Here is a 218,362-nt window from a genome sequence, read left to right as displayed (position 1 = left end):
CTCCGTCCCAGTCTCAAATCTCTGGAAAACTGAAATGGGTTTCCTAAAGAATTTCCCTCTATTTAGCGCAATGCATCATTCCTTCAATTCTGACCAGTTTCCCAGTCCCCAAAGCATAATGCTGCCACCACCATGCTTCACTGTGGGGATGGTATTCTTTGGGTGATGAGAGGTTTTGGATTTGCGCCATACACAGCATTTGCCTTGATGGCCAAAAAGCTCAATTTTAGTCTCATCTGACCAGAGTACCTTCTTTCATATGATTGGGGAGTCTCCCACATGCCTTTTGGCAAAAACCAAACATGATTGCTTATTTTTTTCTGACCAGTCTTCCGTAAAGCCCAGCTCCCTGGAGTGTACGGCTTAAAGTGGTCCTATGGACAGATACTCCAATCTCCGCTGTGGAGATTTGCAGCTCCTTCAGGGCTATCTTTGGTCTCTTTGTTGCCTCTCTGATTAATGTCCTCTTTGCCTGGTCTATGAGATTTGGTGGGTGGCACTCTCTTGGCAGGTTTGTTGAGGTGCCATATTCTTTCATTTTTTTTACAATGGATTTAATGGTGCTCCATGGGATGTCTTTATAACCCAACCCTGATCTGTACTTCTCCACAATGTTGTCCCTGACCTGTTTGGAGAGCTCCTTGGTCTTCATAGTGCCCCTTGCTTTGTGATGTTGCACACTCTGGGGCCTTTCAGAACTGGTGTACATATACTGAGATCATGTGACAGATCATGTGACACTTAGATTGCACACAAGAGGATTTTATTTGACCAATTATGTCACTTCTGAAGGTAATTGGTTGCACCAGATCTTATTTAGGGGCTCCATAGCAAAGGGGGTGAATACATGTGCATGCACCACTTTTCTGTTTCTTTTTTGTATAGGTTTTTGAATCAAGTCATTTAAATTTCACTTCACCAATTTGGACTATTTTACTATGTTAATTATATGTCAAACATGAATCCGATTTAAATTACAGGTTGTAATGCAACAAAATAGGAAAAACGCCAAGGGAGGTGAATACTTTTGCAAGGCACGGTATACTTCTTCTGTCATTCTTAATCGACTCTCCTCATCCCAAGCTCTTGGTAATTGTTAGGCTACAGCAGCTTCAAGCTTGCATAGAACTGACTGAATGACCTTCTACATCAGTAATTAGACTGACTAGCTGCAGTTGCATCTGTGTGACTGAGCGGGACGCCAAGAGAGAAAGAATGTCCTAATGGATACAATAAAGTTGTCATCAAAACTCAGGAGGGTTCATGAGTTTGTAAACAAGCGACTCAAACAGGTAGTTAAGAGCTTTGGGCCAGTTACCGAAAGGATGCTGGTTTGAATACCTGAGCCGACAACATGAAAATCTTAACCCTAATTATGGCTGACCCTGTAAAACAACACAATTAACTGCATCTGTCTGGTGTATGTGACAACAAAACTTTTATTTTAATTTAGTATTACTTACTGTTATTATGATGTCACCAAGCAACAGACTTCTCGAATAAGTCCATCAAAGCCTAACCATCAGTGGAGATCCATGGTTGAATATCCGCAGGTACATCTTGAGAATATCCAACATGCAAACAATTTACATTAAGTTGCTGTTTTCTTATACCTGTGCAGTAATGCTGTAATTACACTAATAACATTGTAATATCTCTTTGTTACTTTTGTAACTGCACTTAAAAATTACTATATGTAAAGTGTTAGCAAAAATACTTGATCCCCCAGAATTGTACATTTAAAATGCATAACTTTTTAATTGTTTTAATTGTAGCGCCAACACATTTCAAGAATTTGAGTGTTGATAACTGATGCAGTAATGTTTTCTTTAATAACTGTAACAGCAAAGTAAAAGAACAAGCACTGACAGACGTTTTCAAAAGTGCTTTCTGGTGCAAGAGAACACTGACATATATCATCAGAAAGTAAATCCCTGGCAATACAGACCGATATGTAAAATGCACCTGTTAAAAGGTTTAATGAGACAATACAACTAAATCAGTTAAAATGTCAGGTCAAAACAGAACTAATTACACTAAAAATAAAATGAGTAAAAATAACAGAGGAAATTTTCAAATGGTCAAAGTAAGGACAAGCTGAGAGTTAGTTACATGAGTGGTAATACAAGACCAACTACATTTCCGTGTCTTGTGAGTTGATGGTGAGCAAGTCATTACGTCTGACAGACAAATAACAGCGTTGATCTAAGTGGTGTATATTCAATAAAGCAGATTCTACAACATAAGATGTATATGAAAACTCTGCCACAGAGTATACCATTGGACATACTATTTACATCCTTCGTTGCCTTTAAAAGCAAGGGGTCTCAAAAATACTCCTTCCCATATCAGTTCTTAGAAAAATAGTGTTTTCTTTATCAGATTTGAATATTACCTTTTGAATATTCTAAAACCAAATTCATATGCAAATACATATAAACCTCAAGGACTAGAAGAACATTGACATCTTGACTGTAGACCCAATTCTGGCACTTTAATACAAATGAGTTTACAGTATGTAACACAAACATGTCTTCTTTGCATCAGCAGCGACCGCCTAGTGGCTCAAGAGAAAAGACAGTGGCCTCTAGAGTTAGTCCCATTTTGAACCCCTCCTGTAAAACAAGGGGGAGAACGGCTGTTAGAAAAATACATGAATCCCATCTGAAACTGCTCTATAGGAAGAAAGACGTCAAAGGGAGGTGGTCGGTATAATCAATGCTACAGTTCCTCTATGTCCACAACCTTTGAGAGACATTGCTGAGTTTTGAGCTGTGTCTAGACTTGACAGTTCCAAACACGTAATGAGTCTACTACAGCTAAAATGTGTCCACGGTGTCCACATTGTGTCCGGATTCCCTCTTCCCACTGTATATTCAAATGCCAGTATGCATTCTGCAAACGGTAGAACAGGCTACATCTGATAATAGCACAACAACAACTTGATGGCAGTAGCCAACTACTGTAGCTAACCTCTGTAACTAGTCAGCAAGCTAGCTAGCAAAGCCAAAGAGATTGCAAACAGGTTAACATGACTATTTTTCAAAATATGCTAATATAGGATTTATGAAGCCAGCAAACACATTCCTAGGAACGTATTTCCTCCCATGTTTAATGACAAATGGTGCCTTTCGGTCCCAAAACACACGTTTTCTGGATACTTGGTGAACTGCACTGTTGGTTAAGGTCTACAATGTTGTATTCGGCGCATGTGATTTGAAGTAACTTGTGGGCAGAGTGCTGATGATCTCGCCCACTGTATGCTCTTTCCATAGCCTGATTGCGTCAGGACTGAGGAGAAATCAGCACACAATGCATCCAGTCTTTTCAATGCGATCTTTGTATTCTGATAGCAGAAATCGTATGTAAGTGCTAAGTGTAGACACAGCCTTGGTGAGCTGTAACCAAAACACCGTAAAATATATTCATACTGGCCCCAAGTTCTTATTATTGCTTGGTCCAAAATAGCAAGTCCACAAAGTAATGGTTAGGGGATATGAAATCTAGATTGCCTAAGCACTTCTCAGAGAAATAACAAGATCTGAGGAAGCTTTGACCCAAATCCCTTCAAAGAAGTGTAAACCCTCATATACAGTCTACACCATAAACCACATCAGCATCTGTGTCGGACCTATGGATGTAACAAATAATAACTACAGGACTTTTAATACATCTGACACCATGTGACAATAGACTGTTCCAGAAACAACAAGTAATACAAATATGATGAAGTGGCTTTACGAGCAATAACACATGTTCAGTAACAAAACAAAGATAATACTGTTGACAGCCAGGTACACACAACATTAGATCAGATGTGTTATTCATAGGGCTATCAGAGGAAATCAGTCAACTAACGTAAATTTTGGGTAATAACCCTATTTATTTAGTCTGAAAGCGTTCAAAATTCCCTGAAAACATTCAAAATACATCTATACAGCTAAAAACAACAATGTGATGTCAAAACTAGTTGACATTGACAAAGAAAGTGTGCTTAATCAATTTACCAGATTTTTTTTAGACAAAATTAAGACGTCAATATTCTTGTAATGGGTTTTGTATAAAAAATCTACAGCTCAGTTTAAGAAAATTCTGAATTTGCAATTAATCACAACAAATCCTGCGATTACATTTTTCTATCCTTTGACAGCCTTAGTTATTTATTCAATTAATTTTCCATTATTGTTGCAGTGAATGATCAAATCAAAGAGACTGACTGAGAAAAGTAAAGCTTCCATAACCAACAAGGTAAATAATTATATTTTTTTCTAAATCACATTGTTTACTAGAAAATGTAACTTCAACTCAATGACATTTCAAAATGCTTGGTTTTACTGATGGACTGTATGCAGACTAGTTACAACAGAGTCAAACTGAATACATGCAAATCCATTCACGAGGACATAGTCATGACAACTACAAGAAGGGTCAATGTAGTGTAACGGTACAAACCATCTCTGACGCTGCAGCAAAAGGGGGAAAAGAGAGATGGAAACAGATAGTTAAGACAGAATTAAAGGCAGGAAGGAAAGGAAAGAAAATACATTGCACTGAGTGGTATCTTAATGCCTCCCACAGGAACTACTTCAGCATGCAGGTAGCCTTGTGGTTAGAGCGTTGGGCCAGTAACCAGCAGGTAGCCTTGTGGTTAGAGCGTTGGGCCATTAACCAGCAGGTAGCCTTGTGGTTAGAGCGTTGGGCCAGTAACCAGCAGGTAGCCTTGTGGTTAGAGTGTTGGGCCAGTAACCAGCAGGTAGCCTTGTGGTTAGAGTGTTGGGCCAGTAACCAGCAGGTAGCCTTGTGGTTAGAGTGTTGGGCCAGTAACCAGCAGGTAGCCTTGTGGTTAGAGTGTTGGGCCAGTAACCAGCAGGTAGCCTAGTGGTTAGAGTGTTGGGCCAGTAACCAGCAGGTAGCCTTGTGGTTAGAGCGTTGGGCCAGTAACCAGCAGGTAGCCTTGTGGTTGGTTAACCAGAGCTAGTGGTTAGAGTGGGCCAGTAACCAGCAGGTAGCCTTGTGGTTAGAGCGTTGGGCCAGTAACCAGCAGGTAGCCTTGTGGTTAGAGCGTTGGGCCAGTAACCAGCAGGTAGCCTTGTGGTTAGAGCGTTGGGCCAGTAACCAGCAGGTAGCCTAGTGGTTAGAGCGTTGGGCCAGTAACCAGCAGGTAGCCTAGTGGTTAGAGCGTTGGGCCAGTAACCAGCAGGTAACCTAGTGGTTAGAGCGTTGGGCCAGTAACCGAAAGGTTACTAGATCGAATCCCCGAGCTGACAGGCAGTTCCTAGGCTGTCATTGTAAATACAATTTGTTCTTAACTGACTTTCCTAGTTAAATAAAGATTAAACTTATTTATTTTTTAATTGTTAGGGCTTCATTCAATCAGAAGCGCAGAAGATCAGCATTATAGTGTGATTGATATTTAAAAGGCAAGGCTTCCACGTTCACGGAGACTGTATTCATGGTAAACACTGATTATGTTGGTTCTATAGGAGTTACCTTTACATTTTTAACCGCACTACAAAGCAGTTCTTCCGCACTGCACATTGAATCGAGCCCTTTATCATGTACGGATAGAGAGAGAGGGATTATGTAAACGTTTGTAGATAGACATTTGCAGCTGGATGCCACAGCAAATTTGCATGTGTTAACTCTCTTTTTACCTTAACACTGAGATTTTATGTCCAAGTGTTGATTCTAGTGGGGTTAACACCAGTGGGATTGGTGAATAAATGTGTTGTCGTTACTTGACTGTGTGGATTTAATTTCCATGAACTCTCTCAGAGTGAAAAAGACAGGGTGGGCCCTTTTTAGAATGGTTTGTTTTAATAACAATGTTTCTGCGTGCACATTGATTAATTGATCTTATACTATACAAAGATAAATAACTTACAACTAATTCAATTTGTAGGGGGTTGGACTTATTGCATTCGTTACAATGATGGTTGTTCCAGTTAGATGGTTATGGTAGTCTTGTTTATCTTTCACCATAGCAGTCATTCTGAATGCAGGTTGTAGTTGATAAAATATAAACAAATATTGGATATCCTCCCTCTGGCTGTATTATTAACCACTTCACCACCTACCATTTTGTGATTTGCAGGTATGATGTGCCTCATGAGACAATATTGTCACAACACAATATTGAGGATAACTAGGCCATAACTAAAGGCCTTATGAAATGTATTGTATACAGTGCCTTCAGAAAGTATTCAAACCCCTTGACTTTTTCCAAATGTTGTTGCGTTACAGCCTGAATTTAAAATCTATTAAATAGAGATGTTTTGTCGATGGCCCACAGACAATACGCCATAATGTCAAAACGGAATTATATATATATATATATATATATATATATATATATATATATATATATATAAAACATATTTTTTTTTACAAATGAATTACAAATGAAAAACTGAAATGTCTTGAGTCAGTAAGTATTCAACCCCATTGTTATAGCAAGCCTAAATAAGTTCAGGAGTACAAATGTGCTTAACAAGTCACACAAGTTGTATGGACTCACTCTGTGTGCAATAATAGTGTTTAACCAGATTTTTTTATGACTACCTCATCTCTGCACTCCAATACATACAATTATCTGTCAGGTCCCTCAGTCAAGCAGTGAATTTAAACGCAGATTCAACCACAAAGACCAGGGAGGTTTTTCAATGCCTCGCAAAGAAGGCCACCTATTAGTAGAAGGGTAAAGAAAACGAAAAACCAATGAATATCCCTTCGAGCATAATGAAGTTGTTGTGACTCGTTTCAGGAAACTAGGCGTATATCGCACGTTAATACATCACTGGAGAGCCATTAAAAAAACTTTTTTTGGGGGGGAGGGAAGAAATGCTTTTGGAACATGTGAACTTTCATGTGCCTTAAAACCTTTTGTGACTAGGGGGCAGTATTTTCGTTTTTGGATACTGGTTCCCGTAGAAAACGGGATATTTGGTCAGGACAAGATGCTAGAATATGCATATAATTGACAGTTTAGGATAGAAAACACTCTAAAGTTTCCAAAACTGCGAAAATATTGTCTGTGAGTATAACAAAACTGATGTAGCAGGCAAAAGCCTGAGAAAAATCCAATCCGGAAGTGCCTCATGCTTTGAAAGCGCTGCGTTCCAATGCGTCCCTATTGAGCAGTGAATGGGCTATCAACCAGATGACCTTTTCTCCGTATTCCCCAAGGTGTCTACAGCATTGTGACGTAGTTTTACGCATTTATGTTGAAGAATACCCGTAAGCGGCTACATTGCGCAAGTGGTCACCTGATGCTCCCAGAGTGATTGTCGCGTAAAATACAGAGGTAGCCATTATTCCAATCAGTCCTACTGAAAAACGAATTGTCCCAGTGGATATATTATCGAATAGATATTTGAAAAACACCTTGAGGATTGATTATAAACAACGTTTGCCATGTTTCTGTCGATATTATGGAGCTAATTTGGAATATTTTCCTATTAACTATCTAACTACCCAACGTTTGTTGTCTTGATTATTCACATAATTCTTAGCTAAGTGGTATAGTCATTGTGCGTTTCAATTGACATTGTACATTCTGGCTATCTACTCCGATTTCAGATCCCACTCACGCAGAATAACTGATGAATTTACGAACGCTCAACACCTGTTGAATATGGCCGGTGTCAGTAAACGTCGCAAAATTTTTTAAATTAAATTCTTGCCAGCGGCAGTTACAGTCACCTACGCTCTGGATAACCAGCTCTGCTAGGGTGAGTAAAATTGTCAGAGTGCAGCGTTCCCTCATTTGTGTCTGGAAGTAGCTAGCCAACATTAGCCAGTTAGCTTGGGTGCTTGACTGCCGTTGAATGCCCGGATCAACCCTACTCCTCGGCTAGATCGTCCAGTGTGCGCTCTGGCACTCCAGATTGAATTTACGAACACACCCGAAATTGTAAAATGTTTGGCTAGTCATTTGTCATGCTAACAAGCTAGCAAGAGGTTGCATAGAACTTCCGGTAGACAGGCAACGCTCTAGTTCGCTCAACTGAAATGATACCGTTCATTTACAGTATGCTAAAATTAACTAATAGTATGTAGTATATACTCCTGACGCCATAGCCAGTATACACTTCCTCAAAAAGATTACTCAGAAATCTGTCATTTTTTATGACACAATTCTACATCAAAGTAAGATTTTTGGTGCAGTATTTTTCGATTAAAAAATGTGCATGAAAACGAGTCATCTCTCCTTGAATGACAACAAAGACTTTACAGAAGAATCCCTACTGTTGACCAATCACCGACGAAGTGGTATAGACTTCGGCCCTGAACATCGGCTTGCCTCCAGTCCAAAACGAACGTCACAAAACGTTGTCATAATATATGCATGAACTCTACTGAACTGTTTTGGCCGGGAACCATGAGGACGCCTTAAAAGCATCAACTTTAATAAAGTGTTAATTTAAGTCTGAATTTGCAACATCCATGGTGTTAGGAACCCAACACTCTAGGGTGTTAGTTTAACACTATTTTGGTGGGCCACATATAATTTCTAAGAAAGTGTTTACAATTCTGATGTCAAATTTGCTGTGCATGTTCCCAAAGTTTAATTCCATTTAAAATAAAGATTTTGAAATATAAAAACAACCCCATGCTTCAGTTTTACAGTTAAATTCCTCTGACAACTCTGCCATCATAGGCACTTTTGTAAAAGACGTGAGCTATGCAGTTCAAACTGTCATTGTATTTGTAATTTCAGACAAGCTGTGTTCCAACTTTAAATACAATTAAATCAAATATAATAATAACAGTTATAATCTAAGTATCTATTCATGCGCAGAGCAAGAAGCCTAACCTGCCTCTTTAAAAGAAGCAGTATAATATTCATTGTTATAAGCATCTATAAAACCACAACTAACAGTTGTTGTTTGGTGTCCATGATGTGACAAATTATTGTTTTGGATCTGCAATCAGTGACAACTGATCATTTACATTAAGTTTGTTTCCATAAAACAATAGCTTTGAAATAGATAAAATATAGAATATAATATTCCATTCAAGCCCTAAAATCCAATGGCTGATGTTACAAAATAGCTATATCTCATAAAGATAAGAGTGAATGTGGATTACAAGATGACTAAAGTGCATTTTGAACAGTGCTATTCTATGACAATGTTTTCAGCTGACTAACTGCAGTAATATGGATCGACGATTCAACATCTTGCTAAATATATTTTGCCTTAATGTTCACAATGTCAGACAAAGAAAATGAGGCCCATGGCCAATATTGAGCAGGGTAGCCTAGTGGTTAGAGCGTTGGACTAGTAACCGAAAGGTTGCAAGTTCAAATCCCTGAGCTGACAAGGTACAAATCTGTCGTTCTGCCCCTGAACAGGCAGTTAACCCACTGTTCCTAGACCGTCATTGAAAATAAGAATTTGTTCTTAACTGACTTGCCTAGTAAAATAAAGGTAAAATAAAAAAATAAAAATAGTCAGGAAACAAACAAAACAAAACCTTTATGAGCCAAAATGCAACTATTATGAACAACTGATGTTGGAAACATTTCTGGTATTTTTGATATGTTAATATTATAGAAAACAAAAATGAGAGGGTAGGGGCCCACTCCCCTTACTAGGGTGGAGGTCTACTCGACAACACTTTATCATGTGGTGGTTCAACCGCTACTCTCTTACGAGTCCATTAAACAGGGCTTAAGATCATTCACAGACCTGCATCTCGTCCAGCCTGGACTGGATATCTGGTGGGAAGTCGGCTTGTCCACAGGTGAACGGATCAAAAGGTTCCGCTCCAAAAAGGTCTTTACCTGTGAGAGAGAGACAATATGTGAGATGCCACAACGTAGTAGGAGTTTAAATCAACTTACATTGGTAACATTTATTTATTAAGTATATATAAACATTATTCATGACAGTTATTATAAAGTGTAACCTAAAATAAATTCTCGCTAATCACCAACGACCCCATGGTTTATGCCTTACTCTGTGTGTGGTTCAATTCTAACTCTCACTGTCATCCTGGAACTGTAAGGTAACCAGAGCAGTTCTCACTCGTGTCTGGAGGAGATGTTGTAGTGGGCGGAGGGGGTGTGCCGTTGCTTGCGGGAATTGGCACCAGGGGTGTGACAGCAGAGAAGGGAACCATGTCAAAAACGTCTGTGGACATCGGGGGTTTCAAGGAGATGCTGCCAGCCTGTGAGTGTAGAGGGTATTGGTTCATTCCAATGAGCAGTAGTACTCTGACCTACATTCTGAAGTCAGAGTCATGACTATGCATTTCAAGTCCGACTGTAGTCCTAATATAAAGAGAGATGAAATCAACTAATTGAGACGCAAGTCTTATTAAGCATACTTTATATGTATCTGCATTGCCTACTGTAGAAAAATATCAGCCAAAATGAACTATTGTTAATTAGAAGAAAGTGAACTAGAACTCAAGAAAGAAAGGCTGAAAGATAAAGCTAGTTGTACAGTACGCGAGGCCGCGGGATGCTGCACCCGTCGGCAGGCTTTGGGAGGAGAGCAGACTTAGCCGGAGGAGGGGTTAGTAGGCCTGCCGAGAGGTTGGACTCGGGCGAGCTCATAGGGGTGAGTGTGACCGAGGAGATCTCGAGACACGAGAAGGACGTCAGATTGTGACACCAGAAGAGCGAGGAGGGTCTTGAGAGCATGTAGGCCTCGTTAGTAGAGTTTATGTGCAGCTGCTGTGAAAAGATCACATGCAGACGATTTAGTGGAAGACTGAAAGTGGCTTGTTAGTTCACACACAGCATGACAGACATCTTACTCTGGGTAATATGGGTTACTTAGGGAAGTCTAGAGACTGGAAGGGCTGTCCATGCAGTTCTTACTGGTGGTACAGGAGCAATCATCAATTGTTCTTCCAGTTCCCAAAGCTGCTTCTTAAGCCCAGAATTTTCCGTTTCCAGTTCTTGAATCTGTGAAAAATAAGCATGCTCGTTTTAGAATTGTTTTAGAACTATCTACACCTGATATGGGAATTGCCTGTTAATATCAATATCATTAGTATGGAGGTGTACGATATCTTCAATCCCTATCCCATATAAAGGATCAGTCACTTGTCCAACAGTTGAATCTTACTCTTTTCTGTAAGGTTCCTATCTGTTTCCGTGTCTCCACATCTTTCCCACCAGACTCGAGGAACTTCTTGTAGGCCAAGTCAAACGCCTGGCCAATAGTGAGTGTTACCTCCTCTGCCTAGAAGACAACAGCATCCTCCTTGACTTTTTTACAAAACTCTTTATAAAAATTGTCATGAGTCAAGGTCAGTTTCTTTATTATTTACTAGGGGTTGGTGACACGTATAGCTGGATCAACAACTGATGGTGTGGAACATGAACTCAAAACGTAAACTCTCAGTGTGTATTTTTTTTTACTCTCAAAGTGTGTATTTCTTACACATTTTTCACTGTCAAACACGTAGCAGAGGTGTTTGTTTGACTCGGAGTCTTTACAGATGAAGGTGAATATCCTTTTATCCGTCTTGTCATCTGCACAGAAGGATATCCTATGCAACTGGCAGTTGTACTGGACATCCTGAAAAGAAAAAGAAACACTTCAGTTGGAGACAACACCTTCCTGATAACACTTCAGTTGGAGACTACACCTTCCTGATAACACTTCAGTTGGAGACTACACCTTCCTGATAACACTTCAGTTGGAGACAACACCTTCCTGATAACACTTCAGTTGGAGACTACACCTTCCTGATAACACTTCAGTTGGAGACTACACCTTCCTGATAACACTTCAGTTGGAGACTACACCTTCCTGATAACACTTCAGTTGGAGACAACACCTTCCTGATAACACTTCAGTTGGAGACAACACCTTCCTGATAACACTTCAGTTGGAGACAACACCTTCCTGATAACACTTCAGTTGGAGACTACACCTTCCTGATAACACTTCAGTTGGAGACTACACCTTCTTGATAACACATCATGTGAATGCTTCCATTAATACGCATGCAAAAAAAGAACGTTGGAGCATTTATTTAAAATCCATGCCATGTTTAGTTGACTTACTTTTGTCTTGGGATCTAAGATCTTTACTCCGTAAATGGAGATTTGCAATTCCACTTTTTGTGTCTTCTGTCCCTCTGACTTCTTGATATGCCTTTGAAACTACAAAGAGTAGAAACATTACATTAACAGAATAATGGTAATGTATGTATGAACAGAATAATGGTAATGTATGTATGAACAGTATAATGGTAATGTATGTATGAACAGTATAGTGGTAATGTATGTATGAACAGAATAATGGTAATGTATGTATGAACAGTATAATGGTAATGTATGTATGAACAGTATAATGGTAATGTATGTATGAACAGTATAATGGTAATGTATGTATGAACAGTATAATGGTAATGCATGTATGAACAGTATAATGGTAATGCATGTATGAACAGTATAATGGTAATGCATGTATGAACAGTATAATGGTAATGCATGTATGAACAGTATAATGGCAATGTATGTATGAACAGTATAATGGTAATGTATGTATGAACAGTATAATGGTAATGTATGTATGAACAGTATAATGGTAATGTATGTATGAACAGTATAATGGTCATGTATGTATGAACAGTATAATGGTCATGTATGTATGAACAGTATAATGGTCATGTATGTATGAACAGTATAATGGTCATGTATGTATGAACAGTATAATGGTCATGTATGTATGAACAGTATAATGGTCATGTATGTATGAACAGTATAATGGTAATGTATGTATGAACAGTATAGTGGTAATGTATGTATGAACAGTATAATGGTAATGTATGTATGAACAGAATAATGGTAATGTATGTATGAACAGCATAATGGTAATGTATGTATGAACAGCATAATGGTAATGTATGTATGTATGAACAGTATAATGGTAATGTATGTATGAACAGTATAATGGTAATGTATGTATGAACAGTATAATGGTAATGTATGTATGAACAGCATAATGGTAATGTATGAACAGTATAATGGTAATGTATGTATGAACAGTATAATGGTAATGTATGTATGAACAGTATAATGGTAATGTATGTATTAACAGTATAATGGTAATGTATGTATTAACAGTATAATGGTAATCCGACTTGCCCTGGCTCATTCGGAAATGTACAGTCTATTATTAAAAGTCATATTACGCAATAATGATAACCCGTTAAGGACCCTATTTACCGAAAAAGGCTATCCAAAGTAGTTTAGAAAATGGCATTCTTCCAACACAGTGTAAATCTTTTTTGAATAAGGTTGAGTATCAATTATGCGATCTGAGCTTTTTTTTTACAGACTATGAACTAATTTTCTGAGTGCATTAATATTATTTTAGCTTATCCCCAAAACCCATTAACAAATTTAGGGTTACACATACTGCATATAAAGAAACCAGAGCCCTTTCAGGGACATATGGCGAGACAAGAAAGAGAAAAGAAAGACTATAATCAGTGTCTGTCAAGTGTGGAGTTGGAAAATTTCAAGAAGACGCCGAGTCCCCAAAGTAAGACTGTATTCAATGCTCTTACCTTGGTCTGACCTGAACTCCACACTTAAGATCCATTGAATCTTGTGTCAAGATTTTGATTATATGATTTAATTTTCCCTTTTTTATTTTATTTTTAAAAGGTTCAGAAAATAAAGGAGAAAAAAAAGAATATAACAAGATCAAAGGAGAGATGTGGCACATGACCGGGAGAGCTGTACTGATAGGCTCTGGCGTTGCCCAATGATGACTCAGATATTTTGACCCATTCACTGAACAGCCTTACAGCAAAGTTAAGATAGGAGTGGATTGGTATGAAAACAGGTTTCCTCTTGAATGGCCTCACAATGGAAATGTTGGTAGAAGAAAACAGCAGAGAAGGTAACATGCAAAGAGCAGAGTGAGGCAGAGCAAAGGAGACCAGTGTCAGCACAGCTGGCTGAACTCTCGCTTTAGGAAAATCCATATTTCTAAACATACCAAAATGAGGTTAGCTACAAGCAGATATATTTTTAGTTGACTAGTAAATAATTATGATATCCATGCAATAGTAAATTTTTGGGTACAAATTGGGTAAATTCCTGGGTATGCCGCATGCTTTTTCACACAACCTCAGATCTCAAAAACAGGGTAGAACTTGGAAGCTAATCGCTAATACTTTACCTGGAATTCTGTCTAGAATGTAAACAGTATGGTTCGATATGTCTGAATTACAGTAAACCATCAAATCTTCATTTTTAGGGGATTAACATCTGGAAATAAAAACCAACCTAAATGTCTAAGCCGTTGCTGGTGGCCGTAGAGATGCCCAACCTGGAGTTCACATTTATGTCCAATCAGGTCCAATTTCGGAGACCCTCTTTATACTCGTCCTTAGGTGAAAAAGTTCTGAAATGCAGCTTTAATTGAGGTTGCCAAGGAAACAAAGTCTATAGCTAACTTACCTTTAACTTTCTAACTGCTTCCTTAACAATCTCTGTGCCTTTCGGTTGGTCAACTTCTGTGTTTCCAAGAAACTAGAATAAAAATGGAAAATTAAAGTGCCAGTTTACTTTAGGCATAAAACTATACAGATTTATGATGCAATTATAACACACTATAAAACTGTTAAAGTTTCTATGAATCCCTCACAATGTAGTGTGTCAAAGAAACAAAAATAGTTATGTGGGAGGGTTTGCAGGACATTTTTTTCTCCAACAGATGGAGCCAAGGACCTTCAGACCAAAGCTTCATCTATCCATGGAAACAGTTGCTCTGCCAATATGGCTCATTTACATTTGTCATTTAGCAGACGCTGTTATCCAGAGCGATTTACACTAATGAGTGCATACATTTTCATACTTTTGTTTTCGGCTCGCCTGGTTAAGTTATGAGTCTCGACATTCCTCTGCTAGGGCCTCCCATGTAAAGGCAACATGCCGTTTCAACATGATATGGAGTAACATCAAGGGTCTTCTATAAACATATGGCATGTTTGCTAAGATACATAATTCATCAACATAACATGATGTAACTGTTGTTTCAACATTCAAGTCATGGATATCAGTAGTTCTGCCCACACTGTACACTGGTCAATGAGTGTGCCCACTTCCTTCCTTCCTCATTTCATTCCATTCCAATACAGAACACACAGTGGGTGAACAATGGACAAACGATGCCAGAAATCTGCGCAAACGATGCCAGAAATCTGCGCAAACGATGCCAGAAATCTGCGCAAACGATGCCAGAAATCTGCGCAAGCGATGCCAGAAATCTGTGCAAACGATGCCAGAAATCTGTGAAAACAATGCCAAAAATCTGGACAAACAATGTACAAAAAAAGCCCCTTCACTCTCCCATCAATAGAACGCAAAGACGGATGGGCCCCAGCTTCAAATGGTGTAAGCGTTTCACACTGCTGTAACAAATGCTGTCTGCACTCAAGGACACATATGAGCTCAGTCGGGTTATGCTAGTGGGATGCAGCGAATGACAGATGCATTACATGGGACTGAGTGACTCAATCTTGACCCGATGCCTTCTGAGATCCATCACCTTGGGGAGTTCATTGGTACAGGTACAGTTCCCTGCTGCACCTCACTCTCACCCACTGTCTTATGTAATGTTCACTCTCCTGTAATGCTCCAGTCTACAGCGGCAGCAGATGTGGCAGTACTTTAGCCTTTTGCTTCACTTCAATGAGACATCTCTGGAGGCGCTGGATGCTCACTGACGGGCTCACTGCCTCAAATAAGAGGGTAGTCTTTGGTTGAAGCACAGCAGAAAACAGCCCCGAGACAGGATACTTTGTTCCCAAGAGTTGGCTTTTAAGGTGTGTGCCGCATAAGAAAAGACAAAGAAGACTAAACAAATCCGTTGTTTAGTAACGGTCTGTTTCCAGTCCAAATCTACTGCTATGTTTGCAGTCAGTAAGGGAATGTTTCTAGGCTGCCTGTGTTTGTTTGTGCTCTTTGACTGTACTGCAGTCTGAAGCAGACACCTTGTTCAGAGATATGGAAAACTCAATACGTTCATATTGAGTGTTTTTATTTTTATTTTGGACAAAGCCATAGTCAAAACCAGTGTGTAACAGAAAACAATCAGAGAATTTTTCCCAAGTAAACTTAACTTTTTCAAGGCCTACCCACAGTGCAAAAACTGGTTGAATAAACTTTGTTTCCTCATAATTTCAACAAAAACAATTAAATGTGATGATATTGAATCAAGTTAAGAATCAATGTGAAAAACTGATTGGATTTCCAAAAAGTAATCAAAAAAAAGGGAATTGTGTATTTTTTTCACCCAACTTTTAAAGTAAATCCAATGACATGGTGAATGTTTCTGTTGATTTCATGTTGAATTCACGTTAGTTGACAATTCAACCAAATGTAAATCAAAAATAGACACTGAAATGATGTATATGCCCACTGAATAGGTTCTATATGCATGGTGGCATATTCAACATCAATCTGCATCATTGTAAGGTGGAACATGCTGAACATCAATCTGCATCAGTGTAAGGTGAAACATGCTGAACATCAATCTGCATCAGTGTAAGGTGAAACATGCTGAACATCAATCTGCATCAGTGTAAGGTGGAACATGCTGAACATCAATCTGCATCAGTGTAAGGTGGAACATGCTGAACATCAATCTGCATCAGTGTAAGGTGGAACATGCTGAACATCAATCTGCATCAGTGTAAGGTGGAACATGCTGAACATCAATCTGCATCAGTGTAAGGTGAAACATGCTGAACATCAATCTGCATCAGTGTAAGGTGGAACATGCTGAACATCAATCTGCATCAGTGTAAGGTGAAACATGCTGAACATCAATCTGCATCAGTGTAAGGTGAAACATGCTGAACATCAATCTGCATCAGTGTAAGGTGAAACCTATTTTATATCTAACTTCCAGTCCTTTGTGAGGGAACATTATCTTAATTGCTGGAAAAGGGTTATTACCTTGGCATTGTAGGGTATGTAATGCTTTGCCAGCGCATCTGGAGTGTGCATCCAGGATTTATCTGAAAAGAGATATCACAGTGGGCTCTCATTGAAAATAGATGTGGTTAACATCCATAAATCACTATTTTCCTATTTTAAATAACAACAATATTAACAATAACAACAACAACAACAGGGCTTTTCAAGGACCTAAAGTCCCTTTACAATTGTAAAACATTTTTTTAAAGACAACCAACCAGGAGTCAAAACAAAACTTCAGACTAAACAAAAACATCAAAAGGTTCTTTATTTTCTTACCATAAAAAAAAAGAATGAATCAAGGGAATTTAAGAAACATTCAAACAAAAAGTAACTTTAAACATCTTAAGGCTCGCCCACATCACACCGAATGTGGATCTAGTGTTCGTCGGCAGATCGTTCAGTACTCGGTTCGCAAATTATCTTCAGAGGTGTGTCTGAACCCTTAGGAAACGGCTAACTTAACATTATTGGAATTATATTGTAAAGGCAGTCGAAGAATACAAATATTTAAGACGATGATTCATTACTGGGGCTCAGTCTCCGAGCTCATACATCTAAGATTTTCTCTTTAATTCCTAAAGCCTGGCGCATTGCAGTGACGTAAGTAACTGTTTGCCTCGTGACTCCTAACACTATTATTGCTTAGACATTGAGTACAAGACTAAACATTAAAGAAGTAATGAAATCCAAAGCGAGAATGGAATATCTTATGCACTCTTTTCCTTCAATCAGGGACTGATAGTCTTGTATGGTGTAATAATGTCACCCCCATTTCTCCACTGCTTCTTCTCAATGAAGCTCAAAACAAATACACCTGACAACCTTGAAACACACCTGTAGAGCCTGGTCAATATAGAACCTTTCTCAACAAGCCTGGGATGTGAATTACAGTAACAATACCCTAGCCATACCGGTAACTATACCAGGAACTATCCCATAGCCATACCGGTAACTATACCAGGAACTATCCCATAGCCATACCGGTAACTATACCAGGAACTATCCCATAGCCATACCGGTAACTATACCAGGAACTATCCCATAGCCATACCGGTAACTATACCAGGAACTATCCCATAGCCATACCGGTAACTATACCAGGAACTATCCCATAGCCATACCGGTAACTATACCAGGAACTATCCCATAGCCATACCGGTAACTATACCAGGAACTATCCCATAGCCATACCGGTAACTATACCAGGAACTATCCCATAGCCATACCGGTAACTATACCAGTAACTATCCCATAGCCGTACCGGTAACTATACCAGTAACTATCCCATAGCCATACCGGTAACTATCCCATAGCCATACCGGTAACTATACCAGTAACTATCCCATAGCCATACCGGTAACTATCCCATAGCCATACCGGTAACTATACCAGTAACTATCCCATAGCCATACCGGTAACTATACCAGGAACTATCCCATAGTATTACCAGTAACTATACAAGTAACTATCCCATAGCCATACCAGTAACTATACCGGTAACTATCCCATAGCCATACCAGTAACTATACCGGTAACTATCCCATAGCCATACCGGTAACTATACCAGTAACTATCCCATAGCCATACCAGTAACTATACCAGTAACTATCCCATAGCCATACCGGTAACTATCCCAGGAACTATCCCATAGCCATACCGGTAACTATACCGGTAACTATCCCATAGCCATACCGGTAACTATCCCATAGCCATACCGGTAACTATACCAGGAACTATCCCATAGCCATACCGGTAACTATACCAGGAACTATCCCATAGCCATACCGGTAACTATACCAGTAACTATCCCATAGCCATACCGGTAACTATACCAGGAACTATCCCATAGCCATACCGGTAACTATACCAGGAACTATCCCATAGCCATACCAGGAACTATCCCATAGCCATACCAGGAACTATCCCATAGCCATACCTGTAACTATACCGGTAACTATCCCATAGCCATACCGGTAACTATCCCATAGCCATACCGGTAACTATACCAGTAACTATACCATAGCCATACCGGTAACTATACCAGGAACTATCCCATAGCCATACCGGTAACTATCCCAGGAACTATCCCATAGCCATACCTGTAACTATACCAGTAACTATACCATAGCCATACCGGTAACTATACCAGGAACTATCCCATAGCCATACCGGTAACTATCCCATAGCCATACCGGTAACTATCCCATAGCCATACCAGTAACTATCCCATAGCCATACCAGTAACTATCCCATAGCCATACCAGGAACTATCCCATAGCCATACCAGGAACTATCCCATAGCCATACCAGGAACTCTCCCATAGCCATACCGGTAACTATACCAGGAACTATCCCATAGCCATACCGGTAACTATCCCAGGAACTATCCCATAGCCATACCGGTAACTATCCCATAGCCATACCAGGAACTATCCCATAGCCATACCGGTAACTATACCAGGAACTATCCCATAGCCATACCGGTAACTATCCCATAGCCATACCTGTAACTATACCAGTAACTATCCCATAGCCATACCTGTAACTATACCAGGAACTATCCCATAGCCATACCGGTAACTATCCCATAGCCATACCTGTAACTATACCAGGAACTATCCCATAGCCATACCGGTAACTATCCCATAGCCATACCAGTAACTATCCCATAGCCATACCAGTAACTATCCCATAGCCATACCAGTAACTATCCCATAGCCATACCAGTAACTATCCCATAGCCATACCGGTAACTATACCAGGAACTATCCCATAGCCATACCGGTAACTATCCCATAGCCATACCAGGAACTATCCCATAGCCATACCTGTAACTATACCAGTAACTATACCATAGCCATACCGGTAACTATACCACGAACTATCCCATAGCCATACCGGTAACTATACCAGTAACTATCCCATAGCCATACCGGTAACTATACCAGTAACTATCCCATAGCCATACCGGTAACTATACCGGTAACTATCCCATAGCCATACCGGTAACTATACCAGTAACTATCCCATAGTATTACCGGTAACTATACCAGTAACTATCCCATAGCCATACCGGTAACTATCCCATAGCCATACCTGTAACTATACCAGTAACTATCCCATAGCCATACCAGTAACTATCCCATAGCCATACCGGTAACTATACCTGTAACTATACCAGGAACTATCCCATAGCCATACCGGTAACTATCCCATAGCCATACCTGTAACTATACCAGTAACTATACTATAGCCATACCGGTAACTATACCAGGAACTATCCCATAGCCATACCGGTAACTATACCAGGAACTATCCCATAGCCATACCGGTAACTATCCCATAGCCATACCGGTAACTATCCCATAGCCATACCAGTAACTATCCCATAGCCATACCAGGAACTATCCCATAGCCATACCAGGAACTATCCCATAGCCATACCAGGAACTATCCCATAGCCATACCGGTAACTATACCAGGAACTATCCCATAGCCATACCGGTAACTATCCCAGGAACTATCCCATAGCCATACCGGTAACTATCCCATAGCCATACCGGTAACTATACCAGGAACTATCCCATAGCCATACCGGTAACTATCCCATAGCCATACCTGTAACTATACCAGTAACTATCCCATAGCCATACCTGTAACTATACCAGGAACTATCCCATAGCCATACCGGTAACTATCCCATAGCCATACCTGTAACTATACCAGGAACTATCCCATAGCCATACCGGTAACTATCCCATAGCCATACCAGTAACTATCCCATAGCCATACCAGTAACTATCCCATAGCCATACCAGTAACTATCCCATAGCCATACCAGTAACTATCCCATAGCCATACCAGTAACTATCCCATAGCCATACCGGTAACTATACCAGGAACTATCCCATAGCCATACCGGTAACTATCCCATAGCCATACCTGTAACTATACCAGTAACTATCCCATAGCCATACCGGTAACTATACCAGGAACTATCCCATAGCCATACCGGTAACTATACCAGTAACTATCCCATAGCCATACCGGTAACTATACCAGTAACTATCCCATAGCCATACCGGTAACTATACCGGTAACTATCCCATAGCCATACCGGTAACTATACCAGTAACTATCCCATAGTATTACCGGTAACTATACCAGTAACTATCCCATAGCCATACCGGTAACTATCCCATAGCCATACCTGTAACTATACCAGTAACTATCCCATAGCCATACCAGTAACTATCCCATAGCCATACCAGTAACTATACCTGTAACTATACCAGTAACTATCCCATAGCCATACCAGTAACTATCCCATAGCCATACCGGTAACTATACCTGTAACTATACCAGGAACTATCCCATAGCCATACCGGTAACTATCCCATAGCCATACCTGTAACTATACCAGTAACTATACAATAGCCATACCGGTAACTATACCAGGAACTATCCCATAGCCATACCGGTAACTATACCAGTAACTATCCCATAGCCATACCAGGAACTATCCCATAGCCATACCAGGAACTATACCTGTAACTATACCAGGAACTATCCCATAGCCATACCGGTAACTATCCCATAGCCATACCTGTAACTATACCAGTAACTATACTATAGCCATACCGGTAACTATACCAGGAACTATCCCATAGCCATACCGGTAACTATACCAGTAACTATCCCATAGCCATACCGGTAACTATACCAGTAACTATCCCATAGCCATACCGGTAACTATACCAGGAACTATCCCATAGCCATACCGGTAACTATACCAGGAACTATCCCATAGCCATACCGGTAACTATACCAGTAACTATCCCATAGCCATACCGGTAACTATACCGGTAACTATCCCATAGCCATACCGGTAACTATACCAGTAACTATCCCATAGTATTACCGGTAACTATACCAGTAACTATTCCAAAGCCATACCAGTAACTATACCTGTAACTATACCAGTAACTATACCAGTAACTATCCCATAGCCATACCTGTAACTATACCAGTAACTATCCCATAGCCATACCTGTAACTATACCAGTAACTATACCGGTAACTATCCCATAGCCATACCTGTAACTATACCAGTAACTATCCCATAGCCATACCGGTAACTATACCAGTAACTATACCAGTAACTATCCCATAGCCATACCGGTAACTATACCGGTAACTATCCCATAGCCATACCTGTAACTATACCAGTAACTATACCAGTAACTATCCCATAGCCATACCAGTAACTATCCCATAGCCATACCGGTAACTATACCAGTAACTATCCCATAGCCATACCGGTAACTATACCAGTAACTATACCAGTAACTATACCAGTAACTATCCCATAGCCATACCGGTAACTATACCAGTAACTATCCCATAGCCATACCGGTAACTATACCGGTAACTATCCCATAGCCATACCAGTAACTATACCAGTAACTATCCCATAGCCATACCTGTAACTATACCGGTAACTATACCGGTAACTATCCCATAGCCATACCTGTAACTATACCAGTAACTATCCCATAGCCATACCGGTAACTATACCGGTAACTATCCCATAGCCATACCGGTAACTATACCAGTAACTATCCCATAGCCATACCGGTAACTATACCGGTAACTATCCCATAGCCATACCAGTAACTATACCAGTAACTATCCCATAGCCATACCGGTAACTATACCGGTAACTATACCAGGAACTATCCCATAGCCATACCGGTAACTATACCAGTAACTATCCCATAGCCATACCTGTAACTATACCAGTAACTATACCAGTAACTATCCCATAGCCATACCTGTAACTATACCAGTAACTATACCAGTAACTATCCCATAGCCATACCGGTAACTATCCCATAGCCATACCAGTAACTATCCCATAGCCATACCAGGAACTATCCCATAGCCATACCGGTAACTATCCCATAGCCATACCGGTAACTATCCCATAGCCATACCAGGAACTATCCCATAGCCATACCGGTAACTATACCAGGAACTATCCCATAGCCATACCGGTAACTATCCCATAGCCATACCTGTAACTATACCAGTAACTATCCCATAGCCATACCTGTAACTATACCAGGAACTATCCCATAGCCATACCGGTAACTATCCCATAGCCATACCTGTAACTATCCCATAGCCATACCGGTAACTATCCCATAGCCATACCGGTAACTATCCCATAGCCATACCGGTAACTATCCCATAGCCATACCAGTAACTATCCCATAGCCATACCAGTAACTATACCAGGAACTATCCCATAGCCATACCGGTAACTATCCCATAGCCATACCAGGAACTATCCCATAGCCATACCTGTAACTATACCAGTAACTATACCATAGCCATACCGGTAACTATACCAGGAACTATCCCATAGCCATACCGGTAACTATACCAGTAACTATCCCATAGCCATACCGGTAACTATACCAGTAACTATCCCATAGCCATACCGGTAACTATACCGGTAACTATCCCATAGCCATACCGGTAACTATACCAGTAACTATCCCATAGTATTACCGGTAACTATACCAGTAACTATCCCATAGCCATACCAGTAACTATCCCATAGCCATACCAGTAACTATCCCATAGCCATACCAGTAACTATACCAGTAACTATCCCATAGCCATACCAGTAACTATCCCATAGCCATACCGGTAACTATACCAGGAACTATCCCATAGCCATACCGGTAACTATCCCATAGCCATACCAGGAACTATCCCATAGCCATACCAGGAACTATACCTGTAACTATACCAGGAACTATCCCATAGCCATACCGGTAACTATACCAGTAACTATACCATAGCCATACCAGTAACTATCCCATAGCCATACCAGTAACTATCCCATAGCCATACCAGTAACTATCCCATAGCCATACCGGTAACTATACCAGGAACTATCCCATAGCCATACCGGTAACTATCCCATAGCCATACCAGGAACTATCCCATAGCCATACCAGGAACTATACCTGTAACTATACCAGGAACTATCCCATAGCCATACCGGTAACTATCCCATAGCCATACCGGTAACTATACCAGTAACTATACCATAGCCATACCGGTAACTATACCAGGAACTATCCCATAGCCATACCGGTAACTATACCAGGAACTATCCCATAGCCATACCGGTAACTATACCAGTAACTATCCCATAGTATTACCGGTAACTATACCAGTAACTATCCCATAGCCATACCAGTAACTATCCCATAGCCATACCTGTAACTATACCAGTAACTATACCGGTAACTATACCAGTAACTATACCGGTAACTATCCCATAGCCATACCTGTAACTATACCGGTAACTATCCCATAGCCATACCAGTAACTATCCCATAGCCATACCTGTAACTATACCAGTAACTATACCGGTAACTATCCCATAGCCATACCTGTAACTATACCAGTAACTATACCAGTAACTATCCCATAGCCATACCGGTAACTATACCAGTAACTATCCCATAGCCATACCAGTAACTATCCCATAGCCATACCGGTAACTATACCAGTAACTATCCCATAGCCATACCGGTAACTATACCAGTAACTATACCAGTAACTATACCAGTAACTATACCAGTAACTATCCCATAGCCATACCGGTAACTATACCAGTAACTATCCCATAGCCATACCGGTAACTATCCCATAGCCATACCAGTAACTATACCAGTAACTATACCAGTAAGTATCCCATAGCCATACCTGTAACTATACCGGTAACTATACCTGTAACTATACCAGTAACTATCCCATAGCCATACCGGTAACTATACCAGTAACTATCCCATAGCCATACCGGTAACTATACCAGTAACTATCCCATAGCCATACCGGTAACTATACCGGTAACTATCCCATAGCCATACCAGTAACTATACCAGTAACTATACCAGTAACTATCCCATAGCCATACCGGTAACTATACCAGGAACTATCCCATAGCCATACCGGTAACTATACCAGTAACTATCCCATAGCCATACCTGTAACTATACCAGTAACTATCCCATAGCCATACCTGTAACTATACCAGTAACTATCCCATAGCCATACCTGTAACTATACCGGTAACTATACCGGTAACTATCCCATAGCCATACCTGTAACTATACCAGTAACTATACCAGTAACTATCCCATAGCCATACCGGTAACTATACCAGGAACTATCCCATAGCCATACCGGTAACTATTCCAGTAACTATCCCATAGCCATACCTGTAACTATACCGGTAACTATACCGGTAACTATCCCATAGCCATACCTGTAACTATACCAGTAACTATACCAGTAACTATACCATAGCCATACCTGTAACTATACCAGTAACTATACCATAGCCATACCGGTAACTAAGTAAATATACTCTGTTTTATTATATCTGATTAACAATATGAGTTCATCAGAAGGGATTGTGTGACACGGACAAGGAGTAATTTAAGTTAATGAACACCATTCCAACTAGGAAGAAAGAAATGGGTTGTGGATTAAGTAAACAGATAAGGTAGTTAACCTATGGTTGAACCGACGAAACTGAGCTCTAGGGTGTTTTAGATAAGACAGTGAGTGCATTCCTAGGTTCTGTTAATTAGAACTGTCAGCTAAGTGGTGATCGATAATGTTGAGGGGTCAAAAGTTAATTCAGTTGTGTGGCCTGTGTATGTGCTAGGGGGGTCAGAATGAACTTTTAAAGTTCCCTTTGTCCCGGTCTAGAGGAGGGGATTCTGTTAAGCAATGAAATGACGTCATGTTATTGTATATAAACTGTTGCTCGTGGTAACGTGGCAGCGCTCTCCGAGAATACATTCTGTTACCTATTATTGAAAAGACTGGTCTCAGTCTATTTTATCTAAACAAGAATCTTACAAATTCTCATAAAATAGATTAAGGGAATTCAATTAATGAATACATATTGGTATAATTAAATTACAGTAACACTATACCAGTACCTATACCATAGCCATACCAGTACCTATACCATAGCCATGCCAGAGCCATACCAGTACCTATACCATACCGGTAACTATACCAGTACCTATACCGGTAACTATACCAGTAACCATACCAGTACCTATACCATAGCCATACCGGTAACTATACCAGTAACCATAGCCGTACCTATACCATACCAGCCACTATACCATAGCCATACCAGTACCTATACCATAGCCATACCAGTATCTATACCATACCAGTAACCATGACATAGTCATACCAGTAACTATACCCTAGCCATACAAGTAACTATACCGGTAACTATACCCTAGCCATACAAGAAACTATACCGGTAGCCATACCATGCCAGTAACTATACCATAGCCATAACTGTACCAGTAACTATACCATAGCCATACCGGTAACTATACCATAGCCATACCGGTACCTATACCATAGCTGTAACTATACCAGTAACTATACCATAGCCATACCAGTAACTATACCGGTACCTATACCATAGCCATACCGGTAACTATACCATAGCCATAACTATACCAGTAACTATACCGGTAACCATACCAGTAACCATACCAGTACCTATATCGGTAACTATACCAGTACCTATACCAGTACCTATACCATAGCCATACCGGTAACTATACCGGTAGCCATACCATGCCAGTAACTATACCATAGCCATAACTGTACCAGCCACTATACCATAGCCATACCAGTATCTATACCATACTAGTAACCATGACATAGCCATACCAGTAACTATACCATAGTCATACCAGTACCTATACCATAGTCATACCAGTAACTATACCGGTAACTATACAATAGCCATACAAGTAACTATACCGGTAACTATACCCTAGCCATACAAGAAACTATACCGGTAGCCATACCAGTACCTATACCATAGCCATACCAGTATCTATACCATAGCCATACCAGTATCTATACCATACCAGTAACCATGACATAGCCATACCAGTAACTATACCATAGCCATACCAGTAACTATACCAGTACCTATACTGGTAACTATACCATAGCCATGCCATAGCCATACCAGTAACTATACCATAGCCATACCAGTAACTATACCAGTACCTATATCGGTAACTATACCAGTAACCATACCAGTACCTATACCATAGCCATACCAGTAAACATACCGGTAACCATACCGGTAACCATACCCGTACCATACCAGCCACTATACCATAGCCATACCAGTATCTATACCATACTAGTAACCATGACATAGCCATACCAGTAACTATACCATAGTCATACCAGTACCTATACCATAGTCATACCAGTAACTATACCGGTAACTATACCCTAGCCATACAAGAAACTATACCGGTAGCCATACCATGCCAGTAACTATACCATAGCCATACCGGTAACTATACCGGTACCTATACCATAGCTGTAACTATACCAGTAACTATAACATAGCCATACCAGTAACTATACCATAGCCATACCGGTAACCATACCAGTAACCATACCTGTACCTATACCATACCAGCCACTATACCATAGCCATACCAGTACCTATACCATAGCCATACCAGTATCTATACCATACCAGTAACCATGACATAGCCATACCAGTAACTATACCATAGCCATACCAGTAACTATACCAGTACCTATACCAGTAACCATACCAGTACCATAGCCATACCAGTAACCATACCGGTAACCATACCCGTACCATACCAGCCACTATACCATAGCCATACCAGTATCTATACCATACCAGTAACCATTACATAGCCATACCAGTATCTATACCATACTAGTAACCATGACATAGCCATACCAGTAACTATACCATAGTCATACCAGTACCTATACCATAGTCATACCGGTAACTATACAATAGCCATACCGGTAACCATGCCATAGCCATACCAGTAACTATACCATAGCCATAGCAGTAACTATACCATAGCCATAGCAGTAACTATACCAGTAATCATGCCATATCCATACCATACCAGTAACTATACCATAGCCATACCAGTAACTATACCATTCCAGACACTATACCATTGCCATACTAGCCACAACAGCCCTGACCAACACAGCTGTCCCGTCTGCTAAGCACTAGCTCCCATCCCCACCATACTACTTAACACCAAAGAGTAAATGAGTGAGATAAAGCTCTTGGTGGTTCTCTCTTGATGGGAGATTTTGTACCCAGCCCCCCCTGCTAAGGAACTGTACATTCTAACTATGATGAATGGTGGTAGGTCCTGGACTCACTGCGGTGAAGGCAGGTAGCCCAGACAGTTTTTCTGTGTGTCAGCACCCAATCTTGATTAATAGAGGCGGCCCCACCTCTCCGTGCCCACCTTATATAAACGTTAAAAGGTGGACTGTAAAGTCACTAAAATAATGGACTGGCACCGGGGCATAAAATATTAGACGGCGTAAATAAAGTGGCATGGGCGTGAGAGGATGCATCTGAGAGACTGAAGGTCAGCTTGTGTGGCGCGTTTCCTCAGCAGTCTAACTCAGTGACAGCTTTAGGGTCACCTGTCATGTTGAAAGAGGTGCCTGATGGAGACGATGCATCTCAGTGCTTCACTACTACTAAAGACAGACTGGTTCTGAACATATACACTACATAGCTTACATTTAATTAAGGGCTGTTCTTAGGCACAACACGGAGTGCCTGGATACAGCCCTTAGCCATGGTATATTGCCCATATACCACAAACCCCCCAAGTTACCTTATTGCTATTATAAACTGCTGACCAATGTAATTAGAGCAGTTAAAATAAATGGTTTGTCATACCAGTGGTATATCGTCTGACATACCACGTTTCTCAGCCAATCAGTATTCAGGGCTCGAACACCCCGTTTATAAAGCAGAACACAAAGACATGATGCAAATAATACACATCTGTTTTCTTTCAAAACCATTTTTGTTGTGCTTTATTGAGTTTGCCTCCCACAGTGACACCAATGTAATAGTCCCAACAGTACAAACCAAACCAATTTCACACTCCAGACACACTCAAACATATTAGTATATATTAGTATTTGAAAGTTATCAAACAATACTAGAACATCAAAGCTAGTGCTTTGTGTGAACTTAGAACCACAGTTAGTAGTAAAGCCATCAGAAGTTCCAGACAGACCAAGTCCAAGTCTGAGCTCATTATCTCACCCATTCACTGTAATGAATTACACAGCTAATGTTCCCATGGGCCAGGCTGGACAGTAGCCATCACCGGAACTGGGCCCTTACAGGAAAACAATGGCCAATTAATCTCACATTTGTCTAATTCAGAGTTTTGTTGGATCAATCAATAGGCCCCGGAGGACTGAAGTCTAAAATACCTCCAGCAGTATTTAGATGTCCGTACTCCAGATATCCGTTTTTTAATTAGATGAAGTGGACGGACACAAATGGTTTATCATTAAGGGTAAAAGAAAATACAATGGATCTTCTCCAACAATCTCTTCCGACACAATGCAATACAACGAGGGGAGTTTTCTTCGTTAATGCCAGTGAATAGGACTCCAGTGAATAGAGTGGGGAGTGGGGACTGTTCTTGTGTTCCATAGCACTTAATATTTCCAACAGTCATCACCTTTAGGGTAATGAGGAAACTGATGACCGTAAAGAATTTTGCCTGAACAGTCGATGATGGGTTTCCCATTTTATGTTGCACCCATCTCAAGGCCGTTTTTAAATCCTATTTTCAAGAAATGTTCAACCTTTATTGATGCTACAAGAGTGATGCCTTACAACTATCCCAAAAGGTTACTCCACCTACTTCCAGAGGACAACTCAAAGGTCAAACTGACAAGAGCACCACTGCTAATTGCTCAATCAAATAAAATGGTGATTGGTCATGTACACAAAATGCTAACAACACCCAAATCCCCACAAATAAAATAAAGGAATTAAGAAATATAGAATTATTAGAACTAGCAAGGTTCAGAATAAAAGTATAAGTATAAACTCAGCTGAAAAATAAACGTTCTCTCACTGTCAACTACATTTATTTTCAGCAAACTTAACATGTGTAAATATTTGTATGAACATAACAAGATTCAACAACTGAGACAAACTCAAATCAAATTTTATTTCTCACATACACATGGTTAGCAGATGTTAATGCGAGTGTAGCGAAATGCTTGTGCTTCTAGTTCCGACAATGCAGTAATAACCAACAAGTAATCTAACTAACAATTCCAAAACTACTGTCTTATACACACAAGTGTAAGGGGATAAAGAATATGTACATAAAGATATATGAATGAGTGATGGTACAGAGCGGCATAGGCAAGATGCAGTAGATGGTATCGAGTACAGTATATACATATGAGATGAGTATGTAAACAAAGTGGCATAGTTAAAGTGGCTAGTGATACATGTATTACATAAAGATGCAGTAGATGATATAGAGTACAGTATATACGTATGCATATGAGATGACTAATGTAGGGTATGTAAACATTATATTAGGTAGCATTGTTTAAAGTGGCTAGTGATATATTTACATAATTTCCCATCAAACTGAACAAGTTCCACAGACATGTGACAAACAGAAATGGAACAATGTGTCCCTAAACAAAGGGGGAGTCAAAATAAAGTCACAGAACAGCGCAACCTGGCTCAAACCAGATTAGAAAAGAATGGGAGGCCCTGGTGCATAACTGAGCAAGAGGACAAGTACATTAGAGTGTCTAGTTTGATAAACAGACGCCTCACAAGTCCTCAACTGGCAGCTTCATTAGATAGTACCCGCAAAACACCAGTCTCAACGTCAACAGTGAAGAGGAGACTCCAGGTTGCTGGCCTTTTAGGCAGAGTTGCAAAGAAAAAGCCACATCTCAGACTGGCCAATAAAAATAAAAAATTAAAATGGGCAAAAGAACACCAACACTGGACAGAGGAACTTGCCTAGAAGGCAAGCATCCCGAAGTCGCCTCTTTACTGTTGACGTTGAGACTGGTGTTTTGCGGGTACTATATAATGAAGCTGCCAGTTGAGGACTTGTGAGGCGTCTGTTTATCAAACTAACCCTAATGTACTTGTCCTCTTGCTCAGTTGTGCACCGGGGCCTCCCGATCCTCTTTCTATTCTGGTTAGAGCCCGTTTGCCCTGTTCTGTGAAGGGAGGAGTACACTGCGTTGTACAAGATCTTCCGTTTCTTGGCAATTTCTCACATGGAATAGCCTTAATTTCTCAGAACAAGAATAGAATGACGAGTTTCAGAAGAAAGTCTTTGTTTCTGGTCATTTTGAGCCTGTAATCGAACCCACAAATGCTGATGCTCCAGATACTCAACTAGTCTAAAGATGGCCAGTTTTATTGCTTCTTTAATCATAACATCAGTTTTCAGCTGTGCTGACATAATTGCAAAAGGGTCAATTAGCACCTTTAACACAGGAGTGATGATTGCTGATAATGGGCCTCTGTACGCCTATGTAGATATTCCATAAAGAATCTGCAGTTTCCAGCTACAATAGTAATTTACAACATTGACAATGTCTACACTATTTCTGATCAAGTTGATGTTATTTTAAATGAGCAAAAAAAAAATGCTTTTCTTTCAAATACAAGGACATTTCTAAGTGACCCCAAACTTTTGACCGTGGTAAAATATACATACATTACATTACATTACATACATACATACATACATACATACATACACACAGTATGGAGGGAGTATATAATTAGAAAAGGTGTGTACGTCAGTAGTTAAATAGGATGAGCCTTGACTAGAATGCAGTACATAAACATATGAAGTGGATAAAACAGTATGTAGACATTTTTTTAAATGACCAGTGTTCATGGACTATGTATTGTACATAGGACAGCAACAGTCTCTAATGCCTTGTAAGCTTAAACCTAGATGAGAGTACACTGTAGGTACGGTGATTGCAGAACAAATGCTTCGATAAGGTTGTTCAATGCAGTAAATTACCTCAAGTCAAAGCCGACAATGAGATTGCTTGGTATGCAAACTCTTCGTCACGTCAATGCGTCTGTTTGCTGGGCAAAGCAGCCATGCAAGCAGTGGTTCACATCTACAGCTAGGGGAAATGTCATAGGCTAGGTAACATTCACAAGTGTTAAAATGACATTAAGGCAGTGCCCTTTGCAGGAACCATTAGCAGAGAAATACTCATAAATCATTTCCCTGTCAAAGAGAATGCAGCTTTTCGGAAGACAGTAGCTATATAAATGATGACCCCAAATATTTCACAGGGAACAGCTCTGTTTTTCTTTTGTATATAACCTCTGTATACGTGTAGATGAATGTCATTAATATACACTATGTTCCATATATGGAACTTACAGTAACAGGCCCTAAAGACATTTAGTACAATCTTCCATCCCCATAAAATTGCTAGGTGTCTATCATTGTTACAAGGCACATGTCCCTGTACTATTTGTCCAGCTGCCTCATTTGCCTGCTGGTCAGAGGAGTTAAGCTAAGTTCAGTTTAACACCTCTGATACGTTGTTTTACAGTTTGTCTGGAGATGAGCTGCCAACATGGTCCAGATAAATTAAAAAGCCTTTTGTTACCTCTGAATCAAATTTTCCACATGAGTGAGTTCATCTGTTGATCTCCAAATTACAAAGAGAGGGCATTAAAAATGGATTTACAGTATCACCCTGGATTATCGCTAGTGTACATTTTTACATTTCAGCAGAAGCTCTTGTCCAGAGTGACTTACAGGAGCAATTGGGGTTAAGAGCCTTGTTCAAGGGCACATCGACAGACTTTTTAACCTAACACTCACATTGTATTCATTGTTACTCATTGAACAAACTGAGATCAATTCCAGGATAGCATTTGGAATCAGGATCAAAATTGCTCCATTCACAGTATCTACGATAAACATTTAAAAGTGTGTTTTCTGACATGTTAGTTTTTTACGAGTTACACTTTGTACATTATGTACCCTTTCTATGGAAACATTCGTCTGTCTGTGCGCACGAGTGCGTATGCACTACATCCAAATACATGTTGTTGTTCACTGTTACAAGGATGTACAGTACTGTCTCTGTCATTACTGCCCTGTAAGCCTGTACAGTATAGTGTCTGTCATTACTGCCCTGTAAGAATGTACAGTAGAGTGTCTGTCATTACTGCCCTGTAAGAATGTACAGTAGAGTGTCTGTCATTACTGCCCTGTAAGACTGTACAGTATAGCGTCTGTCATTACTGTCCTGTAAGAATGTACAGTAGAGTGTCTGTCATTACTGCCCTGTAAGACTGTACAGTATATTGTCTGTCATTACTGCCCTGTAAGAATGTACAGTATAGTGTCTGTCATTACTGCCCTGTAAGACTGTACAGTATAGTGTCTGTCATTACTGCCCTGTAAGAATGTACAGTAGAGTGTCTGTCATTACTGCCCTGTAAGACTGTACAGTATAGCGTCTGTCATTACTGCCCTGTAAGAATGTACAGTAGAGTGTCTGTCATTACTGCCCTGTAAGACTGTACAGTATAGTGTCTGTCATTACTGCCCTGTAAGAATGTACAGTATAGTGTCTGTCATTACTGCCCTGTAAGACTGTACAGTATAGTGTCTGTCATTACTACCCTGTCAGACTATACAGCACTTTGTCTTTCACTTAACATTCCCACATCATCATAACATCATACCGCCCAAAGACGGCGCCGAAGAGGATGGCTGACGTTTTACATGCCCATAACCAATTGTGCTATTTTGTTTTGTTTTGTTTGCGTTGTTTGTAACTTATTTTTGAACTTATTTTGTACATAATGTTGCTGCTACGCTGCTATGACTGAAAATAATTTCTGGACATCAGAACTGGGATTACTTACCACGAACTGGAAGAAGATTTTCCTTTAACGGGTCCGGCGAGAAAGATATACTGTTCTCCTGGGAACAGGCCCAGATCTCCCTTCATTTGCGAGAAGAAAAGACAGAGGAAAAGAGGACGCAGATCGGGCTGCCTTTTGAGAATCCGTAGGCGAGCGTGTATACTCCCACTGCCATCAATTCTACTTGCTAACATGCAATCATTGGAAGTTAAAATGTATGACCTATGATTACAATTATCCTACCAAAGGGACATTAAGAACTGTAATATCTTATGTTTCACCGAGTCGTGGCTGAACTATGACAAGGATAATATAGAGCTGGAGGGATTTTCAATGCACCGGCAGAACAGAGATCCTACGTCTGGTAAGACGAGCGGTGGGGGTGTGTGTCTTATTGTCAATTGCAGCTGGTGTACGATGTCCAATATTAAAGAAGTCGAGAGGTATTGCTCGCCTGAGGTAGAGAACCATATAATAAGCTGTAGACCACACTACCTACCAATAGAGTTCTCATCTATATTATTCGTAGCTGTCTATTTACTACCACAGACCGATTCTGGCATTAAGACCGCACTCAACCAACTCTATACGGCCATGAGCCAACAAGAAAATGCTCACCCAGAAGCGGCGCTCCTAGTGGCCGGGGACTTTAATGGAGGTAAACTTAAAATCTTAAAAAGCTTTACAACATTTTTACCAGCATGTCACATGTGCAAACAGAGGGAAAAACAATCTAGACCACCTTTAAATGCCTTTTATGCTCGCTTCTAAGCAAGCAACACTGAAGCATGCACGAGAGCACCAGCTGTTATGGATGACTGTGTGATAACACTCTTGGTGGCCGATGTGAGAAAGACCTTTAAAACAGGTCAATATTCACAAAGACACAAAGGCCTGATGGACTACAAGGACGTGTACTCAAAACAGGCAGGGACCATCTGGCAAGTGTCTAAACTGACATTTTTCAACCTTTAACTGACTGAGTTTGTAATAACAACATGTTTGTTTTAAGCAGACCACCATAGTCCCAGTGCCTAAGGAAGCGAAGGTAAACTGCCTAAATGATTACCGCCCTGTAGCACTCGCGTCGGTAGCCATAAGTGTTTTGAAAGCCTGGCCATGGCTTACACAGGACGCAAACCGCCTCAACAGATGATGCAATCACAAATCACACTCCACACTGCCCTTTCAGCCCTGGACAAAAGGAACACTTATGTGAGAATGCTGTTAATTGACTACAGCTCAGTGTTCAACACGATAGCTTAGTGATGAGCTTCATGGGCACTAAGGACACAGGGACTAAACTCCTCCCTCTGCAACTGGATCCTGGACTTCCTGACGGGCTGCCCCCAGGTGGTAAACCTTTTATGCCTGCCATGCTGATCCTCAACACTGGGACCACTCATGGGTGTGTACTTAGTCCCTCCTGTACTCCCTGTCCACCCATGACTTCGTGGCCAAACACGACTCCAACACAATCATTTCGTTTGCTGATGACACAACAGTGGTAGGCATAATCACCGACAACTATGAGACAGCTAACAGGCAGGTGGTCAGATAACTGTCAGTGTGGTGCCAGGAGAACAACCTCTCCCTCAATGGGAGCGAGACAAAGGAGCTAATTGTGGACTACAGGAAAAGGAAGGGCTGAACAGGCACCCATTAACATCAATGGCGCTGTAGTGGAGCGGGTCGAGAGCTTCAAGTTCCTTGGTGTCCACATCACCAACGATCAATCATGGTCCAAACACACCAAGACAGTCATGACATTTTTTCCCCTCAGGAGACTAAAAAGATTTGACATGGATCCCCAGCTCCTCAAAATGTTCTACAGCTGCACCATTGAAAGCATCCTGACCAGTTGCATCACCGGCTGGTATGGCAACTGCTCAGCATCTGACCGTAAAGCGCTACAGAGGGTAGTGCGAATGGCCCAATACATCACTGGGGCCAAGTTTCCTGCAATCCAGAGAGCGGAGATGGGAGTATTTGTCCATAGGACCACTTTAAGCCGTACACTCCATGGAGCCGGGCTTTACGGAAGAGATACAAGAAAAAAGCCATTGCGTAAAGAAAAAAAATAAGCAAACACATTTGGGGTTCCACCGAAAGGTATTTGGGAGACTCCCCAAACATATGGAATGAGGTACTCTGGTCAGATGAGACTAAAATTTAGCTTTTTGGCCATCAAGGAGAACGCTATGTCTGGCGCAAACCCAACACCTCTCATCACCCCGAGAATACCATCCCCACAGTGAAGCATGGTGGTGGCAGCATCCTGCTGAGGGGATGTTTTTCATCGACAGGGACTGGGACACGGGACAGAATTGAAGAAATTATGGATGGCGTTAAATACAGGGAAATTCTTGAGGGAAACCTGTTTCAGTCTTCCAGAGATTTGAGACAAACGGAGGTTCACCTTCCATCAGGACCATGACCCTAAGCATACTGGTAAAGCAACACTCAACATAAAACATATTTTGTATCTTCAAAGTGGTAGGCATGTTGTGTAAGTCAAATGATACAAACCCCCAGGTTAAGGCAACATAATAGGAAAAATTCCAAGGGATGAACACTTACGCAAGCCACTGTGTAGCAGACTGAAGAATTTCAGAGATAATTGCATTCAAATTTAGTGTGAAATTAAAAACAGATTTTGGCAGATAAATTACATTCAATGGATGATGGGACAGAAAACCAGATTATTTCTACCAGAGGGATAGGATTATGTTCTTATTTTACTAACAGAGGTGACATTAAGATTTTTATTTAATTCCTCAAGGAAATACGAAAAGAAGACATCAGCAATTGAATGGGTATCCATCAACGCCTTATCGGAAAGCAAGATACTTTTTGTAGTGTAGGTGGACACCTGCTTGTCGAACATCTCATTCAAAACTCATGAGCATTAATACGGAGTTGGTCCCCCCCTTTGCTGCTACAACATTCTGCACTATTCTAGGAAGGCTTTCCACTAGATGTTGGAACATTTCTGTGGGGATTTGCTTCATTCAGCCATTAGTGAGGTCAGGCACTGATGTTGGGCGATTAGGCCTGGCTCGCAGTTGGCGTTCCAATTCATCCCAAAGGTGTTTGATGGGGTTTAGGTCAGGGCACTGTGCAGGCCATTCAATTTCTTCCACACCAATCTCGATAAACAGTTTCTGTATGGACCTCACGTTGTGCATGGGGGCATTGTCATGCTGAAACCGGAAAGGGCCTTAGCCAAACTGTTGCCACAAAGTTGGAAGCACAGTATCGTCTAGAATGTATGCTATAATGTTAAGATGTCACGTCACTGGAACTAAAAAGGGCCTAACACAAACCATGAAAAACAGCCACAGACCATTATTCCTTCTCCAAACTTTACAGTTGGCACTATACATTCGGGCAGGTAGCGTTCTCCTGGCATCCGCCAAACCCAGATTCATCTGTCGGATTGCCAGATGTTGAAACGTGATTCATCACTACAAAGAACGCATTTCTACTGCTCCAGAGTCCAATGGTGGCGAGCTTTACACCACTCCAGCCGATGCTTGGCATTGAGCACGGTGATCTTAGGCTTGTGTGCAGCTGCTCAGCCATTCATGAAGCTCACAACAAACAGTTATTTTTTATTTTACTAGGCAAGTCAGTTAAGAACAAATTCTTATTTTCAATGATGGCCTAGGACAGTGCGTTAACTGCCTTGTTCAGGGGAAGAACGACAGATTTGTACCTTGTCAGCTCGGGTATTCGAACTTGCAACATTTCGGTTACTAGCCCAAAGCTCTAACCACTAGGCTACCCAGCCGCCAAAGGGTAGCCTAGCTTATTGTGCTGACATTACTTCCAGCAGTAGTTTGGAACTTGGTAGTGAGTGTTGCAACTTTGCACACACGATATTTACGTGCTACGCACTTCAGCACTTGGTGGTCTCGTTCTGTGAGCTTGTGTGGCCTACCACTTCACGGCTGAGTCGTTGTTGCTCCTAGACGTTTCCACTTCACAATAACAGCACATACAGTTGACCGAGGCAGCTCTAACAGGGCAGACATTTTACAAAGTGACTTATTGGAATAGTTGCATTCTATGACAGTGCCATGTTGAAAGTCACAGAGCTCCTCAGTAAGGCTATTCTACCTCCAATGTTTGTCTATGGAGTTTGCATGGCATTGACTCGATTGTCTACAGTTGTCAGCAATGGGTGTGGCTGAAATAGCCGAATCCACTCATTTGAAGGGGTGTCCACATATACTTTTGTATATATAGTGTATCAGACAAATGTTTTTGCTCAGCTTGTAGTCAGACCGACCAGACAAATAACTGGTGATTTGTTCTTCCCCTTGCAGAATGAGGAACAGTATTTTGTTTGTCCTCCTGATTTTTCAATCACATTTTGGCATCAGTCCAAATTAATAAATACAAGTTGGAGGAATGTGTAAGAAGTTAGAATAGTTTTTTCTCAAAAATGCAACAACTTTGCTCAAATGCCACTAGAAATGGTAACGCTAATTCATCAATCTCAAAAGGAAGAAAAGTACCAGGGAAGAATCTGTGCTAAACCATTAAATCTCAACAGGCGGCTTTTAATAACCACACCAAATGTATAAATTTGCACAGTCGTGCTTCCCCTAAAGTACATTGAATTGAACTTGGCAAAACTACATAATTACTCATGTCTACACAAAGATAAATATAATCCTTAAAAAATAAACTTACACAAGAGAGCATGATTTAGCCACTTAGGACCATTACAGTCTTTCAAAGAAATAGCTGTCATTTTTTTAAACGACAAGGCCTGGGTATAAACTACAGTCGGGAAGCGCGCAATTTGGGCAGAGTGTGTTATCAAATAGATGACTGTTGCTTTGCAGCGGTCAGTGAAAATCCTCTAAAATAAGCCTACAGTGCGGCAAAAAGGCATTTAGTCAGCCACTAATTGTGCAAGTTCTCCCACTTAAAAAGACGAGAGAGGCCTGTAATTTTCATCATAGCTACACTATGACAGACAAAATGAGAAAAAAAATCCAGAAAATCACATTGTAGGATTTTTAATGAATTTATTTGCAAATTATGGTGGAAAATAAGTATTTGGTCAATAACAAAAGTTTATCTCAATACTTTGTTATATACCCTTTGTTGGCAATGTCAGAGGTCAAACGTTTTCTGTAAGTCTTCACAAGGTTCACACACCGTTGCTGGTATTTTGGCCCATTCCTCCATGCAGATCTCCTCTAGAGCAGTGATGGTTTGGGGCTGTTGCTGGGCAACACGGACTTTCAACTCCCTCCAAAGATTTTGTATGGGGTTGAGATCTAGAGACTGGCTAGGCCACTCCAGGACCTTGAAATGCTTCTTAGGAAGCCACTACTTCGTTGCCCGGGCGGTGTGTTTGGGATCATTGTCATGCTGAAAGACCCAGCCACGATTTAATCTTCAATGCCCTTGCTGATGGAGGGAGGTTTTCACTCAAAATCTCACGATACATGGCCCCATTCATTCTTTCCTTTACACGGATCAGTCGTCCTGGTCCCTTTGCAGAAAAACAGCCCCAAAGCATGATGTTTCCACCCCCATGCTTCACAGTAGGTATGGTGTTCTTTGGATGCAACTCAGCATTCTTTGTCCTCCAAACACGACGAGTTGAGTTTTTACCAAAAAGTTATATTTTGGTTTCATCTGACCATATGACATTCTCCCAATCTTCTTCTGGATCATCCAAATGCTCTTTAGCAAACTTCAGACGGGCCTGGCTTAAGCAGGGGGACACATCTGGCACTGCAGGGTTGTGGCTCTGGTATTTTTGCTCACCGTTCTTGTGATCATTTTGACCCCACGGGGTGAGATCTTGCGTGGAGCCCCAGATTGAGGGAGATTATCAGTGGTCTTGTAGGTCTTCTATTTCCTAATAATTGCTCCCACAGTTGATTTCTTCAAACCAAGCTGCTTACCTATTGCAGATTCAGTCTTCCCAGCCTAGTGCAGGTCTACAATTTTGTTTCTGGTGTACTTTGACAGCTCTTTGGTCTTGGCCATAGTGGAGTTTGGAGTGTGACTGATTGAGGTTGTGGACAGGTGTCTTTTATACTGATAACAAGTTCAAACAGGTGCCATTAATACAGGTAACGAGTGGAGGACAGAGGAGCCTCTTAAAGAAGAAGTTACAGGTCTGTGAGAGCCAGAAATCTTGCTTGTTTTTAGGTGACCAAATACTTATTTTTCACAATAATTTGAAAATAAGTTCATTAAAAATCCTACAATGCGATTTTCTGGATTTTTTTTCTCATTTTGTCTGTCATAGTTGAAGTGTACCTATGATGAAAAGTACAGGCCTCTCATCTTTTTAATTGGGAGAACTTGCACAATTGGTGGCTGACTACATACTTTTTTGCCCCACTGTATATATATTTTTGCTTCCCCTAACTTCAAACTCACCGGTGATGCTCTCCCTATCCCATTAAAATAATTTTGACTGCAGCCAACCAGAGAGCACTAAAATAACACAGGTACCGAGAGGTAGGACAGAACAACAAACCAGTACTCTGCCCCTATTATTTCTAGCTTTGTGACTGACAGGCGCCTGTTCTATCAACAGATCACTAGAACATGCATATCATTCGTTCTAGCGGGAGAAGGCTACACTCACTTTCATGACTAACGAATTGAAACTTCAAAATTAAAAGAAGCCTAGTTAATTAATGAAGTGGAACAGTAGCGTGTTATTGGCTATTAAGCCGACGGCCAGCGCTTATGGAAAACACTGATACCCTTTTCTATTTTCTTTCCAAGCCCTTTATCAGTTATGAGCAATGCTCTGGTAATGAATGGTTGTCTCCAAAAGCCCAGTGTTCTGTGTTGCTATGGGGTAAAATGTCTGTTTTGTTCGGGGAGGGTTCGGAGGAACCTTTGTCCTCTGCTGAAAGACTTTAATGCCCTCTTTATTATGCCAGATGGCTCTGTAGTTCTCTACAATCACACAGAACTGGACAGGGTGCAAGTATGTTTGGAGGCATTTGTGGGCCCATCACTAAGAGGCAGGGAATGGTAAACAGCCACTGTGCCTGGGGAACACTTCACTGACTACTTTCTGCATCAGCTGAGAAGCCATAACTTCTTTGTTATGCCAAACCTCTCAATAGACTCCTTAAACGCACCCTACTGAGTCTGAGTTGATGATATTGACAAAGTATCAACTTATATTCCTGAGAAAGTAAAACCCAATAAGAATTACAGTAGGGGCAGTATTGGAGTACCTTCAAGCCAAGCTGCATTTAAATATTGTCCATGAAAAGGTAATGTAATCGGAAGCAGGAGAAGTGGTCTGTCTAGCTTGATTACTGTCTTTATTTACTCATTGTGTGTCTGACAGGGCTGGGGGAAATTACAAAGCTCAAATATCACTAGAAAACCCTGGGCCGCCTGGGCACCAAAATTGTCCAGCATGGTCTTTGGACTTATCATGAAAACTGTCTTTTTGGTTAATTTAAGGTAAGGGTAAGGCATAAGGTTAGCCGCGTGGTTAAGGCTGTGGTTAAGGTTAAATGTAAAATACGTTTTTAAGAAGAGAAATTGTAGAAATAGGTGGGGTTTATGACTTTGTGTCTGTGTTAACTAGTGACAACCGGGAGTTGGAGTGGTGGGACAGATGGAGGTAAATACAACAAGATGTTGTTGCCAAACCGCAACGGTCAAGTCAGACATGTTCAGTACCACGGTGCTCATGTAGATTACGCCTGTTAGCTCCAGGTATAATAACAAGTAGCTCATTGAACAAAGGCTACTTGAAATCTCTGAGCCATAATATGAGACGTAATATGATCTCGTATTAACATCTACTAACCATGTGTATGTGACAAATACAATTTGATTTGATCTGAGGTAGATCTGGGCTTAATGTTAATCTGCTTAACAGATGGGGAAGAGAAACTAAATGAGTGCTCACCTTTTTTCCTGTTAAAAGCCCGGTTCATACTGGAAAAACCTAGTGTCTTTGAGATCCCTCCTGTAGATTTGCCAATATTCCACCTGGAATATTCCACCTGGAAGGAAAAAACAAAACGTTTCAGAATCTTTTAAAATCTCAGACCCTCAACAAACTAAATCTGGAAAATGTTACTACCTGCGGCCTACCCCGGGTTTGGCCGGGGTAAGGCCGTCATTGTAAATAAGAATGAGTTCTTAATTGACTTGCCTATTAAAATAAAGGTTAAATAAAATAAATGAAAAAGAAGCATGATCTGAAGACAAAAATGTAGTAGCATACTGAGTTGTCCTTATGTTAGGTCCTGATGTGGCTACGCAAAATGGCTGTTGGCTACACTAGTTCATTTAGCAGACAATATTAGTTTATAATTCCGTGGAATTATTTAATAGTATGAAGAATACAATTAAACACTGAAAAATATAAATAATTTTCTCCAAACGATCTGAGGGAGATGGCACATGCGACTATTCTGTGTTGAGCAGTTAACAAAGAAACAGGTCCTCCTATCTGCTTAATATACAGTTATTTATGTAACTTTAGTTGTTCTACAAACGTTGGGCTATATGTTTTGATTTTTAATACATTGTAAGGCTGCATGATGAGACTAATGAGGATTTGAAAAAAGTCACTTGAAAAGGCATGAATTCTGCTTAGTTTTTTTCCACACAGGCTGTACACACTCCAATAGTCTCTCATTCACAATTTGACAAGCACTTCATATTGCCTCAAATTTCACAGCAGCATCCCCTTTGTGGCCGTAATGCACCCTAAAACATACATGCCTTTTGCAGCCAGTGTCAGTTGTGCTCTTCTCCCTAAGGACTGCGCAATCCGAAGTGTCTCTCACTCACACTGCTCTCCGTACAGGTTACAAGTTAAGACAGACACATCGGGGACACAACTTGTGTGTGTCCTTATCCAATTCTGAGGTGCATATTGAAGATATTGGATGAACTGTCCACATTTACTTTTCGTCAGCCAACAAGATGAGTAGGCCTAACGAACAGCAAAAGCACTAGCCCATGTCAATCTACTATCCCCCATAGTACCAAAGTCGACCTATTCTATTCTGTGCGAGAATTAAATATTCCAAAGAATCTGGGACAGTTGTGGGATACGATAGATCCCAAATTAATACAACCCTTAGCATATTGATTTTAATTTAATGTGGCGGTTGCAACATCTTAGAACATTTAGCTTAAAATGTTAATAAACGATTAGGCTATTTATTCACATTATAAGCACAGCAAAGCGCACATGGTAGTAGGCTATAACCTGGAATATTTGAAGAAAAAAACCCTGATGTTTGATGTCAGCCTGTGATTTAGGAAACCCACCCTCTGACAGAAAGCCAATGTTTAAGAAGTCAGAAAATCCACCGATGAAAACCTGGGCCCACCTGCAAAACACCTTGTGTTTACTTTTGGGTTAAAGCCGTTTACCGTCTGAGTAGGGGAGTTGACCATTTGGGTATTTTAGACGGCTAGACTTGTTGGTCACTGTCGATATATCACACTAAAACAGGTCAAAGGTCAAAATCAATCAACTACTGCTGGTCGACTTCGTAGTAACCATACATTATTATGTATTTATTTTTGCCACAATCTCTTGCATTACAGTATAACTGGGAGAAAGCTTGTCGGTGGCTGCACGAATAAATCCAACCAAAGTAGATTAGTTATTGCAGCAAAACTTAAGACTTCTTATATCAGCAAAGTCATGAAAAAGTTGTAGCTTTCACATAAAGCGAGGATCAATGCGGTCATATTAAACTCTGCTGGATATAGCGTACATGTATGAACATTGAATGAACGTACATGTATGAACAGTGAATAGGTAAAGGCATTATCGGGTTACAGTACATACATGTTCTCTTTGAACATGTGCTGATGATCCCAACCAAGTGAGAACTTTTAATACCAAAGGTAAATGGCGATAAGGAGGAGAAGCTCAACTTAAAAGTTCTGTTGCAACCTTGCAATCTCTCCACAACATTTTTTACTGAGTACGTATGAATGAAAATGAGGAATCAAGACATTATACAACAAAGCATTAAGAGCACATCAACTTTGCAAGGTTTAAAATGGTGTCCACATCACCAACAAACTAACATGGTCCAAGCACACCAAGACAGTCGTGAAGCGGGCACGACAAAACCTATTCCCCCTCAGGAGACTGAAAAGATTTGGCATGAGTCCTGAGATCCTCAAAAGGTTCTACAGCTGCACCATCGAGAGCATCCCGACGGATTGCATCACTGCCTGGTATGGCAACTGCTCGGCCTCCGACCGCAAGGCAATACAGAGGGTAGTGCGAATGGGGCCAAGCTTCCTGCCATCCAGGACCTCTATACCAGGGGGTGTCAGAGGAAGGCCCTAAAAATTGTCAAAGACTCCAGCCACCCTAGTCATAGACTGTTCTCTCTGCTACCGCACGGCAAGCATTACCAGAGCGCCACGTCTAGGTCCAAGAGGCTTCTAAACAGCTTCTACCCCCAAATCATAAGACTCCTGAATATCTAGTCAAATGGCTAAACAGGCTATTTGCATTGCCCACAGAGGGGTAGGGGGGGGAATGGTTGGTTATGAAATGTGTAAATTAGTATTGTATTCATGTACTGTTCTATTCAGCGCATGTGACGAATTGAAATTGAAATGCCAATTTCCAAAATCTATGTTCTTAACTCTCACAGATGGCTACTATACATACGTTCTGCCTCAGAATAGGTCGACTCAATTATTTTGACAGTTGCTGCTTCTTTCTTCATCTCCGTCCTTCCAGATATTGATGAAGTCCCTTAAATGGTGATAGAATCCAGTCTAAGCCAGTGATTTCGGGAAAAGGTAGAAACCCATTTCTGAGTCAACCTTATTACACCTCGATATGTTTCCGTTCAAAACATCCACTCCTGCAAAACTTAAATGGAATGAAGCACTGATATAACTGTTTTACTCATGGACGTACATTACACTTTAAAGCAAACACATTCTGTTAAATATTCTGCTAAGGAACCAAATACAATGTCTCAGATGAATCCCAAGGATACAAATGACTTTATTGTCCAGACATAAGAGCTGTTGTGAATCAAACAATAGAACAGAATTGAAACGTCTATATGATTGAAAAGTAATTAAAAAGGCTCCCGTCTTTGTAATGTATCCCTTTGATACAACTGAAGGGCGACAACTTCCTTTCTAGATGGATAATATAGCATCGGGCTACAGTCCTTCAATTCTGAATTGTATGCAATGAGGACGACATTGACCATTGTGTGTAATGTGTCATACTGAAGATCTCACAGCAGACATGCTATAGAAACCTTATTCAGATGCTCAACAGAGAATGCATACGACGAGTAGATGTACAGTACACAGATACTGAATATGATGATTTGTATTTGACACAGCATCACACAATTGACCATGACACTGCAGCAGGCCAAGAGCACAGTTAAACATGTGCCATGTCATCTTCTGTGACACTGACAGATACAGTGCCTTCAGAAAGTATTCACACGGAGTAAACCAAACATTAGGAACACCTTCCTGATATTGAGTTAAACCAGATCTGAGGGAGATGGCACATGCGGCTATTCTGTGTCGAGTGGTTAACAAAGAAACAGGTCCTCCTATATGCTTAATATACAGTTATTCATGTAACTTTAGTTGTTCTACAAATGATGGGCTATGTGTTTTGATTTTTAATATATTGTACAGTGCCTTGTAAAAGTATTCATCCCCCTTGGTGTCATGTCATGGACATACACAAAACAGCCCAAATTGGTGAAGTGAAGTGGGAAAAAAAGCAGTTAAAAAAATAATTTAAAAAAATGAAAAATGAAAAGTGGTACGTGCATATGTATTCATCCTCTTTGCTTTGAAGCCCCTAAACAAGATCTGGTCCAACCAATTACCTTCATAAGTCATATCAGTTAAATAAAGTGCTAAGTGTCACATGATCTGAGTATATATACACACCTGTTATGAAAGGCCCCAGAGTCTGCAACACCACTAAGCAAGGGGCACCACAGAGACCAAGGAGCGCTCCAAACAGGTCAGGGACAAAGTTGTGGAGAAGTACAGATCAGGGTTGGGTTATAAAAATATATCAGAAACTTTGAACATCCCACAGAGCAGCATTAAATCCATTATTTAAAAAAATGGAAAGAATACGGCACCACAATAAACCTGCCAAGAGAGGGCCGCCCACCAAGACTCAGACCAGGCAAGGAGGGCATTAATCAGAGAGGCAACAAAGAGACCAACGATAACCCCGAAGGAGCTGCAAAGGTCCACAGCGGAGATTGGAGTATCTGTCCATAGGACCACCTTAAGCCGTACACTCCACGGAGCTGGGCTTTACGGAAGCGTGGATAGAAAAAAGCCATTGCTTAAAGAACAAAAGTAAGCAAACACGTTTGATGTTCACCAAAAGGCATGTGGGAGACTCCCCAAACATATGGAAGAAGGTACTCTGGTCAGATTAGACTAAAATTTAGCATTTTTTGCCATCGAGGAAAACTCTGTCTGGCATAAACGCAAACTCTAACTACCCGCTATTCAAAGTGCTCTGAAAAAATTAAGGGAATTGTTCACAAACATTGGCACATTCTAAAATCCGATGATAATCTAGGTAATGTGGTCTCGGACCTTCCCTTGATCGTATTCTCACGGGGCAGAAATCACAGAGACCAATTGGTAAACTCTGATTTACCACCCCAAGATATTCCTGAACAACGTCTATTTACGCCCCTACTGGATGGAAACTACAAGTGTAATGGTTGTGCTCAATGCAATGGCACTTATAAATGTAAACACCCACAAAACACCCACAAACAGGGAAATCGAGCCCAATCAAAGGTGTCATCACGTGCTCCACTAAGGGTGTTATTCATCTTATATCTTGTCCTTGTGGTAAAAATGTTGTGGGTAAAACAAAGCGCAAATTAAAAGTACATATCTCAGAGCATCGTAGCACCATTCGGTGCGGCCCACTTTTTGCAAGCAAACCACTCGATTTAGTCTCTGCGTTATATTGGCATCGAACATGTCACCATCCCTAGGAGAGGGGGTGACCTTGATGATTTATTGTTAAAACGAGAGGCTGCCTGGATCATTAATTTAAAGACCCTTGCTCCCTTCGGTCTCAACATAGACTTTGATCTGAAGCCATTCTTGTGATTATTGTGACTTTTGCCATTGTAATTGTTTGTAAGCTTGTGTAGTCTAAAATGAATTTATGATTGATGCTATCCATTTGTTTTTTGTATGCTGTTCTTTGTATGACATTTTAATATTTGAGAATTCACCAATGATATTAGGCCACACTTGGCCATGATTACAGACACCTGTGTGTCACCCTGCAGTGTTTGTGATTATACCCTGATGAAGACAGCTTGCCTGTCGAAACGTTGGATATTACATTTTTGCATCTGAGCTCCTAGAGTGTGCGGCTCTCCTTTATTTTCAAGTTTTCTACTCCGCTAGCCAGCACCTCACCTAAATAGGTGTGCACTTATTTTTCTTCTAGATGGCGCAAACCCAACACCTCTCATCACCCAAGAACACTATGTTGTTCATCGGCAGGGACTGGAACACTGGTCAGAATTGAAGGAATGTTGGCTGGCGCTAAATACAATGATATTCTTGAGGGAAACCTGTTTCAGTCTTCCAGAGATTTGAGACTGGAACAGAGGTTCACCTTCCGGCAGGACAATGACTAAGCATACTGCTAAAGCAACAAGTGGTTTGAGGGGAAACATTTCAAATGTATTGGAATGGCCTAATCAAAGCCCAGACCTAAATCCAATTGATAATCTGCGCTATGACTTAAAGGTTGCTTTACACCCATCCAGATTGAAGGAGCTGGAGCAGTTTTGCCTTGAAGAATGGGCAGAAATAACAGTGTCTCGATGTGCCAAGCGTATAGAGACATACCCCCAAGAGACTTGCAGCTGTAATTGCTGCAAAAGATGGCTCTACAAAGTATTGACTTTGGGGGGGTGAATTGTTATGCACGCTCAAGTTCTGTTTTTTTTGTCTTATTTCTATTTGTTTCACAAGAAGAGAATATGTGCATCTTCAAAGTGGTAGGCATGTTGTGTAAATCAAATGATACAAACCCCCTAAAAATCTATTTTAATTTCAGGTTGTAAGGCAACAAAATAGGAAAAATGCCAAGTGGGGTGAATCCTTTCGCAAGCCACTGTAAGGCTGCATGATGAGACTAATGAGGATTTGAAAAAAGTCACTTGAAAGGCATGAGTTCTGCTTTGTTTTTTTCACACAGGCTGTACACACTCCAATAGTCTCTCATTCACAATTTGACAAGCACTTCATATTGCCTCAAATTTCACGGCAGCATCCCCTTTGTGGCCGTAATGCACCCTAAAACATACATGCCTTTTGCAGCCAGTGTCAGTTGTGCCCTTCTCCCTAAGTACTGCGCAATCCGAAGTGTCTCTCACTCACACTGCTCTCCGTACAGGTTACAAGTTAAGACAGACACATCAGGGACACAACTCTGTCATAACGTGGCCCTCTTTGGGTATAGCGAGATCGTTTTTCTCTTCTCCACCCCCCCTCCTCCTACACCCAGGATCTGTTATCTCAGGTCGTAAATTCCCGGAGGAGACTCTCTCCTCATGGCCAGGCAGTATAGAGAGAGAGTTTTACAGTAGAACAAAGGAAGTTCCTCTACATCACAGGACTTGAGAACTGAACAATATCCATATTTTGGAGAATGTGGAGTAGCCAGCTACGACCCGGTCCGTTTTGTTTCATGTTGTGACCTCATGAAAGACAATTTAGCCACATTACCATAACTCTGTTCATACAGGAGCCTCTGTTATGAGGTTGGTGTCTAATTATTGTATAAAATGAATGAGTAAATATGCAACTATTTGTGAAATTATTTAAGGTGATGTTGAACCGTTAATGTGAGAGAATTGTATTCCCTTCAAAGGTTAACTAAGTCATTGGCCCGCCCAAGTGAGCACAGACATTGATCCGGCTCATGGGACAGCCATTTTCTGCTGTTACAAATAATAAAAAAACACCTGAAGAAACCCCTTCAGACCATGCATACCTCGGTCAGCTGAGGGAGCAAAGGTTTGAGTAGAAACCACAAAAACCTCAGTATAAGCTAATGTTGTAAGGAGTTTTGAATTCCTAACCACACCAAATGATTAAACTCTGAGACTATCAATCCCGACAGAATAAGAGCAACAGTTCGAAACTAATTACTAGTCTGCAGCAATAAATAATGTACCATTGAATGCGAAGACCGACAACCGCCGAAACATCTATTCTATAACATTTCTGAATGGTACTCTGAGGTACCCATTCTAACCATGAAACCATGAAATACTTCATGGAAGCAGAGAGACGATCAGAAAGACGGACGATTCCAACAGAGATCATGACGACACACTGAGCGTAAATATATATGGTTGCAATTATTCCCGAATGAGTGAGCGTTCATGTGCAAAGGAATTAGCAATTCAATTAGTATAATTATCAACTGTGACTCTTGTAATTCCCGCCCTCCTCAGTCCACCCCCACTTCCCTTTGTCCACCAAGCAGTCATATCGGCTTAGCCCACTAGGGAACCTACCATTTTCTTGTAACCATATCTACTGTTTTATTGTTTATGTATTTCTGTGATTATTTAGTTAGTAAATAAATGTTTAGGACAATTGATGTACAGATGATTCATAGTCAAGGCTGGGTTCGTGCAGATAACCAACAATTTACGACGTTTGGAATGAAACTAACATGAGGTATAGAATAATTCATTAATTAGAAGACTAATTGATCAGATATTAAAATATCTGAAAAGTTATATATCTAACTTTGTAATCTGAAGATTTTCCTTGGTTTCCCGACTTCCTAGTCGATTACACTTACATGATTAGTTTAATCACGTAATAATTACAGAGAATTGATTTGAAAAAATAACAGTCTTCAATTTAATGATGCCAAAGACAGGAGGTGCATATTGAAGATATTGGATGAACTGTCCACATTTACTTTTCGTCAGCCAACAAGATGAGTAGGCCTAACGAACAGCAAAAGCACTAGCCCATGTCAATCTACTATCCCCCATGGTACAAAAGTCGACCTATTCTATTTTATGCGAGAAAAAAATATTCAAAAGAGTCTGGGACATTTGTGGGATGCGATAGATCCCAAATTAATACAACCCCTAGCATTAAAAAAAATGTTTTATGCAAAGGGCAGCTACTTTGAAGAATCTCAAATATAAAATACATTTTTATTTGTTTAAACATTTTTTGGTTACTACATGATTCCATATCTGGTATTTCATAGTTGATGTCTTCACTATTATTCTACAAAGTAGAACATAGTGAAAATAAATAAAAACCCTGGAATGGGTAGGTGTGTCCAAAGTTGACTGGTACTGTATGTAATCAAGATAAACACACATTTATTATGTTCGAATCTTCCACTTTGACAGAGTATTTTACGTAGATATGACAAAAAAATAATCCAAATTAAATATATTTTAATCCCAACTTGTAATGAAACAAAAAGTAGAAAAAGTCTAGGGGAGTGAATCATTTCTGAATATGTAGACTATACTGTATATATAATATGCAGCATTTCCTGTATATATAATATGTAGACAATACCATATACATAATGTGGAGTATATTATATACATAATATGTAGAGTATACTTTATTATATATAATATGTACAGTGTACTGTATAATATGTAGAGTTCCCTGTACATATACACACACACACACGGTAGAGTATAGTGTATATATACACAATGTAGAGTGTACTGCATATATACTATGTAGAGTGTACTGTATATATATATATATATATAATTGTAAAGTATACTGTATATATAATATGTAAAGTATACTGCACATGAATATTATACTGTATATATCATATGTAGAGTATACTTTATGTATATACAGTATACACTACATATATGTAAAGTATATATCTTATGAAGAGTATACTAGATAGAATATGTAAAGTCTACTGTACATAATATGTCGAGCATACTGTATATATAATATGTAGATTATACTGTATAAATCATATATAAATTATACTGTATATATCAAATGTAAAGTACACTGTATATAATATGAATATCTAATATGTAAAGCATACAGTGCCTTTGGAAAGTATTCAGACCCCTTCCCCTTTTCCAAATTTTGTTACTTTACAGCCTTCCTCTAAAATGTACTCTTGATTTTTTTACCTCATCAATCTACACACAATGCCTCATAATGACAAAGCAAAAACATTATTAGAAATGTTTGCAAATGTATTAAAAATAAAACAGAAATACCTTATTTAGATAAGTATTCAGACATTTTGCTATGAGACTAGAAATTGAGCTCAGGTGCATCCTGTTCCCATGAACCATCCTTCAGATGTTTCTACAACTTGATTAGAGTCCCCCTGTGGTAAATTTAATTGATTGGACATGATTTAGAAAGGCACACACCTGTCTATATAAGGTCCCACAATTGACAGTGCATATCAGAGAAAAAACCAAGCCATTAGGCTGAAGGAATTGTCTGTAGAGCTCCAAGACAGAAATGTGTCAAGGCACAGATCTGGGGAAGGGTACCAAAAAATGCCTGCATAATTGAAGGTCCCCAAGAACGTAGTGGCGTCCATCGTTCTTAAATTGAAGAAGTTTGGAACCACCAAGACTCTTCCTAAAGCTGCAGTATTCCACCAACCAGGGCTTTATGGTTGAGTGGCCAGACAGAAGCCACTTCTCAGTAAAAGGCATAACAGCCCGCTCAGACTTTGCCAAAAGGCACCTAAAGGACTCTCAGAGCATGATAAACAAGATTGAACTCTTTGGCCTGAATGCCAATCGTCACATCTGGAGGAAACCTGACACCATCCCTATGGTCAAGCATGGTTGTGGCAGCATCATGCTGTAGGGATGTTTTTCAGCATCAGGGACTGGGAAACTAGTCAGGATCGAGGGAAAGATGAACGGAGCAAAGTACAGAGAGATCCTTGATGAAAACGTGCTCCAGAGCGCTCAGGTTCTCAGACTGGGGCGAATGTTATCCTTCCAATAGGCCAACAAACCTAAGCAAACAGCCAAGACAATGAGTGACAAGTCTCTGAATGTCCTTGAGTGGCCCAGCCAGAGTCCAGACTTGAACATGTTCGAACATCTATGGAGACACCTGAAAATAGCTTGCAAAAATGTAAAAATACCTGTTTTTGCTCTGTCATTATGGGGTATTGTGTGTAGATTGATAAAAAAAATGTTTTAATCCATTTTAGAATAAGGCTGTAACATAACAAAATGTGGAAAAAGTAAAGGGGTCTGAATACTTTCCTAATGCACTGTATATAATATGTAGAATATACTGTAGATTTAAATGCTTACAGCTAAAGTCAGTAGTTCCAGAATTGTATCTTTTCATAAGTTGAGACAAACTCTAACTTCGGGAATTACATTTTTATCCACTGACATAATGGAGAGGAGCGTTGCAACATTCAGGAAATAATGACTCTCACACTTGGGGGACAAAGATCACACATCTAGCTCTGTGAAGAGGACTATGTTTCAGGACTACTTTTTAAAGAGGGGTGTGGTGCTAAATAGGAGTCTGACATTTGAGTCACTTAGCAGAAGCTAGGTTTAAGTGTCTTGCTGAAGGGCACATCAACAGATTTTTTACCTTGTTGGCCCAGAGATTAGAACCTGAGTCCTTTTGGTTACTGGCCCAACGCTCCTAAACGCTAGGCTACCTGCCGCCCCTAGCAGGTCCAAACATGCTAAGCTATTTGACAGCCAGACCTGAGAGACTGTGATCCGTTCTACAATAATACAATGTGCAAAAAGTGATTGAGGGCTCCATGTGAATGTTTCCATGCAAAGAACAGTAATGTTTCCTTACTCCTTAATCTCAAAGTTAATCGATGTGAACTGTGAGCTGGATAGTGTGTCAAAAGCTTTAGTATTAATAATTGATAAACAACATTATTTCATATACTTGGACATGACAGAAAAGCAATTGCAAGCATTCCCATGTCTTATTTGTCCAAGTTGAGAGATGTAATTCAGGAACAGAAATTAGCAATTTAGCATCAATTAGTCTATCTTTAATTAGTCATCAATTAGTCTAGCTTTAATATATATGCTAGCTGCAGTATAGTGTTATGATATTAACTGAGTCACTACATGGGAATGCCAGCTCTGACTGACTATTGTGTAAAACCTTCAGCATGCCACTGAGGACCATGATTTCTTCCCATTATGAAAGGAAATGGAAAAATTATCAAAACCCCATATTTTAGACAGAACTATAGCACCAAACTACTCTTTTCGTCCTACAATAAGTCGCTAAGAATACTAGGACAATGTTTAGACATGCAATTATTAAGAAAACATATACATTTTCTGCAGATATATAACTTAATTTAACAAAGGTCTAAAACCACATTGTGACTTTGGGAGAGGTTTTCTTTCCATCTATAAAATGTCCTTCAGGGTGAAAAGCTTAAGCGGAATGAGCTAGAGGGTGTGGATTGGGATATCCTGACTGCTGCCAAAACGGAATAGTTTTGCCACTTAAAATGACATCTTGTCTTTCTTATTTACGGCCAAGGAATTTGTCCACGGCTCAGAGCGATGCAGAGCCAGAAAACCTGGTCCACAATTCAGGGTAGGAGTCACTTTTCTGCACATCTAAAGATGCAGGACAAATAAGCAATAGGCACCAAGTCAGTTATTTTTGTCACCATGATGAAAATTGTATGAAAGCGGCTTTTTGCGCCGTGTTGTATGTTCTAAAGCATGTGAAGATTTAATAGGGTTCATTATTCTTAGCCTACTTTACGAGTGGCAGATTGAAAAACCCCCATTCAATATCTGGAGTTTGAAAAAAAAAAACATTAGCTTTACAAATTGCCTTAAAAAAATAATATTCTTCTGTGACGCGCACGTGACATTTGGAAAACCATGTATCCCTCATTGGAGCATACTGACTCGTTACTCTGTAGAACAATGCTCAAGGGGAAATGTCCCTTCAGTGCTACTATTGATGCTTCGCTCTCCTGATCTTAACCAACAGGACTTAAGGCCCTATCGACCACAGCTATAAGAACACCTTCCACCTCGACCTACTTCCATAGGAAGTACAAATTATTTCAGGGATCAACCTTAAAAAGCCTATATATATATATAACACAGGAAAATCACATTTTTTTACTGCACTGGGGCTTTTTAAGGTTGATCCCTGAAATAATTTGTACTTCCTTTGGAAGTAGGTCGAGGTGGAAGGTGTTCATATATATATATATATATATATATACATATACACACACACACACATACACAGTTGAAGCCAAATATATTTAAACTCAGTTTCACAATTCCTGACATTTAATCCTAGTAAAAATTCCCTGTCTTAGGTCAGTTAGGATCACCAATCTATTTTAAGAACGTGAAATGTCAGAAAAATAGTAGTGATTTATTTAATCTTTTATTTCTTTCATCACATTCCCAGTGGGTCAGATGTTTACATACACTCAATTAGTATTTGGTAACATTGCCTTTAAATTGTTTAACTTGGGTCAAACATTTTGAGGAGCCTTCCACAAGCTTCCCACAAAAAGTTGGGTGAATTTTGGCCCATTCCTCCTGACAAAGTTGATGTAACTGAGTCAGGTTTGTAGGCCTCCTTGCTCACACACGCTTTTTCAGTTCTGCCCCAAAAAATTATATAGGATTGACGGTCAGGGCTTTGTGATGGCCACTCCAATACCTTGACTTTGTTGTCTTTAAGCCATTTTGCCACAACTTTGGAAGTATGCTTTGGGTCAATGTCCATTTGGAGGACCCATTTGCGACCAAGCTTTGACTTCCTGACTGATGTCTTGAGATGTTTCTTCAATATATCCACATAATTTCCCTGCCTCGTGATGCCATCTATTTTGTGAAGCGCACAAGTCCCTCCTGCAGCAAAGCACCACCACAACATGATGCTGCCACCCCCATGCTTCATGGATGGGATGGTGTTCTTCGGCTTGCAAGAATCCCCCTTTTTCCTCCAAACATAACGATGGCCATTATGGCCAAACAGTTCTATTTTTGTTTCATCAGACCAGAGGACACGTCACCAAAAAGTACGATCTTTGTCCCCATGTGCAGTTGCAAACTGTAGTCTGGCTTTTTTATGTCGGTTTTGGAGCAGTGGCTTCTTGCTTGCTGTGCAGCCTTTCAGGTTATGTCAATATAGTACTCGTTTTACTGTGGATATAGATACTTTTGTACCCATAGTACGTTCATCTCTAGGAGAAGGAAAGCGTCTCCTTCCTGGGTGGTATGCCGGCTTCGTGGTCCCATGGTGTTTATACTTGCGTACTATTGTTTGGAAAGATGAACATTGTACCTTCAGGCGTTTGGAAATTGCTCCCAAGGATGAACCAGACATGTGAAGGTCTACCATTTTTTTTCTGAGGTCTTGGCTGAATTCTTTGGATTTTCCCATGATGTGAAGCAAAGTGGCACAGAGGTTTAAGGTAGACCTTGAAATACATCCACAGGTATCCCACCAATTAAATCAAATGATGTCAATTAGCCTATCAACCTAAGTGTATATAAACTTCTGACTTAAACTGTATTTCCACACTAAGAGGTTGGAATAATACTGTGAAATGGTGAAAATTATAATGCCCTTTGGTGTAAAACCTGTTTGAAAAGACTGCATAAAATGTCATCCTGTTTTGGTGGGATGGAGTTTGTCTTCCATGGTATCACCATCATAAAAGGTAAATTAGTTAACTGACAAATAAAAAGAGAGCGTTCCAAACCTCTGCCAATAACAGCTCATTTTCAGTTTCCCCCTCTCCACGCAGACCACTCCCAGAGAGTACTAGCAAAATTATTGCTTGAGAAAATGCTCTCTGCTAATAAGCTGTGTTTGTTTTTGACCATTTTAATTTAACAAAAAAAAAAAAAAAAATCACCGAAAGGTATTTAATTGTAAGGTACCCCATCGCTACTTTACAGTGCATTCAAACACACTCTTACAGCACTGTGGGATAAAAACGGTTTCCCTTTACCCCAAAACTCTACCAAGTAAGGTTATTATGTCATAAGTTAAAAGGTTATAACGGAGTCAAAAAGACAAGGCATCAACAGCTAGAGTGTGTGACTGCATCTGTCTATTCCAGTGCCAATATCCGTTTCCCACCTTGTCCTTGTGGGTTGTCTGTTTAAAACAAGATATCAGAAATGCTTGCTGCATTACTGCCTATAAATGCCTACTACTCTACCATTCCATTTTGTTTATGTGGCTTCACAGTTTACAGTCTGAACTTGGTTTGAACTCCCCTTCTCATCTATACCTTGTGTTGAAGATCAGGACTAAGATGCACAAGACCTACATTACATTCAAATCACTATTTCAGCAGAATCATATCAGACAACCAAACTCAAAGCAAGAACTTTCCCTCCCTAAGACTGACTGAAAAAAATACCATTCTAGCATCCAGAGGCAGAGAAAATATCAAGTGCTAGCCTACAGTGTATCTAAAGGCAACCACCAAGGGAATATAGGAGAGCAGGTTACAATACCCTCTCACTGTGGATGTTTTCTTACTCTATGGTTGGGCTGTGTATGCCTGGACTGACACTGTAATGTCCCTTATTATGATTGACAGAAGCTGTTTGCTATTTTTAATGGCTTCCTGGGCTGGTGAGTCAACCTCTCTTTGAAGAACCTTATCCCCAATCTTAACACAGTCGCAACCCTCCCCACTGCTATTAACCCTCTGCAGTGTGACTGTGCAAGCATCGGGGTCAGGTATGTTTGAGGTCACAGTTGCGGTGATATATAGCCGTCTGGAGAATCAGACCGGCTGAGCAATCCTTATTCTCACAGGCGTTGCTCAGGTTTAAAATTCCCCGGGAGCGTGTATGTAGCGTAACCTATAGCCGGGAGAGTTAGGGGAATGGATTGTTCCTGGGGACGACAAAAGACCACAATATTATGCAGTTTACTAGGGCAGGGAACAGCCAGGGACCTCACAATACGATATTATCACGATACTTAGATGCCAATAAGATATGTATTGAGAGACTCGATTCTATGTGTATTGCAATTCGATACTGTGATTTTACTGCATTTCGTTGTTCCTAACATATGCTATAGCTCACTATATATCTTCTGCAGAGGGACAAGAGAGAGCCACGAGAAAACGAGTTTTGATCAATCATGGAAATAAGTGCTGAAAAATTGCACTCTATTTGAAAAGAAGATGGAGAACAAGCTCTGAAGGACAAATAGTGGATTTACAGTGCAGGTACAGCCAACTACCGCAACAATAACATGATATGAGACAACATATTGTCAGTAATGATATCCCGATATGTAACTGTATTGATGTTTTTTCCCGGTTCACTACAGTTTACAGTGCGCTCAGTTGACCGAAAACATCGGAGGACAAGCTGATGCTCGGAGTAGTTTCAGTAGTGTATAAACACTATCAGGTCTGATCATAAAAGCAAATAGGACATAAAGAATGCAAATTGACAGCTGATGCCATGGCTAAACAGCTTCCAATCAGTGTACACCACACAAGTGATACTAATTGGGAGCAATGATGCGCAAACATATTAAGAACAATGTTTGAAAGACAAAAAAACAAAAACAGCAATCAATTTAATTATTTAACAATAACATTCCAGAATGTTTGTATTATGTTTTACTGATACACATTGAGGCGAACACTTTAATTAAATCAAGGCTGGGATAATTCGAATTGAAGACAGTCCGTTCAGGTAAACTTAAATTCCAATTCAATTATTTAAACGATTGCTTATATTTCCAATGAATTATCAATAAACTGAGTAGAAGCTATTTATATCAAAAGTTTTTCAATGCTATAATTTTATTTACTAAAATCACTTCCTGAATTAATTGTCCTTAAGCAAATGATTCACTAAATGTGGCAGAAATTGATTCATGAGGTTTATCATTCGTCATTTGCTCAGAAAAACTTGCCGCCAGTTGCGCAATTCTATTTCACTGACTCAAACAGTTGGAATTTGTTGGAAAACAGAAATGACCTACTTTGAACCCAGGGGAAAAATAAATTCTCGAACCCAAAAAGCAATCCGCAAATAAAAAAAATCCCAAAAATTGATGTCGCCTTTAAAATCCTCTCTAGCAGCCGCAAATCTGAGCCATACGCATACAAAAAAAAGCAAGCCAGTTTTTGACATGGGATGAAAAACATGCACTGCAGTCCCCTAACATAATGCCGCTCGGAAAACAGCGCTTCATTGTTTCTTCACTCGCTTTCACCCGCTCTGGAATTTTGCTTGCTAAGCGCGAAACACATTAGACATAGCAACAACTCTTTATTAATTTACCCCGACATTCCACAGTTGACCAAACACAGCGCTGCTCCCCGAGCTCTCTCTCTCTTTCATTCAATCAGACACAGGAAAATTCCAGCTCCCTTACCAACAGCAAAAGAGACAAACAAACAGACCAACCGATGATTTACCCCGTTGCCAAGAGAAACTAAAATAAGAGAATGGCTTTCGAGTGGTATTACGCAAAGATGACCAGGCAACAGCACCAAAATAAAAGCGACTTACTTGCTTTGAAACCGGGTGGAATAGTGAGAAGAAGGAAGTTCCAGCAGAGCCTAATAGTTTTCAGCTGTGGGCCAGATGGTGATACATTCAGGAACATTCAGGATTGTGGTAGAGGAGATGGCTTTGCAAAATTCCAACAAGGGCTTTTTTTTTTACAGAAACACGATACCTGGATTTCAGAGTCAAAATTCCTCCACCCACAATTCATGCAAAAGTTGTTTTTCTACAGATTTTTCTGGAAGGACATAAAAAAGAAAATTGCTTTCTACACAAAGAGGAAACATACAGAGATTACCTTCAAAAATCTACTTTCCAAAGGTTTCAGTCTAAACTGTCAATCTTATATCACTTTTGGAGAGACATGGCAATACATTGAGCTTTTAGATATTCAAATCACGATGTAACGTAATGTGCCTGAAAAGAAGCCCTGAATCGATAAAAGAGCATGAGAAAATGCTTTGCTTGAGAATTGGGGAACACAATATGCTGTGAAAAGGCATTTTAACTGCAGCTGCAGCTGAAATACATAAGCATAGGAAGAGTGGATCCTAGCTGCTTGGACTGTGTTATACCTTAGTGAAATTCGACACTTCCATGTCTTATTCAATGATCGGAGATTAACTGCTCAGGACAGCTTTTCAAGTGAGGGGCATCAGGCAGGAAAACACATGGATGACATTTTTTTGTAATTTATTCATGTTTATGACATGTCCAGTTTAATTTGACATTAGGGCCCTTTTTCAATCAAAGCTGGTCAGCAGGTTTCCTGGGATTCTTGTACTGCGAGTTCAAAACAAAACCAAGTTTACAGTGTGAAACTAAAATAAACTAAACTGCATGTTCATTCAAACAAAATTCATTCATTAACAAATGTCATTGTAGGGAACAAAATGTTGGATTTGACCCCCAAATTCTTTGTATAGGTTTTGATTGAATACAGGCCCGATGTGATGCCATGTTTGTTTTGGCTGGGAGTTCCCGGGCCTCTGCTTCTGAGTACCATTTAAAACAGGGAGGGCCCGGCTATCAGGACTGAGGTTCTGTTCAGACTTTGCTTTCCTAACGCTTTGCTCTAGTTTCCTCTCTATCATTTTATGTTTCAGTCTTCTATGGACAGCTGGGGTGAGGTAGGGTGTTAAGGTTTGTGCAGACATTTGCTAGCTCTCAAAGTGGAGGCCCTTCCACAAGTGGCCATGTGAAAGATCAAGTATGAAGAGAATTTTCATTACAAGTTCCGCTGTCACCAATGCAACTTCTCTGTTAAGTTAGAGGCACCTTTTATTGTCTTATTTTTTATTATAAACTGATTACTATTTGGCCAATATACCATGGCTACGGTCTGTATCCAGGCACTCCGCGTTCCATCGTGCATAATTACAGCCCTTAGCTGTGGTATATTGTCCACATAACACTCCCCCTCGGGCCTTAATTGTATCAGGGACAATTTTATTTAGCCTTTATTTTACTAGGCAAGTCAGTTAAGAACAAATTCTTATTTACAATGACAGTCTACCCTGGCCAAACCCTAACCACGCTGGGCCAATTGTGCGCCGCCCTATGGGACTCTCAATCACGGTCAGTTGTGATACAGCCTGTAATTGAACCACGGTCTGCAGTGACGCCTCTAGCACTGAGATGCAGTGTCTTAGACCACTGCGCCACTCAGGAGCCTCCAAAATATGTATCAATTAGGGCCGTGACGAAACCAGTAGCGCAACATGGTTTCCATGGCTAAATGAAGCACATCAAACTCTTTGATCCTATAAACACCTGCTGTATGTAAAGTAGTGTGTCCTATAGCTTGAAAAAATAAATACATGTGACTCTGGATGACATTTGTTTCCAACATTAGGGCTGTTTTCCTAAACAAGTTAATACTGCTAAAGGCTAAATCTAAATAAGTAGGACCACTACAGTATCTGATTGACACTTGTCACACCTCTACTCCAACTTCCACATTTAAAATATTACATCTACTGTGGCTAATTAATGCCATGGCTGCTCTTTTCTCAATGAGTGCAAAGGCACCTTGGGAAACATTAAATCTACTTCATTTCTATCAGATCAATATCAATCTCCAGGATTGATATTCCCAAGACATAAAATGTATCTTAAGAGGTAATATCAGTGTTCTTGGGAAATTAGCATTTTTTAAATTATTATTATGGAAATAGAGTAAATCAAGAATTACAACAACAACAACTAACTCAATCTTATTATTTTATTACGTATCTGATTTATTCATGATGAGTAAAAAGTGCTACAACCCACACAATAGTATTATGAATAGTCAGTTGCTAACAGACATTCCTCCAAGTTTGTTAACATTCCTTTCACAAAGACATATCAAACCAAAATCAATGTGACCAAATTGAACCACATAAACATCGCAATAGGTCACACGCACTGGCATTTCTTTCTGATTCTACAAGGAAATGATCAGAAACAATAATGGATTTCAGTGTTCAGTCAAATGATAAAACAGCGTGGCCTCTTGCATGATATGTTAATCAGAAATTGAAGGACTTACTGGTAACACACAGTCTTTCGTTCTAGATAGACTTTTCAAACTATGTTGAAGAGCGTGCCTTGCGTGAATGAAAAAAAAATCAACAATATTAACTTTTATAAAGACTGAAAATGTCAGCTAAATCTAATTCTAAAGTGCAAACAAAGTTTTGGTTATGAGAAGCCAGTTGTCAGGAACCCCGTTGGTACATCCATCAGTGATCATATGTTGCATGGCCATCCCACTGGGCACAAACGTCAGTTAAAAGTCTAGTTTTGATTTACATTTGGTTGAGTTGTCAACTAATTTAATTCAACTTAAAAAAAACAAGAAAAAACATGTAATTAGATTAAAGGTTAAAAGTTGGGTAAAAAATTGTAAAAAGACAACATGCCCTTACGTTGATGACTTATTGCAATTTCAAAAAGTTTTCCATTTTGATTCAACACCATCGTATAGATTTTTGGGGTTGAAATGGCATGGAAACAACATTGATTCAACCAATTTTTTTCCCAGCGGGATGAGATCAACTGCAGGTACTACAATAAAACACAGTCCCCATCTGGTTACACTTTGGTTTACCAAAGACATGGGAGCTATTTTGAGAATTGTACAAAACTCTACTATAATACTCTACTACACCAACAAAGCAAACAAACATGTTTTTTTCCCCCCACGTGAAGTGACCAGGAGCATTTGGGCTTTTGATTTTATTTTCCACCCACAGTCTAAGTCTTCCACTTAAGTCAACAAAGCCAGGAGGTTCCTGAAAACTGCAAGCACAACATTGGGGTAAGACATCTGCTGTTTGTACTGGAGGGCAGAAGCATGTGTTTTCAACCCTTGGAACACTGCAGGGCATGGAGCTTGGTGTTAGGTCTCCATGTCCCTGTCACAAACTACAGAACACTAAGCAAAAAAGGAAATCTCACTTATAGTCTTGCTGTCTTTGATTTCAGGCTATGGTTCTTACATGGCGCAAACACAATGAAAGTGAAATTATTTGGAGGGGGAAATGTTTGATAGCTGAACCAACTGGTGATTTGGTTAAATCATAAAAAATGAATTGAAATCAAACTTTATAGACAATGATATTGTGCATACAGACAAGCTGTGTCTCAATGATGTACAGTGGGGCAAAAAAGTATTAGTCAGCCACCAATTGTGCAAGTTCTCCCACTTAAAAAGGTGAGAGAGGCCTGTCATTTTCATCATAGGTACACTTCAACTATGACAGACAAAATTAGATATTTTTTTTCTCCAGAAAATCACATTGTAGGATTTTTAATGAATTTATTTGCAAATTATGGTGGAAAATAAGTATTTGGTCACTTACAAACAAGCAAGATTTCTGGCTCTCACAGACCTGTAACTTCTTCTTTAAGAGGCTCCTCTGTCCTCCACTCGTTACCTGTATTAATGGCACCTGTTTGAACTTGTTATCAGTATAAAAGACACCTGTCCACAACCTCAAACAGTCCAAACTCCACTATGGCCAAGACCAAAGAGCTGTCAAAGGACACCAGAAACAAAATTGTAGACTGGCACCAGGCTGGGAAGACTGAATCTGCAATAGGTAAGCAGCATGGTTTGAAGAAATCAACTGTGGGAGCAATTATTAGGAAATGGAAGACATACAAGACGACTGATAATCTCCCTCGATCTGGGACTCCACGCAAGATCTCACCCGTGGGGTCAAAATGATCACAAGAACGGTGAGCAAAAATCCCAGACCCACACGGGGGGACCTAGTGAATGACCTGCAGAGAGCTGGGACCAAAGTAACAAAGCCTACCATCAGCAAGGGCATTGAAGATGAAACGTGGCTGGGTCTTTCAGCATGACAATGATCCCAAACACGCCCAGGCAACGAAGGAGTGGTTTCTTAAGAAGCATTTCAAGGTCCTGGAGTGGCCTAGCCAGTCTCCAGATCTCAACCCCATAGAAAATCTTTGGAGAGTTGAAAGTCCGTGTTGCCCAGCAACAGCCCCAAAACATCACTGCTCTAGAGGAGATCTGCATGGAGGAATGGGCCAAAATACCAGCAACAGTGTGTGAAAAACATGTGAAGACTTACAGAAAACGTTTGACCTCTGTCATTGCCAAAAAAGGGTATATACCAAAGTATTGAGACACACTTTTGTTATTGACCAAATACTTATTTTCCACCATAATTTGCAAATAAATTCATTAAAAATCCTACAACGTGATTTTCTGTTTTTTTCCCCCTCATTTTGTCTGTCATAGTTGAAGTGTACCTATGATGAAAATGACAGGCCTCTCTCATCTTTTTAAGTGGGAGAACTTGCACAATTGGTGGCTGACTAAATACTTTTTTGCCCCACTGTATTTATTGGTGGTCCTGCAAAATCAAATATCTGCCTTCTTCGTAATGCAAACAAAGACATACAGTCCTCTGCACATGTCATATAGTTGCTGAAATCATGTTTGAGATGGAAACTAGAAAAACACTACTTTATCCAACGGTCAATACCCACTGGCAAGAGATGTCTAGTTTTTATTTACATTTGGTTGAGTTGTCAACTAACGTGAATTCAATATGAAATCAACCAAATATGCCACCATGTCATTGGATTTAGTTTACAAATTATGGTGACTTTTTTCAAATCTAATCAGTTTTCCACATTGATTCAATGTCATCACATATCATTTTTTGGTTGAAATGACATGGACACAATGTTGATTCAACCTGTTTGCCCTGTGGGTAGGGATTCGGCTGTCTCCCCTTCAACAATAAAACATGACATCCAATCAGAAGGAGTCATCCACTTCCCAGGGCCAATTTCTCAAGCTGTGCAAGGTTATGCATGCTGATCCAGCAGCATATCACCAAGCAGTCCTGAAGGCTCTCAACAACAACTGGTTCCCCTTGCATCCAAAACGTCATATGGTTAGAGCCACAACCACCATCTGCTGAGCCTGTCTTATCTTATCAATACACAGATGTTGTGTCCAAAGCTTTAGGCTAACCCACCACTTCCAGAAGAGTGAATGTAAGCCTACAAACAGTATGTTCCCTGAATAGTAGTGCCTGTCACATGAAGTTGAGGTAGCAGAGGGGTTAACTATTTCTTGATGGAATAATGTGTCTAGCTGGCTGCTCTGTCATGGAACGTAATGAGAGAGGAATGGGGCAATTAGCAGGAGTTTAGGAGGGAACCCTGGACTGGAGGTGAGCATTTACATCTCTCGCAGTGTTTATTATAATAATTTTGATCAACCCTTTGTCCCTAGTTGGGGACGGAACTTCTGTAGTCTAAAATATGTAGTTGTGTTAGTCTGTATGCATGGGGTATTACACATTTACAAAAACAAAAGGGTTATCCCATCAGAAATGATGTAAATCGGTTTCAACTGAAATCAGAGAGACACAGGGATGTCACTCTAACAGTAACTATTGCTCCCAAACTACTTAAAACAGGGTTAGATCTTTTCCAGAGAGAGAGCCATCGTGGCTGCAGGCTTTTGTTCCAACCAAAAAGTTACGCCCCTGATTGGCTAACAAAGAATAAGAATAAGTTGTTTAGTAGTGTCAAAAGTTTGCCCAACGGGATTCTTATAAAGTTATCAGATATTCCTTGAAGATGACTGATGTCTTCAGGGTGTTTCAAGGCTTTCAAAAGGTCATGGCAGTATATCCTCTTGGAATCGTACCTCATATTTCTTTCAGAGGTCGTATTTGCCACCACTCACAATAGAAGTTTGAAAAGTTTCTTAGATGAGTGCACAGGAATTGCAGAATAATGTAATTTTAATGGCAGATGGCAGATGACAGATGTTTAGCTGCTGATTGAGGTCATGTCACAATCTAGAAGTGAGTGGTGCACATTATACTGTAAATCATGTATAATTAATCTTGTATTTCTATGGCTATAAATCCCTTGCACTACACTGTTAGTATCAGCGTTAGTTAAAAGTGCTGTCATGTTTTGACTTTTCCAATACAAAAATAAATGTAATGTGGTGCGTGCTGGTGGCGGGGAAGTCAGGCGCAGGAGAACGAACTTGGTATAAACGGAGTATTTAATGAAAGCTCACAAACTCCAACGGCCTGAGGAGCCACCACCGGCCTGAGGAGAGACACATGGAACGAGGGATTAATATGGTAATCGGGGGGAAGTTGTAACCTATAGCAAACCTCTTTCACTCTCCTCAGGACTTTAAATGGCCCCACAAACCCCGGACCCATCTTCCAACAAGGCAGGCAGGCGGAGGTTTCGGGTCGAGAGCCGGACACGGTTCCCCGGTTCGAACACTGGGGTCTCACTGCGGTGACGGTCTGCGCCAACTTTCTGGAGCAGCACGGTGCGCTGAAGGTGGACATGTGCGGCGTCCCATGTTTCTTCGGCGTGACGGAACCAGTCATCCACCGCAGGAGCCTCGGTCTGACTCTGATGCCAAGGAGCCAGAACCGGCTGATACCCTAGTACACACTGGAAGGGAGAGAGGTTAGTGGAGGAGTGGCGGAGCGAGTTTTGGGCCATCTCTGCCCAGGGCACGAACGCTGCCCACTCCCCCGACCGGTCCTGGCAATAAGACCTCAGAAACCTACCCACATCCTGGTTAACTCTCCACCTGCCTATTACTCTCGGGGTGCAAACTTGAGGTAAGGCTGACTGAGATGCCCAGATGTTCCATGAATGCCCTCCAGACCCTCGACGTGAACTGGAGACCACGGTCAGACACTATATCCTCAGGCACCCCGTAGTGCGGGAAGACACAAGTAAACAGGGCCTTCACAGTTTGTAGGGCCGTAGGGAGACCGGGCAAAGGGAGAAGACGGCAGGACTTAAGAGAAACAATCCACAACGACCAGGATCGTGGTGTTACCCCGCCGCTCTACCCTCGGGCAGGTGGTTGAAGACTGCCCGGAAACGGTGGGTGAACTCCTCACACTGGTCCAACACCGCATCTCCCTCTCTCCACACGGCGTTGGCCCACTCCAGGGCTTTCCCGGTGAGGCATGAGACGAGGGCTGACACCGTCTCCCGATCCGATGAAGCCGGGTGAACGGTGGCCAGGTATAGCTCCAGTTGCAGGAGAAACCCTCGGCAGCCCGCAGCCTATCCGTTGTACTCCTGGGGCAGGGAGAGACGAATCCCACTGGAACCAGATGGAAACAGAGAGCTCGGGGGAGACCCCGGTTGTGCTGGTGGAGGAGCTGAAGAACTCCCTGTCTCTCCCAGAGGTCCATAGTCTGGACAAAGCGGTCCATGGCGATGCCAAGATGGTGGAGCATTGCTGCATGCTCCTGGACACGCTCCTCCACCTCTATGGCCGGGGTACCTTGTCCTGCTGACACCATATCGGGTCGGGGATTCTGTAATGTGGTGCATGCTGGTGGCAGGGAAGTCAGGCGCTAGGGGAACGAACTTGGTATAAACTGAGTATTTAATGAAAGCTCACAAACTCCAAAAACCAACATATACAAAATAAAGTGGGTAAATAAAACCTGTCACACACCATAACAGACATAGCACCTATACATACAATGAACAATCACTGACAAAGACAAGAGGTAAAACAGAGGGTTAAATACACAACATATAATGATGGGATTGAAACCAGGTGTGATGTGAGACAAGAAAAAAACAATGGAAAATTACAAATGGACCAGCGATGGCTAGAAGGTCGGTGACGTCACCGCCCGAACAAGTAGAGGGACCAACTTCGGCGGAAGTCGTGACAATAAATCACAGCTGAGTTTATCAACATATGACTCATACCTTAAAAGAAGTGGAAACGTGTGCAATGTGCTTCTCACATCCCAAGATTACTCTGACTTCTACCTATTGTAACTATACTACCATGTAATCTGAATAGCCTTCCTTCAATTAAATAAGTCAAATCTATCAAAAACATATTCAATGTGGGACAGAGAAATGTTAAAGTCACGAGTCTACAGTTGATACAAAGGACAAGACAAAAACCACACAAGCAGAGAGACTAATCATAAGTTATGAAGAGTTAATGCTAGCTATTCTTGTTGACTTCCAGTCATTGCACTATTGCTAGTTAGTATTGGCTAGCAAAACTAACTTCAACATCCTTTAAACTGCACGCACAGACAGAAAAATGATATCCATGAGTTCGTCTGACAGGGTAAGTAGAGAAAAAGGCCTGAATGTGCAAAATGCTGCAGTATGTCTTTAATATACCAAAAGTTATTAGGCCAATGATATCCAGGAAGAGCAGTTATCCCGTTACAATTTCAATAGGGGGAAGATTGTCACATGCAATTCAAAAATAGATTGAGAAAATGTTTGGAGTTGACACGCTCGTCGAAATCGTTGAAATGACCGGACCAAGGTGCAGCGTGGTGAGCGTACATTTGTCTTTATTATAAATATCGCCAACAAAACAAGAAACAACAAAAATGAACGTGAAGCTTACTAGGGCTATACAGGCCACTATAACAAAGACAACTACCCACAAAATACAAAAGGAAAAAGGCTGCCTAAGTATGATTCCCAATCAGAGACTAAGATAGACAGCTGTCCCTGATTGAGAACAATACCCTGCCAAAACATAGAAACACAGAACATAGAGTTTCCCACCCGAGTCACACCCTGACCAACCAAACATAGACAATAAAAATATCTCTATGGTCAGGGCGTGACAGGAGTCTCACTCTCCACGGGGTCTCTTGAATCTTGGCGAGTGGAAACAGCTGACAAAGCACACCATTTCTGGAAAGGCATGTCAAATTCTCAGAAATATTTAGACAAAATTATCAAATCTGTCAAGGGTCATCGTCTAGGAGCCCTGATATATGTAACGCTTCCCCTGTATCTTGACTCCGATCCATCACAGTAACCACAATGTCTATAGTGTCAACGACAAATAATTAAATAAAAATGTATCCTTCCACCTACACAGACAAGCATCTTGGCATGCATTCAAGAAGGTCAGATATTCTGCAGAGTAATTTAGCTAACAATTCATTGACATTGACACTTTTGCTGACATAGTGATACACTCCAAGCTCAATTCACATTCTATCAAGTTTCCAACATACACTGCCATATGATCACTGGGTTCAAACTGTGGGACAAATTGCATTTGCCACTACAGTAATTGCAAACCATTGAGGTTTCGCTAAGTGTCTAAAGTTTCTGCACAATTACCTTGACTTTGCATGACAGAGGAATTTAATTTACACTAATAATGATTCAAATGTTGTATCTCAAAATGCAAGTTGCCAAATATGACATCAGTGATGTGAAAATCACTTTTCGAATTACATGTCACTACCAATTTTTCCCCAATGCTTAAATAATGCATTATACATGAGATTATTATACATTTACATGTTGATATGTTCTACATTGTAGTTTTATAATGAATATGCATATAATGCAGCTATTTTGGATGCATTCAAGCATTTCAAGTTATTGTAAAGAAGTTGACCCACTTTCAATGTGTCAAGGTAGTATCTGAAGAAGAGGTCTAGGGTTCAGCTGGAACGGAGGGTAGAGGTAACAATGTTTTTTTACATTACTTGAATAAAGCTTTGTTTTATAGAGCATGATATCAACAGTGCCTTGCAAAAGTATTCATAGCCTTTGGCGTTTTTCCTATTTTGTTGCATTACAACCTGTAATATAAATAGATTTTTATTTGGATTTTATGTACTGGGGTGGCAGGTAGCCTAGTGGTTAGAGCATTGGACTAGTAACCGAAAGGTTGCATCATCGAATCCCCGAGCTGACAAGGTCGTTCTGCCCCTGAACGAGGCAGTTAACCCACTGTTCCTAGGCCGTCATTGAAAAGAGTATTTGTTCTTAACTGACTTGCATAGTTAAATAAAGATAAATACAAATGTACGTACACAAAATGAAGTGAAACTTTTAAAATGACTTGTTTCAAAATATTATACAAATAAAAAACAGAATAGTGGCACGTGAATTCACCCCTTTGCTCTGAAGCCCCTAAATAAAATCTGGTGCAACCAATTACCTTCAGAAGTCACACAATTAGTTAAATAAAGCCCACCTGTGTGCAATCTAAGTGTCACATGATCTCAATATATATTCACCTGTTCTGAAAGTGGCCTGAGTCTGCAACACCACCAAGCAAGGGGCACCACTAAGCAAGAGGCACCATGAAGACCAAGGAGGTCTCCAAAGAGGTCAGGGACAAAGTCGTGGAGAAGTACAGATCAGGGTTGGGTTATAAAAGAATATCAGAAACTTTGAACATCCCACAGAGCACCATTAAATCCATTATTAAAACATGGAAAGAATATGGCACCACAACAAACCTGCCAAGAGAGGGCCGCCCACCAAGACTCAGACCAGGCAAGGAGGGCATTAATCAGAGAGGCAGCAAAGAGACCAAGGATAACCCTGAAGGAGCAGCAAAGGCCCACAGCGGAGATTGGAGTATCTGTCCATAGGACCACTTTACGCCGTACACTCCACGGAGATGGGCTTTACCGGAAGAGTGGCCAGAAAAAAGCCATTGCTTATAGAGAAAAATAAGACAAGACGTTTGATGTTCGCCAAAAGGCATGTGGGAGACTCCCCAAAACATATGGAAGAATGTACTCTGGTTAGATTAGACTAAAATTGTGTTTTTTTTGCCATCAAGGAGAACACTATGTCTGGTGCAAACCCAACACCTCTCATCGCCCTGAGAACATGGTGGCAGCATCATGCTGTGGGGATGTTTTTCATCGGCAGGGACTGGGGAATTGATCAAAATTGAAGGAATGATGGATGGCGCTAATTACAGAGAAATTCTTGAGGGAAACCTGTTTCAGTCTTCCAGAGATTTGAGAATGGGACAGAGGTTCACCTTCCAGCAGGACAATGACCCTAAGCTTACTGCTAAAGCAACACTCGAGTGGTTTAATGGGAAACATTTAAATGTCTTGGAATGGCCTAGTCAAAGCTTAGACCACAATCCAATTGAGAATCTGGGTCATGACTTAAATATTGCTGTACACCAGCGGAACCCATCCAGGAGCTGGAGCAGTTTTGCCTTGAAGAATGGGCAAACATCCCAGTGGCTAGATGTGCCAAGCTTATGGAGACATACCCCAAGATACTTGCAGCTGTAATTGCTGCAAAAGGTGACTCTACAAATTGACTTTGACTTTGAGGAGGTCAATAGTTATGCACGCTCAAGTAAAAAAAAAAATTGTCTTCTTGTTTGTTCACAATAAAAAACATTTTGCATCTTCAAAGTGGTAGGCATGTTATGTAAATCAAATGATACAAACCCCCTAAAAATCCATTTTAATTCCAGGTTGTAAGGCAAAAAAATAGGAAAAATGCACAAGGGGATGAATACTTTCTCAAGCCATTGTAATTAGATGCTTTGTTAGATGATCAAACATTCCTTCATCATAAAACAACTTTCTTTGTATTCACATATGCAAAATGTGGAGCCCGACTTTGCTGCTGAAGCTGGACAGTATTCTTTAAATTAAAAATATTAATTCAATGACTATTTGAGGAGAAAAGGTTTTCATGATAGTCTGCATTTTTTTGCGATGAATAATGTTAGCTGAACGCCAAATTGTCTTCTTCATACATTGTTTTGTACCAACATCTGTGAAGGTTGGCACTAAACAGACATGCAAAACATAGAACATTTTGGTTTTCTCGTGTAGTGATATCATAGTGCTGATAGGGTTTGGGAAGTGGGGGGATTTCGCAAGAGCCATCACACACCCACAGACATAGCTCGAAAAACACTAATCTCAACTTGCTCCCTTGGTTTACTGTTCTTAGAAAATCCAGTACCCCCTCCTTGCACACACACACACACACACACACACACACACACACACACACACACACACACATCTGAAACCATTCATGTGCTCCACACAGTGCAACTTTTGATTTCAGTCCACTGCCCATCTTCACTTTAACCATTCTCCCCACAGAGAAACAAACATATTTGCATGAGGGGGTGCAGAAATTGCTAAGATATATTTGTGATGTTGGCCTGTAGCCTATTTCTTCTCCATGGGACATAGATGAGAGAGACAGTTCCATATAGGATGAAATACAAAACCAACTTAACCTATTTGAGAGCCTTTTATTAAGCACATTAGCATTGCAGATTTGCTGGTGTAGTCATTGTAAATCCGATTACCTTCTGCTGATGCATTACATGGATCTCTGAATCTGTGGGAGCACCGCAGGCAGGGAAGCAAGCAGAAGAGGTGTTGTTCAGCATATCCTAGTAGTAAAAGAATGGACATGAGGGCTACCCTGGGCCACCTCTGGGATCACTTAACTTCTTACGGTAGCGGAACCCCTCGACAACATTCTGTTGAAAAGGCAGTGCACGAAATTCAAAAATATATTTTTTAAATATGTAACTTGCACACTTAACAAGAGCAATACACCAAATTAAAGATAAACTTCTTGTTAATCTACCCATCGTGTCCGATTTCAAAAAGGCTTTACAGCGAAAGCACAACATATGATTATGTTAGGTCAGAGCCAAGTCACAAAAACACACAGCTATTTTTCCAGCCAAAGAGAGGAGTCACAAAAAGCAGAAATATAGATACAATTAATCACTAACCTTTGATGATCTTCATCAGATGACGCTCATAGGACATCATGTTACACAATACATGTATGTTTTGTTCGATAAAGTCCATATTTATATCCAAAACTCTCAGTTTACATCGGCGCGTTACATTCAGTAATGTTTTGCTTCCAAAACATCCGGTGATTTTGCAGAGAGCCATATGAATTTACAGAAATACTCATAATAAACATTGATAAAAGATACAAGTGTTATTCACAGAATTAAAGATAGACTTCTCCTTAATGCAACCGCAGTGTCAGATTTTAAAAACTTTACGGAAAAAGCACACCATGCAATAATCTGAGTACGGCGTTCAGAGACCAAACCAGCCAAAGAAATATCCGCCATGTTGTGGAGTCAACATTAGTCAGAAATAGCATTATAAATATTCGCTTACCATTGATGATCTTCATCAGAATGCACTCTCAGGAATCCCACTTCCACAATAAATGTTTTATTTGTTCAATAAAGTTAATAATTTATGTCCAAATTCCTCCTTGTTGTTAGCGCGTTCAGCCCAGTAATCCATCTTCATGAGGCGTGAGCACTAGGTCCAGACGAAAAGTCCAAAAGTTCCGTTACAATCCGTAGAAACACGTCAAACGATGAAAAGAATCCATCTTTAGGATGTTCTAAACATAAATCTTCAATAATGTTCCAACTGGAGAATTCCTTTGTCTGTAGAAAAGCAATGGAAAGCAAGCTAAGTCTCATGTGAAGGAGCGCCACGAGCTTGTGGCAGTCTGCCAGAACACTGACTCAAAGAGCCGTTATGAGCCCCTCCATTAGAGTAGAATTCTCAAACAAGTTTCTAAAGACTTTTGACATCTAGTGGAAGCCTTAGGAAGTGCAATTTGTCTCCATAGACACTACAAGACCATGGTGCTTGCCTACGGAGCTGTGAGGGGAACGGCACCTCAGTACCTCCAGGCTCTGATCAGGCCCTACACCCAAACAAGGGCACTGCGTTCATCCACCTCTGGCCTGCTCGCCTCCCTACCACTGAGGAAGTACAGTTCCCGCTCAGCCCAGTCAAAACTGTTCGCTGCTCTGGCCCCCCAATGGTGGAACAAACTCCCTCACGACGCCAGGACAGCGGAGTCAATCACCACCTTCCGGAGACACCTGAAACCCCACCTCTTTAAGGAATACCTAGGATAGGATAAAGTAATCCTTCTCACCCCCCTTAAAAGACCTAGATGCACTATTGTAAAGTGGCTGTTCCACTGGATGTCATAAGGTGAAAGCACCAATCTGTAAGTCGCTCTGGATAAGAGCGTCTGCTAAATGACTTAAATGTAATGTAAATGTAATGTAAATGTTAACGACAGGCCAAGCTTTGAAAAACTACAAACCTCAGATTTCCCACTTCCTGGTGGATTTTTCTCAGGTTTTAGCCTGCCACACGAGTTCTGTTATACTCACAGACATCATTCAAACAGTTTTAGAAACTTCCGAGTGTTTTCTATTCAAATCTAATAATAATATGCATATATTAGCAACTGGAACTGAGTAGAAGGCAGTATACTCTGGGCACGCCTTTCATCCAAACGTGAAAATGCTGCCCCCTATCCCAAACAGGTCCCAAACAGGTTAACATAAATTAGAGCATTGGGGGTAGAGATGCCTGGGGGCTGAGACACTTGGTTGGCTTGTGTCATTATTAAGGAGCCTTAGCTATGGCCAGAGACCTTGGCTGAATATCAGACCGAAAACGTTGAGCTCTCGATATATGCATCAAGTCAATCTCAAAAGCTAGTTGTCGAGTTATCGAGGCCTCCACTGCAACCTTCGGAAGCCTTTTTATCGAGCGGGCATCCAGTGCCAACTGTATCACCTTGTAACAGCAATAGTCACTACTACGTCCTTCTCAAAAACAAATTCAACTTTTTCCACATTTTGTTACGCAACAGACATATTCAAAAAAAATTATAAACACATTTCCTCAGCAATCTACACACAATACTCCTTAATGACAAAGCGAATACAAATTTAGACATTTTTGCAAATGTATAAAAAAATAAAATAACATAAATACCTTTCTCCCTTCCCTCTCTCTCTCACTCTACTGAAGGACTCTTGAATAGCCTTTGTTATACATAGAGAGTCTGGGAACATCAAACAAGTGGGGGGAAAGGAACCATATTTCGGTAATAGAACCAATTGAAAATATGCGTGGGTACTTAATGAATATGATGTCAGTTCGGTTGTCATCTGAGACATTATGACTGATGACAGGATGACATAAACTGTATCTGGGAAAGTCTACACATTCTAGTTATCAGATTCACATGGAATTGTTGTGCAATTTAAATGTTTGAATATGAAACTATTTGTGAAAACATTAAATGTAATTTTAGCTTCCAAATGAGAGAATTGGGTTTTCATAAGGTTAGAGCTCTGCTCAATCAGTGGCCCACCCCTGTGAAGAGATTTTGGTTATAGACTATGAAACACACCCTTCTCTCCCTCCACTATATAAGCCCTTGACGAAAATGTAACTTTCTGTTCTGCAGCCTCACGTTAAAAGGACTTATATAATAAGCTGTTCCAAGGACGATAGGATGACGGTCTATACGTTAAAAAGGACTAACATGTCAACTACAGAACTAAGCCAACCTCAGTGTGAGCTTTGGTTGTGAATGGTATGAAATTTGAACTCTTATTCACTAAAGAAGTTAGACATCCTAGCCGTTGAGTTAGCAGCGCCCGCTGTAAACGTGGGCTAGGAAAGGATGGACGACATATCCAGTCTAACACACAACATATCCAATTTACCACCAGAGACATTCTTCCGAGGACAGGAAGATCTCTGTTGGCCAACACGGCCAGCATCTACGACCAACCTACCGAAGCGCAGCTCAGAGTAAGTATTTATTGCATTTTTCTTTTCCAAATGGGCGGTAATTTAGAATGCACAAGATACTGTATTTACGATAGCATGGCTTCTCCCTTTGTTCCTCAGTCTTCCCGATCTTTCACTCAAACCCAACCCCCTTTCCTTTGTGTAACCAGAAATTATGTCGGCTCCGTCCACCAGGGATGTTTTCTGTATGACATAATTTGCATTCTGTGTATATGCAATTCTGTATGATTAGTTAGGTATTTAGTAAATAAATAATTAAACCCAATTTGTATTGCTGATTCAACTTGTTAGCCAGGGTTCCTGAAGATAACCAAGAATTTACAACTTTCAGATGAGACTGAAATAAGGTGACGATTAATATTGACTGCTATTGATGTAAAATATTACTAGGTCTTTCAGAGTTTATTCAGAAGATAACAGCTCTATAACCACTATTTCGTGGTGCCCCGACTTTCTAGTTAATTACATTTACATGATTAGCTCAATCAGGTAATATTAATTACAGAGAAAGGATTTTATAGAATAGCATGTCATTTCACTTAATCCGGCATAGCCAAAGATACGACACATCTCACTTACATAAGTATTCAGACCCTTTGCTATTTCACTCAAAATTGAGCTCAGGTGCATCCTGTTTCCATTGATCATCCTTGAGAAGTTTTTACAACTTGAATGGAATCCACCTGTGGTAAATTCAATTGATTGGACATGATTTGGAAAGACACACACAGGGCTATATAAGGTCCCACAGTTGACAGTGAATGCCAGAGAAAAAAAAAGCAATGAGGCAGAAGGAATTGTCTGTAGAGCTCTGAGACAGGAATGTGTCGAGGCACAGATCTGGGGAAGGGTACCAAAACATGTCTGCAGCATTGAAAGTCCCCAAGAACACAGTGTCCTCCATCATTCTTAAATGGAAGAAGTTTAGAACCGCCAAGACTCATCTTAGTGCTGTCCGCCCGGCTAAACTGAGCAATCGGGGGAGAAGGGCATTGGTCAGGGAGGTGGCCAAGAATCTGATGGTTACTTTGACAGAGCTCTAGAGTTCCTCTGTGGAGATGGGACAACATTCCAGAAGGACAACCATTTCTGCAGCACTCCACCAATCAGGCCTTTATGGTAAAGTGGCCAGACTGAAGCCCCTCCTCAGTAAAAAAGCACATGACAGCCAACTTGAAGTTTGCTAAAAGACACCTAAAGACTCTCAGACCATGAGAAACAAGATTCTCTGGTCTGATGAAACCAAGATTGAACTCTTTGGCCTGAATGCCAAGCGTCACGTGTGGAGGAAACCTGGCACCATGTCTACAGTGAGGCATGGTGGTGGCAGCATTATGCTGTGGGGATGTTTTTCAGAAGCAGGGACTGGGAGACTTGTCAGGGTTGAGGAAATGATGAACGGAGCAAAGTACAGAGAGATCTTTGATGAAAACCTGCTCCAGAGCGCTCAGGACCTCAGACTGCGGCGAAGGTTCACCTTCCAACAGGACAACGACCCTAAGCATACAGCCAAAACAACGCAGGAGTGGCTTCGGGACAAGTCTCTGAATGTCTTTGAGTGGCCCAGCCAGAGCCCGGGAATTGAACCTGATCAAATATCTCTGGAGAGATCTGAAAATAGCTGTGCAGCAACGCTCCCAATTCAACCTGACAGAGCTTGAGAGGATCTGCAGAGAAAAATGGGAGAAATTACCCAAATACAGGTGTGCCTAGCTTGTAGCGTCATACCCAACAAGACTCAATGCTGTAATCGCTGCAAAAGGTACTTCAACAAAGTAATGAGCAAAGAGTCTGAATACTTATGCAAATGTACTATTTTTATTTTTATATATTTGCAAACATTTCTAAAAACCTGTTTTAATCCATTTTAGAATAAGCCTGTAATGTAACAAAATGTGGAAAAAGTCAAGGGGTCTGAGTACTTTCGAAAGGCACTGTATAACAATGAACAAGTTTTAATGTAGCAGCAACTGCCCTCTTTGCCCCGAGTCAGTGGAGTAGTATGAGGTCATCTACACTGTGCATTAAGATGACCCAAAGTTACAACTTTGAACGTAGCGATTGGTGCTTTGGAAACACTGAGGTACAGACTGACTACTGGGAACAGGTCTACAACTTCATCTGTAAACTGTCAAATTATCGTAAATAGGTAACAAGCTAAATGTCCAGCAATTGTGACTGTCCTCAGCTAAACATCTTGCCTCGTGCATGACAATACATCTCCTCAGTGCACATGATACAGTGCCTTGCAAAAGTTTTCAACCCCTTGGTGTTTTTCCTATTTTGTTGCATTACAACCTGCATTTTAAATCGATTTTTATTCCATGTAATGGATATACACAAAACAGTCCAAATTGGTAAAGTGAAATGAAAAAAAAGACTTCTTTCAAAAGATTATACAAAATGAAAAACTGAAAAGTGGTGCGTGCATATTTATTCACCCCTTTGCTATGAAGCCCCTAAATAAGATATGGTGCAACCAATTACATACAGAAGTCACATAATTAGTTAAATTAAGTCCAGCTGTGTGCAATCTAAGTGTCACATGATCTGTCACATGATCTCAGTATATATACACCTGTTCTGAAAGGCCCCAAAGTCTGCATCACCACTAAGCAAGGGGCACCACCAAGCAAGCGGCACCATGAAGACCAAGGAGCTCTCCAAACAGGTCAGGGACAAAGTCGTGTGAGAAGTACAGATCAGGGTTGGCCCCCCAAAAATATCTGAAACTTTTTTTCCAACGGAGCACCATTAAATCCATTGTTAAAAAAATAGAAAGAATAATGCACCACAACAAATCTACGAAGAGAGGGCCGCCCACCAAAACTCATGGACCAGGCAAAGAGGGCATTAATCAGAGAGGCAACAAAGAGACCAACGATAACCCTGAAGGAGTTGCAAAGCTCTACAGCGGAGATTGGTGTATTTGTCCATAGGACCATTCTAAGCTGTACACTCCACAGAGCTGGGCTTCACGGAGGAGTGGCCAGAAAAACATAAGCAAACATGTTTGGTGTTCACCAAAAGGCATGTGGGAAACTCCCCAAACATATGGAAGAAGGCATTCTGGTCAGATGAGACTAAAATTGAGCTTTTTGGCCATCAAGGAAAATGCTATGTCTGGCGCAAACCCAATACCTCTCATCACCCCGAGAACACCATCCCCACGGTGAAGCATGGTGGTGGCAGCATTATGCTGTGGGGATGTTTTTCATCGTCAGGGACTGGGAAACTGATCAAAATTGAAGGAATGATGGATGGCGCTAAATACAGGGAAATTCTTGAGGGAAACCTGTTTCAGTCTTCCAGCGATTTGAGACTGGGACGGCGGTTCACCTTCCAGCAAAACAATGATCCTGAGCATACTGCTAAAGCAACACTGGAGTGGTTTACGTTGAAACATTTAAATGTCTTGGAATGGCCTAGTCAAAGCCTAGACCTCAATCCAATTGAGAATCTGCAGTATGACATAAATATTGCTGTACACCAATGGAACCCATCCAACTTGAAGGAGCTGGAGCAGTTTTGATTGAAGAAAGGGCAAAAATCCCAGTGGCTAGATGTGCCAAGCTTATGGAGACATACCCCAAGAGACTTGCAGCTATAATTGCTGCAAAAGGTGGCTCTACAAAGTATTGACTATGAGGGGGTGAATAACTAGCTTTGCATGCTCAAGTTTTCAGTTTGTCTTATTTCTTGTTTGTTTCACAATAAACAATATTTTGCATCTTACAGTGGTAGACATGTTTTGTAAATCAAATGATACAAACCCCTCAAAAATCCATTTTAATTCCAAGTTGTAAGGCCACAAAATAGGAAAAATGCCAAGGGGGAGGTGAGTACTTTCACAAACCACTGTAGCAGGCCTCTTCCTTTTACATTGAAATTGCCTGAGGATTAGAGATGTGCGTTTCACCAGCAGTGAGACTGCTGCTTTCACTGGTGGCACATGCTCATAAATCTCAGAGAAGGATTCCAACGACCCGTTTATGGCCAAAATCTACTTCAATAATTTAGCTCTAATCTTCGCCACTGTTTCTGCATGATAAGACATTTCTTTAGTTAGATGCAATAGCTGTCCAAGTCGTTTAGAATATCCCATATTTTACTGCCGGAGACTGTTTTAAATGTGTTGAATTCTCTTCGAAGCCAGAGGCTGGACTGTGAAACTGTATCCCAAGTTGGAACATAATTTACGAAAAAAATACGGACACAGGTCAAAGCATAGTGTGTAAGAGGCTTAATCAACTGTCATTAAAATGTCACTTATTTGTGGATATGGGCTACTGGGCTGAAAGGACATGACTGGGATACACAGTCACTGTCATATACTGAGATCACTTTATGGTATAAATGGCAGTCTTTGCCCCACAAAATAACTGTTGAAGAATGTAAATATGCTGTTGTTGTATCACAAACACTGAGCACATAACGATTGCTTTGGGAGCTCCTGGGGTGAGTTAGATTTGAAGACAGGCTGCAATCAATAGTGTCTAGGACAGCTCCAGAGTATGTAAGATAACAGATGAAATGACTTACCAATACTTTTGACTGTGAACGACCAGGATGCTCTGTTGGGCCTCACTCATCTAATGGCCTAAGAATTCTCATAAGTGCTGTCTTCTCATGAGCACTGTGTCCTCTGTAGGGGGGGAAGAAAAGTTTAGGCTTACAGCATTGAGGCTTTAGGTAAAACTGAGTTATTATTCAAAGAATTGATTCTGTACCATCAACCGCCATTGGTCGATACCAAACAAGACCAAGAGAATATAGCCTACACAAAATAAATAAGTGCAAACGACAGTTTGAGACATTTATCCATCGGAAACCTCCAGATTACGGTAATGTTTAAATAGCCCCCGTGTCAAATGAGTTCTGTCCTACTATCCAGGTCTGTACCCAAACAATTTGAACTTCTACTTTTAAAAATCCACCTCTCTAAAAACAAGTCTCTCACCGTTGCCGCCTGCTATAGACCACCCTCTGCCCCCAGCTGTGCTCTGGACACCATATGTGAACTGATTGCCCCCCATCTATCTTCAGAGCTCGTGCTGCTAGGCGACCTAAACTGGAACATGCTTAACACCCCAGCCATCCTACAATCTAAACTTGATGCCCTCAATCTCACACAAATTATCAATGAACCTACCAGGTACCCCCCCAAAGCCTTAAACACGGGCACCCTCATAGATATCATCCTAACCAACTTCCCCTCTAAATACACCTCTGCTGTCTTCAACCAAGATCTCAGCGATCACTGCCTCATTGCCTGCATCCGTAATGGGTCAGCGGTCAAACAACCTCCACTCATCACTGTAAAACGCTCCCTGAAACACTTCAGCGAGCAGGCCTTTCTAATCGACCTGGCCGGGGTGTCCTGGAAGGATATTGATCTCATCCCGTCAGTAGAGGATGCCTGGATATTTTTAAAAATGCCTTCCTAACAATCTTAAATAAACATGCCCCATTCAAGAAAATTAGAACCAGGAACAGATATAGCCCTTGGTTCTCCCCAGACCTGACTGCCCTTAACCAACACAAAAACATCCTATGGCGTTCTGCATTAGCATCGAACAGCCCCGTGATATGCAGCTGTTCAGGGAAGCTAGAAACCGTTATACACAGGCAGTTAGAAAAGCCAAGGCTAGCTTTTTCAAGCAGAAATTTGCTTCCTGCAACACTAACTCTAAAAAGTTCTGGGACACTGTAAAGTCCATGGAGAATAAGAACACCTCCTCCCAGCTGCCCACTGCACTGAAGATAGGAAACACTGTCACCACTGATAAATCCACCATAATTGAGAATTTCAATAAGCATTTTTCTACGGCTGGCCATGCTTTCCACCTGGCAACTCCTACCCCGGTCAACAGCACTGCACCCCAACAGCAACTCGCCCAAGCCTTCCCATTTCTCCTTCTCCCAAATCCATTCAGCTGAAGTTCTGAAAGAGCTGAAAAATCTGGACCCCTACAAATCAGCCGGGCTAGACAATCTGGACCCTTTCTTTCTAAAATTATCTGCCGAAATTGTTGCCACCCCTATTACTAGCCTGTTCAACCTCTCTTTCGTGTCATCTGAGATTCCCAAAGATTGGAAAGCAGCTGCGGTCATCCCCTCTTCAAAGGGGGACACTCTTGACCCAAACTGCTACAGACCTATATCTATCCTACCATGCCTTTCTAAGGTCTTCGAAAGCCAAGTCAACAAACAGATTACCGACCATTTCGAATCTCACCATACCTTCTCTGCTATGCAATCTGGTTTCAGAGCTGGTCATGGGTGCACCTCAGCCACGCTCAAGGTCCTAAACGATATCTTAACCGCCATCGATAAGAAACATTACTGTGCAGCCGTATTCATTGATCTGGCCAAGGCTTTCGACTCTGTCAACCACCACATCCTCATCGGCAGACTCGACAGCCTTGGTTTCTCAAATGATTGCCTCGCCTGGTTCACCAACTACTTCTCTGATAGAGTTCAGTGTGTCAAATCGGAGGGTCTGCTGTCCGGACCTCTGGCAGTCTCTATGGGGGTGCCACAGGGTTCAATTCTTGGACCGACTCTCTTCTCTGTATACATCAATGAGGTCGCTCTTGCTGCTGGTGAGTCTCTGATCCACCTCTACGCAGACGACACCATTCTGTATACTTCCGGCCCTTCTTTGGATACTGTGTTAACAACCCTCCAGGCAAGCTTCAATGCCATACAACTCTCCTTCCGTGGCCTCCAATTGCTCTTAAATACAAGTAAAACTAAATGCATGCTCTTCAACCGATCGCTACCTGCACCTACCCGTCTGTCCAACATCACTACTCTGGACGGCTCTGACTTAGAATACGTGGACAACTACAAATACTTAGGTGTCTGGTTAGACTGTAAACTCTCCTTCCAGACCCATATCAAACATCTCCAATCCAAAGTTAAATCTAGAATTGGCTTCCTATTTCGCAACAAAGCATCCTTCACTCATGCTGCCAAACATACCCTTGTAAAATTGACCATCCTACCAATCCTCGACTTTGGCGATGTCATTTACAAAATAGCCTCCAATACCCTACTCAACAAATTGGATGCAGTCTATCACAGTGCTATCCGTTTTGTCACCAAAGCCCCATATACTACCCACCATTGCGACCTGTACGCTCTCGTTGGCTGGCCCTCGCTTCATACTCGTCGCCAAACCCACTGGCTCCATGTCATCTACAAGACCCTGCTAGGTAAAGTCCCCCTTATCTCAGCTCGCTGGTCACCATAGCATCTCCCACCTGTAGCACACGCTCCAGCAGGTATATCTCTCTAGTCACCCCCAAAACCAATTCTTTCTTTGGCCGCTCTCCTTCCAGTTCTCTGCTGCCAATGACTGGAACGAACTACAAAAATCTCTTAAATTGGAAACACTTATCTCCCTCACTAGCTTTAAGCACCAACTGTCAGAGCATCTTACAGATTACTGCACCTGTACATAGCCCACCTATAATTTAGCCCAAACAACTACCTCTTTCCCAACTGTATTTAATTTATTTATTTATTTTGCTCCTTTGCACCCCATTATTTTTATTTCTACTTTGCACATTCTTCCATTGCAAAACTACCATTCCAGTGTTTTACTTGCTATATTGTATTTACTTTGCCACCATGGCCTTTTTTGCCTTTACCTCCCTTCTCACCTAATTTGCTCACATTGTATATAGACTTGTTTTTTTTTTTTTTTTTTTTTACTGTATTATTGACTGTATGTTTGTTTTACTCCATGTGTAACTCTGTGTCGTTGTATGTGTCGAACTGCTTTGCTTTATCTTGGCCAGGTCGCAATTGTAAATGAGAACTTGTTCTCAACTTGCTTACCTGGTTAAATAAAGGTGAAATAAATAAATAAATAAAATAAAAAATACCTCAGCAAAAACCAGACAGGCATAAGTACATACACTACCCCAAAATAGAAGAATAGCCAGTCAGAAAAAGTCAGTGAACTCTGGTATATATATATATATATTTATATTTATTTATTTTACAGACTGAGAGGAAATAGACCTTCCATTCCATAGTTGGATTAGACAAACTTAATGTAGCTATTTCAGCGTTTCTGCAGAGAAATATCCTGCCAAAGTAAAAACCTGTACTCCTTCTCGCACTGTCAATTCATCTCCAGATTCCCCACAAAAACAAAAGGATGTGTTATAATACAAACTCCTAATCTTTCTCTGGCTAGAGAAAATATATCACATGGACTTTCTGAGTGTCTCTGTTTTGATTACAAGGGTTATTCAAGTGAGACGCATCAGTACAGTAGATGATTCCTTGAATGTTCTTTGTTCTCAACTCATTTATCTTGCAATCCGAGGCAAGAAAACATTTGCATGAGAGTATGCATAAATCTATAAAACGTATATTATTATGATTACTGCAAAAAGCACAACTAATATTACTATCATTATGATTACTGCCAAAAGCATAACCATATTGACATCTAAATTCAATGAATTAAGTAAGGCAAATATTGTGTTTGTGACCAGTAAAGTGCTTAACGTGAATAGTGTCCACATTATAATTACAGTAGCTTTTTCAAGCCTTATATGGAGGGAGTCTTCTTTTTGATACTGTCACAAAGCTAACTAAAAAGCAGCATTCCCCAAGTGAGGATGGCTTTCATTTCAGCAGTAAATTCATGAACTTCTTTGATGAAAATATCATGATCATTAGAAAGCAAATTACGGACTCCTCTTTAAATCTGCGTATTCCTCCAAAGCTCAGTTGTCCTGAGTCTGCACAACTCTGCCAGGACCTAGGATAAAGAGAGACACTCAAGTGTTTTAGTACTATATCTCTTGACACAATGATGAAAATAATCATGGCCTCTAAACCTTCAAGCTGTATACTGGACCCTATTCCAACTAAACTACTGAAAGAGCTGCTTCCTGTGCTTGGCCCTCCTTTGTTGAACATAATAAACAGCTCTCTATCCACCGGATGTGTACCAAACTCACTAAAAGTGGCAGTAATAAAGCCTCTCTTGAAAAAGCCAAACCTTGCCCCAGAAAATATAAAAAATTATCAGCCTATATCGAATCTTCCATTCCTTTCAAAAAAAATTGAAAAAGCAACTTACTGCCTTCCTGAAGACAAACAATGTATACGAAATGCTTCAGTCTGGTTTTAGATCCCATCATAGCACCTGCACTTGTGAAGGTGGTAAATGACCTTTTAATGGTGTCAGACCGAGGCTCTGCATCTGTCCTCGTGCTCCTAGACCTTAGTGCTGCTTTTGATACCATCGATCACCACATTCTTTTGGAGCGATTGAAAACCCAAATTGGTCTACACAGACAAGTTCTGGCCTGGTTTAGATTTTATCTGTTGGAAAGACATCAGTTTGTCTCTGTGAATGGTTTGTCCTCTGACAAATCATCTGTAAATCTTGGTGTTCCACAAGGTTCCATTTTAGGACCACTATTGTTTTCACTATATATTTTACCTCTTGGGAATGTCATTCGAAAACATAATGTTAACTTTCACTGCTATGCGGACGACACATTTCAATGAAACATGGTGAAGCCCCAAAAATGTTGCGATGGCCGCACACTTTCTACTTTTAAACTCGGACAAAACAGAGATGCTTGTTTTAGGTCCCAAGAAACAAAGAGATCTTCTGTTGAATGTGACAATTAATATTGATGGTTGTACAGTCGTCTCAAATAAAACTGTGAAGGACCTCTGTGTTACTCTGGACCCTAATCTCTCTTTTGACGAACATATCAAGACTGTTTCAAGGACAGCTTTTTTCCATCTACGTAACATTGCAAAAATCAGAAACTTTCTATCCAAAAATACTTCTAGGTTAGACTACTGCAATGCTTTACTTTCCGGCTACCCGGATAAAGCACTAAATAAACTTCAGGTAGTGCTAAATACGGCTGCTAGAATCCTGACTAGAACCAAAAAATTGGATCATATTACTCTAGTGCTAGCCTTCCTACACTGGCTTCCTGTGAACACAAGGGCTGATTTCAACATTTACATTTTACATTTAAGTCATTTAGCAGACGCTCTTATCCAGAGCGACTTACAAATTGGTGCATTCACCTTATGACATCCAGTGGAACAGTAGTGCATCTAAATCTTTTAAGGGGGGTGAGAGGGATTACTTTATCCTATCCTAGGTATTCCTTAAAGAGGTGGGGTTTCAGGTGTCTCCGGAAGGTGGTGATTGACTCCGCTGTCCTGGCGTCGTGAGGGAGTTTGTTCCACCATTGGGGGGCCAGAGCAGCGAACAGTTTTGACTGGGCTGAGCGGGAACTGTACTTCCTCAGTGGTAGGGAGGCGAGCAGGCCAGAGGTGGATGAACGCAGTGCCCTTGTTTGGGTGTAGGGCCTGATCAGAGCCTGGAGGTACTGAGGTGCCGTTCCCCTCACAGCTCTGTAGGCAAGCACCATGGTCTTGTAGCGGCGGCGAGCTTCAACTGGAAGCCAGTGGAGAGAGCGGAGGAGCGGGTGACGTGAGAGAACTTGGGAAGGTTGAACACCAGACGGGCTGCAGCGTTCTGGATGAGTTGTAGGGGTTTAATGGCACAGGCAGGGAGCCCAGCCAACAGCGAGTTGCAGTAATCCAGACGGGAGATGACAAGTGCCTGGATTAGGACCTGCGCCGCTTCCTGTGTGAGGCAGGGTCGTACTCTGCGGATGTTGTAGAGCATGAACCTACAGGAACGGGCCACCGCCTTGATGTTAGTTGAGAACAACAGGGTGTTGTCCAGGATCACGCCAAGGTTCTTAGCGCTCTGGGAGGAGGACACAATGGAGTTGTCAACCGTGATGGCGAGATCATGGAACGGGCAGTCCTTCCCCGGGAGGAAGAGCAGCTCCGTCTTGCCGAGGTTCAGCTTGAGGTGGTGATCCGTCATCCACACTGATATGTCTGCCAGACATGCAAAGATGCGATTCGCCACCTGGTCATCAGAAGGGGGAAAGGAGAAGATTAATTGTGTGTCGTCTGCATAGCAATGATAGGAGAGACCATGTGAGGTTATGACAGAGCCAAGTGATTTGGTGTATAGCGAGAATAGGAGAGGGCCTAGAACAGAGCCCTGGGGGACACCAGTGGTGAGAGCACGTGGTGTGGAGACGGATTCTCGCCACGCCACCTGGTAGGAGCGACCTGTCAGGTAGGACGCAATCCAAGCGTGGGCCGCGCCGGAGATGCCCAACTCGGAGAGGGTGGAGAGGAGGATCTGATGGTTCACAGTATCGAAGGCAGCCGATAGGTCTAGAAGGATGAGAGCAGAGGAGAGAGAGTTAGCTTTAGCAGTGCGGGGCGCTCCGTGATACAGAGAAGAGCAGTCTCAGTTGAATGACTAGTCTTGAAACCTGACTGATATGGATCAAGAAGGTCATTCTGAGAGAGATAGCGGGAGAGCTGGCCAAGGACGGCACGTTCAAGAGTTTTGAGAGAAAAGAAAGAAGGGATACTGGTCTGTAGTTGTTGACATCGGAGGGATCGAGTGTAGGTTTTTTCAAAGGGGTGCAACTCTCGCTCTCTTGAAGACGGAAGGGACGTAGCCAGCGGTCAGGGATGAGTTGATGAGCGAGGTGAGGTAAGGGAGAAGGTCTCCGGAAATGGTCTGGAGAAGAGAGGAGGGGATAGGGTCAAGCGGGCAGGTTGTTGGGCGGCCGGTCGTCACAAGACGCGAGATTTCATCTGGAGAGAGAGGGGAGAAAGAGGTCAGAGCACAGGGTAGGGCAGTGTGAGCAGAACTAACGGTGTCGTTTGACTTAGCAAACGAGGATCGGATGTCGTCGACCTTCTTTTCAAAATGGTTGACGAAGTCATCTGCAGAGAGGGAGGAGGGGGAGGGGGAGGAGGATTCAGGAGGGAGGAGAAGGTGGCAAAGAGCTTCCTAGGGTTAGAGGCAGATGCTTGGAATTTAGAGTGGTAGAAAGTGGCTTTAGCAGCAGAGAGAGAAGAGGAAAATGTAGAGAGGAGGGAGTGAAAGGATGCCAGGTCCGCAGGGGAGGCGAGTTTTCCTCCATTTCCGCCGGCTGCCCGGAGCCCTGTTCTGTGAGCTCGCAATGAGTCGTCGAGCCACGGAGCGGGAGGGGAGGACCGAGCCGGCCTGGAGGATAGGGGACATAGAGAGTCAAAGGATGCAGAAAGGGAGGAGAGGAGGGTTGAGGAGGCAGAATCAGGAGATAGGTTGGAGAAGGTTTGAGCAGAGGGAAGAGATGATAGGATGGAAGAGGAGAGAGTAGCGAGGGAGAGAGAGCGAAGGTTGGGACAGCGCGATACCATCCGAGTAGGGGCAGTGTGGGAAGTGTTGGATGAGAGCGAGAGGGAAAAGGATACAAGGTAGTGGTCGGAGACTTGGAGGGGAGTTGCAATGAGGTTAGTGGAAGAACAGCATCTAGTAAAGATGAGGTTGAGCGTATTTCCTGCCTTGTGAGTAGGGGGGGAAGGTGAGAGGGTGAGGTCAAAAGAGGAGAGGAGTGGAAAGAAGGAGGCAGAGAGGAATGAGTCAAAGGTAGACGTGGGGAGGTTAAAGTCGCCCAGAACTGTGAGAGGTGAGCCGTCCTCAGGAAAAGAGCTTATCAAGGCATCAAGCTCATTGATGAACTCTCCGAGGTTTTACTACTAACCTACAAAGCATTACATGGGCTTGCTCCTACCTATCTTTCTGATTTGGTCCTGCCGTACATACCTACACATACGCTACGGTCACAAGATGCAGGCCTCCTAATTGTCCCTAGAATTTCTAAGCAAACAGCTGGAGGCAGGGCTTTCTCCAATAGAGCTCAATTTTTATGGAATGGTCTGCCTACTCATGTGAGAGACGCAGACTCGGTCTCAACCTTTAAGTCTTTACTGAAGACTCATCTCTTTAAGTGTGGTCTGGCCCAGGAGTGTGAAGGTGAACGGAAAGGCTCTGGAGCAACGAACCACCCTTGCTGTCTCTGCCTGGCCGGTTCCCCTCTCTCCACTGGGATTCTCTGCCTCTAACCCTATTATAGGGGCTGAGTTACTGGCTTACTGGTGCTCTTTCATGCCGTCCCTAGGAGGGGTGCGTCACTTGAGTGGGTTGAGTCTCTTACGTGATCTTCCTGTCTGGGTTGGCGCCCCCCCTTTGGTTGTGACGTGGCGGAGATCTTTTTGGGCTATACTCGGCCTTGTCTCAGGATGGTAAGTTGGTGGTTGAAGATATCCCTCTAGTGGTGTGAGGGCTGTGCTTTGGCAAAGTGGGTGGGGTTATATCCTTCCTGTTTGGCCCTGTCCGGGGGTATCTTCGGATGGGGCCACAGTCTCACGTGACCCCTCCTGTCTCAGCCTCCAGTATTTATGCTGCAGTAGCTTGTGTCGGGGGGCTAGGGTCAGTTTGTTATATCTGGAGTTCTTCTCCTGTCTTATCCAGTGTCCTGTGTGAATTTAAGTATGCTCTCTCTTATTCTCTCTTTCTTTCTCTCTTTCTCTCTCTCTCTGAGGACCTGAGCCCTAGGACCATGCCTCAGGACTACCTGGCATGATGAATGCTTGCTGTCCCCAGTCCACCTGGCCGTGCTGCTGTTCCAGTTTCAACTGTTCTGCCTGCGGCTATGGGACCCTGACCTGTTCACCGGACGTGCTACCTGTCCCAGACCTGCTGTTTTCAACTCTCTGGAGACAGCAGGAGCAGTAGAGATACTCCTAATGATCGGCTATGAAAAGCAAACTGACATTTACTCCTGAAGTGCTGACTTGCTGTACCCTAGACAACTACTGTGATTATTATTTATTTGAACATCTTGGCCATGTTCTGTTATAATCTCTACCTGGCACAGCCAGAAGAGGACTGGCCACCCCTCATAGCCTGGTTCCTCTCTAGGTTTCTTCCTAGGTTTTGGCCTTTCTAGGGAGTTTTTCCAAGCCGCCGTGCTTCTACACCTGCATTGCTTGCTGTTTGGGGTTTTAGGCTGGGTTTCTGTACAGCACTTTGAGATATCAGCTGATGTAAGAAGGGCTATATAAATACATTTGATTTGATTTGATTAGTGTCAAGCCTGCTCCCACTCTTCCTCCCCCTGGCGTTCTGGTCATTACCTTCCCTAGATCTGTCTCTTCCCAAGCTCTGTTCCCTTCTTCGTGTAACCCGTGTTCTGACGCTGTTCCTGTTTTGTTTCCTTGTCTGTTCCAGAATAAATATATAACTCCTCGTACTTGCTTCTCCTCTCCGGCGTCGGCCCTTACAGGATCCCAAAGCCATCACACGAAGCATCGGGGAGTCCTGGCGTTCCGGGTTGGTGGTGACGTCGGTCCTGGGTCGCCGCCGATGGAACCGGGGGTGCCTAGCCAACTCGTCGGGCTTCCACGCCTTAGTTGGCTCGAGAGGTTTCCTTGCCCCGTTTGGCTCGGAATGCGCCCATCCCACGTTGGGCCTCAGCCGGATCGTCAGGTCTTGTTTGCCCAGCCGGCTCGCCAGTCTGTTAAGTCTCGGCCGGATCATCGGGCTTCCACGCCGCAGCGGGATCGACAGGCGTTCACCCGCCCGACCGACCGAGCAGCATCACTGCTCTGGACGGTTCTGACTTAGAATATGTGGACAATGCCTCAGCCAGCTCGCCAGGCTCCCATGCCCCTTCCGGTTTTTGGGGAGTTCACCCCCAGCCAGCTTGCCCAGCGCCCATGTCTTGGCCGGCTCACCCAGGTGTCACCACCGATAAATTCACGATAAACGAGAATTTCAAACAGCATTTCTCTACGGCTGGCCATGCTTTCCTACTGGCTACCCTAACCCCAGCCAACAGCTCCATAACCCTCCCGCAGCTACTTGCCCAAGCGTCCCCAGCTTCTGCTTCACCCAAATTCAGACAGCAGATGTTCTGAAAGAGCTGCAGAAACTGAACTTGTACAAATCAGCTGGGCTAGACTCTCTCTTTCTAAAATTATCCGCTGACATTGTTGCAACCCCTATTACCAGTCTGTTCAAACTCTCTTTCGTATCGTCTGAGATCCATAAAGATTGGAAAGGTTCCGCGGTCATCCCACTCTTCAAAGGGGGGGACACTCTAGACCCAAACTGTTATAGACCATTATCCATCCTGCCCAGCCTTTCTAAAGTCTTCGAAAGCCAAGTTAACCTCTCTGGTACAAGCGTCCCACCTCGACAACAGCCAATGAGATTGCAGGGCGCCAAATTCAAAACAACAGAAATCCCCAAATTAAAATTCCTAAAACATACAAGTATTATACACAATTTTAAAGATAAACTTCTAGTAAATCCAACCACAGTGTCCGATTTCAAAAAGGCTTTACTGCGAAAGCACACCATGCGATTATGTTAGGTCAGCACCTATTGACAGAAAACCATACAGCCATTTTCCAGCCAAGGAGAGGGCTCACAAAAGTCAGAAATAGCGATTAAATTAACTTCTTTGGGGTAGGGGGCAGTATTTTCACGTCCTGATGAAAAGCGTGTCCAGGGTAAACTGCCTGATACTCAGGCCCAGATGCTAGGATATGCATATTAGTATATTTGGATAGAAAACACTGAAGTTTCTAAAACTGTTTGAATGATGTCTGTGAGTATAACAGAACTCATTTGGCAGGCAAGAACCTGAGAGAAAATCCAACCAGTAAGTGGGAAATCTGAGGTTGGTAGGTTTTCAAGTCTTAGCCTATACAATATACAGTGTCTGTGGGGTCATATTGCACTTCCTAAGGCTTCCACTAGATGTCAACAGTCTGTAGAACCTTGTTGCAGGCTACCACTGTGAAGTGGGAGAGAATGAGAGCTGATTGGATCTGCCAGAAGGCCATGTGCTCAGTCCGGCGAGCACCTGTGAGAGTTAGTTCCGCTCCCTTTCATTTCTAAAGACAAAGGAATTCTGCGGATGAAACATTATTGAATATTTATTATAAAAACATCCTAAAGATTGATTAAATACATCGTTTGACATGTTTCTACGAACTGTAATATAACTTTTTTGACTTTGTCTGAACCTAGTGCTTGCGCTTTTCGATAACTGTACTAAATGCGTGAACAAAAAGGAGGTATTTGGACATTAATGATTGACTTTATCGAACAAAACGAACATTTATTGTGGAACTGGGATTCCTGGGAGTGCATTCTGATGAAGATCATCAAAGGTAAGTGAATATTTATAATGCTATTTCTGACTTTTGTTGACTCCATAACATGTTGGGTATATGTATGGCTTGTTTTGGTCTCTGAGCACTGTACTCAGATTATTCCATGATGTGCTTTTTCCGTAAAGCTTTTTTGAAATCTGACACAGCGGTTGCATTAAGGAGGAGTCTATCTTTAATTCCATACGTAACAGTTGTATTTTCATCAACATTTATTATGAGTATTTCTGTAAATTCACTTGGCTCTCTGCACATTCACCGGATGTTTTGGAGGCAAAACATAACGCGCCAATGTAAACAGAGATTTTTGGATATAAATATGAACTTATCGAACAAAACAAACATGTGACATCCGGCGCCGACAGAGATGGCCACCTCGCTTCGCGTTCCTAGGAAACTATGCATTTTTTTGTTTTTTTACGTGTTATTTCTTACATTGGTACCCAGGGTCATCTTAGGTTTCATTACATACAGTCGAGAAGAACTACTGAACATAAGAGCAGCGTCAACTCACCATCAGTACGACCAAGAATATGACTTTCGCGAAGCGGATCCTGTGTTTTGCCTTTCACCCAGGACAACGGAAGGGATCCCAGCCGGCGACCCAAAAAACGACTTCATAAAAGGGGGAAACGGAGCGGTCTTCTGGTCAGACTCCGGAGACAGGCATATCGTGCACCACTCCCTAGCATTCTTCTCACCAAAGTCCAGTCTCTTGACAACAAGGTTGATGAAATCCGAGCAAGGGTAGCATTCCAGAGGGACATCAGAGACTGTAACGTTCTTTGCTTCACGGAAACATGGCTCACTGGAGAGACGCTATCGGAGTCGGTGCAGCCAGCTGGTTTCTCCACGCATCGCGCTGACAGAAACAAACATCTTTCTGGTAAGAAGAGGGGCGGGGGCGTATGCTTCATGGTTAACGTGAAGTGGTGTGGCCACAACAACATACAGGAACTCCTTCTGTTCACCTGATTTAGAATTCCTCACAATCAAATGACGACCGCATTATCTACCAAGGGAATTCTCTTCGATTATAATCACAGCCGTATATATTCCCCCCCAAGCAGACACATCGATGGCTCTGAATGAACTTTATTTGACTCTTTGCAAACTGGAATCCATATATCCGGAGGCTGCTGCATTCATTGTAGCTGGGGATTTTAACAAGGCTAATCTGAAAACAAGACTCCCTAAATTTTATCAGCATATCGATTGCACAACCAGGGCTGGAAAAACCTTGGATCATTGCTATTCTAACTTCCGCGACGCATATAAGGCCCTGCCCCGCTCTCCTTTCGGAAAAGCTGACCACAACTCCATTTTGTTGATCCCTGCCTACAGACAGAAACTAAAACAAGAAGCTCCCGCGCTGAGGTCTGTTCAACGCTGGTCCGACCAATCTGATTCCACACTCCAAGACTGCTTCCATCACGTGGACTGGGATATGTTTTGTATTGCGTCAGACAACAACATTGACGAATACGCTGATTCGGTGAGCGAGTTCATTAGAACGTGCGTTGAAGATGTCGTTCCCATAGCAACGATTAAAACATTCCCAAACCAGAAACCGTGGATTGATGGCAGCATTCGCGTGAAACTGAAAGCGCAGACCACTGCTTTTAATCAGGGCAAGGTGACCGGAAACATGACAGAATACAAACAGTGTAACTATTCCCTCCGCAAGGCAATCAAACAAGCTAAGCGTCAGTATAGAGACAAAGTAGAATCTCAATTCAAGGCTCAGACACAAGAGGTATGTGGCAGGGTCTACAGTCAATCACGGATTACAAAAAGAAAACCAGCCCCGTCACGGACCAGGATGTCTTGCTCCCAGGCAGACTAAATAACTTTTTTGCCCGCTTTGAGGACAACACAGTGCCACTGACACGGCCCGCAACTAAAACATGCGGACTCTCCTTCACTGCAGCCGACGTGAGGAAAACATTTAAACGTGTCAACCCTCGCAAGGCTGCAGGCCCAGACGGCATCCCCAGCCACGCCCTCAGAGCATGCGCAGACCAGCTGGCTGGTGTGTTTACGGACATATACAATCAATCCCTATCCCAGTCTGTTGTTCCCACATGCTTCAAGAGGGCCACCATTGTTCCTGTTCCCAAGAAAGCTAAGGTAACTGAGCTAAACGACTACCGCCCCGTAGCACTCACTTCCGTCATCATGAAGTGCTTTGAAAGACTAGTCAAGGACCATATCACCTCCACCCTACCTGACACCCTAGACCCACTCCAATTTGCTTACCGCCCAAATAGGTCCACAGACGATGCAATTTCAACCACACTGCACACTGCCCTAACCCATCTGGACAAGAGGAATACCTATGTGAGAATGCAATTCATCGACTACAGCTCGGCATTTAACACCATAGTGCCCTCCAAGCTCGTCATCAAGCTCGAGACCCTGGGTCTCGACCCCGCCCTGTGCAACTTGGTACTGGACTTCCTGACGGGCCGCCCCCAGGTGGTGAGGGTAGGCAACAACATCTCCACCCCGCTGATCCTCAACACTGGGGCCCCACAAGGGTGCGTTCTGAGCCCTCTCCTGTACTCCCTGTTCACCCACGACTGCGTGGCCACGCACGCCTCCAACTCAATCATCAAGTTTACGGACGACACAACAGTGGTAGGCTTGATTACCAACAACGACGAGATGGCCTACAGGGAGGAGGTGAGGGCCCTCGGAGTGTGGTGTCAGGAAAATAACCTCACACTCAACGTCAACAAAACTAAGGAGATGATTGTGGACTTCAGGAAACAGCAGAGGGAACACCCCCCTATCCACATCGATGGAACAGTAGTGGAGAGGATAGTACGTTTTAAGTTCCTCGGCGTACACATCACAGACAAACTGAATTGGTCCACCCACACAGACAGCATCGTGAAGAAGGCGCAGCAGCGCCTCTTCAACCTCAGGAGGCTGAAGAAATTCGGCTTGTCACCAAAAGCACTCACAAACTTCTACAGATGCACAATCGAGAGCATCCTGTCGGGCTGTTTCACTGCCTGGTACGGCAACTGCTCCGCCCACAACCATAAGGCTCTCCAGAGGGTAGTGAGGTCTGCACAACGCATCACCGGGGGCAAACTACCTGCCCTCCAGGACACCTACACCACCCGATGTCACAGGAAGCCCATAAAGATCATCAAGGACAACAACCAACCGAGCCACTGCCTGTTCACCCCGCTATCATCCAGAAGGCGAGGTCAGTACAGGTGAATCAAAGCTGGGACCGAGAGACTGAAAAACAGCTTCTATCTCAAGGCCATCAGACTGTTAAACAGCCACCACTAACATTGAGTGGCTGCTGCCAACACACTGACTCAACTCCAGCCACTTTAATAATGGGAATTGATGGGAAATTATGTAAAATATATCACTAGCCACTTTAAACAATGCTACCTAATATAATGTTTACATACCCTACATTATTCATCTCATATGTATTTACTATACTCTATATCATCTACTGCATCTTTATGTAATACATGTATCACTAGCCACTTTAACTATGCCACTTTGTTTACATACTCATCTCATATGTATATACTGCACTCAATACCATCTACTGTATCTTGCCCATGCCGCTCTGTACCATCACTCATTCATATATCTTTATGTACATATTCTTTATCCCCTTACACTTGTGTCTATAAGGTAGTAGTTTTGGAATTGTTAGCTAGATTACTTGTTGGTTATTACTGCATTGTCGGAACTAGAAGCACAAGCATTTCGCTACACTCGGATTAACATCTGCTAACCATGTGTATGTGACAAATAAAATTTGATTTGATTTGTATTGTGTAACATGAAGTCCTATGAGTGCCATCTGATAAAGATCATCAGTCCCCTCCTGTACTCCCTGTTCACTCATGACTGCATTGCTAGGCACGACTCCAACACCATCATCAAGTTTCCCGATGACACAATAGTGGTAGGCCTGATCACCAACAACAATGAGACAGCCGATAGGGAGGAAGTCAGAGACCTGGTTGTGTGGTGCCAGGACAACAACCTCTCTCTCAACGTGATCAAGACAAACGAGATGATTGTGTACTACATGAAAAGGAGGACTGAGCACGCCCCCATTGTCATCGACGGGGCTGTAGGGGAATAGGTTGATTGCTTCAAGTTCCTTGGTGTCCACATCACCAATAAACTATCATGGTCCAAACACACTAAGACAGTCATGAAGAGGGCATGTCAAAGCCTATTCCTCCTCAGGGGACTGAAAAGACTTGGCATGCGTCCTCAGATCCTCAAAAAGGTTCTACAGCTGTACCAACTGGTTGCATCACTGCCTGGTATGGCAACTGCTCGGGCTCCTACCGCAAGGCACTACAGAGAGTAGTGCGTACAGCCCAGTACATCACTGGGGCCAAGATTCCTGCCATCCAGGACCTCTATATCAGGCGGTGTCAGAGGAAGGCCCTAAAAATGGTCAAAGACTCCAGCCACCCTAGTCATAGACTGTTCTCTCTGCTACCGCACTGCAAGCGGTACAAGAGCGCCAAGTCGAGGTCCAAACGGCTTCTTAACAGCTTCTAAAGGGCTAATAAAAGGGCTACCCATACCCAGACCCCTATTTTATGCTGCTGCTACTCTCTGTTCATAATCTATGCATAGTCACTTTAACTCTACCTACATGTACATATTACCTCAACTAACCGGTGCCCCTGCACATTGACTCTGTACCGGTACCCCTGTATATAACCTCCACATTGACTCTGTAACGGTACCCCTGTATATAACCTCCACACTGACTCTGTACCGGTACCCCTGTATATAACCTCCACATTGACTCTGTACCGGTACCCCTGTATATAACCTCCACATTGACTCTGTACCGGAACCCCCTGTATATAGCCTCCACATTGACTCTGTACCGGTACCCCTGTATATAGCCTCCACATTGACTCTGTACCGGTACCCCTGTATATAACCTCCACATTGACTCTGTACCGGAACCCCCTGTATATAGCCTCCACATTGACTCTGTACCGGTACCCCTGTATATAGCCTCCACATTGACTCTGTACCGGTACCCCTGTATATAGCCTCCACATTGACTCTGTACCGGTACCCCCTGTATATAGCCTCCACATTGACTCTGTACCGGTACCCCTGTATATAGCCTCCACATTGACTCTGTACCGGTACCCCCTGTATATAGCCTCCACATTGACTCTGTACCGGTACCCCTGTATATAGCCTCCACATTGACTCTGTACCGGTACCCCCCTGTATATAGCCTCCACATTGACTCTGTACCGGTACCCCTGTATATAGCCTCCACATTGACTCTGTACCGGTACCCCTGTATATAGCCTCCACATTGACTCTGTACCGGTACCCCCTGTATATAGCCTCCACATTGACTCTGTACCGGTACCCCTGTATATAGCCTCCACATTGACTCTGTACCGGTACCCCTGTATATAGCCTCCACATTGACTCTGTACCGGCACCCCCCTGTATATAGCCTCCACATTGACTCTGTACCGGTACCCCCTGTATATAGCCTCCACATTGACTCTGTACCGGTACCCCTGTATATAGCCTCCACATTGACTCTGTACCGGAACCCCTGTATATAGCCTCCACATTGACTCTGTACCGGAACCCCTGTATATAGCCTCCACATTGACTCTGTACCGGTACCCCTGTATATAGCCTCCACATTGACTCTGTACCGGAACCCCCTGTATATAGCCTCCACATTGACTCTGTACCGGAACCCCCTGTATATAGCCTCCACATTGACTCTGTACCGGAACCCCTGTATATAGCCTCCACATTGACTCTGTACTGGTACCCCCTGTATATATCCTCCACATTGACTCTGTACCGGTACCCCCTGTATATAGCCTCCACATTGACTCTGTACCGGAACCCCTGTATATAACCTCCACATTGACTCTGTACTGGTACCCCTGTATATATCCTCCACATTGACTCTGTACCGGTACCCCTGTATATAGCCTCCACATTGACTCTGTACCGGAACCCCTGTATATAGCCTCCACATTGACTCTGTACCGGTACCCCTGTATATAGCCTCCACATTGACTCTGTACCGGTACCCCTGTATATAGCCTCCACATTGACTCTGTACCGGTACCCCTGTATATAGCCTCCACATTGACTCTGTACCGGTACCCCCTGTATATAGCCTCCACATTGACTCTGTACCGGTACCCCTGTATATAACCTCCACATTGACTCTGTACCGGTACCCCCTGTATATAGCCTCCACATTGACTCTGTACCGGTACCCCCTGTATATAGCCTCCACATTGACTCTGTACCGGCACCCCCCTGTATATATCCTCCACATTGACTCTGTACCGGTACCCCCTGTATATAGCCTCCACATTGACTCTGTACCGGTACCCCCTGTATATAACCTCCACATTGACTCTGTACCGGTACCCCCTGTATATAGCCTCCACATTGACTCTGTACCGCACCCCCTGTATATATCCTCCACATTGACTCTGTACCGGTACCCCTGTATATAGCCTCCACATTGACTCTGTACCGGTACCCTGTATATAGCCTCCACATTGACTCTGTACCGGTACCCCTGTATATAGCCTCCACATTGACTCTGTACCGGAACCCCTGTATATAGCCTCCACATTGACTCTGTACCGGAACCCCTGTATATAGCCTCCACATTGACTCTGTACCGGTACCCTGTATATAGCCTCCACATTGACTCTGTACCGGAACCCCTGTATATAGCCTCCACATTGACTCTGTACCGGAACCCCTGTATATAGCCTCCACATTGACTCTGTACCGGAACCCTGTATATAGCCTCCACATTGACTCTGTACTGGTACCCCCTGTATATATCCTCCACATTGACTCTGTACCGGTACTCCCTGTATATAGCCTCCACATTGACTCTGTACCGGAACCCCTGTATATAACCTCCACATTGACTCTGTACTGGTACCCCCTGTATATAACCTCCACATTGACTCTGTACAGGTACCCCTGTATATAGCCTCCACATTGACTCTGTACCGGAACCCCTGTATATAGCCTCCACATTGACTCTGTACCGAACCCCTGTATATAGCCTCCACATTGACTCTGTACCGGAACCCCTGTATATAGCCTCCACATTGACTCTGTACCGGTACCCCTGTATATAGCCTCCACATTGACTCTGTACCGGTACCCCTGTATATAGCCTCCACATTGACTCTGTACCGGTACCCTGTATATAGCCTCCACATTGACTCTGTACCGGTACCCCTGTATATAGCCTCCACATTGACTCTGTACCGGTACCCCTGTATATAACCTCCACATTGACTCTGTACCGGTACCCCCTGTATATAGCCTCCACATTGACTCTGTACCGGTACCCCCTGTATATAGCCTCCACATTGACTCTGTACCGGCACCCCCTATCCTCCACATTGACTCTGTACCGGTACCCCCTGTATATAGCCTCCACATTGACTCTGTACCGGTACCCCTGTATATAACCTCCACATTGACTCTGTACCGGTACCCCTGTATATAGCCTCCACATTGACTCTGTACCGGTACCCCTGTATATAGCCTCCACATTGACTCTGTACCGGTACCCCTGTATATAACCTCCACATTGACTCTGTACTGGTACCCCTGTATATAGCCTCCACATTGACTCTGTACCGTACCCCCTGTATATAGCCTCCACATTGACTCTGTACAGGTACCCCTGTATATAACCTCCACATTGACTCTGTACCGGTACCCCCTGTATATAGCCTCCACATTGACTCTGTACCGGAACTCCCTGTATATAGCCTCCACATTGACTCTGTACCGGTACCCCCTGTATATAGCCTCCACATTGACTCTGTACCGGAACTCCCTGTATATAGCCTCCACATTGACTCTGTACAGGTACCCCCTGTATATAACCTCCACATTGACTCTGTACCGGTACCCCCTGTATATAACCTCCACATTGACTCTGTACCGGTACCCCCTGTCTATAGCCTCCACATTGACTCTGTACAGGTACCCCTGTATATAACCTCCACATTGACTCTGTACCGGTACCCCCTGTATATAGCCTCCACATTGACTCTGTACCGGTACCCCCTGTATATAGCCTCCACATTGACTCTGTACAGGTACCCCCTGTATATAACCTCCACATTGACTCTGTACCGGTACCCCCTGTATATAGCCTCCACATTGACTCTGTACCGGTACCCCCTGTATATAGCCTCCACATTGACTCTGTACCGGTACCCCTGTATATAACCTCCACATTGACTCTGTACCGGTACCCCTGTATATAACCTCCACATTGACTCTGTACCGGTACCCCTGTATATAACCTCCACATTGACTCTGTACCAGTACCCCTGTATATAACCTCCACATTGACTCTGTACCGGTACCCCCTGTATATAGCCTCCACATTGACTCTGTACCGGTACCCCCTGTATATAGCCTCCACATTGACTCTGTACCGGTACCCCTGTATATAACCTCCACATTGACTCTGTACTGGTACCCCTGTATATAACCTCCACATTGACTCTGTACCGGTACCCCTGTATATAGCCTCCACATTGACTCTGTACCGGTACCCCCTGTATATAGCCTCCACATTGACTCTGTACCGGTACCCCTGTATATAACCTCCACATTGACTCTGTACTGGTACCCCCTGTATATAACCTCCACATTGACTCTGTACCGGTACCCCTGTATATAACCTCCACATTGACTCTGTACTGGTACCCCCTGTATATAACCTCCACATTGACTCTGTACCGGTACCCCTGTATATAGCCTCCACATTGACTCTGTACCGGTACCCCCTGTATATAGCCTCCACATTGACTCTGTACCAGTACCCCTGTATATAGCCTCCACATTGACTCTGTACCAGTACCCCTGTATATAGCCTCCACATTGACTCTGTACCAGTACCCCCTGTATATAGCCTCCACATTGACCCTGTACCAGTACCCCTGTATATAGCCTCCACATTGACTCTGTACCGGTACCCCCTGTATATAGCCTCCACATTGACTCTGTACCGGTACCCCCTGTATATAGCCTCCACATTGACTCTGTACCGGTACCCCCTGTATATAACCTCCACATTGACTCTGTACCGGTACCCCCTGTATATAGCCTCCACATTGACTCTGTACCAGGTACCCCCTGTATTTAGCCTCCACATTGACTCTGTACCAGTACCCCCTGTATATAGCCTCCACATTGACTCTGTACCGGTACCCCCTGTATATAGCCTCCACATTGACTCTGTACCGGTACCCCCTGCATATAGCCTCCACATTGACTCTGTACCGGTACCACCTGTATATAACCTCCACATTGACTCTGTACCGGTACCCCCTGTATATAGCCTCCACATTGACTCTGTACCGGTACCACCTGCATATAGCCTCCACATTGACTCTGTACCGGTACCCCTGTATATAGCCTCCACATTGACTCTGTACTGGTACCACCTGTATATAACCTCCACATTGACTCTGTACCGGTACCCCCTGTATATAGCCTCCACATTGACTCTGTACCAGGTACCCCCTGTATATAGCCTCCACATTGACTCTGTACCGGTACCCCCTGTATATAACCTCCACATTGACTCTGTACCGGTACCCCCTGTATATAGCCTCCACATTGACTCTGTACCGGTACCCTCTGTATATAGCCTCCACATTGACTCTGTACCGGTACCCCCTGTATATAACCTCCACATTGACTCTGTACCGGTACCCCCTGTATATATCCTCCACATTGACTCTGTACCGGTACCCCCTGTATATAGCCTCCACATTGACTCTGTACCGGTACCCCCTGTATATAGCCTCCACATTGACTCTGTACCGGTACCCCTGTATATAGCCTCCACATTGACTCTGTACCGGTACCCCTGTATATATCCTCCACATTGACTCTGTACCGGTACCCCTGTATATAGCCTCCACATTGACTCTGTACCGGTACCCCTGTATATAGCCTCCATATTGACTCTGTACCGGTACCCCTGTATATATCCTCCACATTGACTCTGTACCGGTACCCCTGTATATATCCTCCACATTGACTCTGTACCGGTACCCCTGTATATAGCCTCCACATTGACTCTGTACCGGTACCCCCTGTATATAGCCTCCATATTGACTCTGTACCGGAACCCCCTGTATATAGCCTCCACATTGACTCTGTACCGGTACCCCCTGTATATAGCCTCCACATTGACTCTGTACCGGTACCCCTGTATATAGCCTCCATATTGACTCTGTACCGGAACCCCTGAATATAGCCTCCATATTGACTCTGTACCGGAACCCCTGTATATAGCCTCCACATTGACTCTGTACCGGTACCCCTGTATATAGCCTCCACATTGACTCTGTACCGGTACCCCCTGTATATAGCCTCCATATTGACTCTGTACCAGTACCCCTGTATATAGCCTCCACATTGACTCTGTACCGGTACCCCTGTATATAACCTCCACATTGACTCTGTACCGGAACCCCTGTATATAGCCTCCACATTGACTCTGTACCAGTACCCCCTGTATATAGCCTCCACATTGACTCTGTACCGGTAACCCCTGTATATAGCCTCCACATTGACTCTGTACCGGTACCCCCTGTATATAGCCTCCACATTGACTCTGTACCGAACCCCTGTATATAGCCTCCACATTGACTCTGTACCGGTACCCCCTGTATATAGCCTCCACATTGACTCTGTACCGGTACCCCCTGTATATAGCCTCCACATTGACTCTGTACCGGTACCCCCCGGTATATAGCCTCCACATTGACTCTGTACTGGTACCCCTGAATATAGCCTCCACATTGACTCTGTACCGGTACCCCCTGTATATAGCCTCCACATTGACTCTGTACTGGTAGACCCTGTATATAGCCTCCACATTGACTCTGTACTGGTACCCCTGTATATAGCCTCCACATTGACTCTGTACCGGCACCCCTGTATATAGCCTCCACATTGACTCTGTACCGGTACCCCCTGTATATAGCCTCCACATTGACTCTGTACTGGTAGACCCTGTATATAGTCTCCACATTGACTCTGTACCGGTACCCCCCTGTATATAGCCTCCACATTGACTCTGTACTGGTACCCCCTGTATATAGCCTCCACATTGACTCTGTACCGGCACCCCCTGTATATAGCCTCCACATTGACTCTGTACCGGTACCCCCTGTATATAGCCTCCACATTGACTCTGTACTGGTAGACCCTGTATATAGTCTCCACATTGACTCTGTACCGGTACCCCCCTGTATATAGCCTCCACATTGACTCTGTACTGGTACCCCCTGTATATAGCCTCCATATTGACTCTGTACCAGGTACCCCCTGTATATAGTCTCCACATTGACTCTGTACTGGTACCCCCTGTATATAGTCTCCACATTGACTCTGTACCAGGTACCCCCTGTATATAGCCTCCATATTGACTCTGTACCAGGTACCCCCTGTATATAGTCTCCACATTGACTCTGTACTGGTACCCCCTGTATATAGTCTCCACATTGACTCTGTACCAGGTACCCCCTGTATATAGTCTCCACATTGACTCTGTACCGGTACCCCTGTATATAGCCTCCACATTGACTCTGTACCAGGTACCCCCTGTATATAACCTCCACATTGACTCTGTACCGGTACCCCTGTATATAGCCTCCACATTGACTCTGTACCAGGTACCCCCTGTATATAACCTCCACATTGACTCTGTACCGGTACCCCTGTATATAGCCTCCACATTGACTCTGTACTAGGTACCCCCTGTATATAGCCTCCACATTGACTCTGTACTGGTACCCCCTGTATATAGCCTCCACATTGACTCTGTACCAGGTACCCCCTGTATATAGCCTCCACATTGACTCTGTACCAGGTACCCCCTGTATATAACCTCCACATTGACTCTGTACCGGTACCCCCTGTATATAGCCTCACTTGTTATTTTACTGCTGCTGTTTAATTGTTACTTTTGTTTTCTATTTTGTATTTTTTACTTAACTTCTTAAAGCATTGTTGATTAAGCACTTGTAAGTAAGCATTTCACTGTAAGGTCTGTTGTATTCTGTAAGGTCTGTTGTATTCGGAGCATGTGACAAATAACATTTGATTTGATTCACCACACTGTCTGTGTGGGTGGACCATTTCAGTTTGGTATCAAGAGATCATCCCTTGCCATGCCTACTGCCTCTGACCTGGCGGACTCATTAAACACATGCTTTGTTTGTAAATTATGTCTTGTTGGAGTGTGCCCCTAGCTATCTATAAATACATTTAAAAACTTGAACATGCGGCTGTCTGCTTTGCTATTAAAAGGTTATCTTTATTTTTACTCAAGTATGACAATTGGCTACTTTTTCCACCACTGCTTAAAATCATCAAAGACTCCAGCCACCCAAGTCATAGGCTGTTATCTCTGCTACCGCACGGCAAGCGGTACCAAGGCACCAAGTCTGGAACCAACGGGACCCTGAACAGCTTCTACCCCAGTGGGGTCTGGTGGGAGAAGATATAGGAGGTTGGGCTCATTGTAATGGAATGGAATTTATGGAACATAAATTGGTGGTTTCCATATGATTGATGTATTTGATACCGTTCCATTAATTCCATTCCAGCCATTATAATGCGCCTGTCCTCCTATAGCTCCTCCCACCAGCCTCCTGTGTTCTAACCCAAAGCCACACTGCTAAATAGTTAGTTCAAAGGTTAACCGAATAGCTACCCGGACTTTCTGCATTGACCCTTTTAGCACTAAAGTTTTTGACTCATCACATATACTGCTGCTACTGTTTACTATAGGTAACTTTATTCTTGGTTATATGTACATACATATCTACCTCAATTACCTCATACCGAGTCTATGTGCAGGGGTATGGCCAAGTTATCGTTACTCATTATGTATCTATTAATACTACATGTTTTACTTTTCACTGTTAGTCCACACCTGCTGTTTGCGAAGTATTTGACAAATACAATTTGATTTGATTTCATAAACATATTCTAAGCTATAATAAACATAATCTAAGCTATGTGGTTCTTATCTGGTTTTGCCTCCGGACCCAAATTGAACCAGCATGTCGCAATCCAATATTTGCATGGCCAAAATGCAATCTGGAAAACTAGTTATAATTCTATATTGATAGTAAAATGTACCAACTATATGACATGGGAACAACAGTCCCATCTTTTTCATCGTCAATAACTGCATTTGGCCCATATTCTTGATGAAGAATGTTTGAGACCACAAAATCAACCAAACACGCTAAGTAGTGCTTCTAATAAATTATTAGGTATAATTATAAAAATATATAGGTTCATTATAATTTCCACACACTTTATAGTTGATGATAGTCATTTAAACTCAGATTGGACTATTTAGTATTTGTTTTATTTAGACACTCGTGAACCATTCAAAACCTTGGGTCTCGACCCTCCAATTGAGAATTGCTGCTCTAAGCTATAAAAAACATAGCCTGACCTAATAAAAGCAGTAGATGCTTGATCACATGCATTAAACAAAGGACTTCAAGGAGCAGAATTAACAGGAAATGCTGCTTCCAGGGCATGAGTACTCTGTCAAGGATCAGAATTAACAGGAAACGCTGCTTCCAAGGCATGAGTACTCTGTCAAGGAGCAGAATGAACAGGAAACGCTGCTTCCAGGGCATGAGTACTCTGTCAAGGAGCAGAATGAACAGGAAACGCTGCTTCCAGGGCATGAGTACTCTGTCAAGGAGCAGAATGAACAGGAAACGCTGCTTCCAGGGCATGAGTACTCTGTCAAGGAGCATTTAGAAACACAGCACATTCACACGGATTATCTGTTCCATTGTTTACAACATGTTCTTGGTCTAAAATATGTAAATGCTGTTTAATCTTCAGTCCAATTTCCTTTACAGCTGTATATTCTGAAATTAATAATTCAATATTCAGTTCAACAGCTACATGGTTTATACCCCTAGGTTGTAAAAAGTTACTGTTTTGCTTCAGTGCTGACATGAATGAAAAACAACTGCTATACTGTTATACCTTTCCCAACCAAGCCATATAGTTTGAAATTGTAGTTTTCTTTAGCAAGGGGGGTATTTGAGGGGTTCATTTGTTCAAATGAGACTTTAATATCTCAGTACTGCTTAGGGACTTATGGAGACTTCCAACGCATCTGCTATTCAGCAGCCGCTTGTGTGAACAGAAGGAGCCTGCAGCACAGACATACCAAAAACCTCTACAGGGAGACATTGTTAATGCATTGTCCTGGGGCCCTCTCCCTGGCTGCTTTATTGGTCTTGCTGCAGTCATCTCATCCACAGACCCTCAAGCTAGCGGGACAGCGCGACCTAAATGTGGATCTGGCAGACCCCGAAGACATTTTGACTCTCCAGTTTCCTGTCGGCAGGCAATAATAAGGCTTAATGTTGTGCAAGCACAAATCGTATGTCCCAAAATGCAATCCTGTTGAGCTGAGGCAGAGCACATTACAGTGTCTATTTTAATTCCATTATGAGATTATATCACCTGGGAGCAGAAGATGGTTCAGTGTCCTACCCTCTTAGGAAAAAATAAAGGTGCTTTCTTGAGCTGAAAAGGGTTCTTCGGCGGTCCCATAGAATAGAGCTGGGCGATATGGCCAAAATATCACAATATTTTATTTTATCTTACCACAGCAGTGTGAAAAAGATCTCAAATGAGTGCAGGGAAATTGTATTCATATTTTTTAAAGTTGAATTGAGCAGTATAAGAAATCTGAATGGAAAAAGACAAATTGAAATCACTTAGAATGTATGCGTTATTATTATTAAAAAAATATAAAATACCATCAAACACTGTCATGTACGATATGGGCAAACAATCAAGGCCTTGTTTTTAACCAAATGTTGCAATTATGATTTCACTTGTGATTTAGAGCAAAACACTGAAAATAGAATGATTATTCTAATTCAATAGTTAGAATATAATAGTGGGCACCTTGGAATACAGTGTTGTTTGACATGACAACGAATGAAAATGCCAGGGAGGAGTTATTGTGACAGGGTAGGATGTTGATAAGTGTTTCCTAGGGGACCATATAATCGTTAGTTATGTTTTTATTATGTTTTTTTAATTAAACAGTAACATGCAAAACATAAACAGAAAAGCCAAAGGAATTCCACAAAGAAATAAGAGAAGAAAACCAAAAAAAAACAAATGCACATTATTATCAATTCAAATACAGACATGTAGCGAATACATTTTTTAAACATTTTGTTTTGTATACGTTTTAATGACTCTAAATAGTTTTCTAAATCTGTTTAAAAAACTAAGAAATTGGGCTTTTTCTTCATAATTGTTGATTTGTGTATGGAAAACGCTCCTAATAAAATAAAGAGATTTATGATATACTCACGTTCAATTGTAGAATCATCTTAGTAAAATAATATGTCAAACTTAGAAATTGCAATGGTTGTATGCATTTTGTGGCCAAGACATAGGTTCAATAGATTCAGTTTCTAGTTCACAAAAATTGCATTCACTAGTAACATCAGGTATATATTTAGAAATCAAGCTATTACACAGATAGAATCTATGGATAATCTGAAAGGAGATCTCCTTTACTGTATTGGTCACCATAAATTTGTGTGACGTGAGCCAAACACGGTGCCAGTTTACATCAAATGATGAAGCCAAACAAAATATCGCAGAGTGAATAGACTTCCTGTAGAAAATATCCCTTAATAAACGATTGTTGAACTCCGCATCTAGTAGACCTATGCCATTCCCCTGGAAATCGCTTACAATAGGATATCTTCCAAAATATTCATTATTCTGAAGTAAAGTATTTATCCAACTAGGTATAGCTTTAATAACAGTATCAAATTCTCTCTGCGTAAATAGATTCCCACTAATACTATGTAATTAGCTGACAAGGACAATGTTTTTCGAGAACCAGTTATGGTAAATATATCTTGTTTCTATGTAATATCGACACATTGTTCCATTTATAACATTTATGAGGTGAAAAGTTGTCTTCATACAGCAAAGCCCAGCACATTAAAGCCTGCTTGTGAAAAGCCACCAATTTCACAGGAAGTTTACCCAAAATATTGGACATTGTAGTAAAAAATTAAGCCCTCCCGAGCTTCTGAACAACCAAATGAGGTATAATATTCCAGAAACTATGAGGACTTTTTATGTACCATTAAAACCAGTTGACTTTTGATATCTGACTGAAGAGAGTGAAGTCTAAGACATTTATACCGCCATCACAAACCCTGTTGGTGATAACATCTCTTTTTATCTTATGTAGCTTGTTTTTCCATATGAAGTTGCACAATAGCCTATCTAAGGTACAGCAAGTGGATTTGGGAATGTAAATAGATGAAAAAATCTAATCAAATTTTATTGATCACATACTCATGGTTAGCAGATGTTAATGCGAGTGTAGCGAAATACTTGTGCTTCTAGTTCCGACAATGCAGTAATAACCAACGAGTAATCTAACCTAACAATTCCAAAACTACTACCTTATACACACAAGTGTAAAGGGATAACGAATATGTACATAAAGATATATGAATGAGTGATGGTACAGAACGGCATATGCAAGATGCAGTAGATGGTATCGAGTACAGTATATACATATGAGATGAGTAATGTAGGGTATGTAAACAAAGTGGCATAGTTTAAAGTGGCTAGTGATACATGTATTACATAAAGATGCAGTAGATGATATAGAGTACAGTATATACATATACATATGAGATGAGTAGGTGTCCTGGAGGGCAGGTAGTTTGCCCCCTGAGATGCATTGTGCAGACCTCACTACCCTCTGGAGAGCCTTAAGGTTGTGGGCAGAGCAGTTGCCGTACCAGGCTGTGATACAGCCCGACAGGATGCTCTCGATTGTGCATCTGTAGAAGTCTGTGAGTGCTTTTGAAGACATGTCGAATTTCTTCAGCCTCCTGAGGCTGACGCTGTCTGTGTAGGTGGACCAATTCAGTTTGTCCGTGATGTGTACGCCGAGGAACTTACAACTTACTACTACTATTTTCCTAACACCACACTCCGAGGGCCCTCACCTCCTCCCTGTAGGCCGTCTCGTCGTTGTTGGTAATCAAGCCTACCACTGTACTGTAACTTGATGATTGAGTTGGATGCAGCCGTGGGTGAACACGTACAGGAGAGGGCTCAGAACGCACCCTTGTGGGGCCCCAGTGTTGAGGATCAGCGGGGTGGAGATATTGTTACCTACCCTCACCACCTGGGGGCGGCCCGTCAGGAAGTCCAGTACCCAGTTGCACAGGGCGGGGTCGAGACCCAGGGTCTCGAGCTTGTTGACGAGTTTGGAGGATACTATGGTGTTAAATGCTGAGCTGAAGTCGATGAACAGCATTCTCACATAGGTATTCCTCTTCTCTAGATGGGTTAGGGCAGTGTGCAGTATGGTTGCGATTAAGTCGTCTGTGGACCTATTTGGGCGGTAAGCAAATCGGAGTGGGTCTAGGGTGTCTGGTAGGGTGGAGGTGATATGGTCCTTGACTCGTCTCTCAAAGCACTTCATGATGACGGAAGTGAGTGCTTTCCACCATAATTTGCAAATAAATTCATTAAAAATCCTACAATGTGATTTTCTGGATTTGTGTTCATAGTTGAAGTGTGCCTATGATGAAAATTACAGGCCTCTCTCATATTTTTAAATGGGTGAACTTGCACAATTGGTGGCTGACTAAATACTTTTTTGCCCCACTGTATGTCTACACCATAATTGGTATTATCAGGCTGTATAGCTAATTATGTTTACTATGACTCAGTACATTATTACGAAAACATTGTAACGTGAAGAGTTTTCCTAGTATATGTTTGATGTTTATACATTGTACGTTGTGTGGAAAATGTCCAAATCAAAGGGAATGTTTTGGTAAAGATGAAATGTTAAGTTAGTTGTCTAAAATTGGATTTGAGTAAAATCAAGACCTTGCCTCATTAACTTGGTACGCCCACTTCTGACCCAAGGGCATAAAACCTGTGAGTATAGAATTTACAGACAAGACTATGTGACCCAAGCTGCAGCCAAGGTCTAAAAAGTCAATGAACCAAGAACGCAACACAAGTTTGAGAGACAAAGAAATCCTTTTCTACCCAAGCTACAGATGAGTAGCTGTGTCTAAGCGGGTGAATTCAAGCCGGACCCCCTTAGCATCCAATCCCAGCGAATCGTGGTATCTAAAAGGTTTCATTCCTATGCTGTGAGCTCTGAGCTACAGAGCTGTCTGTCCTCAGAAGACCCCTTCCATAGCAAGGGTGAGGGAACAGACTCCTAAGCCAAAAAGACACTGACATCGGGAGGACGATCAGAGAGGTGTGCCGGAGAGGTGCGTCATCGAGCATCCTCAATGTTCCCCTGAACGGTCCACGCAGAGAATCCTCGGAGATCATCTGCACGTAATTACATCATTATATTCTGACCCATAAGAGCGGCAGTTTGGGGCAAGGCTAGGGTTAGAATAAGCATAGCTGACAAATTCACACAAATGTATATTTCTCTCGTGAACTTTCTCTTTTTCTCTCTCTTTGAAATCCCCATTTTGGGTAACACGCGCCATAGTGTGTTGGCCCGTTATACTAAGTTCTAATCAATAGCCTATAATGTGTTTTGTCTATGTGTATCTTTTATCATCATTTTAGCTTTTTAGTAAATAAATATTCAACTAAGATTTGTGTGGTACGAACTCATTGGTGAGACCCGGGTCCATGCAGATTCACGGACAATACGAGATTGTAGAGGTAACTGGATAATTAGTGGCTGTTGTAAAATCGATATTCTGATATTGAGTTAATTTGGGAAATAGAAACGCAATAAAAACTAGTTTTCCTATGGTGCCCCAGGTTAATGAGTTAATAATCGCTTGATTCAGTTAATCATGTAATTAGAAACTTGTAATCATTCGATGAACAACAGTCGTCACATTAACTAATACAATGTCACGACAGCGGGAAGACTGAGTAACAAAGGAAGAAGCTGTGCTATCGTAAATACAGTATCTTATGCATTCTAAATTACCGCCCATTTGGAAAAGGAAAATGCAATAAATATTTACTCTGAGCTGCGCTTCAGTAGGTTGGTGGTAGATGGAAGGCCGTGTTGCAAAACCGAGTCCTTTGAAGAATGTCTCTGGTGGTCAATTGGATATGTTGTAGTAACGTTGTTTTGTGATAGACGGGATACTCTATCTGTTCCTTCCTAATCCTCATTTGCAGTTGCTGTTGCTAACTCAGCGGCTAGGAGGTATCAATTCTGTAGTGAATAAAGTTCAAAGTTCATACCATTCGCAACCAAGGCTCACGCTGATGTTGGCTTTGTTCTGTAGTTATTATCTGAACCATTCTGACATCGGACCGTCATCCTCACATCCTCGGAACAGGAGGTTATATTGTCGTCAAGGCTTTATATAGGAAGGGAGAGGAGGGCGTGTTTGAATTTTTTTGAAACCCATGTCCCTTCACAGGGGCGGGCCACTGATTGAGCAGAGCCCTAACCTTATGAAAACCCAAATCTCACATTTTAGAAGCTAAAATCACATTTCATCCCATCACGAATAATTTCATATTCAAACGTTTAAATTGAACAACAATTCCATGTGAATCCGATATTTCTGATGTGTAGACTTTCCACTGTAGAGTTTATGTCATGTTATGATTAATGAGAATGTCTCAGATGACAACCGAACTGATATCATATTCATTAAGTACCACTGCATGTGTTCAATTAGTCGGATTACCAGAATATAGTTCATTTCCCCCCACCTTCTGTAGTCCGCTCCATTATGCAAGTAACCATTTCAATAGAATGTAAATGATGTCACTATGACAACTGTCAATAGACGTAGCTGGTAAATTTGCTTTGCCTATCTACTCCGATTTCAGAGCAGTCTCATCTGATTGTACCAAAGCTCAGAATAACTGAGACATTTCTGAATGCTAAACACCTGTTGAATATGGCCGGTGTCAGTAAACGTTGTCAAAAATAGCATAATTAAATTGTTGCCAGCAGCGCAGTTGCAGTCACCAATGCTCTGGATCACATAAAAACAACCTAGCCAACTCTGCTAGGGCGAGTAAAATGGTCAAAGTGAGCTTTTTCTCTCATTTGTGTCTGGAAGTAGATAGCAAGCTAGCCAACGTTAGCCAGTTAGCTTGGGTGCTTGACTACCGTTGTTTGGTCAGAATGCTTGGATAAACACTACTCCTTGGCCAGAGCGCCCAGTGTGCGCTCTGAACGCTCTGAGAGCGATACGCTCTGAATTTAGAACGGACAATCTGACAAAGCTCTGAGTTTACAAACGCCCAGAGCGCACTCTGAGCACACTCTGGCACTCCAGATTAAATTTACGACACACCCGTAGTTTTAACCAGCCTTTAGTCTTGAAGTCTTTGCTTGTTTAGTAGATGGCCTCGCATGTGAATTCTAAAAAGAGATGGGTGGGGATAAGGTTTTAGAGGGTGTGAACGATGCTGAATAGGTGTAGACAAGGAAGAGCACTTTGGTAGGTACCAAAACATTCAAGGGCCATTTTCTCAAAAGTGAGGTTACAAGTTTATCAACTTTTAAAGCAGAATAACTTTCACATTGTTCCTCAACTGTAGTGTATGGTATTCAACTATCTAGCTATGAGTCTCGGCTTTTACCCAATGTAAAATTACACAATTTAAAATGTTGCTATATAAGACCGAATCGAGCCGGTCGGTCACATTGTTACATGTGCTGCATTGACCAGACTGAACGCAGACTGAACGTAAGTGTCTAGTGGTTACTACACCTGCATTGCTTCTACACCTGCATTGCTTGCTGTTTGGGTTTTTAGGCTGGGTTTCTGTACAGCACTTTGAGATATCAGCTGATGTACGAGGGGCTATCTACATAAATTTGATTTGGTTGAGTGACCGGGGGAGGGGGGGGGGGGCTAAGTCTGTGTGGAAATCGGCATGGAGAGAGAGACCGAAGACTCAAGTAGCAAAGTAAACAATAAAAGTGGATGTTACACACAGCTCATTACATTTAACAAACCAAACGTTCAAATACCGTTATAGTAGGTAAAGTAAAACACAATACTGGTCCATGCATTAATACAATTATATCGTAAAAATGGTATACCAGCCAGCCGTACCATAGAATAACTATTTTTGGTTCCAGGTAGAACCCTTTCCAAATAGGGATATACATGGAACCCAAAATAGTTCAACCTGGTACCAAAAAGTGGTTCTCCTATGGGGACAGTCAAAGAACTCTTTTGGAACCCAAGTGTACCAAAAACACGGATTAAAAGAACAAACAATGCCGTTACATACAGTTGAAGTGGAAAGTTTACATACGCCTTAGCGAAATACATTTAAACTCAGTTTTTCCTGACATTTAATCCCAGTACAAAATCCCTGTTTTAGGACAGTTACGATCACCAATCTATTGTAAGAATGTGAAATGTCAGAGTAATAGTAGAGAGAATGATTTATTTCAGCTCTCATTTTTTTCCTCACATTCCCAGTGGGTCAGAAGTTTACATACACTCAATAAGTATTTGGTAGCATTGCCTTTAACTTGTTTAACTTGGGTCAAATGTTTCGGGTAGCCTTCCACAATAAATTGGGCGAATTTTGGCCCATTCCTCCAGACAGAGCTGGTGTAACTGAGTCAGGTTTGTAGGCCTCCTTGCTCACACCCGCTTTTTAAGTTCTGCCAACAATTTTTTTATAGGATTGAGGTCAGTGCTTTGTGATGGCCACTCCAATTACTTGACTTTCTTGTCCTTAGCCATTTTGCCTCAACTTTGGAAGTATGCTTGGGGTCATTGTCCATTTGGAAGACCCATTTGTGACCAAGCTTTAACTTCCTGACTGATGTCTTGAGATGTTGCTTCAATATATCCTTATAATTTTCCTGCCTCATGATAACATCTATTTTGTGAAGAGTACCAGCCCCTTCGGCAGCAAAGCAACACCACAACATGATGCTGCCACCCCCATGCTTCACGGTTGGGATGGTGTGCTTCAGCTTGCATGCATCCCCCTTTTTCAGCCAAACACAACAATAGTCATTATGGCCAAACAGTTCTATTTTTGTTTCATCAGACCAGAGGACATTTCTCCAAAAATGACGATCTTTGTCCCCATGTGCAGTTGCAAACCGTAGTCTGGCTTTGTTATGGCACTTTTGGAGCAGTGGCTTCTTCCTTTCTGAGTGGCCTTTCAGGTTATGTCAATATAGGACTTGTTTTACTGTGGATATAGATACTTTTGTAACCGTTTCCTCCAGCATCTTTACAAGGTCCTTTGCTGTTGTTCTGGGATTGATTTGCACTTTTCGCACCAAAGTTCATTCATCTCTAGAAGACAGAACGCGTCTCCTTCCTGAGCGGTATGATAGCTGCGTGGTCCCATGGTGTTTATACTTGCGCACTATTGTTTGTGCAGATGAACGTGGTACCTTCAGGCATTTGGAAATTACTCCCAAGGATGAACCAGATCAATTTTTTTTCTGAGGTCTTGGCTGATTTCTTTTGATTTTCACATGATGTCAAGCAAAGAGGCACTGCGATTGAAGGTAGGCCTTTAAATACATCCACAGGTACACCTCCAATTGACTCAAATTATGTCAATTAGCCTATCAGAAGCTTCTAAAGCCATGACATAATTTTCTGGAATTTTCCAAGCTGTTTAAAGGCACAGTCATCTTAGTGTATGTAAACCTCTGACCAACTGGAATTGTAATGAATTATAAGTGAAATAATCTGAAATAATCTGTCTGTAAACAATTGTTGGAAAGATGTCCTAACCGACTTGCCAAAACTATAGTTTGTTAACAAGAAATTTGTGGAGTGGTTGAAGAATGCGTTATTATGACTCAAACCTAACTATATGTAAACTCCCGACTTCAATTGTAAGTCTCTTTAGAAAAAAATAGGCAGCATTTGCATGGAATACACTTAATGATGAAGGACAAAGCAGCATGATGAGAGTATTTCAACTTCAACTATCAAATGAAAACAGTAGAAATAGAATATGAAAACCAGATCCCCATAGTCCTAAAATGAGTTACTTGAACCTAGTCCTTGGCAACAAGACAATATTCCTACTGGGTGTCAGGTATCCATCTTTCTGTATTTGTGTTAGTGCAGTCAACAAACCCCACAGGGACTTACTTTTGATTGGCCAGCAGCACATTGCCTTTAAAACATTAACGTTGGCAAAAAAAGTAATTTCCCTTTCATGTCATTGTCCTACATTGTGAAAGTGTTTCTCCTGCCTTTTCTTTACATTCAAAAAGGTGTTGGATGTGATGTGGCAACAGCAGTCGTTTCCCAAGCATCCGGCCAGGGTTTGTGTGTTCGGGTTCCAGCAGCAGCTCCACTGCCAGTGAGCTGCTGTTGGGGGTAGATAAGAGGCTGAGGTAGAGTTAGGGTATAGCTAGAGTAGAGTTATGGTAGAACTAGAGTAGAGTAAGGGTATAGCTAGAGTAGAATTATGGTAGAACTAGAGTAGAGTTAGGGTAGAACTAGAGTAGAGTTAGGGTAGAACTAGGGTAGAGTTATGGTAGAACTAGAGTAGAGTTATGGTAGAACTAGAGTAGAGTTAGGGTAGAACTAGGGTAGAGTTAGGGTAGAACTAGGGTAGAGTTGGGGTAGAGCTAGGGTAGAGCTAGGTTCAAATCAAATCAAATGTATTTGTCACATACACATGGTTAGCAGATGTTAATGCGAGTGTAGCGAAATGCTTGTGCTTCTAGTTCCGACAATGCAGTAATAACCAACGAGTAATCTAGCTAACAATTCCAAAACTACTACCTTATAGACACAAGTGTAAGGGGATAAAGAATATGTACATAAAGATATATAAATGAGTGATGGTACAGAACGGCATAGGCAAGATGCAGTAGATGGTATCGAGTACAGTATATACATATGAGATGAGTAAACAAAGTGGCATAGTTAAAGTGGCTAGTGATACATGTATTACATAAAGATGCAGTAGATGATAGAGTACAGTATATACATATACATATGAGATGAATAATGTAGGGTATGTAAACATTATATTAAGTAGCATTGTTTAAAGTGGCTAGTGATATATTTGACATCAATTTACATCAATTCCCATTATTAAAGTGGCTGGAGTTGAGTCAGTATGTTGGCAGCAGCCACTCAATGTTAGTGGTGGCTGTTTAGCAGTCTGATGGCCTTGAGATAGAAGCTGTTTTTCAGTCTCTCGGTCCCAGCTTTGATGCACCTGTACTGACCTCGCCTTCTGGATGATAGCGGGGTGAACAGGCAGTGGCTCGGGTGGTTGTTGTCCTTGATGATCTTTATGGCCTTCCTGTGACATCGGGTGGTGTAGGTGTCCTGGAGGGCAGGTAGTTTGCCCCCGGTGATGCGTTGTGCAGACCACACTACCCTCTGGAGAGCCTTACGGTTGTGGGCTGAGCAGTTGCCGTACCAGGCGGTGATACAGCCCGACAGGATGCTCTCGATTGTGCATCTGAAGAGGTTTGTGGGTGTTTTTGGTGATAAGCCGAATTTCTTCAGCCTCCTAAGGTTGAAGAGGTGCAGCTGCACCTTCTTCACGATGCTGTCTCTGTGGGTGGACCAATTCAGTTTGTCTGTGATGTGTATGCCGAGGAACTTAAAACTTACTACCCTCTCCGCTACTGTCCCATCGATGTGGAAAAGGGGGTGCTCCCTCTGCTGTTTCCTGAAGTCCACAATCATCTCCTTAGTTTTGTTGACGTTGAGTGTGAGGTTATTTTCCTGACACCACACTCCGAGGGCCCTCACCACCTCCCTGTAGGCCGTCTCGTCGTTGTTTTTAATCAAGCCTACCACTGTAGTGTCGTCCGCAAACTTGATGATTGAGTTGGAGGCGTGCGTGGCCACGCAGTCGTGGGTGAACAGGGAGTACAGGAGATGGCTCAGAAGGCACCCTTGTGGGGCCCCAGTGTTGAGGATCAGCGGGGTGGAGATGTTGTTACCTACCCTCACCACCTGGGGATGGCCCGTCAGGAAGTCCAGTGCCCAGTTGCACAGGGCGGGGTCGAGACCCAGGGTCTCAAGCTTGATGACGAGTTTAGAGGGTACTATGGTGTTAAATGCTGAGCTGTAGTCGATGAACAGCATTCTCACATAGGTATTCCTCTTGTCCAGATGTGTTAGGGCAGTGTGCAGTGTGGTTGAGATTGCATCGTCTGTGGACCTATTTGGGCGGTAAGCAAATTGGAGTGGGTCTAGGGTGTCAGGTAGGGTGGAGGTGATATGGTCCTTGACTCGTCTCTCAAAGCACGTCATGATGACGGAAGTGAGTGCTACTGGCGGTAGTCGTTTAGCTCAGTTACCTTAGCTTTCTTGGGAACAGGAACAATGGTGGCCCTCTTGAAGCATGTGGGAACAGCAGACTGGGATAAGAATTGATTGAATATGTCCGTAAACACACCAGCCAGCTGGTCTGCGCATGTTCTGAGGGTGCGGCTGGGGATGCCGTCTGGGCCTGCAGCCTTGCGAGGGTTAACACGTTTAAATGTTTTACTCACGTCGGCTGCAGTGAAGGAGAGTCCGCATGTTTTGGTTGCGGGCAGTGTCAGTGGCACTGTATTGTTTTCAAAGCGGGCAAAAAAGTTATTTAGTCTGCCTGGGAGCAAGACATCCTGGTCCGTGATGGGGCTGGTTTTCTTTTTGTAATCCGTGATTGACTGTAGACCCTGCCACATACCTCTTGTGTCTGAGCCGTTGAATTGCAACTCTACTTTGTCTCTATACTGACGCTTAGCTTGTTTGATTGCCTTGCGGAGGGAATAGTTACACTGTTTGTATTCGGTCATGTTTCCGGTCACCTTGCCCTGATTAAAAGCAGTGGTTCGCGCTTTCAGTTTCACGCGAATGCTGCCATCAATCCACGGTTTCTGGTTTGGGAATGTTTTAATCGTTGCTATGGGAACGACATCTTCAATGCACGAACTCGCTCACCGAATCAGCGTATTCGTCAATGTTGTTGTTCGCAGCAATGCAGAACATATCCCAGTCCACGTGATGGAAGCAGTCTTGGAGCGTGGAATCAGATTGGTCGGACCAGCGTTGAACAGACCACAGCGCGGGAGCTTCTTGTTTTAGCTTCTGTCTGTAGGCAGGGAGCAACAAAATGGAGTTGTGGTCGGCTTTTCCGAAAGGAGGACGGGGGAGGGCCTTATATGCGTTGCGGAAGTTAGAATAGCAATGATCCAAGGTTTTACCAGCCCTGGTTGCGCAATCGATATGTTGATACAATTTTTTTCAGATTAGCCTTGTTAAAATCCCCAGCTACAATGAATGCAGCCTCAGGATATGTGGTTTCCAGTTTGCAAAGACTCAAATAAAGTTTGTTCAGAGCCATCGATGTGTCTGCTTGGGGGGGAATATATACGGCTGTGATTATAATCGGAGAGAATTCCCTTGGTAGATAATGCGGTCGACATTTGATTGTGAGGAATTCTAAATCAGGTGAACAGAAGGACTTGAGTTCCTATATGTTGTTGTGACCACACCATGTCTCGTTAACCATAAGGCATACGCCCCCGCCCCTCTTCTTACCAGAAAGATTTTTGTTTCTGTCGGCGCGATGCGTGGAGAAACCAGCTGGCTGCACCGACTCCGATAGCGTCTCTCGAGTGTGCCATGTTTCCGTGAAGCAAAGCACGTTACAGTCTCTCATGTCCCTCTGGAATGCTACCCTTGCTCGGATTTTATCAACCTTGTTGTCAAGAGACTGGACATTGGTGAGAAGTATGCTAGGGAGTGGTGCGCGATATACCCGTCTCCGGAGCCTGACCAGAAGACCGCTTCGTTTCCCTCTTTTACGACGTCTTTGTTTTGGGTCGCAGGCTGGAATCCATTCCGTTGTCCTGGGTGAAAGGCAGAACACAGGATCCGCTTCGGGAAAGTCATATTCCTGTTCGTACTGATGGTGAGCATAGTTTCCTAGGAACGCGAAGCTAGGCGGCCATCTCAGTCGGCACTGGAAGTTAGAACTAGAGTAGAGTTAGGGTGGAATTAGGGTAGAGCTTGGGGCTAGGGTAGAGATAGTGTAGCAATGGGTTAGTGCTAGGGTAGAGCTAGAGTAGAACTATGGAAAAGTTTGGGTAGAAGACGGTAGCACTAGGGTCAGAGTTAGGGTAGCGCTAGGGTAGAACTAGCATAGAGTTGGGGTAGAGTTAGGGGCTAGGGTAGAGTTATGGTAGAGCTAGAGTAGAGTTTGGGGTTAGGGTGGAGCTGGGGTAGAGCGAGGGGCTAGGGTAGAGTTAGGGTACAGCTAGGGTAGAGCTAGGATAGCATGAGGGTAGAGTTAGGGTAGCACTAGGGTAGCGCTAAGGTAGAGTTTGGGTAGAACTAGGGTAGAACTAGGGTAGAACTAGGGCAGAACTAGGGTAGACCTAGGGTAGAGTTTGGGTAGAACTAGGGCAGAACTAGGGTAGACCTAGGGTTGAGTTTGGGTAGAACTAGGGCAGAACTAGGGTAGACCTAGGGTAGAGTTTGGGTAGAACTAGGGCAGAACTAGGGTAGACCTAGGGTAGAACTAGGGCAGAACTAGGGTAGACCTAGGGTAGAGTTTGGGTAGAACTAGGGCAGAACTAGGGTAGACCTAGCATAGAGTTGGGGTAGAGTTAGGGGCTAGGGTAGAGTTTGGGTAGAACTAGGGCAGAACTAGGGTAGACCTAGGGTAGACCTAGGGTAGAGCTAGAGTAGAACTATGGAAAAGTTTGGGTAGAAGACGGTAGCACTAGGGTCAGAGTTAGGGTAGCGCTAGGGTAGAACTAGCATAGAGTTGGGGTAGAGTTAGGGGCTAGGGTAGAGTTATGGTAGGACTAGGGAAGAGTTAGGATAGAGCTAGAGTAGAGTTTGGGGTTAGGGTGGAGCTGGGGTAGAGCGAGGGGCTAGGGTAGAGTTAGGGTAGAGCTAGGGTAGAGCTAGGATAGCATGAGGGTAGAGTTAGGGTAGCACTAGGGTAGCGCTAAGGTAGAGTTTGGGTAGAACTAGGGTAGAACTAGGGTAGAACTAGGGCAGAACTAGGGTAGACCTAGGGTAGAGTTTGGGTAGAACTAGGGCAGAACTAGGGTAGACCTAGGGTTGAGTTTGGGTAGAACTAGGGCAGAACTAGGGTAGACCTAGGGTAGAGTTTGGGTAGAACTAGGGCAGAACTAGGGTAGACCTAGGGTAGAACTAGGGCAGAACTAGGGCAGAACTAGGGTAGAGTTTGGGTAGAACTAGGGCAGAACTAGGGTAGACCTAGGGTAGAGTTTGGGTAGAACTAGGGCAGAACTAGGGTAGACCTAGGGTAGAGTTTGGGTAGAACTAGGGCAGAACTAGGGTAGACCTAGGGTAGAACTAGGGCAGAACTAGGGTAGACCTAGGGTAGAACTAGGGCAGAACTAGGGTAGACCTAGGGTAGAGTTTGGGTAGAACTAGGGCAGAACTAGGGTAGACCTAGGGTAGAGTTTGGGTAGAACTATGGCAGAACTAGGGTAGACCTAGACCTAGGGTAGAGTTTGGGTAGAACTAGGGCAGAACTAGGGTAGACCTAGGGTAGACCTAGGGTAGACCTAGGGTAGAGTTTGGGTAGAACTAGGGCAGAACTAGGGTAGACCTAGGGTAGAGTTTGGGTAGAACTAGGGCAGAACTAGGGTAGACCTAGGGTAGAGTTTGGGTAGAACTAGGGCAGAACTAGGGTAGACCTAGGGTAGAGTTTGGGTAGAACTAGGGCAGAACTAGGGTAGACCTAGGGTAGACCTAGGGTAGAGTTTGGGTAGAACTAGGGCAGAACTAGGGTAGACCTAGGGTAGAGTTTGGGTAGAACTAGGGCAGAACTAGGGTAGACCTAGGGTTGAGTAGGTTTTTGTATTTATTAAGGATCCCTATTAGCTGCTGCTTGCAGCTACTCTTCCTGGGGTCCAACAACATTAAGACAGTTATATACAGTTTAAAATATTCCATGATATTACATTTCATAACACTTTACCCAGCACACTTAGTGTGTTCCCTCAGGCCACTGCTCCACATCTAGAATACAACATCCATGTATACGTGTCTGTAGAGTGCATGTCTAATCATGTGTATGTGTGTCTGTGCCTGTGTTAAGGCAGAGCTAGGAGCTGTAAAATAACATGTACTGAATAATATTGTGAAACTGTGAAACATATTGAAGATAACAGGCAGAGAGCAAATACTGATATGAATATGAAAATATTTGTCTATTTGCACAGACCAAAAAGTCCCATAACAATATTTCTCCACTGTCCATAATAGCTAGCTTGGACTAAATAGCATTCCCTTAACGGGCAACTCAACCGCCTGGTAAAGCATATTTTTCAAGAGTTCCTCAAATTGTAAAACAACATTTAAATAAATGATCAATTCCAAAATTACATTTTACATAATAACATTCATTAAGATTATAAAATATGCCAAACAAAATTACATTTTACATAATAACATTCATTAAGATTATAAAATATGCCAAACAAAATTACATTTTACATAATAACATTCATTAAGATTATAAAATATGCCAAACAAAATTACATTTTACATAATAACATTCATTAAGATTATAAAATATGCCAAACAAAATTACATTTTACATAATAACATTCATTAAGATTATAAAATATGCCAAACAAAATTACATTTTACATAATAACATTCATTAAGATTATAAAATATGCCAAACAAAATTGCATTTTTAATTTCATAAAAAAATGTGTTGTCAAAATTAGCTCAACTTCACGGTTGCCTGTTAAAGGATATTTAATGCTTGGATAGTTTAATCTGATCCACTGGCTTAATCCTATTCTTGAATTTATATTTTTGGTTTAGTTGGAGACGTGAATCCAACAAACAGTATGATTTGTTAACAAGTTTATAGGCTGTTTGCTGTTTTGCAAAAGTGTCATAAAATACATTTTGATTTGATTTAGTTCTATTCTTTAACTGACATTTTTGGTTGAGATGGAGACGTGACTCCAACATATAAATGATTAACTTGAAGATTATATTTGAAATCAACCAAAGCTTGAAACACTAGGCCTTTATGCAATGTATATTTTAGTTGAACCCTGGGTTGAATTGAAACAATAGTTGTTGATGACTTTGTAAATGCTATATAGGCCTAAGTAGTATCATTGATGATACATGACTTACAATTAATTTGCTGTGTTAAACCTACCCTTTGGAATGACTTTGATAGCAACAGTACATATGTTTAGTTAAGAGAACTCTCTCTAATCATTCTCACAATGACACGTTAGTAGTCAGTGGCAAATATGAAAGCTAAGCTGGGCTTGGTTAAAACCCTGGATGGGAGACCAAATGGATAGGTGTATATTACCTCTCCAGTAAGATGTGCTGTCTAGCCAACAGTTTTTTTTTCTACTTTTGAAAGTGTACATAACATTGAAGATCTGACATATTTTCAAAGGTACACATTTCACTATATTTTATACTATGTTGAAAATTGGTTACAATAACCATGTTTCCATCCACAGTTTGTTTGTATGCGAGTAAAGTCATACCGTATATATAAACCTGTGATGGAAACATTAAGTTTTGGTACAATTTTATAAATGCCAAAAGATCATTTGTTTTTTAGACATGGTGGGATCTTTTGTGTCAGTCAAATTAATTATGTGAGAAATGATGGTGGAAACACCTTCATGTGCAAATATTTATAAAATAACCATCCTATTGAAGTAAACGTGGAGTCACGTGATGAAACCATGCAGTTTATTAGGCTACAGATCAAATCATTTATCAACTTCACAGGGTGGTGAAAGTGCACGGTAAACCTTTATGCTCCTTTCCAGTAAATATCGAGGGTCTGATTCTGGTAACATGATGATCGATGCCTGACTGACATTAGACAAAAATGTTTTCCATAATAATCTCATAATGTAGACTAGTTTACCAGCACAGCCTACCCACACCGTATCTGAGAGCTGTGGCTAAAGCGCACTTGCCGAAACTAGAGAAGGCACATTTGCTATCTAACGCAACAGTTTTTGTGAAAAAAATATCAGTTCCTATTCAGGACATGAAAACTTAAGTGAAAAAGTACATTTTGTGTGCACTACTTCATCAACCACTGAGTTTTATCCTCAGTTCAGTTGGTGGAAATACCACTGGAAGGAAAATGCACAAATTTTCATTATGCAGATTTTAGAATATTCACATGAAAATCTGTCGCCAACACAATCTACCTTGGGGTTCTTTTTTTCAGTCAGTAAGCAGGCTAGCTTTGACAGAGCGTGGCCTTAAAGTGAATTGTCTGAGCAAACACAAATTCAAGCCACTTTTATCTTGTTTTGAAGGTCTACTTCAAAATACAAAGCACTTGAGCCCTAATTGAAACCTAAACGTTTCAAAAGGGATGGTAGATGTGAGGCTGGACCAACCACAATTTAGGTTTTGTCCGCTCTGGACGAAGTGGAAACCATGTCTGAACAGATCCTTGTCTGAACAAGGTTTAACTAATCAATACCTCTTACAGTAGTTTTCATGCATCAGTTTATCTAGTGGGTTAAATAGTGCTTACTTGCAAGGTCAAAAAGAGGCACAGAAAACCCTCTGAAAGAACCATTTGTCACTGACAGATATAACATACAAGATAACCTTGCCTTTGTCTTGTATTTTTTGGGTGTGATACAACATCTCCAAAGCTGAAGTGGACGGTAAATGGAAAAACCTCCAACATAAATTGTGTTCCCTTCAGTTTCGAGAAGGGCGTATACTGTGCAAGAGATCTATTATATTGGGTAGCCTGAGGCCAACAGAAACGTGGATGACTAGATAAAGAGGTAATCAATCAAAGTGCTGCTTTTGACAATTCCTTAAATATTTTGGGATTTGTTAAATCAATAACACATTTTTTCCCAACATGATTAATTTTAAACGTAAAAACATTTTTTACGAAATGCATCTGGGATAGAGCATACAAATCTTAATTTGAGTGAGCAATAGGCTATAAGACAATAAGGAACAAGACATTTGGGTCAAAATAAGACTAATTTCCATCAAAAGGAAATATGTATGTTTGAAATACGTATATTAGATGGAGGAATTGATAGAAGAAGCTGAAAAATATGTTCAAACCAACAGGGACTCTGAATAATCTGTTTGGCCCATTGCCGGAGTTACTTCTTGGTACATTGCATACCGTGACAAATAAACATTGCCATTTCCTTTGACAGTCAAGGTGAAGCCTTATTTTTCACAGACCTTAAAGACATCAAGGCCGCCGAGAAAAACAGACAAATAACTGAGCAGCTTATTCACCCAGTGAACCCACTGAATGAGTGCAGAAGACCAGTGTAGGAAATAAGAGTCCTTGGTTTCAGGTCATTGAATTTTACTGAAAGCTAGACAAGCTAAATAAGTCAGAATGTAATCATTTAGACATTGTGTTCATGTTCTGTATCAAGTCCACACTAATCTCTCGTGGACATATTCACATGTAAAAGACAAGATTCTGTCAATATATATACATTTTTTCCCGACTCATCTACCAACAGGTGCCCATCTTTGTGAGGCTTTGAAAAACCTCCTTGGTCGTTGAGGTTGAATCTGTATTTGAAATTCACTGCTCGACTGAGGGTCCTTATATATAATTTTATATGTGGGGTACGGAGATGAGGTAGTCATTCAAAAATAATGTTATTGCAACTTATTATGTGACTTGTTAAGAACATTTTTACTCCTGAACCTATTTAGGCTTGCCATAACAAAGGGGTTGAATACTTATTGACTCAAGAGATTTCAGCTTTTCATTAAAAAAAATATATAAAAAATACAATTTTAAAAAATAACACAATTGCAGTGACAAAAAAAAAATCACAATTGAATCCATTTTACATTCCAGGCTGTAACTTAACTTCTTCGAGATAGGGGGCGCTCTTTTAATTTTGGGATAAAAAACGTTCCCGTTTTAAACAAGATATTTTGTCACGAAAAGATGCTCGACTATGCATGTAATTGACAGCTTTGGAAAGAAAAAACTCTGACGTTTCCAAAACTGCAAAGATATTATCTGTGATTGCCCCAGAACTAATGCTACCGGCGAAACTAAGATGAAATTTCATACAGGAAATGGTCCAGATTTTGAATGCCCTGTGTTCCAATGTCTCCTTATATGGCTGTGAATGCGCCAGGAATGAGCCTGCACTTTCTGTCGTTTCCCCAAGGTGTCTGCAGCATTGTGACGTATTTGTAGGCATATCATTGGAAGATTGACCATAAGAGACTACATTTACCAGGTGTCCGCCCGGTGTCCTCCGTCGAAATTATTGCGTAATCTCCAGGCGCGTGCATGTTTCCATTTTGAAGAGAGGAGAAACTAAACTGCCAGGAGTGACTTATCATCGATAGATATTTTTATTTATTTTTTTATTTCACCTTTATTTAACCAGGTAGGCTAGTTGAGAACAAGTTCTCATTTGCAACTGTGACCTGGCCAAGATAAAGCATAGCAGTGTGAACAGACAACAACACAGAGTTACACATGGAGTAAACAATTAACAAGTCAATAACACAGTATAAGTCTATATACATTGTGTGCAAAAGGCATGAGGAGGTAAGCGAATAATTACAATTTTGCAGATTAACACTGGAGTGATAAATGATCAGATGGTCATGTACATGTAGAGATATTGGTGTGCAAAAGAGCAGAAAAGTAAATAAATAAAAACAGTATGGGGATGAGGTAGGTAAAAATGGGTGGGCAATTTATCGATAGACTATGTACAGCTGCAGCGATCGGTTAGCTGCTCAGATAGCAGATGTTTGAAGTTGATGAGGGAGATAAAAGTCTCCAACTTCAGCGATTTTTGCAATTTGCAATATGTGAAAAACACCTTGAGGATTGATTCTAAACAACGTTTGCCTTGTTTCTGTCGATATTATGGAGTTAATTTGGAAAAAAGTTTGCGTTTTAATGACTGAATTTTCGGGGGGTTTTCTCAGCCAAACGTGATGAACAAAACAGAGCGATTTGTCCTACACAAATAATATTTTTGGAAAAACTGAACATTTGCTATCTAACTGAGAGTCTCCTCATTGAAAACATCTGAAGTTCTTCAAAGGTAAATGATTTTATTTGAATGTTTTTCTTGTTTTTGTGAAAATGTTGCATGCTGAATGCTAGGCTTAATGCTATGCTAGGCTATCAATACTCTTACACAAATGCTTGTTTAGCTATGGTTCAAAAGCATATTTTGAAAATCAGAGATGACAGTGTTGTTAACAAAAGGCTAAGCTTGAGAGCAAATATATTCATTTAATTTCATTTGCGATTTTCATGAATAGTTAACGTTGCGTTATGGTAATGAGCTTGAGGCTATAAATAGGATCCCGGATACGGGATTGCTCGTCGCAACAGGTTAACAAAATGTGGAAAAAGTGTGAATACTTTCCGAAGGCACAGTATGTGCCATCAAAATATTTACATCGATATTTTAGATTGCAAATATTGTTCACTCCAAAATAATTTGAAAGAATCATGAGTTCAACTGGCAAGCTAACAAGTATTTATAAGAAAGCTAATATCATTTGACAAATCTCATGATATTGTACATTTTGATTTGAGAAGATTCGACAATTTTGAGAGACCACTCACTCCAAGTAGATTGAAAATCTGTATGAAATCAATATAGCAAGTAACCGACTAATAAACAAACAAACTCAAATAATTGCTCAAAATATCCTCAAACAATGAATTAGTAGCATCGAAATGAATTGATTTCAAGGTTTTACTGCTAACCTACAAAGCATTACATGGGCTTGCGCCTACCTGTCTCTCTGATTTGGTCCTGCCGTACATACCTACACGTACGCTACGGTCACAAGACGCAGGTCTCCTAATTGTCCCTAGAATTTATAAGCAAACAGCTGGAGGCAGGGCTTTCTCCTATAGAGCTCAATTTTTATGGAATGGTCTGCATACCCATGTGAGAGACGCAAACTCGGTCTCAACCTTTAAGTCTTTACTGAAGACTCATCTCTTCAGTGGGTCATATGATTGAGTGTAGTCTGGCCCAGGAGTGTGAAGGTGAACGGAAAGGCTCTGGAACAACGAACCGCCCTTGCTGTCTGTGCCTGGCCAGTTCCCCTCTTTCCACTGGGATTCTCTGCCTCTAAACCCTATTACAGGGGCTGAGTCACTGGCTTACTGGTGCTCTTCCATGTCGTCCCTAGGAGGGGTGCGTCACTTGAGTGGGTGGTCTTCCTGTCTGGGCGTGCGGAGATCTTTGTGGGCTATACTTGGCCTTGTCTCAGGATGGTAAGTTGGTGGTTGAAGATATCCCTCTAGTGGTGTGGGGGCTGTGCTTTGGCAAAGTGGGTGGGGTTATATCCTTCCTGTTTGGCCCTGTCCGGGGGTATCATCGGATGGGGCCACAGTGTCTCCTGACCCCTCCTGTGTCAGCCTCCAGTATTTATGCTGCAGTAGTTTATGTGTCGGGGGGCTAGGGTCAGTTTGTTATATCTGGAGTACTTCTCCTGTCTTGTCCGGTGTCCTGTGTGAATTTAAGTATGCTCTCTCTAATTCTCTCTTTCTTTCTCTTTCTCGGAGGACCTGAGCCCTAGGACCATGCCTCAGGACTACCTGGCATGATGACTCCTTGCTGTCCCCAGTCCACCTGGCCGTGCTGCTGCTCCAGTTTCAACTGTTCTGCCTGTGATTATTATTATTTGACCATGCTGGTCATTCATGAACATTTTGGCCATGTTCTGTTATAATCTCCACCTGGCATAGCCAGAAGAGGACTGGCCACCCCACATAGCCTGGTTCCTCTCTAGGTTTCTTCCTACGTTTTGGCCTTTCTAGGGAGTTTTTCCTAGCCACCGTGCTTCTACACCTGCATTGCTTGCTGTTTGGGGTTTTAGGCTGGGTTTCTGTACAGCACTTTGAGATATCAGCTGATGTACGAAGGGCTATATAAATAAATTTGATTTGATTTGAATTAACAAACGATCTGTAACCCGTAGTCAAGCACAAAGACTGCTCAAAATATTCCTTCCATTACGTTTCCTTTTTAAGCATTTATCTGAAACTGAAATGGCTGAATAGATGAAAGCAATATTTAGAAACTCAACTTACACTCACAATTGTACTATCATAGGAGGGAGCAGCAGGGAAGGAGGGAGCAGCAGGGAAGGAGGGAGCAGCAGGGAAGGAGGGAGCAGCAGGGAAGGAGGGAGCAGCAGGGAAGGAGTGGCTTACCACCATATTGCTTTTTCCTGCCGTGTTTCAGCTCATGTAGAGTATGTGTACACAGTGTACAGTTAGTTGTCTTTTATAGTCACCCGGAAATCCAACCCTGGTCATAAAAACTTTCCATATCAAACCACCAAAGAAGAATACTTTAACACTGTGCCAGGCTCACAGCTGGCCTCAGGTCTCGCATAAGCCCATTTCAACTTAGCAACCATCAATCTAAACAACACAGTAACCTTTATCTAATGGGTATGATCGACCGGCAATGAGAGGAGACTCATTTATTCATAGTGTGGAGTGGGGGCATTGCCTGGGTTCTGTCTGTGAGGCGGCCTGACCAGAGTGTGTTAGGGCTCTGTCTGTAAGGCAGCTTGGCTAGAGTCATTAGTATTCCTCCCAGCCTGTTATCTCAGACAGCCAGATTGGGGTTCTCTCATTTTGGAAGTCCGTCCTCTGTCCACTCTACCCCATGACCCAGAAAACAATAAGGGGTTTGTGTGGTCAAGGAGTGCCACAATTCGTTAGTTGGCAAACAAAATATGGTCCTCCCATCCTTGACAGCCTCCATTTGATGAGGAAGCATAAGTGTGTCCTAACACAGCAGACATTTGATACCTGCCACACCACCTTTGGATCAGCTGTTGTATTGCCGTAGGAAAAAAATATGCACAAGTTTAACCTCCCTGCGCACGGAACCCGCTAGCGGGCTGAAATTACACAACATACGGTGATCGCTACATAAAGTCATATTAAACATTCATGAAAATACAAGTGTCTCACATGTATCGAAAGCCTAGAATCTTGCTAATCCAACTGCATTGTCAGATTTAAAAAATGATTTACTGCGAAAGAATACGATGCGATTATCTGAGCATAGATCCCCATAAAGAAAAAACTTTTAACCAGCACAGGCGTAACATAATCACAAACTGCATTAAATTAAATCGTTTACCTTTGACAATCTTCGGCTGTTTGCAATTCCAATGCTCATTGTTACACAATGAATGATCTTTTCTTTGATAAAATCCATTTTTTATAGCCGAACACGAAACATTTTGTGAACCGCTTGTGTCGTGAATTCCGTCTCATTCCATTTTCGACGACACTTTCCAGGTAAATAACCCACACAGAACGTGACTTTTCCAGTCATTTTTGGTTTCACCGCAATCAACTGGTTTGTTTGTAACACAATCAAACGTGATGGGCCATTTCGCGGGACGTATTGACTGAAAGAAAACGATTTGAAGACAACAAGTAATGACATCATTGTGCACCAATGATTTGCCCGCTGTTTCGTTGATTGACTGTCTTTTAACCCAATGACCACTGACCGTCTTGAAATCTAGCTGGGTAGATAGCCAATGAGCTGAGCTAAACGGCAATACGCCATGTTTATGTGTTGCAAGATCAACCCATGTAGTAAGCTCCAGCGTAAAGTGAGTCATTCGCTATTGAAGTTTCATACCGGAAGGAGAAACACATATTACGCACTGCATTGTTTGGTGAACGCGCAGATTCAGCTGTTTATATATCAATCATTATGGCGACTAAGTCAGGGAAAACTAAATATAGATATACAAGTCTAGATATACAGATGTACACACAACTTTAGAATAAATTGATTGGGAAGGTGAGACAGAGATTGTTGTAGGACGATTCATTTAGCGACTGTGGAGGAATATTTTTTTGAACGGGAGAGGACATCGTTTTGGACTGGTAAGTTCTTATCATGCTAATGCCCTTGTTTGAAATTAATAATATAAAATATTATTTGCGATTTTTTTTACATTTTAGAAGCAATATATAAACATGTAATGTCATGAAATGTGAGATGCGTGTGTCTACCGCCCCACCACAACCCACATGAAATAGCCTATTTGAGGCTGTTGAGGAGAGGGCAGGACCACATCAATGGCCAAAGTGAAATGGAGACAGAAGATACAGCTGGTCTGTTGTAATATAATAAAGACAGTAGATCTAGCTGGTCTGTCATAATATAATAGAGACAGTAGATCTAGCTGAAATGTCATAATATAAAAGAGAGAGTAGATCTAGTAGGTCATAATAATATATTCAACCTTATGTTCCCTGTACTCTCTCTATATACTGTATCTGTTTATTATACCTGTTGATACAGGGCTCATATGTGAAACTATTCTAACTGAACATTTTCTTTCACAGTGACACTGACACCGAATGGGAGACTTATCCGGTGTGTGAATTGAAGTATGCTCTCTCTAATTATCTCTTTCTCTCTCTTGGAGGACCTGAGCCTAGGACCATGTGACAGGACTACCTGGCATGATGACTCCTTGCTGTCCCCAGTCCACCTGGCCTTGCCGTTGTTCCAGTTTTAGCTGTTCTGTCTGCGGCTATGGAACCCTAAACTGTTCATTTTTACTCTTTAGGTGCTGTCCTGTTGCACCCTCTACAACCACTGTGATCTCCACCCGGCACAGCCAGATGAGGACTGGCCACCCCTCATAGCCTGGTTCCTCTCTAGGTTTCTTCCTATGTGTTTGTCTTTCTAGTGAGTTTTTCCTAGCCAACGTGCTTCTACACCTGCATTGCTTGCTGTTTGGGGTTTTAGGCTGGGGCTATATAAATTGATTTGATTTGATAGAGGACTGAGGGTCCAAATATTGAAAGTGTGTAAATAGTTACCCATGTTATTTTGTAAATGTATATATATTTTTTTCCATATATTTTTTTATCAATAATTATTTTTCTCAATTTTTTGGGGGGGGTGTGTTAGAATACCATTTTGGTATTTTTATATAGTTATTTGTTTCAAAATGTATACCTTCACCAATTTGGCCACTTGGGTACATTTGGGCTACTTGTGTGGGACACCTGGGTGACTTCATGATAAATTTCATGTAGCACACTCATTTTGGAAGGTATCATTCTGAAACCTTGCACAAGTACTGTTGCCCTCTTATATTTTTCACGGAAATTGTCCCCATCATCCTATCTGAATGTTTGTTTTTATCTTGTTCATTTTAAAGATGATGATACAAAAAAAAAAAAAACGTATGGTTTTTGTCATTTTTTTAATCAAAACCAGATCCATTGTGTTATATTCTCCTACATTCAATTCACATGTACACAAACTTCAGAGTGTTTTCTTTCAAATGGTACCAATAATATGCATATCCTTGGTTCTGTGCCTGAGCTACAGGCTGTTAGATTTTGGTATGTCTTCAGGCGGAAATTGCACAGAGGTTAAAAACAATATGCTTCTTATTATTTTATCTACAGTGACTTGTGAATGTATTCACCCCCCTCTGTATTTTTCCTACTCCATACAAAAAGGAATCAAAATAGATTTCATGGGGGGTTTGTATCATTTGATTTACACAACATGCCTACCACTTGAAGATGCAAAATATTTTCTGTGGTGAAACAAACAGATATAAGATTAAAAAAACGGAAAACTTGTGCGTACATAACTATTCACCCCGTCAAAGTCAATACTATGTAGAGCCACCTTTTGCAGCAATTACAGATGCAAGTCTCTTGGGGTATGTGTCAATTAACTTGGCACATCTAGCCACTGGGATTTTTACCCATTCTTCAAGGCAAAACTGCTCCAGCTCCTTCAAGTTGGATGGGTTCCACTGATGTACAGCAACATTTAAATCATACAACAGATTCTCAATTGGATTGAGGTCTGGGCTTTGATTAGGCCATTCCAAGACATTTAAATATTTCCCCTTAACCTCTTAAGTCGACCCTCTACTTTTTTGAACATTCTGTTAAAAATCGCGCAACATTTCAGCGCCCTGCTACTCATGCCAGGAATATAGTATATGCATTTGCTTAGTCTGTGTGGATAGAAAACACTCAGACGTTTATAAAACTGGTTAAATCACTGCTGTGGCTTTACCAGAACGGTATTTACATCGAAAAGCACAGGAAAAACTGATCACTGAAAATGGGAAAATATATCCATGCGCTACTTGAACCCATTGATAAAGGTGAACCACAATTAATTGACTGAGGTTGCAGTACCTACAGCTTCCACACGGTGTCTAGAGTCTTGTCATTTCCCTTCGAGTTTTTTCTTGGTCAAACACATGCAGGGCACCGTATCTCCTATGGTCTAGGACCGGATATTTTCGTTGAGTTTCTAGCCGGACATTTTTCCAGACGGACAGCTAATGATCTTTACATCGCCTCCTGATGAATTTTATCGCTTATTAACGTTTACTAATACCTAAAGTTGCATTACAAACGTATTTCGAAGTGTTTTGTGAAAGTTTATCGTCGACTTTTTGAATTTTAAAAAATGACGTTACGTTTTGAAACTATTTTTCGTTTATCACACAGTCTACATATAACGATATCTAGGCTTTATATGGACCGATTTAATCGAAATAAAGACCCAAATAGTGTTTATGGGACATCTAGGAGTGCCAACAAAGAAGATGGTGAAAGGTAATGAATGTTTTCTATTTTATTGTGCGGTTTGTGTAACGCCGAAATGCTAATTATTTTGTTTACGTCCCCTGTGGGTCTTTTTGGGTGTTACATGCTATCAGATAATAGCTTCTCATGCTTTCGCCGAAAAGCATTTTAAAAATCTGACTTGTTGCCTGGATTCACAACGAGTGTAGCTTTAATTCGATACCCTGCATGTGTATTTTAATGAACTTTTGAGTTTTAACTAATACTATTAGCATTTAGCTTAGCGCATTTGCATTTCCAGAGCTCTAGTTGGGACGCAAGCGTCCCGAGTAGAAGCAACAGGTTAAACCACTCGAGTGGTGTCCTCCGGAACAGCTGATGCTCTCATGCATGCCTCAGTGTTGCTTGCCTCGAAGCGAGCATAGAAGTGATTTAGCCTGTCTGGTAGGCTCGTGTCACTGGTGTAGCTCGCGGCTGGGCTTCCCTTTGTAGTCTGTAACAGTTGGCAGTTAGTATACACTAATTGTGTTGAGAAATAATGTGGTGTCTTGAAAAATATAACATTCCTAAACTAAATCAAAAGATTAGATATTAATTTGTGTTGAACGTGATGCCATGAGAGATTCTGATACATTTGGTTGACATTCATTCAGAGCTAATCTGGCAGCCTTGTTTTTAGAGTGCTTTTAAAAATCAAATGCTTGCCTTTCGACCTCCCTTCAGTGCCGTAATACTAAATGCTAAAAATAATACACACATAATCCAGAAAATTATCAAAATCAGTTATATAGGATGAGCCATGACTAGAATACAGTATATACATATAAAGTGGGTAAAACAGTATGTTTACATGAATAAAGTGACCAGTGTTCAATGACTATGTACATAGGGCAACAGTCTTTAAGCTGCAGGGTAGAGTACCGGGTGGTAGCCGGCTAGAACGGTGACTATAACGCCCTATTCGCACGGGATTGCTATAGAATGTTGGTTATGTATATATTACCCGACAATGTCCGTTATTCCAGGGGATGATTCGGAAGGAATTAGTAGTGTCTCCATAATGTTTAAATTGAGGATATTTCAGTCATCTGCCGTAGAAGACGTCTGAAATGCCCCCCAGCCTTCAGATGTGAGCTAAACAACGCACTTGCACTTGATATGCATTTTTTGGCTATGAATGAGAACGTGAACTTGTCATTTCCAAACGTTTAGCTCAGTTGTATGTTGCTTTGCTATCTAGTAACAGAAAGGGTTGCATTAAATATGCGCAATCTTTTTTTAGTGATGCCGATGTTCAATTAATTTCGCACGCAACGTATTAACAAAAGCACTCACCTTGAAGGTTGATACATACAGGCCCTTCATATATAGGCTATGTATACAGGCTATGAGCAGCACTTTGTTTAATTTATCAATGTTTTATTCTTTTCTTGCTCAAACCGCAAGCAACACCTGTCAAACTCCGACATTTCCCTCAAAACACAGGGATGTCGATTCGCACGGGACTAGTATTATCAGAGGACTTTTGAGTGTGCCAAAGTGTAAAAATGACTGACATGGCAGATTCGGACAGGACTAAAATTACAGATGTGGTGTTTTGTGCTCGTACACATAATGACTTTACCAGACCTCCCACAGTAAAACTAATCCCGTCCGAATAGGGTTTAAGGTTCAGGGTAGGGTATTGGGTGGAGGCTGGCTAGTGATGACTGTTTAACACTCTAATGGAATCTGTTCAATTCATCAAACAACGTACCTCTTGTGAGAAAGACGTATGAGACATGTTTGCAATAAACATCACAGAAAGACGCAACATATACGACATAGATCTATTGTGTTGATATACCAACATACATTATGCAAGGACTGAGGTAGTTTGAGATGAGAAGAAAACAGGAGGAAGCCTTTAATAAGGTTAAACTGTAATTGCCTATTAACATTCTGTATTATGTCATGTTTCGTGTTTTGTGTGGACCCCATAATAAAATACCAAATACCAAACGAACATGATCAATTATTCAAGTTAAAATTATGTGCATTGTTTAGGCCCAAGTGTGCATATAATCATCATAAATGATCTTATCCGCATAACCTCCACTGTTAAGATAGCCTTTGGAGGTTATGAACGTTTAGCCTTAAAGGCCCTCTTCAATTAAGTCATAACCTTCTGCAGACCATATCTCATAGAAAAGGCTTGAAAAGAGGCCCTCAGCTTTGCAGCTGAATCAATGCAGCTACATTCATAGGCAAAACAAAGCGGTTATTCAACAGCAAGAGGGGATATGAATGGATCACAAAGCTTTCGTCGTAGTTGGGCACTGTATGAGAACATAGGTAGCACTTTATTTGACGGGTACTGTTACCCTATTCATCTAATATTTCCTAGGAAATGACGTAGGAATAATGGGTCATTTCTGGTACTCCACAGAACAAATGGTAACTATCCTAACAGCAACACATTTCTGGTACTCCACAGAACAAATGGTAACTATCCTAACAGCAACACATTTCTGGTACTTCACAGAACAAATGGTAACTATCCTAACAGCAACACATTTATCAGTAAACACTTCGTAATTGAGCTTCACTGTCAATCCAATAGCTGTCAGTAAATGATGAAAATATGGTTTGTACTGCAGTCAGCCTAGGACAAACCCAGAAAAATGTCTATGGGGGCTTTCTCTGAACACACACACACACACACACACACACACACACACACACACACACACACCAGTTCAGAGTTCTCAAACTGGGTCCGCAGCCAGATCTCAAAATAGAGTATATATACACAGTGCATTCGGAAAGTATTCAGACCCCTTGACCTTTTCCACATTTTGTTGCAGAAGTTACAGAATTATTCTAAAACGTATGAATCTACACACAATACTCCATAATGACAAAGCAAAAATATGTTTATAGATTTTTCCGAATTTATATATTAAAAAAATATCACATGTATTCAGACCCTTTACTCAGTATTTTGTTGAAGCACCTTTGGCAACGATTACATCGTCGAGTCTTCTTGGGTATGACGCTACAAGTTTGGTACAACTGTTGTCACAACTTCCGCCGAAGTTGGTGCCTCTCCTTGTTCGGGCAGCGTTCGGCGGTCAGCGTCACCGGTTTTCCAGCTGCCACCGATTTACGTTTCATTGTCCATTTGTTTTGTCTTTATTGTACACACCTGGTTTCCATTACATTATTAGTTATTCCCTATTTAACCCTCTGGTTCCCACATGGTTTTGTGCATGTTTGTTCTGTGTTAAGCAGTCGCTACTATTTTGTGAGCTGGTTTGTTTTCCCTGCGTGGAATTGATTTTGTTGTCGTCTTGAGTAAAAGTCTGTTATTACTCATCCTCTGTGTCCTGTGCCTGACTCCGTCCCACCTCCTGCACATCGACCCTTAACACCTGTATTTGGGGAGTTTCTCCCATTCTTCTCTGCAGATCCTCTCAAGCTCTGTCAGGTTGGATAGGGAGCGTCACTTGTCGTGGCTGAATCAGAATTAGTTAGGTAACATTGATAAATAAGATGTTTTATTTACATAATAATGCTTATGTGAGATATTTGTCATTAGGATGTTTTCTTTTGGATAATACTGTTGGCAGTTGCATTTTCCTCTCTCTTCTCCCAGGGCTTAGTCACTAGGGGCCCAGAGAGGGGAGAGGTCAGGCTTGTCTTCATATGTCAATATATCTGTTAAACCATGTGATGCTATGAAGAATATCAGAAGGAGAGGAGGACAGAATGGAGGCTTGTCTTCTTATGGGAATGTGTCTGTAACTATTGTATGTCCCCTCTGAGGTTGCCCTTATCTTGATCTAGTATATGACCAAAGAGGCTCACTGTCTCGGTGAGCTTGTCTAGGAGGGGGTGTATTTGAGAATGAAGTATCTAGAATTGACAATCGATATATGCCATTGGATGAGGTAATGTTTTGGTCCTAAGTGGTACCAAGAACAATATTATAACCTTGTCTAAGAGAGCAAACTGAACGATAATTTATAGCTAATGTTGTCTGGCTATGGGATACTCCTCTCTCAAGTAAAGTCTTCCTTTGTAATGTTCCTAAGATCTGTGTTTCGTCATGTGAGTTGAGATGGGTGTGTCTTGGCTGTAAATAATACTAAGAACTGTTTTGTAAGCACTCTCAGAGAATTCATTTATAGACACTGAATTGATCTGAGAGTCACAAGGCTATGGTGAAGCTCATATATAATTAAAGATGGACTTTATAATATACTCTGACTTGTGTGTGGTTTGCTCTCTCAATGTTTAGTAATACAGGAAATTACCACGACACACTGCACAGCTATTTTTAGGTCTCTCAAGAGATGTTTGATCGGGTTCAAGTCTGTGGCTGGGCAACTCAAGGACATTCAAATACTTGTCCCGAAGCCACTCCCGTGTTGTCTTGGCTGTGTGCTTAGGGTTGTTATCCTGTTGGAAGGTGAACCTTCACCCCAGTCTGAGGTCCTGAGCGCTCTGGAGCAGGTTTTTATCAAGGATCTCTCTGTACATTGTTCCGTTCATCTTTCCTTCGATCCTGACAAATCACCCAGTCCCTGCTGCTGAAGAATATCCCCACAGCATGATTCTGCCATGACCATGCTTCACCGTAGGGATGGTATTGGTTAGGTGATGAGCGGTGCCTTGTTTCCTCCAGATGTGATGCTTGGCATTCAGGCCAAAGAGTTCAGTCTTGGTTTCATCAAACAAGAACATCTTGTTTCTCATAGTCTGAGAGTCCTTTAGGTGCCTTGTGACAAATTCCAAGTGGACTGTAATGTGCCTTTTACAAAAGAGTGGCTTTCGTCTGGCCACTCTAACATAAAGGCCTGATTGATGGAGTGCTGCAGAGATGGTTGTCCTTCCGGAAGGTTCTCCTGTCTCCACAGAGGAACTCTGGAGCTCTGTCAGAGTGACCATCAGGTTCTTGTTTATCTCCCCGTCTTGGTTGTTCCAACCTTTGTCCATTTATGAATGATGGAGGCCACTGTGTTCTTGGGGACCTTCAATGCTGCAGAAGTTTTTTGTTACCCTTCCCCAGATCTGTGCCTCGACACGAGTCCTACAGACAATTCCCTCAACCTCACGGCTTGGTTTTTGTTCTGACATGCACTGTCATCTGTGGGACCTTATATGGACAGGTGTGCATTTCCAAATCATGTCCAATCAATTGAATTTACCAAAGGTGAACTCCAATCAAGTTGTAGAAACATCTCAAGGATGATCAATGGAAACAGGATGCAGTCTCATAGTAAAGGGTCTGAATATTTATGTAAATAACAAAATTATGTTGTTTTTTAAAATAAATTTGCCAACATTTTAAAAAACCTGTTTAAAATAATTTAATCAATTTTAGAATAAGGCTGTAACGTAACAAAATGTGGAAAAAGTGAAGGAGTCTGAATACTTTCCGAATGTACTGTATACTATCAGCCAAATATCTATATACACGTGCTACCTTTTCATTCAAAATCTTCCTCTTGAGCCACCATTTCTGGTTGGACCGCACATAGATGGACCCATAGAGATGTATAGACAGCACACTTGCCACTAGACAGTGATGCGCTCTACAGGCTTTGCTATCACAGAAGCGATCGATGTCAAAGTTCAGAAGTGCGCCCTCTATACATTGTTATGGACAGCAGCTGTAATGACATTTTTCCAAACATCTTTTTCCACTCGCTCGAGAACTAAATGCCCGACTGCATAGTGGCAACTGTAAAGTTTGGTGGATGAGGAATAATGGTCTTGGGCTGTAATTCATGGTTTGGGCTCGGCCCCTTAGTTCCAGTGAAAGGAAATCTTAACGGTACATCATACAATGACATTCTAGACGATTTTGTGCTTCCGACATTGTGGCAACAGTTTGAGGAATACCTTTTCCTGTTTCAGCATGACAATGCCCCCATGCACAAATTGAGGTCCATAAAGAAATGGTGTGTCGAGATCGGTGTGAAAGAACTTGACTGGCCTGCACAGAGCCCTGACCTCAACCCCAACGAACACCTTTGGAATGAACTGGAACACCGACTGCGAGCCAGGTCTAATCGCCCAATCACAGTGCCCGACCTCACTAATGCTCTTGTGGCTGAATGGAAGCATGTTCCAGCAGCAATGTTCCAACATTTAGTGGAAAGCCTTTTCAGAAGGATGTTATAGCAGCAAAGGGGGGACCAACTCCATATTAATGCCAACGATTCTGTAATGAGAGTAGAGCAGTAGAGGCTGCTGAGGGGAGGACGGCTGATAATAATGGCTGGAACGGCGCAAATGGAATGGTATTAACCACATGGAAACCATGTGTTTAATGTATTTGATACCATTCCACGTATTCTGCTCCAGCCATTACCACAAGCCCTTCCTCCCCAATTAAGATGCCACCAACCTCCTGTGATATAGAGAGCATAGAAGTTGTGATTTTAAACTGAAAACATCTGCTTGGCCCCCTGGTGGCCAATTTAAAACAACATTGGAGTATATAACTCAAATGTGTTTTGACAGATGAACAATCTGTTTAATTTATCATTTCTGGCTTAATTGCATATCTTTGGCAGCAGCAGGTGGTTCTATTCATGACAGTAATGCTCAGTTGAATTGAAGTGTGTGTGTGAGAGAGAGAGAGAGAGAGAGAGAGAGAGAGAGAGAGAGAGAGAGAGAGAGAGAGAGAGAGAGAGAGAGAGAGAGAGAGAAATTCCTACAGTATACTACTTGGATTGTGGTAAGAAATGGGGACCCACATTCAGTGACAATTTAGTTTGTAATTCCACTCCAGGAGGCTATCTCAGCCAGGGTGACGTCTGGCCACAGAGACTGTCAGCTAAGGCTTGGCTGAGCACAATGTCAGAGGAGGAACTGTCCAGGTCTGTATCTTTCCCCTGCACAAAGAGCTAACTCCCAGACTGTTAGCGCAACAATTACACACTGGATTTCCTCACAGACCTTGAGTTGGTCAAATGCAATCAGACAACCATTTCACCCTGTCCCTCAGACAGACTGGAGCTATCTCTGAGTCAGGGGGGAATAAATAACAACAATGCTGTTGTGCAAAAATGTGATTTACAAGGGCCTACGTTTGAAAATGTTCTGTTAGCAATGTCGCCTACGAAGTGATTTAAGATAGGCAACCGTTTTGAAAGGCTTTTCTTTCTGGAAACTTCCATAATAAAATGTTGGAGATAAGCTCTAATAGAAATGAAAGGAGATATATTTTTATTTGGAGATGTGATTTCAATTCAATGACATCCTGAAGGAATGTGATTTGTATTAACAAATCCAGAGAATAGTACAGTGTCATAACAATCAATCCACCCTTAACTGAAAATAATGATGTTCTTTAAGATTTACAAAGACCATTAAGGGTTATTACATTTTCCTCTCACACAAAATTACACTAACACAGACCCATGAGATGTTTGTATCCATTGTGGCTGGCTAATAGAATTCAATTAGAGCCATTATCAAAACATATTCATACCCAAATGATATTTTTTATCTGATGTGTACTGAATGAGCACGCTAAAATATGACCAAATAACTGTACGGCCACGCAAATCCTGGAGTGCATCATAAACAACACACCAGCTATGAAAGCTGCGAGAGAATGTGGGGGAAAAAGCCTAAGAGCAGTGACAAACACAATCCAGTAATCGCAGCCCCCCTTACCCCACATGCACACACACTGGCTGAGCATCTCTCAGATTCACACAGCTGATTCATGCTTGGGCAATCGAATACTCTAAACCCCCCAAAGAAAAGGTCTGTTGATTGCTCATTTGAATATATTCAGTTTAAGGAATAGAAATGAATTAAATATTATTTTTAGTGCAGGCAAAATAACATTGACGTATTAGCAATATCAGAGACTCATTTGGACTCTTCATTTGAGGATGCAGAGATGTCAATACAGGGATACAATGGATCTATTCCTGGCACAGGAGGTGGAGTTGCAGTTTATGTCCAGAGTCACATTCCAGCCAAACAACGCAATGATTTAATACTGGGTGAAATAGAAGCTATGAATACATGTGCCTTTAACACATTCAAAACTGATACTAGTTGGCTGATGCTACAGGCCACCTAGTGCTGATGTGAAATAGCTTGATGTAAGCTGTGAAAATGTTGGATAAGATATCTGATGAAAACAGGGAAATATTTTTTAGATGGGGGGGGGGATTTGAATACTGAGAAAAAAAGCTTTTTTTCTCTGCCCAATGTATGTAAACTGACCCGAGTTATGACACTACCAATCAGATCGTTCACTTACAGGTCCGGCATCACATCATCAACCTGTACTGATCATATTTTTACCAATACGGCTGAACATTGCTCTAAAGCTGTATTAGTGGCACTAGAAAAAGCCAAAGTACCAAAGGTTGGCCCTAAGGTAATCTACTGAGGATCATAGGAGGGGCTCAATCAGGACTCATTTGTGGATGAGGTTAAGAATGTGCAATGGCTGTAGTGAGGATGATCCTGAAATGGCAATGAGTGTGCGTCTGAAATCATTTATGAGTATTGTTGATAAGCACATCCCATTAAGAAAACATACTTTGAGGTCAAACAGTACCCCATGGATTGATGATGGGCTGAGAAATGTAGTGGTTCAGCATAATGACGCCAAAAAGGCAGCAGATAGATCTGTCTAATAAGCAAATAAATATTGTTACCAAGCTAAACAAAGGTAAAAAGAAAGGATATGATCATTACAAAAAACTCTGGAGAAATGTTATAATGAGTAGGAATTCAAACATGTCTTTGTTGAATCAGAGGGTATGTATATTATGAAACCACGTGGCATTGCAAATTACTTTAATGACTATTTTACAGGAAAAGTGGAAAAGTTAAGAAATGCCATGAATCCAACTGACGGCTCTCTGTCATTACACTTCTAAAATATTGTATCATGAATGGAAAGCTTTGCAATTTAGAATTTTGCCAAGTAGAAAAATAACAGGTAGAAAGGATGCTGTTGTTTCTTTCTGACGATAAGTCATATCCTCCAATTTGTCAGATCTTTTATTGGTGCTTAACATGTGGGGGGTGACCAGGAGTCTGGATAGAGTATAAAGAATAAAGGATATCCACAACCTAAGGATAAAAAATGTGCATCATATAAGCTTGCTGACAATTATTGAAAAAAAATTGTATCTGCACAAATCCAATATTATTTTTTCATGTTAATGGTCTGATAAGTGGTTTCCAGCATGCATACAGAGAATGGCCTTAGTGCAAATTACATATGATTGGCTTAAGAGCATGGATGAAAGGAAGTTATTGGGTGCAGTGTTGTTAAACTTTATTGCTGCTTTTGATGTAATTGATCATTAACTATCAAATGTTGTGGTTTTAAGTCTGCCATTCTATCCTGGATGGAAAGCTATCTATCCAGGAGAAGGCAAACCTTTTTCTTTAATGGTAGCTTTTCTGACAGTAAAGATCACACTGCAGTGTTCCTCAAGGCAGCTGCCAAGGCCCACTTTTTCTACTCTATCTTTACTAATGTTTTACCCTCGGTAATAAATAAAGCAAGAGTGGTTATGTATGCCGATGACTCTACAATGTATAGCGCTGCATCAGCATGTAATGAGCTAACAGATCTACTGAGCTGAGAATTAAGAATGGGGTCTGAGTGGGTTAACATAAACAAATTGGGGTTGAATATTTTTAAAACAAAATATATTGTATTTGGACCAAAATACAGTATATGCTTGCTGGAGACCCCAAATAAATTAGTTGATGAATGAGATGCCTGTAGAGCAAGTTGAAAACGACACATAGATCATATCGTAAATAAAATTGTTAAGGGCTGTAACAAAAAATACTTAAAACAAGATGGTGCCGACAGACATGGTCGCCCTGTTTCTAGGTCCCAGTCAACTTTGCAGTGTAATATTTTTTGGTCTTTTTTCACATTATTTGCTCAGATCGTTTCTTGTATCCGGGAACTTTTGGATATGATCGATGGTCACTCACAGATATTCGAGCAGAAATTCAACTTCCCTGCCCTGGAGCCTTTGTTTGAACTTCCCTAGGCAGCTCTATTCTTCCAGAGGGCTCCACCAAAAATGCAGACACTGGAGTAAGTAAGTAAAAGAGTGGGGCCCTACAGGCGTGCATACCATACACCGCTTCTGAGTTTATGACTCTCTAACGCTGGGTCCCTGGACAATAAAAAAGTTGAGCTCAGGGCAAGGATCTTATTCCGGAGAGACATCAGGGACTGTAACATACTATGTTTTTCGGAATCATGGCTCTCTCCGGATATATTGTCCCTGTCCATTCAGCCAGCGGGGTTCTCCGTCCATCGCGCGGACAGGAATAAATAACTCTCCCGGAGAAAATGGTGGAATGGGTTTGTTTCATGACAAAAAATATATATATATTTTTTATAACACCTTTATTTAACCAGGTAGGCAAGTTGAGAACAAGTTCTCATTTACAATTGCGACCTTGCCAAGATAAAGCAAAGCAGTTCGACACATACAACAACACAGAGTTACATATGGAGCAAAACAAACATACAGTCAATAATACAGTAGAAAAATAAGTCTATATACAATGAGAGCAAATGAGGTGAGATAAGGAAGGTAAAGGCACAAAAAAAAGCCATGGTGGCGAAGTAAATACAATATAGCAAGTAAAAGCACTGAGTGGATGATCAGGGGTACGAGGTAATTGAGGGTGATATGTACAGATAGGAAACAGTGGCAGCAGCAGTATGTGATGAGTCATAAAAGTTAGTGCAAAAAGGGTTAATGCAGATAGTCCAGGTAGCTATTTGGTTAACTATTTAGCAGTCTTATGGCTTGGGGTAGAAGCTGTTCAGAGTCCTGTTTGTTCCAGACTTGGTGCATCGGTACCACTTGCCATGTGGTAGCAGAAACAACAGTCTATGACTTGGGTGGCTGGAGTCTTTGACAATGTTTAGGGCCTTCCTCTGACCCCGCCTGGTACAGAGGTCCTGGATGGCAGGGAGCTCGGCCTCAGTGATGTATAGGGCCGTACGTACTACCCTCTGTAGTGCCTTGCGGTCAGATGACAAGCAGTTGCCATACCAAATGGAGATGCAGCCAGTCAAGATGCTCTCAATGGTGCAGGTGTTGAACTTTTTGAGGATCTGAGAGCCCATGCCAAACTCTTTTCGGCCTCCTAAGGGGAAGAGGCATTGTCGTGCCCCCTTCACGACTGTGTTGGTGTGTTTGGACCATGATAGATCCTTGGTGATGTGGACACAGAGGACCTTGAAGCTGTTTTCCCGCTCCACTACAGCCCCGTTGATGTGAATGGGGATGTGCTCGGCCCTCCGTTTCCAGTAGTCCACGATCAGCTCCTTTGTCTTGCTGACGTTGAGGGAGAAGTTGTTGTCCTGGCACCACACTGACAGTTCTCTGACCTCCTCCCTATAGGCTGTCTCATCGTTGTCTGTGATCAGGTATACCACTGTCATGTCCACACAGCCGTGGGTGAACAGGGAGTACAGGGGGGAACAAAGCACACACCCCTCAAGGTCCCCTGTGCTGAGGGTCAGCGTGGCAGATGTGTTGTTGCCTACCATCACCACATGGGGGCGTCCCGTCAGGAACTCGGGGATCCAGTTGCAGAGGGAGGTATTCAGTCCCAGAGTCCTTAGCTTAGTGAGGGCACTAAGGAGGGCACTATGGCGTTGAACGCTGAGCTATAGTCAGTGAACAGCATTCTCACGTACTGTACCAGTCAGAAGTTTGGATACACCTACTCATTCAAGGGTTTTTATTTATTTATACTATTTTCTACATTGTCGAATAATAGTGAAGACATCAAAACTATGAAATAACACATGAAATCATGTAGTAACCAAAAAAGTGTTAAACAAATCAAAATATATTTTCTATTTTCTATTCTTCAAAGTAGCCACCATTTGCCTTGATGACAACTTTGCACACTCTTGGCGTTCTCTCTACCAGCTTCAACTGGAATGCTTTTACAACAGCCTTGAAGGAGTTCCCACATATGCTGAGAGCTTGTTGGTTTCTTTTCCTTAACTCTGCGGTCCAACTCATCCCAAACCATCTCAATTGGGTTGAGGTCATGTGGTTGTGGTTGTGGAGGCCAGGTCAGCACTCCATCCATCTCCTTCTTGGTCAGCACTCCATCCACCTCCTTCTTGGTCAAATATCCCTTACATAGCCAAGAGGGTGTGTTGTCATTGTCCTGTTGAAAAACAAATGATAGTCCCACTAAGCTCAAACCAGATGGGATGGCGTAATGCTGCAGAATGCTGTGGTAGCCATGCTGGTTAATTAAGTGTGCTTTGAATTCGAAATAAATCAGTGTCACCAGCCAAACACCCCCACACGATAACACCTCATCCTCCATGCTTCATGGTGGGAACCACACATGCAGAGATCATTCGTTCACCTACTCTGCATCTCACAAAGACACGGCTGATGGAACCAAAAATCTAAAATTTGTTCTCATCAGGCCAACGAGTCTCATGTCTTGGCCCAAGCAAGTCTCTTCTTATTTGTGTCCTTTAGTAGTGGTTCCTTTGCAGCAATCTGACCATGAAGGCTTTATTCACGCAGTCGCCTCTGAACAGCTGATGTTGAGATGTGTCTATTACTTGAAGTTGAAGCATTTATTTGGGCTGCAATTTCTGAGGCTGGTAACTCTAATGAACTTATCCTCTGCAACAGAGGTAACTCTGGGTATTCCTTTCCTGTGGCGGTCCTCATGAGAGTTTCATTTTCAGTTTCATCATAGTGCTTGATGGTTTTTGCAACTGCACTTGAAGAAACTTTCAAGGTTCATGAAATTCTCCAGATTGACTAAACTTTTAAAAGGTATTTGAAATTCATTCTATTTAACTAGGCAAGTCAATTAAGAACAAATTCTTTTTTTCAATGATGGCCTAGGAACAGTGCATTAACTGCCTGTTCAGGGGCAGAACGACAGATTTGTACCTTGTCAGCTCGGGGATATGAACTTGCAACCTTTCGGTTACGAGTCCAACACTCTAACCACTAGGCTACCCTGCCGCCCTAAGTCCATGATATATAAAATATATTTTGATTTGTTTTACACTTTTTTGGTTACTACATGATTACACGGAGATGTGTTATTTCATAGTTTTGATGTCTTCACTATTATTCTACAATGTAGAAAATAGTAAATATAAACAAAATTGGAATGAGTAGGTGTGTCCAAACTTTTGACTGGTACTGTAGCTGTCCAAGTGGGAATGGGCCGTATGTAGTACAATAGAGATTGCGTCATCTTTGTATCTGTTTGGACGGTATGCGAATTGGAGTGGGTCCAGGGTGTCTGAGAAGATGGTGTTGATGTGAGCCATGACCCGCCTTTCAAAACATTTCATGGCTACAGATATGAGTGCTATGGGGAGATAGTCATTTAGACAGTTATTGTTGTCATTTAGACAACCTCAGGATGCTGAAGAACTTTGGCTTGGGCCCCAAGACCCTCACAAACTTCTTCTGATGCTCTATTGAGAGCATCCTGTCGGGCTGTATCAGCAATCCTGTCGGGCTGTACAGCAATTGTACCATTGACAACCGCAATGCTCTCCAGAGGATGGTGCGGTCAGTGTATCTGGTGTCACAGGAAGGCCAAAACCATCAGGACCTCAGCCACCCGAGCCAAGGTTTGTTCACCCTTCTACCATCTAAAAGGCGGACACAGTAAAGGCCCATCAAAGATGGTACAGAGAGACTGAAAAACAGATTCCATTAGAGTGTTAAACAGTCATCACTAGCCAGCCTCCACCCAATACCCTACCCTGAACCTTAAACCCTATTCGGACGGGATTAGTTTTACTGTGGGAGGTCTGGTAAAGTCATTATGTGTACGAGCACAAAACACCACATCTGTAATTTTAGTCCTGTCCGAATCTGCCATGTCAGTCATTTTTACACTTTGGCACACTCAAAAGTCCTCTGATAATACTAGTCCCGTGCGAATCGACATCCCTGTGTTTTGAGGGAATTGTCTGAGTTTAACAGGTGTTGCTTGCGGTTTGAGCAAGAAAAGAATAAAACATTGATAAATTGAACAAAGTGCTGCTCATATACATAGCCTATATATGAAGGGCCTGTATGTATCAACCTTCAAGGTGAATGCTTTTGTTAATACGTTGCGTGCGAAATTAATTGAACATCGGCATCACTAAAAAAAGATTGCGCATATTTAATGCAACCCTTTCTGTTACTAGATAGCAAAGCAACATACAACTGAGCTAAACGTTTGGAAATGACAAGTTCACGTTCTCATTCATAGCCAAAAAATGCATATCAAGTGCAAGTACGTTATTTAGCTCACATCTGAAGGCTGGGGGGCATTTCAGACGTCTTCTACGGCAGATGACTGAAATATCCTCAATTTAAACATTATGGAGACACTACTAATTCCTTCCGAATCATCCCCTGGAATAACGGACATTGTCGGGTTGTAGTATTACGGCACTGAAGGGAGGTCGAAAGGCAAGCATTCCGCTGCACCTGCGATAACATCTGCAAATCAGTATACACAACCAATAAACTTTGATTTGATTTTTAAAAGCGCTCTAAAAACAAGGCTGCCAGATTAGCTCTGAATGAATGTCAACCAAATGCATCAGAATCTCTCATGGCATCCCTGCCTAAATGACTACAGACCCGTAGCCCTCACGTCCGTAGCCATGAAGTGCTTTGAAAGGCTAGTAATGGCTCACATCAACACCATTATCCCAGAAACCCTAGACCCACTCCAATTTGCATACCGCCCAAACAGATCCACAGATGATGCAATCTCTATTGCACTCCACACTGCCCTTTCCCACCTGGACAAAAGGAACACCATTGTGAGAATGCTATTCATTGACTACAGCTCAGCGTTCAACACCATTGTACCCTCAAAGCTCATCTCTAAGCTAAGGATCCTGGGACTAAACACCTCCCTCTGCAACTGGTTCCTGGACTTCCTGACAGGCCACCCCCAGGTGGTGAGGGTAGGGAGCAACACATCTGCCACGCTGATCCTCAACAGTGGAGCTCCCCAGGGGTGTGTGCTCAGTCCCCTCCTGTACTCCCTCTTCACCCACGACTGCATGGCCAGGCACGACTCCGACACCATCATTAAGTTTGCTGACAACACAACAGTGGTAGGCCTGATCACCGACAACGACGAGACAGCCTATGGGGAGGAGGTCAGAGACCTGGCCGGGTGGTGCCAGAATAACAACCTATCCCTCAATGTAACCAAGACTAAGGAGATGATTGTGGACTACAGGAAAAGGAGCACCGAGCACGTCCCCATTCTCATCGACGGGTCTGTAATGGAGCAGGTTGAGAGCTTCAAATTCCTTGGTGTCCACATCAACAACAAGCTAGAACTCAAATCCTTCTGTTCACCTGATTTAGAATTCCTCACAATCAAATGTAGACCGCATTATCTTCCAAGAGAATTCTCTTCGATTATAATCACAGCCGTATATATCCCCCCCCAAGCAGACACATCGATGGCTCTGAACGAACTTTATTTAACTCTTTGCAAACTGGAAACCATTTATCCGGAGGCTGCATTCATTGTAGCTGGGGATTTTAACAAAGCTAATCTGAAAACAAGACTCCCTAAATTTTATCAGCATATCGATTGCGCAACCAGGGGTGGTAAAACCTTGGATCATTGTTACTCTAACTTCCGCGACGCATATAAGGCCCTGCCCCGCCCCCCTTTCGGAAAAGCTGACCACGACTCCATTTTGTTGATCCCTGCCTACAGGCAGAAACTTAAACAAGAGGCTCCCACGCTGAGGTCTGTCCAACGCTGGTCAGACCAAGCTGGATCCACACTCCAAGACTGCTTCCATCACGTGGACTGGGACATGTTTCGTATTGCGTCAGATGAAAATATTGACGAATACGCTGATTCGGTGTGCGAGTTCATTAGAACGTGCGTCGAAGATGTCGTTCCCATAGCAACGATAAAAACATTCCCAAACCAGAAACCGTGGATTGATGGCAGCATTCGCGTGAAACTGAAAGCGCGAACCACTGCTTTTAATCAGGGCAAGGTGTCTGGTAACATGTCCGAATATAAACAATGCAGCTATTCCCTCCGCAAGGCTATTAAACAAGCTAAGCGTCAGTACAGAGACAAAGTGGAATCTCAATTCAATGGCTCAGACACAAGAGGCATGTGGCAGGGTCTACAGTCAATCACGGACTACAAGAAGAAACCCAGCCCAGTCACGGACCAGGATGTCTTGCTCCCAGGCAGACTAAATAACTTTTTTGCCCGCTTTGAGGACAATACAGTGCCACTGACACGGCCTGCAACGAAAACATGCGGTCTCTCCTTCACTGCAGCCGAGGTGAGTAAGACATTTAAACGTGTTAACCCTCGCAAGGCTGCAGGCCCAGACGGCATCCCCAGCCGCGCCCTCAGAGCATGCGCAGACCAGCTGGCCGGTGTGTTTACGGACATATTCAATCAATCCCTATACCAGTCTGCTGTTCCCACATGCTTCAAGAGGGCCACCATTGTTCCTGTTCCCAAGAAAGCTAAGGTAACTGAGCTAAAGGACTACCGCCCCGTAGCACTCACTTCCGTAATCATGAAGTGCTTTGAGAGACTAGTCAAGGACCATATCACCTCCACCCTACCTCACACCCTAGACCCACTCCTATTTGCTTACCGCCCAAATAGGTCCACAGACGATGCAATCTCAACCACACTGCACACTGCCCTAACCCACCTGGACAAGAGGAATACCTATGTGAGAATGCTGTTCATCGACTACAGCTCGGCATTCAACACCATAGTACCCTCCAAGCTCGTCATCAAGCTCGAGACCCTGGGTCTCGACCCCGCCCTGTGCAACTGGGTACTGGACTTCCTGACGGGCCGCCCCCAGGTGGTGAGGGTAGGCAACAACATCTCCTCCCCGCTGATCCTCAACACGGGGGGCCCCACAAGGGTGCGTTCTGAGCCCTCTCCTGTACTCCCTGTTCACCCACGACTGCGTGGCCACGCACGCCTCCAACTCAATCATCAAGTTTGCGGACGACACAACAGTGGTAGGCTTGATTACCAACAACGACGAGACGGCCTACAGGGAGGAGGTGAGGGCCCTCGGAGTGTGGTGTCAGGAAAATAACCTCACACTCAACGTCAACAAAACTAAGGAGATGATTGTGGACTTCAGGAAACAGCAGAGGGAACACCCCCCTATCCACATCGATGGAACAGTAGTGGAGAGGGTAGCAAGTTTTAAGTTCCTCGGCATACACATGACAGACAAACTGAATTGGTCCACTCACACTGACAGCGTCGTGAAGAAGGCGCAGCCAACACACTGTCATTGACACTGACCCAACTCCAGCCACTTTAATAATGGGAATTGATGGGAAATGATGTAAATATATCACTAGCCACTTTAAACAATGCTACCTTATATAATGTTACTTACCCTACATTATTCATTTCATATGCATACGTATATACTGTACTCTACATCATCAACTGCATCCTTATGTAATACATGTATCACTAGCCACTTTAACTATGCCACTTTGTTTACTTTGTCTACATACTCATCTCATATGTATATACTGTACTCGATACCATCTACTGTTTGCTGCTCTGTACCATCACTCACTCATATATCCTTATGTACATATTCTTTATCCCCTTACACTGTGTATAAGACAGTAGTTTTAGAATTGTTAGTTAGATTACTTGTTATCACTGCATTGTCGGAACTAGAAGCACAAGCATTTCGCTACACTCGCATTAACATCTGCTAACCATGTGTATGTGACAAATAAAATTTGATTTGATTTGATTTGATTGGTCCAAACACACCAAGACAGTCGTGAAGGGGGCACGACAAAGCCTATTCCCCCTCAGGAAACTAAAAAGATTTGTCATGGGTCCTGAGATCCTCAAAAGGTTCTACAGCTGCAACATCGAGAGCATCCTGACTGGTTGCATCACTGCCTGGTACGGCAATTGCTTGGCCTCCGACCGCAAGGCACTTCAGAGGGTAGTGCGTACGGCCCAGTATATCACTGGGGTAAAGCTACCTGCCATCCAGGACCTCTACACCAGGCGGTGTCAGAGGAAGGCCCTAAAAATGTTCAAAGACCCCGGCCACCCCAGTCATAGACTGTCCTCTCTACTAACATACATTTAAGTCATTTAGCAGACTAACTAACTCATACTAACGCATGGCAAGCGGTACCGGAGTGCCAAGTCTAGGACAAAAAGACTTCTCAACAGTTTTTACCCCCAAGCCATAAGACTCCTGAACAGGTAACCTACGGTTACCCGGACTATTTGCATTGTGTGCCCCTCCCCCCTCCCCCAACCCCTCTTTTACGCTGCTGCTACTCTCTGTTTATCTTATATGCATAGTCACTTTAACTAGACCCACATGTACATACTACATCAATAAGCCTGACTAACAGGTGTCTGTATATAGCCTTGCTACTCTTTTTTCAAATGTCTTTCTACTGTTGTATTATTTCTTTACTTACCCACACACACACACACTACACACACACACACACACACACACACACACACACACACACACACAAAAAAATTGGAACCATTGGTTAGAGCCTGTAAGTAAGCATTTCACTGTAAGGTTTACACCTGTTGTATTCGGCGCACATGACAAATACACTATGATTTGATTTGATACTAGGAACAAACATTACCACCAAACCAGACAGGCAAATATAGGGCACCTGATACCACCTAGACAAAGGACAAATCTCCTCAAATCTACAGTTTTATACAGAGCCATCACTGAATGGAATTATTTACCAACTCACATTTCTCAAGCAAAAAGTACATCTACCTCAAGAAAACATTAAAATAATATCGTGAAGGACCATATGACTGGACAGATACTACAGAACATCTAATGTGAAGGACCATATGACTGGACAGATACTACAGAACATCTAATGTGAAGGACAATATGACTGGACAGATACTACAGAACATCTAATGTGAAGGACAATATGACTGGACAGATACTACAGAACATCTAATGTGAAGGACAATATGACTGGACAGATACTACAGAACATCTAATGTGAAGGACAATATGACTGGACAGATACTACAGAACATCTAATGTGAAGGACAATATGACTGGACAGATACTACAGAACATCTAATGTGAAGGACAATATGACTGGACAGATACTACAGAACATCTAATGTGAAGGACAATATGACTGGACAGATACTACAGAACATCTAATGTGAAGGACAATATGACTGGACAGATACTACAGAACATCTAATGTGAAGGACCATAGATACAGATACTACAGAACATCTAATGTGAAGGACCATATGACTGGACAGATACTACAGAACATCTAATGTGAAGGACAATATGACTGGACAGATACTACAGAACATCTAATGTGAAGGACAATATGACTGGACAGATACTACAGAACATCTAATGTGAAGGACAATATGACTGGACAGATACTACAGAACATCTAATGTGAAGGACCATATGACTAGACAGATACTACAGAACATCTAATGTGAAGGACAATATGACTGGACAGATACTACAGAACATCTAATGTGAAGAACAATATGACTGGACAGATACTACAGAACATCTAATGTGAAGGACCATATGACTAGACAGATACTACAGAACATCTAATGTGAAGGACCATATGACTGGACAGATACTACAGAACATCTAATGTGAAGGACCATATGACTGGACAGATACTACAGAACATCTAATGTGAAGGACCATATGACTGGACAGATACTACAGAACATCTAATGTGAAGGACCATATGACTGGACAGATACTACAGAACATCTAATGTGAAGGACCATATGACTGGACAGATACTACAGAACATCTAATGTGAAGGACCATATGACTGGACAGATACTACAGAACATCTAATGTGAAGGACCATATGACTGGACAGATACTACAGAACATCTAATGTGAAGGACAATATGACTGGACAGATACTACAGAACATCTAATGTGAAGGACCATATGACTGGACAGATACTACAGAACATCTAATGTGAAGGACCATATGACTGGACAGATACTACAGAACATCTAATGTGAAGGACCATATGACTACAGAACATCAGATACTGGACAGACAGAACATCTAATGTGAAGGACAATATGACTGGACAGATACTACAGAACATCTAATGTGAAGGACCATATGACTGGACAGATACTACAGAACATCTAATGTGAAGGACAATATACAGACTGGACATATGACTGGACAGAACATCTAATGTGAAGGACCATATGACTGGACAGATACTACAGAACATCTAATGTGAAGGACAATATGACTGGACAGATACTACAGAACATCTAATGTGAAGGACCATATGACTGGACAGATACTACAGAACATCTAATGTGAAGGACAATATGACTGGACAGATACTACAGAACATCTAATGAACATCTAATGACAATGAAGGACCATATGACTGGACAGATACTACAGAACATCTAATGTGAAGGACAATATGACTGGACAGATACTACAGAACATCTAATGTGAAGGACCATATGACTGGACAGATACTACAGAACATCTAATGTGAAGGACAATATGACTGGACAGATACTACAGAACATCTAATGTGAAGGACCATATGACTGGACAGATACTACAGAACATCTAATGTGAAGGACAATATGACTGGACAGATACTACAGAACATCTAATGTGAAGGACCATATGACTGGACAGATACTACAGAACATCTAATGTGAAGGACCATATATGACTGGACAGATACTACAGAACATCTAATGTGAAGGACTGGACATATGACTGGACAGATACTACAGAACATCTAATGTGAAGGACCATATGACTGGACAGATACTACAGAACATCTAATGTGAAGGACCATATGACTGGACAGATACTACAGAACATCTAATGTGAAGGACCATATGACTAGACAGATACTACAGAACATCTAATGTGAAGGACCATATGACTGGACAGATACTACAGAACATCTAATGTGAAGGACCATATGACTGGACAGATACTACAGAACATCTAATGTGAAGGACCATATGACTGGACAGATACTACAGAACATCTAATGTGAAGGACCATATGACTGGACAGATACTACAGAACATCTAATGTGAAGGACCATATGACTGGACAGATACTATCTAAGAACATCTAATGTGAAGGACCATATGACTGGACAGATACTACAGAACATCTAATGTGAAGGACCATATGACTGGACAGATACTACAGAACATCTAATGTGAAGGACCATATGACTGGACAGATACTACAGAACATCTAATGTGAAGGACAATATGACTGGACAGATACTACAGAACATCTAATGTGAAGGACAATATGACTGGACAGATACTACAGAACATCTAATGTGAAGGACCATATGACTGGACAGATACTACAGAACATCTAATGTGAAGGACAATATGACTGGACAGATACTACAGAACATCTAATGTGAAGGACAATATGACTGGACAGATACTACAGAACATCTAATGTGAAGGACCATATGACTGGACAGATACTACAGAACATCTAATGTGAAGGACCATATGACTGGACAGATACTACAGAACATCTAATGTGAAGGACAGAACATATGACTGGACAGATACTACAGAACATCTAATGTGAAGGACCATATGACTGGACAGATACTACAGAACATCTAATGTGAAGGACCATATGACTGGACAGATACTACAGAACATCTAATGTGAAGGACCATATGACTGGACAGATACTACAGAACATCTAATGTGAAGAACCATATGACTGGACAGATACTACAGAACATCTAATGTGAAGGACAATATGACTGGACAGATACTACAGAACATCTAATGTGAAGGACCATATGACTGGACAGATACTACAGAACATCTAATGTGAAGGACAATATGACTGGACAGATACTACAGAACATCTAATGTGAAGGACCATATGACTAGACAGATATGACTGGACAGATACTACAGAACATCTAATGTGAAGGACCATATGACTGGACAGATACTACAGAACATCTAATGTGAAGGACCATATGACTAGACAGATACTACAGAACATCTAATGTGAAGGACAATATGACTGGACAGATACTACAGAACATCTAATGTGAAGGACCATATGACTGGACAGATACTACAGAACATCTAATGTGAAGGACAATATGACTGGACAGATACTACAGAACATCTAATGTGAAGGACCATATGACTGGACAGATACTACAGAACATCTAATGTGAAGGACCATATGACTAGACAGGCACTATAGAACATCTACTGAATGTTAAATGTATTACCTGTCAGGTATTTTAACTGTCTGTAATGTATAATCTTAATCATGTCTTAATGTAAATTGTAATTGTTTGTAATGTCTTGTTAGTTCTGTGTTGGACACCAGGAAGATTCACTGACGTTATGGCATCAGCTAATGGGGATCCTAATACAATTCTAAAATAAAATTCAAAAACATGCACTAGTGCACCAATTGGTTGACCTAAATGCATTTCTCTATCTAAGAATAAACCCTAAAGAAATAGGACAACATTACATTGTGGGTCATAATATTATTGAAAAACTCCATCATGCTCATGCATTCTAATATTGATTTAGAAGTATGATTCACTGTCTTTATAGTCGAGGGGGCGAGGTTGGCATTTCCTGCTGCTTCTAATGACACGCATTACGCTAATGACAAAGCAAAGGACATGTATGGCTTCGTATAGTACATGACCTATGACATGTTCTGCCTGTTCTGGAGCACTTAGATGGGGGAACACAAACAACATGGTAAAGTAAACAAAAATGTCCATGTTTGCATGTCTGTTGAGCAAGTGTTCTACCATGACAAACTGTAATAAGATCTGTGACAACCTTTGATTGCACGTCGCTGTTCAATTAGTCACCATGGGAAACTTCTGAAGGCGATTATGTCCATCTCCCATGGTTTGTCTTGCATACAGCCTAAGAGAAGCCTGTTATATGGCTACGATACAGAGAAGAGTAATCTGACAAGCTTTTGGAAAAGTCAGACGCCATCCTCCATTGTCATATGTTGATGTATCCCAAGCTACCCTTTACTGGAAGCTTGGAGAAGCTTGGAGAGCAAAGAGCGTCCACATCCGCGCTGTGCAAATGGTATCCTGGAGCCCGGAGGCGAGGGGCCTTTTGTAATCAACCACAGCGTGAACAGAGTCTGAGCAGGAGAACAATGTATCTTGGAGAAGGCCCAAACAGGCATCAACTCACGACACCACTAAGTCAATACCTTCTCTGACCCTCTCCGAGAAAACTGACCCTCACTGTCCATAGTCTGAAGAGCCTTTAGATGACATTTGAAGGAATTGGTTTTCAGATTTCTTCCTAGACATGCAATCTTCTCGAATCTCTTCCAAGACTTCCAAGCCCCCCCCACCCGAAAGAGTACATTTCAGGACAGAATGCAAATACTTCTCTTTATAGTCGCTGTACCCAGTCTTTGTAAGAGGTGAAAAACAAAATGTTAATATCTTTTGAAGTCTGACGTTTGAAGTCTGACAAATATGCACAGTGACTTCACGCCTAATAAAATGTCAGGAAGCAGTGGGATTTGAGCTCACTTATCTATAAAAAATGTGTCACTCATACTCGCACAAAGAATTTTCCCTAAAGATTTACTCTGTTTATGCTTCAAGTTGAATGTAAAATTTGAGAAGGAATTGGATTTAAATGTGCCAGCTCATTATTCCATGCAACCTGAAATTATGCTATTTGATACCATAGATTAGATACAGAGAATATGTGCTCCACCACCTTGATTCGGTCCTATATAGAAACATTTGAAATTATGATTTTTACATTGGATAAATGTAGAGACTCAGAGCTAGAAAATTGTATATCAAACACTACAGCTGAGGAACAATGGGAAAGTAATTCTGCCTTGAAAGTTGATCAAGAGGTAGCCCCACCTTTGAGAAAATGGTCCCTGAATACTTTGGTACACCTACTGGAGAGCTCTTCTTTGTCTACACCCATTCGGCATCGTTGACACCCTCTTAAGCCTTAGCCCCACCCATCTCTTTAAGGATTTAGGTCTGAGGCCATGTGTTAAACATAGTAAGGTAGTGTAGTAAACAACCTACGATTAAGACTAAAAGTGGTGAAAGTTTTAGCAAAAAGTAGAAGTAAAAATACACCTTATCTAGTCTTTGGCCTATATCATAATCTGACTTTGGTGTAAATCATGTTGTTCTTCATATTACTGTCTCTGGTAAACACAAACTTTATCAAATCAAATCTAAGTGTAAAAGATACAGTGAAATGGTTACTAGCTTAGTGGAGTCTTTTGTTTAGAGCCATAATCCCAACCCATACTACCATACACCATGCATGAAATTGCAGGTAGCTAACCAGCTAGGTTCAATGTTAGGCGATAACTAGCAATGAAAATAGCTTTCTGATAATATTATTACACAGCTCATACATGTAAAGTTAGCTAGCGAGCCAGCCAGCTAACGTTAGCTAGCTAGCTAACAATACACTTTAACTTCCAATGAAAACAACTTTCTGATAATATTATTACACAGCTCATACATGTAAAGTTAGCTAGCGAGCCAGCCAGCTAAAGTTAGCTAGCTAGCTAACAATACATTTTAACTTCCAATGAAAACAACTTTCTGACCAAATTAGAAACGTATAATGCAGCGTTGAAAACAACTGGGAACTAGGTACTGGGAACTCGGAAATCTCAGACTACCGACTTCAGTGCGTTCAAGGCAACTGGGAACTCTGGAAAAAAAACAAGCTCAGACTGGGAAAAATGGTTTAGAATGGTCATCTAACTCAGAAATCCAACTCGGGGACTCGGGCCTCTTTCTAAAGCTCTGACTTTCCGACCTGGAGATCACTGTTGTCATGATTTGACCTCGACTCTCACCGCATTTGCAATCATACTCTACTTTCACCGGGCATTCCACTGATTAAAATATGTATTTCTTCACCATCACTGTCATCGGAAGACTCTACAATGTCTGGTTCAATGAAAATGTTTTTACCTAAATCAGGGACTTCCTCATCGTCTGATTCATTTTAAGAGTCAGAGAGAGAGTCAGCATGGCACAATTGCCTTCGAGAAAGTAGTCCATCACAACTATTTCCAGTGATCTTTGTTGATAGCGCCTGTTAAATTCAGTTGTGAGCAGTAGCAACACCTTTTCAGTTCTTCATGCCATCTTCAAAAAAGCTGTAGTAGAAAAGATTATCTACATATACCAAGAAGCTCATGTTATAGACCTGTCTTTTTCCGTAGCTAAACCAACTAGGCTCGTATCTTTATGTATTTCTTCATATTTACAGATGGCATACAAGTTTGTTGTTAAGGCACATGAAAGTTCACATGTTCCAGAAGGAATTTCTGCCTAAAAAAAAGTGTTCAAATATCTCTCCTGTGAAGTAGTGACGTGCGACATACTCCTTAGCTTCCTGAAACGGGTCACATATAAATGCAAATGATTCAATACAGTGGGTCTACTTTTTATTACAGTACATCAATAGAGAGAATCTATAATGATAACAGACACAAAGCCAATTGGGCAAACACTGTATGACGAAAGAGAAGAGACAAGATGCCATGTTAATGAGGACGAGTTCAATACACATTCAAGTAATAAAGATCCAGGCTTAAAATTAGCTAAGTGATTGAACGCAACATGTCACAATGTGTGAATCACAAGGAATGTCTAGCTGTTTTAAAAAAACGTAGTCTATATTCCCTTCTCTCTGTCTAGCTGTTTTTTTAAAAATGTAGTCTATATTCCCTTCTCTCTGTCTAGCTGTTTTAAAAAACGTAGTCTATATTCCCTTCTCTCTCCATTCGATGGGATATGAATATAACCGAAGGCTACGGTTCATCATTTTATGCATGGCTTTCTCCCTATCAAACAATGAACGTAATAGAGTTCCATCTCTAAAAGTTATTTGAATAGCCTGACAACTTAAAGTAACCAGGGGACTAATAATGAGAGAGAAGAAACAATATCGGTAGCCTATAGAAAAATCGATTGACAAGTTTAGTCAAGTTTAATGACCCTAGGATGCATAGTAAACATGGCGCCCCAAGAATGCATATGCCGGGTCAAAATGACCCGATAATGTCATTTCTGTTTTTTTAAATGGGTCTAAAATATTATCCATTTTGTGGAACATAATTATTTTGAGTGATGATTTGGACCTTTCAAAAATTATTTTATTGTTTGAAATGTTTTTAGTCGCTGTTTAACAGTTTGATACACATTTCAATGATAAAATAATATGAAAATTCATAACACCTATTGAAATTATGACCATATATTTCTTACAATCAAAGTTTCACATTCAACCTTTTAGTGTGAATAACAAAATAAAAACACCTTAAATATGTTTCATAATATTTCAAAACATTTATTTGATAATCCAAAGTTCATCATCAATATAAATGGCAACACTAACAAATGTGAATTTAGAAAACATGAACACTAAAAGGAATAAAGTTTGCATGTGTGTGATGTTACTTGAGGCTGTCTTAGTCCATGCATTTGTTACAAACCACAAGCATGTGACAAGTGCTCTTTGCAGACGGGTGTGTTGCACTGAGAACACCAGCAGCTGACTTCTCTATCCTTTGCGCTTGGGTAGAGCTGGCACCTCTTCCTCTTCAGGCCCTGGCTCCTCTGAGTGGTGGGTAGAGCTGGCACCTCTTCCTCTTCTGGCCCTGGCTCCTCTGAGTGGTGGGTAGAGCTGGCACCTCTTCCTCTTCTGGCCCTGGCTCTTCTGAGTGGTGGGTAGAGCTGGCACCTCTTCCTCTTCTGGCCCTGGCTCCTCTGAGTGGTGGGTAGAGCTGGCACCTCTTCCTCTTCTGGCCCTGGCTCCTCTGAGTGGTGGGTAGAGCTGGCACCTCTTCCTCTTCTGGCCCTGGCTCCTCTGAGTGGTGGGTAGAGCTGGCACCTCTTCCTCTTCTGGCCCTGGCTCCTCTGAGTGGTGGGCAGAGCTGGCACCTCTTCCTCTTCTGGCCCTGGCTCCTCTGAGTGGTGGGTAGAGCTGGCACCTCTTCCTCTTCTGGCCCTGGCTCCTCTGAGTGGTGGGCAGAGCTGGCACCTCTTCCTCTTCTGGCCCTGGCTCCTCTGAGTGGTGGGCAGAGCTGGCACCTCTTCCTCTTCTGGCCCTGGCTCCTCTGAGTGGTGGGTAGAGCTGGCACCTCTTCCTCTTCTGGCCCTGGCTCCTCTGAGTGGTGGGTAGAGCTGGCACCTCTTCCTCTTCTGGCCCTGGCTCCTCTGAGTGGTGGGTAGAGCTGGCACCTCTTCCTCTTCTGGCCCTGGCTCCTCTGAGTGGTGGGTAGAGCTGGCACCTCTTCCTCTTCTGGCCCTGGCTCCTCTGAGTGGTGGGTAGAGCTGGAACCTCTTCCTCTTCTGGCCCTGGCTCCTCTGAGTGGTGGGTAGAGCTGGCACCTCTTCCTCTTCTGGCCCTGGCTCCTCTGAGTGGTGGGCAGAGCTGGCACCTCTTCCTTTTCTGGCCCTGGCTCCTCTGGGTGGTGGGTAGAGCTGGCACCTCTTCCTCTTCTGGCCCTGGCTCCTCTGAGTGGTGGGCAGAGCTGGCACCTCTTCCTCTTCTGGCTGCTCTGAGTGGTGGTGGCATGGCTCTCTTTCATCACCCCACATCTTTCCATTGCCTCAGTTCTTCTGTGGAGATGGGAGAACCTTCCTGAAGGACAACCATCACTGCAGCACTCCAACAATTAGGCCTTTATGGTAGAGCGGCCAGACGGAAGCCACTCCTCAGTAAAAGGCATATGACAGCCCACTTGGAGTTTGCCAAAAGGCACCTAAAAGCACACATCTAACGTGGAGGACCATATCACTGGACAGATACTATAGAACATCTAATGTGAAGGACAATATGACTGGACAGATACTACAGAACATCTAATGTCAAGGACCATATGACTAGACAGGCACTATAAAACATCTACTGAATGTTAAATGTATTACCTGTCAGGTATTTTAACTGTCTGTAATGTATAATCTTAATCATGTCTTAATGTAAATTGTAATTGTTTGTAATGTCTTGTTAGTTCTGTGTTGGACACCAGGAAGATTCACTGACTTTATGGCGTCAGCTAATGGGGATCCTAATACAATTCTAAAATAAAATTCAAAAACATGCACTGGTGCACCAATTGGTTGACCTAAATGCATTTCTCTATCTAAGAATAAACCCTAAAGAAATAGGACAACATTACATTGTGGGTCATAATATTATTGAAAAACTCCATCATGCTCATGCATTCTAATATTGATTTAGAAGTATGATTCACTGTCTTTATAGTCGAGGGGGCGAGGTTGGCATTTCCTGCTGCTTCTAATGACATGCATTATGCTAATGACACAAAGGACATATTTGTCTTCGTATAGTACATGACTTGTGACAAATGTAAGATATTTTTTATTTTTTTCATTTCACCTTTATTTAACCAGGTAGGCTAGTTGAGAACAAGTTCTCATTTGCAACTGCGACCTGGCCAAGATAAAGCATAGCAATTCGACACATACAAAAACACAGAGTTACACATGGAATAAACAAAACATTCAGTCAATAATAGAGTAGAAAAAAGAAAAGAAAAAGTCTATATACAGTGAGTGTAAATGAGGTAAGATAAGGGAGTTAAGGCAATAAATAGGCCCTGGTGGCGAAGTAATTACAATATGGCAATTAAACACTGGAATGGTAGATGTGCAGAAGATGAATGTGCAAATAGAGATACTGGGGTGCAAAGGAGCAAGATAAATAAATAAATACTGTATGGGGATGAGGTAGGTAGATGGGCTGTTTACAGGTGGGCTATGTACAGGTGCAGTGATCTGTGAGCTGCTCTGACAGCTGGTGCTTAAAGCTAGTGAGGGAGATATGTGTCTCCAGCTTCAGTGATTTTTGCAGTTCGTTCCAGTCATTGGCAGCAGAGAACTGGAAGGAAAGGCAACCAAAGCAGAAATTGGCTTTGGGGGTGACCAGTGAGATATACCTGCTGGAACGCGTGCTACGGGTGGGTGCTGCTAAGCGAGGGCCAACCAACGAGAGCGTACAGGTCGCAGTGGTGGGTAGTATATGGGGCTTTGGTGACAAAATGGATGGCACTGTGATAGACTGCATCCAATTTGTTGAGTGACAACTTTGATTGCAAGTCGCTGTTCAATTAGTCACCACGGGAAACTTCTGAAGGCGATTATGTCCATCTCCCATGGACATAATCAGACCATGAGAAAGAAGGTTATCTGAAACCAAGATTGAACTCTTTGGATGGAATGCCAAGCATCACACCTGGAGGAAAGCTGCTCATCCACTGTGACCCAGTCGCTGGAGATGAACCTTCCTTTTCAGTTTGCCAGGAAAAGATATCACACATACCAGTTCCTCTTTTCGCTCCGTTGCTTCTCTGAACACTCTGGTCCTCTTGTCATCAAGCATCAAGTAGCGACGGATATCTTCCGACAGACATGGTGGCATTATACATCGGATCCTACAGTGGATCCAAAAATAGCTCCCGTGTGGAGACGTCCCACCTTTTCTCCCTGCCGGCAGGGACAGTTAAACTAATAAAGGCCTTTACTTCCTCTTTGTTGACCTCTCTCCACTCTGTCCTTTTTGCTGTCACTTTTCTCCGTCCTTCTAAATGTGTACACTTTAGGATCTCCTCAATGATGTTGTCACTAATTAACTGTTGACCCCGGCACTGGGCAGCTACTAAGAATGTTATGGCTTCTGGTCCTGCCTTTAGGGGGGTTCACTCCAGTTCACTCCTTTCACTCAATAAGTTAAAAAAGGAGAAATTGAAATAGTGATTAATGAACATTTAAAAACAATATATTTAATAAATATTTTATTAATTACTTAGATTTTATTGTTGTAACAAAAAATAAAGGTTTGTTTGTCGAGTGCAATGCAGTGAATTCCATATTTGACCCAAATATTAAAACTTGGGGTAGTGATGAAAAAAAAACAATTTTGAATAAAAAAATAAAAAATGAAAAAACAAAACTAGGATGTTACAACTTTAAAGACACATTATTTAATGAATTCCTGGAATATTAGATGATGACATCAGGGGGGGGGGGGTTCAATACAGCAACAAATAAAAAATAATAGGCCTGGGTCATTTTGACCCGCCATATGCATCCTAGGGTTAAGAAAGAAATAATCCTAGGGTTAAGAAAGAAATTATCCTAGGGTTAAGAAGGAAATTATCCTAGGGTTAAGAAGGAAATTATCCTAGGGTTAAGAAAGAAATAATCCTAGGGTTAAGAAAGAAATAATTCTAGGGTTAAGAAAGAAATTATCCTAGGGTTAAGAAGGAAATTATCCTAGGGTTAAGAAAGAAATTATCCTAGGGTTAAGAAAGAAATTATCCTAGGGTTAAGAAAGAAATTATCCATACAGAACAGGAAAATCCCTCCATTAGTGGTTGGAAACTAAATGGCCAGAAACCTATTCTCCTGCTATACACATCATAAAAGCTTTTATACAAGATATTAGAAAAGTAGAAAAGATTGGCTGCACTTAGCTTTTCATCAACCTTTCACCATGATTCATCAATTTGCCTTTTGATTTTACGCTATCGCCCAACTCTTGTTGTTTATTTGGGGTTGTGTAGGGGGGGGTCGTATATCGTATATAGGGGCGATAGCATCGTATATCACAATGCTTTGTGGGTACATAATCACAATAGGACAAAGGTTGACATCGCACAACCCTACATACCTCAGTGGCAGACGTGCAATTCAAACGGAACACCTCTTGTGAGAGCATCTAAGTAATCCGCTGCTTAAAACTAATCAAAGTTGGCTGCATGCAAATTCTGAGTCCCCTGAAGGAGTGGAACTTAGCACTTTAGCACTCAGCTCATTGGTGAGTGAGGAGTCGTGTGCCCCAGAGGATAATGTTATAGTTAGGGCTGTAAAAGTTTTTTGATACATTTTTAACACAGTTGGTTATTTTGGCACCGTTAATCGCATCTTCCGCACAGACCCTTTTAAGCACACCACACAATACCCTCTGCCAACGCTGTGTTTCTCAGCAAGCAGCAGTTGATGCAGTGCTGTCTGTCTCTCTGCACTATGCGCACAGTTTGGAGCAAGTTCAACCATGAACCCATTTCTTTAGACAACAGAAAAAACATAATTTGCACAGAAGTAGATAGCTAGCTAACCAAAATAATGTTTACAATGCCATGGCTGAATGCCTCGATTCAACTCTAATTTCCCACAATGATTTTAAATCAGAACTAATCAGAACAGGACATCTATTCCATTAGCTACTGTTTTGGGGTGTAGTTCTCAGGTCAAAAGATTTAAGCAAATTATCCCAGTTCTTGTAGTAGCATAAGTCATGTTAACTCTCTCTATAATTCAACTTTATCTACTTTAAATAACATGGATAAGTAGCCTAGGCTAGATCTAATAGCTGTATGATATTTTACATGAACTCAGACTAGAGGTCGACCGATCAACGCCGATACCGATACCGATTATTGGAGGACAAAAAAGCCACTACCGATTAATCAGCCATTTTTTTTACATACATATATATATACACACATATTTTTGTAATAACAATTGCAACAATACTGAATGAACAATGAACAGTTTTATTTTAACTTAATATAATACATATTATGGGCTTTTGGATGGGTGTTCTTAAGGTGATTCCACAGGTTGGTGGTATTTTTTCATTTAGCCGTTGCTGACCCCATTCTTACATCTTTATCACAAATAAGACACCTGGCTTTCCCTAATTCCATGTAATAGTCCCACACTGGTGCTCTGCTTTTCTCTGCCATCTGTAGAACACACACACACACACACACACACACACACACACACACACACACACACACAACCACACACACACACAGCTCTGAAGTGACAATGACACTGAAGAGTCTGCTTAGGAGACAAATACTTTCAACTGTTTGAATAAAAATAGAGTTTAATTTACCTGTGATGAATGTTGAAAACAAAAACTGTAATTTCTATATGCAGGAAATCCTATTTTAATAATGGGCATGATAAGAATTGACTACCAAAGTGCGAGTCATAATTCCCATGACACCTTCTAGCAAAATCTGAAAAGCGGTTCCTTCATTCATTTATTCCATACGTTACTTTTAGATTCAAGTAAAATAAGGTCTGTGTTTCGTGTAGGCTTACACCACCTTGCCAATGTTATAACTGTTATAACTGTGTAGATATCCATAGGACAAGGTAACTCGATATTGGCTAAATATAAGCAAAGATCATTTTTTTTGTAGAGTGGATTTATGAAAATATGTTGACAAACGTTACCTTATCCCAGTGAGATTTACACGGGTATCAAAACGCCGATGCGGTTTAAGCACGAAACACATACCTTATTTGAAGTAGATCAAGACATTCTCTATGGAAGACATGAACGGTAAAATAACGAAGGAACCCCTTTCAAGTTCAGCCGCAAGTTATTACAGGAATTATAACGCATTGACTATTTATCTCGAAGCCATATACCTTTGACTATTACGAGCCTGCTGCTGCCTACCACCCCTCAGTCAGACTGCTCTATCAAATATCAATTCATAGACTTAACTATAATAAACACACAGAAATACGAGCCTTAGGTCAAATCCGGAAACTATCACGTCAAAAACAATACGTTTATTCCGTTCCGTATTTTATCTCATTTATCTTTATCTCATTTATGGCATCCATGAGTCTAAATATTCCTGTTACATTGCACAACCTTCAATATTATCCACATAATTACGTACAATTCTGGAAAATTAGTTTACAAAGAGCCAGGCGGCCCAAACTGTTGCATATACCCTGACTTTGCGTGCAATGAACGCAAGAGGTGACATAATTTCACCTGGTTAATATTACCTGCTAATCTGGATATATTTTAGCTAAATATGCAGGTTTAAAAATATATATTTGTGTATCGATTTAAAAAAAGGCATTGATGTTTATGGTTAAGTACACATTGGAGCAACGACAGTCGTTGATTGATTGTTTTTTATAAGTTTAATGCTAGCTAGCAACTTACCTTGGCTTACTGCATTCGGGGAACAGGCAGGCTCCTCGTGGAGTGCAATGTAATCAGGTGGTTAGGGCGTTGGACTAGTTAACTGTAAGGTTGCAAGATTGGATCCCCTGAGCTGACAAGGTAAAAATCTGTCATTCTGCCTCGTTCCGTCATTGAAAATAAGAATGTGTTCTTAACGGACTTGCCTAGTTAAATAAATGTGTAAAAAAATAATAATAATACCAAAAACTATATCAGCAAAATCTGCGCCCAAAAATACTGATTTCCGATTGTTATGAAAACTTGAAATCGGCCCTAATTAATCCGCCATTCAGATTATTCGGTCAACCGCTAACTCAGACTTAACTGTTTTTATTGTCTTCTGTGGAATTCATTACTTTGTTGGATAGGTTTAACACCAGAACCATAGGCCAACGACTGCTGACATTTGATTTTGTAAAAAAAATAATAATAAGAAGAAGAACAATTCCTACTGCTCGTTCCCAGACTTTTCCTAAATGTTTCTATTTAACATTGCTCAGAAGTCAGAATTTTGAAATGACAAACAGAAAAGTATCGACAGCTTTTTTACGAGTTGTTTTCAAACCTATTTCTACCTTAAGGGGCCAAGACAAATGCGCTGTTAAGACGTTGGTATCCAGCTAGGTGCTAATGTGTCTCTCTCGCCTCACTGAATGAATGTCGTAGGCTAAATGAATGAATGGGCAAAATAAACTGATAATTGTGCACTTTAGTTCACAATTTAATTTCAATTAGGCCTAACTGAAGAATAAGGAAGGTGAACAGGTTGATTTAATTTAGAACAGTATAAAAATTATGAAGAATTGTGGCCATTGTGACATTAGGAGCAGAGAGAAGAAAAGACGAGATGTGATTGGTTCATGCGTAAAGATATGGGTAAGGTAACAATACAGGGTCAATACAATTAATAAATGACTATCGTTTTCATATCTTGTCATGAATATATATTTTCACAAATACAGTGGATTTCGAAAAGTATTTAGACTAATTTACTTTTTTCCACATTTTGTTACATTACAGCCTTATTAAAAAATGGATTTATTAAAAAAAAGTCCTCATCAAGCTACACACAATACCCCATAATGACAAAGTGAAAAAAAAATTATAATAATTTATAAAAAATAAAAAACAGAAATACCTTATTTACATAAGTATTCAGACCCTTCGCTATTAGACCCGAAATTGAGCTCAGGTGCAACCTATTTCCATTGATAATTTTTTAAAGTTAACCTTTATTTAACTAGGCAAGTAAGTTAACTTCTCTAGGGTAGGGGCCAGCATTGGGAATTTTGGATGAAAATCGTGCCCAAATTAAACTGCCTGCTACTCTGCCATAAAAGCTAGAATATGCATATACACTCTGAAGTTTCTAGAACTGTTTGAATGATGTCTGTGAGTATAACAGAACTCATATGGCAGGCAAAAACCTGAGAAAAATCCAACCAGGAAGTGGGAAATCTGAGGTTTGTAGTTTTTCGACTCTTGCCCTATCGAATACACAGAGTCTATGGGGTCATGTTGCACTTCCTAAGGCTTCCACTAGATGTCAACAGTCTTTAGAAACTTGTTTGATGATTCTACTGTGATGTGGGGCCGAATGAGAGGGGAATGAGTAAGAGTTCTGCCAGCAGCCACGAGCTCAGTCTCACGCGTTCACGTGAGAGCGACCTGCGTTCCATTGTTTTTCTACAGACAAAGGAATTCTCCGGTTGGAACATTATTGAATATATATGTTAAAAACATCCTAAAGATTGATTCTATACATCGTTTGACATGTTTCTACGGACTGTAACAGAACTTTTTGACATTTCGTCTGCTCCTAGTGTACGCGCTTCGTGACTCAGTAGCTATGTATGTATTTGGACATAAATGATGGACATTATCGAACAAAACAAACATTTAGTGTGGAACTAGGATTCCTGGGAGTGCATTCTGATGAAAGTCATCAAAGGTAGTTAAATATTTATGATGCTATTTCTGACTAATGATGACTCCAACATGGCGGATATCAATTTGGCTTGATTTGTTGTCTGAGCTCCGTACTCAAGATTTATGCATGGTTTGCTTTTTCCGTAAAGTTTTTTAAAAAATTGACACAGCGGTTGCATTAGGGAGAAGTATATCTTTAATTCTGTGAATAACACTTGTATCGTTTATCAAAGTTTATTATGAGTATTTCTGTAAATTGACGTGGCTCTCTGCAAAATCACCAGATGTTTTGGAACTACTGAACATAACGCGCCAATGTAAACTCAGATTTTGGGATTTAAATATGAACTTTACCGAACAAAACATACATGTATTGTGTAACATGGAGTCTTATGAGTGTCATCTGATGAAAGGTTAATGATTCATTTGATCTATATTTCTGATTTTTGTGACTCCTCTCTTTGGCTGGAAAAATGGTTGTGTTTTTCTGTGACTTGGCTCTGACCTAACATGATCGTTTGGTTTGCTTTCGTCGTAAAGCCTTTTTGAAATCGGACAATTTGGCTGGATTTACAACATTGTATCTTTAAAATGGTGTAAAATACATGTATGTTTGAGGAATTTTAATTATGGGATTTCTGTTGTTTTGAATTTGGCTCCCTGCAGTTTCATTGGCTGTTGACAGGGGACGCTTCCGTCCCACGTACCCTAGAGAGGTTAAGAACAAATTCTTATTTACAATGACAGCCTACCTATCATCCTTGAGATGTTTCTACAACTTCATTGGAGTCCACTTGTGGAAAATTCAATTGATTGGACATGATTTGGAAAGGAACTCACCTGTCTATATAAGATCCCATAGTTGACAGTGCATGTCAGAGCAAAAAACAAACCATGAGATCAAAGGAATTGTCCGTCTGGCTCCTAGACAGGATTGTGTCGAGGCACAGATCTGGGGAAGTGTACCAACATTTCTGCAGCATTGAAGGTCCCCAAGACCACAGTGGCCTAAATCATTCTTAAATAGAGGAAGATTGGAACCACCAAGACTCTTCCTAGAGCTGGCAGCCCGGCAAAACTGAGCAGTTGGGGGAGAAGGACCTTAGCAGGGAGGTGACCAAGAACCCAATGGTCACTCTGACAGAGCTCCAGAGTTTCTCTGCGGCAATGGGAGAACCTTCCAGAAGGACAACCATCTCTGCAGCACTCCACCAATCAGGCCTTATGGTAGAGTGACCAGACTGAAGACACTCCTGAGTAAAAGGCACGTGATAGCCCACTTTGAGTTTGACAAAAGGCAGCTAAAGACTCTCAGAACATGAGGGACAAGATTCTCTGGTCTGATGAAACCACGACTGAACTCTTTGGCCTGAATGCGAAGTGTCACATCTTAAGGAAACCTGGCACCATCCCTACGGTGAAGCATGGTGGTGGCAGCATCATGCAGTATGGATCTTTCTCAACAGAAGGGACTGGGAGACTAGTCAGGATCAAGGGAAAGATGAAAGGGTGCAGAGGGATCCTTGATGAATGTCCTTGAGTGGCCCAGCCAGAGCCCGGACTTGAACCCGATCGAAGATCTCTGGAGAGACCTGAAAATATCAGTACAGTGACGCTCCCCATCCAACCTGACAGAGCTTGAGAGGATCTGCAGAGAAGAACGGGAGAAACTCGTCAAATACAGGTGTGCCAAGCTTGTAGCGTCATACCCAAGAAAACTCGAGGCTATAATCTCTGCCAAAAGGTGCTTCAACAAAGTACTGAGTAAAGGGTTTGAATACTTATGTAAATGTCATATTTCAGATTGTTTTTGATAAAATATATTTTTTTAATAAAATAACAGTTTTTGCTCTGTCATCATGCGGTATTGTAGATTGATGATATATATTTTTAATCCGTTTTAGAATAAGGCTGTAACGTAACAAAATGTGGGAAAAGTGAAGAGGTCTGAAGACTTTCTGAAAGCACTGTATTTATTTATGCAATTCATTCTTTACAACTTAGTTATGCCTATTTATCAGCATTGGCGCTCATGTTCATGGCAAATTATTTGACCGTGCGCCTTGATAGTTTATATCATTCTCTTTAACGTTTTACTTTGTAAAAAGAAGAGCTGTTACTGGACTGTATCATTTACTCTATTACTAATCAAAAGGAAAACATGCCTTGTGTTGCAGGAGGCCTATAGAATAATGAAACAAATATATCCTTGACTCTATCCGAGTTGATGAGCAAACGGAAACAAATGATGCCAGCCAATATAGCTGGCCCATTGAAACAACACCTAAACTATTCCCAAACTCATTTCACACCTAATAAGAGTTAGCCTAAAGACAAGGCAGGGAAAGGAGCACCACTTTATCAAATCGTCCTTCAGATTTGCATGCTGGTAAAACGTTTTGATTTATATATAGTATCAGTGTGTGCATATTCTGCAGTTTCTATGACACTTACCTTTGTCAAATAACTCTCCTAAATCAAGAGGTGCAGCTCTATTTCCAAATGTCACTTTTTCCAAGAATATCCGCACTGTCCATGTGTTCAGCACATGGCCACTCCACTGTCCATGTGTTCAGCACATGAGCACTCCACTGTCCATGTGTTCAGCACATGGCCACTCCACTGTCCATGCGTTCAGCACATGGCCACTCCACTGTCCATGTGTTCAGCACATGAGCACTCCACTGTCCATGCGTTCAGCACATGGCCACTCCACTGTCCATGCGTTCAGCAAATGGCCACTCCACTGTCCATGTGTTCAGCACATGAGCACTCCACTGTCCATGCGTTCAGCAAATGGCCACTCCACTGTCCATGTGTTCAGCACATGAGCACTCCACTGTCCATGCCTTCAGCACATGAGCACTCCATTGTCCATGCGTTCAGCAAATGGCCACTCCACTGTCCAAGTGTTCAGCACATGAGCACTCCACTGTCCATGTGTTCAGCACATGAGCACTCCACCGTCCATGCGTTCAGCACATGAGCACTCCACTGTCCATGTGTTCAGCAAATGGCCACTCCACTGTCCATGTGTTCAGCACATGAGCACTCCACTGTCCATGCGTTCAGCAAATGGCCACTCCACTGTCCATGTGTTCAGCACATGAGCACTCATCCGGGCAGCTAAACACTTGCACATGAGTACTGGCTCAGGCTATTAAGCAAATACTAGTAACATGATGAACTTAAAATATGCTACTGTTTTATATTGATATACCTATATATAATTTCCACAATTTTTCTTTAGACCTGCCCAAATAAAATGATAACGGATCTCCTTGTGATGGATTTGACTCTTGAACTAGTGGTTTTTAACTTATAGCCTAGAGCCTTCAAACTCAACTCTGGACCTCAAAGCCAGTTCCACTGCATTATTCCCCTCCAATCAGGAACTGATTTAGACCTGTAACACCAGGTAGGTGGAATTAACTATCAGGTAGAACACAAAACCATCAGGCTCCGGACCTCGTAGGGTAAGAGTTGAATACCCTTGGAATAGAGTAACAAAAACAAATGAAAATGTTGTTATGTTCTTTGAAATAATTGTTATTTTCTATTCTTATGTTACCTAAGACCATCATAAACACAACCAAATTATTATTCGTCCAATAGCATATATGAAAAGTATTCATTAAGCCCTGTGTATGCTAATAGGCTGCCCGACAACATTCTCTAGCAGATACTTATAGACTGAATGTCCCGGCTGTTCTATTGTTACCGCTCTACCTCACATCATTGCCCTCAGGCAACAGAAAACCTTTTTGCCCCTCACCCCCATATATTTTTTTTTTAACCATTTCTACACATGACATTATGTGATGACATGTCTGTAACCAATCCAATGAGTTAATTACATTTACATGATTAGCTCAATCAGATAATATTAATTACGGAGAAAGGATTTTATAGAATAGCATGTCATATCACTTAATCCGGCATGGTCAAAGACACGACACTTAGAATATGTGTCAGCTTGAGGACAGTGACAGCAAAGAAAAACTGACCCAGAATCAGGTTTGAGAGGCAGTGAAATACAAGTTCAGGCCCACCTTGTAAAAATAATGCTTTTTTCTACTCATTTATATTTCACATTATAAATGTTCTGAAAATTTGAGATTTTTCTTGGTGTTTTAGTACCGTAAAAATAGGATGGACTATTTATTTTCATGAAAAACATAAATGTGTGCAGTAGAGGGTTAAAAGCCCTATGTTCTTGTTATTCATAGAGACAGTTATTTTCTCCTATAGTCAGCCCTCTAATCAGAAATTGGGAGAACTAATTTAAAATGCCTGAAGCTTTAACAGTATGTGTGTGGGGGGAGTAGGCCTACTTAATTAAACATTGGGAGCATTACTAGCTAATAAATGTAATAGTACGTTACAGTGAAGTTTGTGTTGTTTATGGTCCTGTTAAAAACATTCTGATACAGAAGGTGTTGTGTTTCCGTCCATTAAAGTCGAAGCATAGTACAGTATGCCTGTAACTCAATGCACTGTTTCTTAAATGAAAAAAATATTTTAGGGACAAATTTGAGCAAATTCAAAAGTTGAGATTAATTGCGATTGACTTCAGAAAATCATGTGATTAATCGTGATTCATTATTTTTACAGTTTGACAGCCCTAGTTGGAATCGCACTTTAATTCTGTCGCTCAAATAAATATTGTATCCGGAGCAAAAGGAACTCTCCCAAATCCTTAGTGGGACAACACTGAGAAAGGAAGTCTTTGATTCTGTCAGCCATATGGTTGCACAATTCCAGGGACTTTGGTTTTCTCTGGTTTTCCAGAAATCCCTCCTGATTCCGGGAATCTTCCAACTGTGATTTTGTGAAAAACAGAGAATTTATTGAAAGTTCCCAGAATTCTGCATCCCTATTCAGCCAGTTGATGACGTCTAACACCTTTAAAGACTAAATGTGTACCTTTGTCAGGTGAGAAATACAATTGCAATATACAACGTTGGTACAACTTGACTTCACACGCTCACACAGCCCTTGGTTTTGACAGTAAATAACATTTGACTATAAACAATCACCTTCAGTGAGCTAACCATACTATTAAGCCTGTAGCCTATCCTGCAAAGATGACTCTGATCCATTCAGAGTTCAATACAGAATATATGTTTTGAGAAAATCATGCGATAATCGCTTCCAACATCGACCATGAATCAACTGATCCAAGGATAGAGAAAGGATGCCCAGAGTTTTGAATCAACACCCTGATCTGCAGGCCTCGAGAACTGACAAGTCAACTGTGAGCATAAACAACAGCATTAAACAGAGTAAATACGGATTATTTTGGCACGAGGAGGCAGCATTGTAATGGTTTCCCTATAAATCTCATTAGTTTTTATGTGGATTATCTTTATGAGGGCGTCTGCCTGGGAGTTCTCTCTAGCCTTGACTGATTGAGGGAACCAGAATGAATAACTTACTTATCGGACCTAAGTTATGTATCACACCGTCTGCAGCCTTGCCAAAATATATGACCCAAAGACGTTTCAGGCCTGCCACGATGAGATATGCAGTCTGGCCCATAGAGGACGAATGGAGCTATCAGCCCTTTCCCCCTAAAGCACTAAACAAACCAATAAAATACAGATAATTCCCCGATTCATTACGAGCAGTAGGATACTACAGGCATGTTGTCAGAAGCGATGAAAAATGCCAAAGCGCCGCGAGGCTGGGGAGCTTGAAAATGAATGGGAAATCAAGACTAATGAGTGTGATATGAATGGCACGCTGCTAGAAATAAAAGAGACATAAAAAGTCATTACGGAATCATGTGGACATTAAAAGCTGCCATTTTGCACATAGTGTGATATTTTCACAAATCGATTCCTTCTCAGAAGCTCTCTTTGACAAAAAATAGAAAGAGAAACTTTTCAGAAATACATGCCGGTCATTTCTCAAGGGGTGTTGGTCTACAAAAGACATGCCTTGCTGTGTTTCCAGCAGTCGTAATGTCAGTGCCAATGCCAATGCCAGACTGTTTCTTAGCTCTGCTTAGCTGGGTTCTGTGAGCCGTCAGCTCCGAACGCTGTTCGTCAACTCCTGTGGAGCTGAACGAAGGGAATGTCTGCCAGGCTACCGTGAATGCAGACACTTGACACGTAATCCACTCCACGATGGGTGGCTAAGTAATAAAGTTCTCACACTATACAGCAAGAGATTTGAGAACTAAAAACTCAGAGCCGCCTTTACAAGGTCTGTTTGAGTAAAAAATAAACATTCCAAGGAAAAAAATGATGTTTTGAGGGCAACACGATTACAAGGGAACAAGAGATAAAAACACTCAACCTTTGAATCCAGATCAAAACAGATCTAACACAGCATAGATTGATCTAACACGGCATAGATTGATGTAACACAGCATAGATTGATCTAACACGGCATAGATTGATCTAACACGGCATAGATTGATCTAACACGGCATAGATTGATCTAACACGGCATAGATTGATGTAACACAGCATAGATTGATCTAACACAGCATAGATTGATCTAACACAGCATAGATTGATCTAACACAGCATAGATTGATCTAACACGGCATAGATTGATCTAACACAGCATAGATTGATCTAACACGGCATAGATTGATCTAACACGGCATAGATTGATGTAACACTGCATAGATTGATGTAACACTGCAAAACAGCCTCAAGCATAGCCTTAATGCACTCAATACTAACCATAACAGAAATGAGATAGACATATGTGAATCCTTGGAAAAAGCTGTTTCTGATAAGGAAGTGTAGTGAAGGTTGCAGCTTCTGGTATAGCAGAGATGTACAACATAAATTAATCCAGAACAGGCAGCCATCTTGAATCCTAACTAGCTAATTGTGCAATGCTATGTTCCATATTCTATTACCTCATCAATTAAAAAAGCAATAACACATTCATCAACAAATTACATTTTGGAGACTGTTATTAATTAATTCAAAAGTATAACTATGTCCACGATGTGACTGTTTGAAACTCATTGATATTCAATTGCTGTGAGTTTGTTTTGACAATAAGTGGTCGACATTAAAACAGTGAAAAGAGGTGAACGTTCTTTCTTGATGTGATTTACAACACAACTCAATAAGATTATCATTGATGACATAAGCAGCTTGTAAATAAATGGTAGCAAAACTTTTAAATGGTAGCAACTTCCTCGCAAATAATATACTAAACAGAAATATACAGGCAACATGTAAAATGTTGATCCCATGTTTCATGGGTGGAAATAAAAGATCCCAGAAATGTTCCATATGCACAAAAAGCTTATTTCTCTCAAAAGGCCACTCTAAAATGTGAAGATTTGTCACACAACACAATGCCACACATGTCTCAAGTTTTGAGGGAGCATGCAATTGGCATGCTGACTGCAGGAATGTACACCAGAGGTGTTGTCAGAGAATTTAATGTTCATTTTTCTACCATATGCCGCCTCAAGCATCATTTTAGAGAATTTGGCAGTACGTCCAACCGGCCTCACAACCGCAGACCAAATGTTACCATGCCAGCCCAGGACCTCCACATCCGGCTTCTTCACCTGTGGGATGGTCTGAGACCAGCAACCCGAACAGCTGATGAAACTGTGAGTTTGCACAACCAAAGAATTTCTACACAAACTGTCAGAAACTGTTTTACAGTTCCCGCCAATTTCCAGCAAATTTGCACAGCCATTGAAGAGGAGTGGGACAACATTCCACAGGCCACAATCAACAGCCTGATCAATTCTACAATTAACAGCCTTATCAATTTAACTTCATGGCGACTACTCTAACTTAGTTATAGTGGTGGGATTGGCCTTCGCATGAATTCAAGATGACAGTAAACATCAGGGTTAAGGAAGTAAAAGACATCGTAATATCTCAAAAATACAAAACATTACACTTGAAAATGTGGGAATTTGTTCATCTCAAAACAAGCAGTAACAAACTGTTTATAGGTTTAGTTGGTAGTGCATGATGCTTGCAACGCTGGGGTTATGGGTTCAATTCCCACAGGGGACCAGTATCAAAATGTATTAACTCACTACTGTAAGTCGCTCTGGATAAGAGTGTCTGCCAAATGTGAAAACTGTACAACATTTATCATGTACTTCCTCTCTGCCTTAGCTGTGAATTGACTACTACACCATTCTGACCTGTGACAGTAGGCAGTGCTCCTCCAAAATGGTCATGAATGGAAAGGTCTGCAGTGTTTGATATTTTAGGCTACATCCAATTCTAATCTCTGTTAACCAAGGAGGTTTAATCTCACAGAATTTGTTCAGCTGCGAGATTAACTTCTGTGTTCATACGTGTTAGAAATTGAGAGTTGTGGCAAAAACAAAGTCCCCCCCCCCTATTCGTGTGGGCTCACTTGAGGTGAAGCAGTGTAACAACTGTCTTCACCCAATCCTGATATGTCCAAATAACCTGGAACAAATGCTGATCTCAAGCACCCCATTCAGCCCTGGCAAATTCTCTTGGTCTAAACACAGAATATGCCCACAGGAGATTAGGACCAACCAAATACACAGAGTATGCCATTATAGGTTCTGAGACATTCTGCATGAGACAATTATGGATTTAGCAAGCAGGTTGGTCCCATCTCAACAAGCTTATCAAAATTGCATTTACAGAAATTACACATGATTGGAAGTTTTTTTGGAAAGGCATTCTTTTCTGATAAATCTGCTGTTAAATAGTTAAATGACTGAAAGAAAACTAATGTGTGCAACCTGAGGCTAAGTGTTGTCATAAGAGACAGGGCAGGTGGATTTGGAATCCATTTAAACCTTCCATTGCACAGCTTATCTTTGTTTACAAAATACTGCCCACACACATCCTATGGCGTTCTGCATTAGCATCGAACATCCCCCGTGATATGCAGTTGTTCAGGGAAGCTAGAAACCATTATACACAGGCAGTTAGAAAAGCCAAGGCTAGCTTTTTCAAGCAGAAATGTGCTTCCTGGAACACTAACTAAAAAAAGTTCTGGGACACTATAAAGTCCATGGAGAATAAGAACACCTCCTCCCAGCTGCCCACTGCACTGAAGATAGGAAACACTGTCACCACTGATAAATCGACTATAATTGAGAATTTCAATAAGCATTTTTCCACGGCTGGCCATGCTTTCCACCTGGCTACTCCTACCCCGGTCAACAGCACTGCACCCCCCACAGCAACTCGCCCAAGCCTTCCCCATTTCTCCTTCTCCCAAATCCAGTCAGCTGTTGTTCTGAAAGAGCTGCAAAATCTGGACCCCTACAAATCAGCCGGGCTAGACAATCTGGACCCTTTCTTTCTAAAATTATCTGCCGAAATTGTTGCCACCCCTATTACTAGCCTGTTCAACCTCTCTTTCATGTCGTCTGAGATTCCCAAAGATTGGAAAGCAGCTGCGGTCAAGCCCCTCTTCAAAGGGGGGGACACTCTTGACCCAAACTGCTACAGACCTATGTCTATCCTACCCTGCCTTTCTAAGGTCTTCGAAAGCCAAGTCAACAAACAGATTACCGACCATTTCGAATCTCACCATACCTTCTCTGCTATGCAATCTGGTTTCAGAGCTGGTCATGGGTGCACCTCAGCCACGCTCAAGGTCCTAAACGATATCTTAACCGCCATCGATAAGAAACATTACTGTGCAGCCGTATTCATTGATCTGGCCAAGGCTTTCGACTCTGTCAATCACCACATCCTCATCGGCAGACTCGACAGCCTTGGTTTCTCAAATGATTGCCTCGCCTGGTTCACCAACTACTTCTCTGATAGAGTTCAGTGTGTCAAATCGGAGGGTCTGCTGTCCGGACCTCTGGCAGTCTCTATGGGGGTGCCACAAGGTTCAATTCTTGGACTGACTCTCTTCTCTGTATACATCAATGATGTCGCTCTTGCTGCTGGTGAGTCTCTGATCCACCTCTACGCAGACAACACCATTCTGTATACTTCTGGCCCTTCTTTGGACACTGTGTTAACAACCCTCCAGGCAAGCTTCAATGCCATACAACTCTCCTTCCGTGGCCTCCAATTGCTCTTAAATACAAGTAAAACTAAATGCAACCGATCGCTGCCTGCACCTGCCCGCCTGTCCAACATCACTACTCTGGACGGCTCTGACTTAGAATACGTGGACAACTACAAATACCTAGGTGTCTGGTTAGACCGTAAACTCTCCTTCCAGACCCACATCAAACATCTCCAATCCAAAGTTAAATCTAGAATTGGCTTCCTATTTCGCAACAAAGCATCCTTCACTCATGCTGCCAAACATGCCCTTGTAAAACTGACCATCCTACCAATCCTCGACTTCGGTGATGTCATTTACAAAATAGCCTCCAATACCCTACTCAACAAATTGGATGCAGTCTATCACAGTGCAATCCATTTGTCACCAAAGCCCCATATACTACCCACCATTGCGACCTGTACGCTGTCGTTGGCTGGCCCTCGTTTCATACTCGTCGCCAAACCCACTGGCTCCATGTCATCTACAAGACCCTGCTAGGTAAAGTCCCCCCTTATCTCAGCTCGCTGGTCACCATAGCATCACCCACCTGTAGCACGCGCTCCAGCAGGTATATCTCTCTGGTCACCCCCAAAACCAATTCTTTCTTTGGCCGCCTCTCCTTCCAGTTCTCTGCTGCCAATGACTGGAACGAACTACAAAAGTCTCTGAAACTGGAAACACTTATCTCCCTCACTAGCTTTAAGCACCAACTGTCAGAGCACCTCACAGATTACTGCACCTGTACATAGCCCACCTATAATTTAGCCCAAACAACTACCTCTTTCCCTACTATATTTATTTTATTTATTTATTTATTTTGCTCCTTTGCACCCCATTTTTTTTATTTCTACTTTGCACATTCTTCCACTGCAAATTTACAATTCCAGTGTTTTACTTGTTATATTGTATTTACTTTGCCACCATGGCCTTTTTTTCCCTTTACCTCCCTTATCTCACCTCATTTGCTCACATTGTATATAGACTTATTTATACTGTATTATTGACTGTATGTTTGTTTTACTCCATGTGTAACTCTGTGTTGTTGTATGTGTCGAACTGCTTTGCTTTATCTTGGCCAGGTCGCAATTGTAAATGAGACTTGTTCTCAACTTGCCTACCTGGTTAAATAAAGGTGAAATATATATATATATATATTTTTAAACACACACGTCTAAAGAAAACTAGTTAAACTAGTAAAAATAGGTTCTTACAGTCCCCACAACCATTTTGTGATTTTGTTTAAACCAAAGGGGAAAAGATCTGCAATGCAGGCTCGACTGAATCGAGACACCAATATAGACCTGACATCATATAACCATGATGACAGCCTGCATTTTATTAAGCTTTACATCACCTTTGACACCAAACTATTAAAAGTTTATTCATGTTACTGTCAAAGATTAGGGGTAAAAATAAATAATTACAGCGCTTATATTTAGTTGCTTCGTTAATACACTGCAGTTTACAAGGACATGTGTGAGGAAAATGTGCTGCAGAGTGAACGTTCAATTCCAAATATGCATGAAGTCAACAAGAGTCATTTTATTAAAGGTCGCTATAAGTCATTGTAAAATTGACAGTGGCCCAAATGAGAAAATTACTGGCCAGGGCCAAGATCAAATGAAAAGCTAGTTTTGCACGCAGAATTTAAATCGTTGGTGATCTCATGTTTCATTTGCAGTCTGGGCCAGTACCTTTTATAGCCTACCATAAAATCTGATATTTACACGGATTGTTTAGAAAACAAAAATAAAATCACCCCCCCCCCTCAGTGATGACATACATTACAGCCTATATTAAACCATTTCAAATGTAATGTTCCCCTCCAGAAATGTGCCCAATAACATATTGATGAAAATCTTTGGGGCTTGTACATGGTCCATATTATCAGGCAGTTGTGCTATTTTAGAAAGAAGCATTATCACCTGTCTGATGCAGCATGGTGGCTACATGACTGAAGCATGATCACCTGTCTGATGCAGCATGGTGGCTACATGACTGAAGCATGATCACCTGTCTGATGCAGCATGGTGGCTACATGACTGAAGCATGATCACCTGTCTGATGCAGCATGGTGGCTACATGACTGAAGCATGATCACCTGTCTGATGCAGCATGGTGGCTACATGACTGAAGCATGATCACCTGTCTGATGCAGCATGGTGGCTACATGACTGAAGCATGATCACCTGTCTGATGCAGCATGGTGGCTACATGACTGAAGCATTATCACCTGTCTGATGCAGCATGGTGGCTACATGACTGAAGCATGATCACCTGTCTGATGCAGCATGGTGGCTACATGACTGAAGCATGATCACCTGTCTGATGCAGCATGGTGGCTACATGACTGAAGCATGATCACCTGTCTGATACAGCATGGTGGCTACATGACTGAAGCATGATCGCCTGTCTGATGCAGCATGGTGGCTACATGACTGAAGCATGATCACCTGTCTGATGCAGCTGGGATCCCCCTCTTTTCAGTAATTACCATCAAAACTGTTGTATTTTCCCGAGATTGCATTTAGGAATGTTATGCAGTGACTGGGATTATTAGAACACATTTCATTCTGAGCAGCAATCATCTATATGTATGAGGAGTTGCTGCTCTTTTCACCCAACAGTTGATGTTCAGCTGATAAATGAACGACTTCGGGAATGAATCTGTTTTTTAAACAATTATATAGTGCTAGACTACCGAATAGCATTATTACAATATTCACTTTGTATTTAACCAGTGATTTGTGTAAATAATGTTCATGTCTTGACAAGCAAGCAGCTCCATAGTGTAGGCCTTTGTAAAGCTTCCTTCGCTAACAATGACTTAGCTGTGTCTGATATGAACAAAGACTGGAAAGCACGTGGAGGACTTTTGAACGTGTGCCGATGTTCAACTCTGAATTAATGGACATCCCGCCTCCGCTGAGACGGATCTGGTACGATTACCCAGGACCTAGCCTACTGAGGTGGGGCTCACTCGAGACCGAGAGGGAAGGTCTTTGACACAAAACTATTTAGGCAACAGGGATCTTGATCCAGGAGGGGACTGAATGTCTCTGTTGTAACCAAAAAGCTGATCTTGACATCTAGCCAAATGCATAACATGAGCCCCGAACTGCAGACAATTGGTTTGATACATCTTAGATGTATTATAGTTATACTTAACTTGTAACTATAAGCAGTGGCCTAGCATGCTTCCACTGTATTATAATGCTCTAAGAATTCATATCTGGTTGCTCTGGTATGGTCTCACAAATTATGAAATCTTACAAAGCCATTTCCCCGCTGACGTTGGTGGAACACCAGAATCTATGCGAAATGATATATTGTGTCTCTGACCGCCCTTGTACAGTGGTCACCACTTCCTTGGAGATCAAACTGTTGAGGGCTTGTTTTTAAAGGACATCCCAAAAGTCTGGCTGTGCTCAGAGGATATTGCACATTTAGTACCAGACCAAAGAATGTAGCGGTACACATGAAATACGTTATTAACAAGGACATTGTAAGATATTTAATGAACATATTTAAAAAGGTATAATGCTTATTTACTTGTCATGTATGAGCTGTTAAATGTCTTATTATACGGTGGATAACATATATATTTACACTGAGTATACAAAACAATAAGAACACATGCTCTTTCCATGACACAGACTGACCAGGTGCATCTAGGTGAAAGCTGTGATCACTTCTTGATGTCACTTGTTAAATCCACTTCAATCGGTGTAGAGGAATGGGAGGAGCCAGGTTAAAGAAGGATGTTTAAGCTTTCAGACACGGTGTATGTGTATGTGTGCCATTCAGAGGGTGAATGGGTAAGACAAAATATTGAAGTGCCTTTGAAAGGGTTATGGTAGTAGGTTCCAGGCACACAGGTTTGTGTGAAGAACTGCAACGCTGCTGGGTTTTTCACCCTCAACAGTTTCCTGTGTTTATCCAGAATGGTCCACCACACAAAGGACATCCAAACAACTTGACACAAATGTGAAAATACATTATAAAGTGTGCCTGGGAGTTGAGCAGTATTATCTTAGATACAGTAGCTCGGGTGGTTCTAAAAGACTTGCATTATTATCTTTGATACAGTAGCTCGGGTGGTTCTAAAAGACTTGCAGTATTATCTTTGATACAGTAGCTCGGGTGGTTCTAAAAGACTTGCAGTATTATCTTAGATACAGTAGCTCGGGTGGTTCTAAAAGACTTGCAGTATTATCTTTGATACAGTAGCTCGGGTGGTTCTAAAAGAATTGCAGTATTATCTTTGATACAGTAGCTCGGGTGGTTCTAAAAGACTTGCAGTATTATCTTAGATACAGTAGCTCGGGTGGTTCTAAAAGACTTCCAGTTCCATACATTGTTTGAATAACAAAGGGTCCCATCACAGCTTGGAAACTCTTTATTCAATAACAACAATGCTCATCTGCCTGGAACAGTTAAGACAAAATAATATATAATCACCGAAGGGGGAATATTACAGGACCTAATAACTGTCCGCCACATCATTGGCAAGGGGCAATGATTAATTGAGATGTGTAATAAGTGCAGAGAGGATTAATTCACTTATTACGTCTGAAATTCAAAGCTTTGACATTTCAGGGAGTCAATGCACAAGTCAAGCAAGACAAAAACATCAAAAGTCTCTGTTTCACTGACTCGCTCCTGCCACACACTGTCCTCCATTAAAGAAAGAACAATTTAGACATGTCATTATTGCCTGCACGCAGACTTGATATTAGTTATTAGCATTTCTTTGAGATAAGTGCAGGTTCTCCACTGAGTGTCCATCACCTTTTAAGTTTACCTCAATTACTAGTCACATTAGGAGTGGGCCTATTTGGTTCAAGATATATTTTCTTCTGTTATAAGGATGGGGTTAAAAGTAAACTCTGACCAATAGAATGCAGCAGTAAGTGATAGAGGCAGCTCCCAGGCTTGGAGTGATGGAGATCTCAGTGAGATCTCAGTGACAGTGAGGGATAGTAAGCATCGGCTGAATGCGATGATGTTATCAGTCCGCGTGAGTATGGTCTAAGACTCAGACAGACTGGAAAGACCACTGAAAGTGTTGACTGAGTACACTGAGGATAATACTGTTGTTGCTGTAAGGTTGGGCAAAGGGAAATCCTCAACCCTGGCACAATGGCTAAGTGACAAAACTATTAAAGATGCATTTGAATGTTTTTGTATCATTTCAGTCAGTAGTTTTGAAAGCAGTGCTAACGAGCCAAAACGGGTACCCGAAGATTGGCCAAATCCTCCATTTCTTATATGTTACGTCCTGCAATTCTTTTTTTAAGATCCTGCAATATGTTTTTGTTATAAATTCGAATTTGTACAATATATTATGAATTATTTGTAAGTGTATCCTGTCCATTCTCTTTAAGGCAATATCAATTAGTCACTGAATGAAATTTAATTTTGATGACACAGCATTTAAAACATCAAATGAAAGAAAATCCATCAACTTACCATAAAACATTGAGGCTTGTCAAGACTAAGATCTCAGGAGCAAGAGGCAGAAAATGGCAGCTTTGAGTTAGCCTATACGCTGATGATCAGATAGAATGTTATTCTGCACACTCTACAGTTGAGTCAATCTAGATCAGATAGAATGTTATTCTGCACACTCTACAGTTGAGTCAATCTAGATCAGATAGAATGTTATTCTGCACACTCTACAGTTGAGTCAATCTAGATCAGATAGAATGTTATTCTGCACACTCTACGGTTGAGTCAATCTAGATCAGATAGAATGTTATTCTGTACACTCTACAGTTGAGTCAATATACCAAACCTGTGTCAACCTAAATTACTGTGGGACTTCCTCCCTATAGTCTACTGCACTTCAAACAAGTGCCATTGCAGACACAACACACATCTGACTGACGGTGCTTGACTTGTTTCAAATGCATCCTTCACAGAACTCCGCATGACTACGTACGGTATAGTTCAGTGGAACGTTCCTAAACCCAGCAAAACTGTGACGACACATTGTAGCCTTAGCCTACATGCCAGTTCAGGGGTTTTAGCTGAATAACATGTTGTTTTTTTGTCGCCTCGCTTATATTATGACCTTAATTTAACTATGCGCTCCAATCCTACCCAGTGTTCCATGACCGCTTCTACTTCTCTCGCGGTCATGGAGGACCACTGAAAATGAAAGAAAGATCAGTTGGCTCTCTGCTTTATCCTGGGCTTTAAAGGCTCATTCACAATGATTTGCAAAAGGGGTAGAATTCATTGTGTAAGAGCACATGGCATCAAGACAGGTTTCAGTTGCTCACAATGGAAACATTGTTTGCCCAGATACATTAGGCTAAATATCCTTGTTTCTCAGGTAATGGTCACTGTAACAGACAATGTTTGGTAGGTGGACATGTTTCTAATAAAACAGTCAATCAATCGAATCAAATCAACGTTTGTTGGTTGCGTACACAGATTTGCAGATGGTATCGCAGGTGCAGCGAAATGCTCATGTTTCTAGCTTTAACAGAGCAGTAATGGCTATACAATTCATCAAATTACCGCAGACACTACAATACTACTTCAGTGATGAAAACATACATCAATGGAAATGGTGTATGAGACATGGTCGGTGAAAAAGACACAGACAGCATCATGCAGTACATTAACCATGTGAAATATGACCACAAAAATACGTGCCACATGTCCTCTAGTGGACAGAGTTCATTTTGGCACTGAGAGCAATAAACAGTTCTCTGGGAGGTAAACGTGGACTGGATGTCTTTTCCATTCGGAGCTCCTCTTTTGCCTCAGGGTGAAAACTACAGTGCCTGCGGTATCTCTACACTGCCCCAAACACTGGAGGACAAATTGGGGTGTCAGGTAGCCTAGTGGTTAGAGCGTTGGGCCAGTAACTGAAAGGTTGCTGTATCGAATCCCAAGCTGACAAGGTAAAAATCGGTCATTCTGCCTCTGAACAAAGCAGTGTTCCTCAGTAGGCCGTCATTGTAAGTAAGAATTTGTTCTTAAACTGACTTGCCTAGTTAAATAAATAGAAAATAAATCCAGATCTTTGGCAAAATGCAAAAGACTGCCCCCATGGATGAAATAGTGCAAAGTAATGACCAGTATGAAGTTGCTGAAGGTACCATGGTGAAAGTGTGAAAAACAGAGCTTACTCAGTGACAATGACAACTGCAGTCACAAATGTCTGAAATAAACATACAACATCAACAATATTGAAATAGGTCATAGTAGTATATATATATATATATTTTCATTTTTTTTTCATCAGCTGTTTAATAAAATGTACAATTTGTATTTGTAACACCGTTACAACTGGTAATAACATCGTTATATTATATCTGGTCTTTATAAACTGCAATAATGAAAATGTACCTCCCGTGTGCACCTCCCGAGTGCACTGAAATACGGTGTCTAGGTGGCTTGATTTATGCATGCAGTTGTGGAACATGATTCCAATAGACGAATTGCAAATATGTAGCATTGCACTCAATACAGTATTGCCTTCTGTCGTTATGTCTACCAACAGTAAAACTTAGTGCCACTTGACGCTCGCATCCACGCTGAAGCAAATAAACCTGTCTGTCCGAGTGCGCGCTACAAAGTTTATTGTCAACATCACGGAGTAACATTGAGAATATGTGAAAATAGAATGGACCTATCCGCACTACAAATACATTGATAGCAAATGTATAAAGTTCGACATATTTTGCACTTGCAAGAAGTTCATTATTATTCTTCACTAGGCTGCGCGGACGTGTTTTGTACAGAAAACAACAAAAAGGCTACACAAACATGCGACTCGATCAACATCCAAACACAAAACTATTGAAACAAGTGTAGGCTAATCCAATTCCAAAAACGTATGAAAAAATATGAATTGACTTACATTACAACACGACAGTTAACGGGCTGTCCTGAAAGATGGTCCTCGGCGATACCACATCAACCCACCCTCTCATGCCCTCATCTCATCTCAACACACATATGGTGGAAAAGTTTAGTGACGTCAACGTACTCGGGTTAACGTTGCAGATCTACTGGAAGTGCCAGCAAGCTGCACATTTAAAGCGACAGATCATCGGGTGATAACAAATTGACATACATCTGGACATCAAGTGCCACCTTTCAGGGTGATTATTTTGCAGCTAGAAAACGTGCAAAAAAAACACAATTTCCACATACAATTAACTCATTATAATTGGTAGAGTCTCTGTTTGAATTAGTCAATGTAGTTTTTCAACCAGATCTCCCAAACTCACAGACCTAAGAATAGTTTAACTAAAACTTGCCTCACCTCTCCTCTAAGGTCTCTATGATGTATCAACTACCTCTCTGAGGACGGCCATTTGATGATTAAAAAGTAGGGCCATAGGTCCCTGAAACACTGATTGTTCTATCTGTCTACTTTTTGTATTCTGGATAATACACCCGATGATCTCATATTGTTGTTAACACATTAATTCAGATTCCATTATAGTTGAAAATTGCATTTCAAAAAGAGTACTCACAGAAAGCGTGCATCAGGCCATTTTTTCTTATTCGTGAAATGAGGCCCTGCATTACGAGTGCAGAAGAGCACGGCTCCACCATATCCATCACCATCACAGCTCATCACACCAGCAGTCAAAAGAAGACTTGCATGAAATGTCTCTGAAATATTGATGGCAGAAATGTTCAGGTGAGGCTTCTCTGACTGAGGCTGATATGAAGGTCCATCAGCATGGAAATTGCTTACATTTTGATATGAGTTTCAGATTTAAAACATCCTTTGCCACGGATGCTGAGAGCAGGGGCCTGTTCCCTGTTGGGTTTTCTGAGTGCGAAAGGTGGAAGGTAACCTTATGGTGAATGAGATTAGGTGGATGGTTGTATCACATACAAGCCAGAGTTTACTCTTTTTAATACTAAAATACACCTAAAGAAACTCTGACTGCTACAGACTGGTTAGCTAGTTGTGATGCATACCGTTTTGTTTGTCTGTGATAGATTGGACGTTGATGACATGAGCCTGATTCAATTCCACCTTTAGATTGGTTTAAAGGTGGAATCCACAGTTGAAACAATAACAAAGGCTACCCCACCTTTGTTTTGGTAAAAAGCTGAGAGGTGGGCCTGGAGAAATGTAACCACTCATACATTTATAGACAGAGCTATTGATGCAAGGTCTGGCAAAGTCTATGCAGTGTTTTTATTACATTTACAATATTTACAAAGATTGGAGTAAAGCAAGCTCGTATTTTGGGTTCTGATCGGGTACGACAGCTGAACTAAGTTCATTAGGCATTTATAAGTTATATTCTTCACAAATCAATGAGTACATATCCTTAATTCATATGAATTTGATATATGAAAACTTCCGGGTTGGAGCGAGCCGGTCGCATCCGCGCTTCGGTCTGCAGGTTGTATAACTTTTTTCATTACATTTCATTACATTTCATTATAGTACAACGGTCTGATTAGTCTAATCTTAGCAATTTCTTCTTAGCTAGCTACATAGTCGTCGTTGTATCAAAGATAATTGCGTAATTATCGTATTTCGTCGTCTCCTATCTGCCCAACACGTTCACCGTCTACCGTAGCACTGTAGTAACTATCACACTCAACTGAACGACTTGATTAGTGTAGTATTAGCTAGCTACATAGTTGTCTTTGCTGTCTTCGTATCCAAGATAATTGTGTAGTTTAGAGTGTGTATTCTTAGAGTGATTATCTTAATTCACCGAGGTTAGCTAGCCAGCTATTTTGTCGTCCTTAACGTAGGAGACACTCCTAGCTAGCCAATAGCCAGCCAACGTCTACTGAATAGAACTTTCGCATTCCGGTCGCATTCCGCGTCGCTCCACAGGTAGTATCACTTTCATTTCATTTCATTACAGTCCCAACGGTGTGATTTGTTTGATCGTAGCTAGCTACATAGCTAGCTACATAGCCGTCTTTGCTTCAAAGATAATTGTGTAGTCTAGAGCGATTTTCTAGATTAGCTAGCCAGCTATTGTCGTTCTCCTAACGCAACGTAACGTAACCAACACTGCTAGCTAGCCAGCTAGCTCCCGAAAAGCAGCATTGTAGAAACTTCACACTCAACCGTACGACTTGATTAGGGTAGTGTCAACAACGCAGCTAGCCTACCCCAGCAGTACTGTATAATTTTAATCATTTTAGTCAATTAGATTCTTGCTACGTAAGCTTAACTTTCTGAACATTCGAGATGTGTAGTCCACTTGTCATTCCAATCTCCTCTGCATTAGCGTAGCCTCTTCTCTAGCCTGTCAACTATGTGTCTGTCTATCCCTGTTCTCTCCTCTCTGCACAGACCATACAAACGCTCCACACCGCATGGCCGCGGCCACCCTAATCTGGTGGTCCCAGCGCGCACGACCCACGTGGAGTTCCAGGTCTCCGGTAGCCTCTGGAACTGCCGATCTGCGGCCAACAAGGCAGAGTTCACCTCAGCCTATGCCTCCCTCCAGTCCCTCGACTTCTTGGCTCTGACGGAAATATGGATCACCACAGACAACACCGCTACTCCTACTGCTCTCTCTTCGTCCGCCCACGTGCTCTCGCACACCCCGAGAGCTTCTGGTCAGCGGGGTGGTGGCACCGGGATCCTCATCTCTCCCAAGTGGTCATTCTCTCTTTCTCCCCTTACCCATCTGTCTATCGCCTCCTTTGAATTCCATGCTGTCACAGTTACCAGCCCTTTCAAGCTTAACATCCTTATCATTTATCGCCCTCCAGGTTCCCTCGGAGAGTTCATCAATGAGCTTGATGCCTTGATAAGCTCCTTTCCTGAGGACGGCTCACCTCTCACAGTTCTGGGCGACTTTAACCTCCCCACGTCTACCTTTGACTCATTCCTCTCTGCCTCCTTCTTTCCACTCCTCTCCTCTTTTGACCTCACCCTCTCACCTTCCCCCTACTCACAAGGCAGGAAATACGCTCGACCTCATCTTTACTAGATGCTGTTCTTCCACTAACCTCATTGCAACTCCCCTCCAAGTCTCCGACCACTACCTTGTATCCTTTTCCCTCTCGCTCTCATCCAACACTTCCCACACTGCCCCTACTCGGATGGTATCGCGCCCCGTCCCAACCTTCGCTCTCTCTCCCCCGCTACTCTCTCCTCTTCCATTCTATCATCTCTTCCCTCTGCTCAAACCTTCTCCAACCTATCTCCTGATTCTGCCTCCTCAACCCTCCTCTCCTCCCTTTCTGCATCCTTTGACTCTCTATGTCCCCTATCCTCCAGGCCGGCTCGGTCCTCCCCTCCCGCTCCGTGGCTCGACGACTCATTGCGAGCTCACAGAACAGGGCTCCGGGCAGCCGAGCGGAAATGGAGGAAAACTCGCCTCCCTGCGGACCTGGCATCCTTTCACTCCCTCCTCTCTACATTTTCCTCCTCTGTCTCTGCTGCTAAAGCCACTTTCTACCACTCTAAATTCCAAGCATCTGCCTCTAACCCTAGGAAGCTCTTTGCCACCTTCTCCTCCCTCTTGAATCCTCCTCCCCCTCCCCCTCCTCCCCTCTCTGCAGATGACTTCGTCAACCATTTTGAAAAAGAAGGTCGACGACATCCGATCCTCGTTTGCTAAGTCAAACGACACCGCTGGTTCTGCTCACACTGCCCTACCCTGTGCTCTGACCTCTTTCTCCCTCTCTCTCCAGATGACATTTCGCGTCTTGTGACGGCCGGCCGCCCAACAACCTGCCCGCTTGACCCTATCCCCTCCTCTCTTCTCCAGACCATCTCCGGTGACCTTCTCCCTTACCTCACCTCGCTCATCAACTCATCCCTGACCGCTGGCTACGTCCCTCCCGTCTTCAAGAGAGAGCGAGAGTTGCACCCCTTCTGAAAAAAACCTACACTCGATCCCTCCGATGTCAACAACTACAGACCAGTATCCCTTCTTTCTTTTCTCTCCAAAACTCTTGAACATGCCGTCCTTGGCCAGCTCTCCCGCTATCTCTCTCAGAATGACCTTCTTGATCCAAATCAGTCAGGTTTCAAGACTAGTCATTCAACTGAGACTGCTCTTCTCTGTATCACTGAGGCGCTCCGCACTGCTAAAGCTAACTCTCTCTCCTCTGCTCTCATCCTTCTAGACCTATCGGCTGCCTTCGATACTGTGAACCATCAGATCCTCCTCTCCACCCTCTCCGAGTTGGGCATCTCCGGCGCGGCCCATGCTTGGATTGCGTCCTACCTGACAGGTCGCTCCTACCAGGTGGCGTGGCGAGAATCCGTCTCCTCACCACGTGCTCTCACCCCTGGTGTCCCCCAGGGCTCTGTTCTAGGCCCTCTCCTATTCTCGCTATACACCAAGTCACTTGGCTCTGTCATAACCTCACATGGTCTCTCCTATCATTGCTATGCAGACGACACACAATTAATCTTCTCCTTTCCCCCTTCTGACGACCAGGTGGCGAATCGCATCTCTGCATGTCTGGCAGACATATCAGTGTGGATGACGGATCATCACCTCAAGCTGAACCTCGGCAAGACGGAGCTGCTCTTCCTCCCGGGAAGGACTGCCCGTTCCATGATCTCGCCATCACGGTTGACAACTCCATTGTGTCCTCGTCCCAGAGCGCTAAGAACCTCGGCGTGATCCTGGACAACACCCTGTCGTTCTCAAATAACATCAAGGCGGTGGCCCGTTCCTGTAGGTTCATGCTCTACAACATCCCAGAGTACGACCCTGCCTCACACAGGAAGCGGTGCAGGTCCTAATCCAGGCACTTGTCATCTCCCGTCTGGATTACTGCAACTCGCTGTTGGCTGGGCTCCCTGCCTGTGCCATTAAACCCCTACAACTCATCCAGAACGCCGCAGCCCGTCTGGTGTTCAACCTTCCCAAGTTCTCTCACGTCACCCCGCTCCTCCGCTCTCTCCACTGGCTTCCAGTTGAAGCTCGCATCCGCTACAAGACCATGGTGCTTGCCTACGGAGCTGTGAGGGGAACGGCACCTCAGTACCTCCAGGCTCTGATCAGGCCCTACACCCAAACAAGGGCACTGCGTTCATCCACCTCTGGCCTGCTAGCCTCCCTACCACTGAGGAAGTACAGTTCCCGCTCAGCCCAGTCAAAACTGTTCGCTGCTCTGGCCCCCCAATGGTGGAACAAACTCCCTCACGACGCCAGGACAGCGGAGTCAATCACCACCTTCCGGAGACACCTGAAACCCCACCTCTTTAAGGAATACCTAGGATAGGATAAAGTAATCCTTCTCACCCCCCCTTAAAAGACCTAGATGCACTATTGTAAAGTGGCTGTTCCACTGGATGTCATAAGGTGAAAGCACCAATTTGTAAGTCGCTCTGGATAAGAGCGTCTGCTAAATGACTTAAATGTTAAATGTTAATATCCTTGACAATGACAGCCGTGTTGAGGGTAGAAAAAAACAGGGTGGTGAAATAGATCCAGAAAACACCACAGATAAGATGTTTCTTGATGTCTGAACTTGGGTGGTTTCAGGGACTGGGACTGATGAACCAAGTCACACAGCAGATAGTAAATATAAATCCTCTGTCCTTACGGCTCTTATACTCTGTGGTGGGATGGATGGACGGGATGAGTGAGGATAAAGTATCCCACTCAATAAGTGAACCATCCACACTCTGGCTGGACCAAATTTCATCCTGGATCATTGGGCCCAGTCCGATACCTCTCACCACCACTCACCTTGCCCGGGGAACTCCACTGTAAATAGGAAACGAGAGCCCATGTGGACACCCACCCGCAGGGTTTCATTTCGCAACCTAGCTGGGTGAACTGAGGACTGGAGGGGGAGGCAGAGAGAAGTTGAAGCTCGCATCCGCTACAAGACCATGGTGCTTGCCTACGGAACTGTGAGGGGAACGGCACCTCAGTACCTCCAGGCTCTGATCAGGCCCTACACCCAAACAAGGGCACTGCGTTCATCCACCTCTGGCCTGCTCGCCTCCCTACCACTGAGGAAGTACAGTTCCCGCGCAGCCCAGTCAAAACTGTTCGCTGCTCTGGCCCCCCAATGGTGGAACAAACTCCCTCACGACGCCAGGACAGCGGAGTCAATCACCACCTTCCGGAGACACCTGAAACCCCACCTCTTTCAGGAATACCTAGGATAGGATAAAGTAATCCTTCTCACCCCCTTAAAAGATTTAGATGCACTATTGTAAAGTGGCTGTTCCACTGGATGTCTTAAGGTGAACGCACCAATTTGTAAGTCGCTCTGGATAAGAGCGTCTGCTAAATGACTTAAATGTAAATGTTAAATGTAATGTAATATGAATCCGACATGGAAGCACTAAGCATTTTCCCTTTAAAATGCATCCTATATTAAACTAGATTTTGCTCAGCTTAATGTTGTATACTTTACTAACAGGCCACTCCAGTTTTTAATTGAAATTATGCAATGCAAAGGAAATTGTGTAGACCATATATTATATATTATGTTTTCTTTCAGTATGTCAGTATTTTAGCTAACCCTCAGTAGTATACCAAGTTGAATAAGAACACATTGAAATATGCAGCAATGACTTGGGGAAGAATTTCAGAGATAAAAGGGATTGAATGATCCAACTGGGAACTGAGGTAGCCATAGTATTATGGGCTGCTAGGTTGGAAATGTTAATCCACGACACCGGTTAGCACCCCTTCTCTTGCAACAAGTGCCATGGGATTGTTAATGACCATGAGTCAAACCCTGTGTGTAAATTCACAATGATGGCATACATTGATGTATCAGGATCTGGTCCTTAGTTATAGGGATGAGTACCTTCTACTGGCCCTCCAACACCACTGATGAGTACCTTCTACTGGCCCTCCAACACCACTGATGAGTACTTTCTACTGGCCCTCCAACACCACCGATGAGTACCTTCTACTGGTCCTCCAACACCACTGATGAGTACCTTCTACTGGTCCTCCAACACCACTGATGAGTACCTTCTACTGGTCCTCCAACACCACTGATGAGTACCTTCTACTGGCCCTTCAACACCACTGATGAGTACCTTCTACTGGCCCTCCAACACCACCGATGAGTGCCTTCTACTGGCCGTCCAACACCACTGATGAGTACCTTCTACTGGCCCTCCAACACCACCGATGAGTGCCTTCTACTGGCCGTCCAACACCACTGATGAGTACCTTCTACTGGCCCTCCAACACCACCGATGAGTACCTTCTACTGGCCCTCCAACACCACCGATGAGTGCCTTCTACTGGCCGTCCAACACCACTGCTGAGTACCTTCTACTGGCCCTCCAACACCATCGATGAGTACCTTCTACTGGCCCTCCAACACCACCGATGAGTACCTTCTACTGGCCCTCCAACACCACTGATGAGTACCTTCTACTGGTCCTCCAACACCACTGATGAGTACCTTCTACTGGCCCTCCAACACCACCGAGGAGTACCTTCTACTGGCCCTCCAACACCACCGATGAGTACCTTCTACTGGCCGTCCAACACCACTGATGAGTACCTTCTACTGGTCCTCCAACACCACTGATGAGTACCTTCTGTTGGCCCTCCAACACCACCGATGAGTGCCTTCTACTGGCCGTCCAACACCACTGATGAGTACCTTCTACTGGCCCTCCAACACCACTGATGAGTACCTTCTACTGGCCCTCCAACACAACTGATGAGTACCTTCTACTGCCCCTCCAACACCACTGATGAGTACTTTCTACTGGCCCTCCAACACCACCGATGAGTACCTTCTACTGGTCCTCCAACACCACTGATGAGTACCTTCTACTGGTCCTCCAACACCACTGATGAGTACCTTCTACTGGTCCTCCAACACCACTGATGAGTACCTTCTACTGGCCCTCCAACACCACTGATGAGTACCTTCTACTGGCCCTCCAACACCACCGATGAGTGCCTTCTACTGGCCGTCCAACACCACTGATGAGTACCTTCTACTGGCCCTCCAACACCACTGATGAGTACCTTCTACTGGCCCTCCAACACCACCGATGAGTGCCTTCTACTGGCCGTCCAACACCACTGATGAGTACCTTCTACTGGCCCTCCAACACCACCGATGAGTGCCTTCTACTGGCCGTCCAACACCACTGATGAGTACCTTCTACTGGCCCTCCAACACCACCGATGAGTACCTTCTACTGGCCCTCCAACACCACCGATGAGTGCCTTCTACTGGCCGTCCAACACCACTGATGAGTACCTTCTACTGGCCCTCCAACACCACCGATGAGTACCTTCTACTGGCCCTCCAACACCACTGATGAGTACCTTCTACTGGTCCTCCAACACCACTGATGAGTACCTTCTACTGGCCCTCCAACACCACCGAGGAGTACCTTCTACTGGCCCTCCAACACCACCGATGAGTACCTTCTACTGGCCGTCCAACACCACTGATGAGTACCTTCTACTGGTCCTCCAACACCACTGATGAGTACCTTCTGTTGGCCCTCCAACACCACCGATGAGTGCCTTCTACTGGCCGTCCAACACCACTGATGAGTACCTTCTACTGGCCCTCCAACACCACTGATGAGTACCTTCTACTGGCCCTCCAACACAACTGATGAGTACCTTCTACTGGCCCTCCAACACCACTTCCACTTACAGCAGAATCTGGTCTCCCATCCAGGTATCAACAAGGAGTAGACCTACTTAACTTCATATGAGAGCCAGCAGGGTGGTATTGCTAGACTCACACACTGTGTTGTTATCAAAAGATTTGGTTTATTTCTCAAAAAGTTTGTAAGAATCTGGGATGATCCTAAATAATACTATAAAAATAAATAGAAACTAAACAAATAAAACTGCACTCTCAAAGAACTGATAAACATCAGAGGTTGAGGAACTTCAGCTACTTTAAACAGGAAGCCTTGTAAATGTAAGGCTTTCCCTTAATATCTGCATGTAACTCCCCTCCTGAAAAATAACATGAAAACTATTTGTGTCGTGCTTATGTTTGTAATAGCCTACGGTTACAACAGACAAATAACTAAGATTGTTCTAACTGTTTTGTGTACAAGCGGCAGTGGAGTTATGGAGTGACTGAGCACTGAGAACTGAGCACTGATTACTGAGGACTGAGCACTGAGCACTGAGCACTGAGCACTAAGCACTGAGGACTGAGGACTGAGCACTGAGGACTGAGCACTGAGGACTGAGGACTGAGCACTGAGCACTGAGCACTGAGGACTGAGCACTGAGCACTGAGCACTGAGCACTGAGGACTGAGCACTGAGCACTGAGCACTGAGCACTGAGGACTGAGCACTGAGCACTGAGCACTGAGCACTGAGCACTGAGGACTGAGCACTGAGCACTGAAGACTGAGCACTGAGGACTGAGCACTAAGCACTGAAGACTGAGCACTGAGGACTGAGCACTGAGCACTGAGCACTGAGCACTGAGCACTGAGAACTGAGCACTGAGCAGCAGCTGAAAGGAGGTAGACTAGTGGATCCCGCATGTGCACAAATCTCCATATTTCTTTACAACAGCAGGTCGGAGTCCAGAAAACCCAGAACCGCAGCCACTCCTTAAATTGAATTGTCTCTCTAACGAAGATACCAATTTTCCCTCCTGTTATTAGAGCCTTGCAGACAGAGTAATTCCTTTTCTCCTTCTCTACAATCAATTAAACTGTGTGCATTTCCCTTCACACAATGTTATAATCCACCCAACAAAAAGCACAGTATTCTAGGCCAATCTATGATGGACTAAAACGTCAATGCATTTATCAGACGCTCTTATCCAGAGCAATTAGAGTTAAGTGCCTTGCTCAAGGGCACATCAATAGAATTTTCACCGAGTGGGCGCGGGGATTCAAACCAGCGACCTTTTGGTGACTGGCCCAACCGCTAAACTAACCGCCCCCCTTTCTAATACAGATTATGGTTTGCACCGAACAGATTAACTTCACTGCATAGACAGAGATGCATGAATATGGAGCGAGCTTTGTCCCAATCTGAAATCTGAACATTTGCAATGATGGGATCATAGAATATATAATTAGAGCTGTATGGTTTGAGGTTATACTTCACAATGTTTTACTTGTATATTTTTAAGATAAACAATACAATGCGGAGTGCCTGGACACAGCCCTTAGCCATGGTATATTCGCCATACATAAAAAACCAGAGGTGCCTTGCTATTGCTATTATAAACAGGTAACCAATGTAATTAGAGCAGTAAAAATACATGTTATGTCACACCCGTGGTATACGGTCTGATATACCCCGGCTGTCAGCCAATCAGCATTCAGGGCTCGACGCACCCAGCTTATAATAACACAATGAAACAGACACATTTTGTAACGGCCGTCGTCGGTGGAAGAAGGTGAGGACCAAGGTGCAGCGTGGTAAAGTGTTCATGATTTTTAATATAATCAAAACTGAACACTAAACAAAATAACAACTAGGAAGAACGAACAAACGAAACAGTCCAGTCTAGTGATGACACAAAAAAATAAAAATAAACACCCACCAAACACAGGTGGAAAAAGGCTACTTAAGTATGATTCTCAGAGACAAGTAACAACACCTGCCTCTGACTGAGAACCATACCAGGCCAAACTCAAAAACGAACATAGAAAAACAAACATAGACTGCCCACCACAACTCACGCCCTGACCATACTAAAACAAAGACAAAACAAAGGAACTAAGGTCAGAACGTGACACATGTAGGGAATTACAGTACATGTACTGTAATATATACAGTATGTATTCAATGTGATTGTAACGATCTTCTTCATCTGAGGAACAGGAAAGATCGGACCAAAACGCAGCGTGGTAAGTGTCCATGTTAATTTAATAGAACTGAACACAAAATACAAAATAACAAAGTGAAACAGCGAAAAATCGAAACAGTCTTGAAAGGTGACACAACACAAAACAGGAAATGACTACCCACAAACACCAGGTGGGAAAAGGCTACCTAAGTATGGTTCTCAATCAGAGACAACGATAGACAGCTGCCTCTGATTGGGAACCATACCAGGCCAAACGCATAGAAAAGAAAACATAGAAAAACAACATAGAATGCCCACCCCAACTCACGCCCTGACCAAACCAAAATAGAGACATGAAAAGGATCTATAAGGTCAGGGCGTGACAGTGATACATTTGTGAGCAATAATACTATAAATGATTTTCAACACATAGCAGCACTGAAGACTCAATGATATACATTTGAAATCCACAGTAAATTCCAGAAAGACTGAAGTTTGCATCATGAATAGCAAAAACACACAGTTGTAGGGTAAAGTGAGTCTGTGTGTTACTGTTCGGTGTGATTTAGCTGAATAGAGGAGATTTCTTACAGTCAGGCACCAATACCTGCAACCTGAGAATAAATTGACTAAACTCCAGTGCAGTAGTTAATCAGGACAGAGGCTACAAAAGTTACTTTTCATTCAACTGCATGTGCAGCTAGATTGTAAAATGCTCTCTATCTCTGTGCGTAATCATTTCGTAGTTTGTTATTTTTGGAAGACGAGAGCATGTGGAGATAGACTACTGCACAGAAACACAGAGTTGATTATTCAGAAAAAACAGCACCAGTTAGATCTATTTGATCTTTTAATGCAATGGAGCACAGTGCATGGGGAACAGTGTGTTGCTATCTCAATGCTTATCAACCACAACAGTCCAGTGGTATAAAGCTGTGTTGTGTATGCTGTTGATGGTTATCCCCAGGTATGTGAAGGGATTTTCACCATCTCAACAACTTTGCCTTAAATGATAGTTGTAGGGCCGTGCTGGCAACACATGAAGCTCAAGTTAAAAAATAATCATTTAAAAGACAAAATGGCTCATTCAACACTATGACGTGCACACAGAAATCCAGTACAGTCTCTCAATGTCTATAACATAGATCACATTAACCGTAGTCCAGTCCAGTCTCTCAATGTCTATAACATAGATCACATTAACTGTAGTCCAGTCCAGTCTCTCAATGTCTATAACATAGATCACATTAACCGTAGTCCAGTCCAGTCTCTCAATGTCTATAACATAGATCACATTAACTGTAGTCCAGTCCAGTCTCTCAATGTCTATAACATAGATCACATTAACTGTAGTCCAGTCCAGTCTCTCAATGTCTATAACATAGATCACATTAACCGTAGTCCAGTCCAGTCTCTCAATGTCTATAACATAGATCACATTAACTGTAGTCCAGTCCAGTCTCTCAATGTCTATAACATAGATCACATTAACTGTAGTCCAGTCAGATTTCTCAATGACTATCACACAGATACACTGTTGAGATATTTTTCCAGGCTCAGTGACCATGACTACCCCTATAGAAGCGGAAATATCTGAACTACAGTATGACTTTCCACATCATAGGATTCTGTGACCTAGGTCTTTCATGGACTCACAGGGTAATTTACACACAAATACTGTAGCCACTGGTCACAGCCCTGTAACTTTCAGCACAGATCATGTCAGATCATGTCAACACAGATCATGTTGAGGTCAACTTGAAAAAAAAACAACAACTCATAAAACAATTCTGAAACACCAAATACCTTGATTTTAATTCGGAAACATTATTCCACAGTGTCAATAATTATTTATCCACCTTTATGTAACTCTACTGGATATAAAAGGTAAGAGATCAAAAAGATAATGATACATTTCAGTATAATAGCTAGCTACCCATTGCTTTAACTTCCCCTGGTATTAAATCGTTGTCTCCACACAGCAGTCGGCCACCAGTTTCATATTTGCCTCAGAAAACATTGAATAAAATATAAGAGCACATGGAGTTTGTAGATGATTTAGGGAACACAAAATCTATGATTTAAGGTCCAGTATTTAGCACACTGATATTGGATAAGAGTTGGTGAATGCGAGCACATCACAGCACAGCACAGCACAGCACAGCATGCACTAAATACTGTATAAGAATACAGAGCCTACTTGCTGTACAACATAAAGGGTCAGTGATTATATAATAGGAACATAAAGGGTCAGTGATTATATATTAGGAATATAAAGGGTCAGTGATTATATAATAGGAACATGTAAAGGGTCAGTGATTATATAATAGGAATATAAAGGGTCAGTGATTATATAATAGGAACATGTAAAGGGTCAGTGATTATATAATAGGAATATAAAGGGTCAGTGATTATATAATAGGAACATAAAGGGTCAGTGATTATATAATAGGAACATAAAGGGTCAGTGATTATATAATAGGAACATAAAGGGTCAGTGATTATATAATAGGAACATAAAGGGTCAGTGATTATATAATAGGAACATGTAAAGGGTCAGTGATTATATAATAGGAACATAAAGGGTCAGTGATTATATAATAGGAATATAAAGGGTCAGTGATTATATATTAGGAACGTAAAGGGTCAGTGATTATATAATAGGAATATAAAGGGTTAGTGATTATATAATAGGAACATAAAGGGTCAGTGATTATATAATAGGAACATGTAAAGGGTCAGTGATTATATAATAGGAACATAAAGGGTCAGTGATTATATAATAGGAATATAAAGGGTCAGTGATTATATATTAGGAACGTAAAGGGTCAGTGATTATATAATAGGAATATAAAGGGTCAGTGATTATATAATAGGAACATAAAGGGTCAGTGATTATATAATAGGAACATAAAGGGTCAGTGATTATATAATAGGAACGTAAAGGGTTAGTAATTATATAATAGGTACTTAAAGGGTCAGTGATTATATAATAGGAATATAAAGGGTCAGTGATTATATAATAGGAATATAAAGGGTCAGTGATTATATAATAGGAATATAAAGGGTCAGTGATTATATAATAGGAACTTAAAGGGTCAGTGATTATATAATAGGAACATAAAGGGTCAGTGATTATATAATAGGAAAATAAAGGGTCAGTGATTATATAATAGGAACATAAAGGGTCAGTGATTATATAATAGGAACATAAAGGGTCAGTTATTATATATTAGGAACGTAAAGGGTCAGTGATTATATAATAGGAATATAAAGGGTCAGTGATTATATAATAGGAACATAAAGGGTCAGTGATTATATAATAGGAACATAAAGGGTCAGTGATTATATAATAGGAATATAAAGGGTCAGTGATTATATATTAGGAACGTAAAGGGTCAGTGATTATATAATAGGAATATAAAGGGTCAGTGATTATATAATAGGAACATAAAGGGTCAGTGATTATATAATAGGAACATAAAGGGTCAGTGATTATATAATAGGAACGTAAAGGGTCAGTGATTATATAATAGGAACTTAAAGGGTCAGTGATTATATAATAGGAATATAAAGGGTCAGTGATTATATAATAGGAATATAAAGGGTCAGTGATTATATAATAGGAATATAAAGGGTCAGTGATTATATAATAGGAACTTAAAGGGTCAGTGATTATATAATAGGAACATAAAGGGTCAGTGATTATATAATAGGAAAATAAAGGGTCAGTGATTATATAATAGGAACATAAAGGGTCAGTGATTATATAATAGGAACATAAAGGGTCAGTTATTATATATTAGGAACATAAAGGGTCAGTGATTATATATTAGGAACGTAAAGGGTCAGTTATTATATATTAGGAACGTAAAGGGTCAGTGATTATATAATAGGAATATAAAGGGTCAATGATTATATATTAGGAACATAAAGGGTCAGTGATTATATAATAGGAACATAAAGGGTCAGTGATTATATATTAGGAATATAAAGGGTCAGTGATTATATAATAGGAACATAAAGGGTCAGTGATTATATATTAGGAACATAAAGGGTCAGTGATTATATAATAGGAACGTAAAGGGTCAGTGATTATATAATAGGAATATATAGGGTCAGTGATTATATATTAGGAACGTAAAGGGTCAGTGATTATATAATAGGAACATAAAGGGTCAGTGATTATATAATAGGAACATAAAGGGTCAGTTATTATATATTAGGAACGTAAAGGGTCAGTTATTATATAATAGGAACATAAAGGGTCAGTGATTATATAATAGGAACATAAAGGGTCAGTGATTATATAATAGGAACATAAAGGGTCAGTGATTATATAATAGGAACATAAAGGGTCAGTTATTATATATTAGGAACGTAAAGGGTCAGTGATTATATAATAGGAATATAAAGGGTCAGTGATTATATAATAGGAACATAAAGGGTCAGTGATTATATAATAGGAACATAAAGGGTCAGTGATTATATAATAGGAATATAAAGGGTCAGTGATTATATATTAGGAACGTAAAGGGTCAGTGATTATATAATAGGAATATAAAGGGTCAGTGATTATATAATAGGAACATAAAGGGTCAGTGATTATATAATAGGAACATAAAGGGTCAGTGATTATATAATAGGAACGTAAAGGGTCAGTGATTATATAATAGGAACTTAAAGGGTCAGTGATTATATAATAGGAATATAAAGGGTCAGTGATTATATAATAGGAATATAAAGGGTCAGTGATTATATAATAGGAATATAAAGGGTCAGTGATTATATAATAGGAACATAAAGGGTCAGTTATTATATATTAGGAACATAAAGGGTCAGTGATTATATATTAGGAACGTAAAGGGTCAGTTATTATATATTAGGAACGTAAAGGGTCAGTGATTATATAATAGGAATATAAAGGGTCAATGATTATATATTAGGAACATAAAGGGTCAGTGATTATATAATAGGAACATAAAGGGTCAGTGATTATATATTAGGAATATAAAGGGTCAGTGATTATATAATAGGAACATAAAGGGTCAGTGATTATATATTAGGAACATAAAGGGTCAGTGATTATATAATAGGAACGTAAAGGGTCAGTGATTATATAATAGGAATATAAAGGGTCAGTGATTATATATTAGGAACGTAAAGGGTCAGTGATTATATAATAGGAACATAAAGGGTCAGTGATTATATAATAGGAATTTTAAAGGGTCAATTAATATAAAATAGGAATATAACCATTTTAAATGGTGCGGTTGGCGGCAGAAAATCTCAGTAAGCAACGACAAATTATGATATAGTTATGTCACAATGAGAGGCGGAAGATAGTATCCAACTACACAAGGAAACTGCCCCCAACTCTTCAACTGTGTTACTGCAATAGAGTAGTTCCTCCCCTTCAGTTGACCTTATTCAACCATTCCGTTTCAGAGAGAAAAGAAAGCCAATAAATGGATACATGGTTACAGACATTCGCAAATGAGGAACAAGGTCATATTTGCCAAATTGCTCTCAAATTAACATTTTGAAATTTATCAAAGCAAGTGTCATATTATATACAGAACCTGAACAAAATGCTTTGATGTGTTAGAACAATAGTTCAAGATTACCTTTTAGTCCAAACAGCACACCAACAGCTGTTTCGGTCAGTTTTTGATGTATTGGATCCTGGCAGAACATCATGGTGAAAATAGCCTTCACCTCTCACTCACCTCTTTTTATTTATTAAAAAATAGATATTACTTAAATTGCACTGTTGGTTTGAGCCTGTAAGTAAGCATTTCAATGTAAGGTCTACTACACCTGTTGTATTCGGCTCATGTGACAAATAAACTTTGATTTGATTTGATTGCAGATGAAAACGATCAAGTCCAGCTGTGTGTGAACCGTGTGTAGTCTTTCCCCAGTGTGAGAGAGATGCCTGGGCATGTTAACAGCAGCAGATGCCATCCAAGCAGGAAGCACCAAATTACCTCCAGATGGTGGAATTGGAAATCGCATTAAAATACTGTAGGTCAGGTTTTTCACAAAGTGGTTCACAATTTCACACCTCTCTATGCCTGGGGGGAGTTGTAAAAAGGCAAGCTTGGGTGAAGGGAATCAATTGTACCTGCATGAGCTAATTTTTAATTATTGATCCAAGTAATATGTATTCATTTGGGAGGAATACCTTATCATTTCTACCTTATCATTTCTACCTTATCATTTGGTCCTAACCTCAAAAACAGGAGGACACCATTCCATTGTTCTGGGGAGCCTGGTGGAAAACGTGGCAGGGTGTGTCTTTAACAGCTGTGATGCATCCAGACCAGTTATTTAATCTGCTCTGACCTCTAACCTCTCATGTGAACGTGTTTCCCATTTCCTGTGACGAAATCTGTATTCAGTGTGAACCAGACCACTATGACCATAACATGTAAACGATTGGGCTTTTCTGTGAAATTGCTCTCCATAATTTCACACAGCTGAACACAAAATGTGGTTAACCCCTCTGCAGGGTGGAGGGACTAGGTAGGGGGCAGTTCGTCAAAAGGCCACTCCAGGAGTATAGCTAAGTAAAAAAGGGGACATTTATTCACTCAAGCCTCAAAGCCTCCTCTTCTTAGCATATCCCTCTGTGGTGAACTGTAACCATTAGTCAAGGACAAGGTATCTTAAATTAATTACCTCAGCATCAAATCAGGAAAAAGTCATAGGAATAATGGTGCTTCACTGAAACATCTCATGAGACAGTGTCATTAACGGTGACTTACGACTCATGAGAGGCTAAATTGTTTTCTAGTGAGAGAACCGATGCGGTCGGAATTCACCAGCACATTCACGGCTCAGCTGGCAGTGCCACAGACATGATAGCCAATGGATTTCATTACTTAGTTTAGCCATTGATTTCCCTTTACCCAGGAAGACACACTGGAGAAAATATGAGTGCTTTCAGGGTTGATTGCCAGCCTCTCAGAGGGTGTGAGGGATATTGTGCTGGGAGATAAACATCACACCCCAGAGATAAGGAAGGTTGATTTTTCAGATTAGGCTGAACTACCAGCTATAATAAGCGCAGATATTGTTTTCTCCTCTGTTTTATTCAGAGGTTTGAGAATCCTTGGTTCCCTTGAGAAAGCAGAACATATCTGCTTCCATTTAATGTAAAAGGACCTCGTATACACCTCTTGAGTTCCTGAGGTAGGCTACACATAACACACATTCAATGGAGAGCCAACATAGATTTGTCCATCCAATTTAGCCTTAACAGCTTCTTTAAACACAAAAACATTTTCTGACACATTTGTAATAGATAAGCATTCATTAAAAGTGTCAAGCTGGTTAACCAGCGGGGTATCGACATATTACACTGCATTACAATACTGATGACACCATAGGAGACTTTGAAGAGGATTATGGGAACTGGCAACAGTGGTGGGTATCTTTACAGTTGTGCATCTCGCATCTCTCCATAGGAAATTCCTCAGCATATCCAGATGAATTGTGTGGAGCCATGTAGCCTATAGAAACACAGCATTGAAATCCGAATTGTGTGATTCCCTCCACACTCAGAAACAAAATGTGCTATCTAGAATCTAAAAGGGTTCTTCAGCTCTCCCCAAAGGATAACCCCTTGAAGAACCATTTTTGGTTCCAGGTAGAATACTTTTGATTCCAGTTAGAACTCTTTTGGGTTCCATGTAGAACCCTTCCCACAGAGAACGCTGTTAATTGGACCAGCTTTACCTGAAATGTATGGGTCACGTTAATCTCTACTTGCAGTGACAACATTATGAGTGCTTGACAAGTCTTTGGAAAGCCAGCCACGTTGGTTTGTGGGCAAAAATGGCCTTCAGCAATCGACTCACTCTTGCCGGCAGGAATCCATTGCATGTGAGGAGATGACAATACCTGTGGTGCCAGGCTGACTTTTATTGTCATGAGTTTTGTCCTGCAGACAGCACTGAGCGATTTCCCCTTAAATTGACCAGCTGCAAAGTCAAAATTGGCTATATTTTAAGAATTCATTGAATCAAAAATTTGCTTTTTGGCCTAAATGTAATGTTAGGTTTTGACATTAGGGTTAGCAGTGTAGCTATAAGGTTAGGTTTAGGTTTAAAATCAGATTTTACAACTTTGTGGCTGTGCTAACTAGTGACCACTCTGCAGAGCTGTGTCCAGAACAAGATTCATGACAAAAAACACAAACCCGCTGATGAGCGGTGCGCTTAAAAATATTTCTACTGTGTATTATACTTCCCTGAAGGTTTTGTTCCTTCAGCAGTAAAACCACTTCCTAAACATGGAACAAATTGGGGCTGCTAAGCTTCATTAGAAACCAAAAAAAAGTATCAATTCAGAGATGTTGATTCATTCTACAGGCGAGGCTACGGTCCCTATCCTCCTGCATGCCCCGAGTTCTGATGTGATTTTATTTGGTTATCGGGAGGCTGCTGAGGTAAGTTATCTGTCTACTGGGGATTGGTCGATACTTGCTCTGGCTTGGCGAGCTGCTAAGTGGGAACCACAGTGGCAGCGATAGAGGTGTATCACCATGGCAATCTAATTTCCCAGCCTTGCTTAAGGGACCAACAGGGGCAATTTTCTGCATTTTTGGAGAGTCGGATGGTCTCCTCGGATAAGCTTACCATATCCCTGAGTGTCACAGAGCATGCAAGTGGACATTACCCAAGGAGGGAAAGATAGAGACCAAAACAATCACAAAATCCTCTGTGTCCAACTGATGTGCCGGAATGTGGAGCGCTTCTTTAATGGCTCCTGGCAGAGGTCCAACCGTGTGTGTCCCCAGCGGAATGACCCAGTACAAAAACAAAGTGGGGAGTTTTGCCGTCCTTATCCCCAATGACATATTCTGGACTCGGTGGAAGCTAAACTGTCCAATACAGTGGGCTGAAGACTTCTGGTTCCCAAACATGGCTGACTGAATGCTCCAACATGGCTGACTGAATTGGTCTTTCAGTGCCAGCAAGCCTTCAGCCTTCACCAAGTCCTTTCACATCAAGCAAATACAGAATGCTTGTTATCTCTGTGCGTGGCTGTACCTTCAGTTAGTTGACAGTAGAAACTGTTCATTAAGCCAGATACGTTTAATGTGCATTGGACATTAGTTGTCCTCTTTAGGGGCAGGGAATTATGAAGCAGTTCAATGACATTAGTTTTTATAAGCATTTGATCACCTCACTGTTAATTGAATCTTATTGGTCTAAAAAGTTTCTCACTGATAATAAATGCTGTCTTTTAAACAATGTCTATAAAAGCCTACCTGAGATCCTACAGACTAAAAGTGTCATTTCCATTCTGTATTTACGTTCAACTAGTAAGGTCAGGATTTTATTCACTGCAAAAAGCAGCTTTCCAGATAGCTCTCTCACAGCAGATAGCAGCTTTCCAAATAGCTCTCTCACTGCAGATAGCAGCTTTCCAGATAGCTCTCTCACTGCAGAAAGCAGCTTTCCAGATAGCTCTCTCACAGCAGATAGCAGCTTTCCAAATAGCTCTCTCACTGCAGATAGCAGCTTTCCAGATAGCTCTCTCACTGCAGAAAGCAGCTTTCCAGATAGCTCTCTCACTGCAGATAGCAGCTTTCCAGATAGCTCTCTCACTGCTGAAAGCAGCTTTCCAGATAGCTCTCTCACTGCAGATAGCAGCTTTCCAGATAGCTCTCTCACGGCAGATAGCAGCTTTCCAGATAGCTCTCTCACTGCAGAAAGCAGCTTTCCAGATAGCTCTCTCACTGCTGAAAGCAGCTTTCCAGATAGCTCTCTCACGGCAGATAGCAGCTTTCCAGATAGCTCTCTCACTGCAGAAAGCAGCTTTCCAGATAGCTCTCTCACGGCAGATAGCAGCATTCCAGATAGCTCTCTCACGGCAGATAGCATCTTTCCAGATAGCTCTTTTTACATTAAATAATTAAATAATGACAAGACTTCTACCATGATGTAGACTTAATTTGATCACCCTGATGCAGGAAATGTTTAACTTGTTTAACTTGTAGTGTACTATATTTGAGGTAGCAGTTTTGTAATTTGAAATATCAGACTTGATTGTCAACCTATAATCCACATAATAATTCACATTTCCTGTTGCTGCAGGATTATTTTACTGCTGTAAAAAACTGGCTAAAATTAAGATCCTACGTCTGCATTGGTAAACTATTATAGTTTTGTAAGGGAGTTGAGAATGTCTGTGTGTCCAGACAGCAGTCGTTTGCTGACATGGCTACGCTAGTTGTCATAGTAATGACAAATGTGTGCGCAGTGGTGTAATGTAGACTGATTGGTGGTGCTGCTCCTGCTTCCTATCACTCAGAAAATATGTAGCAAGCTAAAGTGACAACAATGCCATGCCATGGATGTTTCCCAGTACCTTAGAGTTTTCAAAATCATAGTGTAACTCATTATGCTATCCAACACTATTTTAGATAGCATGGCTAGCCACAGCAGTTAATTAGCTACCTGTTTAGATTTTTAGCACAATCTCTCATATGTTTATAAACAATTAACAAACTAGTTATCAACCACGTTCTTGTCAAACTGTCAACAAAGTAGCTAGCATGCAACAAGAAATGCTAAATAACAGTCAAAAACCACTTGAGGGCAAACAAATCATGAAGGTGGTTTAAAATGTGTCGAGAAATATCCGATTCCATGTGCTTTTTGGATGTTCCGACTGTATATGCTAAAAAATATATATATTTGAGTCTCGTCAAACTGGCATTGTGAACAAGGCTTTAGGTCACCATTTTCTAGACACCTACATGTTACACAAAACTGTGAAAAGTTATTGGGAAAAAAACTGTATGACATTATTGTCACGCCCTGACCTTAGTGAGACGTTTTATTTCACTATTTGGTGAGGTCAGGGTGTGATGTGGGGTGGGCATTCTATGTTTTGTATTTCTTTGTGTTTGGCCGAGTGTGGTTCCCAATCAGAGGCAGCTGTCTATCGTTGTCTCTGATTGGGAATCATACTTAGGTAGCCTTTTTCCCCCCTACTGTATGTTGTACAGCTCTTGTAGCCTACGGAACGGAACAGTACAGTACGGTCAGTTTTGGTTTCACGTTGTTATTTTGTTGCTGGTTCTCATTTAATAAATATGAGGACCACAAATTACGCTGAGCCTTGGTCTCCTTCAAACAACGTACGTTACAATTATTGCTGAAGTGGGCGTGTATCCACTGATACTACATGAATTCTAAATGCTGTATCAAAAAAGAAGTGCATGTTGCGGGAAATTGAGTTTGAAAATAAGTGGCGTACAGAGACGACCGCTGAATGTCACAATGAGTTATTACAGGGAAATTACTCTGTATTCTATACCAGAGAGTAGGACGTTCAGAAAACAATACCTTCTTGGATGTAAGTCCCCTCCGGCTTGCCATTTAAATGTTCAATTATTGCACTGTTTACCTACAGTAGTACCTCAACTATAAAATGTATCTGTACCCCTCCTGCATTTTTAATTGTTCTGAAAATCATATTGATGACCACATATTTCTATAGTATTGCCTTTCATTAAACAACTTTGATGATATTACGTATTTGACATGAGAGCTGATAGGACATTGCGAGTAATTCCAAAATTTTGTCCAGCTCCATGCTGAAACCGTAGGACTGTGGTGTTCCCATCAAAGTACAGGGTTTATTTCCATGACAGCAACAGTGTTTCAGTGCCCGTCAGTGCCCACTTCTCAAAAGTACAGGTTCACCTCACAGAACTTGGCCCTGCCCTCATAAATATGGAATAGAATTCACAAGCGTTGAGAGACCATGTTTATCTCTCTCTTGGGAAGAATGCATTCTAGGGAGTGGTGTAGATAAAGGAAATCAATACCAACCAGCAAGACCTTACCTGATGCTGACACACTGAAACTTCTTACATTTGCATACCAAACCGGAATTTATGGTCCCTAATTTGTACCATTAATCTATTGTTTTCTAATTATATTATTTACTTGGCATCCTGTTGTAATGCTTATATATTTTGGATTAGATTCAAATGTCTGAGCAAGTGACAGTTAGGGGGGCCAAAAACATACACAAATAAATGGGCAACAATAATGGAACGATGCAGATGACGTTGATTTCCAATAGACATTGCATAGCCAAAAGATTTCCTATGGTGTCGGATGGCGGTTCCATCTAACCAAAGTAAATACTAACCCTTACCTCATCCACCCTAACCCTGACAACCCTAAACCTAACCCTAACCCTAACCTTAATCCTTTTTATCCCTGCGTTACTAATATGATGTAAAATATGATGTAGACCATTTACTTCCGGCGCCGACAGAGATGGCCGCCTCGCTTCACGTTCCTAGGAAACTATGCAGTATTTAGTTTTTTTTACGTGTTATTTCTTACATTGGTACCCCAGTTAATCTTAGGTTTCATTACATACAGTTGGGAAGAACTACTGAACATAAGAGCAACGTCATCTCACCAGCAGTACGATCAGGAATATGACTTTCCCGAAGCGGATCCTGTGTTGTGCCTTCCACCCAGGACAACGGAATGGATCCCAGCCTGCGACCGAAAACAACGACGTCGTAAAAGAGGCAAACGAAGCGGTCTTCTGGTCAGGCTCCAGAGACAGGCACATCGCTCACCACTCCCTAGCATACTACTCGCCAATGTCCAGTCTCTTGACAACAAGGTTGATGAAATCCGAGCAAGGGTAGCATTCCAGAGAGACATCAGAGACTGTAACATTCTTTGCTTCACGGAAACATGGCTCACTCGAGAGACGCTAACGGAATCGGTGCAGCCAGCTGGTTTCTTCACGCATCGCGCCGACAGAAACAAACATCTTTCTGGTAAGAAGAGGGGCGGGGGCGTATGCCTTATGATTAATGAGACGTGGTGTGATCACAACAACATACAGGAACTCAAGTCCTTCTGTTCACCTGACTTAGAATTCCGCAATATCAAATGTCGACCGCATTATCTACCAAGGGAATTCTCTTCGATTATAATCACAGCCATATATATTCCCCCCCAAGCAGACATATCGATGCCCCTGAACGAACTTTATTTGACTCTTTGCAAACTGGAAACCACATATCCTGAGGCTGCATTCATTGTAGCTGGGGATTTTAACAAGGCTAATCTGAAAACAAGACTCCCTAAATTGTATCAGCATATCGAATACGCAACCAGGCCTGGTAAAACATTGGACCATTGCTATTCTAACTTCCGCGATGCATATAAGGCCCTCCCCCGCCCTCCTTTCGGAAAGCTGACCACGACTCCATTTTGTTGCTCCCTGCCTACAGACAGAAACTAAAACAAGAACTCCCGCGCCGAGGTCTGTTCAACGCTGGTCCGACCAATCTGATTCCACGCTTCAAGACTGTATCGGTCACGTGGATTGGGATATGTTCCGCATTGCTTCCAACAACAACATTGACGAATACGCTGATTCGGTGAGCGAGTTCATTAGAAAGTGCATTGACGATGTCGTTCCCATAGCAACGATTAAAACATTCCCAAACCAGAAACCGTGCATTGATGGCAGCATTCGGGTGAACTGAAAGCTTGAACCACTGCTTTTATTAACCAGGGAAAGGTGACCGGAAACATGACCCAATACAAACAGTGTAGCTATTCCCTCCACAAGGCAATCAAACAAGCTAAGCGTCAGTATAGAGAGAAAGTAGAGTCACGGACATATTCAATCAATCCCTATCCCAGTCTGCTGTTCCCACATGCTTCAAGAGGGCCACCATTGTTCCTGTTCCCAAGAAAGCTAAGGTAACTGAGCTAAACGACTACCGCCCCGTAGCACTCACTTCTGTCATCATGAAGTGCTTTGAGAGACGAGTCAAGGACCATATCACCTCCACCCTACCTGACACCCTAGACCCACTCCAATTTGCTTACCGCCCAAATATGTCCAAGACGATGCAATCTCAACCACACTGCACACTGCCCTAACCCATCTGGACAAGAGGAATACCTATGTGAGAAAGCTATTCATTGACTGAAGCTCAGCATTTAACACCATAGTACCCTCCAAACTTGTCAAATTTGTCAACCCAGGGTCTCGACTCCGCCCTGTGTAACTGGGTACAGGACTCCCTGACGGGCCGCCCCCAGGTGGTGAGAGAAGGTAACACATGGGCCCTACAGGGGTGCGTTCTGAGCCCTCTCCTTTACTCCCTGTTCACCCACGACTACGTGGCCATGCACGCCTCCAACTCAATCATCAAGTTTGCGGACGACACTACAGTGGTAGGCTTGATTACCAACAATGATGAGATGGCCTACACGGAGGAGGTGAGGGCCCTCGGAGTGTGGTGTCAGGAAAATAACCTCACACTCAACGTCAACAAAACAAAGTTGCCCTGTGCAACTGGGTACAGGACTCCCTGACGGGCCGCCCCCAGGTGTTGAGGGTAGGTTACACTGGGGCCCTACAAGGGTGCGTTCTGAGCCCTCTCCTATACTCCCTGTTCACCCACGACGACGTGGCCATGCACGCCTCCAACTCAATCATCAAGTTTGCGGACCACACAACAGTGGTAGGCTTGATTACCAACAATGACGAGACGGCCTACACGGAGGAGGTGAGGGCCCTCGGAGTGTGGTGTCAGGAAAATAACCTCACACTCAACGTCAACAAAACAAAGGAGATGACAGTGCACTTCAGGAAACAGCAGAGGGAGCACCCCCCTATCCACATCGACGGGACAGTAGTGGAGAGGGTAGTAAGTTTTAAGTTCCATGGCGTACATATCACGGAAACAAACTGAATTGGTCCACCCACAGAGACAGCGTCGTGAAGAAGGCGCAGCAGCGCCTCTTCAACCCCAGGAAGCTGAATAAATTCGGCTTGTCACCAAAAGCACTCACAAACTTCTACAGATGCAGAATCGAGAACATCCTGTCGGGCGGTATCACCGCCTGGTACGGCGACGGCTTCGCCCACAAACGTAAGGCTCTCCAGAGGATAGTGAGGTCTGCACAACGCAACACCGGGGGCAAACTACCTGCCCTCCAGGACACCTACACCACCCGATGTCACAGGAAGGCCATCAAGATCATCAAGGACAACAACCACTAACCACAACTCCAGCCACTTTAATAAAGGGAATTGATGGAAATTGATGTACTATATATCACTAGCCACTTTAAACAATGCTACTTAATATAATGTTTACATATCCTACATTACTCATCTCATATGTATATGTATATACTGTACTCTATATCATCTGCATATTTATGTAATACATCTATCACTAGCCACTTTAAACTATGCCACTTTGTTTACATACCCTACATTACTCATCTCATATGTATATACTGTACTGTACCATCTACTGCATCTTGCCTATGCCGTTCTGTACCATCACTCATTCACATATCTTTATGTACATATTCTTTATCCCTTTACACTTGTGTGTATAAGGTAGTAGTTTTGGAATTGTTAGGTTAGATTACTCATTGGTTATTACTGCATTGTCAGAACTAGAAGCACAAACATTTCGCTACACTCGCATTAACATCTGTTAACCATGTGTATGTGACAAATACATTTGATTTGATTTGATACTGATATTTCCCAGACTGAGTTGGGCACCACTGAAAAAGTGGTTTATCTCTGTATCAGATTATCTTGCTCTTAGATCAAGATTAAGGCTTTAAACTACATTTGAGTTCATGTCTGGTGTTTTACAGTGCTTGAACAAATGCATTCAATGTTTTGATGAAACGCCGTTCCGTGAATTGCTTTTGAATTACAAAAGGTAGGAATATCTCATTAGCTAAGGAGGTAATGCCATAATGCATACCCTTGCACGGGCTGAAAATGATTACGGCCTTAGATTCAAGTTCAGCTTGACCCCTATTTGAACGGCTAGCACAAATGTGCCATAATCTGAGAGATTTGCATAACCAAGTTGAACACTTTTGTTTTAACATTTAGCCAATCTTGTGAAGGGATAACAAATGTGGGAAAGCATGATACATAATTTAAAGGATTAATCAGACGTGAAATATTTTCTTTGCTAATAGTAATCCCACGGCCAACTCATATCCAAATGGACTCTAACGTTACAAGCACTTTCTGTGCCTTTAACCAGAAGCATGTGTTGTATGTGTGCTTAGCCAACTCACCCTTTAACCTCATATTTCAAATAGCCTTGCTAATATCATTTTCAAAAGGAACGATTTTTCTTTTCAACAAAAATATAACCCAAGTATATACCATTTTTAACAAGGACCTTACATCATAAAACACTTAGAGATGCATTATATTGTGTGGAAACTCACAGTATGTGTTAAACGCTATTCAATTGAGATAAATGCTATGACATAGACTGGGGCATTGTTTGAATACTTTTGACATGCATCTATCGGTCCTCCCTAGAAGTAAAGCCGGATCGTGATCCAAGTGGGATCTGAGGTTTGACCTATTTAATCGTGTTTTTCTGTTTGAAGTAGTCACTGGCCTAACACAAATGAGACGAACCGGTTTGGATAGGTGAAAACAAGGGTTCCTCATCACTGTGAAGCAAGTGAAGACAGGAGAATGCAGTGAGTGCTCAAAGTGCCCCAGCTGTACAGTCTGCTATTTTTGAAAGACTATACTCCGCTGTTGGACAGCTCCTGAGGTTCAACACCATTCCCTATGCTACTTACTTTTGCATTCTAACTACATCCCCAATAGATTCTGAATCCACCTGTGTGGTTGAAAGAACACAATGTTGCATCAAATCGCTTTGTATCTTTTAACTGGGAACTAGATCATTTCTTGATCCTGTCCCTCTAAAAGATATTGTCAGACAATTCAGGTTCCTTTTGAAAGAGAGATGTGTTATTGCAGTGGACTAATTCTATGATACACTGTCTGTGATGGGATATCGCAGAGCTTAATCTGAACCAATCTGTTCACTGGCTACTGAGACGTCCATGTTTGTTATCTAGCTCTTTCCAGCTGTTGGTAGGACCTCCCAAGCATGCTGTGCTTTGTCTTTCTTCACCAGTGTTCTGATTAGAAGATCATTTAATAATTGCTGTTCTCTTCTGCTGCTATTGTGTCCAGCTTATCCAACTGCTCCAATCAGTTCCATTGTGGTGAACAGATACACTGTTATTTTGTGCCAGACTCCACTGAACTAATCAAATGACCCATCATTGCGGCTCTTTTGTTTATCTTTTTAGCTGCATTTACCAGAGCGAAATGGATAATATTTTTAGTTGTGTCTATCGTTCTTTCATTTTTTGAACAAGGTGACATAGGTTAAGTAGTGGTTCTTTAGCAGAATAAAGCACAGGTTTCAAAGAAGAAGAATCATTCGGGACCGCCGATGTTATGATCGCTCCGGTGATGTCAAAACCACCATGGATCCTGTCCCCCGTGTAACCCACTGAGAATTATCCTTCACTTTAAGTGCTCCAGATTAAATATGCTGTCAAAGGCATTAATTACACCCTTCACAGAGAACGTTCTGGCACTTTCCCCTCCAGCATTAGGCTGGTAATATAAAAGCCACATTTAGTGTTAGCCTCTGAAGATGTTCTGACAGAACAGGGTTAAGCTAACAGAGAATGTCTGCTCCCACGTTAACCGTACAAAGGTCACCTGGGGCGTAGAGAGGTCATGTAGGGGAAATTAAAGTTGACAGAACCTGAAGGGGTTGTGCAAATCTACATAGCAAAATAACAGTTGAGTACATTTAGCTAAAAGAAGATGACTCCTCTATTGTAGGGTGTATAATTGAGGGTGACGGCCGTGATGCCAGGTACTTTGTGGATAACTTTCACTTGTGGTGGAATAATAAGCAACTCAATGAGAAGAAGATGAAACAGCAGGTTGTGGATTTCAGGAGGAGGACGGCTCCTTTGGCTACCAGAACTCCACTGAAGCCAGACAGATTTTCACCTAGTCAGCTCAGAGATTCGAAACATCAACCTTTCGGTTACTGGCCCAAGGCTCCTAACTGCTAGACTACCTCTCGCCCTCAGCTGGCCTTTCTTACTGGCAGCAAGATGATGGGTTGTGATGATGATGATGAAGATGGTGATGATGATGGTGAAGATGGTGATGATACTGATGATGATGTGATGATGATGATGATTGTGATGATGATGATATGATGATGATGATGATGATGATGATGATGATGATGATGATATCCATCCATCAATCTTTCTACACCACAATGATATTCATCTTCTGATTGATTTTCCATATCCTTCATACTAAAAGTTAAAATATAGTACATTTAAAATTCCACTTTCATGCCACTCAAAGACTGTTATCGAAATGACAATGTATATCGTCAAATTAATGGGAAACTTCACCACTAGACCGTATTTGTTGTGTTTTTCCTGTCTTCCTACATAATTCTGAGCGATGAGATGATGTTTCAGACATAATTATGCACTATAGCTGTATTTTAGAATCTTCGTGTCGGGACAGTTCAACCAATGACGTCATTGGTTGATTGAGGCTGTGCTCTAAAATTCTGAGATTCTTTTTCTACTTTGTCAGAAGAAGCTGTAACTGAACTTTATTAATTACTATAACAAATAAAGTTCATCAAATGGATCACACTGTAATGTTTTTATTGTAAGAATTTTGCAGAATTATACAAAACATATCCTTGACTATCTAAACAAATAAATGTTATTGTTATTTTTTTAAATGATATTCCTATGAATATTTATTTTTGCAATTAATAATTTACAATAGTTTATGCACTATTTATCAAGCATCTATTTATCAAGCATGTTTGCACTCCTTGTAGGTTGATAAAGGGATAACCAGCAATGTTCTCTCGCGGGTACTTATATTCTGAAAAGCCAGGCGGTTCTAGTGCTAAATGATACAACAACTCCCTGCATCATTTGTTTAGCAGTAAGATTGAATCTAGTTGATCCAAATACATTTCATGAATATCACAATGAATTGATGAAGAAGTTGAAGTCAACACTTTACTGGTTTCTGATGCAGCTGGAATCATTTAGTCACTTGTAAAAGGTTTGTTGGCCACCTAACATAATCGTTTGTGGTGCTTTCGCCGTAAAGCCTATTTGAAATCGTACACTGTGGTGGGATTAACAACAATACTACCTTTAAAACGATATAAGATAGATGTATGTTTGAGGACTTTTAATTATGAGGTTTTTGATGTTTTCAATTTGGTGCCCTGCACTTTCACTGGCTGTTGTCATATCATCCCGTTAACGGGATTGCAGCCCAAAGAGGTTTTTAACGACTTTAGGATTCAGTGAAATGCTAGAGCCTGCAGCCATAATAAGTTTTTAATATAACCTTTAATGGATGAGGTGATGGAAGCTATCAAATCATTTGGAATTGTTTTCAACATCAATTACCTCTGCAAGCTCCTTGTAGTTGCCCTTGTTAACGGAACATTATCTCCTGGCATGTCCTCCTAAAAGCAAATTCTTGCATGCCCTGGTTTTGTTTTTTCGTAAACGATCGATGTTCTTCAGGTCACTGCACCAACTTTTTGACCAAGGCTCAGACTTTCCAAAAAGCAGGTAAGTCAGGCAATACAGGTGGCCTGATGAAAGGCTCCCTGTTAATCAGCTGCACTTTTGATTCAGGTTAGTATTGAACACCCTCACCTTTTCATCCGTCTTCATGAAACTGTCCTCAGGCAGAGGTCGACCCTCACTTTTAATTCACACCTTTTCCATGTACAACCAGAGAATGAAAGGGGTTCTTCAACAAGAAGTCCACAACATTTTCGGCAGCGTTGGCCATTCTACCATTCTTTAATTGGTTGGAGGACATCCTCCGGAAGAGGTCATAATTACCATGTATATCTAAGGAAGGGGGTGAGGCCTACGAGCCTCCTAGGTTTTGTATGGAAGTCAATGTAGCCAGAGGAGAAGGGACGCTAGCTGTCCTACCACAGACAGTGCTGTTGAAGTTACTGTAGACCTTCATTGCAAAACAGTGTATTTTAATCAATTATTTGGTAACATATGAATATATTTATTGTAGTTTTATCAAAAAATATAGACTTTTTCAATGTTTCACTATTTTTCTTTTTATGAAATTTCACTGAGGAATATGGAACCTCCACTGCTACAAGCTCTGTATTACTAAAGCTGGTGTCAAGGTCCTCTTCATTAGCAGCAGGATTAGTCTGTAGGACACACACAAGTCAGTGATTAGACAACATTTTGCTACATTTTGCTACTTTTCAATACCCACTGAAACAATGTACTATAAACGTCCACCCCCTTCATGTCAATAGATCAATCATCCTAACATTCACACACAATAGCCACCCCAAACAGACACCAACCAGTCAGTCAACTACCACATCCCCTCCTTACTAATACCTTCTTTTCTCTAATTTAGACTTAAAGCCTTGCATGAACAAACTATGTTGTTTGTTGTTGAATGCTGAAAGCTGAACGAGAGACCTCTGTTTATTTCTTTTGTAAAAGCTGACAGTGTTTCCTTGTAAATTTTGTAGAAATTTGCTTTAAAGCAGTATCCAAATCCATAGGATGTAGTTGTCACGTCCTGACCTTAGTTCCTTTTTTATGTCTCTATTTTGGTTTGGTCAGGGTGTGAGTTGGGGTGGGCATTCTATGTTTGTCATTCTGTTTTGTTCTGTGTGTTGTATTTCTGTGTTTGGCCTGGTATGGTTCCCAATCAGAGGCAGCTCTCAATCGTTGTCCTGATTGAGAACCATACTTAGGTAGCCTGTTCCCACCTGTGTTTGTGGGTAGTTGTTTACTGTTTTTTAACATCCTTACAGGACTGTTTCATGTTGTTCACTCTCTTTGTTGTTTTTTGTCATTCAGTGTTCAGTTTATTTAATTAAATGTACTATGAACACTTACCACGCTGCGTTTTGGTCCGATGATTCCTATTCCTCATCATCACACGAAGAGGAGAGCCGTTACAGTAGTGATCACAATATAGTAGCCATATCTAGGAAAACCAATGTTCCAAAAGCTTACTGGGCCTAATATAGTGTTGTTGATTCAAATAATATTTGCTGGTCGGTGTTTAACACATTTATGAAATTGCTTATGCCAGTTACCAATAAGCACGCACCTGTCACGGTTTTATTCTGTTGAAGGAGAGGCGGACCAAAACGCAGCGTGGTTATTTAGATACATCTTTAATGACGATGATAAATGAACAATATACAAAAACAAGAAACATGAAAAAGCGAAAACAGCCCTATCTGGTGTAACAAACACAAAGACAGGAACAATCACCCACAAAACCCAACACCAAACAGGCTACCCAAATATGGTTCTCAATCAGAGACAATGACTAACACCTGCCTCTGATTGAGAACCATATCAGGCCCAAAACAGAGAAACAGACAAACAAGACATCCAACATAGAATGCCCACTCAGATCACACCCTGACCAAACAAAACATAGAACATACAAAGCAAACTATGGTCAGGGTGTGACAGTACACCCCCCAAGGTGCGGACTCCGGCCGCAAAACCTGATGCTATTGGGGAGGGTCTGGGTGGGCATCTGTCCGCGGTAGCGGCTCTGGTGCTGGACGTGGCCCCCACTTCACCATAGTCTTAGTCCGCCCCATTGTCCGCTTCCGTGGCCTCCTAACCACGGCGACCCTTCTAAATGAACCCACTGGACTGAAGGGCAGCTCGGGACAGAGGGGCAGCTCGGGACAGAGGGGCTTTGGCAGAACCTGGCTGAATGGCGGTTCTGGCAGATCCTGGCTGACTGGCGGCACTGGCAGCACTGGCGGCTCCTGGCTGACTGGTGGCACTGGCGGCTCCTGGCAGACTGGCGGCACTGGCGGCTCCTGGCAGACTGGCGGCACTTGCGGTTCCTTGCAGACTGGCGGCACTGGCGGCTCCTGGCTCACTGGCGGCACTGGCGGCTCCTGGCAGACTGGCGGCACTGGCGGCTCCTGGCAGACTGGCGGCACTGGCGGCGCTGGGCAGACGGGTGGCTCAGGCGGCGCTGGGCAGACTGGCGACTCTGATGGCGCTGGGCAGACGGGTGACTCTGATGGTGCTAGGCAGATGGATAGCTTAGGCGGCGCTGGGCAGACGGGCAGCTCCGGCAACATTGGAGAGGAAGGCTCTGGCAGTGCTGGACTGAGGAGCTCTGGCGCCTCTGGAATGAGGGGTTCTGGCGCCTCTGGACTGAGGGGCTCTGGCACCTCTGGACTGAGGGGCGGGAGCTCTGGCAACGCTGGACAGGCGGGAGACTCCGTCCGCGTTGGAGAGTAGGAATGCTCTAGCAGCGCTGGACAGGCGGGACGCACTATAGGCCTGATGCGTGGTGCCGGCACTGGTGGTACTGGGCCGAGAGCACGCACCTCAGGGCGAGTGCGGGGAGCTGCCACCGGAGGGCTGATGCATGGAGGTGGTACCGGAAAGACCGGACCGTGCAGGCGCACTGGAGCTCTTGAGCACCGAGCCTGCCCAACCTTACCTGGTTGAATGCTCCCGGTCGCCCTGCCAGTGCGGCGAGGTGGAATAGCCCGCACTGGGCTATGCAGGCGAACCGGGGACACCATGCGCAAGGCTGGAGCCATGTAAGCCGGCCCAAGGAGACGCACTGGAGACCAGATGCGTAGAGCCGGCTTCATAGCACTTGGCTCAATGCCCACTCTAGCCCGGGCCGATACGCGGAGCTGGTATGTACCGCACCGGGCTATGCACCCGCACACAGCATAACACGGTGCCTGCCCGGTCTCTCTCGCCCTCCGGTAAGCACAGGAAGTTGGCTCAGGTCTCCTACCTGGCTTCGTCATACTTCCTGTGTGCCACCCCACAATAAATTTTTGGGGCTGCCTCTCGGGCTTCCTTGCCAGCCGTGTTCGCTCCGCCAACCTCATTCTCCTGTAACCTTCCTCACACTGCTCCATCGAATCCCAGGCGGGCTCCGGCACTCTCCCTGGGTCGACCGCCCACCTGTCTATCTCTTCCCAAGTTGTGTAGTCCAGATTCTGCTCCCATGCCCCGAAATCCTGACATCGCTGTTGCTATTGCCCGTTACCACGCCACTTGGTCCTGTTGTGGTGGATGATTCTGTCACGGCTTTCTTCTGTTGAAGGAGAGGCAGACCAAAACGCAGCGTGGTTATTTAGATACATCGTTAATGAATATGATAAATGAACAATATACAAAAACAAGAAACGTGAAAAACCGAAAACAGCCCTATCTGGTGTAACAAACACAAAGACAGGAACAATCACCCACAAAACCCAACACCAAACAGGCTACCTAAATATGGTTCTCAATCAGAGACAATGACTAACACCTGCC

General features: G+C 41.9%; 1 protein-coding gene across 5 annotated transcripts; it reads right to left on the bottom strand.

Annotated features, from left to right (window-relative positions):
• Nucleotides 1–1,813: 1,813 nt before the first annotated feature.
• On the bottom strand, nucleotides 1,814–184,346 carry LOC115113443 (PTB domain-containing engulfment adapter protein 1-like). Of its 5 annotated transcripts, XM_029641112.2 has the most exons (13): nucleotides 184,254–184,346; nucleotides 78,946–79,048; nucleotides 41,770–41,866; nucleotides 16,943–17,004; nucleotides 14,441–14,512; nucleotides 12,029–12,127; nucleotides 11,400–11,537; nucleotides 11,082–11,198; nucleotides 10,832–10,918; nucleotides 10,457–10,684; nucleotides 10,032–10,173; nucleotides 9,693–9,787; nucleotides 1,814–2,615 (listed from the first exon to the last, which is right to left on the bottom strand). In XM_029641112.2, the coding sequence occupies exons 3-13, from the start codon at nucleotides 41,795–41,797 to the stop codon at nucleotides 2,544–2,546; spliced, it is 1,140 nt and encodes a 379-aa protein (XP_029496972.1). In that variant the 5' UTR covers nucleotides 41,798–41,866; nucleotides 78,946–79,048; nucleotides 184,254–184,346; the 3' UTR covers nucleotides 1,814–2,543. The 5 variants fall into 5 exon arrangements, with proteins under 5 accessions (XP_029496972.1, XP_064871952.1, XP_029496982.1 ...); XM_065015880.1 differs by lacking the exon at nucleotides 10,457–10,684; XM_029641122.2 differs by lacking the exons at nucleotides 78,946–79,048; nucleotides 184,254–184,346 and adding an exon at nucleotides 58,451–58,574.
• Between the last annotated feature and the right edge of the window lie 34,016 nt (nucleotides 184,347–218,362).

Source organism: Oncorhynchus nerka, linkage group LG3 (assembly GCF_034236695.1).
Source record: "Oncorhynchus nerka isolate Pitt River linkage group LG3, Oner_Uvic_2.0, whole genome shotgun sequence".
NCBI lineage: Eukaryota > Metazoa > Chordata > Actinopteri > Salmoniformes > Salmonidae > Oncorhynchus > Oncorhynchus nerka.
Note: the sequence above shows the minus strand (reverse complement) of the source record. Positions and strands in the feature narration are given on the sequence as shown.

Bases quoted from the DNA above. Each gene is read 5' to 3' on its own strand.
- LOC115113443 (XM_029641112.2), bottom strand. From the start codon at position 41,797: ATGAACCGGGCTTTTAACAGGAAAAAAG. The intron at 14,513-16,942 runs GTAATAACCCTT...TTTTTATTCTAG, and splicing joins ACATACCCTACAATGCCAAG to TTTCTTGGAAACACAGAAGT. The intron at 10,919-11,081 runs GTAAGATTCAAC...TATTTTTCACAG, and splicing joins TAGGAACCTTACAGAAAAGA to ATTCAAGAACTGGAAACGGA.